The sequence below is a fragment of the Camelus dromedarius genome, chromosome 25, assembly GCF_036321535.1.
Source record: "Camelus dromedarius isolate mCamDro1 chromosome 25, mCamDro1.pat, whole genome shotgun sequence".
Lineage (NCBI taxonomy): Eukaryota > Metazoa > Chordata > Mammalia > Artiodactyla > Camelidae > Camelus > Camelus dromedarius.
This window is the reverse complement of record NC_087460.1, coordinates 17,455,938-17,744,295: the sequence shown is the minus strand read 5'-3', so window position 1 is coordinate 17,744,295 and position 288,358 is coordinate 17,455,938. Positions and strand designations below refer to the sequence as shown.

Sequence of the window (288,358 nt, the reverse complement as noted above, 5' to 3'; positions counted from 1 at the left end):
CGATTATGTTGCATCATACACAATTCTGTCTTGCTAAGGCTCGTTCCAGAGACTCTCTCTCCCTAGCTGGCTCTGAAGAAAGATGAGTTGGGAGGCCCACATGCCAAGGAGCTGAGGATGGCCTCTACAGAGCTGAGCTAGCAAGAAGCCAAGATTCTCAGTCCTACCACAGCAAGGAAACGAACTCTCCTGGCAACTTGAGTAACATAGGTTCTTCCCCAGTCAAGTCTCCAGATAAGAATGCAGCCGAGATAACACCTTAACTGCAGCTTTGTGAGACTCTAAACAAAAGATCCAGCTAAGTCATAACCAGACTCCTGATCTACCAAACTTGTAGGACAATAAATGTGTGTTGTTTTAAGTCACAGTGTTTATGGCAATTTGTTATACAGCAAGGGGTGACTATTATATCAAGGGAGAATCAGAAAATGTGTTCGGTGAGGTAGCCAGTAGTTTCTGCCGTATCAGTCAAGTTATGTTTGATTCCGTTGCTTTTGTATATAAAACATTTTTTAACACGCTTCCGTGTTTTATTATCATCCTTAGGTCTAATCTCTAGGCCTGCAACTTAAATCCACAGAGGTCATGAATTCCATCTTCTTCCACATCACTCCCCTCAGAAATCCCTTTCCTGACCATGTTGACATTGCACTGTCTTTGTTCCTTTCAACTTCTTTAACTGTGGGTGCCCCTGAGGCTCGCTCCCTGACCTGATGCTCTTCTCTGTAGCTACGTTTATCCAATTCCTCTTGATATTCCATGACTACTCTAAATTCAAAATGGCTAATTCCTTCTCTCTCTGTCCCACAAACTACTTTCCCTCCCAACACTCCTTCTCTGTTAGTAGCACTACAGTACTTTTAACCTTTCAGAATCAAAATCTTGAAATAATAATTAGTTCCCCTTACTTTCACCCCTCAACAAATCCTGGAGATCTTCTCTCTCATAATATCTCCAAAAAAGCATCCATTTTCACTGCTACCATCCTGTTTCAGGGCTTCAGAACCTCTTGTGTGTTTTACCACAATTATCTATGAATTGATCTTCCTGTCTCTGCTTCCCTACACCTTAATCCATTGCACACACCACCACCTTTGGAAAATCAAAAATAATTGTATCACCTCCAAATAACATCTCCCTTCCATAACCACTTGTGGCTGGTGTAGAGTCGTGGATATTTGTAGTTATTACCCACCTTCTAGTTCCTTCTCCTCTTCCCAACATCTCCTTCCTGCCCTGGTGTCCCAGCTACACACACATACAGACACACACAAACACACAGAGATACATATGTATATTCTTTCTCTCATGTGGGGATCCAGGAAAGCTGACTTCAGCTCTGGTCCCAGGGGAGCAGTGACCTTTGCTAAAACAATCAGCTCATTCTATACTCCTCCATTCCCCCAAACACAATGTCAGTTCAGTGTTACCTAGGCCAGTCCAATCAGAGCAAATCTCAGAACTAACACAGGAAATGCCATGACAAAGATGATCTTTTCCCCTCTGGATGCGTCATCTTGAAACTACAAAAGCAGATCTCCTCAAGATGACGTGAGGAGGCCTGATACTTGGTGATACAGTTAAGCTGCTGGGTCAAATCTTGGCTAAAGCCTGCGCTATACTCAGGCTTCTCGTTTATCTTCTATCTAAAGATTCCCTTTATTGTTTAGATGAGTTTGTTCTGAGTTTTCTCTTACTCACAGTCCAAAACATCCTGGTGAATGCAGCCAGCATCCCACATTCAGCATACAGTTCTAGGCTCGACTGCACTCATTTCTGGGTCCGCTATAATGTGAATATATGAACACTCCCTTTTCTCTAAGTGCATTCATGTTCGTGTCTATCCCTGAAATAGACTTCAAGCTCCTGTTAGGACAGAAAGTTTCTATGTATTTTATATTCCAATGGCAGCCATGCTAGTATAATAGTAAGTATCCATTGATGAAGAATTTAGCATATTCAAGTCAGCACAAAATATGCTAGAATTTAGGATACTGACAGCTTTAGAACAATTAAGAGTCTAAGAGAAAAAAGCCAATTTCCTCACCAGGCTGGCAGAATTTGGCTCCTTGTGGCTGTAGGACTGAGATGCTCATTTCCTTGCTGGGTGTCAGCAGGGGCTCACGTTCAGCTCCCAGAGGCTTCCCGCATTCCTTGCCTCAGGGCCATCTCCATCTTCAAACCAGCAATGGCACACTGAATCTTTCTCATGCTTCTAATCTCTATCTTTCTCCATCTCTGACCTCCAGACTTGGATTTAAAGGGCTTTTGTGATTAGGTCTGGCCCACCCAGGAAATCCCTGTGTCTTAAAGATGATTAATTTGGGATGTAGCATAATCACAGGAGTGATAGCTCATCATACTTGCAAGTTTCACCCTTACTCAGGGGGAAGAGATTACACAAGGGTGAAGAGCACTGGGATGTCTTAGACCTCTGTCTACCACGGACCCCTACCTTTTAGCTTGACAGGTGGATTCCCGAATACAGATTACGTCTCCCATCTTACAGTGAGGTACAGCCATGTACCTAAGTGCTGGCCAAAGAAATGTTGTATAGCAGCTTCCCAGAAACTTCCTTAAAATACTGCCAGTGCCCAATATTTGGCCATTTTTTTAAATTCATTCTTGCCACCTGGAATGCATAATTCAATGGCTGGAGCTTTTGTAGCAATTGTGGACATGAATGGCCATAAGAGTGTGAGCCACATACAAAGATGGTGGAGCAGTAGGATAGAAAAGGCCTGGGTCCCTAATTCTGTAGTGAGCTATATCCAGAGGTGTGCTGTTATGTGTTAAATAACAGGATCTTTGGAGGGAAAAACCTTGACTTGTAGCATTTGCCAATTTCTGTGATGTAAATACTCCACCATGGTCAGTTTCCAGTTACCAATGTGACGTCATTGAACACAGAGTTGGGAAGAGATGCTAACAACAGGTTCTCACAAGCTGGAACAAGCCAGCCTGGCACACCACTGGCTGTACCAGCTCCAGGCTTCTGTTCCATCAGAGAAAAATTAACTTTTATTGTATTTAGGGTACTGTTAATTTAGGGTTTCTGTCCCATGCAAATAAACCTACTCTGGTGGTAATTTTCTCCAGTTTTCTCTCAACATCAAACTTTTCTTCGCTTGGACTTTTCTATAAGTTGATGTGTCCAGCTCTAAGCGGGACAGTGAGTGTAGGGACCAGGGTTTACTTTATGCTGAATGCCCAGCCACAGCTGTTTCACTCCAGCCTCCTCTCAGTAAGTTTTACCCCACTGTCCATACAGTAGAGCCTGAATAACTACAAAGCTCAGAAGGAAACAGGAGGGTGATTGTGTCAGAGAAACAAACACCATACTTGACAGAGACCCCTGGGCTGGCACCACGATGGGAAATATTTTGAAGCTACGCAACAAATCCGGGAGTATGTGACACTGAAACCCCACTGTACAAAGCTGCCTTTGAAGACGGGTGAAGTTCAAGACCCACAACAGAGCAGAAAAGACTTCAGAACAAACAAACAGCACTCCTAGAAAACACCTCTTCGCCTCTCAGAAAACAGAGCTGGGAAAATGCACAGACCATGCCTTTTCCTTAGGTTTTGGTGGTACTGAATCACTCTGCATGAATCTGCCCCAGCACAGGGGCTGGTCCTTTACCACCAGCCCGGAGGCTGTAGCCAGAACCTCCTCTCCAGAACAGGCACTTGTCCCAGGGGCACCAGCCCTCTGTTACAGGACAGCTGGGTGGCCCTCCCTGAGCCCACATTCATCCATGGCCCCCACAGTCCCGGGAAACACAGGACATTCTCTTCTACTGCCTTCCATCCAGCACCTTCTCCAAATAAACATAGATGTTGAAGTCCTCCCTTACTTCTTTGGTATAAGCTGTTTTTGAATCATGGATTTTCTCATTCAGTGGTCACAATAATCCCATAGACTGGAGACTCTTGTTACCCCCACTTTACAGATGAAGAAACTGAGGTCCCAGAGATGCAGTAATCTGACCAAAGCTGGGCAGCTGGCAAGTGGCAGGACCGGAAGCAAACTCAGCCAGCTGTGCTCTCAATCCCACACTTTTAACCTTTCTACCTGCAGCCAGCCAACTGTAGGGGGTCAGATTTTATGTGCCTTGTAGAGCTGCGAGAGCTGGATAAGTCTGTTTCAATCAAAGGCATGTGAACAAAGAGTCAGGAAAATATAGTAGGACTGGGGTCTTAGAGGAGGCAGAGAAATACAGTGGGAATTTCATCCCCAACCACCCCACCCCACCCCCCGCCACACAGAGGCAATCATCTCTACCAAAGCAGCATTCCCTGGGAGGTTGTCCGGCAGGGGCAGACCCCTGCTGTTGCAGGTTGTCCCGAATCTAAGGAAGAGATGGGAGCCATGAAACTGAGGGGTAAGGGGAGAGGCAGGAACTCTGAGGCCAAGAGACAGAAATCACAAAGGCGGGCTCCGAGTTCATGCAGGTGGGCTCCACTCAATCTGGGCCACTGGCCCACAAAGCTGCCAGAGATCAGACCCACCAGCACCTAACTGGGTTTTTAAAGGGCTTTATTTCCAAGGAAATGTTTATGGCCTGGTATTCCACGGCCTCTACAGAAATTCTCAGGCTTCCTCCCCACACCTCCTACGACCCCAACAGGAAGAGGGCCGCCACGTGGGCACACCGTTCAGGCACACCACGGAACATCCAGCTGCAGGGCAGAACCAAGGGTTCCAGGACTGGTTGACCAGAAACCCACGCCACCACCAGGGCAGGGACTGCTTGCATGCTCCTATCTACTGGGCAAAGTAAACTGTTTGGACGAGTGACCACTGCATACAGTTTTCCCTACTCCGTTTTCCCAAATGGCAGTTGGTGACCTGCAGTGCCTCAGTTTCCTCAACTGTAAAGTGGGATCATATGCATATTTGCCACATGGGATTGCTGTCTAAGGGTTAAATAAAGTAAATAAAATATCCTTACCATATCTGGCAGAGTCGGTGCTTCATTAGTGTTGTGTATGAAATAGTTCAATTCTTCACCAAGTTAGAGATTTGTCAGAACACAGTAGTCACCCACGGACTTTGGAGGAATGAATAAGCCCTTACAGTCCTGGGCCTGGGACTCGGTGAGCTGTGATGCCACCTTCGGATACAGCAGCTGGATGTGACTTTGTATTGTTTTCGTTGGAGAAAAGCTGGGTGTGTCTTTGGCTTTTAATGGGGTAGTAGTAGTATTTTAGTTGGATCATTATTAAAATTGTGTGTATAAGGAGGGCACGTGTGTGCACACGTGTTCCTACACTTAGCCAAAGGCTAGAAGGGAATGGGCATGCGTGGGCCACCACCTAGTAACTGACGGACCCCCATGTTGTGGCACTGATTCAGCCTCACAGCCAATCAGTCATAACGAACACAATAGGAAGGCGAGAAGTTGTGTGTTTCAGTTTTCCTGAAACTATTTCCTATTAAAGGGGTGCCTTAAATAGTGGGGAATGTTAGAAAACATACGGAGGAACAGATTGTGGGGGGGCCAAAATTGCTAAACTGTGGAATTCAGACTTCATTCTTTCATCCAGAATTACAAGGATGCAGAGAGCCTCCTCCCAGAGCCATCGTCTCCAAACGCTAGAAGCTCTCATAACCAGCGCTGTCTTCCGGCTCTTCCTCCATCGGGGCGGCCACCTCTCCTCTAATTGGCTCCCGGGGTGTGAGTCTGGTCGTCCCAGCCAATCAGAAGCTCCCATCCGCAGGGAGACGGGGACCCGGCGCACTCCGCCTGCCTCCTCCTCCCAGCCTCGGTGCAGCCCCCAGTACAGAGCTGGTACTTACCGAACAACCACCGCTAATCCAGAACTACTTTATTCAAAGAGATTTTCTTCTGTAGTTCCTTCATAAACACAAAACGAATGCTGTCTGAGTGCTTCAGAGGCATCACTGTATTTGAATGAATCGTGTGAACTGTTTACATTTTAAGCTGCACTTGAAATTGAAGGCTCAATACAAGCTTTTTTAATAAAGAATCAGTCATAACAAAACATAGCTGTTCATCCTACAGATTATTTTTCCTTAAATGACCACTAGAAATAAAAACATTGTTAGAGACATCTAAAGAGCCCCTATTAAGTTTAAGGGAAAAAAATGACACAATGATGCAAATTACATTTTTTTTCTTTACTAGTAATAAACTGGGACATTGATTTGACAAAGCACCAGCCAACCCTACCAAAGTCATGTCAGCACCCTTTTGCAACTCAAAATTGACCATCATTGACACTTAATCTGTAGGAATGGATAAAAGTGGTTATGTCAAGTGCAGAAGTCAGCCTGTGCACAGCCTGTCAACTGGTGTGTATTTTATGTCGTGTTCCTAAGTTAATACCAGAAAATAAAAAATACTCTTATGTGAATGAAACATACCCCTTGATAGTTATCACAAAGGCAAAATCAACTGACTTTCTGTCAGGGATAGTGTCTTAATGTCCATTTCTCTGAAAGTACTTTTTATGGGAGTGTTTTAAAGGCATAGGTATAAATGCACATGTGAACAGCCTGCTTCTCTCCGGGTACTTCCTTCCAAGCTCTGCTCCTCCTTTTCACGGGATCAAGCGGCTAAGCCCACAGGTCCATAGGCTGTGGAGCCTAGTAAGTACTTCTAAATAAAGCAGATTTCATACCATCTTTTCCTGAATAATGAAGTACAGAGAAAACTATGGAAAGCAGTGAGAGGAAAAAAAAGCATACTGTGAAAAACAAAAACAAAAACCATAGCATGGGATGTTCAAATTTAGAGGAAAGCTGGTTTATGCTGAGTGTTAGTAAACCATAAGGTAGTGGACAGACTGGGCCAGGACTGAAGCGGCAGGAAGGCCAGGGAGCCCCAGTGAGCTGACAAAAGCGGGCATCTTTCAGGTGGACCGTCTAGTTATCATCGCAGCAAACCTCACAAGGCGGTGAGCTCTTCAAGGTCAGGGATGGTGGCTTACTTGTGTCTGTATCCCTGCTTCTTAGTGCTTTCTTGCACGTGATAGACATTTGATAAGTATTTCTGGGAACCTGAATCAGCTCACTGCTTTCAAAGTCATTTTGGGTGATGTCTACTCACCTAATTCACTCACTCCTCTGCCTAAGGCAGGGATGACAAAGAGACCTCATCTCACTGATGGCTGTAATGGATGCTTGGAGGCATTAATGACATGGACTCTGAGACAAATTCCCAGCCAGAGGGAAAGGAGTGCCACTCATTCACAATGCCCCCTTGAAAGAATGGTGGCACAGATGTTACGCATCCCCCATCCCTGGTCCAGGAGAAAGGCATCCAACAGCTCACCCGTATTCCCCTCCTGTTGCTACACTGTCTCTCGAGTGCTCTGCATTGCTGGTTGGCCATGAAGGCCAAAGCCTTTCCGCTTGATTTACCTGTGCAGCCAAACAGGTAGGGTCATGACTTTACCTGGAAACCTGAGAACACAGTATCCACCATGCTCTAGAAGTAATGGTTTATGGAACAAGAACAGGCATTCATTTGATTACTCTCTTGGAAAAGAGAGAGCTTTGTCCATCTCAGTACAACTTCAATTGATATCTAAGGCATTTGGAATTACTTAGGATTTTGGTTCAAAAAAAAAAGTCAGGGTTAAATTCTCTTTGGTATTCATGCTTAATCTTCATCTACTTGTTTCTTACTAGTATCCATAACCTTCTCAGTGCTTCATTATGAAGATTTAAGAAATACTGTTGAAATAATCAACTCCTACACAGTCATCAGAAAAACTTTTCAGAGGCCTCTGAAACTAAGGGTACAGAAAAGAAAGCCAGGAAGAATGACAGGAGGAACTAACAACTTCCCTCCACAGTTCACACCAGGACTCACCCTGCCATGTGAAATGGGCTGCCCCGTGCAGGGTGGTCACCACTGGGGTCCTCCCAGTAACTCCCCTCCCCGCAGTGGGAGGTCAGCACCCTCAGAAGCACCTCAGAAAAAGGAAGAAAGCATTTAGAGAAGGAGAAAACAAAGGGAGCCTTTCAGAGCAACGTTGCCTTCATCACAGGCAGAGTCTTCAGTATAACATCAGCACCAGGGAGGTGGGGGCCAAATTAAAATTACCCTCAAAATGTCAACACAGCTGATGTGCCCAGCAGGACGGATCAGGTCCCAAATCCGCAGATCTGCCTTATTGCACTTTCCACTTAGCCTAAGTACTGCTGGCAGCCCCAAGAAACTGTCTTGTTAGGAGTCTGTGTATCTTAGAGAGAGCTTAATATGCCAGATACAGACACACAGATAGGCACATGTACACACATCTAACCTGGTTTATAAAAAGAGCTTTGTGGATCGGAGTACGCCTTCACTTGGCCCAAGAAACTAATTGTCAGCATTAGGAAAACAGATCCAAGAATGCAATCAGGAAGAGAGCTAGTTGGCAGGAACAATACTGTATTTTATATAATGTGGGTATTTACCAGCTAATCTCCAATTGTTTGTCCAGAACGAATTTAACTGACTAGAATCTGCCGAATATATAAGGTTAAGCCTTAAAGGCGCTAAGATTTGTAGCAACAAAAGTTAACACTATCTAAAATAAATTAGATTTTTAAATATATGTCATGAAATTACAAGTCACTGGAAATTCAATTCTATAGTGAATATAAATTAATATAAATCTATTATTAAAGGACCATTCCCAGGAAGATTTCAGTTGAGTTTTTAAAAGAAAGAAGACTAAGTATTTGAGAATAAATGGATATGGCTTGGAAACCCTTAAATAGTGTTGTAAGTTAAATCAGTGATACTGGTGAGATTATTTGGTGACAGCTACAAAGATCTGTCTCCATGTCCACAATAAAGGCGTACCGCATCTTACCTAATAGAAAAGCTGTGCCACTAGCATTTTTACAACCAGACCTTTATTTTAAATCCATGAGGAGGTCACGATTGTAAAGAAACCGTGTAGTGACTTGTTGGATAAACTGAAGCACTGGTAAAGCCATCGATGTCCCTGTCCCACATGTGCGTGGAGAATGCATGCCGGCGGCACTCGGCCAGTGTCTGCTGCGTGCGTGGATTTGCGTAACAGTTTTTGTTTTTCTAGGACTTTCTTAAAGTGAGGCATGCTGGAACTGGAATGTCAGGACAGACAGATGGGACCCAGCTCACGGTTTAAACTGATTCCACTGCAAAAAGATCAGAAAATTTCAGAACGTGTTTTTCAATCAAAATGAAATTTCCTTCCGTGAGTGGACACAGGCACACCTCATTGTGTGGCGCTTCACCGCACTGCACTTCAAAGACACTGCTTCTTTTTTTTTTTTTTTTTTTTTTTCACAAATTGAAGCTTTGCGGCAATCTTGCCTTATCAGATATGATGGTTAGCTTTTTTTTTTTTTTTTGGCAATCAAGTATTTTTTTTAATTAAGGTACGTACATTGTTTTTTTTAAGACGTAATATTGTTGCACACTTAACAGACTACAGGATGGGGTATCCTTCATATGCACTGACTGGGAAACCAGAAAATTCACAACTTGCTTCATCAGTTTGATCACAGTGGTCTGGACCCAGACTGCAATGTCTCCGAGATATGCCTGCGTATCTTTCAGGAAATGCTGATCTATGATTGGCAGAAGACTTTATTCACTGACAACTGACTCGCTGTAAACAAACACCTGCTCGAGCTGGGTTCTACCTGATTTAACAACCAAGGCAAGTAGAGCACCTCACTGAACTTCAGAAATCTCACCAAATGCCACTTCAGCCTCAGGAAGGGACTCATCCCCTGTCACCAGCACAAACATGTCAAAGCTGTCCTGACCTTACCCCATAAAAGCATAAATTTAAAAAACCAAGATTAAATCAGAAAGGTGCCTGATCTAAATATAATACGTTTCATGCTTAAAATAAGAAATAAGTCAAATACATTCAATATAAGTCAACTCTTAAAGGCAATTTCTTTTTCCTTATTTGGTGCTTCCTTCCCTTCCCATTTAAATGTAAGACTCAATTTTAAAAATATAGAGATCCATCCTTTTGAACAATATATCCTCTCTTAAGCAATACAGAATGCCTAGCAGTGCAACTCATCTGATCACATAAATCTGCAATCTGTTACACACATGAAATACCTTCCTATTTACTCAGCATTCATACATAACTGGGAAAAAAGACTGGGGAAAAAAAGACTGAGAATGTCTTTCTGCAGGTTTGGAGGACTGGAATGCTGGGTTCCATTGGTGCACATTTCCTGGAAAGCTGTGTGTAAATAAAATACATGAACGTAGAACCCTGTTTTAAACACATTGGAAGTACATGTGCGTGTGACTGGGGGAGAAAAGAAGAGAAAGATAGTGTTAATATGTTTGTCAAGTAAATTAACAACCAAAAAAACAAAAACAAAAAAAACCTTCTCACTTAAGGTATCACTATTTCAAGTGATCTAAACAAAGCAGGCTTTAAAATCATCTTTACCATTCATGTGAATTATTGACTTTGGCCCTTTACTAAGCAGACACAATGAATCTTCTTTTTTGAGAATCAGTTTCAGTCACTGGCCCAAGGGGTATCCTGCCTGTGTGAAAACATTACCATGGATTTGCTCCCATAATTTAAAAATCAAGCATTAAAAAAATAAACAAGTTGGTCTCTTTTCTCCACAAGTTTTCAAGTAATTAGTTCAAGTAAGCTTATGTACAGCTTTTGTATATGTGGCCTAAAATGCACATTTTTTCCCTTTAAAAATTGGTCTCTTTTGAAATTGGACACGATTTGGGGGGCGGGGGGGGGGCGGGTTTTTAACCAGGTTTCTCTTAAATACTTAGCATGTAAGACACTAGGTCAGCGCAGTCATGTTTCTGCCTTCTTGGGCAGGTAGAGGGAGGAGACCAGCAGGTTGTGGCCGAAGGCGGGGAAGCGCCGGAAGGCCTCCCAGCTGTCGGAGAAGATGTTGTACTTGAGGAAGACGCGGTGCTCCAGGCTGGTGGACAGCGTCACGTCGCGGCTCATGATGTAGATCCCGTCGTTGTGCAGCGCGCACGTCAGGTTCAGGCCCGACTTGGACGTGTTCTCCTTGAGGCAGAGCCACCGGCGCGTGGCCGTGTTGTAGGACTGCACGGCCAGCGTGTCCTCGCTCTGGCCGCCCCTGCGGCCCGGGCCCAGCTCGTGCAGACAGCCGCCCACGATGTAGATGGTCTCCTCCACCGACACCATCTGCTGCTTGCGGATGTGCACGGCGCACGTCTCGAAGAGCGTCCAGAGGTCGGCGGAGGGGCAGTACTGCAGGATGCTCATGTTGCGGTCTGCAACGCAGAGAGAGGGGCCCGGTCACGCCCTGGCCGCCCGGGCTGTCACCCGGCCCTCTGTCCCGCCCGAAGGGTCTGGGCGCACAGGGGCAAGGCTGTCTCAGGGCAGCAGGGGCTGGGAGGAGATCCACCTAGAATCACCCTCCCACCCCCCACCCTGGGCCTCGCATTCAGGCCCGTCCCCTCCCTAGGAGGCTCTCGGAGTCCGTAAGGCCCCGAGATGAGCCCCTGCGATGCAGCTCGTCCCCTCCTCGCTGGGGCCCTTAACACCTTTTAGAACCAGCAGGCCAGTCAACAAAGAATCCGAGCCGCAGAACCCACATCTGTTATACAGAATTACTGACTGCTTAATGCAGATGACAGGCTGAGCCCCAGATGCTACCAAACAAGGCAAGAGAGCCCAGCCGGAGCTTCGGGGCTGTCTCACCGACAGGACGCAGAGCTGTGTGTGAGTCAGGAGAGACGCGAGAAAACCTCACCTCTGGCCTTCAAGCCAGAGTCGCTTGGCAATTCTGTTTCCCCATCGTTAACACCAGAGACACGCTGACAAGGGCCCTTCCCCTTTCCCCTGCCCATGTCACAAGAGAGGGTTAATTACTGCGTAGATAAAATCAGATAGTAGATAAGAGTGCCCTGAAATTATTTTGAATTAATAGTTGTTTTCAGGAAAAAAATTGCCTACTCTCTTTTGGGAAAAAAAAATGCTTGTGAAATTTAAAATACCTTGTTACATTTTTTTTTAAATTGTTCTTTCTTTTCTTTTCTTTTCTCCTTAGGGAAAGAATAAATGGAATAATTTAGCCTCAGCAAAAAGAAAAAGGAAAAATGCTCTGAGTTATCAGAAAGAATGAACTTTCTGTTTGTTGTTGTTTTTTAAACAACAAACTATCAGTGTGAGAGACAGCTCGGCTTGGGAACGGACGCACAGCTCAAGTGCACAGCACGCTGACTGCTACAGAAGCTGGTGGCCGTGCTTCCTCCTGAGACAGAAGCACCCACCCACGGTGGGCAGTATTTCAGGGGCTACATCACTCTGTCCGCCATCAAGTCAAGTGCCTCCTAAGAGGGCACAGAAGCCACTGATAGGAGACCAGATCCCGTGCCTGCACACGTCCCCAAGCCTGCAGACGTATCAGAACTGTCACAGCTTTAGGGAACTGTCCTTCTGTTTTCCACCCACACTGTTACCTTGGTCTGTTTCTTTTCTGTGTAGCAATTGTGATACAGCTCACCCCAGGAGACAGCTCTAGGGGGTCTGGTTACTAATTTATCAACAAGTGCTCCTGGGCCACCTGGCTCCCCATCCCATGAATAAAGAAAGGACTTATTCTAGTGAGGCTCCCATGGATTTCTCAGCCCCGGGTCTGAAGGTCCTTCCAGGTCTTCTGTAAATGTTTTCTCTGCTCACCCAACAAGGACTGAGACTATGATGAGGTGGTTTGAATTGGTGGACTTTTTGCTCTTACATTTAGAGTTGAGTCTGACATTTAACAAATCACCCTTCTTCCCTTTAGAGGTTACTACAACTTTAAATTGAATTTCCTTTCATTTCTTCAGTGCCTGCCAAAGAATTAAAATAATCAAACAGCTATCCTAAAAACCATGAACTCGTCCTGACTAAATTTTAAGAGTCTCACCTAATGTAAGAAGTCAGCAGGGTAAGACCCCAACTTTGAGTCCAGAATTTTTTTTTTCCATGACAATTATGATTTCTTGTTTTAAAGACAAGAGACTATTAGGAAGTGCTGGGAAGAGCCAAGCAGAGGAGGAGAGGAGCTTCAGAGTACCGGGAATGGTCCTGCCCTCTCACTAGAAAACTCGTTTTCAACCGTTACACAGTCATCCATCCGCATCACCCAACCATCCCATCGCGGGGCTTTGACTCGGGGAGGCCGGGACAGGAATCACAGTGGGTGGCCCAAGTAAAGAAGGCACCTTCGTAGTGGCTTGTGAAACGAGAAAACACACAAGCAAGGGTTTTCCAGGTCAAATCTAAAGAACATTTGCTCAGCCAGGGTCATGGAAAAACCATGAAATCTACCAGCAGAGCAGTCTTTGGGTCACAGAGCTGCCTGTCAGTGCTTGCCGGCTCCCGGTTAGAAGCGAAGCCAGGGGCTATGTGTGCATTAGGTCAGCCCACAGGGCACATTCTGTGTTACAAAATCTAGGGAGGAATCAGAATTCTTAGAAATGTTCAAGAGTAAATAACTGCATTTACTTTCCTGGGAGAAAAGACACACAGATACACACAGAGGTACATGTGCACACACAGGAATTCTCCGGGGTCTATGGTTTCATTGAGTATATAAAGTTGACCACTGTAACCTGAACACCAGTGTTGAAGGTAAAAGCAGTGACTTCTATGTCTCTCTTTTTTTTTCCTTCAATTAGTTGTAAAGGAAAAGCTGCCAATTATCTTATCATCAGGGGAGCATCACTAGGGACACTGGGAATAGCTCCACAATTGATGAGAACTTGGAGTGAAAAAAGAAAAAGCTCACTGCTTCCCATGGGACATCGGGGTGTCGGCAGGATCATGCTCCTTTTCATCACTGCCTCCCCTTAAATGTGCAAATAAACACCCCACCTGGAGCGAGTAGAATGGTGGCCCCTCAAAAGACATGTCCACCTTCTGACCCCCAGAACCTCTCAATGTGACCTTCCTTGGAAAAAGGGTCTTTGCAGGTGTAATTAGGTCAAGGATCTCAAGATGAGATCCTGGGATACCCAGGTTGGCTCCAAATCCAATGAGAAAGGTGTCCTTATAAGGGAACAGAAGAGGGAAAGCCATGGACACACGCAGAGGAGAGGGCATGAGAAGACGGAGCCGGGGGTCGGAGGGACAGCCACTAGCCAAGGGGTGCCTGGAGCCACCGGAGCTGGGAAGAGCCAGGAAGGATTCGCACCTGCCGACACCTTGATGTCAGGCTTCTGGTCTCCAGACCTGCGCAGGGTACATTTCTGTTGCTGTAAGCCACCAGGTGTGTGGTCACTGGTTAAGTCAGCCACAGGAAACTAAAACACTGCCTACCATCCTCACCCCCAAATCAACTGTTAGAGGAACTCCACGTTCATCAAAACCCCCTAACCCTCCCCCAAAAAAGTCAATCAGCTGCTTATAAAACACCTTACATTCAACTTCTTCCTCGAATGTATATCCCAAAGCAAGACACATTTGGTCATGGCGAAATGAATTTTTAGCACCTACACTATATTATGATGATGTGGATTTCTGTCCTTCACAAAGTTACAGATGGTCACATGTAGCTTAATGGGGCCACCAGCATCATTTGTCCATGCTTGTTACCTGCCAGGGCTGGAGAGCTCTGTCTTGCCCGTATCACACCAGAGAGGGTAACAGGTTATTTCACTATGTCAATCATAACAGTAGCTCTACATGTGGCTGAAAGCCTGAACAGGCCAGTTGTGCCTTTTCTGTAAGTTCTGGGCATGACACAGTCAGACAGACCTAGTGAGGGAGTAGACTGCCTTGGCTAGGAGATGACGGAAGAGCAAGCTGCGAGATGCTCCCTACCAAGGCCAGCCATATAAAACCTGCTGGAGGAACTTTTTATTTCCAAATTATTAACAATAAAATGCCCTCCCAAAGAAGTGAAGAACACATCTGTGTGCTTTACTAAACAGCACGACCACCTCCCGCCGCTGGGCAGGAAAGAATTCTCTTACATTCCCGTTCTTTGCTCCTCCTGTGACTCACGCACAACAGCCTGGAGCTGCATTTCTGGAATCTGTATCTGACACGATGGTGCTCAAACACAAGGGCAAAAGGGAAAACGGAGACCTGCAAGGATGCGCTGGCACGAAACTCCGAAGTGTTGGAGGGGGCAGATCCGGTGTGCGTTTGGGAGAAGGATGGGAGTTACCCTGCTGAGTCCCAGGACGGCTGACCACCAGGTGGAGTTTCCGGAGAAGGAAGAACATACACAAATCTGCTCACAGCTCCCCCTACCTTACTCAATCTTCATGCTCACACAAAGGCGTCAAGGCCCCTTCTGTCCAAACCACCCCGGTTATCCAGGGCTCTCCCTTCCAGAAAGGTAAATACGTAGCATGTGACAGAGAACTCACACTTGGTGCACTGGTGTTTCCTGCGGCCCCCCCGCCCTCCCCCCGCCCGCCAAAGCTCACACGTAGGACCACTTTCTAGGCCCCCTTCACTTACCTCTGGTAGTGTATCCTCCAATGACATAAATTTTCCCCTTACACTCACACGCAGAGAACTCAGCCAGGGGGTTTGGTAAGGGTGCCACGAAATTCCAGGCATCCTGTTCAGGGTTGTAACACTCAACGTTAGAAACGGCCTGCCCACCGATGGCATAGAGTTTTGAATTAACAGCCACAAGTTTGAAGTTAGACCTGAAAGAGACACAAAGGCCCCCAAAGTCAGTTCTTTTGATCATTTCAGAAGTGAGACAGCGAACAGCGTGATCTGCCAAGGCAGCGTGTGGATCCGCGGCACATCCGGAGAAAACGGGCGCTCGGAGCTGGGTGCGCTCCGCCTGGGGACAGGAATGACCCAGCGGCATCTCAAATTTCACTCATGCCCAAGAGCCCACAAGAATGGTGCAGTCTCTGACCTTAAGCTGTTGCAGATAAACAATTCCATACGACAAGAACTAACCTTGCTTTGTTCAAGCCAAGAACCGAAGACATCTTGTATACGCTAAACTCAGTACCTCTTGCGGAAGCGGGAGCAAGCACCGCCCCACCCCTTGTCTCCCCGCCCCCGGCGGGCGGGCTCCGTCCTCGGCGCACACCAGCGCTGCGCACGCAGACAAGCGCGTGCAAAGGGTGGCTGAGACAGGGTGGGCCAGGCACCTGTCTACCACGACTTCCCCCAAGCAGATCACTCGCCCGCCTTCCTCCCTGTGAGGACATCTTCTATCCTGGGTCACAACACAGAAAATAGGGGCAGGTAAGCACCGAACGAATTGAAAATATTTGGATCCAGCATTCTTAGGGTATTTATACATGTTAACTCAACAAACACTTCTATCAACTAATGCTCGCCTACCATAAGAGTAAAATAATTTTAAAAAGAGAAATACACTGGTTTTAAGCCCCATATCCAGTAAGAAAATTAAACTCTGCTTATTAGCTTCAGACACTGAATAAAAGTCTCATGACTTTTGAGCTGAAAAGAAAGAGTTAATTTGTTTCGATGTGGTACACAGGGATTCATGGACTCCTTGAAGGCCAGGAAGGGTAAGCATTCAGAAGCGCTGGGTCAGGCGACTGCGATGTCGCCACTTGTCTCAAGTTTACAACAGTGTGAGCAGCCACACAAAGCGAGAGACCTGGATCCAGTCCCTGCTCTGCTCACAACCAGCTCCCTGACCCTCATCTCTGCCCTGGGGATAATGACCCATCACAGGGTGGTCGAGACCATTAAGGCAAACAGTGCATCAGAGAGTACTACACAGAGATAAGGCACTGTCACCGTAATTTCTCAGTGTTCTAGTGTTTGAAATAATGACTAGACCAGGTGAATTTAGAGGCCATCTAAAGCCAACACAATGATTTCTTCAAAAGTGACAATGTGATGAGAAAGAATGGGGGTAGAAGCTACAAATGAAAAAACGATGTAAGAGGGTAGGTTAAAAAGCAGCAGTGAGAGGGAGGGAGTAGCTCAAGTGGTAGAGCACATGCTTATTAACATGCACAAGGTCCTGGGTTCAATCCCCACTACCTCCTCTAAAAAACAAAGTAAATAAATAAACCTAATTACCTCCCCCACCCCTGCCAAAAATAAAATAATTAAATAATACAAAGAAGAAAAAAAAAAAAGCAGCCGTGAACCAGGAGCCCTGCCTCGTCTCCTGACAGATGTTTTGGTGCATTGCAACAGAGATCATATGTTAGTAACCGCCACCCACTAAAAACTGACTTTTTTTTTTTTTAAAGGTGCCTGTAATGCTTACATTTAAATACGTTTTTATATTTACAAATGTTAGCCACTATGTATAAAAATAGATTTTTTTTTAAAGTTTCTTTTGTATAGTACAGGGAACTATGCTCAATATCTTGCAATAAACTTTAATGGAAAAAAATATGAAAACGAATATATGTATGTACATGTGTGACTGGGACACTGTGCTGTACACCAGAGACCGACACATTGTAACTGACTGTGCTTCAATAAAACTAAATAAATAAGTAAAATTTTAAAATAAATAAATAAATGAGTTTTAGCTTAGCTTTGCCTTTCAAATCAGAGAGTGAATAGAGTCTTCTTCATCAACAGCCTCACACTGTCCATTAAACGCAGCCAGCCATTCAGGTTTTCATGTCAACAGACTTCACCGGGGTGGCAGTGACTGGGGGGGTCCATGGTTCATGTTGCTTACCTTTCCTGCTGCCAATGGTCCTTAAAATCTGACCACGATGCCCTCTCTGTGTGTGCAAATTTGGGGAACCAAAGGAAATAAAGCTTGCAAATAAGCACTAAATTTTACCAGCCCACAATTTGTGTTTGCTCCCCAAGATACACAGATAGTAAATTTTGTAAGATCAAAACAGGTTTTGATTTCCATCCAGCATAATCATTTGTCCTGAGCAATACGTAAGGGGCTTCTTTTTGAGGCTGAATGAATAGGCAGTGACAAGTACACAGCTCCATCTCGCCAGACCCCAACATGCTCAGATTCACTTGAAGAGAGAAACACTTTTCAATATTGAATTTGTTTGATGATGAAATTGCCACCCGAAAGCAGGCCACTTGATGCAGAGGCAGACGCCGAGGGTTATGAGGTCCCCAGGCTTGTACCAGGGACTCTCAGCCCCACCACTCAACAGCTCTGCGACCTCGAACGAGTCACTGAATCTCAGGTGATCTGAGGCTCAGTTTCCCCATCTGTGAAGTGGGAGAGAGAAGGGCGCGCTGAGAAAGCTGAGAGGGCAACCTGCAGCAAGAGGTCACTTAGAGGCGATGCCTTTCTGCACGTCACTGCCTGCATTTCTTAACCTCAGGAGGATCAGTTTCTCATCTGTCAAGTGCAGCAGCCACAGGCCGTAATGTACAAAGTGCTCCCTCATCCATAAGTTCCTGCCAGTCAGCACATCGTTGCCCATCCTCTGACAGTGCCTCTTCCACTCTTCACCTCCTGAAGGGTAAAGGAATGAATCCAGGCTATCCATTATTTTTTAAAATTATCATCTCGTCAGTGTATCCTTAATATGGGTCCCCAACATACTCCACTCAGGAGGCAAAAAGAATTTTTAAACCAAATCATAAATTTGTTGTAGCTACATACTTGACTTACAGTAAACAGAAATGAAAGTGAGAAAAATTAGATGCAGATTTAATTTCTACTTCACTTAGAAGAGATGAAAAGCTCTCTAAATCCTTAAGAGCTAAGGAACACGAAACACGCTAACCAGCAGCGCACAGGAATCAGTGACCCATGAGAACTTACACGACCGCAGGGATGCGGGATGCAGGGGGGGTCTGCGCGGCTCAGGGTGCGGGTTCTGTGAACCTGTGCGAGTTAATGAAACTCGCTGAGCTTCTGTTTCCCCTCTGGAGAATCAGAGCCAATAACAACACCCATCTCACAGAGATGCTGTGAGCATGACACAGGAAAGACATCTAAAGTCGTGACCACAGTATACAGCCCTGAGTAAGAGCTCAAGAAATGTGAACCGCTGTGAGGACCTGCTGCACAGAAAAGTGTGTTCCCATCAGAGTGAAACTTTGAAAGGCAAGCCCCTTTCTCAAGCACTCTGAGGCAGGCTGGGCGGTCGGTGGGGCATCAGAGACCTCTGTCTCCTCTTTCCCCGTCTGCTGCTTCCCCACGTATCAGCCTCCCTGGGGACCAGGAAGCCGAGAGGGAAGGTCAGGAAACAAGTGTCCCCATTGCTACCTACTCCCTACTCTCTGAGAAACTCACGCACAAAAGCAATTTAAACTGTTGGCCAAAATCATATTGGTGGGGGAGGTGAACAGACACAACGCTTTATTTATTTCACACCATCTAGTTATTCATAGAGGGCAAAATCTCTCGAAGTTTCCATGACTCTAGAAATGCTCTAAAGTACTAAACTTGGGCTCAGAGGAAAGGGGACAGCCAGAGCCGACGTCGGGAACGCCATCTCTGTGGGACACTCGTGTGCGTGTCTCTCCCAGCCTCGCTGTGTTCACACGCAGAGCAGGAGGGCACAACCCGACTCCGATTTCAGAGCAAGGGTGCGGGGCAACGGGAGAGACCAGAGACAACTTTGGAAAGAGAGAAATTAACAACCTGATGCCTGCAAGTTATCGCTAATTAAAGTGGGGACAGGAAGCAAGCGATCTTGTGGGCACACAAGCTTTCACATGTGACGAGTTATGTCCTGACAACTCCTGAGATCAAATCCACGCTCAGACCGCTGGGCAGTGGTGCGTGCCTGGACTTCAAGGCACCCTCTCCGACAGTGCTGTGTGCTCACACTGCTATTTTCAAGTAGTGGCCACAGCACCAAACATTTTTCTTTTTCTTTTTTTTTGGTCCACTGCTGGTCATATGGCAGCATTTCTCCAGGGTGCAAAGGGCTTTATAGAATCTCCTAGTCCCAGGGTTCCCGCCTGTCCCTTGTTACTTAAGATCCTGGGATCACTGCACTGTTCAGTCCCTGGGGAACGCGGGCTGCTCTGCCTTTGACCCTTCTGTCAAAGTAAAACCATACAGACACATGGCCGAGGCGGTGAATCAAGGCAGATGTGAAATGCTGTGTAACCAGAGGCTGAAATCCACCCTTTCTACTCAAGATTCTAAGTTTCCTGCAGCATTTCTGGAACCTGTGCCAGATGCGTTATTCAGGGACAGTCCCCTTCTAGGTTTCATTTTCACTTGTCTCATTATCCAAACTCAACTATAAGCTCCTGTGGGGCAGGAACCATGTCCTCTTTGTTGTTTGTTTATTCAGTGGTGACTAGAACACTGCCTGCACAGAGGCTGGGTGACGCTGAGGCACACGTGAGGAAACTCTGACAAGCAGCAGAGTACCATGAAATACCTGTGCTCCACTTCTTGGAAGAAAATCATTTTTTAAAGGAAAAGTTAAAGATCTGCTTGAGATGGTCACTGTCAATCTATAAGCCAAAACTTGTCAACACTCTAAATGGTTATAACCTAGTCAATGGCGATGTACATTTTGGTTACCCTACTTTTTCCACACCTTGAGCAATTTACTTTCTGAGCCTCAGTTTCTGCCTCTGCAAAATGGGAACCTGCTTCATATAATCCTTGTGAAGGCAAAATGAGACGATGCACACGAAGTAGTAGGAATAGTACCTGGTAAAGAGTTAAGTGTTTAATTAAATGCTACCTATCATTTTTTTTCAGCTATTCTAAATAACTATCATGACTGTTGCAAGAGAAAAATCTCCACTGTGATGTTACACTTTAAAAGAATACAAATATATACATTTACTTTTACTACAATAAGGTAAACTATATTCCACAATCCAAAAAAGCCATGCATTTGAAGCATCTATTATTTATTGGAAACCATATCAGCCGGGTGAATATACATAAGCATTGAACAGGCCAGAATCAGAAGGCAGAGAAACAAACAGAAACAGAAAATTTCAATTCAAGGTGGGGAGTATGATAGAAAAGCAAGGAGTTTGAACATTTAGCCTAACTGAGGGTTCAGGAAGGGACTCTTGGTTGAGATTATGTCAGATTTGAGTCAAAGTCTGAAGGAGATAAAGAAAGACACAAATTCCAACATGGCACTCAACTTCAAAAATCTAATGGAAAAAAAGTAACTATGTAGAAAAAAATAATAACTAGAAAATACCAAACAAAAATCCTAACAAAAAATATACATACAAAGGTAATAAAAGAAATCCTTTCTGAGGGACCAAAAGACCCAAATAAATACATAGAGAAATAAACCATTTATCCAGCTACAAAGTATCATAAAGCTGTGAATCCTCCTCCAAATTAACCTATGAATACAATGCAATTCCAATCAAGATTCCAACAGGACTTGACAAGCTGATTCTAAAGTTTATCTGAAGGAGAAAAATGTGTGGAGAATAGCCAAGAGAATTAAAATAAAACAAGACAGAACAAATGCGTCTTTGTGAATAAAACAGATTCACAAGCTACAATAACTTAAAAATGTGTTACTGATACCGGAATGGCCAGTCTGTCCATCTGGAAACAGGAAAATAAGCATGTAACTGGTTTAGCAAATCACAGTGAAGAACTGAGGTTACTGGGACGTCAGAAAACATATTATAACCTTACATTATACCTTATGTGAAAATAAACCCCAAATTCAGATGTCGAGATAAAATGGCCAAAGTGTAAAAGGAATAGGTCACGAAATACACGAGTGATGTACAAGAACCTCTAGCTTTCCCACGCAAGATAAAAAGCTCGTAGGACACACATGACAAATTTGACTACAAAACATTTAAAATCTCCTCCTATAAGAATACACTATAAATCTGAAGTCCAAAACTGAAGGCTCACAAGGCCAGTTCTGGCCTACACTTTGTTTGGTCTACAGTGTTTTTGTTGATCTTGTCGATTTGTTTGTTTTTTAGATGGAGCGAGTCGCTCTAAAAATCTGGGTTATCTGGAGGTCTGACACACCATTCCCCGCGCCTATGCGGCATTACCCAGCTGTGGCCGGGAGGTGGCGCCCTCTTGCGGTGGGTCAGTAGCTCTCCGGTTCGTAACTCTCACCCACCCCCTCCACTCACTGATCCTACCTGCCTGGTCGCTTCCAGCATTTCACTTCTGAGCCTTATGATCAAATAAGGGCAAGGGAAGAACACAGGCAGCATTACCTAAGAAACAAGGGATCAGTATCTATATGCATGAAGAGAATTTTTACAATGAATACAAAAAAAACCCACATTTTTTAAAAACTAAAGGCCATATATAAAAGACATACAAATGGCCAACAGACATATGAAATGAACAATTCCTCTTCCAAGCAGAGATATCTACACCAGTGTTTCTGCCCATTAGACTGGTAAAAATAAAAAATGATTACATCTTCACAAGAGTACAGGGAACCGACAAGCTCAAACACTGTTGACAGAGAAAAATCAGAACAATTTTCTCATGGGCAACTTGGCAGGAGCTACCAAAATTTTAAATGCACGTACACTTTGCCCCACCTATCCAGGGATTCCCAGCATTTGCCATATAGAACTAACTCACATATGCCTACTATGATAGGCACACATATATCAAGATGTTCAACATGGCATTGTTTATAATGGCAAATGGAAGCCCTAAATGCTCAAGAATAAGGGAGGGGCTAATTACAGTACCTACAAGATGGAATACTATACAGCCATTAACAAGAGTGAAGTGGATCTACATTTGCTGATATAAAAAAAACTTTCAGAGGGGGAGGATATAGCTCAAGTGGTAGAGCACATGCTTGGCATGCATGGGGTCCTGGGTTCAATCCCTAGTACCTGCTCTAAAAATAAATTAATTAATTAACCTAATTACCTCCCCGTCACCAAAAAAAAAATTTTTTTTAAAGAAAAAACTTTTAGAGTAGAAATATCAAGGGCCATAATAATCAGCATAACTTAATCAATTTTAGAGTAAAAATATATATAAGATGCATGTACAGCCTTATATGTACATGCATACATATATACATCTTTCCCTATTAACCACTATCAACATACTAATACTATAAATATACATTTATTAATTTATAAATATAAATGTTTAGATATACCTATATAAATATAACATGTCAATAACTACACATTTTTTACCACATGGTTTTTCATGTCATTTGCAGTTTTTCTAAGCATGTATTCATGCATTACTTGAATACTTTTTTTCCCCCAAAAAGGACAGAAAGGACATTCAGGACTACCAACGATTTGTGGAGAAAAAAAGAGAATCCTGTGAGGTGTGGTGTTGGAGTTGTGGAGCTAGGGGTGGCCTGCTGAGCACTAAATGACACAGTGGGAGACACGTGTGTAAAGGTGACAGACAGCCCTCCTGGGCCTCTACCCGTAATCTGAGCACCGCCCATCACCACTGCATGTTCGTTGCTTCAACGAAAGTTCTTAGAATGTGTTTAAAAATAACTCTCTGATGTCAAGTTTTAAACACACTATCGTCCCAATTATTTATGATGCACCAAAGAGGGGCTGGAAGAAAATACGCCAACCTGCGGATGGTTATCTCCTCCAGGAAGTGGGGAGTAAGGGTGACAGTCTTCCTGCTGCTTCATTCTTTTCCAGTTTTCCAGAATAACTATACATTTTTTATCATTAGAAAAAAAGAACACTTTTCAAATTTAATTTTATATTATAATAGAAATAAACTCAATGTACGCCCCTAGCCTGGGGGGGAAACTTAAGTCAAGTAAATATGCATAATGACTTTCCTATTCCGGTTAAGACTCTTGGCCTGGCTGTGAGTCCCCGACTCCTCACTCCACATTTTAGGGCAGGAACCATGATGGAGCTTGAGATGGCTACAAGTGGACCAGAAGACAGGGTGTTCCTGTCCTTCCTTCTGAATGGCTCTGGGCCATCCTGGGCCCTCCCATCTTTTTGTCCTACCACTTCTTCCTATGATGCTCTTTGCTCTCGCTTTCCCAGTCCTTTCCTGGCTCTGTTCCCTCCCCCTGCCCCCAATCTCCTCCTTTTCTTTTCCTTTCTTCGAGTCACCCAAGTGCATGTTGGGAAGGATTTGCAGGATGGGAAGGGAGAAGGCTGGGGTGGATGGAAACATCCTGATTCTGCAGGTGACCAATTCCAGGTTTTGGGTCCATGATGAAGACTGGGATAAAGTGAGATGCAAAGAGAGGATTAAAAAAATAAGAAGAAGAAGAAAGGTGATAGCTAAGATTATTAGAATTCCAATGATTATTTTCTGATCACAGCTGGTGTTCCAGTGTGAAAGGCTTCAAAGTCATTAACAACAAAGATGCTCGAAATTCAGTGTTACAGCTGACTGCCTCGTGTGTCATTATAAACAGGATTAGTTCCTAAAAAATAAAATTGGTAAAAACAAAAGCAAAATGAAAGTTTTCTTTGAAAGTATCCTTCTAGGAAACCACAGACATCTTTCTTCCACTGAGATAGACAGGGGGAAAAAAAGGAAGAAGGAAAAGGCAGTTTGTCTGAAGGGCAGTACCTGCAAGGAAACTACTCAGTTAGCTGACCTCCCTGGGGCCTCCTCCTCCTTGCAAGTTCTTAGTTCATCGGGAACTTTGCCAGAGTCAAGGCCAGCGAAGCTCCCGCTCCCAGGGACGGCATTCCCATCTCAGCGCAGCCTCCTGGGGCTGCTCGGTAAACATCAGGGGGACGATTCATGAGCAGGTGAGTGCATGGGAAAGCAGCAGCGCGGCTGGCGCTTACCTCTTCTGGTTCATGGAGGCCACCTGGAGCCACTCGTTGGTGCTGGGGTTGTAGGAATGCGCCGCGGAGATCTCCTGGCTGGTGATGCGGTACCCGCCCACTATGAAGAGGTAGTTGTCCAGGATGGCGGACCCGTACCCCCTGACATTCACCAGGTCGGGGGGAAGGTTGTTGGCCAGCGGGAACCAGCGCTCAGTCATCTCCTCATACCTGAGCATGGACGGGGGCTCCCCTTGGTAGGGGTGAGGGGCCAGGGGTCCCCCCAAGAAATCCCCCAGCGCCACGAGGACAGGAGTGCCTGTCATCCGGGCCTCTCTCAGGCTCTGCTTGAGGTTGACATCCCCGGGGGCCTGAGGAGAAGAGCCCAGGAGGTGGAACTGGGGCTTGCACAGCACCTCGTGGAAGTGCACGGCCATGAAGCGCAGGCAGGCCTCCTGCAGGTCGGGCAGCCCGTACACCTGCGCCAGGCGGTACAGCTCCATGCAGTTGCTGAGCCGCACCTGGGACAGCAGCAGCTGCAGCAGGGACGTGACCTGCAGGAAGGAGGCCGCCTCCACCAGCTCGGACAGCAGGCTCACCTCGTCCATGTCGTCCTCCTCCTCCTCCAGCCCGCCGCCCTGCCCCCTGCGCGGGCCCAGGAGCCAGCCTTCGCGGGCCCCGCCGGCGTTGATGAAGTCCAGCACCAGGCGCAGGCCCGGGGCGCTGAGGCCGCGCAGCTGCTGCACCTCGGGGCCGCCGGCCTCGGGGCTCAGGGCCTCGCGCATGCCGGAGCGGTAGAGGGCGCGGAAGTAGTCGCTCTGCTCGATCAGCTTCCTCTTGCTCACCGGGTAGCAGCGGTCCTCCAGGCGGATCTGCACCATCTCCTCGGCCGACATGGCCGGGGGCCTGGGGGCGGCGGGGGCTCCCGCCGGCTCTGCGCGCTCACCTCCCGCCCCCGCGCGCTCGCCGGGTTCCGGGGCGGGCGCCGGACGAGGGCGCCGGGAGGAGGCGGCGGCGGCAGCGCAGGGCCGCCCGCGCCCGCCCAGCGCCTCCCGGCCTCGGCGGCGCCTCCCCAGGCAGCCCCTCCTCCCGGCCCCGGGGGGCGGCGGCTCAGCCTCGCCCCTCGTCCTCCGCCGGCGCGGCGGCCCGGCCTCTCCGGCCTCCGGCCTCGCCAAAAAAGGCCCGGGCGGCGCGCGCGCTCCCCGCTGGGGTCGCCCCGGCGGGCCGCGGGGAGGGGATCCCGGCCCGCGCGGGCCGCCGCCTCGCACGCCCGGCGTCGCACATCCGCCCGCCGGACCCCCGCCGCGCGCCAGCCCCGCGGGCAGGGCTGGGAGGCCGGGGGCCCGGGTGGCGGGACCCAGGAAGGCGCGTCCCCGCGGCCGCCCTCGCAGGCCGGGCGCTGCGACTCCGAGGGCCGCGGCGTCTGCGGTGATGCTCCCGGCGCGCAGGATGCGGGAGGAAGCCGGTTGCCTTCTCTTGCGCGCCGCCTTAGCAGCGCGAAGGGGAGAGCAGAAGAAACGGGCTTTTCTTTTGGAAGGGGATGAAATGAGCCGGGGTCCAGGGAGTCCAGAGGACATCACGTCCGGAATCGCCCAGCTGGACGAGTCCGGCATCGTGTCCCGGGGGGCTGAGGCGCGCGGGCCGTCTCTGGACGTGTAGGTGGCACCTAGGGCTGAGCGTCCTGAGTAGCCATCGGGTAGGAGCCATCTTGCAGGAAGGGGGGGTCCAGCCAGATGCCCAGGTTCTGCGGGACTCAATGCTCGGGGTGCACCCGATGGTTGGGAAGCAGAGGAGCTCATATTTGCTGCTGGGGCCCGTTATCCTTATGCTGCTAAAAGAAAGAAGTACAACTAAACTGAACACAGTTAGATAACGTACCTTCTTGTAAAATATTTTCTAATGGCCATTGCGTTCCCTATTTCAGTTTGGTTGGGTGAACAGGCACAGAATGGTATCTCTGAGCAGAAAGTCTGGTCTCTTTCGCTCATACTTGCCTACAGCGGTGGCTTTTCTTGCCACTCTCACCCCTACCCCTACCCCTGTCCCGCCGGCTGAGAACTGCCTAGAGGAAGGATGCTTCTCGCCCGTCTTCTCCCACCGAACACTGCAAATAGAAACCTCTCCCCCAATAATAAGGACCTTGTGTTGCTCATGAGATAGGAATTAATCCCAGAAAGGGGGAGTGGGCGGTAATCGTTAGGTTATCTTTGAGAAGAAGGAGAGAGAGGACTGGGAGCGAGCAGAGTGTATGTGTTCACTTTTTCTTACCAAAAACCCCTTGGAAACTTTCCCAGACCAAGATTGAGAACCATCTACAGTAGTCCTCAATTTGGAAAGAATATGTGTTTGGACTTTTCTTTTTTTTTTTTTTTTAATTGCAAGCTTCAGTTTTCCTTATGAATGACAACATTGTTAAACAGTAACTTCTTCATAAGTACATTTCCCGTCTTTCAAGCAAGTGATACCTCCTACAGCGCTAACTTTTTATGTTAGGAAGGGAAAGGGTTAAAAATCAGAGAAGAAAGTCATTTCGTAAAATGTGACATCCTTTCAACACACTGTTGGGTTACACTTGTGCTTCTTTTTGTGTAAATTAGCTGTTTCATAGTGAGGTGTTGTCATTCTTTATTTTCTTTATAATACACCATGAATTAGGAACTAAAACTTTAAAGACATAGGAAAAAAAGTTCTGGTAGACTCTAGTGTCTCTGGGAAAAGTAAAGGAAATAAAGATGGACCTATGACTTGCCTCCTTCAAGTTATTTTCTTGGATTCTGGGGAAAACTTCTAGCCTTTACCTTCCTTCACCTGCCCTTTAAATCATTACTGATAAGACTCCTTTCTCACGTGGACCTCTCACACTTCTGTTCTCAATGAGCGTGTAGCCGAGACATCTACGGTTCTTTGGGGTTGAGTGATCATGAATTTAGCAACCTCTTTGGGTAGGTAAAGTTCCACATCCAGCGTTAGGCATTGAGCTGGGAAACTTTTGCCCGGCGGCGCCCCCTGTGTCAAAGAGCCTTGGACCTGGGGTTGATTTGCACCTGCCTCCATCAGCAACAATGCCAGATTCAGTGGGTCAGCCAGGAAGAGCAGGCTCTTAGTCTCTGCTCCGTCCCTTTAGAATCTTCCACCAATGGATGCTTTTGTCTCCCAACTGTCATAGATATGCCTCAGATGGCATTTTCTGGCCTTTTAAAAATAGACCCAAAAAATCATGTGCATTAGAAAGGCAGTTCACACACAGTAATATTATCGGAGTAGATCTCTGGCAGGTAATCTGTGGTTTCAGTTTGACAGCACTGGGCATTTATCCTGTAAGGCCTCTTAAAGATCAAATCATTTTATCAAGGCCCAAATTCAAGTTTTCTGTTAAGCTAGAAATGCAGTCAAATTTATATAAACTCTTTCATTTAAAAAAGACTATTTTTTTCTTTTTTTTTTAATGGAGGTATAGTCAGTTTACAATGTTGTGTCAGTTTCTGCTGTGTAGCATAATGTTTCCGTCATACATATACATACATATATTCCTTTTTATATTCTTTTGCATTATAGGTTACTACAAGATATTGAATAAACTTGTTTATCTATTTTATATATAGTAGTTTAAGCTTCATAAAAATGTTGCTTGTCTATACCTGGAGATTTATAGATCTGTTATTAAGTGATCAGTGAGTAATAAAGACTGGCCTTTGTGGTACTATGATTCACTTCAAACACTTTACATCATGATCTGTTTTACAAAAGACTAAAATAATGGTCAAATAAATGATTTCTTTAAGAATTCTTGGAAAATCTACAAACTACTATATACAGAATAAATAAAGTCCTACTGTATAGCACAGGGAACTATATTCAATAGATTGTAATAACCTATAATGAAGAAGAATATATACATATGTTAACTGAATCACTTTGCTGTACCCCAGAAGGTAACACAACATCGTAAATCAACTATACTTCAATTTTTTTTAATTTAAAAAAAAATAATTTATGGAAAAATATACCTTTTGACCTAGAATGGAAAAATACCAAAGTACAAGATGTTTATTACAGTGTTGCTTTGAATAATAAAGAAGTTGAAAAGTGTTTAGTAATAGTAGTAGCTAATATTTATTGAATGTTTAATATATTTCAGGCATGTTGTAAGTGCTTTACGTGGGTTATAATACTATTTTAAGTATTGTAGGAAGTTGAGGAACAGAAAATTTTGGTACACATGTAGAATGAAATACCATAGAGCTATTACATCTTTGGATGTAGGTTTCTTTAGAGACACTGAGCATATAATTTTCCACTGGACTTTTTAAAAAGAGTTTCTGGAACTATGATTGCATTTTTGTAAAATTGCATATATGTGTCTATTTTTTAATAGAGATGTCTAGAAGGATGTTTACTGAAATGTTAAAATTGGAAGATCTTGAATGGTTATTATTTCTCTTTGTATTTTTCTGTATGGTTTGGATTTTTAAAGTGAATGTATATCAATTTAATAGAAGCAAAATATTTTAAGAAAAAGTAATGACATATTCCAATTTCTCAGGCCCCATTTTTGAAAACGATGTCCACCAATTTTATGACCCGATGAAATGAAAATGTAGATAAACAATTAGCATCTTTAAAATAAGGATGAGATATTGACTGTTATTCAAATGTCTTTTGGATTTAGTAACACCCATGCTATTACTTCACTATCACTTGAAAGTTATTTCTATTTTTTAGTCCCTCCAGTATTTCTAAAACAACTTTGTTTCTTTTTGTTTTTAATAAGCAAGTCCAAATATCTTGCTTTCACTAAAGCACGTGGGGCAGTTTAAATTAGTTTAAAGTAGCGCAGTTCTTGAACGGTTCTATTTCATCCTGGTTGAGCATCTTCTCGTGGGCAAAACATTCGTTTATTTCAACCACTTATTTCAGGGTTTTCCAAAAACCTTAGGAAATCACCTGAGGCACTTTTTATTAAAATAAGAATTCTGGTTCCCACACTAGAGCTACTGAATCAGGCTGGTGGGGTGGGGGGTGATGCTTCTGGTCCACACGTCTCAGTTCTTTTTGAATTCCTCTCTCTGCCCCTGCAGTCTGGTTTTTAATCTCTTCTTTGCAAAATGCTTGGTTCCAAGAAGGTACCTGTTTCCAGGCTCAGTGTTTATCAATCACCCCCAAATTTGTTTTTGTTGTTGTTGTTGTTTAATTTTAAAGCATGCCTTTACACTGAAACTGGTAGATTCTTTAAAATGCAACTTTGATCTCCCCTTGACCATCGTCTGACCGCAAAAGGATTAGACAACTGTGGATTGTTCCATTATGCCTGCAGGGAACATGAGAACTTCAAGGAATTATATGTCACACAAAAGAAACCACATTTAATGTGACTGAAAGATGGAGGTTAGAAGGTCAGAAAGTTGACTTTCCAGTTTATGTTCCCAGGGCATGAACTAATCAAAATGGCTATGGAATCTTGTGATAAAACTGAGAGTGATCTTTTGTTTCTCATCTGTCTTCTTGTTTTGCCTTTAGGAAGCCTCTTTTCTCATTTTCCTTGGAACAGATGAACAGATTATTTGCAGGTAAGCCACTGAAACTTGCTTTCTAAGAGAAGTTCACTAGAATAAAGTATTTATCACTTTTAGTGCATTTTCTGTGGATTATGCAAGGTTAGCAGTTAGTCTGTAATATAATTTTTGCTCAGAAGTGAAATGTTTGTTTTTAAAGCTGTTCAGCCTTTTGAATATCATCCTCTTCATTACCAATTATTAATATTATATGTTTCTAAAAATCAAAAGATTTGATAATTAAGCTATCATTAGGAGACAGGTGGACAGATGAAAGTTCAAAGAATGTTAACATTTTTGTATCAAGTGAGTGAGTGAGTGTGCAAAAAAGTGTGAGAGGAACATAGATCACAGATGAGAGAAAAAGTTTCATCTTTTTTTTTAAAAAGAGAGCAGTACATTACTTTATGTCCCAAACTAATTACCACTAATGCTTTGTGTGAAAATGGATACAAAAAAAGCAACAGTTCTATGCTTTGAACTAATTTCATCTTGGATATTATGGGATATGGAACACACGATCTTCACCAAAGTAGGCCATTTTCAGTGCCTTAAATATTTTTTCAAATGCTTTGGCATTATCATTAAAGCTACTTTATTAATATTTAGAAGTTTAAAACTTTTTTCCTAATGCGCATTTCTGGCTTCTGCATCTGCTTCTGAGGTGCATATACTTTTATGTCTGTGCTTCACAAAGTCTTCTTTGTAACTTGAAAACACAAATATCAGAAAACAGGCAACCCCCAGTTTGAACATCTTCCCAATCTTCACTGTAAATTATGCTCTTTTTTCCTTGATTGAACAAAATATACTTAAATGGGGGTTCCATCTACAATTTAAGGATATTCTTTTGGCTGGATCTTTCATCTTCTTTGAAAAAAGCTTGTGGCTGACCTTTGCAAAAAAAAACGCCTGGCCCCAAGAAATGACTAGTATTCATAGTCAGTGTTTTTAAAATCACCGCAAATTTTTAAATTTTTATTTTATTTTGAGTTTTCATCTACTTTTCAGATTTTTTTTTTTTTTAGTAAAAGCAAAAAATTTAAACCAGTGCTTAAATTAGTTTTCTAATGAATCTGAATACATTTCAAAGAAAAAAAAAAAGATGACTGAAACAAACAAAATAATCTGCCGGCACAAGTTTCTTTAAAAAACCATACAGAGGCGCCCTTACAAAATGATGTCTTGTTTCTGGTGAAATGGATCCTCCCTTTATCTGACGTCAAGTGACTAAACCATTGTTTTCTCCAGAAAGACTCTTGGCTAGGATTTCGACTTGTCTTTATATTTACTTAGTAAAAGGTGTCTGTGACTATTCGCTTTTAGAGAAGGAAGAAAGGCAGAGGGGAGAGTCTACGTCTTCAAGAAGCTAAGGGACAGAGTCTTGACATGGCCTGGAAAGCATTCAGAATTAACCCCAGCAGGTCAAATGTTCACCCAGGGCACAACTGGGAAGAAACAAAAGAAAACTCAATGTGCCGTCAAAGAGCCGCTTCATTTTTCTAGCAAGTGACCCGCCAGGAAAGGTCCAAGGAAGCTCTCCCTTGGCAACAGCCCTGAATTTCCAGAAACTCTTCTAAACCCTGATGGTCAGCTCCAGCTTCTGCCCGGTCATCAGACTTACTGGCGAGTCTTCATTCCAGGGAAATGCACATGGCGGTGGTGGCAGCGGGCGTGGTGCTGCTCCTCAGCATGGGGTCGACCTCAGAAGCTCTCTGCTCCCCCAACATTTTTTACAGAGGCTGCTGGATCCGTCGCTTCCCAGGTCTGCTAATTGACCTGGAGGAGTCTCAGAAGCTGGGCGCCCAGTTCTTGAAGTATTATTCCGAGAGCACTGGTCAGAAATGCAGCCGGAGCTGCTGTCTGAGGAAGGATGGTAAGTGTTCATGACCCGCCTGAGCAAAAATTGGGGGAAACTTCAAACATGAAGACCTAAGAAAGGAGCCCTAGGCAGAGGGTCCAGTCAACGGTGGAGAAGGTCTGGGGAATATGCCCTGGGATGAGGTGGGGCTGGGCGGTGGGGGAGCGCAGAGAGGGAGACACATTGAGACTGGTTTTGCAGTTGGGGCCAGTGCAGGCTCGGTTTACAAATCTAATCATGACCTAGGAGTCTATGCACCTACAGGTAACAGAGAATCTCTTTTCTTCACTGAAGTGTTAAGTGAAAATATTTCCTTGAGGGCCAACTACCAATATTTCTATGGCTCAGAATACAGCATATATAGTTTCCAAAATATTTATAATAATTTCCTTTTCAAAGCTCTTTTGGTGATATTGATATCATATCACACTTTTAAAATATGCTTTCTTGGGTTGACCAAATGTGGGGTGCACTGAACAGGAATTTAGATTGTGGTTCATGATTTGAAAGAAATAAGGAGATATATGTCAAATAGAAAAACGAAGGAAGGAAGGGAGAGAGGGAGGGAAAGAAAGAAAGGAAGAAATAAATTAAATTTCAAAGTATCCTAGCATGCAGGGTATAGCTCAGTGGTAGAGCGCATGCTTAGCATGTATGAGGTCCTGGGTTCAACCCCCTGGACCTCCTCTAAAAATAAACAAATAAACCCAATTACCTCCCCCCACCAAATAAACAAACAAACAAACATAAGATTTCAGAGTATCCTAACAGCTTTTTTGGTCTGAAATCCAGAATCAAGGTGAACTATCATTCATATAATACGATAATAAGGCCTGTAATTGGGAAAACCTTTCATCGCTGAGGAATTTCAAGTTACGTTTGTCTAAAGACTTTATTTTTTAATTTTCCAAGATTTTGAGAGATGCTTAGAAAGAAACAAGAAAAGCGACAACACTTTACAGTAATTCTCTTCTTGTTCCACACGTTGGTGGTCTGATATTGACGTTAACTGCCGAGGCCTCCTTTCCAATTATCCACGTAAGATTTCCGTGATGCAGACTGGAGCGCCTCAGAGTGTTGAAACTGACTGTCAGGAGACCACAGTGTGAGAAGCTGTCACAGACTAAGTAAGCCCTCAGAAGCTAATCAGGCACAGGTGACAGCAGCTAATTTATTAAAGGGAAATTTTTTGAAAAGATAGCAAATCTGGGTATTCAGCTTGCAGATGCTTCTCACCCCGTAAGCCTTCACTGAAAGGAGATGAGGGAGGAGTGGTACCTTTTCAACCTTTTCCTGGGACGTGGATTTACCTGACTCTCCACATGAGAGATGCTGTGGCCTCTGGACTTCCAGGGGTACTAGAAGCATCTAATAGAATTCCAAGACTTCAGAGCCCCCGTGGCTTCCACGTTGTGGCTTTCTTTCTCCAGATGAAGAAAAGGGATGAACGTAGAGCCCAGTTTTTAGCTGGAAGCCAGAACTTTAAAATGACACAATCCTGTAATAGCTAACCTGCTCAGAGCTGGGACTCTGAAATGGACATGCAAAATGTCAAACATCTTTAAAAATTGCTCCCTACAGCATCAAATACTTTTTTATCAGAAATTTAGATGTCAACATTTGAGTATTTTTTATCTCTTTTCCTTCAGTTTTACAGCACAGTCCTTGAAGAATGCATTTGTAATCTGTAATACATTAGCAATGTATCGTTAATTGACTTTCGTTCTATTCTTTCTCCTGGAAAAATAAAGAGTGCAGAAACATGGGGTGTCCCAGAAGTCATGGGGGGAGGCGTCACTCTCGCAGTTAACCTTACACAGAAGCCAGGCAGGTTCTGGCCACAATTCCACAGCAGTTGTAGGCATACTCTGAGATCTGGTAATCATACACTATCCCTCTGTAATCTCATTTTATTAAAGAAGCTGATACCTTTGGGCCAATGAATATTCCCTACCACATGGTTCCCACTGCACTGCAGCAGGAAGAAAATCTGTGTTGCACTTCAGGGAGGACAGACTGAGGATCTGCACTCAACCAATGGTTTTTCCAGAAATAACACCATGTGTTTTAAGGAGCCAGTTTACTTAGGACAGGGGAGGCAGCATGAGCAAGTGATGTACCCCTACCCACTGGAGTTCCTAATGCTAGCAGCCTTGTCTGTCTGCTCCCTTCCTCTTCGAATGACACTGATTAGCTTTTCACTGGACGTGGTTTTGCAGCCTGGGGCTGGTGCACACCTGCGGTCGGGGTCAAAGTCATGTTCACCCAGCCTGCTGCCTTCACACCACCTGGGCCTCGCCCAGCAATGAGGTCATCCCTGTTTCTGCCCTTCCTGTTACTCTCCCTTCTGTGACAGCATTTGTCCATTTATTTGCCAATTTCTTTCTCTGGTGGACTGCGGTGCCTTAGCATTCCGAGAGGGTATTACACCTAGAAATGTGATATGTATAAATCCCCACAGGTTTGTTTGTAGCCAACTGAACTTCTCATGAACAAAAAACACTGGGACTGGGAAGCATTCCAGGCAACCCGGTGGAGCATGGAATGTGTGGAAGACTACTCAGAGAAAACCAGTAGATATTTCCTGTTGAAACGGCATTTTCCCAGAGTCATAGTTCCTGTAGTTCATAATGTCAGAAGTATGAACATAGCCCTGCAACGTACCATTAATCCCAGGTTCTTGAAAGAAATGTCAGCTACGCAGAGATCAGCAGGCGGGAGGAATCAGGCCCGTCTGCAGATGTACGTTGCCTGCTTCCTTTTCAGTTTCCTGTAACTTGGCTGTCTTCTTCCACGACCCCATTCATGACAATGTCAACTGTCTGCATGTCCACTGCCCAACCCTGGACAGCTGCATATTGGAGCCTGGAACCAGTGCCATTTTATACAACATAACAGACGGTAATGATCCATGTACTTTGTATGTATTTTGAAGAATGTTGGTAATATTTTAGTAGAGGTGTGTAACCTAGAAATGGGCTGACGGTAGCCACGGATGAATCTCTAGATCATTATTTTCTGGTGAACTCTGTCTGGAAAAGTCTGGGGCTTCCAGGGCAGAAAACTAAGAAGAAATTCCCTTTAGTTTGGCATGATCATCAGCAATGAGTGCACCCTGGATAACAAATCATATGTGATTGAACAGGATTCAAAAATGAACACATTTATCCCAAGAGCCTTCAGCCAGAGCCAAAGTAGGTATTTCTACTACAGTAGTTAAAGATGCCACTAGGAAATAAAGAAAATGCTGAGTGTGAGTTGTGAGGGCATCTGACACTATGTACAAAGATGTTACAAATACTCACGTGAGGGGCGGGGAAATGCACTTCCTGCCACACAGCAGGGTATCACTGGTCCCACGATAACCAGGGCATTTTACTTTAGAAAAATACATACTTAAGTGTCCTTTGCCCGTGTATGTAATCTCAAGGTACAAATGAGTAAACATCAAAGAATACATTTTTGCCACCACAGTACAAAGGAGGTAAACGTCTTCGTCAACCTGAACTTACTGAACACGGAACGCGCCGGGCTGTGCGCAGCACTGCAGGAGACTGCGGCCATGTCTCTGCCCTCGAGTTCCTTAAAATCTAGTTGATGAGACACGTCTTACAATTAGTGTGAAACTAGTAAGTAAATACAAAAATGTGTGATGCTGCCTCAACCAGCTGCCAAGGCTCAAAAGCAGGAGAGGCTAAAGAAACCTCGATTATTCAGAGGAGGCTTCACGGAAGAGGCCAGGGAGAGGCAAGAGGAGGAGCCCGTGTCATACTTGGGAAAGTAAGGAAACTGATGTGGCTACAATACGCGGACATCTAGGGCTACAGGGGACATACGCGTGAGATAGGTAGGCCAGGTGACAAAAGGACAGAGGAGAGTTTTGGTTTAACTTTGTCAGAAATATGGAACCAACAAAAGTATTTAATGAGAAAAAGCTATCATTAAAGTGATGTGTCTGGTTATCTTAATCTAGGAGAATTAGATGCATGGTGCAGGTTAAAAAATGCAGTCAGGGCAATGTTACATCTGGACAAGGTGATTGTAGTTGCGACAAAGAGAAGGGGTGGTTACCAGCATATTGGGAAGGAGTTGAAAGGCACTTGGTTACTTTTTGGATAAAGAAAAAGGAGAGAACGGAGGAGCCAAAAATCCCTTTGCAGTGCCGAGTCCAGCATGAGTGACAGAAGAATGACGACGCTGCTGAACAAGGCGAGGGGGCAGGCAAAATGATGGCCTTGAGAATGTTCATGAGGATGTGGGATGTCTAAGTGGGAACCTCGCCAGAGCACAGGAGAAACGAGATCAGAGCTCAAGGAGGGAGAAACTGGGGATGTGGATTTCAGGGCCATCCGTGTAGTGGTGACAGTTGGTGAGGACAATCTCTTTGGAGGGGGTTGGTATGGGATGAAGAGAAATACAGCAGAAAACCAGGGACTAACGACTGTGGAAACCGCACAACCATTAGGACCTGGGAGAGAACCAGCAAAACAAAGAAAAAACAAGAGGCAGGCAGTCCGAGGTAACGTGCCAGAGGAATGTGGGGTCCAGGGAGTCATGGGAGAAGAATTCAGGCAGAGGATGGCCAGCAGTCTCGGGGACAAGAGAGAAGCCAAAGCAGTGAGACACAAGTGATCAGGAAATAAGGAAAGCAGAATTTTGGCAGTTTGGGAGAATGGAAACAAGATTCAGAAGGCACAAAACAGTCAGAAAGGAAATGCAGGAAGTGGACATTGCTGTGTTGGGAGGAAAAGAGAACAGGGAGAGACTGAAAGGGAAGCAGTGTGACCACCATCAGGGGAAGCGGAAAGCTGCTGAGAGCTTTCGAAGTCAGAGAGAAAGGAGTTAGTTTACAAGAAAAGAGAGCACACTGAAGACCCGCAGGCACCACCTGGAAAGGGATGAGACTTTCGGCTCTGCTAATTTTAAATAGTTCCACATCTCAGGCCCCATTTTAACGTTAACACGTTAAACATATCAGATGGTTACTGTTTCTGCAGCCCCTGCCCTAACCCTGCTGTTGTTGCCCCCAAAGCCCCAGCGGACACAACGTTTTCTCCACCTTGTAGCCAAGTTCCATCACAACAGAAACTGCCTTAGAAAGTTAAGATGAATTCTGATGTGGCCGCTGTGTCTCCGAGCCTAGCGGAAGTATACAGCAGTGGAACTTGAAATTAGCTTAGTTCAATAACCATAGTGGCAAAATCCAAGACTTCTCCAAATGGTGCTCAAAGGTCCTCTCTTTTAAATTAAAAATACAATTTAAACAATGCTTTGTCTATCTTTCAGGTATAGATCCAGACTTGCTGGTGTTTGAACAGTCACTGCCCACATATCTAAATACTCGTTCTTCCTCCAATACGTGGGAGAGACTAAGGATTCTAAAAACTATGAATTTAGATAAACAACAAGCCACCGAGATACACCAAATGCTACCGTCAATGGAGGCTCCATCGTCAACCACACGTCAAGATTTGGTCGCAAACACCACCACCACCAGGTATTCAAAGGAATTAACCACAGACTCCTGGGCAAGATTCATTTCCCTGAACGACGCCACTACCGCAAAAGTAAATGTGGTGTCACCCAGTACTGAGTTCATCGGCAATCCAGATAACAAGACTGTTTCTCCTTTCTTTGTGCCCATAGACACAAAACTGTCTCATATGCCTATTCCATCCCGACTCAACAGCAGCAAACAACTACTGAACAAAACCAAAGGGTACAGCAGCAGAAACCAGACAGCTGAGAGTGAGGACCCAGCAGCTGACGGGGCGCCTGGGACGTCCGCGACGTGGCTGGTTCCTGTGGCCCTCGGCACCTCTGTCGTCTTTCTCTGCTGTTGTGTGGTCATCCTGGTATCTGGGTTCTGTCGAAGGCGGCAGGGCCAGTACAAACCAGGACAGAGAAAGTCGGGATCCAGGCAGATTAAAAAATGTACCATTCTGAAGGAGAGATCCTGAGAGTAAAAGATGGGAGCAGTGTAGCTTTCAAGAGTATCATTTTTAGTTTTCCGTAAGACGAGGGCAGTTTGGTTTAAAAAAAAAAAAAAGCACAGATGCCCATTCATACCAATCTCTAAAAGGCCCATGTTTGATATTTTTATTTATTTTTTTGAATAGTGCACACTTTGCCAGAGTTCCAAAATTCTGACCCCTGCAGTGATTTAGCACCATGTGGGTACAGCTCTGAGTGCTGTACATGTATAAATTTGTTGAATCCTTACAACTCTGAGTTAGCTATACTATTACTAACCATGATACTGTTACCATCCCATTTTACAGACAAAGAAACTGAGGAGCAGAGAGGCTAAGTTTCTGCCTAAGCTCACACGGCTAGGATGTAGGGAAGCCAGGACTTAGGAGACAATCTGGTTCAAAAGTCCAGGCTTGAAATCACTGTTGGACTAAAAGCCTCCATTTCCCTAATAAGCATGGAAAAAAGATACAGGAAGACACTGTAACATCATACTTGTCTCCCATCAAGGTCAAATTATTGTCACATACGTTAATGAAATCTTTTAGTGGTTTAAGCAAAAAAACATTCTAACCAATTATAGTTACTAACCTATGAGCAAAAGTTTGCTGATTTTTACTTAATTTTCTGTGTTCAATTGATGAGTTTTTCTCAATCCTAATCCATCATCTTTTTTCTAAAATTGGCCTGGCTTTCAGTAATTATGGCACTGAGATCTTTGAGTTTTCTGTTGACTTCTGCTGAATAAACCTTGGCAGTTTAGTTCACATCCCTCGGTTGTATAAACTGTTTTCCCAGGTGGAAATGTTAGCCCTGGGTATTTCAGCTCCGTCCACTTCTCACAACAGACACACCCCTAAATCTTAGACTCTCCAGTATAGAAAATTGTAATTCAAGTCTCGGTGATTTAAAATTTTAGGCCCTTAATCTCATCCCTGAAAATCTTTTTAAATATGAGAACAGACATTAAAAGGCAGCCATTAAAGATAATGAACAGGTGAGAGGAAATTCTGTTACCAAGTTAATAAAACAGTTGTTTTATTCTGTCCCCTCAGAATAACCACAAATGAAAGCCCGAATTAAAAAATTTAATCAATTTACTTTAATTTGCTATTCATAATAAATGCCATAAATTTGTTTCTTAATGCCTTAGGAACAAAACCATGCAATTTGGGGGGCCGTGGTGGGGGTAGATATCAAGATTCAAATGATCCTAAAGTGATACATAAATTATTCAGGAAGCTGTCTTTAAAAATTACTTGTCCATATGTAAAAGACTACTTACTTTTCTTTCAAGTATATGCAAACTGTTTAAAGCTTTCCCAACAAACTAGAGCTGCCAGAAAAGGGGGGGGGGGTCTCATCCTTGAGGTTTCTCAGAATTTTATTCATTCCCCAAAATTGATATTGTTTTATAGTAATGACTGTAATTTGGGGAAAAGCATATTTACCTTTGTAAGAAAACAAACTCATACTCCTCTTCTTCAGCCCCTACCTTCCACCATCACATAAACTGAGTAAACTTCGACTGGAGAGGCAACCTGAACAGTCAGCCAAGGAGCAAGACCGACTGGGCCTAGAAACCATGTCCTTAACTGGAAGCAGAAGGGACCAAAGAGAACTTCTGAAAAGAATTTAAAACTTTTAAAGAAACAGAGATCTGAGGGCCCGGTCAACAGCTAAGGATAAGGTTGTTACACCCAATTAGGAAGTGACCATGACGTGGAAGTCTTTCCAGCACTGAAAGTAGCCAGAAATTTGGGGGGGAAAAATAGTCTATAATAGTCCAGTATTATATTTACCAATTTTGGAAACAAAACATGCCAAGAAAAAACTAAAGCACCATACAATTAAGAAAACAGGTTTGCTCTACTTCTTACGTACTATGTAATTCTAGAGGGGGGAGCGAAAGTGACTGTGTATCAACACAGCAAAGTGTCCCCTAGAATCCTCATTATCAGGATGAAAATGATGTTCATGGTATATACTGGGTCAATTAATAACTTAAAGGACAAGAATCTAATGACAAGTAGTGCTGATTAGTTATTGCTAATGTCACAATGACAGCAAATTGCTACCCTTTTCAGGCAGTTTTGTATCCATCTTACAGCTCTAAGATTTTGCCGTTAGGCGTCAAGGCCACAGCCCCAGCCTTTAGGTCAGTCGCTCAGAGTTAGCCAAACTGCAGAGGCTGGAAGAGCACGGCCTTCTACGAGGCCGCCCTTACTCCTGACACCAACTGTAAGTTCGGAGGAGTGGGAGGGGCCCCAAAACACTTGCAGGTTCGGTAACTCACTAGAGGAATTCACACTCAGTGAAAGCTGTTACGCTCAGTTATGGTTTACCACAGGGAGAGGATACGGATTAAAACCAGCCAAGGGAAGAAGCACCCAGGATGAGGTTCTGGCAGGTTCCAAACTCACAGCTCCTGGCGTCCTCTGCCCATGGGGGCAGGACACAGCACACTCCCAGTGCTAGTGTGTGACGGGAAGCCCAGCGCACTGTCAGCCAGGGAAGCTTACCTAAGCCTCAGTGTTTACTGAGGCCCCATTAACACAGGTGTGACTGACCAGTTACCTGGGCAGATGGTCTCAGCTGCCAGGTGGACTGATTTACCAGGTGACTCAAAGCTCCCCACCCTAGACATCTGGTTGGCTTTTCTGGCATGCCGAAGACGATCAGGTGTAGCCAGCCCACCCTAAAATCCACTGCGACCAAGTCCTGCCCTAAACAAAGACACCTGATGAGGTACGACAGAGTACCTCCCAGGAGCTGAGGGGAGAGGCCAGGCCTCTCTCTGCGCCAGGTTCTTTACTGCACATCATTACTCCATCCGCTTCCATCTGCATGGCGCTGGTCCTACAGGACCGGGACCCTAGTCTCCCACCTCGTCACATGTTCTCAGATGACCACCTCTCCTGAGCTTCTGCTGTTTCCAGATGTTTCTTTCTTCAATATTGTTTCCGCATCTGAATTTTACTTAACTGAGTCTCTAAGAAATGTAACATTTCAATACTTTTAGTATGCTTTAAACCTGATCAAAAATTCAGTTATTTCTACTTTGTATTTTATTTGCTATTTCCATCCAATAGAATACAACACACCTCCACTTCCTTTTTGTGCTCAAGGCCCTACTGTCCTTTTAACCTACAAACTCCAGGCCTTGCTGATACCAAATCATACCTTCAATTTATTAAAAACTCTTTCAGGCAATTGTTTTGAAATTCCTTTTGGCATTTTATGTTCTCTAATTTCGTCAAGCAGAGTAAGTTTTAGGCAATTACCAACCTGAATAATTCCTTTATTTTGATTTTAAGTTAGTCACTTGTCAACTACTTTTAAAGAAATTACTTAACAGACACTTAAAAATACTGAAGTGACAGCTAAACTGAATGAAATGTTTCTTAAGGCAGTTATCCTTTTGCCATTTACTCCAATTAAATACAAGGTCCTTATACCTCATCTCTGTCCCGAGCTGTGGAAGTTCTAGCTGGGGCATCCAGAGAGGCGAATACTATACCAGCTGATCTCCATTTCCACTTGTCTGCAAGCTTGGGCTTGGAAAAATGAGCTGCAGAAAATGTGAAGCGGAACGCCAAGCAGAACTGAATCAACATAAAGTGACCCCAAAACAGGCGGATGGAACAGACTTTCTGGGTTAGAAGATACTGCCAATGACCTGTTTCTCATCCGTCAGCATCTGCCAAAAAAACCGGTTAGGGAGACAGTAGTAATGTAAACACCGCACTGAATTTCAGTCAGCGGGCTGGGTTCTGGGCCTAGCTTCCCAAATAACCAAAATCTTTATGCAAAAGCAACCAATGAGTGATAATTTGTAGGGAAAGAAACATAGCAGGTGATAAAATAACAAAAAATGTATATGTATGAATACTAAATTTGTTATGGAAGGAACAAAATCCAAGCACTTTAGAACCGGAGGAAATCACATCTAATCAGTCTGACCACCCCAGACTTCTGAAAATCATTGAAAACTTTTGGACAATCATTGCCATTGTGCATTAGGATGAAAGGAATAATATTAACTCTGATGTAAAACAATGGTTTCTTTCAAACATTTTCAACTTTATATCAGCTTAGATGATTAGATATATGTCATAAAATTAATAAATCAAGGCAATTTTTCTACATAATTCATGTCAAATTTAATAGTTTCTTCACTGATTCTTTGTACTGAGAAAGGGTATTTTCATTGTCCCCCTCATTCTTAAGACTAACAACAGACTTTCTATAATCCTCAACTTCTTTAGTAGCCAGGAGTTCTTCTTTACTTAATTCCAGATTTTTCTCAGCAGCTTTAATCTGGAGAAGTGTTTCCAGGATGTTTTTCTCTGAGGAGCTATTTTCCCACACATACTCTTCCATGTCTGCTTCAGTCTTCTTTTTCTCCCATTCTTCCATTTTCTGAAAGGTAAAAAACAAGTCCCGAATTTGGAGAATTATCATCCACAGTCTGGTCAACACCGTACGTGCACTGTGACCCACCTCCCGTCCCCAGCATGGCTGTGCCCCTGCACCAGCAGCTGCGGGCCGCACACTCCAGTCTTCCTTACCACCCGCTAACTCCACCCACATGGGTTACACATCACCTGCCTTGCAAGCTGCACTTACAAAGCACTGCTGTTTCCCGAAATATACAGAAAACCCCCTCCCTCCTCACAGCCTTCTAGTCCCTAAACTCTAACACACCAACCCTTTAAATTTCTGAGGTTAAAAATAATGAGAGCTGAAAGGAGACGGTACTTCTCTCTGTAACAAGCCTGTGGGGCTGACAGGGAAGACCAATTATTATAATAATATTTAAAACATAAAGTACGTGTGATTTTTAGTCATAATGACTTCGTATCTTCTGGAATTTTGTTATAATCTTTATTTTCTGTTCCGATAATGGAAATAACTTTTGTTACTATTCTTTCTTACAAAAATTACTACCGGTTATTTAGGGAACACTGGTGGGGTAATGAAATTCAGATTTAGGATTTAAATGAAGATGTAACATTCTGTGAAAAAAATCAGGCAACACAGCTAATACGTAACATGCCCTGGTTCACAGAAGTGCTTCATACCAGCCACATTCTTTCCAAATTAACACATAACAATATTCTGAGCCGTAGGCTATTACAAAATGATCCACTAGTCTCAACAATTTTTGAAGGTTGTAAACCCCCAAATTATAGTTTTTTAAAGTATTAAAAGTTAGGTAGATTTGTAAGGCTATCAGAAATATTTAAATCTGAAAACTGCTCTTGAAACAGACCTCAGCTTGAGCAGACAGAGCTCCAAGGTCCTCAGAACCAAGTGAGCACCTGCCAGGAGATAAGCAGCGTCCACCCGTGCCACCCGCATCCCCACCCCGACTCCAGGCACCCACAGAGAGAGAAAAGCACCGAACACCATCCCTCCGAGGATAAGGAGGGGCCCCACCAACGGCAAGCAGGCCACTGGGGATGCCGCCGACTCAGCGAACCCACTCAGATCACTGAAGCCCAGGAAAGAAGCTCCCCCACCACAGACCCACGAGGAGAAACCCTCCTTCAGTCCGTCTCACCGTGTACCCTCTCCTACCAGGGAAACAGGAGGTAGGGTGTTTCCTCAGATCCCAAATTCCTTGGCCAAAGTAGGGTGTCTGTCTTCGCAGCTCCCCTTTGTCTGCTCCACCCGCTATACTGAATTTACGGCCGAGGACAGTGTTCCTACTTGTGTTCTAGAAACATCTTATGCAGGTGAGGATCAACTCTGTGCCTCCTTTCTACCTGGTAGGGAGGCTTTAAGCTTGGCAGAGGGGGCAGGCATAATGTAAAATAACTTCTTGTTGTGCCCCACCCCAACAAGCCTGTCGCAAATAACTTCTAACAGCCAAACTCTGAATTTATACGTTACAAAAAAATAACCGACAAAATTACCCTTCTCTACCTGATTTTTACTGTAATATGTAAGGAAAGAATAAATGTCACCCCTTGAAAAACGAAATGCCCTACATTAAGTACATCATTGGGCCTACCTACTCTTGCCAATGCTGTAACTGTTTCAAGATGATGTCATAGCTTCTTCATGATTCTAACTTACAAGTGAAGTACACTTAATTGAAGAGGTCAACAAATACATTTTATAAAGCGTTAAGCAAAATTATCACTCCATCGCACTCTGAACGGTTAGAAGACAAGCAACTAAGAGACTCAGCTGTTTAAAAAACTATGTATTTCACCTAGGTTTACCTGGACCTTTTGAACTAGTTTGAAATGGATGCTTAACCAGAGGCGATGACCAAAGTAAATCCACTCACAATGTCAACGTTTTTAACTCCTCCCCTTACGTTTGGTATATACAGTTCTGGACTGCACTGGCTTGCCGAGGCGTGTTTACAGGCGTGCCGTGATGCTGACTCCAGCGGGAGCCTGGAGCGGCAGGGGCCCCCGCAAGCGTCCTCCTCCGTTCATCTCAGTAAGGACTTTTCTGTGTGCGCACCGACAGCAAAGAGGTTGGGAAATCCTACCCTACAGGATAATGTCCATTTACATTTACTGCTGTTCTAAACAGTCACTGGTAAGGGACAGCCACCAAATTCTGTGAAGGGCACAGCCTGCTACTCCTCCCATACAGATGCAATGCAGTGTGGGCCTCGGCCACCAGCTAAACAGAACTCACGTTCTCCACATACTCCAGCTTTACGATCCAACTCTGCACAGCTGAAATAAATTCTGAGACGATAATAGTAACAATCCCCCCAAACTGAATACCTGCTATATACCAGGCACCTCAGACACGTCTATGTATGTATTACCTAATATAGTCCTTATCAAGACCTGCTGGATTAGACTGTAACATCTCTACAGACAGAACATATCACAGAAGTTAAACAGAGGGCCACAGTCACCTGGGGATGTTTCAGATTTCAAAATTTTTTGTATTTTAACTTGTAAAGTGCAGTTGCCATGTATTAACTTTAAAGCATAAACAACAGTATATTCAATCTATGGAGGGGGGAATTAAAAATACCAAAGGAAGCTCAGATCGATCATCATTCAGGCAGGGCCTGATTAGTTTACAGACTTCTATTTTAATGCCTTGACCTTGAGACACTTACAAGTTAACCATTTAACGTTATGTATGTGTGTGTATAATACACATACACATACACAGTCTCTCCTTCCCGGCCTACAACGAGAGTCTGCCGACCACAACCCTGGAGGAAGCAACCTTCCACCCCACACGATCCTGTTCCCTTGTCCACACAGCTGGCTCCATTATTCATTCTCCCATCCGTTCACTCGGGACATGTTTATTGCACAACTACTGTCCCAGGCGCTGTGCTGCCCTGGGGCTGCCGGCCTAGCAGGGGCCTTGGAGGTGAGCAGGAGTCAGTCAGGTGACGCCTGGGGTCCCCGTAGAGGAAAGAGCGTCCACAAAGGCTGGAGGCAGGAAGCTTAGTACGTTCGGGGCTGAATGAAGGCCAAGGTGAGGAAAGTGGCAGGGAACGAGTAAACAGCTCACATACATGAGTTCATCTAACTTTCACAACAACCCTAAGGTAGTACTATTACCATCTGTTTTGCAGACCTGGAAATTGAAGCCCAGAGCAGTTAAATAATCTGCCCCAAATCATGCTGCTGCTTAGTGATAATACATGTTCCAAGGAACACAGAGACGTGGTAAAAAGAACAGAAGAATAACGGAAGTTGAACCTATCAGCTCTTCTCTCTTTGTAAGCATAAATTCCATACGAAGGAAAACACAGTAGCTACTTCACGCAGCGGTCAGTGAATTCTGATGTAACAGAAGGCAAAGAACCATCTGTTCCACCAAACACACACACGTGTCACCTTCTGCCGTCTTATTTACAACTCCCTCTGCCGGGGGCATGAATCACAGTAATATTCCACTTCTCATGATGACAAGTGAGGCACTGTGCTAGATGAGGGAAAACAGTTTACCTATTCAAAAAAAACAAGTTATTCGAGAGTCATAAAAAACGCGAAGAGGTAAATATCCACAATGGATAAAAAATTCACTGCCAATTCATCTAGTTACCAAAGCTAAGTTTTTAACTATATCAAGGAATTCAATTCAAATCAGAGTCGGTTTTGTTTTTTTTTTTAAATTCACTGCTGATATGGCAGACATTGTACTAGGTCCCAGGGATAAAGATGAATGAAACACACAGTCCTTGTCCTGAGTGACCTTGCAGTCGGATGGAGTCAGGCAGACATGTACACAGCCAATTACCAGAAATGTTAACTGCTGGAGGGAGGAGGGGGAAAGGATGGGAGGAAACATCTAAGAGAGGTTACATCTGAGGTGTATTACAGTATGCACATGAATCTGCAAGGCTGATCAATCTGAAAATAGGTTATAAACAAAGAGAAGAGCACATGCAGAGGCATGAAAGAACACATGACGCTCATCGTGGTACCGGATGTGTCGCCCACATCTCCGGAGGAGCTGGTAATGAGGAGGCCAACTGCCGTGAACAGACACACTGAGGAGTCTGATTTTTTACCTAGGTAACTGGGAACCACTGAAGGATTTTATAAAGGAATGTGATACAACAGGCTTGTTTTTTAGAACAATTACTTTAACAGCAATATGGACGATGGATGAGACAGGGAAATCAATAAGACTATTACAGTTATTCAGGTGAAAATGATGAAGCCCCACACTAGGAGAGCAGCAGTAGCGATAAAGAGGAGAAAGCAGTTTGAACAGACATTTAACAGCTAAAATGGAAAAGACCTGGTGACGTGTTAGGTCTCAGGGGAGAGGGGATGCCCTCTCGGGTTCATGACTTCAGCCACTGGGTGGAACGATCATGAATTTTTCTTAATGGCCTGTAAGTATATGGTCGGCTCCTGCACGAGATATAAAACGAAGCCTTGTCTGAAGGCAAAGGAGTATGAGAAGTGTCACTTCCTTATATCATCAAACCACAGCTGCGAGCTGCCTACCAGCCACAGCAAGTCAAAAAGGGTCTATGTATGTCTGATGCACAAATCCTTCCTTTTTCTTGTCCCTTTCATTCTAATTCCCCTATCAGACCCTCAGTGCTGACACTAGACACATGTACAAAAACTGTCTTAAAAGAGATATACCAACCTTCTAATCAGTCTCTTTATTAGTAACACCCAAAGACTGGGGGAATCATTCACCATCAGGAGCTCAGCATCAGAGCCTTTAGAATAAAATACGCCTGGTGAAGTTCCACCTCGCGAGATTTGGATTCTGCAGGGCGTAAGTATTTGCAGGTTCAGAAAGCTTCACAGGTGAGTCTGACATAAGCCCCAGCTGAAAGCTGGTTATGGAGACAGATAAATTCTCAGTTACCCAATAATTGAGTTTGAGAAGAACTAGCAGCTCAAGTTCAGGTTTCATTTCATCTCTTTTACTTCCTAATATTTTATAACAGAAGTCAAAGTTGAACAAAACTAAATGATATGACATCATGAAAAGATATGAACCTTGGAGCCACAGTTCAGGGCTGAGTTCTTCAGTTCACACACTGGTGACCTTGGGCAAAGCACTCACTCTCTCCTCTTAAGTCTTAATTTCTCAGTGTATATAATGAAGAAGTTATAACAGATAAATTTTTGGTTCCTGATCTTTAAAGTTAGCCCGAATTAAAAATGGGTGTTTTGTGTCTTTTAAAAAAGACATACTGTTTTAAAGTACTTTAAAAAAATGGAACTCTTCTCCCATCCCCCACTCTCTTTTTGTATTCATCCAACGTGATCATTTGAAAACAGCATTGAGGTAAAGAAGAAAGTGAGAGACAGACACAGGTGACTCTCAGAGCAACACCACAGATACACTTTTAAAACAAAGACCAGATGTGCTATTTGTCTGGAATCAAGGGACAGGCAGCAGGTAAGCACCCTTTACTGTCACTGGGCTAGCAAGAATGCTTAGACTCTTCACGGGAGCTCAATTAATATGTTTAATTGATTGGTTTTCTTAAACGAAGACTGTAATATTAGTTTATGTATAATTAGTTAATATGTAAGTTTATGCATAAGTACATTTCACATTAAAGAGATGCATCTTGTTGGGAGCAGCCAATATTATCCTAGACTACAGACTCCATTAACACTGTCAAATACAGATCAGCATCATGAAATAAACTCACAGAAGCAAACCTTTGTAGAGAACTTCCACAATAATGCAGAAATTAGAACAATTTTCATTTAAATACTTGAAAAATCATATAATAAAATGAAAATCAAACCTGATCTACACATAACCCACAACATACACTCATGAAAATTAAGTATCTCAAACTGTTGCAAAGGTATTTCCTAAAAATTGGACATAATTTGATTGTTGATTAGTAACTTTATTAATAGATCATTAATAAGCTACGTCAGTAAGCTCATTGTTGCTAGCACCTAACAAGTATGCTGCATTTTATATTACTGAAAAGGCAGTTTATTTGTTACTCTGTCACTTTACTTCTGAGGTTGAAAACTTTTGAAGTTCAAAAATCTGTTTATGGATATCGAAAAGAGTAGACTGTTATTAAATAGCTATTATTAAACATTTGGTGTTCTTACCCAGTGCTGACCCAGACACTGTGAAGAACAAACAGAGTAAGGTCAGACGCATGTTAATGAGAGTCGTGCAAGATTAGTTAGAGGACAAAACACACGTGGAAAACAATCTGTGGAACACGGACAACGGCAACTTCTGCAGTCAAGAAAATACGACAGTATAACTTGCTGTCTGTGCAAAGCAGGAGTTAGACAAAGAGTAAGAGGTGCAAAGATAACCTGACAACGGACTGATACCCAAAATACATAAAGAACTCATACAACCCAACAGCAAAAAAATGGGCTGATCGAAAAATGGGCAGAGGCTCTGAATAGACATTTTTCCAAGGAAGACACATAGAAGTTCAATCCTAACCCTGGATACAAATCTACACTCTGTAAACAAGCTACTCAACCTGTTCACAGCCTGGCTCTGAATTATTTTTTCAGTCTTATCTCCTGTCATCTCTGCCCTGTTGGTCATATATCCTAGCCACCCCAAACTTCTGCCCACTCGCTAACCCCCCCGGCCCAGAATCCTTTGCCCCTCCCCTGGTGCACACTCCTACTCCTCTTCCAAAACCAGCCACCACTTCTGTGAAGCTTCTAGGTAGAATTAATCTTCATCTGCACCTCTCACAGCAGTATGTTCCAACCTCCATCACCTAGTGAAATAGACTATATTATAACCACCAATTGCACCCAGAAATAAAGGCACCTAAGAGCAGCGGCTCATTCATTTTGATAATCCCACCAATACCTCTCCCTGTACCTTATAAGAACAAAATCACTGATGAATGCAAAGAACGCAACATAAACATCATTCAAGCATTCTCTAATGCAACCTGGAAATGTATGTGTATGCGAGCACACACGAAAGATCACAATAAACCCATGAACCGCCAGATTAAGTGATTATGGCTCTACAAAAGGGTTCGTCATTTTTATCAGAAATATTTGAGATAAGGTCCCCTTTAAAAACAAACTCTATTAGTGAGTATAAAATTATCCATTTTATCTGCTTCATTCCATGAATTTTCAGAACCACTTTATTCCAAACCAAGATCTAGTTCTGACTGGCAATAAGACTATCGTGAAGTGAAGTCCAAAGAAGACAACCAAAAATTCAAATTTTAAAAAGCAACCATTTAAAAATTGTCCAACAACCCTTTGAATGTGACTGCAGATCTCTACATTTTCTACAGCCAGTGTTTCTTTTCTTTCCCTCACTGTCTGTGTCTTAGTCTATCTTTTGTGCAGGTCACTTTGTAAAATGCTTCATTCAGTCTTCTCTTAACCAAATCACTTACGAAAGGTTTAAAGGCTATCAGACAACAAAGTTAACACTTAGGAAGTTTTGTTATTATCACTTGTGTCTGAGTGTGAGTCAGACACATGTTCTAAAAATTCAAATACAGCAGGGCAGAGATCCGACTTCACCTGTATGAAGGCTTCGTCAAGTTAAATGTAAGCTGTATACAGAAACTGGGAATAACTGAAATTGAAATTCTAAATCTTTCTTCATTTCAGTATTAACAACAATATTAACAGCCACCACTTACTGAGCACCCACTCTCTGCCGGATATTTCATATAAATTCACTCTCATCCACCCAAAAGCACTTAGAAGAAATCTGAGCCCCAGAGGTTAAATAACAGGTAACGGGGGTTCAAATCCAGATCTGAATGGTTCCAAAGGTTAAAACTTAATTCACTCCTATGCTAACAATGTGTAATACTGAAATACTAAAGCAACTTTCTACAAGTCTCCGCTTCTTTGAACGGCTTAAGGATAAATGGTTTAATGTGTTATCTGTTTCTTACCACCTCCTTAGCACTACAATATTCATTGTCTGATGCATTACTAAGCCTCTAGGCCTGACGTCTGTTTTGTGAAGTCAATGCTTTTTGAATATGAAAATTAATAAAGAAAACCTCAACTAAAATTAGAGTCAGGAATGGCCTGTAGAGGGAGCTCTCGCGCATTTTCAACCTCCATCATTTGCATGCACCGACCTTCACGAACTCACCCCACTGGAAGGAAGGAGCACACCCAAACACAAAGTGCAACTATTTCACAATCCCCAAGGAAGAACTTCCCCTCGCTCAGCAACAGTCTCAGCGCGGTAAATGAAATGCAATCGCCACCCAAACTCTGACCTTCCTCCAATGAACCTTCATTTAGAACAGCCCCTCCCAACCCCCTTCTTTTCCTCTGTTCTTTGAACTTGCCTACAGTTCACCCTAGATTGCCTGTCCCAATTTGCAATCCTTTGCTATTTCTAAATAAACCCATTTTATTGTTTTACGTCAACACAGTCTACTTTGATACTTCTATAAACTGTTTCGAATAGCACACAACAGTTACTTTCTTACACTGAAGTCCAGAGGAATAGCTTTTCAGAGAAGCTTCAGCACTATGTTACATAAAACTACCAGCTACTTTAAACACTACTTAGGGGTAACCTCCATAGAGTTTAGCTTTTAGGGATTAAATGCTCTGAAACTAGTCTTTAAAAATAAAGAAATGGATTAAAAGGGGTACTCTAAATATTTGATTAAATACCAGGTGGGAACATCAATTTCAAGTATGAATCCCATGCTGGGGAAGGAAAAAAGAGTTTCAATTCAATAAAAATTCTGTTCCACCAGCTCTGCAAAATTTCACGGCTCATCTGCCTTCTCTTAAAGCTTCTTCACTGATGGTACTTGTTTAGAAAGGGTCAGGAGCCAAGTTTAATATAGGAATTATTTAATTATATCTGTTTAGGACAGTTGTATGTGGCTACTTCTTCTGGCATCAAAGTAATTAGCACTGAAGATTAAAGGCTTCTTGCATGAATCCAGAATACAAGCTTGTTTGGATTTTATGTCACAGAACCACAGAAAGAATCCAGTAAGTCAACTTTGCTGAATTTATTTATGCCTGTCATTTCCTTTGGGGCAAACTCATTTTACAGGCCTCTGGCAAAGTAAGAGACTCAAAACTGGTCAGCTTTTATTGTTTGGTATTAACTCTTTAAGTGGCAGCCACAGAGCTGTAGCCAACAGCCATGTTGCTGGTTCAAAAGGGAACTTAATAACCTGAAGCCAAAGGCATTTATATAACCAACTGACAGGAAAGAGAGATTAACTGCAATTACGATGCTGTTCCTGAAGCCAGGAACTAGAAATTCGGATGAATTATGATAATTAGACTAACTCACAAGAAAAGAAGAGCTACCAGCCACTTTTTGTTCTTTACTAAACTTGCAACAAAGTTTTATTTATTTTCCACACATCCTCCCGGGCTACCTCATTAGTAGCAATGACATCTGCAACGAGAATAGCTGTGTTCACAGAATGACTTGGACGTGGAAGGAGATTCCAAAGACCACCTGAGGCAACTGACCATCCACGGAGCTTGTTCCTTTCACCAAATCCCCATGAAGCAGCCAATGGATGGGACATTTTTTAACTAGCAAAGTAGCCCACTCTACCTTTAGGTCAATGTTGTAGAAAGTTTTACTCAGTGAATAAATCTGTCTCACTACTCACTGCTTTACTTTGTTGTATCCTTAAAAGTCATGGAAAACAATCCAACTCCTCTTTCATACAAAGTCCTTGGAACATCTAAAAAGGGTGACTTTCTCCAGCTACCTCCATTCCTTCAAATGTTCCTGACATGAAATGTTATTGAGTCCCATGTCAATGTTGGGCAAGCTTCAAAAAATTTATGTGCATATCTAAAATTATTTTAATTTTTCAAAATATTATTTAAAACTTTGAGTTATCTAAACATTTAGTTACCAACTTTAAATGAGATGAGGTGATGCTCGCACATAGCAAAATCTTCCTCATCGATGTGGACACTTACACTAAAATTCAATAAACTCAGTCAGACACAAGACTATTTATATACTATTTAAGTAATTAATTGCCCTTAATTGTCCCTAATGTATACCAGTGAAATGCTCACATGAAAGGCTATTTGTTAACTAAAATATTAATTTACAGTACCTTTCTATAACGTTTTAGAGCTTTGTTCTGTAGTTTGTTTAAGTAACAAGATGAATTAAATAGTGTCAAGTTACACAGATGATGATTTCCCTTCCATAAATGTGACAACTTTCACCCAAAGTCAAACAAGCAAAGTAAAAAATTCTGAATTTTTTCAGTCTAAGTCAGAAACTCTGAATTTTAAAGGCATTTTAGTCATCTGATTTCTGCAAGGTCCTGAGATGGGCTGCATAATCTGTTTTAAGATCCTCACTTTCAGTGTCAATAGAAGTTATCTATATTTCATATATCTTTATCTTAACTAGTAGTTCATTAAACACTCAATTGAGTACCTGCTTTACACAGACTGTTTTGAAAGGTTAACATCATCTAAATTTGACAAAACTATTAAACATTCACATACAATCACTTACCCAAGACTCATGGTATAAAACTGTTAGTAGATACATTGCATAATCATAATTCTGTCTCTTTAAAGGGCACCTTTAAAAGAGAGAGAGAGAGGAAGTCAAAATTCGAGAAATTCAGTACATGGAATAATTTGCAAAATACACAAATACTAAATATGAAGGGTAACTTACATTCAGGAATTCCCTCTGCCTTAGGAAAATTCTGTTCTTAGAATAACAATAACCTATGTAGCGTATTACTTGAGGATATTGAAAACTGACATAATTTTTATTTTTATTTAGAGGATTTCTTTGCTTTCATCACTAATGGAGTTATTTATATCTGATAACATCTTTATGCCATTTTTAACATAATTATGTCCAATTGAAGTTCTCTTCACAGTCTCAGGGTTAAGAGTCTGTTGGATGGCATGAACATACCTGATGAGCTCATTTAAAAATCTAGAGAGACTGATGCTAATCTGAATGCTCATCTTGATTTCTCCAGAGCTGATTCCTTTAAAAATGAGCTACACTGTACAAAGCTGTATTCTTTTGCTGCCGCATTTAAAATGGAACTAATGACTTAATATCAGAGAAAACTTCTACATAAATGAGATGGCACGTCATATGTTTATATGTGTAAAATATGTTTAACTTCTGGGTTATAAAATAATATAGAAAAGGAAATAATTACTTCTAATTTATTTAAATATAAAACTATCACATGACAAGTGATTTTAACTGTACTCTGTTTATTCTGTACTTAGGTTTAATAGTCCTCCATTCTACACAGCTGTTACCATAAAACATACATACACTGACATTTGTAAACTTAGAAAAAAAGCAACATTATCAGAAACTTACAGAATTTCTAACAATAATATTTAAAGGTATTTTTTAATTGCAAATTAAAAACAGCATTATTTTATACTCTCCAAAGCTAGTAAAAAGATATTAATATATTACAAATATATTTTTCTCCCATATGGTAATAATCTAAAATCATGGTCCCCAAGCTGTTCCCACCTCCACACTGTTCCCATCTCTGTATGTGTGTCATGTTGCTACTTTACTACCAAGAAGAAGACAAAACCTAACGGATACTGACACCTCCAAATGCCTGGAAACTAGGACAGCAAGGGAGAAAGGTATCTGCCCACCTGTTTTTCTCTAAAGGCAGGTCTTTCATATTTTGACATAATTTAGACACAGCCAAAGTATAATTCAAGAAATAAAATAAGTATTTAGCAAAAATATACCAATTCCTTACTTCAGATGACCTAACCTATAAATTCATATACAATAAACGTAATACTGCATTTATAAACTTCTACACTAGCACTGAAATTTTGCTTATTTACAAAAGCACCTTGGTAAACTAACATCTTCCCTGAGTTTTATATACACAAATATATCAAAGTCAAGATAAAAAATAACAATAATTTAATTTGCAGATACGAACTACTATATATAAAATAGATAAACAAGTTTACACTGTATAGCACAGGGAACTATATTCAATATCTTGCAATAACCTATAATGAAAAAGAATACAAAAACGAATAAATGTATGTATACGTACAACTGAACTATTATGTTGTACACCAGAAATTGATACAACATCGTAAACTGACTATATTTCAATAAAAAAATTCCAAAACAATAATTTAACTCAGCTAGGCAAGCCTCCCCTTGTGTTTACATAAAGATCATCGCAGCAACAGCAGCCAGTGTGAGGGATTAAAAATGTGACTCTCACAACTTCTCTGACCTAATAGGTTAATACAAGGACTGCGAAGGGCCTGGAGGACAATAAAACAGCATATGTGACCGACCAGCTGAACCTTCCTTTCTTTACCTATCTGTCTGGATGGTAAGCACATCTGTGGTCTTGCAGTATCGGTCTCCTACAAGTTTAATAAGTTTCTTCTTTGCGTGATCATCTAAATTCAAACTGGAAAGTTTAACCTTAAAAATATAAGGAAAAAAATTTTTGAAAAAATTACTTTATATACTTTATTTAATGAAAAAAAAACTGGCAATATTCTTTCTATTAATACTAAACCAACTGGAAAGAAACCTTTTCAAACTCCTTTCTATATAGAGTTAGCAATTTGCATGTATTAATGAAGGCTGACCTTACTCATGGGAAAAAGAGAGGAGCAAACTGGAGTCCTTTGAAAGTTCTGGGCATTAGTACCTTTTCCTGAAAGAACCAATTAAAGTCTCGCAAATGAAATTACAATCCATATGAGTAGTACTAACAGAATTCAACTCAATCAGTATTAGTAAAGCTGGAATATAAGAAAAATCAGATGGAGGGAGGGTGTAGCTCAGTGGTAGAGCACGTACTTAGCATGCAGGAGTCCTGGGTTCAATCCCAGTACCTTCATTAAGAAAGAAATAAACAAACAAACCCCCCAAAAGTTAGCATAAATAAATAAATAGGGAGAGAGAGAGAGGGGGAGAGGGGGAGAGGGGGAGAGAGGAAGAGAGGGATAGAGGAAGAGAGAAAGAAAGGGATAAGCATAAGGGTTTTAAGAATTCCTACCATGCAATTATGAGACCCATATCACTGCAATAGTTTAGGGACATTTATTTTAAAAGTTACAAATACCTCATGGAGGCTAGAATACAGCATCCATGAAAGATCACAATATTTGAAATAATTCAGCTCAGTATTTCTCAGAATGTTAATACTAGTCCCATAGGCTGCTAAAAAAAAAAGATTTCTTTAAAAAGCCTGTTTCTATTGAATACATTTAGGAAATGCTGAGTTAAATTGGGTTGTTTAGCAGCAGGATTTCTTAGAGGAGGTAACATGTTAAAGAGCATTCTGAAATTTCAAGATGCAGGGTTGTTATGCAATAATTCCCAAATTTATTTTACCTCAGATTCTACTTTGCAACAGTTCATCGAATGAGTCTTCCTTAAAACGTATTTCAGGAAATGTTATGCTAAATGAACATACTGTTTAATTTGCAGAGAATTATGGTCTAGGCTGAAAGGTATTATCTAGAGATGAATAAGCTTGACCCAGAAAAATAGGTGAGACACTAGAATACAGTTAAATAAGGTAAATTATAGACTATTTTCCCTGGTGAGGATTAAGAATAAGAGACAAAACTGTATGAAGAAGAAAAAGGCTAAATAAGACTTTGAAATCCCTGCATTTCCCTCAAGACAACCATAGCCTAAGAGCTTATTTATTTTTCTATTTGTCCCACTAGACAGCAAACCCTTGAGAGTAAGAACAATACCTGTCTTGTTTCTGCAACGGCCTAGCAGCTAAAAAGCATGCAACATAAATTGGCAGAATGAATGCATAAATTTTAAAAGAGGAAGAGGAGATAACATACATACATATCTATATCTGTATCTGTATCTATATAATTTTTAGCACAGTGATTTTTTTATTTGGACTAGAGAAAATAGAAAACAAACATAAATGCACCCCTAAAGAATGTATGTAGTAAGAATGCTATTAAATACCAATCTCACAGAATGGCCATATGTTACAGACAATGTGAAATTACCTCAGCCCCCTGAAAAGACTACACGTCAACAACCAGGTTATCAGCTTGATGGGTAAAATAAGCAATTTTATGACTCTGATTGTTAACAATAAGGAGAATTACCTATAAGAAAACCATAAAATGTACCTAATTATAATTATAAAAAACATATGCATACATACATGCACAGAGATACAGTATAAAGAGTTTTTACATTAGAATAATGGAATGTAGTGATTTTTTTCCTTTTAAAACTCCTTCAATGCAACCATATTAATGAAAAAATTTTAAATTTACCATTCAAAAAATTTCAATTTCTACCTTTTTATGTATTAAGTAGTAAAAAAAAAAAAAATGGCAGCAATGCTGATCATTACTGTAACAGCTGCTTTAAAACCCATGTTCACATTAACATTTTAATGTTCAAAAATTACATAGAGTTTTATGCCAGAAACTCCTAACAGCTGTGTGGTGCACGCACGCCACCTGGTAGCACTCCTAGGCACTGCAAAACTGCAGCCTTTAACTTGGGACTAATACTCTTAGTTTGAAGTTGGGTGACATTCATTTGTCATTCTTTTTCCAAAATTCAAAAGAATCCTTAGGCTTTTCTTTTTCCAAGTTACTATTACTGTAAAGAATCAATATTGTTCTATTAACATTATCCCCAAAACAATGCTGACATTTCAGATCATAAGAGGCTGTGTTTATATGTGTGTATCCTCAAAGATCTCATTTAAAAGAACAACATGAAAAAATTGTCTAAACATGTGAAGTGTCTATTTTCAAGTACAGTGCAGGCAGTGAAAGAACCATGGTGTTACCTGTAAGGCAAGAACTGGGCTTGACTTCCAGATTTGCTACTTACCAGCTAAGTGACCCTAAGCAAATCATGGGATTATTGTTTCCTCATTTATAAAATAGGAAGGATTCACAGAATTGTTGTCAGGAATAAATGAGATTAAGTAGAAGAAAGCACTTTTACAGTAAAATTTTATACAAATACAAGTTGGTTTTAATCCTAAACTACTTTTACGACTATCAGGAAAAATATGGCACTACCCTTCTTTCTTTGAATTTAAAAATTTAAAAACCCTCAAACATGGCTGGCGTAACTGTAAAATAGTGTAGCCACTTTGTAAAACAGCTTGGCAGTTCCTCAAATGTTACACATGGAGTTACTATATGACCCAACAATTCTACTCTTAGGTATAGAGCCTAAAGAACTGAACACATATGTCCACACAAAAATCTGTCCACGAATGTTCACAGCAGCATTATTCATAACAGCCCAAAGTGCAAACAACCCAAATGTCTAGCAACTGATGTGAGGATAAATAAAATACGGTATTATCCATAAAATTAAATATTATTTGGCAATAAAAAGGAGAGAACTGATCCATGCTACAAAAGATGAAACAGTGAAAGCATTATACTAAGTGAAAGTATACTTACTGTATGATTCATTTATATCAACTGTCAGGAACAGGCAAATCCACAAAGAAAGAAAGTAGATTAGTAGTTGACAGGAGCTTGTGGGTAATGAAGAGTAGGGGAGAACAGGGAGTGACTGGTTATGAGTATGGGGTTTCTTTCTATGGTGATGAAAATCTCTGGAGTTAGGTAGTGGTGATGGCTGCACAACTCTGTGACTATATTAAAAACCACTGATTCGTAAACTTTTGAAAGGGTGAATCCTATTGTATGTGAATTATATCTCAATAAAGCTGTTATTAAAAAGAAAAAAATAAGTATGTAAGAAATCACTACACCATCAAAATGGGCAAATGACAAAAAAAAAAAAGCATTTTACAAAGGAATAAATTCTCACCTTCATTTGAATTCAAAGGCATACATATTTTAAATATGATATATTTTTTACCTATCAAACTGACAGGTAGTAACAATAATGTCTAGGTTGGTGAGAGTACAGGAAAACAGGCTTTCTCACAATCTTGGTGTTGTATTTGTTACATTTCCTGCAGGAACTGTATAACACATAATCAGAAAATGTTTATCTTTAAAAGATCCACATGCTTTGAGCTGACTTCTCATTTTAGTCAGTTATCCTAGAAACATAATTAGGGATATATATAAATATTAATCTCTGAGGATATTCATTGTATTTTTCTAATAAAGGAAACTGTTAGAAAGCCTAAATGTCCCAAAATATGGGAAACTTTATGGTAGATCTATGCTATGGAATCATTCATTTGTATCTCTTGCTCCAGCATCTCCCACTTCAGTCTCAGAAAAAGGACTACATCTGAGCTGATCGGTAGAATTGTTGGGTCACAGAGTAACTCCGTGTGTAACATTCTGAGGAACTGCCAAGCTGTTTTACAAAGCGGCTGCACTATTTTACAGTTTCACCAGCAAACATTGTCTTGGCACCTTAACAGACCCTCATTTACACACGAGTCCACGCAGCCATTAAAAATAAAATTAAAGAATGTTTGGTAAGTGGGAGATTTTAAATTGCATTATTAAATGAAAAAGAGCAGATAACTAATCACATCAGCCCAATAACACGCACAGAGGCTGTCTGTATACATACTAAAATGCACTCCCACAGTCCATAGTGGTGTTTATGAATGGTGGAACTATAATAGGCAGTTTCATTTTATACTTTAAAAAACTTATAGTTTCTAAATTTCTAGGATAAATATGTATCAGTTTTATAACCACACATACAAAATACTATCTCAAAATACTGTGTTGTAATAATTCTTATTTAAAAAAATAACTAACTCTTACCCTCAAGGTTACTACTCGGGCTTTGGGGTTTCGAATGGACGGTCCTGCTGAAACGTAATCAGCCGTGTCAATTTCAATCGGAAAATGCTTCTCGCATTTCTCATCACTGTCTAACGCAGCTGGCCACTCAGTGCAAAAGTCTGAGAATTAAAAAAAAAAAAAAAGACCTCAGTTATAGTTTTGTAAGTAAATTCTCATTGTAACGTATGCTATCAGACAAAATCAGATTATTGAGACAGACCACTGTTAGGATACGTGAAACGAAAGGACAGATTCTCTTCTGCACTTTATGTACACATCGTCATCCTGCATCCCTTTTCTTCTTAGGTGAATCCTAATTAGGTGATTTAACTAAGGGAATGACCTGGATCGTTCAGGCTCGGTGGGGAGCAGTACACTGAGTTAAAAGGGAGCTATGACTTGATGGAAGCTTATGACAGCTGTGCACATACCGGTTATGAGAGTTTAATTCCTTCTCACCAACTAAAAGCAAACAGTTCACGGTACCCGGAGCGTTACTATTTTAAAAGGCAACAGATAATATTACTTAATTCACACCCAAATGAAGATTGCTAAACATCAGCTGAAGGGAAGTGAAAGAAGGTCTGAAAAAGCTCTGAGAGAGAACTGAGATGTGGGCAGCATTCTTTAAGAAACAGAGCTGAACAGGCCTCTCACTGAAACAGGTACAAAGGCTCGGTCCCCCTTAAATGGGTCCTTAACAGTAATTCACGTTTCTTCAGTGTGACTTCTGAGCCACTGGGGCTAAATGGAAAGAGGAACAGACTTGCCCTCAGATTCGGGCAGGAGAGCTGGCCGAGAGAGGAGGTGGGTCTAGGTCCGAGACCTGGGCTACAACAGGGAGTTCCAAGCACTGAGAACACTGCTTACAGCACCTGATCTTGGGCCTCAACTGGGGGAAAAAAGTCTTTAAAGAAAAAGAGATCCCAGCCTCCCACAGCTATCAGCACTGAGGGGCTCAGGAGGCAGGCAGCTGATTTCATTTTGCCCTATTCCCACCATGTCAGTGCGGCAGAGGGCTCCTAGCTTGGGATGAAAACTTCCGGAATTATCAGGTTCCCCTCAATGGGAATCTCATTTCCTAAACATCCTCATCTTAAGAAGAGCAGAAGTAATGGGCTTCTTAGGTCAGAGATATTAGACCTCATGGACCAATGCTTTCTCCAATAACTTGTCCCCCGAGCTAACAACTTTCTTACAGCAGGTATTATATTTAGCTCCCATTTTGGCTTTAATGTCAGTCAGCAAAATGTCACTCTGGATTACAGAGACTTTCCAAGATCTGGGAGTAAACATATGTTAGCGAATTAAGTATAGCTCACACCATTCCCTAAATACTGTGTTTAAGAGATCAATACTCAGACACTTTGAGGGGAAAGAAGTATCTTTGCCATTAAGAACATTTTGACATTTAAATGGAATGAACAGCAAAATTACTGAGGTTAAATTTCATTCCCATTATGGACTAATTCCAGCATCCTGTACTGTAAGAGGCAACACTGCCAGGCACTTTATAAGACAGACTAGTTTGGGGAATTTTATGAGTTACTGAGTTTGTACCAACTCTTTAAAAAAAAAAAACAAAAAAAATTTTGGATAAGTTATTTCAATCACCAGATGATAATTTCAGCTTTTAAACTAAATCACCCAATTACATATGTTTCAAAAAATTCAGCCAACTGGAAAGTACATAATAGACCCCCATTAGCCTTTTATTCCTCTGATAGGTAGAGCAATAAACTAGACTTTGGAAGGCCTTGGTTTTTACTTAACTTCTACCACTGATTATTAAAGTTTTGGTAAATTACCTAACTTTCCTGTGCTTCAGATTTTCCATTTGCAAGTTAGATACAAAAATCTGAACTGACCTACTTTGCAAGAAAACTGAGAAGAAATATCTGAAAAGCCTTCAAGTTATTTGGAAGATATAATCTAAATCTAGAAGCTGGCAGAAGTGTAAAGGCAAAATTAAGGAAAGAATAAAACATTCACTCAAATACTGTAAAATAAAACGCTACTCTTCTGAATGTGCTGTATGGAAGTCTTTCATTTAAAAATTATGAATTATTTTAGAACTATCTTATTACAATGACCAGTTTCTAAATTATAAATGCACATTTAAAAATAATGTGTAGAAAGGAAAACAATGGAATTTATCAGTGTAACGCACTTGTTTTTACAAAGGATCAAAACTGTTTTTACAAAGGATCAAAAAATGATATGTGGGTACAAATTTGCAACTGTGTCAGTCTAACATCAGGCACCAACAAATACAGAAACAAACAATCTAGGGCATAGAAATGCATCCTTACATTTCAAAACAGAAGACCACACATGAATGAAAATAGAAGAGATTTTTCTTCCTTCATTTTAAGAGTAAGGTTACTATTCCTCCTTTTTAGACCTCTTTTTATGAACTCTTTCTCTTCTTCCTTATATTTTTCCAATGGAAGACCCTCCCAAAAGCTCAAATTTCATCATAATCATGTTCACTAACTTATTTCTCCCTTCAGCATACACAGGCTACCTGTGAAGAGTTTCCAGGTTTCATTTTCTTTCCTGAAAAGCCTTAACATGTATACTGAGTGTGCACACATCACCTTTAAAATCAGCATAAATTTAAGACTTCATCCAAAAGTACTCCTGTATTAAATTACACAATCAGTAAGTAACAGCTACAAACCTAAAACAACTCAAATTTGCTTATCTGTATAGAGCCCAATACAGATTAGAACAGAAACTGAATTGGAATACTGCATATAATATGAAAGCACACAGAATCACGAACAAAAAAAGTTCTTCGCCTTTACCTCCATGTATGTGGGAAGAAGAAAGCTTCTGTACCATTTAATTTTACTACATGTATACATCACTTCTAATTTCTTTAAAATTTTGAACAATTTCTTCAAGATAACACTTCTCTGCAAAGTATCCCATTCCTCTCTCCACCCCTCTACTCAGCTATTCAGTATCATTCCACACTACCTCCAGTTTGGATCATACTGATTTGCATCTGTTGGCAACATTCTGCAATATTTTCTTCAGTCTTTTTTATGCATATGCTTTCTATAATTCAACAACAAGTCCTAGCCTACCTGAGCAAGGATTATGAGTTCTGATTCTTACTATTCATAGCACTTTGTAAAGTAGTCTGCAAAAAAAAAAAAAAAAAATCCTGCAGATTTGACATCTAATAATTCACTGAATATGACTTGAAAACCTTTCTTAAAGAAAGGAGAAAAAAGCAATGATTCAGCAATCATTCAGAATATAAGGCTATATAGCATTACAGAAACAGTGTTATTTTGCCCCCCAATCTTTATTGATGTAATAGACATAAAACAGTCTGTAAGTTTAAGACATACACCTCATTGATTCCATACACATAAATACTGCAAAATGATTACCAGCAGGGCAGAGCAGTTTGATTACTACTATGGCTTTGGAACATAGTTTGCAATCAGGATGTGTGATGCCTCCAGCTTTGTTCTTCCTTCTCAAGATTGTTTTGGCTATTTGGGGCCTTTTGCGGTTCTGTACAGATTTTAGGAGTTTGTTCCATTTCTCTGAAAAATGCCACTGGAATTCTGACAGAGACTGCACTGAATCTGCAGGCTGCTTTAGGTTTTATGGACATTTTAACAATACTAATTCTTCTAATCCATGGACATGAGTATTTTACATTTATTTGTGTCTTCTTCAGTTTCTTTCATCAATATCTTACAGTTTTCAGTGTACAGATTTTTCAACCCCCTTGGTTAAATGTATTCCTAAATACTTTATTCTTGCTTTATTTTATCACATGTTCATATATTTTATTTTTATTTATTTTCTTCCAGTTTATTGAGATATAACTGACATACTATACGGCATAAGTTTAAGGTGTACAGCATAATGATGACTTTCATAGACCATGAAATGATCACAATAAATTTAGTGAATATCTATCATTTCATACAGACAAAAAATAAATAGAAAACAAATACTCTTTCTTGTGATGAGAACTCTTAGGATTTACTTTTAGCAACTTTCATATATAGCATAGAGCAGTGTTCATTGTATTTATCATGTTGTACATTACATCCAGAGTATTTACTCTGAACCTGCAAGTTTGTGCCTTTTCACTGTGTTCTAAATTCCTCCTCCCCTCATCTAGTATTTCATTTTGTCATACTATTATAAATAAGATTTGTTTTCTCAATTTCTTTCTGAACTCCCATGTTCATTGCAGAAGATGCAACTGATTTTTGTATCCTGAGTTTGTATCTTGCAACTTTACTGAATCGTTTATTAATTTCAACAGCTGTTTTGGTGGTCTAGGATTTTCTATGTATAAGATAATGTCATCAGCAAGTACAGAGTTTCACTTCTTTGTTTACAATCTGAATGAATGTCTTATTTCTTTTTCTTGCCTAACTGCTCTGACTAGAACTTCCAGTACTATGTTGAATAAAATTGGTGACAGTGGGCATCTCTGTCTTATCCTGATCTTAGAGGGAAAGATTTTAGCTTTCCACTGCTGAGTAACCCTAGTTGTGGGCTTGTCACATGTGGCTTTTATTATGTTGATGTCTGTTCCCTCTAAACCCACTGTGATGAGTTTTCTTGTGAAAGGATGTTGAATTCTATCAAATGCTTTTTCTGCATCTGTTGAGATGATATGATTTTTACCCTCCGTTTTGTTGAAGTGGTGTATCACAACGATTTATTTGCGGATGTTGAACCATCTTCACATCCCTAGAACAAATCCTTCTTGATCACGGTGTATGACCCCTTTAATGTACTGCTGAATCTGGCTTGCTCATATTTGTTGAGGATTTTTACATCTATGTTCACCAGGAATATTGGCCTGTAATTCTACTTTGTCTGGTTTTGGCATTAGGGTAATGCTGTGTTTGTAAAATGAGTTCGGGTGGTCCCTCCTGTTCTGTTTTTTGAAAGAATTTGAGAAAGATTGGTATTAATTCTTTAAATGTTTAGTGGAATTCACCAATGAAGCCATCTGGTTCTAGACTTTTCCTGGTGGGAGGTTTCTGATCAATGATTCAGTCTCCTTACTAGTAACTGATCCATTCAGATTTTCTACTTCTTCATGATTTAGTCTTGGTATATTATGTTTCCAGGAACATATGCATTTCTTCACAGCTGTCCAATTCGCTGGCATAAAACTGTTCATAGTGGTCTCTTAGATCTTTTGTATTTCTGTGATATGAGTTATGTCTCCTATTTCACTCACAATTTTGAGGCCTCTATTTTTCTTGGTGAGTCTAGATAAAGGTTTGTCTATGTTTATCTTTTCAAAAAACAAGCTCTGTTTCATTGATCTTTTCTGTTGTCCTTTTAGTCTCAATTTACTTCCACTCAGACCATTATTTTTCCATCCTTCTACTAACTCTGGGCTAAGTTATTCTTCATTTTCCAGTTCCTTGGGGTCTAAATTTAGGTGGTTTATTTGACATTTTTCTTTATTCTTAATGTAGGCATTTATTGCTATAAACTTCCCTCTTGGAACTGCTTTGGGGACATCCCATATCTCAAGATAGTTTTTATTTTTTGATTTCCCTTTGGTGGCTTCTTTGAACCAGTATTTGTTTAGGGGCATGTTATCTAATCTCCACATATCTGCGAATTTTCTAGTTTCCTTCTTGTAATAGATTTCTAGCTTCATATCATTATGGTTGGAAAAAATGCTTGATATGATTTTAATCTTCTTAAATTGCTTAAGACTTATTTTGTGGCCTAACATGTGATCTATCCTGAAAAATGTTTCACATGGGCTTGAGAAGAACGTGTATGCTACTGCTATGGGATAGAATGTTCTATAAATGTTTGTTAAATCCACTTGGTCTAATGTGTAGCTTAAGTCCAATGTTCCCTTACTGACTTTCTGTCTGGATGCTCTACCATTGTTGAAAGCGGAGGACTGACGTCCCCTAATATTACTGTATTGCTTTCTAGCTCTTTCTTCAGTTCTGTAATATTTGCTTTATATATTTAAGTGCTCCTATTTTGGGTGCATAAATATTTATAAATATTATATCCTCTTGATGAACCGACCCCTTTATCATTAGAAATGAGACTCCTATGAAGTTAATAAAATATTAAGTTCATATTCTAAAACAACCACGTACCTTTAAGAGCTTCACAGTGCTTTTTAATTGCTACTGGAGTCAAATGCAGAAAATTGGGGATCTAAAATAGAGAGTTTCAAGGGATAAATTAGCTAACTGTCTTAAAACATGAAAAAGAAAATTTTCCAGTAAGACTAAATCGTAAGCCCCACAAGCCTTGTCATAAATAAAATCTGTTTTTCACAATGTTGATTCCGTGTCACAGGTGTTGTAAATTCAAGAAATGAATTCCTTGAAATAAAGATTCAGTACCGAATGACAATGACAATGATGGTGGAGAAGAAAAATTATTTTTATAGTGTTATTCCTGCCACAAATATATAAAACTGAAAGCACTTCAGGACACACATCATTGTTTAATAATCCTAATTGCCCCGGAATACATACAAATGTGATACATTTTCTACTTTGTACTTAACATTTTATGAATTGAATGGATGAATAAATGAAGCTAGCAAATCTTAACAGTTTAATGAAGAATGGAATATCTTTATGATATACTGAGAAGCTATCTACTCATTTATAGGGCCAATGCAAATTTAGGTAAGGTCACAGATTTGACTCTTTCAAATATATAATTAACATTTCCAGGCATACTTCTTGAATAATGTTAAATATCTAAATAGAAAATTTAGTTTAAAGAAACTCATTTGGAAAGAAAATCTGAACAAATGGGAAGTTACTCTAAGCATTATATCTGGGCTCTTAAGTGCTGATCAGAAAATGTTTATTTTAATCAAGAGAAAACAAGCACTGAATATTGGTATTATGGGGTGGGTGACTTCATTTTCTATACTTATATTTTTAAAACATGACTCAAAAATCATAAAAGGGAAAAAATTATAGCTTACGTTTACACAGCATTTATATTGGCACTATTCTATGAACTCTGTATATATTACCTCAGTTTATAAGCTTATTCAGTAGGACTTACTAGGAACAGATCATATCACTGGACTAAGCATGTAGGTGATTCTTAAAAGAGCTAGTATACATTAAATGTTTGGATTTTTATGTTTATTAAAATTCCATTCACAACCATCATTACAAATACATTGCTTATTCTTTCTCACCAAGTGATATTTTCCAAAGACCTTTTCTTCAACTAAGTTCAATTCTCCTCTTTCATTTGAAGAAAAGATTAGTTTTGTAGGTGTCTGATTTCTTGTCTCCTGAAATATTCCCATTTCCAAATTTCATCTGTCTCCAGCAGCAGACAACTCCCTCTTCAGTTACCATCTCATTTTTTACCATCAGCTTTTAGCAAATATTTGTTTTTCACAAGAACCCTCATTAGTCGAAAATACAACTTCTTGATCATTCCATTGTGTGTAAAAGAAAACCATCTAAGACATGCATTCCCAGGCCATGCACATTTGTATCTTCTTTACGAAGTCTATTGTTCGTAAATCATTACAGATACTATCAAGTGAAGCATTTAATATAACCTAGTTTGCTTCAAGAAAAAAGAAGTTAAGGACTCTAACAATGATATTGAATCCTTTTCCGGGAGGTTTTTAAATAAATCTCTTAGAAGTAGAAACCTCACCCCTCCAATTCTCAATCTCAAATTAGGCTATTTCATTTTTTTTAGTTCTAGTTGAAAGACACAACATGGAAAAGATACAACAGAAAAGAGGAAGCCATGGGACCAATTAATTACATTCTTAAATGCCTAGATTCTTTGAGTCTTCTTTACCATGGATAAGCAAAATATAATACCTATTATTACCTGGAAAAAATTTAAATTAAAACATAGTAAGCTGCTATGTACTGAACCTTGATGAACTGGGGGGAGGGGAGGTGTCAGAGGGAGATCAGCATGTATTTAGATGTAAGTTCTAGCCAGTGAATCAGCAACTTATCTCACCTTTAAAAGTTCCAGATTCCCCTCCTTGGCCATGGGCACCCCCCTTTTTACTGGATAACCCATTCGAACAGGAAGAGGTACTGCTGAGGGTTTAAACGGTGCCGCGACAGGGTAAACACTAGGCCAGTCCTGGTCCACAGCCATTTTCTCTGTCCTAGGAGGCAGTGCCTGAGGAACAGAAGAGAGTTTAATATTTTAAATATAAACATGTTCTTTCATTTTAGAGCAAAAAAACTGTAATTAAGAGAAACACAAGCAGAATTGCCACCTACAGAAAATCTGACCTCCCATAGCTGTTGCTGGTGAAATGAAAACCCATCAAACCTACCAAAACAGCTCTGCGGTTTCCTCAAACCCAGTGGCAAGGATCCCCTTTAGTAGCACATTTCCTTCGCAAAAAAAAAACTTCTCTATTTCCTTACTTAGACATTTAGCAAACTTTTTACATATTGTTCATAGAGGGGTGAGTAACAATATATTCTGAAGTAATTTTTAAAACTTCTTCAGTGAAAGTCAGTACATGAGGTGACAATGAGAACTTGGAAATAAAGAAAACGAGAAATAAGGAAAATAAAGAATAAGAACTTGGAAATAAACAAATTAGGATGAAACTAATTGAATGGATACATAATGAGAAATAATATGTCTCCCAGGCCCAGAGAATAGCTACATGATGGCTTAGTGAATCACATTAGCATAGTTATTTTTTAAACTGTACTTGATAGACAGGGATGGCTAGCATTCCCTTTAAACCCAAAAGGAGGCTTAGAAAAGGCAAAACTCGGTCACACCCAACTAAGCAATATACCAGTGCAGTGTATGTCCTGGAAGCAGTTAATACTCCTGTGAAAATGGCTACTTAGACGATTACAATTGGTGCCATTTAACTCCCACCCAGTGTGCCTTTGTTCTGACTCCACACTTACTAAATGACCTTATAATTTGGATTCCTCCATAGAGATGTCCACAGGGTGAGGCCAAACTGATCAGATTAACACACACACCCCAGGCTGCATGACTGTTCAAGGCATCATCAAAAATAATTCTATATTCTAGTTTATATACCTATTTCCTGGGAGTATGTGAGTGGGCCCACCTCTCAAAGATGATCCATTCTCAGGGCACTGATAAAAACCAGTGGAAGAACAGAGCCAGGGCTGAAGCAGTCACCAAGTCAATGTCCCCTCGCGAAGCCTCCTCGGGCAGCACCCTTCTGCCTCGTAAGGAGCATCTGCCTCACTTCAGAATTTCGGAAGTCAGGAAGACAGCACACACTAGAGCACCTTAACCACTTACCTTTCTCCTCAGCGGCCTTTCATTTCTGGATGTTCTTTCTGTTGTAGGTAAAAGACAACAGGACAGATACAGTTCAACACTGTTCATGCTCCCACAATTCTCACATAATGTAAAGTATTCGGTAATATAGAAATGAAACAATTACCCATTTTCTGTAAGCTAAGGGATTAAATCATTTTAATGAAAATGAAAAGTCAAGAATAGTTAAGAAAATTCGAGTTACTTGACTTTAAAATATATTGTGACTGATGATATAGTGAACTCCTCATCTAAAGAAATATTTTCAGTGACTTTTAAGGTTCACTGTCAAACAGACTCACTCTCCCACATTAAAATATCTAGCTAGAAATTAGCGTCTTGCATCGTTAAAGACAACTGGCCTGAAATGTTCTCATATAGATACTTACTCATACTCGGAATTACTCTGTTCTTTACACACACAAATGAACTCCAGTTTCCTTCTCTATTGTATATTAGAACTGCCGATGCTACAATAACATCAATGACATAAATCGTAGCTATCCCTAGTAAATTACGTAACTGTGCAAGAGGATAAGTTACGTACAGTAAATACCTTTTAAAATATTAACTTAAGCCTCTCTAAATTAATGTTTTACTACACTGAAACAGTAAGTGTATTTACTCAGCACTTTCACGTAACTTCTGTGCTAAATGCTTTTCATTAGTATCTCAATCTTATTCTTCACAATAACTTTAAGTACTATTATTATCCTTATTTACAGGTCACTCAGCCAAGAAAACGAAAGAGCAAGGAGTCAGGTGACGACAGCACAGCGTAACACACTTCACACTCTGAACCTCTCTAGCTTCGTTTCCCTTCACGAGGCCCCATAACTACACTGAACATCCAGTACTGGACCCTTGAGTCTTCCTCTGAACCTACTGTTCTCTCTGCCTGGAAGGTGCCTCCCTTTCACCTGCCTGGTTTCTGTCCCCTACTCCCTCCTCCCCTCATTATCTTCATCTGACAAAATTTTTATTGGATCATCCCTCAGTAGTAATTCACCGATTCAGTCAAAACTTATTTGAGTGATCTTGTGTACCAGCAACTAGGGAGACAGCAACGAACAACAAAACCACAGTCCTTGTTCTCACGGAATGTAGATCTGTCCAACAGGACAACTAACTAGCAAGTAATTTCAATAAACGGTGATAAGTATTAAAGGAAACATATAGCAGGGGATCCAACCTAGTCAATTTGTTGGGGAAAATATCTCTGAAGAAGCAGACTTTTTAAGCTAAAACCTTAAAGATGAGCAGGAGGTAGCCATGCGAGAAAAAGTGTTCTAGAGCGAGCGAGAAGAGGAAAAATCACAGTAAATAGGTTCAGTATGGCTGAAATTCAAGAGTATAGCACAGAGAGCACTAAGAAAAGAGGTCAGTGATATTTAACAGGCATCTCAACTGTAACACATCATAGGCAGAGCTCTTGATTTCCTTCTTCCAGTCTTCCCAGTCCCTGTGAATGGTATCACCATTCTTCCAATTGCTCAGGACAAATCTAACATGGTCCTCAAGACTTTTCCTCAAGCTGCATATCAAATCCATCAGGAAGTCCTGTTAGCACTACCTTCAAAATAAATCCCTGATCCAACCACACCAGCTTCTCCTCACACCATCACTTCAATCCAAGTCTCTATCATCTCACGTGGAGGACTACAGCAGCTTCCAAACTGCTCTCTGGCTTCCATGCCTACCCCCAGTTCTCCACGCAGCATCTTGTAAAAGTATAAATCACATCATATCAATTCCTGTTCAAAACCCCTCAATGTGATCTCAAACTTACAATAAAATCCAAGCCAAATGCCCATAAGCCTTTACAGGATCGGGCCATTCCTTACCTTTCTGACATCTCATATTCCCACTCTCCTCTTTACTCCCTTAGCTCCAGCCACGTTGGCCTGCTCTCTGTTCCTTGGTCACACCCCTAAGCTTGTTCTCACTTTTGGGCTTTTGCAGCTGCAGTTCCCTATGCCAACAATGCTCTTCCCGCAGATCCGCTCAAATGTCACTTCCCCAGGGAGTTCTTTCCTGACCACCTACCTTATCTTACCCTTCAGCCACTACCCCCCATCCTTCACTGTCAACACCTGCTTTAGTTTTCTTTATAGCACTAGTCACTACCTGACATTGTACTGATGTTGTTTACCTGTTTATAATCTGACTTCCCCTCAAAGAATGTTAAGTTCATGAGATGAAGAGTCCTGCTGTATCCCAGTATCTAGAACACTACCTAGCACACAGTAGGAGTTAAGTATTTGTAGAATGAATAAATGAATGAAAACTTGTAAGTGTTAAGACTATGAAGAGCCACTATGACGCATTAAGGAATTTACTCTTTAATCTTAAAGCAATGAAAAACCATGTGTAGATTTGCAACACAGGGGCAGCAAGTTCAGATTTGCTTTTTTGAACACTTCACTTCTGGCTGTTGTGAGAATTCTGCAAGAGCAGACAGAGAGACCAGTAAAGAAACCATCATAGGAGTGAGAGACGGTGGCCTAAACTGGGCAGTTAGGAGTACGAAGATTAGAAATAGTATAGAAAGTAGCACGGACAGGATCTGGTCAATGATTACAGGCGCTCCCTCGACTGAGCTTTTCCTGACCCTTGAGGACTCCTCCTCGGTGCCCTCACCTCGTCACTGTATTCCCGCTTCTGTTAGCACCGCACACTGCACAGTACTTCTAGTCCACGTACAACTAGTACTCAGCACAACCAGACTCTTCCACTAGGCTCCTCCTGGGCCAGGACGGTACCAGGCATCCCTAAAATCTCTCTTGAATGAAGGTGACCTCACCAATGCCTACTGAGCGAAGGTCACTCCATTTGGCGGCATTGTTAGGCCTGGAATTCAGAGCTGTAGTTTGTTCTAGGACATGTGTATACTTAAATTTCCGGGGGAAATTCGTAGCTCAACATTTCCCAACAAACACTACCGAGCACCAGCAACCAGAGAGAGAGACGTGTGCCGGTGACCCCGGGAGGGAGCGCCAAAGGCAGGGCGCGGAAGAGGGCGCAAGCTCGCGGCGCCCGGAGGACCCAGGAACAGACACCGGCTGCCAGGAACCAGGCGACACTCCGGGCACAGCGCAGACCCACATTCCCCGCTTTCCCAGAAGGCGGGCCAGCGACCGGCTGGCGGAGGGCGCGCCGGGCTCCGCGGGGACGCGCGGGCCCCGTCACCGCGGCGGCCATCACGGGCCCGCGCTGCGCCCCCTCACCACCCCACAGCCCGGAGGCGACGTGGCAAACACTCACGCAGTCTTGACCTCGGAGAGCGGGTGGCCGGGGACACAGCGGTGGAAAAGGCCCGAAGGGTCCCGGCCCGCGGCGGCAGGGCCAGCCACGCGGGGAGCACGGCGGCCGCCATGGCTGCGAAGACGGCAAGCGGGAAGGGCCAAGCGCCGGGCCGCGTCACGGCGCGGGCCCGAGGCCCTACTGCGCAGGCTCGCGCGTCGCGCCCCGCCCCTGGGAGGGAGGAACAGGAGACACGCGTGCCGGCGAGGTCGGCGCGCGCTTTAGCCGTGCAAGAGAACATCGCCCGCCCACAGAAAAACTAACGAAAAGAAAACAAAAAGTTTTTTTGTTTTTTTGTTTTTTTTTTTTTTTAAATCTAAGCAGTCAGTCTAAAAACAATTGCAAATAAGGACCATAAGGGATGGGGGAAATGTGACTTACAGACGGCCAGTGAGGGTGGATCCTCAGATGGCCCAGGAATCAGGCAGTCTACCCTAAGGCCCTGCTTCTTCGCAGTCTGCTTTTCTGCACTTCCTTGAATGAAAGCCTTCAGCTAATGCGAGGGATATACTCTGAGGGGAGAGGCAGCATCCGATAGTAGTCAAAAGGATGGCATCTTGAGTCAGACTGGCGCTTGAGTTTCACCATCTCTGGGCTGTGTGATCCTAAATCAGTCAAAGTTAATAGAGACAAACGTCTGGCTGCAATATTGGCAAAAGTGAGCACCTTGTGCGCATAAGCTATGCGCATCATCAATGATTTGGTTAGCTTGTTTGTAGATCAGGTTAGAATTACAAAAGTCAGAACTCATCAGGACCTAGAAAATAATGGTCATCTTTTAATGAATTCTTATTTTCTACCCTAGGATGGATTAACTTACAACCCTTAATAAAAGTATCCTCTGTTTTTTTCTATCGGTGTATAATACTCAAAAGTTAAACATTTTAGTGACAAGAACAACTGGGAACAAACACAAGTGATTCTTGGTGAGCATACCAAAGCAGAGCAGAGGTATGCAGGTGTCCCAGAGTGTCCTACGTGTGAACGTCCCGTGTGCCACGGGCACCAATCAGCAGGTACAACAAATTAGATCACATGATTTCTTTTCCAGATTCCAACATAATCTTCCACTAGATCAGTGTCTTTGTAAAGAGTATATATTCACTTTTTAAAAGAAGTATTTTATAGCATGATAAGGGCACGTGTTTGTAATAATCACCATCCTCATCTTTTCTGGCCTTTTACTGTCCCATTATTGCTCCAAAGCAGGAGTGTGGAGTATTAGGTGCGCTGGTTTCCTAGGACTGCTGTAACAAAGTAACACAAACCGGGTGCCTTAAAACAGCAGGAGTTTATTCTCTCACAGATCCGAAAGCTAGGAATCCAAAATCCAGGTGTTGGCAAGTGATGGTTCATTTCAGAGGTTCTGAGGGAGAAATCTGTTTATGCTTCTCTCCTAGTGTCTGATGGTTGCTGGCAATTTTTGGCATCCCTTGACTTGTAGATACACCACTCCAATCTCTACTTCTGTCTTCACATGGTGTTCTCCCCTCTCCTCTGTTTTTAAGATTAAAAGCATAGCCTTTAAGTCAGATGGATGTGGGATTTGAATCCAGGCTTTGTTTCTTTGTGATCTTGGGCAAGTCCACCTAACCTCTCTGAACTTCAGTTTCAAAGAAAAATGGAAACAATATCTTCATGAGGACCATTGTGATTATGTGAGTTGTGTTTCAGATGGCATAATATAAAAGGTGGCCATTGGAATTAAGCTCAGGATCAATGCAACAGCCACTTTTTTTCCTCTTGATTTTGTGTGTTTTAGTAGATAAAGTAGACGTCCTATCCCATAGAAATTTAGGGACAAATAAGTATGAACCCTAATAGAATTAGTTCATATCCAGAGACTTCTCCATTTCTGAGCAAGATGTTAAGAGACTTTGTTCCTCCTTCTAACTGCCTGTGCTTTCTATCTTTTGTTTTACCCTCTCCCTAAGACTAAAGTCCATTGCTAAGACTAGAATTAAAGGAGCCAGAAAAATGCTTGTTTTCCTAGGCATCAAGTACTATAAAGTTCATTCTATATTAAAAGTTAAAAATCATGTGTAATGCCATCACCAGGCAATAATGAAATGTTTCCTGCAGTGCAGAGAGTAAAGAATGTACAATGATGTACGTAGGAGTTGCTATGAATTATGTAATTTTTCAGTTGGAAAAGATCTTAGAGGTGCAATTACTCACTCATGATAAAAATCTTCTCTTCAGCCTTGATGAGCAAATAACCAAAAATTCTGTAGAAGCCACGCTAGTTTCACGGGCTTGTGACTTCTATTTAGAAGAGCCCCGCGCTTGGCTTAATGCTCCACTGTCCCTGTCTTGAAATTTTTAATAATTTTTTTAACAAAGGACTCCACATTTTCAGTTTGCACTGGGCCCCACAAATTATATAGTCAGTCCTGTGCAGAACAGTGTTAAATGTCAAGATTTTTAATGATGGGTTTTTACTATATTTGAAACCCGCATCAATCCAATGACTTTGTCAGAGAGCTATTTTTAATCAAAACTAACTTCTTTATAAGAAGAGTGAGCCAAACTTCGTTACAAGATTAAAAATATTAATGATGTAATGTACAACATAACTATAGTTCATTCTGCTGTGTGTATATTTGAAAGTTTCTAAGAGAGTAGATCCCAAGAGTTCTCATCCCTTAGAATTTTTTTCCTTTTTTTTTTTTGTATCTATAGGAGATGATGGATGTTAACTAAATTTATCGCTGTAATTATTTCATAATATGTGTAAGTAAAATCATTGTGTCGTACACCTTAAACTTATACAGTAATGCATGTCAATTCTGTTTCAATAACACTGGAAAAAATTAACTCAAAAACAAGTAAATATGCACTTACAAAAAAGTGAATGAATAAACCATGTCTATTCACAAACACGGCAAAATAGACAATATGCAAATATCTAGGTATATGGATGGACCCTGCAACTCAAATATCCACCAAAACAGTATAAATATATTATGCTATGTACATACAGTGTAGCGCTACCTATGCATATATCTTAATCCTGGTTGAACATTGGACTCACATTAGGAGGTTAAAAAAAATTTGTCTAGGTCCCCTCCTTCTGAGATGTTGATCAGTTGGTCTCCGTATATTTATAGCCTTGGTGATCTGTTTTGAGTTTCCCAAGTAAATCTAAGATGCAGGCAGGATTGAGAACCACTGATATCAGCCTTAAAGCAGATGAAGTGGAAATAAATGTATTATTAGCGTGGAAAATTGTCTACAATACATAGTTGTTTTTCTAAAATGTAGATTGTAAGGCATTTATAGATCATAGGATTCCATATGTGTAACTGTTTTTAATGTACACATTCTGGAAGGGTGAACAGTAAACTGGTGTGGGGGTAGGGGTGAGACTTCTGAAGATTTACCTTTCTACACTTTTATACTTAAATTTTTAGACCAAAATGCAGATTAAAAACAACAACAACACAAGAATACAATATTTTTTAAATCGAAAGCTTCACATTTTTATTTTCATTTAAAAAGAACATGGTGAGTGTTTGATTTATAGCTTCCAGCTGTTTGTAAATACTTACAGTTTGTACCAGACTCTTCAAAATTTTGGGAAGCTTATACTATCAGTATAGAAAAATGTAACATGCATTATCTCCTTTGAATTAGTTGAAGTCATTCCCATTTTACAAGTAAGAAAACAGAGTTAAACCACTAGACTCTGCTCCTAAGAGAATTGAGACTCAAACTCACATCTGACACCAAGTGGAAGACTCTTTTGACTCTGTTACCCCACCCCCTTGATAGCCCACTCTACACAGCACTGCTGCAGACAGGGGGCACTGTTCGCAAGGAAACATAATTTGACTGAGAACTGTAACCTCCAGGCACATTCCAAGTAGTAATAATTATTGCTTACCAACTTCGAGAGATGCCTCTTGGGCGTATTTTTGTCTGCTTACTGAACGGAGAGAGTTAACATGCTTTCCTTAACTCTAATTTGAAAAAAATCCATGCATCCCAATTTCACAGCAGCATTATTTACAGTAGCCAAGACATGGAAGCAACCTAAATGCCCAACAACAGATGAATGGATAAAGATGTGATATAGATAGATAGATAGATAGATAGATAGATAGATAGATAGATAGATAGATAGATAGATAGATATAATGGAATACTACTCAGCCATAAAAAAGAATAAAATAATGCCATTTGCAGCAACATGGATGGACCTGGAGATTGTCATACTAAGTGAAGTCAGACAGAGAAAGAAAAATACCATATGATATCACTTATATGTGGAATCTAAAAAAAAATGACACAAAAGAACTTACAAAACAGAAAGAGACTTGCAGGCATGAAAAAAAAATTATGGTTACCAGCTGGGAAAGGGAAGGGTGGAGAAAGAAATTGGGAGATTGGGATTTGGAGATACTACTATATATAAAACAGATAAACAGCAAGGTCCTACTATAGCATAAGGAGCTATATTCAGTATCTTATAATAGCCTGTAAGGAAAAAGAATATGGGAAGGAATGTATTTAACCGAATCACTGTGCTGTACACCAGAAATTAACACAATATTGTAAACTGACTATAGTTAAATTAAAAAAAATTCCTTTCCTTAACTTTTTAAATTCTATGTCAGATCAAGGCACTTCTCTCCCCTATCATTCAGACTGAAGTCCTCACCGGTAGGATCTGCTGCTCCTGCTTGCTGGCTACTTCTCTGAACTATCGCCTGTCCGTCTCCTCCTGGCTCACTCTGCTCCATCCACACAGCCCCCTTTGCATTCCCACTGCATCTGCAGTCCCCTTTGCCTAGAACACTCTTTCCCAGATACCTGCAAGGATGTTCTCTTTCTCTATTCAGATCTCTGAGGCCCTCCCTTCACCACCATATAAAATTGTATCTCCTTCACTCTCTACCCCCTCACCCATTGCTTAATCTTTCTTTACAGCACCCCTGACATTTATGTAAATATGCATTTAAAACATATTTGCATGTATTTGTTTATTGTCTATCTTCCACCTTTGAGAGAGAATCTCCCTGAGGGTGGGGACGTTGTTCTTTTCACTGCTGGACCGGCTGGGCATAGACAGAGCCGCACAAGTCATAGGCATTTAACAATCACGTGTGAATGAATCCATCTTCCATTTACACTTTAAAGCAACTTTTTGCTTCTACCTGCTAGAAGCCTAGAGGAAAAAGTATTTTTCTTCCCCTACAGTTCTGTTACAGCCACCCAGGCTTTTAAAGTAAAGATGGTTTTTATACATGAATGCTAAAGAAATGTTCATCATTATTACGAAGGACAGTTATATGGGTTTCTGTGTTTAAATCATAGGTAAGGCTAACACTCAAGTGAGTACCGAAGGGATCCCACCAAGGTCCCCTCTGCAGAGGAAGCAGCTTGGGATGAGGTGGGGGTCAGGGCAGGGATCGGAGGAAGAGAGCCGTACCAGGTTTTGCCTGGGAGTCCTGAGCTAAAGCAGTTTTGTCAATGTCATTAAACCCGTCTTACGCTCCACTTTCCCCTACCTGCCCCCAACCACACACAGCAGTAAAAACACACTTTACATTTTCAAATGCTAGACTTATTTCAGGTTCTTTTTCCAAATCAAACTTTAAAGGTGACTTTATTATCCTCTCCACTTTTATTGTTGAATCAAAAATTAAGCTAAATTATTAAATTTTCCCTGAGATACAGGCAGGTTTTTTTTTTTTTTCCTCCTGTCCATAATCATCTGTTTTGACCCAGGTGATGGTTTTCATTCAATGGAGTTAGGGAGCAGGGGAAGGAAAAAAAAACCCTAAAGAAATGATGCAAGGGGGTAAATATTTTTTTGTTTTCATCTTACAGGCCGGGTCAGTCTTATCACACATCTCCAGTTCAGAGGATGCTAATATAAACCCTGCCCACCTCTCTCAGCCCGTCTTTCTTACTCAGACAGTTTCCAAGCAGCTCCCTGATGGAGACACAATCTTCAGTTTCCAGGACGAATTGTGCCACAGCCGTCCCTCCTCGCAGACTCACTGTCTCACCTTTGACACTGTCCAGGACAACTCCCCTGATGTCTTTAGGCTTTCCTGGCACACCAAAGATGATAAACAGGCCCAGACAGTCCTCTCCTATCAAGTTACAGAATTCTTCCAGCTTCTCAAACCTACTCCTCTTGCTGGAAGACGCCTCTGCCCTGGATTCTGGGTTAGATTCCACCCGGGGAAGGGAAGACATCTGCACAGTCTGTACTGCCAGCTGAAGCCTTATTTGCTTATCGGGTCCCCAGAAGGTCCAAATCCAGTCTGCCCCAAACAGTGAGGCTTGGTGCTTGGTCATCTTGGTGGTGGTGAGCCACTCATCAACTCCTTTTTCTTGGCAGAAGGTGACAAAGTGGATTAAGAAGATCTCATTGAGAGTGTTTGGAGCTGGGCAGAGATTGCCCAGGGTGTCTTCAAATCCAAGATACTCCTTCAGTTTTTGAGCTGCATGGACTATAGCTCCACTGACCAGCTCACAGATGCTGAGAACCTCTTCACTGTCCTTTAGAGTCATCTGTTGCGATGGTTTTTGCCCCATTTTCTCTGCACCCACTCAACACTACTTCCAAAAATCAACCATGTGAACCTTGTGCAGAATGACTTCTGTTTTAGCGTAATTTTTTGCAGTGAAATCCCATCTGTCACCACGGTCCCGGTTTTCTGCCTCTACAGGTAAGCGCATATATATACACACAGCTAAACAAACATGTGAGGTCTTGCTGTTTGCCAACTGGGTGTGTTGTCCTTGTAGATTCCTGCTGGTTTATTAAGTTAAAGATACTAACTTTCACAAAAACCATCTGTTCCCTAGTTATAGTCACTCTACTGTTAATATTTGGTAACCTCTTCCAAGACCTGTTTCCTCTTTTCAAATTTTAGTTTAATTCAAAATAACATTTAGTTCTTTAAAGAGTCAGACATAAATAACTACTTCTTTCTACAACTCACTTCTTCCAATCGGCAGGCAAGTCATTTCCTTTGCTTTTCCGACACCCCAGTGCCAAGATTCCTTATCTCCCAACTCAGCTGCCTGTGGTTCCTTTCATACAAAAGTTTCTCAAGCAAAGGCTCTGTTGGGCAAGGGCACAGCTCAGTGGTAAGAGTGTGAGCTTTGCATGCACAAGGTCCTGGGTTCAATCCTCAATATCTCTGTTAAATAAACAAACCTAATTACCTTCCCCCCTAAAAAAAAACTAAAAATTAGAAAATTTCTATCTGTTGATACATGTATAAACCCCACTCAAACAAATTTATGAGAGTTTGTGAATTGTAAAGAGTTGGTGTTCTTGTTCTCTAGATCAGAAATAAAGCCTACTGGCTATTCCAAGCAAAGGAAAATAAGATAACAGACAAAAAAAAAAAAAAAAAAAAATGTGGCAGTTATCAATTGACTTTATTCCTTTTCATATGGTAATACCAGCAGTGTATAATATTTTGTAAATAAAATATATATCATCAAAAAAACTTAACCTTATCACACATCATCAGTGATGTTACAATGTCCTGAATAAAGGATGTTTGGCATCTATAACAGTCTCCTGGTACTTTTAACCAGGTTCGAATAACAAATCGTTTTTCAAATGGTGACATATATTCACATTAAAATAAAACACAAATACAGTATGAGTCCGATACAGTTACCAAATAATGAATGGTAGGGAGCAAAGGTTTATTATTGGCATCGAATCATTTTAGTTAGGAATAAATAGTAATTTAGTATCACAGGTTCCTTGATGCAAAGCTGTGTAACTTGCTGCTAACTTCAAAGAGCATACCACCAATCAAATACAGTTTATGAAGTAAGTCCCCTGCATATACGGAGCTGCCCACCTCTCTGCCACTTTGTGAAAACCTGTCTTTACCTCCATTGGCTATCATGAGTAATGACGTGGTACTGAATTAAAAAACAGAATATTTTTTCTAATACCTCTAGAAAACAATAAACAGTAACTTTTTTTTTTTGTTGGGGTTTTTCTATTTTCTTCATAAAGAATATTTGGGCCCCGTGCTACAGAAAGCCATAAACTTCATTTTAGTATCATGTTATAGCCATTATGAAACTAGCTTTGCAGCCTCAGAGTTACTGAACTCTGATGGAGACAAATATTCAGCTTAGAAAAAAAAAATCCCATTTGCTGAGAGCCTGAGAAATGGGCACATATTAATAACATCAGGCAGACTGTTAGTATTTCGATGTAATGAGATCATTAGCAAAGAGGAAACTAAGAAGCTTAATACTGTAAAGGCTTTTGTTTTGGTGTGGTTTCTCTGGAAATTATTTCTACAAATTCGTGGGGAGTTTCTGAATGCATTCAAGTTAGTGGTATTTAAATGTCCCTCAAGTTCTTCCTTAGGAGGTAACAAGATCCAAGATTAAGACTGAAATTCTTACAAAGGTATTCAACAATTTTGCGATGTGTCATCAAAGAAGGGGTATTTCATATACACTAACTGGGTCTGAATGATCAACATCATTAAAATTCCCTTGTGGACAAAGCAAGATCATCCTGACCTCCCCAGGAACTGGCTGGTATATGAAGACTTTGATCACTGGCTGTTTTTAATGTGATCTTTTCCCCATCTTCTTTATGTCACAAAATAAAAGTTCCATTTTCTATGTACGAAGTATATACACATATTTAGAAAAATATATAAAAACAGGACACTAAGAGGCCAGTGGAGGTGTGGCTGGCATTTAGCGGGCACACTGAAAGCTGACAGAAATTGCATATGTTGACTTTGTGAGCATATAATGTCCTGCTTCCACGGTGGCAGTGCTGGCACACTGACGTGACAAAACCATTCACATGCTGGTTGCTACCTCCCAAATCCTCTACACTGTTAACGCGAATGGAAACACTAGGATAAAGTATTCATCAAACGCATCACTTTAAATAGAATATATCACAGATTTTTACATTAAATAGAGGAAGAACAATTACACTCTCATTCACCAGTGTCTCAGTTTTCGCGGCAACTTTAGAATAGGCATCTAGCCCCTGCGTTCCGTTTCCACTTCTAAAGGAGACGTTGGAACCATAAACGAACGATATGCAATCTGTTGCTTGCTGTAGATCCGTGAGGGTTTGAGAAATAAAGCGGAAGAAGGATGTGGGGCTCCCGGCGCTGCTCCAGGCGCCGCGGTCAGACGTTGGAGTCTTCGTCGGTAATGCTGGCGCTGGGGGAGCGGGCGGCGAAATCTTTAAACATGTCGTCTTCCTTTAACATGTGCTGGAAGACAAGGAGACGGGGTCACACACACCGAGAAGCAGAGCTCAGCGCCTTGCACCCTCCACCACACACGCGGTCCTTTGGGGTCATTTTCAAACGCGTTTTCAGTTCGTTTTACAACTTACGGTTAGATTGTTGATGCCTTCGGAGAACGCACCTATCTGCCTCACTGTCCCTTCTGAATCTTCCATCTGCAATGAACGTACCATGACATGACATCCCCATTTGCATAATTTCAAGGAAGGGGCGGCGAAATGAACACGAGTCTCACAGAAGAAATCATGCAAGTGGGTACTGAACGGGGTGGGAGCAACAGAACACTTCTGGTGGCATCTCCTCTCCCTGCTGCAGCTGGACGTTAAAAATGAAAGGAGACACTTTGCCGGCACATCTGACCTCACGCTTGGACATTGCCAATGGCACCAAAGGATTGTTAATTGGAAGGCAATGCTCTGTGATCTCATATTGAAAAGGCTAAGCAGTATGAGCTGTCCACGCCTGCCTTGTTTTATACATACATTTCATACTGCGACACAGGTAAACAGCACATGCTGTGAAGCCAGCCTGGCAGGTTGGAATCCCAGCCATCTTACCAGCTCTTCTGTCTTGGGTAAGTTACCTAACCATTTGGTGCCTCAGCTTCCTTATCTCTGAAATGACGCTAACAATACTCCCTGTGTTTTAGGATTACCCTGAACGTTTACGTATGTTAAGTTCTTAGGGTAGTGCCTGGAATGGAGTGAGCCATCTGTCAGTGCTCATAGTTATTACCTTATTATTACCTCTATTCTTAGGTACTTGAAGAAAATTTCTTTGGTTAGTAGCCATAAGGCACAAAGTTTTCATTTAGTGCTTCAGTCTTGGAAGAACTTGAAAAGAGGCACACAGTGCTACGTTTACCTGCTCTAACCGGTCCAGATCATCCTCGTCATACAGGTGCATGTCCAGACCTGGCTTAAATCCTTTCTTGGTACCTCCTGATGCCTGTCCCAGTTCCATTGGGCAAACATACTCTTCCCCATCTTCCTGTTTCTTCTTTCTCAGATTCCCAAAATTGCTGAAGGTGAGTTTCTTTGGCTTTTAAAAGTAAAGCAAACACAGATGTGCAAGGACTTGATAAAATTCATATGACAAACAACCAATAACATGTATAATTTAATTATTGACACCATCTGTAGAGAAAAGCAATCTGATAATTAAACGGGTGTTAACAAAAACAAAGGCATCTAAGGCACGTGAACGATGTATCCAAATATGATAAATCATCCTTATTATGAATCTCAGAAGATCAATCTTGTTCTCCTTATTTAAACCAACTAGCTGGGGAGTCATTGTGAATAGCAAAATATGCCAAGAGCCTTAGTTTTGATAAACAGAACTTAATGCAATGAGATGTCTCAGGGCTGAGTCCAATTTTGCAAGGTTTTCCAAGCTAAGATGGGCAGAAAATGGCCTTTACTATACTTTCTTTTTGGGTGAGGCTATGATTGCCTTGCATGCCCGTTATGCTCCCACAGCAGGGCTGGTGACTGCTAAAAGAATTCCGCTCTTTTGAAGAGAGAACTTCCAGTGACGGAAGAGCAGCTCCATCTTAGTCACTGGATAGTCCCTGAGACCAAATGTCAGGGAGATGGCCATCGGGCTGATGCTGAGAATTTAAGAACAGAATCTCCCAGAGGTTTCAAACCTGGCACATCTTTTAAGGGAGAAAGGGAGCTAAAGAGAAAGTGTCAGGCAGGTAGAGAGGGTTAAAAAAAAAAAAAAAAAAGAACTCTGTACGTTTTAGTGGAGGAGCCAAGAAACTCTACCTCCCCATTAAGTTAGTTGAAATAACAGAGTCAGAGAGCTCACCAAGGAATGACTTAAAGAAGAAAATGTGATCTGAATTTGGTATGATCCAAATTCTAGGTAGAACTGGAAATATCCACTCTCTGCTGGTCTACCTTGAATCATTTCTTAAATATCTTTCCCTAATTTCCAAGGTGGTTAATTATGAGAAGAGATCCTCCTCTTATGCTTGATTTATCTGTAGGATAGTTGCAATCAAAGTGGGCCCAAGTCACGGGCCTTCTGCGTCGGCAGTACGTCAGCTGTAGAAGTCAACGTCATGCTCTTTCCTACTGTTAACGCTAATCAAATAAACGATTTGAGCGAAGATTCCCCCAGAAGGAAACCTTCAAAAATGCATTTTCCTAATTACCTTAAAGATGCGTTTACCTTCAACCCATCCACAACATTTAGTAAACCTCAGAAAATGGGACAGCCAGGTAACAATCCAAAACTGAGCCTCTGCTGTAGGCAGTTATTCAATGGGATGAGCTTGAACCAACCTTCACTTTGGCAGTAGCTGTTAAAAGCACATAATCTGGCAACTCCATGGCATCACGCTTCTGGTGTTGGGCCTCAGCTCCGACCAGAAGGTTGAAATGAGTGGCCAAGTGTCTTCGCAACAGGGTCTTACTTGGTGGGATGTTCAATAACTGAGCCATTGTTTCTACATTAAAACGAGGTTCTAGAACCTATAAGAAAAATTAAGACTGTTTGAGGCACCATGTAGCATCTTTCCGCACTGTGCTTTATAATCTGCAAAGCTGTTTCATTATCTCCAGTGACCTCTCAACAGCCCAGTGGGATAGACAGACTATGGACTTTGATCTTCAATTTAAAATCTTTTGTTTTGTTTTGTTTTGTTTTGCCCAAGCGAGTGAGAAGCAGAGCTGGCCCTGACATCCAGGCGTTACAAAGCTGGGGCTTCCACCTCTCTGAAGTGGTCCCTTTGGGGGCCAACTCCTTATGCAACATCAATGTGCAGAACTATAGTTTTTACCTTTGCGGAGGTTTTAAAACATGATCGTTGGAAAGCCAGTGGCCAGACGTTATCCAACGTACGAAAGGACAGTAGAGGAGAAATGGGTCTAAATCCAACTGAGAGTTACACAATATAAATTTTAAAAAATGGGAAAGAATACTCTGAAAGCAAAGACTAACTAGAAATAGTGCAGGAGGGTTCAGATGACTTTAGGATTATGATGAGCAAACTGATTACATCCTCCTCATTTGACTAATGGAAACAAAATGGTAAGAAGTCCGTTTTGAGAGTGATTTATTTATTTAGGGTTTTTTTGGGGGGGGGGGAAGTAATCGGGTTTACTCATATCTTTTTATTTTTAGAGGAGGTACTGGGGATTGAACCCACAACCTCGTGCATGCTAAGCATGCGCTCTACCACTTGAGCTCTACCCTCTCCCCGTAAGAAGTCCATTTTAAATTACAACAGAGCATTACCATGAGCCCGCCGTGGACACCACTGCCTCTGAGGTTGGGGGCGTATTCCGCCAGGTCCACGGAGCGCAGCCACTCCATCACCCGATGGTTGGTCCACTGCTGGACTTCTGATGGGGTGACGCTGTTCTACGGGAACAGACAACCACCCAGAGCTTCAGTCACTGACAACTGAGGCTCTAAATGCTCGTTCTAAAGAGTCTGCTCCATGCGGCCAGAGTTACTCAGACATTCCACTAAATGTTTAGAGAAAAGGTCAAAAGGTGTTTGCTAATTTGAATTCTCTTCACAGAGTTTCCGGCTTTTTTACACGCAAATAAAGCTTTAGGAAAGGAAGTCTTTGTAGTGATATTTAACTCTGTGGCTTAAGGAGGCAGGAAAATAAAATACACCCAAGAAAGGAGAGATGGCAGCTAAAGCACAATCCTGGCCTTCTGTCACACAGGTAGAACCACCACTGGGGGCGAAAGGAAGGGATTTAGGAACACAAAGCCTAAGAAGTAAACGAGGCTGGATGTGAGGCTGTGAGGGAGCCAGGAACCTGCCCTTCCTGCAGGCTCCAAGAGGAAACGGGGCTCAGTTTTCACACATGGACAGTCACACGCACGGAAAGTGCAGGCTGTGTGAACCTCCACCTCGGTGCTACCTCGTCAGATGGCCGCCTCCGTAGACAGTTTGGTTCAAAGTTATTGATCCTCAGGACCTGGATGGCCCTTTTGATGCTGAGATGGTGGAGCACACTCACAACCTTCAAAGACAGTAAGTCGTCCTGCAAAACAAGGTGAACAAAAAGAAGAGCACAGTGAGCTGACCTAGAGCCGGAGAACCTTCTCAGGGCAATAGCAGAAGACGGGGAACGTATACCTCAGTGGTAGAGCGCATGCTTAGCATGCACAAGGGTCCTGGGTTCAAGCCCCAGTACCTTCTCCAAAAATAAATAAATAAACCTAATTACTCCCCCCAAAAAATTAAAAAAAAAAAAAAAAAAAGGTAGAAGAGCCTCTCTCCCAATAGGACCCAAGGGCGTGTCAGTCCCAAAACCCTTCCTCCTGTTCTGAAAAGAGGAGGACCCCAGCATATAAGAAAACTAAAATTCATTTTCTCCCAGACCCCAGCATATAAGAAAACTAAAATTCATGTTGTCTCTACTGAAGCTGACTTCCACCTGTTTCTCTCTCTGCCAGACATTCTAAGACAGGACTGCTGGACCGAACGGCTCTGAAAAACACAGCTGGAAAAGCTCTCGCTGGGTCACAACGAAAGGTGACCCGCTTCGACTTGATCTGGTAAAGCAGGTAACCGAGGGCCGGCAACATTCACTGATGACTGAGAGGCGGCTTTCTGAGCAAAGGCACATCACGGTTTTGGGGAAAACTGGCAGAGTGATCGTGTTACAGAATCTCCCCAGCCTCAAGAAATCTCTGCTTTTAGATTATTGTGCTTTATCTAGTAGGCATTGTGAACAGTTTTGGAAAAAATTATGTCAATGAATACAAAGGTTTTGGTGAGGGTAAAGGAGAGAAGAGAGATGAAGTTACGAGCTGCAACGTATCACCGTGGGATCCCTTTAAGGAGTAACTTTCACCAGGTGTCTGTGGCTACTGGGAACTTTTCACACACACCAAACACACCCAAACAAATTACTTTAAAAGAAGGTGATTTAGGGGGCAGTGTCAAGATAAGCACCAGTCTACTTCCAAACACACCCAGAAAATAAACAAGGAAAACATCCATTTTAGGCACACCTTCCTGATAATACATTTCTTGTGGGGGAAAAATTAATCTATTATAGAAATATTTTAAAAATACAATTATACACTGGAATTTGACACAACATTGTAAAATGACTATAACTCAATAAAAAATGTTTTAAAAAATAAGATTATAAAACATTTTACATTCTTAAGGCTACTAACTGAGCAAAGATTATTTCCTGAATTTTTTCTAGGTTTATTTCTTAAAAGCAGTGCCTTATGATAAGTTAGAAAAGGCATTTAGCCTGTTTTAATCTAAGACTGAGATACCCATTCAAAACACTTCCACGTAGGCTATTTTCAACAAAGTCTGCCAGATTAAAAAAAAAAATTAAAATGCATAATATTTACAAAGTAAATGAAATGTTAATTACTTTAGTTTAAGGGATTTTAAAAGTAAGGGCCATATTCTTTTAAATCAAAATACACTCTTTTGGGGAGGATTTAAAAAAATCTCTTATTTTTAGTTTTAGATTTACAGAAGAGCTGTCAAAGATACTACAGCGTCCCACAGACCCTTCATGTGGCTTCCTCTAGTGCTGACATCTTACATTATTACCATGATATTCAGCAAAACTAAGAAATTAACAGAAACAAAAATACAATTCAACCGAAACCCCAGACTCTAATCAGACGTCACCAGGTTTCCCACCAGGTCCTTCTGACCCAGGAGCCAGGCCAGGAGACCATACTGAAGTGGACTTTTCGTGATTTAGGGTTTCTGGGGTCAAATCTTTCACGGTAATGTGTTCTCTGACCGTGACAAAGTTGTATGTTTATCTTTTGTGATTTTCAGCCTGAATCTGGTCACATTCCCACACGATGTACTCACTCCCAGACAGGCAGGCGAGAGGCACAGTTGCTCTATAACTTTCTACTACTTTCTAAGAACTGCTTTCTACAGTGGAAACTTGGCTAAGGTACCTCATTTCTCAATTCTTTCGTTTCCCCATCGAAAAGCTGAGGATAGGAAGAATGCCAGCTCAAGGATGGCTGAGATCTGAGTATGCATTATGCGAAAAGTGTTTGAAAGAGCGCCTGGAACACAGTAAGTGTGCAACACACCACAAGCTAGTGTTCTTTTAACCCGTGGTTTACATGACATGTCCCCCACGGTTCAGACTTTGGTTCAGTGAAGGAGAAGAAAACAAACCCCATGGGCTGAATCCCAAATTTCTTTCATACTGAACAATTCCTAGTAAGTTGGCTGCTTGACACCTTCAATTTATCTAGAAACGTATCTATGGTAGCCGGTTCTGCAGCCCAGCCCAGGGAAGGCCATTTACATAAAAGTAATCCACCTTCGGTAGAACGCTCCTGGTACCGTGGAATTCAGAACCAGTTCTCCTGGAACCCACCTCTCCCCACTGCTGCGAAGTAGGGAAGAGCCCTGCGACCCGCTGGGTGGAAGCCCCGGAATACGAAGTGGTAATGAAGGATTCGGAGTCCAGGTCTACCTTTCCCCAGAGACTCCAGCAGGACTGGGCTGAAGTGAGAAGGGTCAGGGGACTTCAGGGAACAGCTCTCCAAAGCGGCAGGGAAGGGAGAAGAAAGTCCAAAGGCATGACAGGTCAGAGGGCAGCCCCTCCTACGCATATGTCAATTAGAAACTGCCGGGGCTGCAAAACTCTGCATTCTGTTTTAAACATTTTTATGAGCTATAATTCACGTACCATAAAATTCACCCGAAGTGTACCCTTCAGTGTCAACACTGTGCATAAATATAAAATCAACTTTCTAGATAGTTTAGTTTACATGAGGTTTCATGGAGCTTAAACCAGGGTTTCAAAACTTCCCAAGGCTGCTGCCATGACCAAAGCCTACAACTTCAACTTATCGGAAAAACATGCCTGCCCCTGGTGGAATCACCATGGAAACATTAAGCTCACTCTGTTTCTGTGTTTCTCAGAGAAGAATAATTTCAACCCCTTCCAACCACAGGAGAGAGGCACTTACAACCGTCATGTAGTGGAGCATCCGACCGTCGACCCGTCCTTCATCAAACTGGGTCTTGTACTGGGGGAGGCCAATGTCATCCAACCATCCTAGGGATAGAAATCAGTGTCGTTACTGAGCCACAGAACACCTGTTCTAGTGATGAAAAAGGGAAAGCAGCTGTGAGTGTATAAATATATAAAAAATATATATATATATAAAATTCATGTATTCATTCACTCATAAATTTAAAACCTCTTCTTACTAGTGACCCAGTTGAAATCCAGCTTTCCATGATTGGTTTCTTCTTCAGATCCCAGGGCTTGCAGTGCCAGCTGGAGTTTCTTTCGATGAAGCGAATGCTTGATTCCAAGTTCCTGAAATAATAAACAGAAACACTGGCTTTACAGCTCTGTCAACAGGGGCTGGACGCCACTGGCAAAGGATACAAATTCCTCTAAAATGAAGCTACTAGCATTGAAGACCCAACAATTACATTAAGTCAGAATGCTACCCTGGGCTCTGAAATGTTGCTGAACCAAAGGCCCATAGAAAGCCAAGACCACTGTGGCTGGTTTAGTGCTATGTTAGATATTTCTCACTAACCTCCTGCCTTTGCAAGACAGGCAGAACAGGAATTCTACTCTCATCTTACACTAAATGTTAAACAATTGGGAAGAAATGTTACATAACGGGACATAAAGTTTGGGGCTCTTCCCCCCCCTTTTGTAAAGTGAAATTAAGTTGTGTATCTTTCATTAAGAAGATGGGTCAATGATAAAGCCACAGAACGATTCTGAAAAATATGAGCTGAAAGTGTACTGTGATGGCCATACAAATTATTTTTCATTAAAATGCCCAGTGGCCTAAGTGTTTTATAAGGAATCATTAAGACCAGGTCCTTCCTTTGAGGTCCATGGGCTAAAACAGGCATGAAGCAGGAAACCCAAACTTTCCCCAGAGTGCTCAGGGGCTCTACCCACCCCCCCCCCCCTTTCTGGAGGATAAAACAACTCTACGTTCATGTCCTCTCTCTCTCTCTGTCTCCATTGTGTAAACAAAATAGAGAAGTAGTCACCTTCTCTAGATCTTGCTGAGAAGCCTGCAGAAGTGTTTGGCCAGATGAAATCCAGTGCTTGCCAGAATTCAGGTAGGACCCCAAGCCCTGTTCCACAAGCCAACTGCAAACCTGCTCCTTGGTCCACTTGGCAAATGGCATATCCAGGTCACTGCAGGAAAATGAATGACTGCATGAAACACAATTCAAAGCCAGTCCTGCAACTTACCACCAGGGTTTAACAACTGCATATTCAACAGATAACGCAAATTCCCTGGTGATACATATTTGACTATGAAAAGCCTAATTTTTAGTATGTGTTTGGGGGAGGAAGTGGTCCTGGAGATGAAAGCTACCTTGTAAAGCCACAGTCTTCAGTTCAAACAAAACCACTAAAGATTTAACATGATTTAACAAGAACACGTTCTATAGAAGGAGACTGAGTTAAACCAACAAGTCAAGTTATTACACTAGTTTCAACCAATGTTGAATGTTGAAGGTTGAATTTCCAAACCGAAAATACTAGGTCAGAGTCAAAGAAACTCGAGTCGAACTTGAATTAACTTTAGTAGAATTATGGTTTCCATCCAGATGGTATTCAATAAGAGGGCCACATGCCATCATTGAGTATGAGACAGTGCAATCAAAGCAAATTTCTGTTTTCTTTTATTTGGGCGCACAAATAGTGTCCACATTTGGGGGAAAAAACGTGGAGATGAACAAAAATTTTTTTTTTTTAAACAGCACAAGAAGGTCCTCTACTGTGGACAAAGAGAACATATGGCAGACGAGACTGCGGGGTAATTGAAGAAAGCCGAGGAGAGGAGAGTTTCCTCCTTGGCAAAATTTGTGCCCAGCCTTCCGCCTGGCTGGGAGGGACCATGTGTGAAAGGTGTCTAGCCCAGGTCATTTTAAAAGATGTAGTATCCATGATCTGTGCTATGTGTTTGCCATCTCCACCCGTTCATGTTTACCAGTCAGTGCAGCAGTGCCCAACTGGCCCTAAACTGTGATAAGGGTGTCGGAAAAGTTCTTAATAGAGAAATCATTACACAGTTCTGATAAATTTAACAATTCTGATAGACTGTATGTCTTTAAGTGCTTTCACAGACTCCACCAATTGCTAATGCTCACTGAACAGTTATTATTTGCCAGATGCTTAATACGTATTAACTCGTTTAGTTACTACAATCTCCTTTTGGGTAAGTACTCGTTAATACTATGGGAAACGGAGGCACAGAGCACGAAAGTCGTTGCTCAAGGTTACTTGGCTTGTTGGAAGCAGTAAGATCCAAGCAGTCTACCTCTAGAAGCTTTCTTTTTTGGAGGGGCGGAGGAAGGGTAATTAGGTTTATTTATTCATTTTTAATGGAGGTGCTGGGGATGGAACCCAGGACCTCGTGCACACGAGGCACATGCTCCACCACTGAGCTGTACCCTTCCCCCCCCAGAACCCCTTCTTAACCACTTTTCTGTCTCGTCTTCCCAGAGCTACGCTTTAGAGTATTTACAGTTATTTTTATGTAAAATCAAGTCCAAGAGCTTCTAGTACAGATGTTGCTGACACTTTGGCTCTGGTTCCTTGCTGAGCTCACACAGTCCTCATCTTCTGTATAGTTTCTCACCAACCACTGCCAAATTGCACTGCTCTAAAGATGACGGCCCGTCCCTCCCACTAGGCACAGAAGTAAGCAATGGATTTGATTGGTTAACCCAGGGTCCATCCTAACCCCGCAGGTGCTCACGAGATCCTGGTGCCTGGACAGAGATGCAAAAGTCCACCCGTTTGGGCTGTTCTCACCTGTTAGATTGTCCCAAGTCTCGAGACCAACCCAGTCGGGGGCCTGCAGTCGCCCTTGTCCCTCCTCTTTTGAATTCAGGCTCAGACATGTCATCTGGGTTGAATGTAGTTGATTGACTTCTCCTCAGTCTGAAGAGAAGACACAACACACGTCGCCTTGCGTGAGACCCGAGGAGGCCTTCGACTTCAAGGTTAATCAGAACATTTTGAACTGACGCGTATTATGTACGGTAAGAAGAGACATTTGGATTTAAGCTTTAACTGAGACTCAATGAATTAATGAATCTCAAGTCATAATCTTCCTTCCATAAAAGGAACACAAAAGCCTTACAACTTTATAACCATTTTCAGCCAGTTTTCCATTTTTTTCATCCATTTGAGCAACATATAAGACAAAGGCCACTCCATTTGTCTGCCCTGTTACTTACTTGCCAAAGAGCTTCATGATCCCTCTGGATTTCTTTTTGGAATCCGGCGACGGTGGAGACACCTGGAAGGGACTGCTCGCCTGTGAGTCTTTTGGCCGAGAAGACACACCAGCCAGATCTAAGTGCTCAGGTGTCTCCTTTTCTGTTTCAGCTGTTCCAAGAACAGAAGACAAACTTGATGAAGTTTAAAATATGGAATGAACACGACTAGATGTTAACCTCCTTGGTTTAAGCAACTGTCAAGAATTCCTCTTCTGTTGGCCTATCAATCAGTGACTTACAAAAAGCATCCTACAAATATTAAAAATGGAACACGAATCTGTGTTCTACTCTACCGTCTATTCTATTGTGCATCAAGCTCATTAACTCACAAATTACCACCTCTTGGAGATTCAAAGGTGTGACAGGGTTACCATATTCTTTCCTTGACTGGGTCTGAATTCATAATGAACTGATTCTCAGTCTTGCTGCAGCATGTGGTACTGTTGACTACCTTCTACAAAACCATTATCTCCCTTAGCTTCTTGTCACGACACGCTCCTGCACCTGTCATCTGCTAGTTCCTTTGCTGTGGCACCCATTTTCGCTTCCTCGCCCACTCCAAGATTCCGTCCTGGGTTTCCTCTGCAGGATCTTTTGACCAGCTCACCCACTCTACGCTCAGCACTGGTGATGGCTTCACTCATTTATAGCCTGGTCTCTCTCCCCAGCCTCAGTATCTGAATGTCTGTGGATATCCCCAATTCGATGTGCCAGGGAATGGAACTTAACTAACCCACCCAACTTCCCTGAGAGTCTTCTTACATTTTCTTATTTCACAGCTCATCACAACTAGTTAATAGTCTCCCTGTTACTCCAGTCCGGACTCTCATTTTCTTTGCATTCCTTCCTCTCCTTTGGCATTTACATCAAATTGGTTACCAAGTTCTGGCAATTCTTTAAGAAATTTATTCCTGTTTATGACCTGCGATGTTCTAGGCACCGAGAGAAGAATGAACTGGATATGCACACATTTTTCTTTTGATATAAAATTAGTGCCTGTCGATTTTTGCCTTGCCTTAAAAGAGTAACAGCCACATCTGCTACTCCCAGACCTCCCAGCATCAAATATCCTAGTTCTCTCAGCTGTCCCTTCACGGGTGACCCCACGCTAGCAAACACACGGGATGCTGCCTCCTCAATGTGAGACTGTGCACTTTCAGAGCAAAGTAACAGCTGTACAGTAATCACAGGGGCAGTGTTTCAGCAAGATCTGAAAGCTGCAGAAGCTGACTTTTCTATGAAGCAGAGCTGTGATTACGGGTTATAGTAAGCAGCATTTGCCTAAGATTGTCAATTATATTGACAATATGTTTCTTCTAAGAAAGATGCAAAAACATTCGAAAACAGTTGTCTGAATTATCATTTTTATCCACCCTGTGTTCATTCTGGACATTCAAGGCTACAGAGAAAGTCACCTTTGCAGATGCATGTGAACAGATATGTGAATACCTACACGAGGTAACAGAACCTACTGGGAAGACCCAAGGGAACCTTTCCGTTTGAAACCTACAGCCACGATGGGTACAGGTGTCCCTGAAAATGCTGCCCAGCCCACCCTCATTTAAAAAGCATCCTGTTTTTATTTTTTATTTTGAGGATTTTTTTCACCTACTGTACTCTGCCCTTTCAAGAGGAAAACTGAGCTTTCCCCCATCCTAAAATTGCTTTGGGGGTGACTCCTCAGATACCGCATGAAGTCACCTCTGTCGACACCAAACGTTACCTCCATCTTCAAAAGGCAAGAGTGTGTCAGAAGAATGTTCCTCTAAGGGAAGTAAGTCTAAAACGATCATTTCCAATGTCTTCCACAGACCTCTCTTCTCTATTTGGCTAAATTAAACCTTTCTTTCTGGAGGCTGGGGGAAATGTAACCATGGAGAAGGAACCTGGGAGTTAGTGTGAGATGCTCTGCGCTTCGGGGTGATGGAGCAGGACTCGTGACGCCAGGACGGTCCCGCCCTGCCCGCAGAGCTACTCGCGACGTGTCGTTAGCATTGGTTACAACAGCGTTTAGGCTTGGAAGCAAAGGCTCTACAGAGAGGGTGGGAGGAACAGCCTGGAGTCAAGGACTCCGTTTCTTTCGGAGGCTTGGCAGCTCGCTTTGTAGAGATCAGAGACGCCGAGAGCGGGGATTAGCTCGGATGGGAGCGCAGCGCTGGCGAAGGCGGGCATGCAGGGTACGGTACCTAGGGTGGGTGCACTGGCACTTCGTTTACGATCTTCAGATATCCCACCAACGCACACAATCACACGCAGCCCAGTGGAGAGAACACAAGGGAATGACAAAATGAAACACGGATCAAACGCCTGCTCACAAAGTACACACGGTGCGAGGGAAGGCAGCCTCCCACGCCGCACACAGACTCCACCAGCAGCGTCAGTGTGGGTTAATCTACCCGCTTTCAAGACGGATGGGAAGCTGTTGATGATGAAGTCAGAGAGGATCACGGTGTTTGGGCTTGCCTCCACGGTTACACCCCGGAACAGGGCAGGATGAGCGGCCGCATCGAGCTAACTCTACCCCTGAATTAAGCCCATGGAATTTTTTTTTTTTTTTTGGCTGACCTTCCCCCCCAAGTCATTCACCTTCATTTCTGAGAAAGAGAAATGTACAAACAAGATGAATAAGGGAAGGGAAGAGATTGCTCTTTTCCTCATTCACAAAGAATTAAGGCAAAGGCACTTTGGCCGCACGTACCCAAGTTCGGTGCGCTCGCTGTCCTCTTGTTACTTTTAATTTTAAAAAAGCCACGACCAAAGGAAGACCTGGCTTTTCGAGTGCCGAAGGGATTGTCATCCACCGAGGCATCATGTCCTGGGGCTTTGGGAGGGAGGCTCCCAAATGGGCTGCTTTCTACCGGGGCTTTATCCTGAGAGAGACGTCACAATAAATGCAACACAGCACAAATGTGCATAATTATTAGTACATGACTGACGCAGTACTAAATATGCTACATGCGTGATTTTATTGAAAATAACTGAACAAACCGATTATGAATGTCAAATGCCACATTAGAAGTTAAGAAAGTCAATTCTGAAAACTACTGAAGGAACAACGAAACATGTTCATCACTAATCTTAACCCATGTGTTTGGGACTTCAAATATTTAGGATAGATACAGAAATTCTCAAGTTTTATCTTAATTTTATTTGCCTCATTCCCACCAAGACATGGAGATTAAATATTACATAACTAGATAAGCAGTAGATTTCTTACTTTTCTAACAATTATGACACAGCTTTGGCTATGAGACAGTTCACAGTCTTTATAACTACATCGGTAGTAGCCCAATTTAATGTAATTATTCTACAAAGTAGGCGTTAGTCCCAAGCTTCTATACCAGCAGTATGAGTTTCTACTCCAGTCATTTTAAATATTCCTTGCAGGGGAGGGTGTAGCTCAGTGGTTGAGCATGTGCCTAGCATACAGAGGTCCTGGGTTCAGTCCCCAGTACCACCATTAAATAAATTAATCAAATATTCCTCCTTAAAGAATTAGCAATAAAATGAAGGCACAATCAGTAACTTAAAAACTTTTTTTTAAAAAAATGGGATTCTGGGTTAAACTCACATCTTGCCCGAGAGTTATGAAACATGGACTCACCAATTTTCAAAGACTGTGATACGTTCAGATACTCTTATTAAGACTAAACGCTCCAAAATTAAAATTTTCTTGGTTGACTTATAAGCCATTTTAGATCTTGACAATATTTCAGAATCTGTATCAAGAACTTCAATTGTGATTTTAAAATATAGGCATACTTCATTTTATTGGGCTCTGCTTTATTATGCCACATAGATACTGTTGTTTTTTTTCACAAATTGAAAGTCTGTGGCAACCCTGCACTGGCGCCGTTTTTCCAACAGCATTTGCTCACTTTGTGTCTCTGTGTCACATTTCGGTAATTCTCACCATATTTCAAACGTTTCCATTATTATTCTATTCATTATGGTGATCTGTGACCAGTGATCTTAGATGTTACTCTTGCAAAAAGATTACAACTTGCTGAAGGCTCAGATGATGCTTAGCATTTCTCAGCAATAAAGAACTCTTTAATGAAGGTATGTACTTTTTTTTTTAGACATAATGCTGTTTGTTGCATGTGCAATAGGCTACAGCATACTGCAAACACAGTTTTATATGCACTAGGAAACCAAAAGGTTTGTGTGACTCACTTCATTGCAATATTTACTTTATTGTAGTATTTGCTTCATTGTGGTGGCCTGGACCGAACCTGCAATACAGGTATGCCTGTAGCTGATTTTTGAGCTTTCTGGTTATTTGAATGGGCAATTACAGTAACACAGTCTCTCGTACAGTTTTAGTATTACCCACGGATTCTTTAGTTTGCACGTTCTTGTTTCTTGGACATCTCTTGCCCTCTCTTCCTTTTTTGCAGAAGTGGAGAGAAGGGAGAGGAAACAGACTTTGAAGGAGATTATTTTACTTTACGTACCTACCGTTCATAGTAACCAAAAATTTACAGATGCCACAATTTAGTGGTACTATTGTCTGTGTCTCAATGCTGACGTCAAACTCATTTCACCATTTACTGAATTAGCAAGACCAAAAGAACAGACAACGCCTTTGCGTACAGCCGTGTCCACTCTCTGTGCTTCATCAGTTACACCTATATCATGACTCAAGGCACTAAGAACCAACAGTCAAGCGACTGCATCTGGAGGTAGTCTGTCTACCAGACTGTTACCTCCGCAAGGTTAATGATCGAAAATCAGAAGAAAGAAGAACCAAGGAGGGAGGGTATAGCTCAGGCAGTAGAGTGCATGCTTAGCATGCATGAGGTCCTGGGTTCAATCCCCAGCACCTCCTCTACAAATAAATAAATAAATAAACCTAATTACCTACCTCTGCCAAGAGAAAAAAATTCTTTTACGAAAATTAAAAAAAAAAGAAGAAGAAGAAGAAGGACCAGAGCCCATGTTGATAATGCCTTTAAAAATACCAAAATGTCTGCTATAGTTGGACAGTGGTTATAGAAAATAAACTGCTGGTACCCCATCTGAGAAGGGCTTTCTGTGAAGCCTAAGGAAGCCCAGTTATGGTCATCATGGTCATCAAATTGCACGACTGAGAGTTTGGGGTTTTGTTTTTGTTTTTTCAATTACTTACTGAGGGGAGAGTCGTGTAACATAGAAGTAACTACTTTAAAGTGAGCGACTCGGTAGCATTTAGTACGTTCACCCTGTTGTGTAACTAAGGCCTCCATCCAGTTCTAAAGCATTTCCATCATTCTCCAGCCAACCTCCTTCTTCACTGAGCAGCCTCTCCCCATCCCTCTCTCCTCCACCCCTGGCCACCATCCAATCTGTGCTCTGTCCCTATGGATTTATCTGTTCTGGGTATTTCACATAAATAAAACCATATGGGATCTTTGGTGTTTGGCTTCGTTCATTTGGCATGTTTTGTAGGTTCTGAGAGTTTTGGTTTACTGGAGACATTTAAGCAGTCTTAAGTATTAGAAGTCTACTACACGTATTAGAAGTCTCAAACATTTTTATATTATAATCTAGACATAAAAATTACCTCTGAAGGCCTCGGAATAGACTCCTTTTCCTGTTCAAAACAACAATATTTAAGATTGTTATAGGAATCCTTTATCTATTCAGAATTTGTCACATATAATTCAGCACATTAAAATAAATTTACATCTATTTCTGAGCTACAAAAACCTCAATTTCATTTATTTCCTATAACGTTTTATTAAAGTCTCCATTTCCGGTTTTACGTACTAATTTCAATCCTTTATATTTATATCTTACTGTTTATCATTAACCGTGCTATTCGTCATTTTCCATTATCAAAGCCAAAAGCTCTTAAGAGTTTTATTTGCAAAATGGGAAAAGATGAAGATCCCTAAATATTTTCTTCTCAGGGTAACAGACAGAAAAAACACAGAACCAACCCCGTCTGATGACTCTTTCTTCAGATTGCCCAGGCTGCTAGACTTTTGCAGACTTGAAGTTCTAAAAATAAGAAGAAGAATAATTACGATTAATAATAAGTGGCCCTGGTGCCACTGGTTCTAAGTAGAATACCTTGGAAAGAAATGAAAATTGTATGTGAGTGGAATCCTGGTAATTAAAGAAAACCTGGATTCAGACAGTCACTTATGTGCTTAACTAAATTATAACGTTTAGTTCTTTTAAAAGCAGGGCTGGTTAACTGTTCTGCCAATAACTCTGAATGCCTCGCACACATTAGAATAGCTGGAAAAACACTTAGGACTACCCTGTGATGTCGATATTTGAAAATAAAACAGTGTTTTCCACAGACTAGTGGTGCACCCTTCACATATATACATTTACACCAGGAACTTAAAAAATACTCAGGTACTATTTATATATAATTCTCCTAATTAAAATGAAGGATAAAAGTTTTGCTTTCCAATTCACAAAGGAATCAATCTTCTGAGTCTAGCAAAGCACTTCACTTTATATTTCTAATCAAGGAAAATAGAGGAACCCCTACTGCTGTCTAGAATAATTCCTTTGCTGTCCTGCTGAAGGTACAATGACAATGTAAATAAACATCTGGAAAGCATTTCTCTTTCACGTAAGTAGCATTCAATTATACAGAGCTGGTGTTACTCAAATACGGAAAGTGACCAGTTTAAAAATGAGAAAAAAAAGAAGTAACATCTTTGCTCTAAGAAACAGAATAATATAATACGTTAACAAACGTTTAAAAGGCATTTCTCATCTATTTGTCTGTAAATAAGCTGCTCGAAAGGTCCATTACCAAATAAAGTCAAAGATAACGAAGAGAAGAGAGAAGATCTCATCTTTGAGTACTGCTCTGAAAACAGATTTTCCTAATTTAATCCAGACTTTAACTTGGATAAACTTAGATATTAAGTCAGCTTATTAAACTGAAAATGGAAAACACCGCTGGCAGGCTTACCAGCCATCACATCATTCTCTGTGATGCTTTTCTGTTAGACTTATATTCAAAACATAAGTTCAAAAATGAAATTAAAGGCACTGAGATAGACTGGGATTTCAAAATTGTAGAACAGATAAACAAGATTATACTGTATAGCACAGGGAAATATATACAAGATCTTATGGTAGCTCACAGAGAAAGTAATGTGACAATGAATATATATATGTATGTTCACGTATAATTGAAAAATTGTGCTCTATGCTGGAATTTGACACAACATTGTAAAATGATTATAAATCAATAAAAATGTTAAAAAAAAATAAATAAAGGCACTGAACTTCAAACGAAAACTGACAAAGGAAGGCCAAAGATGGGCAGAAAGTTGGCATGAGATAATGGTAAAAGAGCAAGTATTTATTTGTTAATTTTCAACCCCTACCCCCACCCCCACCCAGTCGTTTCAGCTGCATCAATTCATTCAGGCCTCAGGCCATTTGCTTGTAACACTGGTTATTGTTAGTGTACCAGAAGCTTCCTCTCCCCAAGTGTCAATCACATTTTTCACATTCACATTTCAAATATAACTTACAAAAGACCATCACACGATTGGGTCTCAGCAGCAGAACCAAGGATTATTTTTCCATCACTAAAATACAAAAAAAAAAAAAAAGTATTTATGAGCTTTATTTAAAAAAAAAAGGCCATATACATTCCAAGTGAACAGAACTGTCAAAACTAAAAAATTGTGCGAAGAAAGCTATTTTTCTTTCTTTCGATATTCTATTGTACTTAATTTTATGTGCTCTAATTATAAGACAAGGCCATTAATTTGAGAATATGTTGCCTACAGAAAAACTACCGTATCCCTGTCCTGTCTTCTTCACAGTCATCTTCCAAACAGCCTGGACATCTGACTGTCACTATCTTGCTTGCAACACTTTGATGGCCACCCATAACCTAGGACATAAAATCCAAGTTCCCCAATCCCTGCTAAGTTGACCAGCACACTTCCCCAGCCTCATCTCCAGGTACTCCCTGCTTCACACCTTTTATCTTAATACTACAGAACCGCTAGCCGGTTCCCTGGCACGCGTCTTGCTGTTTCTTGCTTCTCTGGGTAAAACATTCTGTCTGTAAATAAACGCAGTGCACTCTTGCTTTTGGTGGATTTATTTTTTGGAGCATTTATACTACAGTGTGTTAGACCATAAATGACATACTTCTCTTCCAATGAAGTCTCGGGCTTAGGAGGCAATTTTGCTTTTTCCAAAGTTTCCAAGCCTTTAGATGCTGGCAGTGATGAAGGGATTGAAACTTGCAAGATGCTGGTGTGAAACTGGAATATAATGATAGAAGGCCCAAAATCAATCCATCAAACAAACAAAACACACGCCACAGAGTAACATAAAATAAATAAGACAATTAAATGGCCTATTGATAAAATTTCATATACCTGTGCTTAGAACTCTGTTCTTATATTTATAAAATACTTTCAGGATACAAACATCTAGAAGTGTTAAACAGAGAAAATATTCTGGCAGACGGTAATTCCTGAACTTGGTTCTGAAGATGACATCACATATTGAAAATAAGACATAATAAATTAAGTTAATAGTAGATCCTACCAACCTTAAGCCTTGGTTGCAATCTTGGCTCTGATGCACTTGCTTAAGTGACCCTCTTGACCTTAGGCAAGTCACTTAACTGGGCATCAGTTTTCTCCTCCGTCAATTAACAATGACAATGCCTACCTTATAGGACTGCAATGGTTTTAGATGAGATTTTGGTTAAGACCAATCGGCACTTTCTGCTAAGCACTAGTTACCAAACCCGGCACTGTTTTCACTTTAACTTCTGCCCCTAGTCTGACACAGAACATCGGTCAGGCCAGTTAACTGTTATTCTATTTGTGAACAAGTTGACCAACTTCATTTACAGAATTGATGCAAAGTGAAATTAAATGATAAGTCACATTATTCTAAAATAGGAGATTATTTCACTATCATTTTTTCCAGTCTGCATCTTTATGATCCATCCTGGGCAGTTTACGGAGCCACCATCCCCACTTCCTGAGGCTCATGCATCTCCGTGGGTTCCCCACCACAGGGAGAAGTTGCAACACCAGCAGGCTGACCCACCCTCCTGATTTCCTTTCACACTTTAGGGCTTTAACTCCAACCTCAAATCGCCCTCCTGGCTTTTCTTTCCAAACGTGGGTGAACACCCTGAATCCTCCTCAAATCAATCTTGTTCCTAACTAAAAATGTATCATTAAACTACAATTCACAGAGCAAAGACTTTTTTTCGGTAAGGATGTGAGATTATCTGGCTGTATCCTATATGGCACAACGGCCTCCCTCTGTAAATGCAGCACATGCACCTGGCTGTCAGATGTTACTTTTCCCCTTCAGTATAAATATTCAACACTTCGGGGGGTTTTCCCTCTAAAATAGTTCTTATTCTTTAACTAACTCGGTTTTTTTTTCTTTCAGCTTCACTGAGAGAAAATTGACATAGAGCTACTGTGTAAGTTTTAGGCGTACAGCATCATGACTTGACTTACATACATTGTGATACGATTACCGTAGTTAAGTTTAGTCAACATCTATCACCTCATACAGATACCAAAAAAAAAAGGAAGTCTTTTTTTCCTTCTAATAAGAACTTTTAGGATCTACTCTCTTAGGAACTTTCAAATACACAACATAGCAGTGCTAGCTACAGTCATCACACTGGGCATTATACCCCCAGTACTTACAGCTAGAAGTCTGGACCTTTTGACTAACTGCCTTCATCTAATTGCCCCTCCCACTCATTGCTTGTTAATGACACACATTAGCCCTCTCTTATGTTTAAAAGAGAAACGTTGTTTTCTCCTTGAGTTCATTTTCATTCAATTCAAATTTCATATTCTCATTATGTCATTATGAACAACACATATAAAAAGGAAAGATGTCATTTGATTTCTTCTCACTTCTTATAATAAAATGTTAGAAAAGAGACAACCAGGGAAGGAATTGATAAATATAAAGGAGCCAACATTGTTCTGTTCAAGAAGGGGTCCTTGCAGAAAGGATGAATGTATTTTCCACGGGGGAGGAACGTATACTGTTGTAACCAAGGAGGGGAGGAGCAGACTGCATTTTTCAAATGTAGTTTGCACCAATATATCCCGTCCCACGTGTTCTTCTTATAATGTGATTTTGTCACTTGTCCATCAAGAAGTAGGGTCTACAGTCCCTCTCCTTGAATCTGGGTGGGCCTGTGACTACAGAAGAGATTCTATATGACCTCTGGGATATGTCTAAAAGGTGATCCCGTCTGTCTGGTCCCCTTCTCAGGACGCTTATCCTTAAGAGCCAGCCACCATACTGTGAGGAAGCCAAGCAGGGACATGTAGTTGCTCCGGCCAGAGCCTCAGCTGAGGTCCCAGCCGACAGACAGCCTCTACCACCAGATGCATGAATGAGTAGCCTTCAGGTGACTTAAGACCCCAGCCTTCCCGCCATCCCAGCTGAAGCCGAGTGGAGCAGAGACGAGACATCCCCGCACAGCCTTGATCAAAGTGCAGACTCATCAAGCAAAATGAATGTTGTCATTCAAGCCGCAAAGTTTGGGCGCGGTGTGCAACAGGTAACAAAAACAGATTTTAGTGCCAGTTTGAAGTGAAAGCCTCAAATCTTACAAGTTTAAGACTGTTCATTCCCCTCCAGTTCCTTTTTACAACTTAAGCAAAATCAGGGGGAAATTTTCTTCCATCATCTTTTTACAAAGAATTTGAAAGCAGTCATTGTTTATTAACCAACCAGATTACAAAAATAATCATGGTAGACATCTTAGTTCATCCTTCTAATCGACCTGTTGATCTGGTCTACCCTGTTGCCAGCATCTCCATCTTCTACAAAATCAGTGGTCTTTTCTTCATCCCACCTGGTGAAGATAATTTGAAGGGGCACAGGCAGGTGTTTGCTTCTTTGAAGCATTTCCCAACACTACAGATCTCGTGAATCAGATTCTCCATGCAGATGACGCCATATTCACCAGGAGACCAAGCATCAGTGTGTTAGCTGTCAGGGCAATTTGCTTCGTGTTGTTTTACCATAACTACACTTGTAGATCAGTTCCTTTGCTGACCTCAGGTTTGGGTACCCCCATGTAACACATGGCTCTACAATCCCCAGCATGTTAACTGAAGTCCATCACCTTTCAGAGTTATCATCACAAGTGACTAAAATCAATTTATCCTCACTGTACCCTCACTTTACATATTCCCTACATATTCTTTAATAAGGAGATTATAATCTCATATTGAAGATGACATCCAGCTTAAAAGGGAGATGGATGTTTTCATATTTTTTTCCTGAATTATATAAGCAATTGACATTACCTGAGTTTATTTATTAAAGGGGGGGGGGGGTGGAAATCACACATTTCAAATAAAGACCTGGAGATCACAAAAACTGCCAGGGCAAAGCAGGTCAGTAATCCAACTGAGAAGAGAACCCGTGTCTTTGATGTTATCAATAGCCTGTTAACTTTCAATGACGGTCTAACATGAAAAAATTGTTAAATACCTCTTCTGGAACACTTGTGTTAAGCGGGTCACGGCTGGGAGATCCCGTTCCTGGCATAGGCGACAGATTTTTCTCCAGATCACTAAAACTCTGCGCGTCTAGCAAAGTGGAGATGGAACCGGAAGGGAGCAGATCTTCAAAGTAGCCGTCTTGGCCTAGGGAGCGACAAAGCAGAAAGTGGACAACGGCAGCTTTTCATTTTTCTCTTTGACTCCCAATTAGATGGAACATAAAAAATTTTTCTGATCCTCAAAAATCAAAGAGTCAACTACTGGCATCACTTGAAGAACAACAACATGGGACCTAGGACGCAACATCTTAAACTGTGAGTGCCTCAGGCCCAGGGGCTCTTGGGCCACGTGGGTATCCAGCGGTGGTATTAACAGAAGTATTAATAGTGGTTTAACAGACGCAGTCACGGACTCACAGCACTGATGTTAAAAGTTAATTCAGTTCAACAACCCTCCTGTAATTTTGTGTCCACATTCGGGGCTTTACAAATTTCAGTTCAGAAATAACCCAGCTGAGAAATACCAGTGGTACAACAAAAGGGATTCTGAACAGAAATCAGAAAAACATAAATGACTTCGTAGTCACTGTTTAAACAACTTCTTTTCCATCACTACTGAGCTCCTGAAAGGAAACACAGAAAGGAAAAAAGGAAAAGAAAAAAAAAAAATAGATGACCTTTTGATCCCTTAAGAGGATCTTTTTATGCCATTCATTTCATTTTAAAGCATAAAGAATGGCCTGATGGAGAAAAGTGACAACATAACCAGCAAAGCAGAATTTTTTACATCTCGAGAAATGAAAAGGATCAAGTGCTTTTAGAATTAAGGATTAGGTACCAGATACTCTTTTTTAAAAACAGAAAGAATAGTCCTTCCAACTATTCTCTGAATAATACAAAATGTCAGATACTTGTTTAAAGATATGAACCAGACACAGCTTCTTAAGTTTTATTAGATTTTCACTCTAATTTTATTAGAATTCAGGTATTCGTAGAATTGCCCAAGGATTATCTGAATAAATACAAACCCTGGTGAGTAGTCACTATTTATATAACTCTTCATTAGAACAGGATAAAATTTTCAATGGTTTATGAAAATATCTGCTGATGTACATAGTTTAAAACTCCTTTTAACTACACGTTTATATGCACAGAAAAAAAGGCTAGAATTACGTGAAAGTACTGGTAATGATCATGTCAGTAGAATTATGCGTTATTTTTACCCCTTTCTCTATTTTTTAAATGTTTTACATTGTAGTCTCATGACAGCAATTAAAATGCTCTTTTTTGATTTTTAAACATAAGATTTACTGGGTTGAGATTCCATAAAATCAAACAATATTTTAAATGCTGTAACTATGAAAAAATCAATTACTTGAGAATTTATAATACTGTTTACAAAGAGAGGCTCTTTTGAAGGCATAAAAAATGCTGAGTGATGGGAATTGCAGAAGTCAACACTGAGAATCAGATGTTTGTTTGCTCATTTGGATATTTATAAAGTCTTACTATACGCCAGGCCCTATGGACAAAAACGTGAAGATTAGTTGTTTTTTTCCCCAAAGATCCCAGCCCAAAGTAAGATTTTCTTTCTCCGTAAACCCATCAAGATTAAAATTTCAAAATTCCTCAAAGATCCTAGCCCAAAGTAAGATTTTCTTTCTCTCTAAACCCATCAAAATCTGAGTGTCCCACAAGGACCTTCCAAAAGACTTATTTCCAGTGCTTACTTTCAGAGCACATGACCCTACCTATGCAGCGCTAATGAACAAGAGGACTTTAAAAGTTCTTAACATTTCTGTTTGTTCTGAATGACCCCCAAAGCTTTGCCACACTTGAGAATGGCCAACTGGCCCATGGGCAGATAGAACAATAATAAATACAACAAAATGTGTACTATCTTTACTTAGATGTTTTACAGGTTTTTTTTTTTTAAACACTTTCAAAGCTAGAAACAATCCCCCTCAACTATTCCATGTTCATTCTCTAGGCTTCTCCCCATTGGTAAATGGAACCATCATCTGCTAGTTGCTTTAGTCAGAAACGCTGGCCTTTCTTGATTCTTTCCTCTTCTTCACTCTCCTAATTCATCAGACTATTGGGTTGATTCTAACACCAAAATATATTTCCAACCAGTACCATCATATCTTCCCACTTGGAACACTGCAAGAGTCTCCTGACTGGCTTCCCCTCCTCCCAACACTGCTGCGACAGGTCCAGCAGTTCATAGCCCCGCTGGGGTCCATTGGTCACAAAGACCATGTCGCTCACTTGTTAGGACTCAAACTTTTCACCTTGTGTGACCAGGTCGCTGCTCACCTCCATTAACTCATCTCATCTCATGCACCCTCTGCTCACTACCTTCCAGTCACCCTCGTCTCCTTTTGAGTCTTAAACACACCAAAGTCTTTTTCCTCCCGAGGCTCTTGCGCATGCGGTTGGTCCCTCTCTCTAGAATGCCATCCAATCAACTCCTTGGAGAACCTTCTCCCTGAGCAACCAATCAACAGTATACTCATCAGCCTACACACTTCCTGGCAGAGAACAGATGCCTACTAATATGGTTGAACGAATGAATAGGTTATCTGAATTTGAAGTAATGGATATACTTCATGGAAGAAATTGAGGCCAAATATAAAAGTTCTTAGGCCACTTAAAATCCAGGAAAGCAGGAAAGCCATTAGGACCATGCTACATTTTTTACCTTGGGCCAGTACTGCTGTATCTTGCATTTTCTTGTACCTGTTCAGGCACTGTCGAAGGTCTTCTATTTTCCGATCCTATTAATGAAATAAAATTATCATCTTCAATATTATGATTTTAAAACAATAAAAGTAACTGTGACACAAAGAATAAGCAGACGTGAATTATTTACATTATTCAAGGAATATTTCTAAACTTTAGTAAAACTGGTAATGTCTAGAGTATTTTTCCTACGTACATCAGAGAGATAGAAAAAGTACCTCTAAATTTAGAGATTCTATCCTTCAGCTGCCATCTTTAAAAAACAAAAACAAAACAAGGTAATAAGATACAAAACAAAGAAAAACAACCCAAGAAATAATTCAACATTAATTACTCTCCTCCCTAATATAAATCAGAGCTTGAAAGAAAGATCTACTGTTATCTTTATCGGCCGGCAATAATCATCACCTGGCTTTTTCCTTCTCAAAACGCTCCACCAGAGTTGCTTCAATAAGTCATCAATGACCTTCTCTTTACTAAAAACAAAAGACACTTTTCATCTTCTTTTTTTCCAATTTGACCTCCAGGTGGCATTTCACTGACTCCATTCTTTCCTTCTCTCTCTTTTCTCTGTTTTGATTTTTTTAATCCCTTGACCAGATAAATATTCTATTTACATAACCCCTACCACCTCCCAACCCAGAATATAAAATGTTAGAAAATTCAAGGTTTTGTCCTTTACCTTCTTCTCTTTTCCCATGCCCTCAGTGTGGTAGATTAGCTCCCTAGCTCCCCCAACATGGATTTTGGGCTTGGCCATGTGACTGGCTTTGGCCATTGATATATCAGCCAACGTGGTTCACAGCAAAGGCTTGAAAAGTATTTGCACATTGGGACTTGCCCTCTCTCGCTGCTCTCGGGAACCCTGGGGCCACTATGCGAAGAGGCATAGGCTAGTCTACCAGAGGGGGAGACCATTTAGAGGAGAGACAGCCCATCTGGGGCCAACCTAGACCAGTCTGTCAACCACCTGACATGTGAGTTACACCACGCTAAACCATCCATCCCCATCCCAGCCACTGGCTAACAGCAGAGATCAGCAAAGCCAGCCCAGACTAGAACAGTCGAGCCAACCTACAGAAGTATGAAAAATAATAAATGTGATTATCATGGAGCAAAAGCTAACTGATATGTCACCTACAGTTTTGTCTCCAGATCTATAATTCTACATTATTCCTAAAATTTAGATTCATTTCTATAAGAATCCAACTTTCATGAGAAATCTCCTTTTCATGTCCGGTGAACACACCAAATTCAGTATCTAAAATGAAGCTCCCAGGACGTGAGCCTCTGTTTGGATTCCCTTAACTCTTTTATAGGTGCCATCATTCACCATGCTGCCCAAACCGGCAAAGATTCTCCCAAATCCCAAAGATTCTAAAACCTTGTCAATCTATGAATTGTTCTATATTCCCTTCCCTTCTTACCACTTCACTGCCATCGCCGTATTTCAACCCCTCATTTCTCACCTGGACTATTTTAACAGCATCTTAACTGTTCTGTCTTCATTCTCTCTTGCCCGCTCTTGCTTCCATTCTGCCACCAGAGCTAGCGTTCTAAAATGGCAACTTAATTATGTCACCGTCCAAGGTCTCTGAGCTGAGACCCTGAGTCATTAAACCATTAGCCTCACCTCACACACCCATGCCCTCCACCTGCATCTCATGCTCCAGAACTTTCCCAGCAGGCACTGGCTGTTTCAAGCGTTGGTTTTGAGACATGTTTTTGCTCAGGGATCCTTTGCCCAGATTCCTTCATTTTCCTGATGAATGACTCTTGCTCTCCCTTGGAATTTGCCCAAATACATCCTCTTTGAAGGCTTCTTGGAACCACCAAGAAGTCACGCCACTCTTGGTGCTCCTACAGAAAAGTCTGAGCACCTAGTAAGCCCTCACTCAACATTGGGAGTTTTGCTTTTATTTTTCCTTAATGAGGGAGAGAAATGGAAACAAAATGAATTTCAGTGATTTTTTTTTTTTCAAATTAAATGTATATGGGCAGCTTGGTAATGACTTTCCTTTTTATTTGACATGGGAAAGGCTAGCAAAAAGAAACCTATATATGGGTGGGTGGGTAGGAGAATGTATTTCTATGGGATAAAGAACAAAGAGAATGAAAGGCAAACATAAATAAATAGATAAATGAACAGAGTGAAACAGAGTAGGCAAGAATTAAGAGAAAGAAACTTATGATGAGCGGAAAAGATCAAGACAGAGATCTTGGGTATTTTCTTGGGTTTTACTTCCTTGAAGTTACTCTTTCCTCGTGGAAGCGTCTCCTCGTTCTATTTACTCAGAGACACGAGAGGAGAGTGGTTCTGATGATCGGAGTTGAACCTGACCGTTGTTGCCTGCTGGATACGTGGCTGGTCAGGGAAGTCATGAAGAAATGCATTTCCTTAGTCAGGTCACTGCATCCCTGCTCTGAGCAGGTTGAAGTAAGGAGAAGCAACAGCTAGAGGAAAAGCACTCCCAAAGACCTTGGCATTGGACCAGTGTAGCGAAAACAAAACCCAGCGCCATCTTTGATTTCACGGTGCCTGTGCCCGGTTTCTGCTATCTCACCACTCAGGAGAGCAGAGTCAGCCCCACATGCAAAAGAGGCCAGGAGCGTGAACGAAATAACATGCTCACAGAGAAGAAAATCAACATGATCATGAAGCTAAAGTTGCCACGGCTCCCTCCTCCAGCATTCCTGCAGTAGCCCAGAATTTCCAGGGACCACAGGAAGGATGTATCATGGACTGTAGTCTTTCTCTCATTTGTCAGTTGAACATAGAGAGCTGATCTGACAGCCTGAACATTTTCTAAATTCAAGGTGGTGGTGGGGGGTGGGATTCTCAGGGGAGTCAGTGCCACTGGTCTCCATCCTTGTGCACGACAGGAATACATCCGCGACCCCCGGGAGCAGGCGCTCTTGGGCAGGAAGGGAGAATGCTTGCCCCTTAATGTCAGAAGTGTTTAGGGGTTCTTTCAAACAGGGATTATCTGGAGAAAATGCATGAAATGACCCAAATGATGTTATGACACATCCACATCAATGCTTAAATTTCATCTAGATACCTTTTCTTCATTTGCTGCCATCAAAGACTCCACAGCTTTTTTCATTTTTTGTACTTCAATATCTGAAAACATCACAACATCAAATCAGAAGTCAGTTTAGTTCACACACACGATAAGGACAAGAATGGAAACGTCTGAAGGTAAAGATGTTCATCATTTATTCTCTTTGTTTCTAAAGGCACATGTACCATTCATTTTTCTAATTTAGGGGATACCTGAGGAATGAACACCTCCTCTCTCACCTCAACAGTCATCATTCCAGAAAGAGAAAAACTACCCTCCCTCAGAGGAGGAACAAAACCCCCATGAGACCACCGCACGTGAAATTTCAGCACCTCAACTGTAAAAGCATGGCGTTTTCAAAAAAGAAACCCATGAAGCAGGTGAAAGCAGTGAACGGTGTATCTCTAACAAAAGCAGAGGAAATGATGTTCAGTTATAACCAAGATGAAGACACGGATGGTCAGAGCCTGATGGAACGTGAGGTTTACGTGAGTGTCATGCTAAGCTGCTGGCTGTCGGCTCCATACGGAGGGAGAATGAGTAACACTTTGCTTCATCTATAAACTTCATTTCCAGGACCACTGTACAACATAAAGGCCCAAGCAAGCTGACTGGGATTCTCCTTAAAATTTGATCATTTAAATACAAAACCATGTTAAGCATGTTACTGTAATAATAATAATAATAATAATAATAATAATAATAATAATAATAATAATAATAATAATAATAATAATAATAATAATAATAATACCACCAAATATTTTAAACATGGAAAGTGAATCTAAAATGAAAATCACAAATTTAAAAAATTGAAAGAGAGAAAAAAATTCAGCTCAAGTTGTCTGCTTTTAAGAAAAAAAACAACTACTGCAGGTAAACTTTAAAATGGTACATCAGGAGGAGGGTGTAGCTCAAGCAGCAGAGCGCGAGCTTAGCATGCATGAGTTCCTGGGTTCAATCCCCAGTATCTCCTCTAAAAATACATCAACCTCATTACCTCCCCCTCCTGCCAAAATAAAATAATTAAATAATACGATAATAAATTTTAAAAATATAAAAAATAAAACGTTAGAATTAAAAAAATAAAATAAAATGGTACATCATTCAGCAGTGATGTAACACTTTCAATTAAGCTATACTCTACAGGAACTGCTTTTCTTTCTTTCTTTTTTTTTTCTTTTTAAGACAAATTCCCTTAAGAACTCAATGGTCTGGAGGAAAGAGCCCGCTAAGGCTTTATTTTCACACTGCACTAAATAATCCAGGCTCTGTTAGTCGGCCTGGGCACAATTTCTTTTGTTAGCACAAGAGGGCATGTTTGCAGAAGCCCCTAATATAGATGTCAGCGAAAAAGTGGGTTACAAAACATTGGAAAGCAAAAGGAAGCTCAAAACGGTCTTCAGCTATGGTAAACCTCAAACACAGCAGGTTTCCATAGGCGTATAAACGTTATTTTCTCCTCTGACCCCCCGTATCTCCCGGAGAAAGCTTCCTCCCCTCCATCACTCTGGGTGCCCCTGCTGAATCCTACAGAGCAAAAGGCCTGAATCAGATAACAACCTGCAAAACAGCCTTTTACTCCTTGTTTCTGCTGTTTGTTTGTTTACCGTCTAGTTTTGTCCTCTCAGAAGAAATGGGCAGCTTATTGATGAAGCAACTTTCCATCTTTGGTGAGAGGGATGTTTTAAAAACACATGCAAAGAACAGCCCAAGTAGTACTTTTGGTGAATGTAGAGGCTGATGGAAATACACCAGAAACCTTACTTTTGTCTTTGAGCTTCTTTTTAAAATTTTCATCTGTACAGGAAAACCCATCAGATTGGAAGTTAGCACACATTACAACAATAAGTAATAATAAGTAAATAAGTAAATAGCGCTACTATTTAGTCTCTTTTTACCTAAAATAAAGAGACCCAACCTCATACCGACTGAATATTAAGTGCTGTTTTATGACTTTGGGATTGGTTCTACAATACAATACAATAACCTCTGTGAGGTTAGAAAGAGATGCAATTAATCAGAAGACCTAAATTGGAGTTACGTCTCTGTTATTTCATTTTTCTGAACCTTGGTTTTCTCGTGTTCACACTGGGCTTTTGGAGCACAAGTGCTTCTTACACTAACAGTGATGAAAAACCAGCTGGTGATGCACTGGTTGTTTTTTTTTTTTTACATTTCCATTACAGGCCAATATATGGCTTCGTGAATGGGATGACGACACTGTTTAGGTCACATTTATCTCACTGCTCAAGTGCAACAACACTGAAATGCTCTATCTCCTGTTCAATGAGGTGAGTCCGCTGATCACACAGTTAGATGTTATGTCAACATCAGATTCCATGAAGTTTCTGAACACTTGCCCTCAGTACCTGTATTCATCTGGCTGTGTCCTGCCAACAAGCACTTCACAGACCAGAGCTAGTCCTCAGATCTGACTCTGGGTGGCATTACACAAACATGTCCTTTAGCCTACAAGTCCTAAAATTCCATTTTTTTCCCCTTAAAAATCCTGAAAGCATGAGCTGCTTGTTAATGTCCTTTAAGAACATGCATTCTACAAATGCCAGAACAGAAGGGTTTAAAAGCCCCTTCCCTCAATGTTTGATGAATTGAGTTTTTGGACAGAGAGGCAATTGTGACCCTGCAGCCAGGGTATTCTATGGCCAAGAAGACTTCAGAAGTAACCCAACCCAAGTCCCTCACTGTACAGACAATAATGTTACCAGTGTTCACCTAATAGATAAAAAATGTACCAAAGCTATACCAACTAGAATTTGCTCTGTTTTGCAAAAGTCAGAAGTTGCTTCTGCCACATCACTTGTAATAACAAAGGAAGGTTAAATCTGACTTAGTGTTGTCAGATGTTCCAGGCATTTATACTTCCAAATCTAATTCAAAAAACACATTACATTCAAGTTATTTTCTATCAGGTATAACCAACACTATTAGAAATTATCGTCCATATAATATCCAGGATAAACCTCCATTTATGATTTTTAAAAAAATAAATTCATACAGTTTTCCCCAAACCAGAATTAACTTATTTTGCTTTCTAGAAGGTTGAGGGCTCACTGCGTGGGAAGAAATGTTTATTAATTCTCCAGGGATACAGAGCCTTCCCTCTCTCTTCTCAAAAAGGCAGGCAAGGTTCTGACATGTCTTACTTTATGTTGTCTCAGGTTCAGTTCAGAGGGAAATAATCTTGGGACATAGTTCTGGTACCTTTTAATTCTTTTTAACACTCTCTTGGGTTGCAGTTTGGACAGGAACTCTCTCCTGATGGGACTTTACCATACAGTAACCTAAAATAAACACCCAGGAGGCACAGAGGTGCCCTTCTCCAGCTGCTGAAGAGGGAGTTCATAGATGTCCAGGGACAGCACAGAGCCTCAGAGGAGTCCCTGGGGCCCAGGGCCCAGTGGCTTCTGCTCCTCTTCTCTCTCTTTGATGCTAATATTACATATTATCCAATGTCAGTTTCTTTTATAGACCTTGGACGATTTTAATAAAATAACAGACGTCAAATTTATAGTCTTACCTCGATCAAGAATTTCAATCCCTTCCCCTTTCATCTTGCAAACCAGTTTTTCTTGTAGCCTTTTTACTTCAGATTCCTTCTCTTCCAGCTGTTCTTTCAGCAACGCCAGTTCCTCCTATAGATGATAAATTCATTTAAAAGGAGTAGATTAGGGACTAAAAGAGAATACTCAAAGAGTCTGTTAACTCTTCAGTCAATAATTAGTTTTTGTGAATGAAACAAAAAGCTACAAGAACTGAGACGCAAATGTCAGAAATCAGACAGTGGCGATGATAAGCAGGAAGCGAGACGACTAATGAAAGTCCACGTTACAATAACTGAGGTATAATTATTTCATGTTCCTTCGTGACCAAGTTAAAAATAAATCTTTTAAAGTGTAATTAGGACTAGGGGAGCCCTAAGGTTTAAATCTTATGTTAAATAAAAAATCTGACCAAGTTAATCAAGGAAGATAATCCACTTAGAAGCTTAGTGTCATAAAAGCAAAACAAAATGCAGATTGGAAACTATATTTTAAGACTTGCTTGATATTTATTCAGCATTTCAAGGTGGCACTCATGTTCCCTGGACAGGACGGAGCTTAATTAGTGGGGAAGACAGCAGGTGGTGAACAACTTTTGCCAAATCATGGGACTAAATAATTCATCCTCATCACTAAGGTAAAAGAACAGAGTCTCCTACAACAATGGAAAAAAAATTTGGAAAACAGATTTTAGGTCTTTTTTTTTTTTTTAACTACACAGCTATTTAAGACCCCAAGTCCAACATTCTATTTACTAATGTCTGTTTCAGTTTCATCTTGGTAAAGAATTAGCTTTGGCAAATTTCAGTTTTGCTGGCAGTATTTAACACAGAAAAGAAAGCTGTACAGTGCTAATTCAGTGCACTTTTATTTTTACTAACACATTTTATGTTCAGTCTCTAAAGATATGTATTATGCGAAAACGTAGCTCTCCAATGGAGCTAAGACATTAGTTGAACAGCTTTTACCTATACTAGGAATGGGTAACAAATATGAGAGATTTTCAGCAGCTCTGGCAAGAAATGCTGCCCTGTTCTCACTGTGCTTCTTCTAAGCAGTGATTCCTATTCACTGCCACCACCGTTAACTGCTCTACACATTTACCTTCAAGAACGTCCCGAAGGAAGAAAACAGTGTCTCTCTCTTATTGATACCAAACAGAGTTCTTGCACAGGTGAACTTTGGTTATTTTATCATGCTTGGATCTCAGTCTAAAAGAGTGAGATTTAAATGATAAACTAACACTTTCATGTTACCTGTTTGTTGTTTTTCACCCTTTCACATGTTTCTGAAAACACTATTAGGGGTCACATGGTCCCTTTAATCAGCTTTGAACATATTTTCAAAAAACAGGTGATACACACACACACACACAAAATGAATGCACACGCCACTAAAAACACCATCACAGCAAAACGACACAAGCCAGAAAGCCACAGGCCATGGACCCCATTACCCAAGGTCTACTACACCTTCAGGGACTCCCACTTTTGTTCCATCCGCTGCTTTTCATACTGCATCTGACCCACCTTGATTTTCATGCTAGAAAGTTTGGCCATTAAAGACTGGCAGAGAGACAGAGGAGTGAAAGAAAACTACAGATAGAAAAAGACAAGCTAAGTAACCAAGAAAACAGTTATCAGTTTGTAAAGGAGGTTAGGCAATCAAGAGAAATGACATAGGTTACGTTCTATCAGATTAGTGACACCCTGATTTTTATTCAGAATAGCAGTGCTTAAATTCAAGACGGTCTCCAGCTTGGGGAAAAACTTCACTCACTTGTACAATATATTCTTCTGTATCATGTACTAAGCAGAAAATGTATTTTATTTATATTATTAATCATAGAGAAGCAGTGGAGCCATTTGTTTGAAAATTTCTGCCATTGAGAAAACTTACTTTGGTAGATTTCAGCTTTTTTTCATACTGAAGTCTTTCACTGTCCATTTCACTGACTCTTAACCTCAGATCATTGATTTCCTGCATTAGGCCCTGTCCAGAAGAAACAAAGAGATACATTGGGAGAGCCAAACACACTCATGTACACCAAAACAGCAGCTTGCAAATCTTGAGTCAATAGCTCCTGGATTAAAGTTGCACAAATTAGATCAGACAAATGGAAATGGATGTGTCTCCTTGGAAACCAAAGCTTCTTTCCATTTAAAACACTGCTTTAAATTCCCGATGCCTCTGCCTTAAAGTGATGGGATTATAAAAACTAAAGGTCACTGTCGTTTTAATTAAGAAAGGTAGATAATCACCTACTATTGATCAAATATTTTTAGACTAAACAAAATCACTATATAAACAAACCGGGGAAATTTTCTTTAGTAAATCCATTTATTTTTAGAGCCTTTTTAGTGCTATATGGATAATTGTAAAAATATTTTCGTAATCTCATTTGTCTATAAAAATATAGATTGTTCATCACCCCAGTGTGGGAGCATGGAATGAAATTTAAATGCTTTAAGCCAAGGGTTCTCAACTTGAGTGTGGATGAAGGCCCTGCTATTTGCAAATATATTCAGTATCATAAAATAATTTTCTATTTGGAAAATAAAAAAGAAAGCAACCCTAATGTTTTCATAATACATAATGTTACTACTTCCCACTTTAAAAAAAACTAGTATTTTGTAAAATTTGTTCTGCGCAATAGTGACCTATTTTTGTCCAGCGTCCAGAGAGTAGGAAAAGGTAATCAGAATGCTAAGCAATACCAACTCTTTCAAAAGAAGGGCTCAAATACTCTGTGAAACCTTTTCCCCCACAAGCCCCGAAGGTCCCAGCAATGGTTAATGTGTTTTTATTCCTCACTTTTCAAGACATCTATTCCTGAGTCACAAATTCTTAGACAAAAGAATAGAATTATACAAAAAAACCATTAAAAACAAATGGATTAATGCTATCAGAAATAAAACTTTGCTAATGAGGTTTTATTCTAAACTCCTAAGTGTCAGGATTCAACCTCACAAAGGCCAGGAGAAAGGGATGCTGTAGTGAAACACACTTCCCAGAAAACCCACAGGCTTTTAAATTGTGGTTTCTTGTAAAACAAGGAAAAGTGCTACCTAGCATTATTATATAATAATTACTTATAAATATTAATTATAATAACTATTATTAATACAATGTTTCAATAAGACGTCTATTTTCTCCTTTTATGAATGAGGTAAGTAACTGACATCATTTAATAACTTTAGTTGTGATTCCTTACCAACAAGTTCAAGGTTGCCAAGAGGGCAGGGGGTGGGAAGGGACAGACTGGGGTTTCAAAATGTAGAATAGATAAGGTTATACTGTGTAGCACAGGGAAATATATACAAGATCTTGTGGTAGCTCACAGCGAAAAAAAAAATGTGACAATGAATATATGTATGTTCATGTATAACTGAAAAATTGTGCTCTATACTGGAATTTGACACAACATTGTAAAATGACTATTACTCAATAAAAAAAAAAAGTTCAAAATTCAAGTTCAAGGGAAAAGTTTCTCCCATTTATTTATCTCCCGTTTATTATCCATCCTTGTGTGTGTTCTTAGTAATCTTTCTTCATCAATTTGGTCTTTCTTATATATATTTCCTACTTTCTTATTGTTAAGAAACAGCTTTGAATTCCTATTTGGATTACTCTATTTTACCACTTCCTTTAGAAATAGTGGCAATTTGCAAAGAAGAAGAAACAATAGAAGAAAATAGAATTATAAATTGGTGTCATTTTCCTATTTAAAAAAAATATCCAGTTATTCTTTGTGGCAACACTACAAATACGAACGTAAATTTATAATCTGAAAAAAGCCCTATCTTCTTATGACAACTCAAGTTGGAAAGTCTAGAAGTGGCTCCTTAATATGAAATTTCTAAAAATGGAATACAAATTATTTCCATCTACTTTCTCATCACAAGTTCAGCACTTTTTAAAAAGAAAATCCCCGTTACCTTTCCCTTTTCCGTTTCAGAGTATGCTTCAGGGCTCCACAGAAACTCAGTTTCTGACACCTGTGCTCTCACCAGAAGGGGGCACTGTTGATCAATGCTAACCACCCATCAGCAACTCCTGGGACAGGCAAGCTCTCAGCCTTTCAAGGTTTCAAGACTTTCACCCCCATCTGTTAGAAGTGACTTTACTTCTTCCCCACTAATTTTCTTAGAAATTAATCTCCAAATAATCTACAGTTCTGAGACAAAGTTAAAGAATTCTGGATTATGAAACAGCCAGAGAAACATTTCAATTAAGGGGGAAAAATAGGAAAATGAGCATATTCAATTTTAATTTTTTTTAGTTTTAATTTTGAAGAATACTTTAATTCTTTTCACTTATAACAGAGTTTATCAAATATCCTACAATCTCTGAGTATGTGCATATTTTATTTTACCAATGGTATTGAGTATTTATTAGAAAATTATCAGGGATTGAGTTTACTACAAGTTGGATGACAAGATCACCTTGCATATGACTGAGTGGATGCACAAGTGAAGCAAGGAAGCACCAAAAAAAGGTTTTACAAAAATGCAGATAAACTTGAGAGATGTATATACTGCTCTGGGGTCTTATAAAAAAAAAAAATCATAAAACATCGACTTCAATTTAGTCCCAGCGTTTGGTTAACATCTCGTATCCAAATTAACCACAATTGTGCAGGTTACGGCTGTTCCTAAACTTTGTGTATTTAATGTAGAAGGCCACCTCTTGATCCCCTAAAACTGTAAACTTCTTTTCCGACACCAGCGTTAGCTCCACAGCCATGTTATCCATCTGATGGCCGAGTTCTACCGCTGTGTTATACAGCAACTGTGGAGTCAGGGAAAGACAGAAAGGGAAAAGAGGAAATATCCAATCCGACTTTTTAAAGAAAGTACAAGAGCAAGAATTTTAAAAAATACTAGGTAACTTTCTAAGTTTTATTTTAAGAGCCCCAGTCTCAATCAAATGAGAAACATGCTTATACAGGTCACTGACAGAGACCTTCAAGATTAAAACACGAACCAGGTTGGGGATTTCCTTTTTGCTACTGAGGAAGCAACACATATACCAAGACTTTCCATTAATAGTTACATCTTTGACAGAATATTTAATTTGAAAAACAGTGATGCAGGAAACATTATTAAATTCAGCTCTATGAAGGACTTCAACATAATGGACAAGAAATGTATCTCACATCACGATGGCATGTAGTCGGCATAAAATAAATATTTGGAATAAATCTAGTATGACGCCTCTCCACATCCCAGTCAAGGAAAGAAAAAAAGAAAAAAGAAGAGATGGCCCTAGGGGAAAAAAAAATCCTGCAGCTCTTTGTATTTCTTTTCAAATGAATCGATTTCCTATGGATATGCTCTGTATCCCCACCAACACCACAAAAAGCAATGAACAAACTAGAAAACCTGGATTAACAATAAAATCAGTCGAACAAACAAGAAAGCATGTTTAGCCAGGAAAATGGGTACTTCAGGTTGAATTTCACAAAAGGATAGTGGGCTGTATTTAACTGGTGTGATTTACATGTGGAATAGACCAAAAGTAGAAGGCCAAATTAAATGACCTCTAAAAACCTGTGATTTTAATATTATACAACAAAAGCATGTTCTCTACACATGGTTTAAAATCCACCTATTATATAGTAAATAAGCAGTATGCCAAAATAAGAACTACTAGTAAAGTCATGCACTTAAACCCATTTATTTCCACAACGAAGAAATCAGTATGGATGAACAGATGGACAGATGGACAGATGGATGCATGGATGGCTAGACAGATGGACAGAAGCTCCAAAATGTCCTAAAGTCAAAAGTACTTCTAAAGGCTAATGAAAGGATTAACATTTCATATCTGACGTCTCAAAATAAAAATTGCCATTAACATTTAGTGATTAAAAAGTCAACGTAATTAAAGTTTATCCTTAAAAAGCAGCATGGATAATGAGGGCATATAGTAATTAACTGCCATCCTTCCACACGTCCAGGGAATTTCAGCTTGCTCTAGGAACGTGTGTGAGATAAATACGTACGTATATATGAACATGTGGATAAAGAGAGAAAGGGTATCACTTACCTCTGTGTCTCTGAACCTATCTTCATAATCCAATCTGTCCTTCTCTACAGCCGTCAGTTTTAACTTCAAGTTAGATATTTCAGCCATCAGATCCAACTTCTGAGTTTCTAAGGATGTCCTACTCAGAAGCTCCTATTAGAATTTAAGAGAGACATTCAAAAGTTGTTTTTATTATAAACAGCTACACATGGATGTGTCTCGCTTACTTTCTGTTTGCGGTGGGGGGCGGGGTAATTAGGTTTTATTTATTTATTTTTAGAGGAGGTGCCGGGGATTGAACCCAGCACCTTGTGTGTGCTGAGCACGCACTCTACCACTTGAGCTATACCCTCCCCCCCACTGGATGTGTCTCACTTACGACTTACAAAGCAGTAACTATTAAGCACAGGATGTGCAGACAAACTACCAAATAGATACACGGGGGAAAAAAATGATTTGCTTTAGATAACCTTCAACCCAGCTGAACTAATGCTCAAGAAACAGCTCACGTCTGCTTACTGGGGAGACACAGATGGATCCTCACATATATAAACCTTATATATTCTTAAGCCTGATGAGAACGCGGAGGATGACATTATGTTTGCCATGTGCCAGGCACTGTTCCTACACGTACTAAGTGGTTCAGTCCTCAGAACAACTTTATGAGACAAACTCACAAGGATAATGCGGGAATTATTACCCTTATTCAACAGACGAGGAAACTAAGGAACCCAAAGGCTAAGAACTTGCACAAAGTCACAGAGCAAGGAAATGGCAAAGCAGGGACTCAAGCTAAACAGTCTCGCTCCAGTGTGTAGTCTATGCTGTATTCTAGGTCCTCTTGTGGATGAGAATCCTATGTGCTGCCTACGTATATAACACATTTTTTTCCAATAAAGGTCATATAAGGCACTTAACTTTTTTCTCAATCATAAAATATACACTTATGGCTGGAAATCAGGAAACCATATCAGAGCATAAAGAAGAAAATTTAAATTATCTACAAGCCTACTCATATTTTACTCTAGACTCTAAATGCAATGAGCACTTTCTGTTGTGTTTTGAGACCCGCTACTCTAGATTCCGGCTTAACATATGCCAGTTTAAGTGAATCACAAAATTTACCACAGCATCGGAGCAAACACAACATACAAACGCAGCATCTCTCACAGCCCAGCAGGAGGAGCCCGCCTCGGTGCTGGCTCCCGCACGTACCTGCTGCAGCATCTCTTCCGTGGCGTTCAGCTTCTCTCTGTGCTCTTCGAGGCAAAACTCCAAATCTCGAATCTTCTCCCCCTGAGCCTCTACCTGGTCTGTTAACACACTTACCTGTATTTAGAGCAAAACACTGTAAATGGATGAGGAAGAATGTGGGTGCCAATGCAAATGTGGTTTCTCTGCATGGAACAAAAACTGGGATGATGGTACCACTCACTGGGTTGTAAAGGAAGAAATCTGAGAATTAATAAGACACCAGTCCTTTGCACTCTTATGTGATGCTTATTGGTCTGAAGACTCCTATTTAATTTTTAAGAAAGTTAGGGCGGTTTGGGGACGTGTAACACTTTACAGGGTAAAACCATTTCAACTGTTTATGAGAAGGAGCACGTACACGAATTACCTTTTTGGGGGGTGGGGAGTAGGAGGTAGTATTAAAGACTGAGAGGAAATGGAGTTACTATTTGAAAGAGAAGTTATCAAGGACTTTTCAAGTTTGCCACTTCACAAAGAATAAAGGAAAGAACCCAGGGAACCCAAATTCCATGAGATCTTTCATGGAAAGTTCCCCAAATGTGGTCAAAAGCCCAAGAGGAGCCAATGGTTGGTCCTTCATCCTCAGTCAATAAGCTTTGGTCCTTTTCGCTCAAAACACCCAAGCAGAAATATGTGTCAAGGAGTTAAAACATCATGAAGAAGAAAGCTCAAATTTAGCCTACAAATAGGACTTCACTACACACTCTGTGGTTTGTTTTTTTTTTAGCCCATGGTATCATTTTTAAAACTGAAAAATTAAATATATATTCAGATTCAGAAATACATATTCCTTTTTATGGAATCGATACATGAACACATATATATGTAGAGTATAAAGTCAGAATTCATGCTATGTATTTTTTAAAAACCTGATTGTCAGAAGATCAGGTGACACTGTGCCTGTCATAGGACTGGCCCTTGAAGAGCTGAGGCTGCCTAAGGGTGGCTCACTCTAGACTGGGTGTGGACACCCTTGTTCTGCCACAGTCCCCACCACTCCCTGGTGTGCACAGACCGCCTACAGCGCTTATTTCCATTAGCAGTCCAGCTCCCGTAAGAATCTGAATTTGCCATCCCAATTTAAAACGGTCTCTGTAAGTATGTCATAAGGAAAAAACAACCAGCATTTAAAAAAAAAATCACTTGCCTGAAGAATGAGAGATTCTTTGTCATTTTCTAAACGTGCTAGCCTTTCTTGATATACATCTCCGTTCCCGGGTAGGTGTCCATTCGTCTGAAAAAGAAATAACATGGGTATAGGCCGACCCTCTTTAAAACGGAACTCTGGTGGGTAAATAAAACGTGCATGTGTTTTCACTCCCAGGAACCCGCACTGAATTCAGCCCAGCCGTGTCTGCCACTGACAGGCAATATGACTGTGCAACGTGGTTCAGTTACCTGAGAACGGGTAAGGCAGGCACATTTGGCATTTAGGCATGTTTTCACCAAAATAAACAACTTCTCATGAAGCAGAAAATAACAACCCAGAAGCAACAGTGGCCACTGATTGTCACTGACAGCGGATACACACCTGGCGCCTGCCAAGCTTTGCGAGTGTGTAGTTGGACACAAACCTGCTATGAACCCCTGAGTGTCACTGATTCTGGGTGGGGACAGGCGGAATGACCTGGGAGGCCCTTCCATTCCTCCTCTCTCCTCCAAAGTCCCAAATCCAGGGCTGCAAATGCCTGCCTTTAAATGGGAGGCAACAGGGGCATCTTACCCGCCCCGCCCCTTCCTGCTACTCAATCTCCAAATCACAGGACGGATCTTCCCTTCCTCTCTGAAGCCTTTCTCTTTTCCCAGCAATGCTTTAAGCCCTCAGTCTGCAACGACTCCCCCTCACAGCAGTGATGAGCCATGCTCCTCAGCGATGTATCACTTTTGGTCCTGAATTCATTAACGTCTTGCGAGTTTGTCTGCTCATCTACCAGGACGCTGAGCTTCCAGGCAGAGCCTGAGAATGGGTGTCACCCTGCACCCTCCCCCACTGCCGGCCCAGCACCCTGCTTAGACTGCTGCTCACTCTTCCTTCTCCTCCCTTCTGCCCCTCTTTTATCAGATTTGGGTTTCTTTACAGATGGTACAAATGCCAAAGGAAGCACAGATTAGGAAAGGAAGTGCAGATTTTTCTTCCTCAGCCGTCTTATATACACAAGTGACTAAGGGAGACAGTGAAAAGGCTCACAGAGCAAACAACATAAAAACGTCACTTTGAAATTGAGTGGTATACGTGATGTGTCTCGTTGTCTCCATTTAAATAGTTCATAATCACATAATATGTAACCCCAGCAGAATTTCCCGATTCCTCATTCAAATACAACAGAAATGAGAGCCAGTGGAGCCCAAAATGGTCAGACGGGGCCACCCAGAGTTCAACCCAGGGAGCAAATCACCGCCTCGGATTTGACACCAGAGAAAACACACGCTGCACAGCCTCGCCGCCCAGGAGGCATGTGACGTGACAGCGATTATTGTTCCAGGATGAACTGCTTTTACTATTCCACCTTTCCAATTAAGGCAGTTTCTAGGATAAATTCTGGGAATAACAAAAGTCATGGGCGGGGAAGGAAACAAAAACAAACAAAAACGGAACTTTAACAAAAAAGAAAATTGCAGGATGTTTCTCGTAAAAACGCAGGCATGCTGGATACATTTCCCACGAGGCCACAAAAGACTGTGAAACTTATTTAGTAAGCACGTGACTGTGTATTCAGGGTGGATAAAATTTGGAACACCAGCTCTTGGACCACATACCTGTACAATTAGCACAGCAGAATCCCATCCCTGTTGTAAACTGAAGTGCCCAGAATTAAATTACAAGCATCGGGGGAGTCTGATGGAGTGGCCGGGACGACTTCCATCCCCGAGGACTGCCACGAAATCGAAATTTACGTAACTGTTCTTGAGGACGGTTTTTTGGGAAAGAGCCTGGATTGTGTAACGCGCGTTCTCAATCTAAGAAAGTGCTGGGACTGGCCCTGCAGGGTTTAAATTCCTCACTTGATTATGAACATTAAAGGGCATCTGCTTTTAAAACTACGCAAGCGATGCTTGATAAACAGGCACATTTCATTGGGTAGGAAAAAAAAAAGCTTTCTGCTCAGGGAGGACAAAAAGTAAAAGCCCTCTTTCTTCTGCCTGCAGGAAATTACAGCAAGATTAGACGTGTTTCATGAAGCCACTGTTTATGAGATGAAAATAAACTGTTCTAAAACCAGTTCTGCAAAATTATATCCTTAAAAAAATACTACAAATTGATCACAATGAGCATGCTCTCATTTCTCAACACTGTATTGAGATTTACAAGCATTCATAACACTCAGGAGTGGTTTATTTTTAAACACTGAACGTCACTACGGGAACATAAAGCAGAAGACCCACCACTGGAATAGTTACACACTTTTGAAAGCATCGTGCTGACTTAAGTAGGTAAAGGTCTATTCATTTCACATGTTTATTTCTGTTTCTGCTAATTGGGCTACCTCAAAAATGTTAGAAAGAGGTAAATTCCATTAGGCAAATAGCCTACAGCTTCTATTCTTCTCCATCACCTGGTCTGTATACCAGACCGCCTCAAACCTCCCCAAACCCAGCACGCTCCCCCACACTAATTCTACTCCTGCAGATTCTGCTGCCTGCCCTTCCCTTCTTGTTCCTCATTCCTTAAGGTCCACCTCGCCTGGGGCTTGGTCCGTACAGTCTTCCTTGAATCACCTGTTCACTCATAAGTCAGTTACAGCATCCAGAGGAAACTTCATTACAGCAGGCGTCACACTGAACGGACTAGGCTGGACTTGGCCATGTACATGTCTCTTCCAGTAGACTCTGCATCCTGTGTGATACATTCCCCCTTTCCCTCTGACACACAGTGGGTGCTGAGTGAAGGAACAATGACAGGTGTTCAGTAACCATCAGATGAATAAAAGAGGAAGGAATGTTTGGTTTGAACCTGGCCTCCTTGCTTCTCAGTAAGACTTTTTCTCACGATGTTTCCTCTACCACCTGGTGCGCACTCCCTGGTCAACCTCTAGACTAGCCCCTTTCCCCTCAAGCTTGCACTCCCTCTTCCTGCCACGTTTAAGAGGTGACCTCAGAGCCTTTTTAAAGGACAATAATTGAGGCCTTCTTGCATGAACTCCCTCATACACTTTCTTCTTCAATGCACAATATCACATATTGCCTCCCACGTCTTCCCTGTCTTTCTTCCTGCCAGTCTTGGGGGGGAACTCAGTCTTAACTACTTCCTAAAAGCGTACCATCCCTTGTCTACTTATTTCACTTGGGTCCAACACCACAATAAGGCATCTCACGCTCTGCTGTCCAAAGAGTCAAAGAACACGATGCTAATAACATCGGAAATCAAGCCACTGGGCAGAGGCAGCACCCCGCTCCCCAGTCCCCTCGCTTGACGTGGTGTAATTAGGGCAGTGAGGCCGTCATCCTCGTGCTGTAAATAATCATTGCAGGGCAACACTGCTACTATTCCGGGCCATTGAGCATCCTTCCAACTGGCCAGTGTCCCTATGTCCTACAGCACCTCTGAGTCTGGGTCAGTCTTGCAAACAGCCCACTTATTTTCCCTCCTAAATGTCCACTGCTGTTCAAAAGAGGAAATTTGACGCCAAGGCAACAAGAACAACCTCTTCAAGAAGCCTTCTGTTTATCCCAAGATCTCATCATCTCTGCTCACTAAGAATCCAAAAGGGAAATAAATCTCAGGTACGTTTCCTTACACCCAAAAAGCCCAATCCTGACCTTCTCCTAGAAAGACATCAGTTTATTCGGTGTTGTCAGAAAGTGCATCATTAACAACTATTTATACAAATAGATAAAAAACAAATTTCTTCTGTACAGCACAGGAAACTATATTCAATATCTTGTAAAAAACCTTTAATGAAAAAAGAATATGAAAATGAATATATGTATATATATGTATGACTGGGACATTGTGCTGTGCACCAGAAATTGACACATTGTAAATGACTGTACTTCAATTAAACCAAAAAAAAAAAAAAAAAAAAGTAAGTGCATCGAAGACTGAAACTCAGAAAAGTATATACTGTCCTTTCCAAGTCAAGATGCCAGATGTGGTCAAGATCAGACTCTGGCTTTTGGGCTTTGTTTTTCTGGGTTTTCATTTTCTCAGGGCTTGTTTTCCAGAGACAGAAAGCATCTTCGTCACTGAACAGCCAATTGGAGCAAAAACAAGTGATCCAGAGCAAAAGAAACCACAGCAGTAGGATGGCCTCTAAGATTCACTTCTCCAAAAATGGAATGTCACCCGAAATGCTAGTGAGAGCAGCAGACGCCATGTGCTTCCATCCACCAGTCTTACTAGAAATACTGGGAGGGAGCTTCCCTTGGAGTACTGGTGCCAAATTAAAACATTTATTGCCAAGATACAGTGGCTCTCCTGTTAGACGGCTAACGCATGGCCAGCACCTCCTCACTTGTGCATCCACGCCAGCACAGGGCGAGGCAGCAGACTGCTCTAGTGTCTCCTGGAAGGTTCCTTCGACACCTGTCTTGAGCAGGGAAGATGGGCTCCAGCCCCTCTTCGTCTCATCTCCATGCACATCACCATACTCCCCAAAGCTTCTGTGGAGGGGAGAGGGGTGCCTGTTGAGACTGCTGCATTATCCTGGTCACAGGTATCCTCCAACGTCCCCTGAGTTACTGAAGGTCCCTGGAAGCTAAGGCCCAGCTCCTATTCTGAGAGCACCAAAATCATTCATTCATTCGTTATTTATTCATTAAGTCCAGCTCTGTGACAGGATGAGCAAAAGAATCTCTTCCACTTTAGGAAGGGTCACTTGAGATCAAGAGAAAAACAAATGTCCCTATTTTTCCTACTATTTATTCCTTCTTAACTCACTTCCATAAAAGAACAGAGAAATCTTTATTTCATCCCAACGACTCCCAGTAGCCTGGGTTTCCACCGGAAGTGCTCCTCTCAATTGAGAATTCTGCTGACTTGGTCTATCTGCTTCCCTGTTTCTGTGGACCCTTTACATGGGAGTTTCCCAGAGGCCTGAGGGCAAAACAGGTTGAACTTCAGCCAGGACGTCTCAGTGAGACACAGCCTCACCCAGATACTTGTGACCACATGCAGGGTACAATCTTAAGATGGACCTTGTTTGCCAAGGCTTGAAGAAACATTCCCTGGAGGCACACATGAAAAGAGAAGCTGTCAGAGAGCAGCGGGGATCAGGGAGGGGCTGTGTGGCTGAGAGTCAGGGACACGGGGAAAACAGCCAGCAGCCCTGGAAAGAACGTGCCCCGTGTCTGAACTCTACATAAATTATGAGCACTGTTATTTTTACAGCAACGTTTCAAAGAGGTCCATGTACCTCATGGGTTATGATGCCTGATTCGCAGTTATCACTTCCAGGATTTTCATTCACTTTGATGAAAACAGTATTTTTGTAATTTCTGCCGATTTTGAGATTGCTTCCTAACTAAAACTGCCAAATAATCAGACATTTTAGGATTTCCTGCCCTGGTCAAGGTCACCATCCGCAGCTTTGACTACTGCAAAAAGCATTGTAAAAATGTTTTAGGGCAGCTCATCAAGTTAGATCTAAAGTAAACAAAAGCTACTTGCTTGGCTCAAACAGACATATTTTCCAATTTGCCCTCTTAAACTTTGAGCTTGATTAAAGAATGTAATTCTCCATTATCAATATTTGTGTTGACACATGACATTTCTCAATAAAAACTGAGAATTATACCTCAGTAATTGAACAAATGTACCATATGCAATAGATTCATCTTTTTTTTTTTTTTAACCACAGGAGATAAACTTTTGAGTCTTAAAAGAAACCTGTTAATTTCTAGAAGGCTACAGGTGTAACTCACCCGATTAAACAGGCTGCTAGTGTTACGATTTTCTTTTTTTTAATCCAACTTCCGGTCACATGAAATAATGAAACAGGCAGCAGAAATTAGTAGTGAAGGGATAACCTACACCCTGTGGGAAACCGGGGGAATCTTCCTGGCCTGGGCAAAATAATAATGAGAACCGCAAGTGCCCAGTTGCACTAACGAGAAGATTAGTATCAGTCAGTCTTAAGGACGTGCACCCTCAAGTCCACCATTAAACACGAATGAGACCTTAATTATGTAACTAGTATCACTGAAAGGTTTTTCTAAAATATTGTGGAAGCTTCTCCATCGTCTGAGAAATGTCTGTACTCTTTCGTCAAAGTGAAGCGAGTATGAATAATTTGCAACGTAGCCCCCCTTGTAACTGGAAGCAAGCCCTTGTTTCCCTCATTGCAAAGGGTTCTGTTCATTTCTTTCCCTCTGCTCTCCACAATCCATTGTTCAACGTTACCTTTTTGACAAACCATCCGCCAGGCTCACTGCTTAGCCCTCAACATACATTAGCTCCTGGGATCCTCACGACCCTGTGTGGCAGAAACCCTCATCCCCATTTTACGGATGAGGAAACTTGAGACCAACAACTTAAGAGAATCTCCCCAATCCCACAACCTTCTGAGTCAGAGCCAACATTAAATTTCGCGTCTCCAGAGCCGGCATTCGTAACTGCCAGGACACAATCCCGCCTCCGTTAGCATCCACTGCTTTTAATAGCAGGATGTCCTTCATTCATTAGTTTGATGATTTCCCTGTGTACGGCACAACTTGTTGGAGTCTGCATTTCTTCCATTCTAAGATGCCATCAAATTTTATCAAATTATTAATTCTAAAATTTTTGTTGGAGTAAAACACACGTAAAGTTTTTTTTTTACCACCTTGACCACTTGGAAGTGTACAGTTCCGTGGTGTTAGGTACACACACTACTGAGCAATTGTCACGGTCAGCCATCTGCCCGACTGAAGCTCTGCACCCATTAAACATTAACCCCCCGTCCCTCCCTCCCCCCAGCCCATGGCAACCACCATTCCACCTTCTGCCTCTGTGAATTTGACTACTCTAGGTACTTTACTATTAAAAAAAAATCCCATCTAAAAACGTGTACATTATAATGAGAGGAAGCAGTATTACCAGCAAATCATTAAGTTGTTTAAGTGTAAGGCTCTCTCCCTTTTGGATTCTTGATGCTGCCTGGGTTCCCTCTGGTTCTAAAATTTAAGTCGGCCACAGGCTTGGCTCTGACTCCTCATGTCACGCCTACACCTTTATTATTCCCAACACTCATTCCCACTCTCCCCTTCTCGCTTTGCCCTTTGCCATTTTCCCTCTTTTATTCTCTCACTTTTTAAGTCCTTGAGAAAAGATACAGAATTTGAAAGGACTGGGATCAAGATGAGGGGACAGAAATAATACAGTTCGGTAGATATACATAAGTTCAACCCAAAAAACTTACCTCTCTGGACCCACATCTAGTTAACGTTTTTACTATGGTTTTTTTTTTTTTTTTTTTTTTGGATGAAAACTGAATCTTCGTATGGTGTAAAACATTGGTCATTGTGTGGATACTTAACTTTAAAATGTCATATATTAAGATTGAGGGGGGGAGGGTGTAGCTCAGTGGTAGAGTGTGTGTCTAGCATGCATGAGGTCCTGGGTTCAATCCTCAGTACCTCCTTCAAAGATAAATAAATTTTAAAAATCACTTTCCCCCTAAAATTAAAGAAAAATTATTTTTAAATAAATTATTACAAAGTTGATTGGATGATAAACAGAACTTTAAATATACAGTTTTAAAAGGCTTAACAGTCACCAAGAGAGGAAATTTAAAAAACAAAGATTGAGAGCAACCAAAAGCACAAATTAACAAGCCATTACCCATCCAAGGAATAAACTGAACACAATAAATGACTTCAGTTCACTCAAATGTATATATCACTTTCCCATTCCTAGAACATCTTTCATCACAAATAGTTACTGACCACCTACTACATGCCAAGTGTTGTTCTAGGCACCATGGATACAGTGGTTTGGTTTGGTTTGGTTAAATACAGGCATAGAATCTCTGATTCATGATGCTTCCATTCCAGTTGGAGAGACAGAAAATACATATAAAAATGGCAGATACGAAGTATGTAAGAAAGTGGGGAGTTCTAAGAAAAAACAAAGCAGGGAGATGTACTATGAAGAATAAATATGTGAAATGCTAGATAGGGTGGCCAGGGAAGGCCTCACTGAGAGCACAACTTTTAATACAAGGAGAATGCAAGAAAGCTAGCCATGCAGCTATCTGTCCAGGCAGCGTGAACAGCCAGTGCAAAAGCCCTGAGGCCAGTTTCCCAAGCATGTTTGAGAATCAGTGGGGAAGCCCATGCACCTGACGTGGGAGGAAAGAGGAGAAGTACAAGGAAACACGAGGTCAGAAAGCAATGAGGAGCACGTCCTAAAGACCAGGCAATCCAGGGAGCACTGTGGCTTCCATCGCTCAGAGAGCTGTGACTATCCCTGGAAGGCTCAGACAGGACTGAACAACACGAGTTATGTGCGGGTACCATCATCACCACTTTTAATCTGCTCCAGATATACTTTAACAGAAGAGGCTGAGCATATATTTAATGGAAATGTTTTGGACACGAGTAAAAAAAATCCCACCACAGTACCCTCAAGCCATGGCTGCCACTGGCTGCCTCTGCACGCGGGCTCGGAATGGGTTCTTCTACCAGGGGTAAGTCCCCTTCTTACTACGTGCTGAATGGTCAGAAAAAATACAGAGTAAAGAAGGGGTGAGAGAGGAAATAGCCTAAGGAACACGGTAGGAAATGTCTGATCTCAGAGCATGAAGCAGCTCCCCAAAGAAATCAGCAAACCTGGATACCTACACCTCTGTAGAGGAGAAGCTTGCAGAGCAACTATAAAGCACAATAATGAGGCATCGTGTATTATAAAAAGTAAAATATCTCTAACTGTCAAGGTCGCATAACTACATCACCACTAGACGATGGAACGTACTGTCCACACCTAGAAAAGGGAGGGATGCTGGCTGGGAACGTAAGAACAGTTAGCCCAGGACTGGTTGGACCACCAGTACTTCTGTCACATCACACGAAAATGTTTTAGCTGTACGATGTACTATTAAGGTTCCCAAAGCAAACAGCTTACGTTTCCACCGCAGACCAAAAAAATAGATCTTGGTTCTTTCATGCAATTTTCACTAGCTTTTATATAAACATAATTAATTAATAAGCTTATTAATGCATTTCCTGAAAACTTGAGCATCCTTTAAAATACTTACAAAATAAACATGTTTTTAACATAATTAATAAGCTTATTAATGCATTTCCTGAAAACTTGAGCATCCTTTAAAATACTTACAAAATAAACATGTTTTTCTGTCTTTTTCTTTTGAATGTTTTTATAACATTCTTTAGATTTTATGTGTACACATACTAAAAGCATAGTATTTACCATCGTGTTCAGGGAAAGGGCAGATCTGCCAAGCCGTCAATTTTCAAGAAGGATGCCTAGAAAGAGGCTCATTGTTCAGTGAATAAGAGCACCATTTAAAGCCCAATCCAGTGCTTAGCTCATGCACTGGAATTGAAATGACTGCCACAACCACTAGATGGCGCTTGATATCAAATACTGCTACCAACCTCCTTTGCTATTAGAAGCATCCATTATTCACTGTACTTCCTATTTCGAATTGCTACTGGGTCCTTTTACGGTAACCTTCCCAGTGTTACCAGGAAAGCATCTATTAAGTACAAAGCTCTTTCCCTTACAGGACTATATGTTTTAAGACACAGCACGTCATTCAAGCACAACTGAAAAGTTAGTCTACTTTTATGGGTAAAATCAGGTGACCAGTTGACACTCATGAAAGGCATAATATGAAATGCACAATGAAAGTGTCGTTAACAATGCCTTTCAAAAAAACTATCCTTAGAGTCAAAGGGGAATCAGGATCTCTTAAGGGATAAAATCAGGGCATACTAGTTGCCCTATAACTGATTTTTCCTGTTCTGATCAACTACGCTATGTTCTAAATTTTGGAACAAGATTCACCATAGCATGTACAACATCAAGAGTGAACCCTCATGTAAACTATGGGCTTTGGTTGATAATAATGTGCCCATGTTGGTTCATCGATTGTACCAAATATGCCATATGGATGAGGGATGTTGAGGGTAGGGGAGTGTATATGTGTGGGTGGGGAGGGCTATGTGTGAACTCTATTTTCTCCTCAATTCTGCTGTGAACCTGAAACTGCTCTAAAAAAATTAAGTCTGTTAAAAAAAAAAAGAACAGAATATTCATGGCATGGGACTGGTAACGTGCAGACATCTACCATATGACTCTGGAGCCATTCGATGAGCGTTTCTGCCGTCGAGTCGGGGATCTGGCACCTCAAGCCTTCCTTCTCATCTGTTTCCATCACCTCCAACACTCCGCGCAGGTCTTCCACGAGGTGCAGAGCTCGCAAGCTTCCCATGAATGGGGACGTGGGAGACTGGCAGTCGAAAATCCCATTGGAATATTCCAGGGCCTTAGAACCTAGGTTTACAAAAATTCAGAGAGAGAGCAATGGAATTTATGTCAGATGATACGCCAAAGCTGAAGGTGGCAAGCAAGTCTAGTCACAGCGAGGAATGACCAAACAAGGAACAGGGAAAAGAGAGTTCAGTCACGCACACCTCTCCAAGGCATAGTTATTTGGTGCAAAAATAAAAACTATATACCTGATGATAAATATCAGAGGTCAAATACCTAACAGGGAGGCCAGCTGTGTGGTGTAGTAAGAGGACGGTGGGCTTTGGTGCAGAACGTGCTGACCTCAAAGGAACAGACGCTAAGAAGGCAGCACATCCGTTTGGGTGGAGCCGTGTATTCCTCAAAGCACAAATTTTAGAAATCATAAAGTTTTTAAATTTCCCCTAAAGAAGTTGCACATTGATGTACAAACTGCATGGCATAATTTCAAAGGGAAGAGGGCCAGCTCCCAGGTAACTTACCAGAATTTAATCTCTTAAGAAGCTCAATGAATTGCACATGTACATTTGTGTATGTATGTGTGAGCGTGTGTGTATAAACAGTTTCCACCACGGTTCTGTTTGCAGCCTATCATCAAATGCCCTTGCTAATGTTCGCTTCAAAAAATAGCTTTACAACCATTTTTGTTTTCTATTACTCATGGATAGTAAGCATCAAATATGCATACTAACTCTTTGTACTTAAATTTCAGTACCTATGACATTTAGGCCGTCACCTCCTAAATCAGAAGGTCTCATAGCTGGATGAGACCTGCGAACCAACATGTAAGTTCTCTCTCCAGTTGGCCATGTGACAGGATCAATGCTAACAATGGGGAAAGGAATTCTCGTTCAGCTAGTTCACTCCACTGACATTCCTCATGCTGGACCCAACGATCTGAACCAAACATCTACCAAACTGTGATGGTGCGAACCACTGACACGCTACACTCAGTGCTAAGTGCCAACTGAGTCATGTAAACCGTCTGAATCAACCCTCGCAGGAAACTCCGTAAAGCTGAGATGGGAACTCAGAAAAACATAAAGTGAAAAGAGTTATGTCAGGAGGCGGGAGGAACAGAAAAGCAGTAAAACCCAGACAGACTCTGCTGTCTTCTTCTAGCAGTTTTAACTATTAGGCTTATCCGATGATGTCGCTGACAGTGCACAAGCCCATGGTAACCCTCTACCCCATTCAGTCTCCATCAAAACAAAGTGGCGAGAGGGGAGAGATGTGCATTTAGAAAACTTCCCCAACGTCTGTAGTCAGTTCTCCTTTGCCTCTTAACTCAGCTGGAGAATTACTGATGGCAATTTGGAAATGTAACTCTGCCCACAAAGCTACTGGTCAAATTTATGACCGGGAAAGCTAAGCAGCTGGGCCAGGACAGCCACACCCCGGCCCGATAGCTGGTAGAGGCCAACTGCATGCTGACCCCGACCATCAGGTTCCTGCGTGACAACCCCACCCGACAGCCCATTCAGCCATCTCCTCACTGTAATGGGCTCCGAAACACACTCTGGAGACAAAACACACACTGGGACCTGAGACCTTAGGTAGCCACCACTCCTGGGAGATGGTGAGGGAGCGAACGGGCTCACCTACATGAGTCAGTCACCTCGGCCATGGAGACAAAACCAGGAAGGGACGGTCTATTGGGCTGCTGAAGATTCTTAACAAGGAAGTAAGATGATCAGACTGGGGCTTTGGAAAAAAGATTCTGGTGGTGCGGAAAAAGATGGAGCAGAGTGGGAAAGCAGGCGTGTCGGGGACAGCGCGTGAGAGGGTTATTTAGATAAAGCAAGACAGTGGTGGCAAAGACAGGACAGACTTGAGAGAGAAAAAAAGGGAATGGCAGCATTTGGTAGGAGGTAGAATTGACTGAATTTGCTTAACTAAATGGGGAACGTGCGGGACAGAAGTGTCTAGAATGGCTTAAACTTCTGTTTTAGGAAACTGTATGGATGGAGGACTATGAAATTAGCCAAGATAAAGACCAATAGCTGGGCTTCTGAGGAAGGATAATGACACTGATGCGTCTGTAGGACATTTCAGGGCCGATACCTGGATGGCTGTTAAGAGACAGGGACCTGAAGCTTAGCAAAGAATTGGAAAAATAAACAGATATGAGAGTCATTGGTGGGAAAGTGAATGTTGAGGCCAGTGGAACAGACTAGAACGTTCCTGGATACTGGGAGAGCAGTGTCTCTCAAAGTGCCACCCACAGACAAGCTGCACCAGAATTCACCTGACATGCAGATTCTGTATCCTTGATCAGAAGCCTACTATGGTACTAGAATTGTTGACATTTTGAAATAAAACTTAAGAATAATTCTGGTACAGGGGGTGGGTATAGCTCAGTGGTAGAGCACATGCTTAGCATGCATGAGGTCCTGGGTTCAATCCCCAGTACGGCCATTTAAAAGAAAAGAAAAGAAAGAAATAATAATTCTGATAGAAATTGAAGAGAGATAAAGATGAAACCATGGGGAACCTAAAGGCGTTGGAGAGAGCCAATAAATGAAAATATTAAAGTGGACACATAGTAAAAGAGTTGTAATGAAAAAGCCAAGAGAGCAAAGTAAATGTCACAACTGCGTCTTTTAGAGGATGCAGATTACTACCTGCTATAATACCATCCATCTGCTCCAACGCCGCAGCCAACATGTCACTTGCATCACTCATCATTTTGCTATTTGTCAAGGGCAAATTCCAACCTCGATCTGAAAAAAATAACAATGTTATCGTCACATCCTTTAGACGACACATGCTTCCTGGCAGGTAATGATAACTCTGCGTCAAGTTATGACTCCACCTAGCAGTCAAACAAATATGGAGAATTTCTGAAGTCTTAGAGCTGAATTAACTGAGTCATTAAGAAGCTGTGGCCAACCGTTGCCTGGCTACTATGCTGCAGGACCCCATGCCATGCCGGGTTAGTTAATAGAATAACTGTGATTCAGTCCCTGCACCCGGGGTTTCGGCCCCAGGAGGATGGTTTCCATGCTGCACTCTGTACAGCTCTAGGTCTCTGTGAGGGCATCGGGGTGGTGTGGAGCCTTGCTGAGGGCCACGAGAGATCCGGGGTATACAAGACTTCCTGCTTCTCTGCACCAGCCCCACCCGATCTCTGCTCTCTTGATTTTGCCTTTATTTGTTTTTTTCTCAATAAGGACTTACTGGAAGATTTGTCTAGGAAAATGGTGCAGAAACATTTATACTAAGCACACACACATTTGCTCACATTTTCCAGTGTAACAATAGCCACCATGCACTGAGTGCCTATAGTGGTTCCTGCACATTTACATCAGTTATCCATAACCCTTTATCATGACGGCAACTCTATAAAATGTGTAAATTCATCTCCATTTTGTAAAGGAGAGCAAAAATGTCTGTTGATTTTTTTGCCTGTAAAGACAGCAAGTAAATATAACAAAAAACAGTTTACAAAGACCAGTTTTAAACCTAGGTCTGTCTGATTTCTGCTATTCTATTGAATTTGTTTATCTGATCCTATCTGAAAGATGGATTTATGCTGAAATTGTGTCACAATCTACTCACTCTTTTACCAGTTAAAAAATAAATTGAAATGATCCTTGACAAAAAAAAAAAAAATTGGTCATTAACAGGAAAAAGTCAAATCATGTGATTTTCAATATTAATGAATACATTTTAGGTACCAGCTAAGCCCCCCTATAAATTCTCCCAACAGGCCCAAATAAAGCTACTTTGCAGATACTACAGTAGCAAATATCTGGGAACTAAAGGGTATGCTGTTTAACAGAAACCTTTGCCCTCTGTTTCTAAGCAACCAGATCTCACCACTTTATTTTTACAAACATATTTACAGTTCTGATAAACGACTTCTTGGATCAGTTCTTCACTGTGCGTCCACTTTAACAGAATGCCATTTAATCATTGCAAAATCTTACTTTGTTTTTATAGTTTTCACAGATTTCATCTGAGAATTTCCCAGAACTTTTCTCCCTTCAGAAGGTATAAAATAGCATTACCATTTTATGTAGAAATACTACAGTACAAAAATAACCAGGGCTTGTATTTACAGTCACCTAGAAATAAGGGGGTTAACAAGCTAGGTTATGAACCTAGGAGTTCTCAAAAATTTACTTGCACAATTGGCAAGTATACAGTCCAGAGAGCTGGGGCACACATTTAATAAGCACACTTCAGGCTGAAAAACTCAAAACATGAAAACTGAGGACATAAAGGATTAAGCCAAAGAGTATTCAGTCCCTGAATTTTATATAATTAAGTGGTTTGCATTCCCCTTCATTTTAAAAGTTGCACTTCAAAGAGCTCTAGATAGATGTTAATATATATATATAAGACAGATGTGTATATTATATGTAAGATAGAGGCATACATATATTATAAGATAGAGGTATATATTATAAGATAAAGGCATATGTAAGATAGAAGCATATATATTATAAGATAGATGCATATATATATGGGGGAAGGCAGAGATACATGCCAGGCTTAGCTATAAACATGGGGAATGCTAATAAAATAATGCTCACATTAGAAAAACTCATCACCTCACTAAATGAAAAAAACAAATAATCCTCTTCGTTAGCAACTGTATTTTGTATAGAGCATGAACACGTTTTCAAGAAAGAAAGGTAGTTATCTATTTCTTCTCTGTTCTGTTCAATGAACCTTTCAAATGCTATGACATGGAGGTATGAAAACCTAGGCTCTGCTTTTCAAAGTGTTGGTGAAGAATCAGTTTTTTAAAAAATTTAGTTTGTTAGACACCAAGTCTTTGTTTAACATAATAAAAATATGATGACATTAAATTGTTACAAAAGTTTATAAATACTTACTGTGGACCTCTATACGTATCACACAGTAGCCTACGTGTAACAGTAAGGAGAGACAGACAGCAAACACAATGAACAAGTGTAAATATAATATGGCGCACGTGGTAGGTGCTAAGGGAGAAAAACTGAGCAGGATGAAGGGGTCAGGAATTCGACGGGGTTTGCAAATTCAACAGGGAGGTCAGGGAGGATGACGGATTCAAAGGCCAAAGATCTCTTTAATAAATTAAAAGTAGTTAAATACAGGTGGTAGTTCAGTGGTATTCCAAGTATAGAATTCTCACAAATCGATTAGAAAAAAGGGAGGGGTGAAGATATGGACAGACATGTAACAGAAGAGGAACCATTTTGAAGAGATGCTTAATGTTATTAATAGCCAAGGAATTTAAGACAACCATGTGATGTCATTTTAAACCTACTCAGTTGGCCAAAAAAATTGATACTACCAAGTATTGTAAAAGGATGTGAATTCACAGAATCTCTTACAGAGTGGTAATGGGAATGTAAAATGGGCTAAAATTAAACATCCACATTCATTTTCAATCTAGCAATATTTACACCAAGGTATATTACCATGAGAAATATACAAATGTTCATAGCAGGACTTGCCACAAGGACAAAAATGTGGAAACAACCCAAATGTCCATCAACGTTAGAGGAGATAAATAAACAGGAATGTTTATGCAATGCAATTACAATTTTCAAAACAAATTAAAGCAATATATGTGTAGTATGGACAAATCTATGCAATATAATAGCACATAAAACAGAAAGTCTCTGGTAAATTCAGCAAGACTTTTTGTTAAGTTAAAACAATTAAATAGAAATATATAAATACACATAATATATATTAGAAATACATATAGATTCAATGTAACTATACAAAAAGAAAAAGGGAATGAGAATACGAAATTCAGGATGATGGCTGCCCAGAGCCAGGGATGCAGGGGGATAGACTAGGAAAGAAAGGAAGCACATTGTAAACCTGGGAAAGAAGGAGCGGCTTAATTAATACAAGAAAAATAATTTCCAATCAAGAAGTGTTACCAGAAAGAAAGAGGGATTATTTTATAATGATAAGAGTCAATTCACCAGGAAGTCCTGACAATCACAAATGTTTCTGCAACTAGTAACAGAGTTTCAAATTACATGAAGCAAAAACTGACACAATTAAGGGAGAATTACACAAATTTAGTCCGTTTATATTTAATGTAATTGTTGATATTGACAGATTAAAGTCTACTGTCCTGCCATTTTTTTTGTTTGTTTGTTTGTCTTATATACCATTTGTCCTCCTTTTCAACCTTCTTTTGGAATGCCAAAGTACGGAAAAATCCAGTAATAATACAGATTTGAGCAACACTATCAACCATCTTGACCTAATTCAATTTATAGAACAAAACGTCTAAATGCAGAATAAACATTCTTTTCAATTCACGTGTTACATTTACCAGGATACACCATGCAGATAGGCAAGGCCACAAAATAATTCATAGTAAATTGCAAATGGGCGTTAAAAGAGTACACAGAAGAAAAGGCAGCCCAAAGTGGTAAAGTACTAATTTTAAGAATAGAATTTCCATACGTGTTAAAAGTCTGGCTTGAGCTGTTTAAGAGGCAGCCTTACTTTGTGAACATCTGTGTTGAAGAGGCTATATGTCAATTTTCATGGCTGGATGAAAGTATTTTTTAAAATAGAAAGGCTAAATGAGAAGGTTTCAGAAAATCCCATGCTCTGTGAAGATTTTCCTGTATCCTCAAAAACATTTCCGAGAGGAAGATTCCCCTGGGCCACTTCATGTACTTAATACAATGGAATATTATTCCAAGACAATGGAATTATTACTCGCACAATGAAAAAAAAGATTGATACAGACGATAATATTATGCTGAGCCAAAGAAGACAGACATAAATGACTACGTACTGTGTGATTCCTTTTATTTGAAATTCAATAAAAAGTATGTATGTACAGAAAGTGGAACAATAATTACTTGCAGAAAGTGATGAATAATTGAAGGAGATACTGGGAACTTTCTGCTCAATATTTTGATGGAGGTGTTGGTTATACCAGTTTATACATTTGTCAAAACTCATTAAATTGTGCATTTAAGATGTGTGTATTTCACTGTATATAAATTTCACCTCAAATTTTAAAAATAAGGATTGAAAATAGTTGTTAGAAATTAGAAATGAAACAGTATTTTTAAATGAGCCAAATAAATAAATGGATGGATATAAGTAGGATATACATGGCCTTAAAATAATATGTTGTGAATAAAGGATAATAAGTAATCCAATTATACGTGCCTGAAGTCCAAAATGATACTCAGAATATGCAGCTTCCTTTGTTCTAATTCTTTGCTTACCCAGAAGCCTGCCAATTACAATTTCGTCTTCTGGGTGGATAAAACCATTTAGAAAATTAAAACTTTAACGTCCAATAATTCTCACAAGAAATCAAATGTATTTCTGCCTTCTAAGTACTTAATGCATACTTCTTTGAATGACTTGCCAAAGGAAAAGGCACCAGAAAATATACAACAGAGGATTTGAGTTCAAGGTCGTAGTTCAAACTGGACAAACCCTTATTTGTTGAGTGATATAAACAACAGATCAGTTCTGCCTGCAAGAGTCCTCAGTCTTGTGGTTTCCTATTCCAATGGTTTATAAAAATAAGTTCAGAAAAGTTCTAGGAAAACAATCTCCTGGGGATAACATTCATATATTAAAGTAAGGTCAAACAAACAAACAAACAAAAAAATCAAGTAAAGCATGTTTGGGGTGTATTTCAAACTTGGTAAGGACTCGTTTAGAACAGATTTGAATATGGTAAAACATCAGGGAAAGTTCCAGCAACGGGTGTGGTGGCCATAGGGCTGGCAGAAAACCACACTTTTTACAGGATTGCTGACTAACTGATGTTTTAGGTCAGGCCAGCTGCCCAACCTCTCCCTGAAGAAAGGAAGAAAGAAAAGAGGAAGGAAGGAAGAGAAAGAGAAAGAGAGAGGAAAGAAAGGAAAGAGAAAGAAAAGAAATAAAGAAAAGGAAGAAAGAAAGAAAAGGAGAGAAAAGAGAAGAAGGAAAAGAAAGAAAAAAAAAAGACTAAGAAAATTAGAAAGTCTGTTTCTAAACAGTGGTGAGAATGACTTTTGTTCTAGCTTTCTCAGCTTTCCTTGGGTAAAATGTTTAGGTTTGAAAGGGACCTTCTAATTTCGTGAGGTGTGCTAAGACATTTTAAAGAAGAAATCCCTCCTGTGGAAGACAGGGTGTTTACAAACATTCAACCAATCAACCAAGGTGGCGGTGGAGGGGGTGCCATGTGGTCATTTTGAAAACAATACAGTTTCATATAAATTACCCACAGATCTCTCACCAATTTCTTCCCCCCAAGAAGCTCGCTAGGGATGTCAGTGCAAAATGATTTCCCATGGAGGCAGCAATACAATCGTAACAAAGAAATGTCTTAAAAAACTGGAGAAGGAAGTATTGAGTGGTTCTCCAGGTGAGGGGCCTGGCCAGCAGCAGCATCAGCATCTCACCTGTGAGCTCAGCTAGATGTAAATCCTTGGGCCAACACCTTCTGAATCAGAAACCTGGGGCCCCTGGGTTTTAATGAGCTGCCGGCGACTCTGAGGTGCACACCGTCCGGTGCTGGCGCACAGGAGGCCCTCCTTCCCCTGGGACAAGCCCCGCCCAGGTGAGGTGGGACCAGCTACCAAAGCAAACAAGGGCAGAGCTCCTCTCCCCAGCTCCGACTTCTTACTTCGGATCCAAAAGTAACAGCTCTGAAGAGGCAACTCAGATTTTAATCCAAAATATCTCTCCCTTTAAACTTCAACTAAGTCGGGATGTCTGCAACATTTTAAGATTCTTATGCAACCCTCCTTCCTGGTTCTCTGCTATGTATCTGTCATCACGTATTTCCTCCTCTCCACTGTATTAGTCCAAATCCTTTTGCCTCCAGTCTCCTCTGACATCCCTAGAAAATTAATCCAGGATCACTTGACCAGTACAACGTGGTAAGAAGTGGGGGTCGGGGGTGGGGCAGGGGAGGTGCTGAAAACAGTAGGGGTGGGGACGCTGGCAGCAGGGGTGATATCCACGGTTACAACACACGTGTAGGAAGTTTGTCAAACTGTAAAAGTAAGTATAACATTGGTGACACAACTGGAAATTTGAACATTGTGCATGTGATGATATTAAGGAATTATTTTACATTTTATGTTATAATAGTTGTCTTTTTCTTAAAGGGTTCTTATTTTCTAGAGATGAGCAAAATATTCATGGATGAAATGATATGACATCTGGAATTAGCTTTAAAATGATAAAGGAGAAGAGTTAATAAGGGTAAAGATAGAGATGAAACAAGCTAAGCCACAATTTGATCATTGTTGAAGAGGGCGGATAAGCACATGGGCCAACATGATACTATTCTATCTACATTTTTATCTATTTGAGCATTTCCATTATAAAACATTTAAAAATCTTCATCCATATCTTCAGCTTTGTCTTTTTTTTTTTTTGAGGGAGGGTTATTAGGTTTTATTTTTATTTATTTATTTTAATGGAGGTACTGGGGATTGAACCCATGACCTCGTACATGCTAAGCACGTGCTCTGTCACTGAGCTATATGATTCCCTCCTAAATTAGGTTTATTCATTTTTGGAGGAGGTACTGGGTATCGAACCCAGGACCTTGTGCATGCTAAGCACGCGCTCTACCACTTGAGCTGTACCCTCCCCCCCGTATCTTCAGACAATAGGACTTTCAAACAGCCTTGAGCATGATATAATTGTCTTGAATATTTTTCTATCATAACCTTAAGCATATGAAGGGCTCCCCAAATATTTACAAACCAAATAAGAAAATACTTGTTATTTTAACCACCTGCAAAAACATAAACACACGCTCAGAAAATGGAATAGCCTCTCACAGAGAGCTGTTAAGACAGAGCATAAACGAGGGCAGACTCATGACTGCGTATTAGTAGAAGTTCCTTCCCTCGCTTACTAAAACGGAAAGCCACAAAAGGTGGCAAGCATTCAAATAAATGAAGCAGCAAGGAAAACTGGAAAAAAAAATAAAGAGAAATGAACCTTTCGGCTCTATGCTATTAATACTTAGGAATGGTAACAAAAAGGGAGTTGATTTTAAGAAGTTCATTACCATAAGCCAGGATCATCTACTTCTTGAATAAAATGCTGCTGCTGCTATTTGAAAAACTGATGTGCATGAAATGTCAGTAAACTTGAAGATGCTGGGATAAACTGAAAGAACGTCACATTTCTCTCTACCATTATTAGCTATTGATACCACTGCACAAAATTATGGATTTGCCTAAGGTCACTCAAGAAGGGAGTCCCAAACCCAAGTATACCTCTCAACAGGTTTTTATCAAACCGCTGGTGTGCCCTAGCTAGGGTCACCACCCGTGACCTATCTCACACGATTCTAGTCCAAATTACATACTACCTCCAGGTCACCCACCCCTGCCTGCCTCTTATGCTGGACAACACACCCTTCTCTGAGCACACTCTGCTCCCTCACCTCTGGCTGTCGCTTCCCTCCTGGTACCATCCCTCCGAAGCCCTGGGACACACACTTTCAAGACCCAGCTCAGGCATCCTTTCCTCTGAGGCCCTGGTTACCCCTCCCAGGGCATCCTGGGCATGCTTCCCAAGAGCCTTAATTTTACACTATCTGTCTCCTTGACTAGGCTGTGAGCTCCTTGAAAACGGAGACTGTATTTCTGATCTCTGCATCCCCATCATCTCACGTGATAGACAGCAAATGCTTACGGTACAAATGCGTAAGCCCCAGGGGTTCCTCAAACATGCACGCTTTCATGCCGTAACCACTCTACCTCCTGCACACTCTGTTCTGGCTAATAGTGTGAGCTTCCTCTTGGCTGCACAGGCCAGAAACCCATCTTCTCACCTTAACTTTAAGATAAATTTGGATCAGTCTGATCACTGCCATCACCCTCGCTGGCTACAATCCCATACAGTGAGTTTTCACGCTCTTTAGAAGGTAGGTGAACCAGATCATGATGTTACTTTGGAATGATGTTATTCCGACGAGTTTGCAAACTTAATTCCTAATATGATGGAGGAGCATCAGGGGGCCTGAGCAGGTTTCAACTCCTAATATTTCCATCCACTCTCACCCTCAGCCCTACCCTTCTCTTCTTTTTTAGGTCTTGAAAACCTGGAGACTCCTCTCTCTCCTGTTTTCCTCCCCAGGTCGGCCAACCTAGCCTTCACTAGCCAAGACGTGAGCAGTGTTCCAGTGAAAGGAAGAGTCGCAAGCCTCTCACTTGAAACCAAAAGCTAGAGGTGATTAAGCTTAGTGAGGAGGGCATGTTGAAAGCCAAGACAGGCTGAAGGCGAGGCCTCATATGCCAAATAATTAGCCAAGTTGTGAGCGCAAAGGAAAACTTCCTGAAGGAAATTAAAATTGCCACTCCAGTGAGCACACGGATGATGAGAACGTGAAACAGCCTTACTGCTGCTAAGGAGAAAAGTTGTAGAGGTCTGGAAAGAAGATCAAGCCAGCCACAGCATTCATTCCAGTCAAAGCCTAATCCACAGCAAGGCCCTAACTCGCTTCAATTCTATGAGGGCTGAGAGGTGAGGAAGCTGCATGAAAAAAGGCTGAAGCTAGCAGAGGTTTGTTTATAACATTTAAGGGAAGAAGCCGTCTCTATAACATCAAAGTGCAAGGTGAAGGAACAAGAGCTCATGTAGAAGCTGCAGCAAGTTACGGAGATGGTCCAGCTCAGGTAACTCCTGAAGGTGGCTGCACTAGACAACAGATTTTTCAATGCAGATGAGACAGTCTTCTCTGAAAGCCACCTAGGACTTTCATAACTAGGGAGGAGAAGTCAATGTCTGGCTTCAAAGCTTCAAAGACAGGCAGATTCTCTTTTTAGGGGCGAATGCAGCTGGTGACTTTAAGTTGAAGCCAATGCTCCTTTGCCATCCTGACAATCCTAGACCCGTCACAATTGCGCTAAATCTACTCTGCCTGTGCCCTCTCGATGGAACAACAAAGCCTGGATGACAGCACATCTGTTGACAGCATTGTTTACTGAATATTCTAAGCCCACTGTTGAGATCTACTGCCTAGAAAAAAAAAAAAAAAAAGGTTCCTTTCATTTCATTGACAATGCACCTGGTCACCCAAGAACTCTGACTGGAGACGTACAATGAGATGACTGCTGTTTTCATGTCTGCTAACACAACATCCATTCTGCAGCCCATGGATCAAGGAGTCATTTCAACTTTCAAGTCTTATTAAGAAATACTTTTTGTAAGGCTGTAGCTACCAAAGATAGTAATTCCTCTGATGGATCTGGGCAAATTAAACTGAAAACCTTATGGAAAGGACTCACCATTCCAGATGCCACTAAGAACATTTGTGATTCGTGGGAAGAGGTCAAAATATAAACATTCAGAGGAGTTTGGAAGAAGTTGATTCCAACCCTCCTGGATGACTTTGAAGGGTTCAAGACTCCAGCGGAGGAAGTTAACTGCAGATGTGGTGAAACAGCAAGAGAAGGAGAATTAGAGGTGGAGCCTGAAGATGGGACTGAACTGCTGCAATCTCATGATAAAACTTGAAGGGATGAGGAGTTGCTTCTTGTGCATGAGCAAAAAAACATGGTTTCTGGAGATGGAATCTCCCCCTCGTGAAGACGCTGTGAAGGCTGTTGAAATGACAACAAAGGAGTGAGAATATCGCATAAACTGAGTTGATAAAGCAGTGACAGGGTTTGAGAGAATTCCAATTCCAAAAAAAGTTCTGCTGTGAGCAAAACGTGCTATTGAACAGCACTGCATGTGACAGAGAAATCATTTATGAAAGGAAGAGTCCATTGATGAGGCAAACTTCATTGTCTTATTTTAAGAAACTGCCACAGCCACCCCAACCTTCAGCAACCACCACCCTGATCAGTCAGCAGCTGACAACATCTCACTGAAGCAAGACCCTCCACCAGACCAGTACACACGTCTCGACTCGCAGGAGGCTCAAATGATGGTTAGCATTTTTTTTTAGCAATAAAGTGTTTGTGTTTTTTTAATGACGGTATGTACATTGTTGTTTTTTAAGACACAATGCTATTGCGCATTTAACAGACCATAGTATAGGGTAAACATAACTTTTATGTGCACTGGGAAACCAAAAAATTCCTGTGACTCCCTTTATTGCAATATTTGCTTTATTGCAGTGGTCTGGAAACAAACCCACAATATCTCCAAGCTATATGTCTGTAACTTGAACTACTTATATGTTTAATTAAATGCATTTCAGCAGCAAAACACATACAATTTCTGATCTACTGCTTTAATACAGCAATAAACGCTGTAACATTTTGCCCTAAAGTTTCATAGTTTGTCATTCATACAACATGGCCCAAAACATACTGTATTTAAAAATGGAAGAATCGTGCCAGCATACCAAATTGACTGGGAAGAGTGGTAAAAATTGTGGGCTTGGGAACAGTTTTGTACCAAAATAAGACTGTAATAACTTTTAAAACTAAACTGGTAGACAATTTCTATTTGTTTCTATCTCAATTGAGTGTCAGTTACAGTCTTGGCTGTGTAGTAAGTGGAGTGTCAACATTTTTTTTTCTTTTATAGCACACATGCCTCTGGCCATAATCAGCAGGACAAATATATTTTCTGCTGTTATAGGAAGAAAAAAAAAGAAAACGAAAACCAGAGCCCTGAAATCATACAGCTGAAAATACAAAATATATTCTTAACATTGTTGTGCAGTATTAAGACATCAAAAGACACATGCAAATTTTGTACAATTAATGAGTACTGAACCAAGTGATAATAGGTCATAATGGTTTTTTAATAATATAATTATTAAGTTATTAATATTTCAGGTCTGTGTGACTAGCACTAATTACTTCAGTGGAAGATGTGGTTAAAGGGGGGGGAGGGTAACAAGAATCAGGAAAGCGAGGCCAAAATTTATTTCCCAAACCCAGGGGTTGGCTGACTACAGCCCGTACGCCAAATCTGACGGGCTGCCTGTTTTTGTAAACAAGGTCTCATTGCGCGCACAGTCCCACTCATTCGGTTCTGTAGCTGCTTTCACGCTACAACAGCAGATTTGAACGGCTATAATCACAAAGCCTACAAACATCTACCATCTGGCCTTTTGCAGAAAAGGTTTCCCGACCTCTGCCCCAACACATCCCTCAGCCTCCAGAAAGTAGTACACAGACCCCTTTCCTATTTGCTCATTTGCCCACTGACTGCACAATGTTTATTGAGAACATTATATATCAGGCCCTATTCTAAGTGGTGAATATATTGATGATACAGCAATAAAAAAAAAAAAAAAAAGAAAGAAAGAAAATGGAAAAGAAAAAAAAAGTAAATGAAAAGTAGTTGCTCTGATGAAGTATCTGCTCTAATGGCAAGAAACCATAAACAAATAGATATATGGTAGATCAGATGGTGATAAACAGTATGGGGAAAACAAAGCAGGGAAGGGTGATAAATACAACATTAGCTTACGACCTATTAAGCACTGTTTTCAGTGCTTTTCATGTATTAATTCATTAAATCTTCACAATAACCCTACTGACATGATACTTACTCCTCTTTTATAGGTGATAAAACTGAGGTACAGGAAGGGGACCCAAGTCATACAACCAGAATGGATTTGAAGCCAGAGCCCACGATCTTAACTGCACATTCTGCTGGCTCTTTGTGCAGAAAGGGAATGGCAGGGAGTTACAATTTTAATATGGTGATCAGGGAAGGTCCTACTGATAAAATGACAATGAACAAAGCCCTGAAAGAAGTGAGAGAGAAAATCAGATGAATACACAGGAAGAGCTTCCACGTAGAAACAACAGCCAGTGCAAAGGCCCTGAGGAAGGAGAGCTTCAGGTATCTGAGGTCAGCATGGGGAGAGGAGAACGGAGGAGGGGAATTTACATAGAGTGAAATGCACAGATCTTAACTACACATTGTGATGAGTTCTGACAAGCGCACACACCCTCTAACAAGATACCAAAATTCCTATCACCTCGTGCATGTTTTGATGAAAAGATAACAGAACCTGATACAGCGTTTAGGAAAAAGAAAGGATTCAAGGCCATGGCCCAATCCACAGAAAGATGGAGTAGCCATTTACTGAGGTGACTACCCGCCCACTTCCAACCCAAGCGTGACAAGTACTCCTTCCACCCACCAAAGGAAGCAAGAAGAACTATGAAACTATCCCCCACGGAGAGTCAGCCCCACCAGGCTTTACACGAATGAAACCAGCCTTTACACGAATGAAACCAGCCTTTACACGAATGAAATGACATACACGAATGTTTCATTCGTGTATGTCATGGCAGAATAGCCAAGGGAAATCCACGACCACAGCATCAAGCACTCTTTTTTTTTAAAAAAAAAAACCTCTACCACCAGGTACCGTATGGAACCACTGGCTATCTCTACTAGATGCTGTACTTGGCTAAAGAAAAGGAACGTCTCTGGCAGGTGGGCTCACTTGACTAGGTCCACAGAATGTCGTCTCTTCCAGACTGAGCTTTTTAAGAATGAAGGTCCCACACTTAATAATTTCTATACCAAGCTTAGCTCAGGACATGGTGCTCAACAACGGTTTGATGAAGAGATGAATGGCCGTCTGTTTACATCCATCAATCAGAGTCACTCATTAATCACCACCAAACATGCTATGGAGTACTGCATATGAAAGGAGAGCCCATTAATGGGCTTGTTCGACCCTTTTGTGTCTTAGATCATCAACCTAGATTTTGTTTTCGTATAAATAAAAGTTCTGGCAACCCACAGCTTTCAGGAGACAGAGAAGAAAAGTGGAGCTAGTAAAAGATTCTGAATTGTCTTAGGAATTTGAGAGCTTGCTTTCAGTATCGCTATATATTGACTTGCCTAGGGTCAGGCGACCAAAAATAATCAGGATTTTCAGTACTTTATCTGGTAGAACTAGTGTTTCAAAATGACACGGCCAACTTATACCTTCACTCATACACACACGTCTATATATTTACTCCAAGAACATTTATCATTCACCCACCACGTGCCTGGAGCTGTTCTAGGTACTGAGGAGCTTTCATTCAAGTGACCATCCCCAATTTCGGCATTTGCTTTCCAATAAAGTCCATCTCAGGGACCTGGTAAACTGAGCCCACCTGCCATAGATGCAGCTTTTCCCTGGCTAAGTATAGCATCTCTCTTATTTTCTAAAACCTAAGCAGAACCATTAACGTACGCCAGGACTCTTAATGTATACATGAGTGCCACCAGTCAGTAGCTTACTGAGTTCTTCTGAACTTGCTGGAAGCCCCAATATGTAAACCAAAAGTTAAAGGGGCTAGAAAGTCTTGCTACAGTGACAAGAGGGGAACAGCTACCAGAGACAAACCTCTGCTAAAACCATCTTACCAGGGGATAGGAAGAGAGATTAAACCTTGTGCAGCCACCTGGAATGTCTGAGGCCTGTGGAGTGAGGTCTGAATAACAGAGTGCATCTGAGTGGACAGGGAAGATCGGGTAGTTATTTATGCAAAGGAAGAAACAGGGGCTAGTTTGATTGTCCTGTGCCCCAAGGAGAGGAAGTCTGAGGGAGGCAGGACTACTCTCAAAAAACAGTCCACAAGCCAGATGGAAAACTAGCTCAGAAGGTGGTCACATGGTAGCCCCTGGGCTTCTATTCTTCAGAGAGATCAAGTGTCAGGACCATCTGGTTACCAGGTGGATGTTAGAAAACGTGGGCTCCTCTCTGGAGCTTCTTGAAAGTTTCTGTTGTCCCCTGGGGTCCCCTCCAGTCGGAACTCAGCCATGGCTATCAGGAGGAGGAACCATAGCTTAAGGAGGGGTTTTTGGTCCTTGGCCCTGGAACGATCCAAATCTAGGAGAGCCTCTCGAGCTACCTGGCTGCCTCTGAAGGGAGAGGGTCCCAGGCCTTCCTCTGCTCAGGTACAGTCAATAAAAAGAAACCAGCCGGAGACACAGAACTTCTGGGGTAGAAATCTGTGCTTTAAAGGACAGCTGATATCCTTACTGTTTATTAGTTTTGTTTAAAATGTGGCCCACTGCTTTGTTTTAACCAAGCAATCCATCCCTTCAGAGGGTGACAGAGAAAATGAGTCTCATTCATTAAATCTTTTTTTTTTTTTTTAAACACCAAGAGGTCGAGTAGGCCGCAGGCCTGTTCCGATTCCACGTGAGGCTTCCCCAAGAGGTGCCTTTCTTCCAGAGACTCAGCAAAAGCAGAGCAGGGGGTGGGGGGATCCCCCAAGCTAACCAAGGACCTTCACCTGCAAAGAACTCCTTGTTTAGAGGGTATTCGGTCTGCGGGGAGGGCAGGAAGGAGGAAGGGAGAGTTGGCTGTATAATGAAGAAACAGAGAGCAGATTTTTGTCTCAGGGAAGTAGATATATTCCTTATTTAGTAGAAATTTTATAATATTCCACTTCATCTTAATAGTAAAGATTACCAGGGCCTTTCACCAGAGGCAGGAAGGAGCCTGGCCCTTGGTCCCCGTGCACACGGCTACAGGCTCACAGACGCACGGGTGAGGAGGACGTCACGCGGTCTCTGAGCATCCCAAGGCTGCTTCCTTCAGGGATGTACGGTTTTACTAACAGGTTGCTGATGTTACAGAATATGCCAGAGACCAGACAAACCTGACTCGTTTAGTAGCAAGGGGAGAAAACTGCCACCTGTCCTGGCCTCTTAGGCTGGAAGACATGAAATACGGGTTTTATCTCAACGCCCAGAAGCCTAAGAAGGTACATAACAGTCACACTAGCACATGATACGGTGGGAAAACAGGGGGCGGGGCAAGTTTAAAAACATAGACAGGGGCACACAAGCGTGACAGGAGCCAAGGGTCTGCAGAGAAAGAGGCTTGGCAGATGCCTCCACCTTCCAGAAGCTGGGAAAAGCCCAGAGGGGAAACGAAGGCATCCTTCAGCTCAAGAACCTACGTCTCGGAAGGTATCACAACAACCTGCCAGGAAGTTCAGCTGGGACCTCTTGGAATAAACAGTCAGTCCGAAGCACTGGAGAGCTGTGAGTGTCAAAACCACTCAGCTAAGCAAGGCTCATGTGGAAAATAAAGGACACGCGTGAACGATGTAACCAAAACAAGTGTCACGTCAAAACACACCGCAGATCAACACGTTACAGGGTTTTAAATCCTCAGGACTTGGAATGGGTTAGACATTTTACAGGTCCTGGGCTTGGGGGGGAAGGGTGCAGCTGAAGCCCCCTTACTAATGGTGTCACTCTCATATTTGTTTTCACTTATCTGACACTTTTTGGCCTAATAACTCATGAGGTGCTTGGAAGAGAGAGCACTGTTAACTGCAGAGGTCACACTGCTGACACGAAGGTGCCCGAATGGGTAGCAAAAAGGGTGACAAGTCAGCTAATTTACATATTTCTTTTGGTAAATGATCTAAAGACGATTCCAAAATGAGTACAGCTAGATTTCTGAGCCTACTTTGTATCAAGGCTCAACTCTAAGTGGTGTGATGGGTTGAACTGTGTCTCCCTCACAAATTCACATGTTGAAGTCCTAACCCCCAGTGCCTCAGAATGTGACCCCTCGTTTGGAGGGAGGGTCTTGACAGAGATACTGAAGTGAAAATGGGGTCATTCAGGGGGGCCCTATACCAGTATGACTGGCATCCTCATAAATGGGGAAATTTGGACAGAGAGAGATGCAGAGATGGGAGACGATGTGAAAACACAAGGAGAAGATGGTCATCTACAGGCCAAGGAGAGAAGCCTGGAACAGGTGACTCCCTCACCGCCCTCAGAAGGCTCCAAGCCGGCCAGCATTTTGACTTTGGACCTCCAGCCCCCAGAACTGGGATATTACACTTCTGTTGTTCAAGGCACCCAGTCTGGTACTTGGTTATGGCAGCCTAGCAGACCATCCCAAGGCGGGAGGTCTGGCATGAGAAGCTGGGCTGTGGCAGCAGCAGATCGCCCAGCCACCGGGGGTAAGAGGTCCCATGATTACATAGGCACAGGGCATCCTACGAGGCAGGGTTTCAAGTGGAGCTGGCCTGAAAAACCCAGCTACAGCTCTGCATAGAAGAACAAGTTTCCTAAGGCAACAGTGTGCTAGCCACGAGACACTCTCTCCAGTGACAACATTCAACACTTGCCTTTATGACCCAGGAACGGACAGGATACACTAATTCAGTTAGATACAGCATATTCAGCACCTGCGATATCGTAACAAACACTTACAGAGCAACTGTCTGCTCCCAGACGCAAATCCTGTTCCTACTGAGTGACCGGACCACGGCCTGCAGGGAGTGTCCATTCGTGTTTGAAATTACAAAGGCATCGAGTATGTATGGTTGTTTTTCATTCTCTCTTAAGACTCCTCCCCAAATAAGACTTAGGCACTTCCATCAATCTGAAAAATGACCGCAAAAAAAATCCCTGAATATTCAACACAGAGTTTAAAAACAAGAAACAAAACTGCCCCCAAAAATCAAGGGCAAAATTATCATATTAATACTTACTCAGTGTTTGTTCTGGGAAAGATCCATGCTAGGATCCTGGCAGAGGACACGTGGATATATCACACATACATCAAAGCAATCTAGGGCTGATGAATCGTTCGGTACCAACAATGAAACTGCTTAATAAAATGTGCAATTTAAATTTTTAATAAGATGACTCATGACCAGCAAGAATTAGGTCTCCTCCCATTTCTTCTGCTGCCAGGTCTCGAATACTTCGAGTCATTTTCACAAGAGCAAACATATCATGTGAAAGAATGTCATGCCTCTTGGGCGAGTCAGAGGCCCTCCTCCACGAAGGGAAACCACAGTAGTCTGGGGGTTTTATGTGCTCAGTTCCACACTTGGATGCTAGGAAACGGCGACATCCTAGATTGTAACTCATTCCTGATCTTCAACCATGAGACAAGTCTATCACCGAGTAAGCAGTGCAGATGTAAGCACACTGGCGTGGAAACACATATACATGTTATCTTGGTCTTGCAAAGAATAATTTCCTACAGCTTCATGGTAAAAGCCTTTTCATACCTACAATTATTACTAAATCATAGGGCCAGCAGGCCTTTCCAGAAGTTGTCCAATTTTCTGCCTCCAAATAGGACAGAGATATTTTTAATTTGGAGGTAAACCAGATGACGTCCTGGAGCCAGGGTCACCATTCTGGCTGCACAGGCTGTGTCCTGTCCTGGTGAGTGAAGGCTGAAACCCAGCCAGTTCCAGCCCAGGCACTGCATCTGCCTGGAGGGTCACCATTTCTTAGTTGCACAAAAGCTCTCTAAGGACCAGTGCCAAATTCACCTTCTCCTCTGGATACCCTTGGGACATAGGTCTAGTATCACCTCAGCGAAAAGCAGTGGTTTTAAACATGTTTAGCTCAGGAAGTAACATAGTCAGTGGGGCTGGAGTTTAAAGAATAAAAAGGGGAGTATCTCAAAATGAGGCTGGAGATGTTGGCCAGGGCCTTGTCGTGTAGAGCCCATGTGCACCATTTTGAGACTTTAAAGATTACCCTACACTGAGGGATGGCACTGAATGGTCTTAAGCATGGGGGTGACCTGGCGTGATTTGTGTTCCTAAAAAATCTCTCTGACTCCTATGCAGATAATGAATCAGAGGGAGGCAGAGAAGATGTGGGAAGGTCCAGGTGAGAACTAGCGGATGGATAAAGTGATGACAGTGAGGTGGACAGGACATACCAGTGATGTACTCGATGCGACTCTGTGAATGATCAGATACAGGCAGGAAGTGAGAGAGAGAAGGAACGATGTTCAGCCTACGACACAAAAAACTGGGCAGGTGTCCTACCACTTACAAAGAACACTGCAGGAGGGGCAAGTTTGAGGGGTTAAGGTTATGAGTTCAGTTTTAGAGTTGAGATTTCTATAAAGTAGTGGGTGAAGATGCCTTCTGGTAAATGCTGGTCCTAAAATATGATATACCATACTTACATGTTTTTAAAATAAAACCTGAGAAATACAATTTTAATCCAAGTTTTAGAAGTACTCTAGCCATATGCTGAATGTAAGATTATAGTTTTCAAGTTATTCTCTATGACTACATTCCTGACGCCACCCCCAAGGGACTTTTGGTTTCACCAGTCACTCTGAGAGTAAAGAAATCTAAGAAAAGAGGGGAACAGACAGCCCCGATGGCAGGCATTCCAGGTCACGTAACACCCTGATGGCCATCCCCTTCTCCATCTTGCCCCTACAATTTGTTCCGATCCTCATCCATGGATTTTTGATCAATCAAGACACCAATTTCATTAAGAGCAGTGAGTCTCAGGGAGTGGTCCCCAGATCAAGCAGCAACGGTAGAACTTAGCAATTTAAATGATAATTAGGCCTTATCCCAGACTCATGAAATCAGAAACTCTGAGGGTGGGCCTTGGCAACCTAATCTTTCACAAGTCCTCCTGGTGATTCTAGTGCACATTCAAGTTCAAGAACTACTGACAAGAATCAATCAGATTTCCTTCACGGGTTTGCTTCCCAATTTTCGTAATTCTCTTTTCCTATTAAAATTTCCTTGGTGCCTCAAAATCAGAGTCAACACCTAAGTAAGGCTCCTTCCCCAGGTAATGCCATCTCCCTTTTGGGATGTAAAAGGGACCCTCCTTCAAGTGCCTGGGCACCCAGCTTTGTCTCCACTAATGTGAATCCTAACCACATCCTTGAGTCAACTGTTGGTGGCATCGCCCTTCTGCTCTGAGCTCTCTCACTTCTCTCCACTCGGAATGATGCCTGTATAAGCTATGTCGGCACGTTCCCAATGGGAGCCTCCCTTTTATTTGAATTCATCACAGTGTCTAATAGAGAAAACCTAACAGAAGTCTAAATGGTTGTTCGAGATGAGTGTTTCTCAAGGTCTGTGGGCAAGTGCATGCTGAGAGGTCAGATTCTAGGCCCCATTTCTAGTCTACTAAACTAGAAAATTCCGTGGACGGGGACCTGCATTCTTACTGTGCATTGAAACTGATCACCCCTGCCGTAGACGAGCTTCGGCTTGTTAACCACAGGCCTAGATGAACTGCTTTTTGAGCACAGAACACTGAACTGAGCCCTGAACTAAGGTGGAACAAAATGAGTAGAGCTTGCCTTGTTCCTAACCTGTGGTCCACTGGTTAACTGTATTCTGCAGTCTTAAAACAATGACATCATAGTTTGTCCTCTACAAATACTGCAGGATAATTTCTTATCGGTGTGTCTTCCCCAGCCTACACTTATGGATTGACTTTTCAGCCCTAATGAATTTTACCTTTTTATTGTCAGTCCAGATACCTGGACTTTAAGACTATTTATCTTAAGATATCCTTTTGGTCTATTTCTCTTAGAAGATTAGCTTCAACAGAATGTAAACACGGAATTTTAGGTGTAAAAAGAAAATACCAAAATAGCTGCCCAATGACAAAGGACATTATTTATAACTAGTGACACATAGTTCCACAGCCATAAATGTTTCCTGGCTTTGGTTATGAAAGTTAAACTTAGTCCCCCACAACCAACTACCCTATGACCTCCTCCAATCAAGTAGGAGCATGAGCCTCACCCTTGTACACCACTACACACCCCCAAAATGCCTGCAGACAGATACAGTGTCAAAACAAAGATTCCCTACAAAGTGTATTATGTAACAGGAGCAGAAGGAAGAGCCAAGTGGTCTTTAATACCACTGCAAGAGAAACAGTTGCGAAACAGAAGAGAAAACGACAAACTCTTTCCTAGAATTAGCATTGAGTCTTTCTCGAAACAATCTATGTTCATCTTTTTTTGTCAAACATATGGAAATCCTTCTTTAAAAACTGCACCATCCTAATTTTCACCAGCCCTTTCGAAACTGAGCCGAGTAATGGAGAAACAGACAGACACAGACACACACACACATATCTGAAGTTTGTCAAAATTACTAACCTTGCATGGTTCTAATGTATGCTCTTAAGTTTTACTTTTTAAAAAATAGCCAGGTTCCATTTCTGAGATTCATTTTAAGAGGATGATTTTAATAGGTGCTCATGGAAGGAATCTATACTGGCTCACTTGGGCTAGCAGGAAAATTTTTTTTAATTAATGTATAATTTAAATAAAGTAAAAGCCATCCTTTTTAGGTGTACGATTCAATGATTGTTGATAAACATACATAGTTGTGTAAACACCAGCAAAACAGTGTTGAACTGTGTTGCCCAACAGAGCTGCCACACGTGGATACTGAGCCCTTGAAAGGTGGCTGGTCCAAAGTCAGACACGTCGACGTGTTAAATACACACCAGACTCCAGAGACTTGGTTTAAAAAAAAAAGCAGAAGATCTTATTAACGTATGGTGAAATTATAGCATTTTCCACATTGTGTTTAATATAATACAGTATAATTAATTTTACCTGTTTCTTTTTCCTTTTTTTATTTACCTATTGGGAAATTAAAAGTTAAAAGGCACTTGCTTGCATCTGTGGTTCAAATTATCTTTTTATTGGACAGAGCTGACACAGATTATTTCCACCCCTCAAAGAGCTCCCTCCGGTCCCTTTACAACAGACATCATGTCCCTCCCCCCAGCTCCTGGCAACCACTGATCTGATTTCTATCCCTAAAGGTTTGCTTTTAAAAATATATCCTCTTTTTGCCTTGTATCTTCGAATTTTCCATAATCATCTTGTACTGTTTCTATAGTTTCTTTTAAAAAGATATTTTTAACTTTAAAGGATATGAAAAAGCCTTGCCTGATCACTTTCTGTAATTTTCATCAGCCAGTATCATTTTTATTAACCAGTTCCAAAGCCACCACAAAGGCATTCTGAGTAGTAAACTGTCTTCCAAAAGGAGACACGCACAAGTGGTTCATAACTGAATGGAGACCATTGTGCAGACACACAACAGCGGCCATTCACAGATGCTGCTGGAGATCTGAGCCAGAGGTGGGGAACCTCCCGTAGCTTAATTTTATTCAGCCTCAGGGAAGTGGAGAAAAAGCTTTATCTGTGCTAAGAAAAGGTTGGACGGAAATAGAAACGTAAGGCACCGAATCGGTAAATCATTTAAAGGTGGGAGGGGGCACAGGGACAGGAGGCTTTGGCCACAGGCAGGATCCACTGGTGGGAACTCTGTGCTGGTTTATGACAATGGCCAAGAGATGGATTCCACATGCTGCCCCAGCCCCCAACCCAGGCTCACCTGTTCCCATTCTGCTTTTCTTCCAATTCCCTTCTCATTAAATTGAGGTTAATTATTATTTATAATGGGTATTCACACATCCTGCTCCTATTCCAGTCACCCTTCATTCATTCTTCAGGAACTATATACCATCTTTCTGATTCTCCAGAATATAAGGAAAACACTGTGGCCACCTCCTATCCACATTCTGTCCCACTGGGTTAGCTGGGGTGCCGCACGTCAGGCTACCTGCCTCTGAACTCCTGAGATCCTTCCGGATAATCAGCACATCTCCTTCAGCACATCTCCTTAGGTGTCCACCCCTGGCTCCCACCTCCACCCCTTTCCTTTGCAGTCCCCTAGAGAATGTGAACAAAGGTCTTCGCATTTTGAGCATCTAATTGCTAGTCCTTTAAGGAAAGGTAGTTAAAAGGTGGTAAAATGCTAACTGGGCTCTTTGGTGGTCTGTGGTCTCATTTCCCCTGAGATAACTAAAAGTACCTGTGGAGTCTACAGCTTCCGCATCCTCCCCTTAAAAATGTCTTGTGGAAAACTTCTTCCACCAAGGGGACCATCTAACCAACTTAGAATAGTAACAAAGGGAGAATGACTGTTGGCCTCAAACAATTTGCATCTATGCCGTCTGAACAACCAGATGGGATGACGCTCACGTCACCGATGCTCAGCCCCAGCAAGATCCCTTCTGAGTATTTCCACCCCAACTGGAAAATGCGCTAGAAATGGAAAAGCCCCTAGTGTGGCTCCCACGTAAGTGACACATTGGAAAAAGGATGGTTCCCTCTGACCACCAGAATCACCGAGCGGTTCACAGATCAGGTGACCTGCTGGCGGACACAGATGCTAACAACAATGACACGGACCTGCCTTGTCTCGTGGAGGCTCCAGTCCAGTGAGGGGACACATTCAGATAACCATACAAATACAAGTATGTTTATCAAATGCACACATCATTTTAATGATCAGAGTTACCAACAGGTCTATGTTTGAAATTTTAAAAGGAAGTAAAAACACTTTCCTTAGAGGGACAATGCCAAGTCCAAGTCCAACGGCCTGAGAACCAGAAGAGCTGATGGTGTAAGTTCCAGTCTGGGTCCAAAGGCAGGACAAAACCAACGTCCCAGCGCAGACATCCAGGCAGAGAGCAAACTCTCCCTTACTCTCCTCAGGTTTCAGAGGATGGGAGGATGCCCAACCACACTGGGGAGGGTAGTCTGCTTTCCTCAGTCGACTGATTCAAATGTTAATCTCATCCAGAAGCACCTCACAGACACACCCAGAATAATGTTGAACCAAGTATCTGGGTAGCCTGCAGCCTAGTCAAGTTAACACACAAAATTAACTGTAACAGTAGCTCGATTTCTAAGTTAGAAACTTGCCACACTATATGTTTAGGTCCCAAATTCCATCAAATCAGATGGATTTTAGGAAGTGCTCCAATTTTTAAAGTTACCACTATTACTGGCTTCAGTCCTAAAACACTGTAAATTCACAACATACTATCGTTTTCAAACCCTCATGAGGCTTTATCACAGGTGATTTTTGCTTCAAGAGAAAAGGCAGTGATGATCCAGCTATACTACTTAGCAAATACACCCATGATCCAAGGAAAGCGACACCACCAAGTCAAAGGGCCTGACAAAGAAATTAACACAAGTTAATGAGGACCCTGAATTTCCTGCTGTCAGAGGTAAAAGCTAACTTATCTCTTAGAAGTGACTACACTCCTCAGCACAGCATCCTAAAGGTGGCATGTGTCACTGCTACCTCAGTGACGCTTTAGAAAAACACATCTGAACAAATTATGTAAAATATATCAAACAATTAACAATGATTACCCTTTTTTCTGGGGCAGGAGAGAAGGTGAGTTTCAGGGAGTTTCACTATCGGAGCTGTACATTTAAAATGAAATCTCTATTGGGGGAGGATATAGCTCAACTGGTAGAGTGTACACTTGGTATGCATGAGGTCCTGGGTTCAATCCCCAGTACTTCCTCTAAAAATTTTTTTTAAGAAATAAAATTTTAAAATGAAATATATATGTATACATATGTATGTATACACACACGCACACTCAGAAGAGGGGGAGAGAGAGAGAATATAGGCAAATGGTGATATGGTAAAAACAAATAAAATGTCTAGTTCTCTCTGAGGCTTATCCCGTTTGAAGCTCCGTCTCCAGGATTGCTCTAAACTTTAGAAGTTTAGGCTGAGAAATCTTTTTTTCCTACTTAAATGTTTCTGTTGGGTTCCAAGTGTTCCACTTCCATGGGTAACGGTACAACATACAACTTCTCCCTCACCTTCACCCCAGCTACATGGAAAGAAAGCTACTCTTGAGTCCTCTTTCAGGCTCCCAGTGTCCTGGGAGGCAGTCCCAGAGTTTCTATGAGAAGCCAGAGCAGAGGGATCCAGATCTCATCGTGCCCAAGAGGAAGCTGAGTATTTACTTTAAAACCCATCTGAGCCTGCCCCACATGTGGACACCATTGTTTGGGGCCAGTCATATGTACCACATTCTCAGGACACACTGTTCCACTCAAAGGAGTTCCTTTTAAGGAGCCAGAACACAGGTTTGGTTTTGAACTGAGTCAGCTCTCCCAGGTACCTTCCAGGGAGGAGGTGCGCAGTCAGCCCCCTGAGAGACAGGAGCGCGAGGAGGGAGAAAGGACGGGCTCTGGAGTCAGACTGCCCACGTTTCAATCCAGGTTCTAGGGTTCATCGTTTGGGAATGTGGACAATTACATAACTGCTCATGCCCCGGTTCCTCCATCTATAAAACAGAACTATGACACTTAACTGATTGAGCTGCTGTGAAGTTAAACAATAAATGCACGTAAAGTGCTTAGAACTGGACCTGGTATGCAGTAAGTGCTCAATAAATGCTAAGGAGTATGTTGCTCCTGACTTGCACCCCCTGGATTAATCTAGGTCCCCAGTCACCCCGGGGAATTATGGGCAGTCTGTGGCCACTTGCCAGGTGGCCTCAGCTGGGAGATGGTTTCTCCTCAGCTCCAGCTCTGCCGACTTCTTCCATCGTGCTGTGGCCATCATAACTCCTGCGACAGACTCATCTGAAACAATCCTACTTAACAGAACCTCAAAATTCAATCGGTCCAACAGCAAAAAGCCTGAGAGTCACAGCAAACTTTAAATGTAATCCTGTTAAATGGAAATAAAGACAAAAAAATATTTGAAAAAGATCTTTAAGATTTCAGTGAGTTGAGGTTAAATCAACCAGTGTTTCTTGGCTTTTTCCCTTTTCGTGTGTGTATGTGTGTTTAAATTCATGCCTCTTTTTGGATAAATATAAAAACCGTATGATTTCTTCTAATGCTATTTAAAACTTGAAATTTAAAAAAGTGACCGAAAGAAATCTAAGCAATGTTAATTTAAGACCATGCTTTTTCAAAGCACACATACACTCTATTCCTTGGAAACTCTGAGCGAAAGTCCTACTCCCTTCCTGAGAATCACTGAACTGACAAAGAAACAGTATCCCATTGGCCCGCAGGTTAGACCAGCTGGCGGTTGCCGTAACTACATTTGCCAAGATGATTTTGCTCTTAGAAAAGGTTATTTTTTGTTTAGTCTATGCAACCGAGAACCTTCAATCCTACGCAACGACTCACATTTGTCCTCAGAACTGCACATTTGGAAACAGACAATGAAAGATTTATTACCTCCACCTACAAAGCACCCACAGAGACCTGACCAATCTCCACCTAATTTCATGATGCCGATGGGAAGGGAGGGGAGGGGCGGCCTGGGAGGTGGCAGGGCTTGGTGAGCAGGAGGGACGCCTAGAGGAAGAAGACAAGGAAAAGCCAAGCTCCAATTCTAGACAAACCAAGGAGCCTCATGTTACAGACGAGGCTGTCAAGGGAGGTAACACTGGGAACAAGGAAACACGACCAGAGACAGAGTTCCAGGGAACAGAACTGCCGGACAAGGCGGACAGTCTCAGGAATGAAGCAGGAGCCTCACTGGGAAACTCAAAGAAGAAAATGCAGGTCCTCAACCACGCACTCCTCCAAACCCATCCACATCCATCTTTACTTTTTTTCCTTCTAATACCAGGAAATAATACACTCCTTTTACTACAACCAAGCCCCCTGCCCATGCCACAGATCCCACCCTTACTCTCTCCAAAAGAAGCCAACCTTTTAGATTTTGAAATTCTCTGACCATGTACCTCTTTTTTATTTGGGGTGGGGGATGCAGTAACTGACCTTGACTCCGTCTCCTCCTCGCACTTGCTCATTCAGACATTTCTAGAGTCTATGACCACCATCCTCACCTCCTCTCCTGCCACTCATTCCTCCACCCAGTGCAGACCTACAGATTCCGTCCTCATGAACACCAGCCCACAGCACTCAGGCTGCCAAGTCCGCTGGAAGCTTTGTCCCATTTGTCTCAATCATGTCAAGTATTTCAATACACTTTGAGTCTGATACGTGAAGCCACGATCCAAGTACAGGCTTACAGGAACAATCCAAGTTCCCTAACGGGGGTGGGAGCTCTTCCATGACCTCACTGACCCCGCATCCCTCATGCTTGATCTCCACACACACCTGGCTGTTTCTCACCTGGGGGTCCTGGCTTGGGTGTCCCCTCTGCTTGGAAGGACCCCTCCCTCAAAATTTCCCCCATTTCACCTCACTAACTTCCTCACCCCCTTAAACCCTCAGATCAGAGGTGGTCTCCTCTGGGAGGCTTTTCTTGACACCCCCTCCTCCCCAACCTCTGCCCTGGCTGCACGCAGTGCCTCCGGTTCTCCCACAACGTCGCTTTTAAGTTCTGTCGCCGCACTTACCATTCTGTCCTGTAACAGGCTGCTAAGGTCTGTCTCAGCAAACAGGCTCTAAATTCCCTCAAGCCAGGAACCATCCTAGACACCCACGCGACAAGAGGGAAACAAATGCCCCGCTGAATGTCCTTCTGCCCTCGAGAGGGACCCTCGTCTGCTGGGATGGCATGAGCACAGGTCATCTGGGGAGCAAGAGGCTGGCTCCCGAAGCTTTCTGTCTCTTGTTTCTCTCAGAAACCAGGGTCCTTGTGTTGCCGTGGTTACCAACGGTCCCCGAACACAGACTTCTGGCAGTTGGACATTTAGCCACTGAGACGCAGGATCTGAAGGATTTTTTTTTTATGGCTCAGGAGTTGGCAACACCTCTTTCACGTGGGCAGCCACCAGAGCAGAGCGTTACACAGACCACAGCATGTGCGTGCGTATGTTCTTACCCTCAGCCTCCCCGCCAACTACTCCCCGGGGCATCATAGAAAACCCTGCGCTAAAAAGTGCTATCAGAGGATGGGAGGATGGGCATTTAAACGGCTATAATCTTTCTGGGAAGCAATCTGGTGTCAACTATTAGGAGCCTTTAATACATTTGCGATCTTTGATCCACTGAACCCACGTATAGAAATATAAAGAGAGACACAAAGATCTATTAACAAGGGGGTTTACTGCAGATTTATCTATTAAAAACAATAACCACCTAACGGTCATTAGCAGAATGGCCATATATATGTTTATTGTAGATTGTGCCCTAAAATATAATAATCTCAGTTTTAACTGGTGTGACTTCCATATCTACATATATGTGTGAATGAATACATGTGTATACACGTAATTACTTATGAAGAAAAAAAGGTTATAAGCAAATCCACCAAAATGTCTTCATGATGTTATCGTTATCTCTGGGCAGTGGGATCACAGGCATATTTATTTTCATTTTTACACTTTTATGTTTTTCAAATGTTATGCAGTGATCATTTTTTCTTTTATAATACAAGTTCTTTCAATTGTAGTAACAGGTGATGCAAAGCATCTGGCGAAGATGCTTAGTCGAGGGGGTTATAAATAGAATCAGGGTTTTGTTTTGTTTTTTTTTACTTTTTTTTTAATTGAGTTATAGTCATTTAACAATGTTGTGTCAAGTTGAAACAGGTTTTTAAATGGAGAGGGCTGCCTCTTCTGTCCTTTGGAGACTGAAAGAGAGGATGAACTTCTATCAGAGTGAGGCAGTTCTATTCACAAGTACCAAGATTATCTCTTCTTTTTCCCAATCCTACCTATTTTTCCTTTCTTTTGTAGATCCCTGGGATGAGGGAGACCTGCAATTTGCGCCTTGGAATGCCATGGTGCCCTCATTCTCCAGCAGCTCCGAATCAAGCCTGAGTGTCTCTGTGGGCTATTTCCCCTGTGAGGACACCTTCTCCTATGAAAACACCATCTCCAATGAAGACACACCTCCTGAGGGCCCTTCAGGTCACTTTGTCCCTCCTCTCCAAGGAACATGGCGGACTGAAAACATAGGGAGACTCCTGGGGAGGCGAGACCAGACACAGGATGACCCAGAGCAGTTCTGCAAACTAAGCATCACCCTGGCCTGGGATGTGGACGTGGCCTCTGACAATTCAGACTCGACGGCTAACTGGGACCCAAGAGGAGACAATCAGTGGACAGACAAGTGTCCCAAAGAGAAGACACCACTGACCCGCAGCAAACTGGATGGTCTTGTGCAAAAGCTCGAGGAATTTCTGGAGAACCAGAAAGAGGACGAAGATGATGACTCTCTGTTTCCTGAATCTGCGCGGGAGGAAGAGGCCCAGCTGCCCAGCAGCTCCCCTCCAGGTATGGCTCAGGTCAGTCATCGAGAAGATGACACTTGTCAAGACTTGGCCACGTTCAACCCAGCAGAGAAGGAAGATGTCATCCAGTTTCCACAGACTCCTCCAAGGCCTTGGAGACATGAGCTTGCTGAGGTGAGCACAGAGATGCTGAGGTGAGCACAGAGACACCTCGCTGGCAAGCAGGGGCCAGGCCTGGTGGCGGGGCCAGGCGGGAACACACGGAGCATCACTCCCTGCCATGAAGCAGGGCTGGGCCCCCTGGGTGTCTGACGTGGCTGGGAGTGGGAGAAGGGCTGGCGGCAAGGGAAGGGTCAGGGTGGAGTTGAAGGCACAATGCCAAGGAGCTCTAAGGAGAGAAGAGTGCAGGAAAGTAAAGAAAGGCCAACAATTATGACCAAAATACACTCTGCGTGTGTTTCAGCATTAGTGAGTATTGAGACTCTGTATATACAGTTGGGTTATTTTTGGTTAAAGGATTTGAGTTCCATGAATGGATAAATACTGACGCCACTGTTGTCAGGTTCCACATATCTAACGTTCATTTTCTTGGCAGATAATAAGCCAGGCAACCGGCAGCCAGAGGACCAGAACTGCAGGGACGTCCTCCCCAGTCCCAGTCTCAGCAGGTCCACCAGAGGAGGAGGACACTGCCTCCTGCACACGAGCCCTCTCCTGTCTGCACTTGGGGTGGATCTTCCGCTGGCTAAGGCAGCAAGTCCTCTCCTCACGTTTGAGGAGAGGGCACCCCAAGAAGGCCACGGAGAGCTCCCGTCAGCTGCCACAAAAGGCAAGATTCTCTCACAGAAGCAAGAGAATCCAACCTCAAGAACCCCTCAAATTAGGACACCCTGTATCGCCAGACTTTTAAACTTTTTGACAGCCCCTATTCTCCAGTTCCCGTGAGCTATTTTTTACCCCCAATAAACAAAACACAGATTCTTGTTTTCCATGTCTTCCTCTCCCAACTCATCACCCTGACTCGGGCTGAAAGTATATATGTTGTCTAGAAGATGGAAATACATTTCTCTGGGAACTTCCAGGATTCTTCCCTTCCTAACCAGAAGGCATTCTTTTTCTCTCCTCTCCCCAATTCTGACTGTATTTCACCCTATTTCATTTTATATATTTTAACCTATGTTATCATTAACCCAAATCCCCATTTTCAGAAGGCAGCAGGACAGCCCATCAAATTCCCAACACGGCAGCATGGTTTGGGTTGAAGGTGAACTAGCAGGGCTCGAGCAAGCAGCAGAGGGTGCTGAGTCCCTCGGGAAGCTGAGTTCAGGAGTTCAGGAGGCAGGATCGGATGTTCCTTTAAGACCTGGCTGGTTCTAGCATGCCTTGCCTTGGCTAGAACAAGCAGCCCCCACTTAGGACGAATGCGAGGACTGCGAACGCTACTTAGCGTCTCTAAGCCTAACTTCCCTGACTCCTGCAATGGGGAAGATAATAACGCATACCTCATCAAGTTGTTGTGAGGAGTGATGAACAACACAAGCACCTGATAAACATTATTATTGTTGTAGTTCCTCTTATTCATTCTCCTGAGGATATTCCCCAGGAGCCGTGATCCAAGAAACATCCATGAATGAGAGTTTAAGAGTCAATTCTCATTGAAATATTTCCCACACAGAAACAGTACTCACAGAAAGTTATGGGTTTCAGCAGATCTTGACTCAGTCAAGTCCTTTCCCACCCATTCCCCACTGCGCCTTCTGAAATTACCTGGCAATTGTCACTAACCTTTCCTATAAATGTCAACTTCTGTGAGGAAGGCTGTGCTCACCCTTCTCACCTTGACCTTTCCCTCTTATTGTTATCAACCCACCTCCCCAGTACGACCACCCTCCTCCTCATGCACCGCCAGGTTTACCCAAGAGCCCTCTTTCTTCAGCTTTGGCTACCCTCCTACATGACCTTCAGAGTTTACATGATTCTTTAGTCTCAAATTCTTGCCTTTCCTCAATTTTAATTCCTTTATCTCTTCCCCCCTCTCTCTATTTTCCTTCCTTCCACAAATATTTAGCACATAGGAATACAAAGCTAATTTCTGAGCTTACAGAAAAAAAACCCAAAAACAAACTCAATCTTTGCACTCAGGTGGCTTACTATTTAAGACAGAATGCCAGGTAAACATAGGACTATAAAGGGTTCCAGGGGCGGTAATAGTTTGTACACTGTACATAGTGAGGAGTAAAGGATAATCAATTCAACATGGGGAGGCTGATTTTAAAAGATTTCACATATGAGGTTGCTTGAGTTACACATGTGGTTAGTTTAAGCTGCTGGATAAATTGGTGTGGGGTTCAAGTGTGCAGTCTTGGCTGGTTATACGTGAGAGACACCAAGGATGATACTGCCTGAGGAAAGACAGTACAACGGGAAGGGAGAAATCAAAGACTGGGACCTTCTTATGCCTGAGGAAAGACAGTACAACGGGAAGGGAGAAATCAAAGACTGGGACCTTCTTATGCTTATGGCCACACCCTGCGTCTTTGCACAGCCAGACTCCTCACTTTATCCACCTCTCTGAGAACTTCTTCCCATTTGACTAGCTCACTCCAACGCCTTCCTCCACCTTCAGGAGCTCTTTGACTTCACCGAGACTTTGGTCCCATTACTCTACCTATTCCACGACTTTCACTCACTGCCTTCCAGATGCAACCTTTGCACCTCCTTCCCAACCCAGCGCAGATCCACCACATCTCCTGGCATGCACGATGCCTTGCCGTTTCCTTCTCCAGGTCTTCTCTGAATCTGTACTCATCAAATTCCCCAAAAGAACAGTCTTGCTTCTGAGAGGAGCCAACACACCAACTTAGGAATTACTTTCTCCATTCCCTAGAGAATTCTCCACAGTGCCTTCTCAAGTCCCCCACAGCCTGGGGAACTCATCCTAGGGTTACAATGAGGCCAACACTGATCCTTCCAGGTGAAGTTGCAACTTCACTTAAGCTATCCCTCAGCCTCCACCCAGCCACCCTCACACCATGACTTGCACTTTTCAGCTCTCCTTATATGATAATTTTAACCCATTGAGGGCAAGAATACGGTCTTAGTTCCTTTTCACTCCAAGACCCTAATACACTATCTGGTACAGAGTGGGCTCTCTGTCTCTATATAATTTTTTAAATGATTTGAATATATCCTGTATCTTTGACTTTATTCCTATATAATTTTTTAAGAAATGAAATACACCAGCTTAGAGTTGCTACTCTTATGTCAAAAGTTCCTGGCCAGCAGGACTAAGAGCAGAAGAGGAGGGGGTGGGAGCAGACAGGAAGAAGAGAAAACGGCAAGCTGCAAAAGGTCAAGCGAGGTGCCGACCTACAGACTGAGAAACCCAAAACCAGAGGAACTTAGCAAACGGTTTGAAATTTTAGTTCAATAAGTATAGAGGGAACCTTACTCTTGCTTTAGACTAGACATTATGGTGCGCCTAAGAGATGACATCTCCTGCTGTCACGGCACTTGTAACCAGTCTTAGTTCAATTCTTCCTCTAGTGATTAAGTCAACCTCTACGAACTCACCCAAAACGAACTACTTTGAGATTGCCCACACTGAATAAGAAGCCCTGTTCATTAGGAAGATTTCTGACATACCTGCGTTTATTTTTCAGTGTTGTATAAACCTGTTTGACAAGTAGGAATCCACCTCTACAATTCAAGCAATGCACTTTACAAGCCTTTATAATAAATATTCTTTGTAAAGATTTGGAATTCTAAATATTCTTTAGAGTTGTTACGCTACATCTTAGAAAGTAAGTCAAAGTGTTTAAAAGTAGGAAATATTTCAGTACCTCCTCATTTATTAGAGTGTAAAATATGCTATGAAGCTCTTAACTACACGCCAAGCTAGGACGAGGTTCTCTGCTGCATCATATACGCAAGGCTGGGGCTGGAGGAAGCCACTCCATGTCCGAAGGACTGAGAGCAAACTGGGAGTGCCCATGGAGAGGCACTGGCTTTGCTGATTGCACTTGCAGGGCACATGCTAATCTAATTAACCAATAAGTTTGGGCATCCACTGCTTCGAGACTCAAAACGAAAATCATTCCTTTAAGTCAACTGCTCAACCTTGAATCCCTTAAGGGTCAGGTGCTTGAATTAGTGAGGTTTTGCCTTACAGATTTATATTCTGGAATCTATAACAACACCATAGTGTAGGCCAGCATGTAGCGTGAGACATTATCAACAAAGGTAAGGAGTATTCAGCTGTCTCCAAACACAGAGTTGGGAGAAGCTAATGTACATTTCATAGACTGCCCCATGCCTCGTCAGTTTCTTACTCTGCAAGATCCCAGTGAGAGAAAAACGTGTGTGATCATCCCATACCAGCAAAACAGGGGCAAATTATGTTTCCAGACTTGAAGAACATAATGTGAAAATTCATGGCAGGAAAGGATGCACGGGTCCAGGTCTACCTGGTCACAAAAATAGCATCCAAAATCCTCTTACAAAACAATGAAAAGAAACATAAAGCAAATTATAAATGCATTCACAAAGAGTACCTGATAAGTACTCCGATACTTAAGAACACATTTGTGCTTCAAAAACAAGTCTTTTCATTAAGAACCGCAAGTGGGAGAGCTGATGTTGCCTGCAGGGTACTCCCTTATCTCAGGAGGGATGGGGGGTTTTATATTGCATGGCTCAGCTCAGTCTTCCTGCCACCCACCCCCTCACTACCCCAACAAAGAGAACAACACTCTGCTTTCAGAAGTGAAATAAGATCCCCATCAGATAACACAGAGTCCCTGTGTGAGCCAGGCATGAGTTGGGGTAGGTATAAAAGCCTTAAGATAAATCCCCCGAAGAATCATAAGCTTAGATCAAGAAATCCCCCTTCTCAACATCTTCTGTTTACTATCCCACTTTTCCTAGGAATTTCATGGTTTTGATGCCCATTTGATTTTAATCTAACATGCTTTATAAAGAACTACTGAGGATTTTCAAACGGGGGTGGGGGTGGGGCAAATGTCAAATATCTTTTCAGACTGTGGCTGTCGAATGAAACTTCATCTCCTTATTATTGAATCCTCCCAGTCTAGAAGGAAATCAGAATGGCCATTTACTTTTGTTTTTCCTCATCTGTACCAATAAAGATTTATTATTTTAAGAACAAACACCCGAAGCTAAAAGATTTCCCCGACTTCTTTCTCCTAGAACTTTCCCGCACTCAAGAAAGGAAACACTTCAGACATCTTTAATATATGTTTGGATGTTTGTTTACAAGTTTCTCTTTCATCAACTCTTCTGTCACCTGTCTTTGGGGCCTAGATTTTCCCCAGGGATGAGGATGAAAAGGAAAATTTTTCTCCAGGAAAGTGACTTCAAAAATTCAGCTAGTACTGTCCTGCAACCACCAGTGTAATAACTGATTCACATAAGGATCAAAGGTGAAAGCTAAAACCATTAGGTGAGTGCCTGACTGTTGGGGAACAAGGGATGCACACGGTCCCCAAGAATTATTCCACGGATTACTTATTAGTTATTAAGGGGCTTGGTATCCTCACAAGGGAGAGGTCCAATGAACACCAACTTAATCAGGTGATTAAATTTAGCCTGAACGCCACCCTGGACCTTCTGAAGAGAAGCAGTGAATTCTTGCTAGCAGCATTTAATCTGAAACTAATCACTAGGAAACCAACAGTTGGATGAACCCATATTGAAAAATTCACTTCTAGACAACTGTCTTGACTTTTCAAACATGTTAATGTCATGAAATACAAAATACAAAAAAAAAAAAAAAAAGGGCAGGGAAACAAGATAGTTCAAAAAAGAGACTAAATCAAAGTAAACAAACCTATGTTTACCAGGGGGAAAGGGGGTGTGAAGGGATAAATTGGGAGTTCGAGATTTGCAAATATTAACTATTATATACAAAATAGATTAAAAAAACCAAATTTCTTCTGTATATCACAGGGAACTATATTCAATATCTTGTAGTAACCTATAATGAAAAAGAATATGAAAATCAATATATGCATGTATATGTATGACTGAAACATGTTGTATACCAGACCGACTATACTTCAATTAAAAAGAGTAAATTGAAATTAAAAAAGAGACTAAAGAGATGTGACAACCAAGCTCTATTTATTATCCTTGACTGAATCCTTTAAATCTACAAAACTACGATAAAAGATTATTTTTTTTTTAACAGTTGGAGAAATCTGGATGGGGGCTATATATTAAATACTTTCAAACAGTCCAGGAAAATAGAAATATAAGATAGATACAGAAAGAAAATGAGACAACAAAGATGGGGAAAATGTTAAGAAAAATTCCAGTAAACACGGAATCCAGATCTGGTTTTAAATAAAGTATTAGATTTGCTATACCTGTGTGATAGTAAATCTTAAAGACATACATATTTAAAGCATTAAAATGTTTACTCTAAACAAATCTTAGGTATGAATCTGATTCTCAAGTGATATAAACTAGGAGATTCTTTACTGTGGATTCAATCGTCCTGGGACCTGTCTTTGGATTCACCACTGCCTGCAAGGACTTTTCAGTCTCACGGAGTAATAAATACCCTCCCCTATAAGTCCCTCTAACCATATAAAGAAACACTGGTCCAGCTGAAAGATGATGAGCATCTCAACACTTTTCAAAAACATTTCAAATTTCAGGAATTTATTTATTTGCAAGAATAATTTTTCCCCAGTGGAGAGCCAGGCTCTCTGTCCTCATCTGACCACAAGTTTCAAGGCCTGGATAGCTCACGTTGACTTTCAAAAGAACTTCCTGGGCATTTTCTGTTTCTCACAAATCAACAGCAGCTTGCCACGCATAATACTAACAATTCCTACAAGCTAGTTTGATGTTTCCTCTTATTTCGCGTGATGCTGAATCGTTCTGCTTCTCCCAACCCAGGAAGCAGCATCAGGACAAAGTCTCCAGATGATGCACTGAGCACACGAAGGGACTTTTGAGAGCAAAAGAGAGAACTACTGGAGTCTTCGTTAACCTTTTATGAGGTGTACCTTTTATATGATTAAAGCTACAGATTTTCTCTTAAACAAATGCACACATTCATACAGACTAAACACTTTGCAAACAATGCAAAAAGTTCAGAGACTCCCTGAAGCCTACTCTTCAATCCCAGGTTCAAAACACAAGTTTAAATAAAACTTCCTGGCTTCAAACCCCAGGTCCACCCCTTATTTGCAGTGGATCCTGGGGAAGTTACTTAAGCTCTCTGGCCTCTCCATTTTATCTCTAAAATGGGATACCAATAGTACTAACCTCAAAGTGTCGTGGTTAGGATTTAGCAGAAGTGCCCGACACGTAGCAAATGCTTGCAAATTCTAGCTGCTGCTCTGACTGTCCTATGCTTCTTTTGTTTTACAAAGCTGCCTGGCTCCTCATGACCACAGAAGTAAGTCCAAGCGAACTGCTATTAAATGACTGGGACATTGTGCTATACACCAGAGACTGACACATTGTAATTGACTGTGTACTTCATTCAATTAAAAAAAAATTTCTATCAGACCATGATGTACTTCCCAATTCTTATTTGACGATGCTCCACCTTCTCCCCCAAGCTCCTTGCAGCACTTGTCCATGATGCTGCTCCCTGACCTTTCCTGCCTCAGTGCCTTTGCTCATACCATTCCTGCTCTTTGGAGCTGCCCTAACCAAGCCTATCCTTCAGTCCGCCCTGATACCTACCTACTCCCAGATGCACCCTTCAAAGCTCAGGTTAAATCCAAGCTCTCCTATGGAACTGAGCAGGCTGCAAATAATCTCTCCCTCATTGACATGACCATAGCACTACCTGGAGTAAGTGTACATTTCATCTTGTTTTACAGAAATGTGCTCCCATGTCTTCCTCTCCCACTAGACAAAAGCCCGTGTGTTCTGCTTATCTCTTCACGCTCCAAAGCCCTGTCCCAGTTACTTGTACATAGTAGCCTCACGATAAATATTTGGCAAAATGAATGGTTAATCTGCAGGAAATAATTGAAACAGATAACATCTGAAACAGAATGTCATTTCCTCTCATATAAAATTTAACTGGCTTCTACTTTAATTAAGCCCAGTCCCTGGATGTTTATATTGGGGGCCAGAGAGTGTGGCCCAGGGTAGGTGTTTCCAGAGCAGAAAAGCTCAGCTTTGAACAACAGACAAAGCTAGTTAACAGGAGGACAGCCACAGCTCTCTACTTACCTGAGTAGAAACCGATATTCTAGCTTCTCTTTTTTCATTTAAAAGGATTTTGTTTAAGCCTTCATTTTTCCTCTGGATAATGTTTAGATTCATTCACTCTTTCAAATACATTGACTGAACATTAACATGCTAGAAGCTGTGTACAAAGATACATATGATTGGATGGCCCTAGAGATGATTATACTAAGTGAAGGAAGTCAGAGAAAGACAAATGCTACATGATATCACTTATATGTGGCAGCTAAAAAAGTGCCACAAAGAAACTGATTTGTAAAACAGAAACAGACTCACAGACACAGAAAATAAACTTATGGTTACCAAGGGGGAAAGGGAGGAAAAGGGACAATTAAGGGATTTGAAATTAACAGATATATACTATGTATAAAATAGATAAACAAGGTCCTATTGTATAGCACAGAGAACTACATTCAGTATCTTACAATAACCTATAAAGGAAGAGAATACATTCATGCACAACTGAATCGCTGTGCACCAGAAACTAACACAATATTGTAAACCAATGATACTTCAATTAAGAAAAAAAGATGGGTATGACAGACCCTTCTTTTTCGGAGTTCGTACTTGGGGGGAGATGGGCATCTTGCCAGACAGAGCACAGAGGCTGTCATTTGAGCTCAAGCTGAGAGGAAGAGGTGGGAGAAGCAGCAGACGACGCTGGCAGAGGGGACAGCCGATCCAACAGCCAGGAGCCCTAAAAGGCACGCTTGGGATACAGTGAAGAATCCAGGTCAGCTCAGGCTCATGGTGGATTTCAGAGCAACGGTAAGACACACAAGTCTGAGCGGCAGGGATGGAGCCAGGTCAGCACGGAGTTTTGAACTGTTTCTAATGGGGAGAATGGAGTTTTTGAAGCAATCCATGATGACCCAACCCACATTCCAACCCACATTAAGAGCAGGGTGGGAATGGGACTGAAGTGGAGAGAAGCTGGTAGCAGGAATATTAGGGGAAAAAAAAAAAAAACCCTGCCAGCTGGGCTCCATGGCAAGATAGGAGGAGCCCTACGCAGGTCCAGTCCTTTGGCGGTTTTCTCAGTCTGGCTGCTGGTCTTCCTGCTCCCTTTGCAGGTCCAGCTGCCATCCCTTCCAAGCTACACTAGCTCCAAGACACTACTATCTCTGACAATTAGTAAGCATTTACTTGAGTTAATTTAGTAAACACAGTGGGCAGGAAATTATCTAAGTTGAAAAGATGCATCAGATTCCTAACGTGCCCTGAAATAAACTGTCAGGCTCCACCAAGTAGATTTCTCCTTGCTCTTTTTTCCTTCATCTACTGAGTGTTCATTCACTTGCTGAGGTCCCACTAAGTGTTGGCCATTATTACCCTTGAAGCCAAGGACATGAGGATACACAAGACGTTGTTCCTACTCTACAGACATTCAACGCGTGGCAGAGGTGTTAGCTGTCATCTGTCCCCCAACGGGAATGATTCGTCGGGCAAGTCCTCCTTGACGCTCTTCATCTTACATGAAGCTGTTTAAAAATGTGTTCTGGACATCGGTCACAGTACCCACTTGTAGCTCATTTTTACCTTAAATGACTGGTTATCTATGCATGAACTGTATAGATGGGCTGAGGTTCCTGCTACACTATCTGGGGTTCCTTTGCTTATACTGTATAGTAGATACGTGTGAATTTGCTCGCTCACTAAGATTTATTTGTAATCCCCAAATCAGTACTGGTGGTGCTTTGTGGTCATTCACGGCCATGCACAGATCAGCAAAAAATGTGCGTATCTGTGTGCATGGTCCCAGCTGTGACTGTTTCAGTTCACTCTCTTAACACAAATAAGTGTTCTTTTCTGGTCTTATCCTCTGCCATGCTTTTCACTTTTCTGTGTTCTTTGTTGGTAATTTCAGTGTTTAAAATGGTCCCCGAGCATGGGGCCGAAGAGCTGTTCAGTGTTTCCAAGTGCAAGAAGGCTGTGATGCGCCTTGCAGAGAAAATGCACGTGTTAGATAAGCTTAGCTCAGGCATGAATCACAGTGCTGTGGATTGTGAATTCAGTGCTAACGAAATCAACATCAACCAAGGTCCCTTTAAACAGAAACAAGGTTATGTATTGGTCAGTTAAGAAAACGCTGAGAGAGGCTCACGGGAACCTCGTTCTGTGCGTCTCCTCGGGGCAATGCTTCAGCAGGTGCCAACTCAGTGTTCCCGTAACTTTAGGGAATTTAACTACTGCAAATAACAAGACTCAGCTGTGTTCTACCAGGTAAAGGGTGCAAAGAACCAGCCATAACACAATGACTTTCTTTCAGCTGTACCTTCTCAGGAGTCAGGAAGGTCACAAAGCAAGGAAAGAGTGTTGCTGTTTTCCCTTGGGAGAAGTTTTATGCTTAAAGCCTGATGCTCCTTGAAGGCTGCTTATTTCCTGCTTGGTTTTTTAACAACCCCAGCAACACAGGAGGCCCAATTTAGGTGAAAGGCCCCTGAAGAGAATATTCTGCGCCAGGCCTCACGCAAGATCAGGTTAGACCCTGAAGATGCAAAAAGCCCACTTTTCTAAGAAAATAATCTGTTCTTTAATTTCTAAAAATTTATAAACAGTAAGATCATTTAAGTCCCACCAAATTATCCAAAACTTCTGAGAATGCCCCAGGGTCCCTGTTTCCCTTTGCAAAAGCTGTTCCTTCCTCCAACAGGGAATAACTTCCGGACATCATTGCACCAGAAGCCAGCTTCCCTGCTCCAGGAATTCCACGCTTTAGAACCAGAAGCATTAATGGAGAGTTCTATCCTGTCCTCTTGACTCTCTCCCAAGGTTGACATAGTGTTTACTTATTAAACAAAACAGTCATCCAAACAGAGATCTGTTGAAAAGCTTCCAAGCAAGAGGAGAGGCCACGGCAAGGATGAGGAACAGCTAATCAGAAACCAAGGGCAAGAAACGCTGGGTCCAAAATAAATATAGTACAAAATGCCCAGAACAGCCCAGAAAGACAGCTGATGATTTTTTTTTCTGAAATCTCTTAATATCACAGTATCAAATGGCACAAGTATCTAACACCAAGCACATAATTACTACCATGAAGGTAAAGGAATAAAGTAAAAACCAACACGCAAACAAGAGATGATGGTGTAACAATAACTCGTGTTTGAAATACAAACTAAAATGCAACTACCATATCATACTTGGGAGTTAATCATTGGCAGGGATCACATCTCAGGTCAACGCAATGGTCACGGGAAGCTGTCTAAGGCTATTTCAAGCTCTGAAAGCAACCGTTAATTTCTAAGGAGATAGCATGTATTGTTTTTTGCCTGAAGACTTAACTGAATCCCGCTGCACTGGCTATAAAATGCCACACCCCAAATTTAAGCCTTCTTTTGGTTGGAGCAGCTCTGGGCTGTGATCTGACAAGGAGAGGCCAGCATTATGGTGCACAAGGAACACGGAACACACCCTGGGGACTCAACCTCATTTCTGCGATTATGATGCACGAAGCTTTGGGCTGCTGCTGAATAACAGATTTAAGAACGATAGAAATCTCTTCTCCCACTTCCTCACTCCCAAAGCGATGGAGAGGCTTCGCTGATTGAAATTCTGGTGCCAGAACCCAGGTTTCTCTAAAATATCGCAATATTAAACCGTAGATCCAATAAGCGAGAGTCAAAATTCCCTTGACCCTCTTCTTCCTTCTTACAACACTGCTGAGACTACACAACTGAGTGCCATCAGAGGTGCCAAGGCCTCCTCATTAAAGGCAGAAACGCACGGTGACTTGAAAGAAACGCATGCCGCCTGTGCAGCTACAGAGCCAGCATGTGCACCACCCCACCACATATTTTGATTATTTGTTAAATCTGTAAAATGTCCTTTCTGTCTGTCTACAGTTTCGCTCTTGCATATCTGTAGTAAGGAGAGAAAAAGTCAAAGGCGCTGACTGCCAGTTTCCCACGAGGCAAGGAGAAAACAAGCAAGGAAAAGGGAGAAAAAAAGAAAAAAGGGGAAAAAAGGGAAAGAGGGAAAAAAGGGGGGAAAAGGGAAAAAGGGGAATAAAAAGGAAGAAAAAAAAAAGGGCTGGCTGTGGGCTTTGGTAAGTGGGGCACAGAGCTCTGAGCGGCCCTCCAAACCCCATCCCTGCGCTCACACACACGGAAGCATCTGTTTGAAGGAACAGCTCCAGAAGCCGAACTAAATCCCCATTTGATTGTAAGGGTGAGGGTCGCTATTTGGTAAAGGAGGGAGAGGTTACTAGAAGGAAGAAAAACAAAAAGGAAGAAGTTTCCTAAGTTTCATAAAGAAAAGAGATTCATTTACATATTATCTCAAGTGATGATGAGCCAGGGAAGCCTGAGACAAAACCGCCCATGTGGCCCATGACTCCAAATAAGGCAGCCATTCCCCAGGCAGTGTGTCCGGAAGGTTTAGCACGGATTGCCTGGAATAAAGAATGTTACGTCCCACCAAAAGGAAAAAAAAAAAAAAAGGGAGCGGGTATAGCTCAGTGGTAGAGCGCATGCTCCGCCTGCACAAGGTCCTGGGTTCGACCCCCAGTACCTCCTCTAAGAATAAATAAATAAATGAACCTAATTACCTCCCCCACCCCACCCCCCAAAAAATAGAATGTCAGGTCCACGATATGTAGTCAGGAGACCTCAGAGCCCATGTAATAATTAAAGTGACAGAGATGGCAAGAAGGGTATGGAAGAAAAGGCACAAAGGGACAGAGCTGTGGTGGATGCTTTTCTTCAGGGATGACATTATCTCAGCTGCTCAGAAACCACCGCACGCCCAGGTGGAGTGACCACGTGGGCAGGCCTGAGTGATGACTGGCCATCCCCACGGCCTTCATCGGCCTCGAGAAGAGAAGGCAGGGACCAGGCCAGGCGAGAAGCCCCACCTCATTCCTCTGCCTGGGTCCACTCGGCCTCAAAAGCAGAACTGGACAGCTTTCACCATCATCACCGGTGACCTCAAGGACAATTGCCACACCAGAGAGACTCGGGTGTGGCCTGGGCTCTGGGGCAAACAGTATTTCCATTTGCCAATTGCTAGAACATCCAAATGGCTCGAAGTACAAATATTCCAAAGTTTCCAGTTTACTTTAATTCCTTCCTATATGTCCTCTTGTATCAGCTTCTTACAGATACCCTTGGGTATAAGAGGACAGAGGTCAGAACTTAAAAGTCATTAAGCGAGAACACTATCGAGGATTCTTATTTTATTCATTCAACTGAACCCAGTATTTCATTTCAATGCTAATTTTTCAATATCGTTTTTCAAATAAATATTTTCTTCAACGTCTGGAACAACAAAACAAACCCAAATTTAATGTGTGACACTCCCAACTGTGTGACTGTACCGTGAGAACCGAGAATTTAAATAGAGACATGAGATAAAGCCAGACACACCTTTCGTAATCCAGCTATGCCATGTATTTAATGCAATGTCTTGAATATTTCTTTTTGTAGTTTAACAAAAATACAAACATCCTTTAATGAATAAAGCAAGTGTATGTGAGCTAGTTAAAGTAGGGGTTGGTGAGAAAATGAATTTATATATACTCACACAGCCTTAAATCAGTCACAACCATCTGGTCACCTGTTTTGAGGGGGGGGTTGTGTGTATATATATACATATATATATATATTTTATTGACATATAGTCAGTTTACAATGTGTCAATTTCCAGTGTACAGCATAATGCTTCAGTCATACGTGAATATACATATATTCATTTTCACATTCTCTTTCACCATTAAGTTACTACAAGATATTGAATCTAGTTCCCTGTGCTGTACGGTATGAACTTGTTGTTTATCTGTTTTATATATATCAGTTAGTATGTGCAAATCTCTAACTCCCAATTTATCCCTTCCCGTCACCCTCCCCACCGGTAACTACAAGTTTGTTCTCTATGTCTGGGAGTCTGTTTCTGTTTTGCAAATAAAGTTTGTCTTTTTTTTTTTTTAAGATTCCACATATAAATTGTATCATGTGGTATTTCTCTTTCTGGCTTATTTCACTTAGAATGACCATCTCCAGGTCCATCCATGTTGCTGCAAATGGCATTATTTTATTCTTTTTTATGGCTGAGTAGCATTCCATTGTATAAATATACCACAGCTTCTTTACCCAGCCATCTGTCAATGGACATTTAGGTTGTTTCCATGTCTTGGCTATTGTATACAGTGCTGTTATGAACACTGGGGTGCATGTATCTTTTTGAATCAAGGTTCCCTCTGGATATATGACCAGAAGTGGGATTGCTGGATCATATGATAAGTCTGTTTTTAGTTTTTTGAGGAATCTCCATACTGTTTTCCGTAATGGATACACCAAACTACGTTCCCACCAGCAGTGTAGGAGGGTTCCCTTCTCTCCACAGCCTCTCCAGCATTTATTGTTTGTGGACTTTTGAATGATGGTCATTCTGACTGGTGGGAGGTGATACCTCACTGTAGTTTTGATTTGCATTTCTCTGATAATTAGTGATATTGAGCATTTTTTCATGTGCCTATTGGCCATTTGTATGTTTTCACTGGAGAATTGTTTGTTTAGGACTTCTGCTCATTTTTGGATTGGGTTGTTTGGTTTTTTTCTTATTAAGTTGTATGAGCTGTTTATATATTCTGGAGATTAAGCACTTGTCAGTCTCATCTTTTGCAACTTTTCTCCTATTCTGTAGGTCTTTTGTTTTGCTTATGGTTTCCTTTGCTGCGCAAAAGTTTATAAGTTTAATTAGGTCCTATTTGTTTATTTTTGCTCTTATTTCTATTGCCTGGGTAACTGCCCTAGGAGAACACTGCTGAGATTTATGTCAGAGAATGTTTTGCCTATGTTTTCTTCTAAGAGGTTTATAGTGTCTTATCTTATGTTTAAGTTTTTAAGCCATTTTGTGTTTATTTTTTTATGTATGGTGTAAGGGAGTGCTCTAGCTTCACTGCTTTACATGCTACTGTCCAGTTTTCCTAACACCATTTGCTGAAGAGACTGTCTTTACTCCATTGTATGTTCTTGCCTCCTTTGTCAAAGATTAATTGATCAAAAGTTTGTGGGTTTATTTCTGGGTTCTATATCCTGCTAAATTGGTCCATATGTCTGTTTTTGTATCAATACCACGCTGTTTTGATTTCTGTAGCTCTGTAATATTGTCTGAAGGCTGTTATTCCTGCAGCTTCCTTCTTTTTCTTCAGTATTGCTTTGGCAATTCTGGGTCTTTTGTGATTTCATATAAATTTTATGATTATTTGTTCCAGTTCTGTGAAAAACTGTCCTGGGGAATTTGATAGGGATGGCATTAAATCTGTGGTCATCTGTTTTTTATCTGCTGCGGACATTAACAATTTTGTGAACTGAGGTCACATCTTAAAACTATTCCTTCCCCTACTATCATAAGTGCCAAAATCTGTTGTCACAAAAACTTTCGCCTTGTGATCAACCCATGAAAGAATACAACATTTAGAAAAACGCAACTACACCCAAAACCAGGTATTATTACTTTTAGAGACTTCACAGAATTCCCTTGTGCCTCAAAGTCCCCATCTAACCTTCTGATTTTACAGATGAGAAAGCTGAGACCCAGGATTAATCATATACCTTAAGCTCCACAGTTAATTAGTAGAGAAGTCAGCACTAGAATTTCAGAGTCTTGGGTCAAATGTTCTCTTTGACTCAATTCATTCTAAAAGTTTCTCTTTTTTTCTCTTTTTAAAATTAGTTTACAGTGCTGTGTCAATTTCTGACGTACAACATGTTTCAGTCATACATACACATACATATATTCCTTTTCATATTCTTTTTCATTATAGGTTACTACAAGATACTGAATACAGTTCCCTGCACTATACAGTAGAAACCTGTTGTTTATTTAATTTTATATATAGTAATCAGTATCTGCAAATCTCGAACTCCCAATTTATCCCTTCCCACTCCCTTTCCCCTCTGGTAACCATAAGTTTGTTTTTTATGTCTGTGTGTCTGTTTCTGTTTTGTAAATAAGTTCATTTGTATCTAAAAGTTTCTTTTTTAGAACACTGGATTATTCACTTGTTAGATCATAATCTCACCGAGGGCAAAATGAAGCTTCATCTACACCATATGCCCCAATGGCTGGGCCAGAATTCACCAACAGGTGGAAAGATGTCCCCAACCATGGCCAGCTGGAACAGACACCCTGTACCAGCTGTGTCTGTAGTCAATCACCCACAAGCCTCTCTCCAAAGCTCCCTGGTAAATAAGGACACTTGTTTGCAAAATGCTTGGCAAGGATTGAGAGCACACTACAGAAATTATTTTCCTCTGTGCAAAACGACCCAGCTTTCCTGTGAATCTCAGCTCCTCTGGCTGCTTCTTGAACACACTGAGTAAAGCAGTTCCAACAGCCAAGAGTGTCTTCACTGACTCAGCCTGGGGAGGGACCTGCCAAGGACACAGGGACAAATGTTTCCCTTCATCTTTCCTCTGAGTTTCAGCTTAAGGCGGGGCAAGTAGGAAAATATTTTTGTTAGTGTAGGAAAATATTTTTGTTAGTGTTCACCGTATTTAAAAAAGAAACTAAGTGAATCTCTTATGTTTAAAAAATGATCTGAAAACTTCTACAAAGTATCAGAGACAGAGCCAAACAGGTAATATCAGTAATAACAAAAATCAGAAAAAGAGTAAAAATAATGGTTCTTATTTTTAGTGTCAGCACCATTCGGCCAGCAGCATACTCGTGCAGCAGATTGTCACAGCAAAGCTGCAAGGCAGGCATAACAATAGCCCCATTTCACAGATCAGGAAGCTGACACGCAGAAATCGTGGGGAAAGAAGGTGGTGGAGCTGTGATCCTGTATTTGTTCAGAATATATTCCTAGTTTGGTGATTTTGCTAAGTTCATTCTTGTCTCAAATACTTTACAGACTGCTTTTTCAAAGCTTCCTCAAAACAAACGTTAGACTTAATAAATTCGCTCAAAAATAGCCTTGAGGTCTCCAGCTTCCTTGCTCAGATCAATTTTTATTTCTTTGTTCGGTCTCCTAGACTCTTCAGTCCCCTGAGCTGATTCTTCCTCTAGGTTGTCGCTTTTCCGGGCTCCTGATCTGGCTGGTGACAACCTCCTGTTTCTAGGGGAGCCCAGACGCACCTGTCTTCCAGATCAATTTTCTCTTCCTCTTCATAATCCCTTCCTGAACCCAGTCTGGTCACATCATACACTTACCAGAGAGAGCTTCCAGCGGCCACAGCCCCAGAGAGTAACCTACGAAGACGTCTTCATCTGTTCCTGACAGCGAGCTCAGAACTTCACACTGAAGCAGACACACCACCCGCCCACATAAAATCAACTTGTCTGCTTTCAAAGATGTTTACTTCAACATCATTCCACAGGGCTGCTGAGTCCAAATTACTGAGCAGTCCCTGAACAAAATACAGTCATCGCCAAAAGATATGCACAGAATCATTCACTGGAGCGCCATCTGTAATACATCCAAACTGGAAACCACCCAAATGGCCAGCGACTATAAAACAAATATACAACTGAATACCATGATAGTAAGGAGCATGAAAAAAATCAACCATCTGCATTGTCAGAGATGAATCACGAATGTAATAAGCAAAATAAGCCAGACACAGAAGAATATATACCATATGATTCTATTTATATAAACTTTAACAATAGGCAAAACTATCAACAGCATTAGAAATCAGGAAATTGGTTACTCCTGGGAGCATTAGGGGAGGAGAGCTCTGGGATGCTGGTAATTTTCTGTTAATCTTGGGCTGGTTACACAGATGTGTCCACTTTGTGACAATCAGTCCATAAAGTCATCCACTTTTTTTTTAGGTTTTTTTGGGGGGTGGGTAATTTGGTTTATTTATTTATTTTTAGAGGAGGTACTGGGGATTGAACCCGGGACCTCGTGCATGCCAAGCCTGTGCTCTACCACTTGGGCTATAGCCTCCCCACTAAGCCATCCACTTACGATGCATGCACTTTGCTTTGTGTATAAGATACTTCAACAAAAAGCTGACCGAAAGAGACCCTGGAGGACATCTGGTCTGCTCCCCTTGTCAGCATACAAGTAACTGCTTCCTGTAGATGTGAAATATCTCAAAGGCACACAGGAAATCCATGAAAAGGCTGGGTCTAGACACTGGATCTCAACTTCCCATCCAGGTACCAAAGCTACCTCTCAAACTTGGGAGGATGTTTCTCTGAACTTCCTTCCTTGCTGTGACTATAGCCAAGGTTTAGAAGGATTAGGATCACATTCCCCTTAGGAACATAACCCGGAAGGTTCCGGGCTCCTACCAACAACGGTGCCAGGATGAGCATTTAAACGCTATTGGAATACGGCAAATCAGAGAAGTCACACGGCATTGTGTTCACACCCTAGATTCTTCCCTTTCCTGGCTGCATGATCGTCTGCACGCTCCCTCCCTCTCTCTGAACTTCAGCATCCTCATCTGAGTCCCCGAAATATCAACTCCCACTTTGCAAGGTTGCCACAAGGGTTATGAGGTAACAGTGTCAGAGCAGTGCCTGGCACGTGGCAAGCACTCAGAAAAAGTATTCATTGAGTGAATATTGCTTGAACTGAATTAGTCAAGTGCCTGTCACTTAATTGAAGTTGAATAAATAGTTAAGTATTATTCTCATTACTCAGCAAGAGAAACAGCGAGAAAAGGAGTAAATAAGCTTACACAAAAACACCTCATTTTTCTAAGCCTACGGGATCATTAACGGGTCGACCTACAATTCTCACTGACTTACAGGAGGCACTAAAACGATCTGCGGGGCAAAGAGCAATAAAGGATTTAAGAAAAGGGCGGTGCTTTTTAAGTGCTACCAGGTCTGTGTTTTCCTTCTCGGAGCCAAGCAGAGATTTGCTCACTGACTGTCACAACATGTCTAAGTTCCACAGGCACCTATGTTAGTCATGTGACTTTTAGAATTAAAACATTTTTAAAGACGGGGGTGGGTGATAAATTCTCATAGTCTTAATGAGTACACTATACAGTCTAGTAACTTTACGACTGGGAAAAAATGCAAACACTGAGCGGACAGAGAGGTAATTACAGGCTTTAAAAGATGCCACAAATGAACAGTGGTGAGGAGGGAGTTCACTTACGTTCTAAAAAGCCAAGTTTAATGCTGATTTTTTTTCTTCAGCTCTTCAAATCTTCCATGTACTTCTTAGCAATCTGATCCATTAAGTTGTTTTAGGCTGAAAAGAAATATAAAAAAGATAAATTAAAACTAACTTCAAATTAGAAGTCAATTAGATGGTAAATTAGTTTCTCAGCAAAGAACATCAAACTAGATAACACATGTGCAATTAAAAACCATAAAATATGTTAAGGACCAGTAGATTTAACTAACTTCCTTCCATCTCTCATTCCGTTGTTCCTTCCGCCTCCCTATCACCCCTCCCCACCTAGCTCTTTCCTTACTTCCTCAGTTACCGGACAACCTCAAATATTCCTTGAAGCCTGAACTTCAGCAGAAAACCATCATCATTAATTTTTACAGCACAAAGTACCTGGCTCACTATAAAATACACTGTAGAGTTAGGTACTCTCTGTCTGCTGAGTACATGAATGAACCATAGTTTACCAATATTTAGTTAAGGTTAAAAAAGTGAGGAAATTTATTCTCTTCGTGCCCAAGAAAAATACATAGACATTATATAGAAACATATACAGTGTTTTTTAGACTTGCTTGTTTTTAATTGCTGGGGGTTTTTTATTTGAAGTATAGTTAGTTACAATGTATCAATTTCTGATGTACAGCATAATGTTTCAGTCATACATACACATACATATATTCATTTTCATATTCTTTTTCATTATAGGTTACAAGATATTGATTATCATTCCCTGTGCTACACAGAAGAAAAATTTTTTAATCTATTTTATCTGTAGCAGTTAATATTTGAATGTCTGTTTTTTAGACCTGTGATTCTGATTCCCCTATCTCTTTTAAATAACATATACTTGGGAAAAAAATTCCCAGTAATATGTATATGGGCATGTATATCCTCACCATCATAGCAGTAAAGGAGATTTTGGTGGTGAGGAAATATTTAGGAATAGTAGAAGTTCCTTTTGAGGTGCTCATTCTTCAAAGACTTCATAACTACCTCCACCTCCCAAGAAAGCTGAGTATCTCCAAGTTGAATACTAGAGACGTCACCTCACATGTGTTTTTCAAACGTATATAAGACCGGGGCCAGTCCTAGACAAAACTGTGAAATAGGAAGCATAGCTGCTTCCTTCTCTCTGCCCTTTTGAGAAGTCAGTGACCCCAGATGTTTAATTAAGTAGAGAAGCAACAAGATCAGCTCCAAGATTCCAACAACTTAATGGATGTGCTTCTTGAGAACATTTTCATTTAAAAAAAAAAAAAAGCTTGAGAAGAGGCAGGTGCTTAACACTGAAAATAAAACACGTTACTGACAATGGAATTTAGGCATGAATGGGGGATAGAGGTTGTCTTGAAGGAATTTCTCAAGTTAAGTTTCTGTTCATTTCAGCCTCTCCTAAAACCAGCTTCATGTATGACCAATTTATACACACCAGTCCAGGCAAATTTTAAGCAAATGACGCACAAAGAGGCAAGCCCGATTTTTAAAAAGAGTGCTCCAGAAGTAAACACATGTTAATCAGCAGTTTTCAACGTGAGTGTCTAGGAACCCTACCCCATGGGTGATTTTAAGAATGGAAGCAGGCAGAGCTGGGGGGAGGGTGGTAGTGGATGGAGCAATCTCCCCTTTATCTGTTTTATATTTTGATCCAAGATTTGGCTGGAGGATTGGTTCCTTGAGCTGCTTATAAAAGGGTTCAAACTAAACGGGTGATTCCATTAAAAGCTAGGGCAGAAATCACAATGAGCTCTAAACATAGCTGATCTAGAACCATAATCACCCTCCAAATCCAACCACCATTTCTAACAGAGACTTGATGGGAAAATGTGAGTTCCAGCCTGGGTCCCAGAGCACAGGTCGGCCCAGGCCTGAGCAGGCAGGAGCCAGGCCTTGCCTTCCTTCCCACCCAGTGCCCTGGAACAAAGAGCGGAATGTGGGACCTCTGCGCCGCTGTGAGGGCCGAGCTGCCAGCGAGGGGTCGAGACTAGGGTGAGGAGGGCCGGTGGATATTCCAGAGGCTGGGAAACAGGAGGCCCCAGCAGGGAGCAAGATGCAGAGGCTCCTGGGAGCCAGGCACACCCCCACTCCAGGCCCTGCCCCACCCCATCAGCCTCCTTGCTAGAAATTACATGTGCAAAGTTTAGGTACTTCACACATCAGGGCCACTTACATCTGTAAGAGCCAGTTCCAAGCAACACATACAATTAGAAAATGACTTTTTTTTTTTTTAAAGTCTTATAAGAAAGTGTTGCCTGAACTTGCTCCAGAGGAATTTCATGTTAACTAAGAGGCACTAAGGATATTCAATCCCTCCCTGAGCACAGAACTCTGATTATCTGGCCCAACCGGGACAGAATACATAAAAAACATTTATAAACATGAACCATTAGATTTTTTTTTTGACTTCCCATCGTGAGCCTGGTTTAAGTAAGTCAAAGCTATCCTTTGTTGTACAGTTTTGATCGAATTCAAGAGGCTTTAGTCGCTTCCTCAGAAACAGACATAAGCTATAAATACGCACTAACCAACACAGCCAACCACTCACAGAAAGGCTCGCTGACAAGCTTAATTTAAAAAGAACACGTTATTAAACTGAAAAGTAAGCCATAAAAAAAAATCTAACCCCATGCAAACCACATTCCTAGTACAAAAACCCTAGTGTAATGACAAGGATAACTACAAAACTTTTTCTATGACTCACAAACCTTTCCTATATAGAGATCACAAAAAACCAAAAAACAAAAAGACAAAAAACAGCCTGTATGTGCATCCGTATAATAAAACAAATCCTTAACACCCTGCCCAAATCTCCGATTTCAACTACCAAGAAAATTCTCCAAGCCACTAAGTAAGTGACTTCTGTACATCGCTTCGAGCTGGAAAACACATTTATTACTACTGCCTGTTTTCCAAATCCCTTTGATCTTGTACAGCATGGCCATCAGAGCTGAGTAACATGCGAGACCAATAATCATTAGAAGTGAAGCTACTGTTTATTATAATAACGCCATACTTCGTACTTGAAACAGAATCCAAAGTCTCTACTCACGTTAGACTTAAGTGTCTACAGCAGGAGGCAGGGCAAGTGCTGTCTGCCATCTGTTTTCATAAAGTTTTATTGGCACACAGCCATCCTCATTTGTTTACATATTGTCTGTGGCTGCTTTTGCAAGACACGATGACAGAGCTGAGTAGTTGCAACAGAGACAGTAAGTAAGGTCTGCAGAACATAAAATATGAATTATCTGATCTGGCCCTTTAAGAAAAAGTTTGCTGACCTCTGGTCTAGGAAACAAATCCTAAAATGAGAAATAATAACCCTGGTGTAGTCATCTCACTGGGTGACTCCCTAAGTCATTTCACCTTTAGCTGCTTTAATTGTCTTACTTACAACACAACAACAGGTCGTCTTTATTGGGAACCTATGTACCAGGCACTATTCTAGCGGCTTTACTTTTAGTAAATGGACAAAATATTCATTCATTTAATTCTGGCGAAAATCCTGTGAGGTAAGTAAGTGATTATCCCCATCTTATGGATAAGGAAAACTAAGGCAGAGGGGTTAAATAACTTGCTTAAGGTCACACCGCTGTTAAGTGGAAAAGTTAGGATCAGAACTCAGGCAACCTAGGTCCCAAGCTGGTATTATTCATCTCTGTGCTGTACTGATTATTATTTTAATTTCATAAAAGTTGTAGATAATAAAAGGAAATCTCAAAAGGTTTGTGAGAAATGTTGGGCAAGCCAGTAAAGTGCACCCCTGTGCACTTTAGGTTTAGGATAAGATACCTAAAATGATAAGATAAATGAACTTCCATAGACTTTTAAGAGCCTTCCGATTCCAAGATCAGAGCTAACCTTGGGGTATGGGGGATACAAAAGCCCACGATACTCTTTATTTTCTTTACCACAAGCAATCAAACGATCAAAAGAACTGACCAATGTCTATCTTTCCCTCGGTAAATGAGGCCTCTCCAGGCAGTTCCAGCCCTTCAGAAAGCCTTCACGATACTTACCAGAGAGACGCTAATTCTTCCAAATGTGTTCCCATTGCATCTTATTCTCCACCTGGTTTCCATCTGGGAAAAGGCTCAGGGAGCACCAACAGAAACTATGGAATGACTGCTCTTCATCGCCTGGAAAGGGAGCTCTGTCCAGACCTCAACTGTCACGTGGTCCAGGGAAGTGTCCCCTTAACTGAGTCATCCCCACCACTTCCTGAAGTTCTCCAGGATGTCTGGAGGAAACGTGTCACCTAAACATGACTCAGTGCTCTTCCGTACTGAGACAGGTTTCCACGACCCAAATAAAGTGAGGGGAAAACACATTGCTCAATTACTCAGCATCAGTTTCACATTTAGATAGAGATGGTCTTGGCCAAATTTCTAATTAGGCTAATCATTAGTTAGTTTCCCATGTCTGCAGAGTCAAGTCCAAATCCTTGAGTATGACATTTAAGACCTTCCTCATTTTCATTCCTTACCTACTTTTCCAATCTTCCTCCTTCTGTTTTTGGTCTTTCGCGTAACCAGGATGGCCTGTTTCCTCAGCACGTGATGTCTACTCCTGCTTCTAAGGATGTACTCACTCCTTACTCTATTTCCTCTTCTACTGCCTTCATCACATCCAGGGTACAGGCCAGATCACTGTGTTAAACACTGTAGGATATAATTTGTATCTCCTGTGAGCGTTGAACCCTCATGATCTAGCAGGGTAAACAAGTACACAGAAGACTAAACTAAGGCTGTGTTTTAAAGGTTCCACGAGGAGGTGGGTATAGCTCAGTGGTAGAGCACATGCTTAGCATGCACAAGGTCCTGGGTTCAATCCCCGGTATCCCCATCAAAAAAAAAAAAAAAAAAAGAATAAAATAAAATTGATTTGAAAAAAAAAAGGTTCAAAGCACTACAGGACTCTGATGAGGGGATCTAAAAAGACTTTAGAGAGAGGCCATCACTGTGGTGGACCTTGAAGGATGGGAGAACCTTACAGTAGTCAAGTTTATAAAGTTGTAGGACAAAGGTTTACACCATAAACTTCAAAGCCAGACAGACATGGGTCCAAAATGCTGGCTCCCTTTGACTGGAAAGCTCCCTTTGAGTGGAAACGGAGTATGCAAGAATTACAACCAAGTAACTCAGGTTGATGCCTAACCACGCTCAAAACTATATCTGCAGCCAGTTCTTACGTCCTGCTCCAATAATAAAGCCTTTTATATTATGTCCCTTTGTAGACCTCCCCTTCCTTGCCAACAGCATTTCGTATTTCGACACATTCGTTCATCCTGGCGTCTGATCACACATTGGTTTTCACTGTTTAAATATTCCCAAAGTATGTTTTGCCTCCTCAATCAGACTTTGTTACCAAAGAATAGATTCTTTCAAAGAGACCCTTGGCATTTTCAAATTTTAGGTTCAAGGTGCCCAACAAGTAAGGCTAGTTGAGCTGAGAAGCAAATGTAAATTACAAGTTTGGGCTGTTTGGCTGGTTAGTTACAGGGGGCCCAGTCAACCATGAACATCTGTATTCCAACACGGCTTTGTTTTCTGCCTATCCAGCAACTCATATGAACAGATTTAAAACTTCTTTCTTTGTGGAATGATCAGACAAAAGCCAAGGGCGAGGACGAGTGATAGAAGCAAAAATCAAATTAAGCAGTACAAGAAAGTGATGGCTCTTAGCCAAAACATAAGAAATAAAATAAAGAAGTTAAAGAGTTGAAGAAATTATATGTTACAGTATATTTGCAAATCTGAGGCTGGACAAAGGGCTTTGGACTAATCCCTTATGTGTTAAAGGGGTTAAGTGTACAGTTTTTTTGTGTGTTCTCACAGTACTAAACACTGTAAATACCAGCTGAATGAATAATCTCATCATCTCCATTGTCCCAAAGTCCTCAGTGAACCCATTTTCCATGCCAAAATCAAATTCAATACAGTCAAATTTCCCTCAAAGTTCCAAAATTTGATTATTCACAATGTCTGTTGACATATTACATCAAATAAGGGTCACATATTTTTAAACTGACATGTTGCTTCATAATCATATTTGTAGTGGTTAGTAATGGCTTGCCTTTTTTTCTTTTAATTCTAAAGTTTTGTGCCCAGCTTTGCCAATACTGGCAAATTATTTTATCCCCCACGGAAAGAACTTAACTAAAAGATTCTAAGCAGTTTCGGAATTCAAAAGTGGTTACTCTTTGCAAGTTTTTACTGAATTGATTGGAATGATTAGTCAGGCACAAAGGTTTTTTTTTTGGTGGGGGTGGGGGGGTAATTATGTTTATTTACTTATTTTTAATAGAGGTACTAGGGCTTGAACCCAGGACCTCGTGCATGCTAGGCGTGCACTCTGCCACTGGGCTACACCTTCCCCCACAAGTCAGCCATAAAGTTCTATACAAAAATAAACAGGTACATGCCATGGGGCAGTATGCTGGGGGTTGGGGTGAGAGAATGAACACAGTTGAACTTCCAAGCCCGCTGATTTTCTTTTGTGACAAATACTTTAAACTTTTTTTAATGACAAATACCATGGACCATAGCAAAAATTTTACATAACATGTTAAAACTTCATATGAAAATATTATGAACTATAATGCAAAATCTACATTTTCTACATACATTTAAAGAATGGATTTTAATTGGGGGCCAGAATTTTAGAGTAGATGTTCCCATTATTTGCACACTACTTGAAGCTTGGGGGTAGTTTGGTAGAAATCAGAGATTGCTAACTACAGTCAGCTGTGTCCTCAGAGGGAACAATATTCTATAAATGCTCTAAAATATGCCCTAATGAAAATGTAGGAAAAACACTTGCACCGCCCCTAAAACTCTGGCCTCCATACCCAAGAAATCTTGTAGAATCAAGTCCTCACCTACATCATTAATGTGTTATTGCAAATATCATTCAGAAAGTATGAAGTCAAACCACTTCAATCCCACGAGCAGTCTTCTGAGAGAGCATTCTGAACTCGTGTTAAATTTGTGTACTGATTGTTTGAATAAAAACAATGACTTCAGCTGACTGGTATACGACACTTATCATGCCAGGAGAACTCTGAGAACCAGTGTAGCCCAGTGAGGTCACCACAGCTCTGGAAAGGGGGTTGGCCCGCTATGAACTCTATCATTGCTGACCAAGCAGTGAGGACGCTTCCCGTTAAACGGCCCCACGTGGAACACATGCACTTTCATTATCATACAAGATTCATCATCTCGGCATCACATGTACTTAGAAAGAAGTGGGTTGGTGGGTTCACTGACTTACTTCCTAAGAATTACACTCCTGAAATACAAGGAACTGAAAAAAATATATATATAGGCTTACAGTGGGACATTCAAAATATAAGACCACCTTATAATAAAGAAGTGCCCAAGAGTTACATCCAAAACTGAGGGTTTCCTGCCTAAGATAAGTCCTACTCTGCTACCTTTAAAAAAAAAAAATCCTGTCAACCAACATTAAGACAATGGAGCTTTAAAGATTTACTTAAACTAGAATAGGGAAAAGGATATATTCTTTTAGGAGAACACCAGTTAAAATACCTAGTTAATTTTCAGCTTCCACATGCAGAAAGACACAACAACCTACATATTTTCTAATATTTTCTAAGTCTCAAAAGAGAAACCACTGCAACTCTAAAAAAGGATACAGGATGAAAAGTTTAATGCTCCACTCCTCATGTACCCCTAACCACAGATAAGAAAGTAAAGAAACTAATAATACAAGGGACAAAATGCAGCTCACCTATCACCAAAGGTTCTATCTCACGAAAAGGCAACCCTATTTCCTTCCAATCCTACCATCAAAGGCTGACATCCTAGCTTTTCCTAATCTTTTCACCCCATCAAGAAATTGTTCGCTCTCTTTCTTTCCCTCTCCTTGCCCCCTTTCTCATTCTATCAGGGGCCAAACTGGTAGATGTTTTTTTCAAGGGTATATTGGCAACTGGCAGTGGTTATCAAAAGCCTTAAAAATGTAACAGCCTTTGACCCAGCATTCCATATTAATTAAGCTAAATACCTGGACAAGTAGGCAGATTTTGCACCTAATTTTCACAGCGTTATTTATAGTAAGAAAAGATGGGAACAATCTAATCGTGTCCAGCAGTAGCTATATTGGGGTACATTCATTGGACAGAATATCAAGCAGGCCAAGGTCACGGAGGCAGGGGGATGTTACCAACAATCAATGACACGGAAGGACATTCATGATATATTAATTGATTTCTGTAAATACACATGTACATAAGGTAAAAAATCAGCAAGGATAACCATCTATGGTTTTCAATGCCTCCTTCTTCCTCTTCATCACTGACCCTGCAGAGAAGTCCCAGCTTTTATTAGAAAGGGATGGAGCGGAAATGGGGGGTGGAGGTGGCAAATGAAGGGAGAAGTCTGTGCATGTTTTTCCAAAACCACCCCCACTCCTAGTGATAGGTCTTCTGCCCCCCTCTGAGATAGGGTGTCATACTGCAGCAGGCTGGCAGCGATGTAATTTCAAATGAGTGTGATTTTCTTTTCTTCTTTGCTTATCTTTATTTTTATAATTTTACAATAAAGATTATGTACTACTTCTGTCAAAGGGAGCAAAGCATGATGACTCAAAATGTAGAATTTGGAGCAGATCTGCCTGGGTTTTAATATTCTAGGTCCATAACTTTTCGTAACTTTTGGTCAACTTACTTAACCTAAGCCTCAAGTTTCCTCATCCAACAAACGGGCAGAATAATATTAGAGGTATCTTTTCTTTAGAGATGCTAATAGAAATGCCATACTGGATAAAAGAAATGATTATTATAGATATATAAAATACAAGTTTAAGTGTTTATACTTTTAAGGAAAAAAATTCTAAACCACAGTCTCACAAGAGAAAAAAATATACATAAATACATAGGGAAAATTTCATTAGAAGATAACCAAAAATGTATATTAAGTAGCCCTGAATTACTGTTTTACATATACTAAAACAAACCAAAAAATCCTAATATTCACAGTTCCAACGTTGTAGTGAAATTGCTGGTCATTTATTGTAACTGGCAACGTATTTAATTCTTCCGTACTTTAGGGAAGCATTAAAGCTCTGCTGCAGTAGGAGTCAGTAATTCCACTCCAGTGCATTTATCTTAGGAAATAATTTGCTTAAAACAAAATTTAATATGCACAAAGGTGTTCATCACCAAATTCTAAATAACAGTAACTATTTTTAGAGGGCTAGTGAGTAATTTAACCAACATCAGAGATGTCAAAACAATAAAGCTAAGAAACCACCCAGGTTGTCATAATGAAGAGCATAATGAAACAAAAGTTTGACATACTTTTAACTAAAGACAATAGGATCCAAAATATCTACCCTCTGTTGCTGTATGAATGTACAGACCTGTGCACAGGAGTGAGGAGGAGCACGTGGGGCATGGGGAGGAGCAGAGAGCAAAAGGCAGAGGCGTGGACCAGCACGGTGCCCTCGGCAGCTGGACCAGAAGACACGATTGGCCAGGCTAACGATCTGTTACGAGGAAGACAATACCAGACTTCCAGGAAGGCAGGGAGGGAGACCAAATTTCACTAACATTTTATGAATGCATTGCCACTGGCACTCTCTCTCAGCCCAGATGCCAGATGGTCACACAAGATGCCAAAGGACTCTGAAGGGAGACCGGGAGTTCCACAGCCACGAGGTATTACAGTTTACACGCACCCATAAGTGGATGGATGGATCGACGATGGTATCATTCTAATTTAACCAAGCTGACTCCCACAAAAATGGACAAATGGCTTAAAGTCACCATAGATGGATGATAACACCAGTAATGGAAGAACACCATGGATGGATGATGACACAAGTAATGTATACACAACTGACACCAGAAATGGGAGAGTCTGCTACCTCTGCTTGTTCGAATCACACAATCCATACCGGGTCCCTGGTCCGTCTACCGTAAAGATGACACTGTCACAGCAAGAAATGTTTCCGAAAGAAACGTGTGCGTTTTGAAAATAAGAAATTTGAAAATATTTCCACTGTGGGTTTTTTTTTCCCCCAAATAATGTCACATCCATAAAAATCTCTCCTATCTGCATTCTCTAAAAATGTGAACACAGAATTTTCTAATCTGTTCTTAAAATGTACAAAGTTAAGAGTTTGCACTTGTAAAGCCCTATTAAATATAGGAAATTGCCACATGTTCCCATTCTTTTTTTTTTTTTTTAATTAATTAACATTAAAGAAGAACACAATAGATACCATTTATTGATGACTATTCTCAGGGCCTGATGTGTGTTAACATTCAATCTTCAACACTATCCCTGATGGAGAGACTATTGGTACTTCATTTCACAGATATAAAAACTGAGATACACAGAGATTAAGCAAATTCGCTAATCTAGTAACCAGCCAAGATAGGATTCCAGCCTAGGCACTTTAACCCCAGAAGGTCTGCTCTTCTTAACCCCTCAGAAAACTACACTAGATTGCAATTTACTGGCTGATCTCAACCAAATTGCATGTCTCCCATGTGGATCTATATGTGCCTTATAAATTAACTTTTTCAATGATGACAGCTTAAAAAATAATTATTTAAATAAAATGAACTTAGAAGCAGACCTTAAAATGACCGTATCACAAAGTGGAAACAGATTTCTTAAAATAAGGAAGCATTTGCAATCACATTACTCTCACTAGAATTATCATTGAATGAAAGGGAAAAAGAGTCAAAAATTTTAAAAATTGAGAGTATTTATTACAGTTTTTAACACCATTAATAAATATCACATTATTTTAAAACATTTTTATATCCTTTTAATTCCTACATTTGAGTTTAAAATATTTAATATATTTGTGCAATGTGTATATTATTTATAATAAATATACATAGACAGGAGGAGACGCTCACAAATTAGTGGCAGCAGTACCCTAACAGAAAGTCTGAGACCACTGCAGACGACTTTAAAGCAGGAGAAAAACACAATCAAATTTCATCTCAAGAAGTTCATCCTGGAGACAGCATCAGAAGATGAATCTGGAGGCAGGGGATGCAATTATGGTTTCTGAAAATGTGAGCCAGCAGAGAGAACGGAGGGAAGAGGAAGGCTGGGTAAAGCTCTAGGAGATTTATGGAGGCACGGAGGAGCGCAAGTCAGTGATGGCGCTGCGGTTTCCGACTCATGGCGACAGAGAATCAGAGGAGAATATAAAACAAAGTGTGTGTGTTTTGAGTGGGGGGTAGGGGATGGAATTTGGATTGCATTGAGACTGCAATGCTCACGGAATCACAGGGTGAATGCACACAGTGCTGTGGGGAAAACAGGTCTGGAGAGTTCAGGATGGAGCCCTGGGATCATTCATGGTTGCGCTTCATCAGGTTCTAAGTGGTGACTGACAGGATGGGTTTTGGTAAGTGCACTGGGGGAGGATACCTAGACAGAAGGGGGCCAGCAAGGAAGGAACCACAAGAACCAGTGGTAAGGAAGGAAGGGAGGAAGGAGGGAGGAAAGGAGGGAGGGAGGATGAAAAGAAGTGATGGGACTGGGACATGGGAGAGGCCCCAGAGAGGGGGGAATGAGAGTGAGAGACCATGCAGAAGGCTAGGGGCGGGGGGGTTGGGTAGCTATTGTGACCACCGGTGGGGGAGGAACATCCGGCGTCACATGTGCTTCCCGAGCACAGTGAAGCCCCTGGGCTACCACTCCTCCCCCTTACACGTTTAGGAAGTTGAAAGACAGGAGCTTGGTAAAGAAAGGCATGATCCTGGCAGCTTTATATTCTGCACAAACGCGTGAGGAAGCACAGTCAACAGTCAGGATCGAGCTATCGTAAACCACTTATTACTAGGGATAAAAAAAACAGTGTCCTCATAAACTTTGATTTTTAATAGTCAATTAATAAAAACAAATACTTTCCGAGATAAGAACAAAACCTCCCCAGAAAACATGAGAAAAATAACTTGTGATACTGCTCTTGCTAAATGTGCTCAGCTGCCCATCCAGTCGTGAGGGACCACCCCTCTTTCCCATCAGACCCTGAAGGCCCTCCTGCACGATATGAGTCTGGGCTGGGCTTTGGCTTTTTGATGTAACCATGGATCTGTTCAGTGTCCTCTCTTAAGAAGAAATAAAAGCTAGATTAAAGGCAAATTTTACTATTTTTCCAATGTCCTTAAATTTTTTTTTTTTTAGTCTGGAGTCTCTCCATAATGATAAAGACACAAACTTTATCTTGGGTTTGAATCAGTGTCTGATTCTACTTGGTCTGAATACTGACTTCATGAAGAAGGCTAAACAACCCTCTTGGACTTAGTACCGTAAGTTGAATTATCAGCTTACTTTTTTGCCAAAATTTTTATTACAGAAAATTTCAAAGACACACGGGCATAGTAGATTAATACAATGGGTGCCCTGCACCCACCACCAGCTAACAATCACTACCCTCAGAGGATCTGTTCCATCTACACCCTCTCCACCCACACCCCTATACTATCTTGAAGCAAGTCCCAGAAATCCTAACATTTCTTCTATGAGTATGACAGTAAATCTCTCTAAAAGATACTATAACTATAAAACTATTACCATACCCTCCCAAAATTTGCAATAATCATTGTTAGCAAGAGGAATTTCTATTTCAATACCACATTTCCAGTTAATCATATTTCCAATTGTCTCATAAAAATCATATTGTAAAACACCATTTCTTTGTTTGCATCAGGATCTCCTCAAGGTCCACCATGGTGGTTGGTTGATAGGTCTGTATTTGGGGGGCTCATTTTTCCAAAGACTATTTTTTAAGAGCTCTTTTAGGTTTACAACAAAATTGAGAGGAAGGTACCGAGATTTCCCATGAAAATTTCCTAAGAATTTTTTAATCTATAGCTATCCCCTCTTTCCCTCTCTTCTTCCTCCTTGCAAGTCATTTCTTGAAGAAACTGGGTTGTCTGCCATGGAGAGCAGCCCACAGCCTGACTGTATTCCCAGGTACAATTAACACGTTCTAGCTCACATATAATATTCAGGTTGGTTAATTTTTTTCCTGCCCCTTGTTGGTAAGAGAGGGAGACAGATCATGGTACGCTGAACAAAACTAGCATGCCTTTCTATTCTGCTGACATTAAGTAATATGGAAAACAAACTGAGGGCTAGTTTTCAAGAACTCCAGAGTAAGCAGTTTGGGTTGAAACCCAGCTCCACCACTCTCCAGCTGTGTGGTCTTTAACCGGCTTACTTAACGTCTCTGTGCTTCAGGGTCTTTATCCACAAAATGGAGATTAATACTTCACACCTACTGTGTGAGAATGCATTGAGATCATTCAGAAAAAGAGCTTGGCACACAGTTAGCTCCCCCCTACCCAAAAGCTGTCATTATTATCCTTTTAAAATCATGACGATCCCTAATCAAAAGGGAAAGCCTCTTCCTCAAAACTAAAGCTCCACCTTGGGGTGCCACCTCTTTTCTTCCCCCAAGTGACTACTCTGAATTGTTGCACTTTCGCCAATTTCTGTCTATAATGGTACTTCTGAACAAAAACTACCCCCGCTGTGTGATAATGCATCTTCCATACTTTGCAAACAGCAGGCGGGATCAGCTGTCCTTTTACAGTCACAGAATTAATCTCCTGGCCTGTTTAGGAAGCATTCAAGTGAGGGACAGCAATTTTTGTTCCCTTTGACTAAGAGCCTACCATGTGCCAAGCGTGACATTTAGCAGAGACACTTGATGAATTCCTATCTGCTGGGTGTCGGGGTCGGGGGAATCCAGTGGTCTATGTTTTAATTGTTAATAACCCGAAAGTTCTCATTTTAAATATGTATTCAGTACCTACCGCTGGGCGACAGGCTGCAGGGAGTGAATATTTAACAATAAGGCACAGTCTCTAAAAAAGAAGTTTATCGTCCATTAGGAGAGAGAGAGGTACACTGATGATTCGTTATGCAGCATAACATAAGATGCCATGAGAGGGGCAGGTGAAGTGGTGGGAAAAATAACTCAGAGCTAAGAGTAGTTATGGGGAGCTATTTAAAGTGTGGGTAAACCTTTAATGGAAAAAAATATGAAAACAAATATATGTATGTATATGCATGACTGGGACACTGTGCGTACCTCACTGTACTGATTGTACTTCAATTTAAAAAATTCAAAAAAATATAAAGTATGGGTAGGATGAAAGTTTGAACAATATACAGAATTTAAGAACACCACAGGAAGGTAAAAGAAACAAGAAGAAAGAGAATTTCAGACTGAGGGAGCAGGAGCCTGGGGCTGAAGTGTGTGTTTGGGGGGGGGGGTTGTCCAGAGAATGGCAGTAGGTCTGGTGGGATGGAGCGTGGGACATGAGAAAGGACAGTGAGAGAGGTGGCCAGATTCTAAAAGCCTTTGATGAGTGGTGGTAAAGAAGTTGGACTAGATTTGGTAAGTCATTGAGAGGGTTTGAGGTTTTCTGAGCCCGTGAGTGGCATGCTCGGAGCTGTGTTTTATACAAGCTAATACGGACGCATGGAGGTGGGGGAGACCACCTGTACCCTAAGCAAGGCCCTCTGAATCAGGGCAGAGAAGGGAAGACACAAGTATCAGCTATATTTTGGAGGGAAGAAACATGACTTGGTAACTGAATGAGAAGAGGTGAAGGAGAATCCAAAGACAGCTCCAAAATTTTGAACCTAAATGTCCAGAAAAAACAATGGTGCCATTAACACAAATATAAGCTGGTTCAAAGAGCTGGAGTGGGGAGAGAGGTGATGTGATAAACCCCACAGGAACGCGCTGAATTTTCACGTACGGCAGAACACACACAGCAGGCCGCCAGGACCAACAGGGCACATGCAGAGAGGGCCAGTGAGGAACCTGGGAGCAATGAGTTTAGAACGAAGCAGGCTGGGTTAGTGACAACGGAGGGAGAAGTGGTGCGCAGAGAACCGTCAGCCTAGCACAGATCACAGGATCCAAAGGAGGGAAGCGCTTCAGAAGAGTCACGAAGACAGAGGACAGATGGTAGAGGTTAAAGCTGGGACACAAAGGCAATGAATGCAGCCCCTGGCTCAACAAACGCGAAAGAATAAAGGAGGGGACACAGGCCAGAGCACCAAAGGAAGAGGTATTCATTTTTTGGGAAGGGGGACCGTCTGACTGTTTTTTGCAGATCAAGGGTGATGGGGAGGGAAAAACACCTGAGATGGGAAAGGAAACGCGTGACCGTGGGGACCAAGGAACAGAGGCAAATGCAAAGACAGAAATCCGTGAAGGTGAAGAAGGAAAGTGAAGCTTGAAAGTCAAGATGACCAGCTGTCAGATCTGTCTCGTTGGCCTTTGTCAAGTTTCAAAAAAAAATGATTCTAACTTATAGAGAGAAAATGAGACATTTGATTTTTCTAAAGAAAACAGAAGATGGGCAACACCGGGCCAAGCTCCCACGGGACAGCCGCTGCTGCCCGAGCTGAGACACGGCTGGTATCACCGTCCCCTTTCATTTCGGTCATTTCCACACGGTCTCTGTTGGCAGATGAGTTTGTGACCCCTGACTTAGATCTTTTTCATTGAAAAAAGAGGGATGATGTCATCCTGAGAGTGAGGACTGTAGACTGAGACTTGAAAACTTGGAAAAGCTGTAGTAATAGTCACTGGAGGAAATGGGTTAGAAGTCAAAAGGAGATGACTAATCAAAGGATCGCTGTCTGTCGGTCCTCTGAAGAGAGAGGGGACTCAGCATTCTGCCTGACAAGTGCCCTGCAGCCTGGACGCTGAGGTCACAGGGCAGCCGTGGCATTAGACAGGAAGACAAAGGATTCTAGGTGATGCAGGACCTGAGTGCAGAGACTGGCCCGCACCTGCCCTTGATGGAGGGTCCGAAGGGGCTGGTGTCCTGGGAAAATTTAGAAGAGACATCGTAGGAACAAACTGCCAACCAGGAGGATGGAGGGAGGGAGAGAAGAAGGTGGGAGAGGCCTGGAAGGCAAGATAAAAAGGGGTTTTCCTGGAATTTTTCTGGCAGGAACTTGGATGTACCATCTTATTGTATTAAAATATTAGTGGATAGACACACATCAAAGGCCAAATGGAAGCACTGGGAGACTCTGGGAGGAAAGTAAAATTAGTACAAAAGAGAAAAGTTAGTCCTGCAAAACTTTACCTTTAGTGTCTCTTCGTGTTCTTGGTATTCGACTCCTGGAAATCCACTAGATTAGCTTTTCTTTTAAAGAAAAAAAGTGAAAATAAAACCGGATATGGTAAATCATGATAAATTTAATTCAGAGAATTGTGTTTTTGTGAAATGAGCCACGTGAATGTTAAAGATAACTATTTTTCAACTACACGCTTGACTTCCTTTCAAATATCCTTAACTACAATTTTCGAGATAAAAAGTACACTCATTCTTTGTTCTTATACGCAGAGGGTTGTATACATTATCTCGAGTGAAGAAGAAAGGAGATCAAATGTTCCAAGTTCAGAAGGTTCTCAATGCCCCACACAGCACATGCGCGCACAAAGGGAAGGGACCCGGGGTTCACACCCACTGCCCAGTGCCTGAATCTTTGGGGGCTACATATTCCCTAAGTCTCTTTATGTTGAAAAGAAACACGTACACACAAAACAAAATGACATATTAAATGCAGAGAGTGATTCTACAAGGTTACACCGCGACTGGCAGCCTGGCCAAGGGAGTCAGGATGGGGGAGATTAAGGTTTCCATTTTTCAATACTATGATATTATTTGAGAGTCACAATGAGTACATATTGCTTTTGTAACTTAAGAATGATTATGAGTTATTTGTTTTTACCATGGGAATGTACTCATAATTTCAAAAAAGGTTTTAATTAAACATTAATAAAATGATGCTAAAGTAACCTTTCTAATTATCAAAGAAATATACTTTAAAATGAGACCATTTATTTCATATCAAACCAAAAAAGACTGGTGAGGCAAAATACCTGTAAAGGGCGTGGGGAGGACAACAGGAAATTTAACAGTGTGGTTGTGGCTGTTTTTCTCTGAATAGATGATGCATGCCCCTGGCACAAAATTTAAAAGGTACAAAAGATCTTAGTTCTAAAAACCAAGTCTTCTTCCCTCTCCTATGCCCCAAACACCAGTTCCTCTCCTTGGAATAAACTACCGTGGGCGTCCTTCAAAGAGTCTCCTGCGTCATGTGTGGACTATATAAATCAATACACTTCATCCAATGAAAGTTTAGCAGCCATCTACTGAAATACACATGCCTTGTTACCTCGCAACTCTACGCGCAGGCTTAGAAAAAATGATCCATGAACCTCGATGCTCACTGCAACATTTTAGAGATATATTGGAAACTGCGTAAGTATAAGTAAGTACCTATCCAACAGAACATTGCATGGTCCTTATAAAACCTGAGAGAGCTATACACCGTTGACCCTTGGGGGTGGGGTGCGGTAGGGGGTTAGCGGAACCGATTCTCTGCACATTAGACAATCTGAGTATAACTCAAGTTGGCCCTTAGTATCTGCAGTTCTGCATCCAAAGATTCAACCAACAATGGATCGTGTAGTACTCCTGTACGTATATAAAAATCTGAGTATAAGTGGACTCATACAGTTCAAACCCACGTTATTCAAGGGTTAACTGTTAGGCTGATACGGAAGGATGTTTCATAACACACTGGGGAGGAAAAAGAAGGAAGCTGCCAAACACCGTAACAGTGTGATAGCGTTTTTGTAAGCCAACAGAAAAATTCTAGATATGCATACCAGTGTGTAGGAATGCTGCACATATAAACATTCAAGCAATTTGTAATTTGTGCTAATTAGAAATTAATTAGGGGATTAGAAATGGAAAAGAAATAGAGGAAAGAACAGGGGAAGGATTCCATTTTTCAATACTATGATATTATTTGAGAGTCACACTGAGTACATATTGCTTTTGTAACTTAAGAATTTTAAGAATTAAGTTTTTAAAAAATGAAGCTAATAGAAATCAGTATTACATGAGTGAAAGCCAACATATGTAAAAATATTATGCACGCATGTTATTAAAAAGACTAAGATATGACAGGTACAGATTTAACATTCAAGAGCTGCCCCAAAGGCCCAGGTGTGAACTAAGGCGTGGTTACACTGAAGGACAAACGGGAGTCACGCAGGCTGAGGGATGCTAGACCCAGAGTCCCACAGCTGGGGAGCGAAGCCAGAAGGGCCCAGTCATCCAAAAAATGCAAGTTTCTGTCTCTTCTTACTGACCCAAACTCAAAAACTTTCATAAAGTGATTGAAAATACTGAGATTGGACGAAGAAAGGTGATAACAGTCAAGGAAAGAAAGAGAGCTAAGAAATAAAAAGTATTCTAAATCTGGGAATTCTAGAAGATGTCTAGAAAGATTCCTCAGGTCCACTTTCTAAATTTCAGCCAGAAGCCAAAACCTCCTTCCGGAAAAGCTGGGCATAAACTACAGAAGATAAAACTTTAATCCAAGAACAGATAGTACGTTCTGAGGAAGTGCCGTGGTGAGCACGTGGAGGGAAAGGGCAGGGATGCATTCGCGTCCCTCCATCTCCAGTGCTGATCGAGGGAAAAGATGCATTCACTGATTCCCTGCAAGTTTCCCAGCCCTCCCAGCAGATAAACCTCTCTTGGAAAGGCGAAAACTCCCCAAGGCCACGTTCATTCAGAAACACTACAGCTGACATCAGGAAATGGCTTTTTACAGCAACTAGGCCCAAAAACACGTCCAATATCCATCAACCTTATTTCTCAAACTCAGGGGACTCATTTATTAGTGTTTGATGGCTGCTACGACAAATGACTACATCCCGAAACAACACCCATGTATCATCACACAGCTTCCCGTGGGTCAGAAGTCTGGGCAGAGCGTGGCTCTCCGTGGCTGTCTGCACCCAGTTTCACAGGCAGAAATCAATGTGGTGGCAGGGCTGTGGTCCTTTCTGGAAGCTCGGTGGATGAGCTCATTCAGATCGTGGGCAGAATTCATTCCGTGCGGCTGCAGGATTGGGGCCCCCATTTCCTCCCTGGCTGTGGGCCAGAGATCACTCTCCACTTCTAAAGACCACTTGGCTGGTAGCCTCCTTCAGAGTCAGCAGTGGCGGGTCAAGTCCCTCTCAGCTGCCCTTCTGGGTCCCCTCCCCTTCCACCCCATCTCTGAGTCTTTAAAAAAGGCTTATGCGTTAATTACTTAGAGTTTGCCCACCTGGATAATCGAGGCCACCGTCCCTATCTTAAGGTCAGCTGATTACTAACATTACTCGAAGTTCCTTCACAGCAGTACCTACATGAGTGTTCGATTTAACAACCAGACGACAGGAATCCTGGGGGAACATCTTCAGAATGATGCCTACCACGTTCATTTATATTCTGAGGTTAAAAAAAAATGATGACGCAAGTATTCCAACCTACCTGGATTTTTCAGAGTATAGTAACAAACCGGCACTGCCTTTACATGAGTTATTTCGATTAAACGCACAAACAGCTCTGCTAAATATCACAGCTATCTTTATAACCAACAAAACTACAACTCAGAAGTTAAATAACTTGCCTGAGGACACGAGAGTCAGAATTAAGCCCGATTTTAGGAGTCTAAAAAGCCCACTGCCTCTACTATTTCTGAAAACAGGGCACAATTATGACTTTAAAAAAAGAATGGCTTAGTAATGTAACAGTAACAGTAACGGGAGTAAGTAATATTGATGTTGAAAGTGGAGGGGGAGAAAACCCAACAGCAATTAGCAACTAATTGGTTCTGTATATTAAAGGTGAAGGAAAAAATCAAATCAAAGCCAACCACCATGTGAAGGACAAACTGAGGTTAACACATCATGTAGATCCAAAGAAACCTGTAATTTCTACCAAGAGGGTGTGGAAGACAATTTACATAACCAAAAGTCCTAGTAATTTTGAAAATTATAAAATAGTCATACAATGGAATACTAGTCCTAATGCTAAGCAGGCTACAAAATCCCATGTATAATACTGTGCGTGTATGTGTGCACACACACACTCTCATTTATTTCCTGTATTCAGATAATATTTATAGAGAATCTCCTATGTGCCAGACACTTGTCTAGTTGCTAGGGATATAGCAATAAACAAAACAAAGTCCTTGCCTAGAAACAGCAAATAAATAAGTAAACCAATGAAAATATAAGAGATAGTGACAATACCACGGAGAATAAAGTGGAGTAAGGAAACAGAGAACTCAGAGAGGAGGGTTGCTATTTTATATGAGCTGGTCAGGGAAGGTGACTCTGATAAGGTGACAGCAGAACTCAGCCCCCTGAAGGATGCAAGCCATGAAGTTCTCTGTAGGGAAGCATTACAAGTAGAGGGAACAGCAGGTGCAAATGCCCTGGGGCAGGAGTGTGCTCAGAGAACTAAAGGAAGAGATTGGAGAAAGTTGTAGCTGCAACAAAGTAAACAAGGTGGGAAGAAGCAGGGGGAGAGGTCAGAGGAGTTACAGAAGTCGTGGGCGGGAGATGACAATGGACTTTTGTACCATTTGAAAGACTTTGGGTGGGATTTCCTTCTGAGGGAAATGGGAAACCAACAGAGGGTTCTGCGTTCAAAAAAAATGATACAGTTTATCCATAAATGAAGAACTGAAGTTCAAAACACCAAATCCAGTGATAATTACCTCTTTATGATGAGATGATTATTTATGAACGTTTGTTTTCCAGTTTTACTTATTGTTTAAAAGAAAAGTTCTGGTGCACAGAATCTCAAGGGCACAGAAGTGAACTAAGAGTAGTGCTGGGGGGATGGGGTTAGACTCATGGGCTCTGGATCAGGACGGCTGGATCTGGTTTGCTCACTTTGTGTCCATTTGGTTTCCCCAACGTCTGTCAACCTCAGTACACTTTGCTTGAAATGAAGGTAATAATACCCACCTCATCTGGCTGTTTTGTTGGAAGGAAAGCGCTTGAACAGTACTGAGCTCATAAGAAAAGCCCCCAAGGTGGCATCTGTTAGTGTCACCTCCAAGCACAGACTCAGCCAGGTCTGCTTTAAGGAACAGCTAAAACATACCAGCAATGTGGAGCCCGCACTGGATGCAGATCATGTGTTAACCCATCCTGGGCTTTCTCCCTTTGTCTCCCTCTGAGTAACTGTCCAATCTAAAAGATAATCCCGGCCCAATCTAATGTAATTTCCAAAACCTAAACTGATAGAATCCACGAGGTTCTGCAGCCAAGGACACCAAACCCAAACCACCAAGACAAATGAACTTATTTTGCATTGAATTCATTCCTGAGGTTCTGAGAACTCATCTCTCTTCAGGCAAATCTGTGTTCCTTTATTGCTCTCAAATTTTTCAGTCAAGACCCAAGCCAGTCAATAACTTATATTTAAAATGCAGGATTACTGACTGCTGTATGGGAATGAGAGGCAAAAACAAAAAACAAAAAACAACAAAAAAAAAACTTGGATTTTCAAAGATTAAAAAAGCAGTAATGTATTTTACACACGGACAAATTTCTGGGTGTAAATTTTGAAGACATTCAAATGTGTAAAGTTTTCCATGTGTAATTTTTTACCTGACAACACAAATTCTCTCCACAGATGAAGAACACTGTTATACAGACTTTATTTCATCATTAAGGGAGGCCTCAGCCACTTGCATTCAACATTCTAATTTAAATGACAATGATAATGTTTTGTCTTCGGAGGGGGAGGAATAAACAACTCTACCATCTCCTAGTCTATGTGTCCTCTCTAGAATGTCAACTTGGCCCAATTACATTTATTTTTCATGTAGGGAAATAACAGGGTTTGTTCCACATGGGTGCTTTGTATGTGCATAGAAATTTCACCATTTAATTTTCATGTCTGGAAGGAAAGGAGCTTATAATTACGCCAGGAGGTATAACTATAATTAGGTTTTCAAATACCATAGGTATCCCTATGATCCAATTGTAAAATAACTGAGACTTCTAGCACTGTGTTATTGGCCTGGCTTTCTTCCCTCCTTGAGCCATCACATTCCTCTATCCTCTGGAAGCATGAGAAAATCTTATAGTTAAAAAGGTTTTCTCTCTCTTTTTTCTCTTCAAGATAAAGAAACCAAGCTAATACAAACTGCTACTAGTATTTAACACTGATGAGACTTTCATATGTACTAGTTGACGCTTAAAAAAATCATCATGGCAGCTATGAGTTATACCCAGCAAAACAGGTTAATAGCAAGCTTATATAAGTATATTGAATCTTATTATCTCTGGTAATGATGCTAATAGGACTCTGCAATAACAAATTCCTCATTGAGGTCATACAGTGAGTGCACTCTACACATGCTCCTTTATGCTTATATTACGCAGAAGAGGAAACACATGTACAATGTATAGGTCTTACTCAAGTCCAAGCAGCACGTTTGTGTGTGTGATTTTTGTGTGTAGAGGTGGGAGGCTGTTGGGGGGAGCATACAGTGAAACTATTTTTCCTGAGCTGCCCTCAAAAAAAGAGTAGGGTATTTCTTGATCTATATAGGCCAGTGTGTGATAAATAATATTATATATAACTACACATATTCCCACTTTTCTGTACTGCTTCCATTCTGGAAAAGAGAAAGATAAAATGAAAATAAGCAATCTCAATTCTTGATTGTATGATCTAATTACTGGAAAGACCAGGAGGGTCTTTAGGGAAAAGACAAACGTATGAGAAACAAGAGTATGTGAGCATGCTACTAAAGCATTTATAAACATACCTAATAATTTTATTCCAAATATTTTTTAAGAGCCAACTTCCATTCAAACATACCCCACTTGTTACTAAAATCTTATGAGTATATAAAATCCTGTGAGTATATAAAGTATGCGCAGAAACCCAAAGTCATGTTGAAGCAACCAATTGACTCCAGGAAATAAAGGAAAACAGCTTCAAATAAGATAAGATCCTTTAAAGAACTAAGTGATTCTCAGCATCCAGGATTAGCAGAAAACAAAATTAGAGGATCTATTTAGTAACTTGTGAGGAAGACAGAACGTTCCTGAACAATTGGAAATACAAGGAGGCAGTTCACACTCAGTTCCAGGTTTGTCCCCAATAAATTTGCATCACTCATTTCTCATATAAAACCTATCATGGGAGGGGGCACTGAGCACTTGGACAAAATGTCCACAGTGTTGGAAACTTTTTATGAACTGACCTGGGGGTAAAAATAACTTAATGAGTATAGAAGCTGACATTCAAAAGACTGAGGTCTTGTCCATAGTAAATGTAACCATGTAAACATCCCCATGGACTATCATTCTACAGACTTTTTAGGTACTTGATAAACATCTTCACTTTTTTACTTTTTTTTTCGGATTATTCCCTTTCCTTGTGAAAAAATATTGTTACCATGACGCTACTCCTAAAAATTTAGTTTCATATGAAAGAGCTGAAGAGGAGGAAAATTTTTTTTCCTTCACTGATTTAAAAATAACTCAAGCTATAAGAGATTTCTAAAGCAGACTCCCTCTTCTTTTTTCTAAAATGCATATGAAACCAGGAACGGAGGACTATCAAATAAGAGGACTCCATGTAATTTCAGATTTTGAAATTAAACAAAATCGCAGCCCCTTGGACAAGTCAGTAAGCCCTGACTGATTGGGGGGGGGGGGGCTGGGGAAGGTGCGGGGACATAAAAGGAGGTCTTTTAATCCTTCTCGCTCCCTCGTCCTCCAAATACACGTGCCTGAGCAAACGTAAAATAATCACTCGTCTTAGAACTCCAGGCCTATAAAGATTAATTTATTAGCCTTCAATAATTCCAAGAAGTAACCAGTTTGAAAATCAGAGGCAGAGAGGTTAGATGATTCACTAGGAATTCTACGAGTCACCCTTCCAACTTGCTCTCTTCGGGTCAGTGCTGGATGTCAGCACTGAGATCTGATATGAGGTTGGCCTAAAAGTAGCCTGCGAGAAAAGACCTCTTCTAAAACAAGACAAATCCAGACTGCCAACAGCAAAGCACGACAGACGTTTCCTGTTCCCTCGGTAAATGGCAACAACCCTAATGTGGACAACATTCTTAATCCTTGGCAGGAAGAAACAATAAACACGAGACCCCATTTTGAATTCCTAACTCCTGTAAACTCACCTCATATCAAATCTTTCACAAAAATCTGTGTAACTAGTAATGTAAGCTAAGCACACAACAGCTACCCTTTTATCAATTTGGGGGTATTACCATGATTGCTTCTGCTGATGACATCCCAAAAACTGGTTTTTCACTCTATGATAATAAATGTTATCATTGGCAAAGAATAGAAACATTGATAAAAACTCAGATCTCATGCAACATTTCTTTCGATCTGTGTTTCATTAAAATACAGAAATGAATGTTAATATGCTATATTCCTCCCAGGTGGCCCCGGGAATGGCCACATTAGCCATTTATACATTAGAAACCCTACACTTAGGCATGTAGAAAATCAAAAACCTACCCTGGAACTTTGATTTCTCCAGCAGATCTTGGAACTAGCATATCAACCACAAGATGACTCAAAACCAGCATTCTGTTATGCCAAAAAAATTCTTTACTCCAAAAGGAATAGATGTATTCAGAAAGTAGTTAAATTTAGTGGGCTAATGGCTAATTTCAAAATATTCTATATTCATTACTCATAATTCAACTTAATCTTTCATCCAGTGTTTAAAACTTAAATTGTGAAGCTTAACATTGACAAATAATTGGGGTGTCTTTCCAGAGCACAGCCTCTTTCAACCATAAGACATCTGATATGAGCTATTCATAATTTTATGTAAAATGGTGTCCAGTATGTTTAAAAGAATAAATATACTTGACAATAGGATAAGGATGATTAACATAAAACAGGGTTTTTTTTCCCCCCAAAATAGTATTTCTTAAAAGGATGTGAGCCAATGAAAATACAAGCTTGCTAATAGGTACAAGGCTTTAGAGCTTTAGTTCTGTCTTTGCAGTGCTGTATCATAGCCAAGTGACTGTTACTTCTTAGAGAAAGGGGAAAAGTTGGGTTAAAATATTTTTTGCTTTCAATCCTGATTTATGATTTCCTCTAAAGAAAAGCACAACTTCTGCCAAGAAGACAAAAACAAGGCTTAGCTTTCACATCAGAAAGGAAAAAAACAAATAAACCAGCAGCAACCTTTTTTGCATATAATAATCACCATTATTTAGCCCATTCAAGACACACAAAAACCAAAGAAAGGAATAAGGAGTCTATAGTCTTAACCGGATCTGCAGAAAATAAGAAACCAGAAAAGCCATATTTAGAGAACTTTCCAGAGCTTTTTCAGCTCTCACCAGAAACAAGCGGTTATTGTACTTTCTATGACCTTAGCCACAGGAAAGAGATGCCCTTCTTCCACCATGCTATCTCTCTGAATCAAATAATTTTTGTAAAGAACCAGAAGGAGCTGGCTATTCTACCAAATCACAGACCCTTATTGTTGAAGGGGGACCGAGCCAACATCTACATTCAACTGTCCAGTCAAAGCCTGAATGTTTTCCGATGCATCTGCAAGAATCCTGCAGCCTCCTCTAAATGGCTAGACTCACTGGGTTACTGGAAGGGCCTCCCTGAGTCAGACCGCCTGCCCCACCCCAGCGCCACCACCAGCTGAGGACTGTCCTCAGGGATCACAACAATACAAGCCTTATTTCCCTCTTCTGCCTGGCAAGCAGACAAGTTTTTTAATAGCTGTCCTGTCCCCTTAACTTCCTAGAACATCAAGCCCCAAGTCTTCAAACCACTCCTAACAGGACAAAAATTCCCAGCCCCTGGTCACACTGTCTCTACACCTCCATCACTGGAAACCTTCCAATTTGGCAACATCCCTCTTAAAACAGAGTGTATGGAGTCCAGCACTAGAATCTCTGACTCAGAACAAAAAAGGACCATTATCTCCAAGAAACTGGACACTAACTTGTGTTAAATCTGCTAAACGTGGTCAGGTTACCTTAACTTTCCGTTCGCAGGGCATTCCAATGTTTGCCCTCGACAAAGACCCCCAGGAAGCTTTCGTCAAATCAAGTTATCACCACTTTGAATTAAGATGAAAATCCACAACATGACATAGTGCCCTGTTAATTAGAATCTTATCAGCTTCACTTGACCATGTCATTGTCTACAGATTATTTTTCTGAATTTTGACTGTCACCGGCTGTCTCTCCCAGCTAGGTTTCAACCACAACTCCCCCAGTCACTGAATAAAATGCTGAATAAGAACCCTGCGGTGAGCTAAATTCCAAACCATTTCCTCCCAGCGCACATCTTTTTTTTTAAGCAAGAAAAATACAAATTTTCATAAAGCAATCATTTTAAACAGAACAGCTTCACTAGGCTGAGAAGACTGGTGAACGCCAACATGGAAGGAATAAGTGGTTAAAAAAAAAAAAAAGAGCTTCGTTGGACCGAGTATGGTGGCGACCCCAACAGCTGTGATGTCCCCACCACCGTTATTTTGATGATGCTCAGCTCTGCATTATCTCCAGAATTTAGCAGTCTTACCAGGATTGCCAGTTAATGACTATCTGTTGCCAGTTCGAAGTCATTTACTATAATACGCATCTAAGCATTCAGTGTTAGCCAGATGGGTACTGTTTTGTTTTGCTTTTTTATGTTCTGTTTTTGGGCCAGGGAGAGGTAATTTGGTTTATTCATTTATTTACTTTTAAATGGAGGTCCTGGGGAATTGAACCCAGGACCTTGTGCACGCTAAGCACGCACTCTACCACTGAATTATATCCTCCCATCTAACCAGCTGGGTATTTTTAAGCAGCCCTGATATCAAATTAAATTTTGCTGAAACACTGGCATTCCCCAAAGACGCCTTTTTGTGCCCTGCTTAATTCTGTGAGACAGCTGGTTTATCCAACGCACTAAGCAAGAGTTGCTTATAAACTGCCTCTTTAGTGATTTAAATAATACATACAATTCAGAAAGCATTCTAGTTACCCAGTTGGAAGACCTGAAGAAGGGGAGAAAAGTAGGACTCATTTGATCTTTGACCACAGACATCTCCCTGTTCTAACAGAGGACACCCTAAAGTGTTCTCAAAGGTCCAGGGGATTACTAAGACAATCAGATGAGGGCCAGCGATATAAATGATGTGAACAGAATCCCTGGAGCTGTGCGGGCTAGGTCCCTGAACATAAGGTTCAAAGAGACAAGGACTGTTGTTAGAAACCTTTTCCTTATCATCTTACCTCTCATGAACTTCGTCAACAAGAACTGTTTTCTACTCAATTAACAGATCACCAATTTGTAGGAAACCAGTGGCCCCTGGAGAGTTAGCCACAGAACGGGAAGGGTGCTTACTGAGAACTCATCAGGCACCGGAGAGTCTTCCATCACACCTCACCTAACACATCAACTCCAATAATACGCTGATACTTGTTGCCGAAAAACCGGCCTCTGTACCCTGACAGCCGGATTGAGAGTCGGAGGCAGAGTTTTGGGAGAACTGGAAAAGAACAGCTTTATCGCTTTGCCAGGCAGGCAAAAGGAGTCACAGCGGACTACTGCCTTAAAGACCGTGAACCCATCTTGGGGTAAGGGTCCTGGGGTTCTATAGAAAAATGGGGACAGGAGGGTGATACCAATCAGGGTGTGAACAGGGACTACATTTCCTTCTTCTTGACAAGAACTTGCTGTTTTTATGGAGGAATTTAGGAGGCTCTGCCCATTTTCTTGAAGTTCAGTCCATGACCTTTTCCAAGAACTCGAGGGTAAAAAGATAAGCTATTCTAAGAAAAGAAAATCCACAAGGAGGGGAGTGTGTTAGTCACAAGACCAGCCGAGCTAGAAGCACAGGCCCGAACAACTCACTAGCCATCTTGTCAGTTCTCTCCTCTTTCACACTCTTGGCTTCTGCAGGGCGATTCATGAAGTCGGTTCATACATGGCAAACAGGCTGTTTATCCAGCAGGGCTGTCAAAGGCCTTCAGCCTCCAGACAGTTAAGAGAGCAGTTGGGGGCAACCTATCTGTAAGCCACAAAGGGCTGCAGAAAAACGCAACACAACAGGGCACAAAACAGCATTCACAAGGCGCCCTGGGGCGCACAGTCCCAACCCAGCTGGACTGAGGGGTGACAGAGGCAGCACTGTTGAGGGCTCACGGGAGAGATCAGACTTGTCAGTCATCGGTTTAAAGAAGTTTCGCCTGAGTTCATCTTTATTTTCAATAAAGATGCCCCAACCCAAGGCAGTGACCAGGGTCATGCTGTGGTATATTAAGTTCAGTGTCACCAAACAGCCTTGAACCAGAGGAAAGAGGAAGAAACCTTCCCCCCATGAAACATGCTATGGAGTCACACTCTGGCCCGTGGGCTGAAGATGGACAAATTTTCCTCTCCTGTCCTCAGCCCTGTCTGTCGCTTCATCCTGACCGAACTGCAGGTCCCATTGCACAGCACGCCTCCCTCAAAGCTACCCAAACAGCTGTCCTCCGCTCCCGCCATCCCTCCTTTAAACCGACCCAGAGCATCAGGGCTCCTGACAGCAGTTCAGAACCACTCTGCGGGGAGACTGGCTCTGGGGCTGACCATCAGTGATTACTGCCGCAAAAGGCCACCTTGACCCCCCAAACCTACCACAGCTCAATTCTCTTCATTAACAATGAGTGTCTCTATTCAAAAGACGGAAAAGAAAAAGGCCCACAATACTTTCCCTTTGAAATGCAGTCTGCAGGTGATCAGAATTTAAAACGTAGCATCCTACCGAACAAATTCAACATTTGGCCTTAGGCAGGCACCCTGGTGAATCCAAACAAAAGCCCTGTTGGAACTGATTAGAAATGTTTGGATCAAAAGAATTTCAGAGCCCGAAATGTTCAGGAACATCTAACTCATCCCCCTCCAACTCGTTTTAAAGACAAGGAAAACTAGGGGTCAGGGGTTCCTGAGGGGCAAAAACAAAGCTGAAACGAAGTTTGCTCATCAGAAGTCAGCACTCCATGTTCCACAGGCTCCTTCAATGTCTTCAAATATCTCTGTCTCCTTATGGACCGGGAGTCTGTCACAGTTTATTTTTAAATGACAGAAAACCTATCCATTTAAAAATACACTGTTTTATTTCTAGATGACAGCTTGACATACAATCTTCACATCCTTCAGCAACACATCAACTTGAGATCAAAAATCACTGGTTCCATCAAAGGAACAGGAGGAAAATGAAAAGCCAAGCACTAGCGGGGCTGCCACAGAGACTTCAGCCAGAGAACGTGTGAGCACAGATGGGGTTCTCCCAGGGCCTGGGAAGGCAGGACAGAACATAAAAGCCGTCAAAAGATGACTCGGCTGGTCACCTGCAGGTAACTTAAATTACACAATGTCATCAAGTGTTTGGGGCTTTGTTTTGTTTTGTTTTTCTTCCTATTTTGAGGATTTCCAAGACCTTCCATGCAGCCATCTTTCTAGTGCTCAAACAACTCCCCAATTTACAATGTTTCTTTAAAACTTCATCAGTTGCTTTTTGGAGGTGGAAAGGACGTAAATTATAAATAAAGCCAGTTCCTCCTAGCTAATGCCAGGCTTAGAAAGCTGGGACTAGCAGAGGTCTGTAGCCCAGGGTAACCACGATTATTTTTAGCATCGCAGTGGGCAGGGATGCAGAGAGGGACACTTGGATCTCAGCAGAGGTGCCACCTTCTTTGGGAATTCTGCCTGACCCAGGCCTGGGCGAGGTGCTCCCCGAGGACAACGAGCAGCCCTGTATCAGGTCACGTTCTTCTGGAGCCTTAACCAGGTCTGCCGTGATCATAAACAAACTGGAACTGTCACGTGCCACCTTACAGAATTCACTTTCAGTATGAGCTATGTGAGCTTGGGAAGTTTTCTGTATCAGTTTTCTCACTTGAAAATGGGAGTAAGAGTACCATCTCAGGTTCCTTGATTGTAAAAAAAAAAAAAAAAAAGAACATAACCATATCCACCTCCGAGCGAATGTAAAGATTTAAGCACCTATGAGTCAGAGCACATAAAAGCATTGCAACATCACAAGGAGTCAATAAACACCAACTATTATTACTGCCCTTACAGATCCTAACACATTAGATGTTCTTATCCATGCTTTCTTTTAACCTTCACCGGCCAGATAAGCCTTTGTACGTGATGCAGAGAAAAACAACAAGCTTTGAAATCAGACAGGATGGGGTAGCACCCAGACTCTGCTATGTACTACATCTCATTAATTTAAAAGATACACTTTTTTCCATTATAGTTTAATCCAAGTTATTAAGTCACTTTGCTGTACAACTGAAACTAACACAACATTGTAAATCAACTATACTTCGATTTAGAATACACACCTTTCCACATTTTAACATCGCTGAAACTGAAATGTGTCGTCATGTTCAGTCAAAGTGGGTACGATCTCTGATCTTGAGTGTTATTTAATCTCTGCAAAACTGGTGATATTACCTCCCTCTCCTAGGTAGCAAAGCGCACATAACAATCATTTAACCCCCGAACGCACAACAGGCAGCCCTGACAGACCATTTCGTTTTGCACCTTGAAGGGTCCAGGGTCTTGTATATAGGAGATTCTTAGGAGGTGAATAAATATTTGTATCTATGTAATGGAGCAACCTATTATCCATGGAAGTTTAAAAACAGGACCTATATCCATTCCAAGCTAACGTATGCGGATGTCCCTGCCGGAGTGGCCTGCAGAAAAGGTCAGAGGCTTTAAGAATAGGAACTCTCAGGAGGGGCAATGGATGGACATCCAGAGACCTGTGCAAGGACACATAGCTGCTCTCAGCACCCCACCCAGAGCCTCAGACGACTGTCCAGCCCCGACATGGAGCCACTGACAGCATCTAAATCCCAGCTGAGACCACTGGTAGCGTCAATATCAGGGTCAAGGTTCGCACGGTAAGGCCAGACAGGACAGGAAGGTACTTTTTACAAATCCAGTTACAATTCTTGACATGTGGTAAGTTACCCAGTTTTGAGCACTTACTTCATTAAGCTCCGCTAAACCCTTCACAACCACCCTATGAAATACAGCTGAGCTTCTCAGCATTCCTGTTTTCTGAGGCCCAGCGTTTAAGTCACACCTTAATAAGGCACAGAAATCTGCCTGGCTCCAAAGCCTGTGTCCTTAACCACCATGTCTTCTCCTGGCTATGAACATCAGCAGGGGAAGGGGGCCAGGTTCTCCTAAACTCCAAGGTCTCACCAAGCAGCATCCTTGCCAGGAGTGTGTCAGGTCCTGCTCCAGGCAGATAGAGACAAAAGGGGCAGCAGATGGGGTGGTTCTGTAGGTGTCTTTTCAGCGGGTTTCCAAGCCCAGGGAGTGCTGCCTCTGCCCTTGGCCTCCGGCCAGCCCCAACAGGCTGTGTTTTTTATTTGACCTTTTTCCATTTTGCTCCATCTTGATGTAGTTCCCAGAGCTCCAGGCAACACCCTGCAGATCACCTCTGGTCCTTCCTTTTCCCGATAGGCTTCCTCCACCTTTTTCTTTTCTCTTTTTAAAAGATTCTGGTTCTTCAACAGTTTCTCTCCTAACCACAGTTATTTCTCTCTACCCAGGACTGCACTTCCTGGCCAAGAAACTCTCTCTTATTCATCCTTTGCAGATGTGAGTCACAATGAAAAGTCATAGTTGGAGATTCCTCATCTGAATTTTCCAGAACGCCAATGATAAATGCACATGAGCAGGCATGTTAGAGGGATGGAGAAGCCAGCGGAAGACCTGAACAACGTTACAACGTTCCTTGCCTCCAAGTAGGAGGTCTGTCCCTCGCACCACCAGATCACCTGAGCCCCCAGGGATCACCCAGAGAAGGATCATCCAAGTGGAAGGTTCAAGAAAACACGCCGAGTGTTCGAGTCTCCCTCAGCCTTCCCTCTACAGCAGTCACTCTGCTGCATTAACTTCCTTCTCATCTGAAGAAACCTGGAGAGCCTTTTATTTTACTCTGTCTCCCACTTCTAGGCAATATGGTAAACCAGCTGGTACATCACCCACTTCGCACGCCATCACCAAACCGTCACGTCCCTCCAAGAGGTTGAGGGATGTATGTTTTGAATGCAGAACCTCAAGCCAAAGCAGCTGGAGTTGTTCTGTTTCTGAATTCGGGGCAGTGACCTGTTTCTCTCTCCACTTCACCCGTAATTAAAGCAGGCTAGCAACATCTCCCGTGACTTGGCATCACGGAGCACCCGGGGGATAACGCAGATCGAGGCAAAGGCACAAGGGGCACAAAGGAGCTGAAGGGGGTGCTCACTGGAAGTGAGGGTCATGGGTCAGAACACACAAACTCCATCACCCGTGCCGGTACCAGGTCCAAATCATCCACGACTCAAACTACTGAGACAATGGGTCGGCTGAACCCACCACGTCCTTCCCTTACTAGAAGACAGGACACGCAGAAGAACAGGGCTCACTTTTGCAGATGCGACTGACTTACTCTGCAGTTGGAAAGAGATTATGTACGACTTTGGCCTTGTTTCTTCGCCCCACTCACACCACAAACCATACCAGACGGTTCCAGACGCTTGCTGAGTACAACTGGCTTTTGGAAATGCCAGAAAACTGACTCATTTTTTTTCAAGTGCATTAACTTGTCCTTTGGCAACAGAACTCCTAAATCATCCTCCTCACCCATGACTAAAATGCTGTATCAGGTCACTTCAACAAAAGCTAGACTCTCTCGGGTTCGCCCCCCATCCCTACGGTCCTCTGGGATGTTCTGGGTTTCATGGTGTGTGTGCCTTACCTGCCTTTTACGATGGCAGGTAACCCATTACATCTACAAATTCAACATGAATTAAATATCTCAGGCACACTTGCATTTATATACACATATTAATATTCCAAACATGAAATAATTCATGCTTGGGAAAAATTATTCAATTACAGGCCAGTCATTTCACAAATATAGAAGCCGGTCCCTGCTACACTATAACCAGGTGTAAATATTATCCAAGTGGCTCATAAACTTCTGAGAGGCTAGAGGTCTGTTTGATTTATCATTGACAAAAGGGTAGGACCTCTTCCTTCAGTTTTGCTAAAGGCTGCAAACTCTAACTTTGCAGATAAAGGGACTTACCAACCTGGTGGGATTTCGGTGCTACATATTTTGTCTGTTTCTGTTTTTTTCTTTCTTTTAGATTCTTTGGGACAGGGTCGTGGTCCCTGCTGTGCTCCGACCAGACCTCATGTGTAGGGCCAGTGTGCCCATCCCAGGCTGCTGTTGGTTCCCAGGGAAAGCCCTCAGCCAGCTGCAAGACACTACTTCACTCAAAGTTACGCTCCCAAGAGGGGCGGCCAGCTGCCAACAACTGAGCTGATTCAGGAAAACAGAGGTCCAGCCCTTTGCCTCACTCAGAGACAACTGGGAAGGGCCACCCAGCTCCAGAGCTCCCCATTACAGGCAGCAGGGCCTCAGGTACACCCACATCGCCAGGCAGCTTGTCCTCGCCCTTAAACTCCCTGAGCATCCAACACCTGGCGTGCTTCCAGCGAATCCAACCAAAGATGAGCAGTTTTTCTAAGCGTAAGAAGTCATTGTTTACATTGCACTGAGGACATTAAGGGCCCTAGAGAAACACGTGCTGTCAGAGGTCCAGTGAAGGCCCAAGACAGTATTTGAAAAGTACCTGTGAGTCCGTTTAAAAATCACAAATTTGGGGTAATCAGCTCAGCTCACTTTCTGAACACCCACCCAATGCGGTCAACAGGACAGGAGCATCACAAGTAAGGGAGGTGAGACTCGCCGGTCATCTGTGCTGATATCAGAGCATCACGTGGTACTGAAACCAACACCAGGGCACGGCAGGGGCGGGGTAGGCGGCGGCGGATCTGTGCTTTTCACCCCTAACCATTATAGTGGACCTCCTCTCCCTCCATAAAACACACTTGCTTATAACCTCAGATCCCAGGAAATCTTTACTCTAAAGCTACTTGAAAAGAACAGTTGCACATGTAAGTATGAAAATGAGTCCTGATGACTTGAACCCCAACATTCCAAACTTTCAATCACCGGGAACAATTCCTGGAGCTGATGGATTACCGATGACTCCGTACTAATCTTTACTGCGGCCCTCGGAGAGCAGGAGTCAAGAGCTACTGCACCCGGGCTGCCCAGGAGGCAGTGCCCGCTCCCAGAAAACCTCCAGGAACTACCCAGGGGTCACCAGTCCAGTGGGGTCAGGAGTGTCACAGGAGTAGAAGTCAGGGGAAAACAAGGACCTGCTCGGCGTCTGCATCTTACTATAGAGATTTGGGTTCAGAGCATTAAAAAGAAAAAGTAGCCGATGTACCCTCTATGAATAACTCAACGTAAAAGTCACACTACTTCTTAGTGTTTTATAGCTTTTTATACATTGTCTCATCTGATGCTCACAGCTGGTATTACCATCTCAAGTTTTTGCCTGGGTAAGTGACTAGCTCATCAATGTTGGGCTCAGATTGCCAGATTCCTGTTTCAGGGTTTTTTTCCCATGGCAATTTGTCTATATATTTCTCCAGGTTTGTGTATGAAGCCCCAAAATCTTGCCTCCCTCCTTCTGCCTCCCTGGTTCCCACCTTCCTACTACAGACCTTTATCTCATGGGAACAAGGAATACCAATGGCCTTGGGTCCTGAACAGGGTCACAAATCACCATCAGAGCTGTCCCTCTCTCTCAGCGACTTGACACTCCAGACTCTTTGTTGACAGAGACCACAGCTTTTGAAGCACGGCTGACAGGAGGCTAATGGGATCAAGTTATAGGACTACCAGTGTTCAGTGTCTGTGACTAACCTGGTTCGTGTGAGTTGCATCCACAAGATGGGGGAAAAGAAGAAAAAGCTTTCAACTTCAAGCTCACCAATTTCTCAGACTCGGTCATCATTCTCAGAAAAGCCTTCCAACCCTGGTCAGGAGGTTTTGCCACTGTCATTTGAGGCACTTGGTGGATTTTACTCCTGCCAAGTTGGCATTCTGCTTCTGCAATACAAAAACGCTGGGGACTAAAGAGATCAGGTGGGGATGTTCAAGTTTTCAGAACAGACGCAAGCCTCTCTCTCTGCCTCAGGTGGATGCATTACAGTTTGTAGGAGGCCTAATGAGAGCTAATTACTCTATCTGCCCATAAGTCAGCCAGCTGCAACAAGAAATGCTTGGTAAAACTTGCTGGGTTCTCAGGCTTTGTTCAAAGGGCCGGTGCCAAAATAGTTTGGCTGAAGTGATTGGCACAGAGCTGCCCAACTGGATTGTCGTCTCAGGATCACAAAGCCTGGTCTTTTAAGTCCTTTGTATCCTGTGAATCAGTAGACACGGCAACACCAATTTCATTCTTCCAGACTGAATCTACCCTCTTCACCATTATCACCACTACTGCCTCTGCACCCAAATATCCACTTTGGCTGCAAATTAAGAAATCAAAACAGTCGGCCCGGAATTTTAGGAAAACAATTGCCTGCTGACCATTAGAATTGGGTGTGGTATTTTACAATGTACTTACACTCTGTTTGCAACAGTCACAAGATTTGGCCAACAGGTCCCTCACTTTGATCCTTGAACTCGGGGCATAAAAGGGAACTTAGGAATCATGTAAATTTCACTTAATCACTGATCCTTAACTGTATCCATGCTTTACGTAGAGCATATACATATGGCACTAATTATATAAAAATGCAACTCTTAAGTTACGCATTTATTATAAATTATATTTTAAAAGGCTTTCCCATCTTTGTCTCCCAGTTACTACTAAAGAGGGGACAGGGAATGGAAAAACCATAGAGCAACGGGTCTCAATTTCCCAGAAGAGTAACAAGAGCATTCGTTATTAACCCAATAAAGCCCTATCTTCATTAACCTTTCCCCTGTTTCACTACTAAGTTGATGTATTGTTGAAAATGCAACCATGGCTTCAGGGACAAAAAAATAAGAAGGTCCAAGGCATATTTCAAAGATTCCCAAAGGGTATCTTTTACTCCACAGAAACAAGACTGCACTGGATTATAGTATAATTCTAAGATGACATTTATAATTACTTGACTCTATTAAAATGGAAAAGTCTGAATAAAAATATAGTAGAGGTCAAATGGCAAGACAACCCTCATGCTGAAATTCTTCAGGCAGAAATAACATTAGCGAAGTTTTTTTTAGAGTGGTTAACAAGGTCTAGCACAAGGGTCAGTCAGATCTAACCCAACTTTTAGATGGTATGAAAAATGAAGATTTATTTAACAATTCTTCTCCTGAGTTATTTAGTCTTTTCTCATGATCTTCTACAACTTTTTTTTAAAGGCTGTTCTATTACCTGTATGTTTCTGATACAAGGGCAAGTCACAACTCCATGAATAACGCCAAAATTCTCAACTATGTGTAAAGGAATGACTGCTACTGCCCTTCCAAAGAGCTGTCTGGGCTTTTTACATAAACACACAGACAAAACATGTTTCATTTTGGCTCTGAGTATAGTCCTAAACTGGAGGGTCATCATGAAATTTTCCAAGCAGAAGGATTTCAGACAAGTCGGTGATTTATCCACACCAGGAAAGAAAATCTATCGAACGAGAAAGTAAGCAGGGCAGACAAAGAAACGTTTCTTGCACTTAACCATGAATTACAATTACTAAAATTTCGCAAGTCTGAGCAGGTTTACCAACCATTCTGAATTTCTTAAACAAAAAAGAGTAGCAGTATATTCCACTTTGAGACCAGGAAACATTTGTTACTGAGCTCCCGCAGTGAATGGGTGAGATACTGTGCTAGGCATCTTGCACGTACTACCTCAGTTTAACCTAATATTTCTACAAGATAGACACTATTGTTCCCATTTTAGAGGTGAGAAAACCAAGTCACAATGCTAAGACATGACTCCCTAGGGATTCCATCCAAGCTATGCCTGACACCAAAACCTAAAACAGCTACTACTACCCTTTGCCCAGTAGCATCGCCAAGAAATTATAACCAGAAATTACAATGATGGAATTGTTTCATAAGCAGAGAGGATTAGTTCTGGAGTCAGAAGATTCAGATTTTAATTATGCTTCTATTGAGTGGTGATTTCCTCCAAATTAATGGAGATGAAAATAGTACTTAACCTCATAAAGTTGAGGTGAGAAGCATATAAAAAAAGCCCGAGTGAAAGGGCTTTGCAAAACAGGTGAGCCCTGGTTGTAATTGTTACCTCCCTCTTAGGGCTTCGGCTAATGCAGCTGGTGACCCGCCGGTGAACAGGGCTGCGGGCTCCTGTCGGAGTCCAGCCACAGGGCAGGGAGCCACCACCACCCAGTCTGGAGCCCAAGAGAATGGAACTTGATGGGGCCCTGCTCTCGGCTCAGTCTACCTACTCCTGCACTAAACAAATAAATTGTCGTGGGCCAACTCAGTGCCGAGCACAGCCACAGTCTGCTCAACCAGCTTGGGGATCTCTAGGGGATGCCCCTGCCTGCAGTAAGCTCACTTCCACCCTGAGAGAAAGGAAATCAAAAACAAAACCAAATAGATGAGCCCAACAAGAACCTCAGTTTTCCCTATTCTCTCTTTTTCTCTCTCTCACACACACATACACACACACATACATGTGTCCATGCATAACGGGTGCCCATATGAGACTAAACACTTTTATCCTCATTAGGAAACTCTGTAACAGTCTATTTGAAAATAATTTTAAACACTGATGACTCAACATAGTGACTTCAGAGCAGAAAGGGTTCATATGAGTATAGACCAAGGAAGGCTGAAGACCCCAGGTGGGAAAGAAAATCAACAGGTTTGACTACATAAAATTTTAAACTTCTGCATCACTGAAAACAAATTTTTAAACATTACAAAGGAAAAAAACGACTAGGTGAAAATATCTGCCAAAACTATGAGAAAGGGTTACTAGGGTTTATGACAAATAAGAAACACAGATGGGGAAAGTACATGAACAGTTTGTTAAACAGGAAATATAGCCAAAGGTCATAGACACATTTGAGTTCATGACTAACAAATAAAAAAGAAAAACAAATACCTTTTCTCCTAGAAAGTTATCAAATGTTATTAAAATGGGAATTATCACTCTGCTAATGGCAGCAAAAATTAGTTGAAAATTTTTGGCAACTACTACAATATCAATCAAGATACTCAGGCACTGTGACCCACACCCTTTGGTTCTCCTTCTGGTCATTTCCTGTAAAGACGGGAATGATCTGAAATGATCTGAAATTGCATAAAGATGCTCATCAAAAGTTGAAAACAGGCTGTAAGTTCTGTAATGGGATTAAATAAATCATCAAAATACCCATTGATAGAATATCTTACAGTCCTTAGAAATAATACTTAGAGATATTGTGGTAGTGTGAGGAAATGCAAATAAAACAATGTTAAACAAAAATAAAGAAGGACCTGGAGATCGTCATTCCAAGTGAAGTAAGCCAGAAAGAGAAAGAAAAATACCATATGATATCACTTACATGTGGAATCTAATAGAAGAAGAAAAAAAAAAAAAGACACAAATGAACTTATCTACAAAACAGAAACAGATTCAGACATAGTAAACAAACTTATGGTTACCAGAGAGGGGAAAAGGGGTGGAAGGGGATAAATTGGGAGTTTGAGATTTGAAAATATTAAAACATACATCTAATAAATAAAAATAAAATAAACTATATATAAAATAAACAAGTTTCTTCTGTATAGCACAGGGAACTATATTCAATATCTTATAGTAACCTATAATGAAAAAGCATATGAAAATGAATTTATTCATGCATATGTATGACTGAGGCACTGTGCTATACACCAGAAATTGACACACATTGTCAACTGCCCAGACTTCAATTAAAAAAAAAATTAAATAAAGGACACAAAATTAGAGTATTTCAAATATGGAATAAAATATGAATGGAAAAAATGGAAGGAAACACCAACAGTAGTTGTACCTTTGTGTGGCAGTATTATTGAGGATTTTAACTGTGTCTTTGTTTTTTTCTATACTACTCAAATCTTCTAGAAGGTGCATATATCACTTTTTTTTAAATTATTTTTTACAGTATTTTTTAAGAATAATTGTATTTTTTTCCTTTTTCAGTTTTATTAGGTAGAATTATTACAGTTTGACTGCACATATACATTATATTACATGTAAATACGTATCATATATTACTTTAATAATTATGAAAAATTTAAACAACAGTCTCAACTTCAAATCCACACACACACACACAAAAACAAACAGTAAGTGGAAGTCCAACAGCTAAGTCACTCTTACAAATACCAAAACACTGGGCAGTAGGCAGGTAAGGCAGCTAAATAGTGGGAAAGCAGCTTTGTTTTAAATCTAGGGCTCCAGAAACAATAGGCTTCTTGATGTGAAAACAAAAACTTTTCATGTCCCACTTATCAAAACATATTTTGGAAATTCACTAACCAAAACATTTTCCATCAGAGGATTTAAAGCCACACACCAAAATTATCTCCACAGAACAAACCAGTTCAGCAAGCAGGAAGTTTACCAGGAACACCCTAAAAATTAGTAATTGTTTTCGCAGCTTTGATACATCCATGCCAGCCCTTGTTAGTACACAGTGTAACACACACGCTCTTCTCCAGTGAGTCTGTCACTTCTGAGCAGGAGAGCATGAAATCTTTAACATAAGGCTTTTCCTTAGCAAGAATCACAGATGTTGCTGAAATTAAGCTTTTGAGGGTTTGCCCTTTCAAAAGCGGATTTTGCAGTCTTTGAATTGGCTTTCTTAGAGCAATAGTTAACTATGACAAACTCTCTGCGTTCATTATCTTGTTTCATCTTCAAGACCCCATAAGGCAGGATTTCTCAACCTCAGCGGCATTGACTTTTGGGGCCAGGTATTTCTTCGTCATCGGGTTGGGGAGGGCGCTGTCCCGGGCATCGTTATTCAGCATTGTCCCCGGACTCTTCTTACTAAAAGTCAGTCTTCCCTCCAGCCCCAGCTGTGACACCAGAAGTGTTTTCTGACATGGCCAAATGACTCCTACAGGGCAAAGTCAACCCGGCTTAAAACCACCGCTACAAATTACATACTGTTACTGTCCCCAATTTACAAATGAGGAAACTGAGACACAGGTATATGTCCATCTAAATCCACAGCCCAAGATCAAAAACTCTAGGAGGTAAGGTATAGCTCAGTGGTAGAGTGAGTGCTTAGGGTGTACGAGGTCCAGGGTTCAATCCCCAGTACCTCCATTAAAATCAGTCAAATTACTGCGCTGCCCCCTATCCCCCACAAAATAGATCAAAAACTCTATCCTGTCTTTGTGCACAGGTCAGAGGCCTATCTCCTCTGCACCCTCATGGAGCCTCGTCTAGGATTCAGTGCATATTGGCCAAATGAATGAATCTTGTCACATAAACACTTACTGAGTCCCTGCTGGGCAGCAGGGCCCAGCAGCACAGGTAGTCATGGCTCCAACAATTTACAATCTATTTGAAGAAATCAGATAACCAGACATAAGCCATTTGGAGCATCAGTTTTAGAGAAAACCCTCAGGTTCCTCATCTGTAAAATGGAGATAACACCACTGCCACCCTCGTAATTGAGACAGTGTTGGCAAAGCTCCTATCACAAAGTACAACTTCAGAAACCAACTAGATACCAATGGCAAGGAAATAAACAGGCACGGGCATTGGAAGGATCACGGCATTTCAAAATCACTGGGCTGGAAGGAACCTTCAAAATCAACCTGAACTCACCACCCACTTGGTACTCGAGCATTTAAAACTCAAAAAATGTAATTACCTGCTTCCAGCAGAGTTTTCAGGCTGAGCTCAGACAGATGCTCTCAGCAAGGGTCCCCTGGTAAACTGCTTTAAGGGCGGGGCTGGAGGAAAGAGGAGGGTTTAAGCCAAGAGACAATCAATAGGAAAAGGAGAAAAGTGAGCAGCCTTAAAGCAGTCCAGGGGGGGCAGAGCCTGGGCCTGAGCACAGGCGGGCAGGGAAGACGAGCTTGGAGAAAGAGGTCAAGATCAGATGAGGTCACAAGCGACACAGTGACATCACAGTGACACAGTGGTGACACAGGCCAGGCGAGACCTAGGAAACATTTCTCCCAAAAAAGCAATCAAGGGCTTTAAAAAAAAAAAAAAAGGCTGTTACAAAGCATACACCCAATTTACATCATCAAGTTGGAGAAATTAACTTCTCAGACTAAAAGCTCAGCATTCCGTTCCAATTGCTCCACAGCATCCCTGAGAACCACAGGCAAACACATGCTTCAGATCTACAAATGTGAAGATTTTGTCAGAAAAAAAGGAGACCGTCATCCTGCCCATGTCCGCAGGTCCTCCTGGTCTCTAGGGCACCAGCACAGCACAAGGAAACTAGCACCCAGAGTCTTATCCTTTTTAATTCTGAATTTCAATTGGTGAATTCTCCCAAAATTCAACTATTGCCGTAAGTTTCTTAAAATACTTTGTGATTCAAACCAAAGCTGTCTCCATGTAGTCTCCCTCCAGGCCCATCCGTATGAGGACTCTGCTCTAAGCTGTCCCCCCAGGCCAAAGAAAGGACCAGAAGGACCAGGCAGGGTGGCCTTGTACCAAAGGCTTTATGGGGAAGATTTGCCTGACGATGAGGTGCAGAATACAGGGAACAGACTAACTGCAGGGTTTATATCAGAGATGATGGAGGGTGTAAACCAAGGCACTGGTGGAGGGGATGGAGAGTGAGTCCAAAAAATACTTGAAAGGCAAAAATGACAGTGCTAATAGCCAGGAAGGGGGTCTCTAGGATACCAGACACAAACCTGACCCACTATAAACTTTGATCCTTGAGACTTTAAGATCAAAATAATATATGTATGTACATGTATGACTGAAACACTATGTTGTACACCAGAAACTGACACAACATTGTAAACTGACTATACTACAATTAAAAAAAAAAAAATAAAGATCAGAGGATAGCTCAGGCTTAAAAGTGAGCTTTTGACTTCTAAGAACCAGAGCCATCTTTGTGGACTTGTAAACTGCTGTCACACATAGAACCCTCTGCTCAGAAAGGCCCCGCACCTGGTTTAATGCTCTGCTGCCCTCATCGTCGAGAGTCCTAATAATTTGCATTTTGAACTTGTGTTTTGCCAATGAGATCTAATGGCACAATGGAGCGTGCACGTGAGCAGAGGAGATCTGTTCTGCATGCGTGGCCAACATTCCTTGCCACCCCATTCACACGTGGTGTTTGCAATGCCCGGCAAGCACAGAATTTCAGAATTCCAGCAGACTTGTGATGCATGGAGTTCTGCAAGACTCCAAATGAGTTCAAGGTAAGTATGTTACAAATACAACTGAGTAAGCGGGTGGGAGGGTGATGACAGCTCCAAGTTTTCCATTCGAACCAGAACTTGCTGTACATGCAGAAACAAGGCAGTGTCTTTCTAAGAAACACAAACAACCAAGGAATCCTTACATATCCTCTTGCTCCTCTGTATTAACCAACACTTACCCTGAAAATGATGGCACAGATGGAAAGGGGAAATAGAACAACTCACAGCTCTTGGTCCTTTCAGTCCTTCCCTCACTTAAGCGAAGGATGACAGACTGGGCACCGTTCGAGAAGTGACATAAGGCTAGTGAGTTAGCTGTGTGCAGTGTTTCCTCTGTTCCAGGAAGAAAATTACACAACTGCATTTACAAACTACTACGAAGTGTGTGATTTTAGTAATCCTGCAAGTGTCAAATCCTCTTATACTTGCACTTAACACGGACATTGCACAATATAAAGATGCACAACAAAATCCATGCTGAGTTTTAATTTTCCTTCACTTGGAATGACATTAAACAGTGAATAAACACCATGATGAGTGAAGAGAGAACTACAGAAGAAAAGGAAAAGCTCTGCACGTTAGTACCTTTAACAGTGCTTTTTCCTGCTTTTGAACAAGGGGTCACACGTTTTCATCTTAGGCTGGGCTCCACAAATCGTGCAGCTGGCTGCACCGAGGACCAGTGAACTCAAGAATATTATGCCCATCTAAATACGCTGCCCACACTTGGGTACGATTTTACTGATGTGGCTCAAGGTAACCCTCAAAACTCCTACCTATGGATGGATGGAAGTGGTGCTGATTTTTTGTACCACTTTCTTAATTATCAGACTGCTTCAGCCCTTTTCCATCTCATTCATGTCATTACATCAACAAATCTGCTGAAACACCACGACCCAATGTCTCCTCAGATAAAGATCCTTCTAGAAATAATTAGTTTAACTGAAGGTTAAAAAAAGACCTCACCAGGAGCAGCATGTAACGTGGAGGGCTCTCTGCTGGACACATCCCCCCTACAGAGTATTTCCTGGTGCACTGGTGGTTTGGTTTTAACCAAACCCAGGCTGTGGTTCCAGAACCAGGCTGTTTCTCGTCACTCAGAGCACTCAGGTTTCCCCTGGGAGGTTGCTCTGCGAACCAGTCTGGTGTCTAAAACTTCCTCCTTCAAATACAGTCAGGTTTTCCTTTGTCTCATTTCACCCTCCTCTTCTTCTTTTGCACCACTACTTTCCACTTCAGTAAATGGATTTCCTGCCCGGAGACACATCCTGGCAAAAGTGTCAGTTTGCATTGTTTAGATGAGAGACTTCTGTCATTCTTTCAAATTTTTCCTCTGTCCCCATCAGCCCGAGAGCCAGCCTCTCAGGAGCCTGAGTTACTTGTCTACGAATTTCCTTTCACTGCCTCCTATTAAACTGAAAAGAAAATAGACTGCCTGCAGTGAACTCACTCAACTCTTATCTCTTCCAATCACATTTAGTTTTTCAATTCGCCCCCATCCTTGCTTTCATTCCCTCTGAAGAAGCACTCTGATGATCTGTCCCGGTCCTCCTCGCCAGACCCTGCACTCCTTCCTCACTCTCTTTAGCTGCTCTCATACCAGCCTCTCTGCCTGCACCGTCCCTAAACCCGCTGTCAGAGCGTGTCTCCCCCTGTTCAACTCCTTGATAGGCAGGGCTAACGGGACCACCTGCGGTTCATCACCTGCCCTGCAGTCCTCAGTTTCTGCACTCTGCATTCTGCCTCTACTGTGCTGCTGAAACTGCTCTCCCAGTTCACGGATGTCCTGGTGGCTGCCATTTCTCAAACCATCCCTATAACGGGTCTGCTGCATTGGATGGCGTGGCCAGTCCACTGTGTTGGGTGCACAACATCCCTGTGCACCACCATCCTCCACCTCTCTGGTCGCTCCTGCTCTAACCCCTGTAATGACTTTTTTTGGCCTGACCGTGTCCACGTGTCAAGGGTTCCCTGAAGGCTGTGGACTTGCTTCTGTTTTGATTCTACGTCCTCTTCTTTGGCAAGTTCAGCTACTCTTAGTCCTGAAGCAGCAGCCGTATGGAGATGGTCCAGCCCTCCAGGGTTTTGACTGAAACTCCAAACCTGAATTTCTAAATTCCTGCTTCACACCTTCATATGAATAAAATCAACAAACAGTTCCTGATAGCTTCTAACAGGCCAAGTACAGAACTAAGCCAGTGGCAGGAATATGAAGAGGCTGAGGATATTGACCCAGGAGACTGAATGTAAGTGCATTTAAATCCCAAGTCCAATACACACAATCTGTGTGACCTCAGGAAATTCCCTTAGCCTCTCTGTGCCTCAGATTTCTCATCTATAAGAATAAGAACAGGACCTTTCCTCAGGGCTGATGTAGGGATTAAATCTAAGTTAAAACAGGTAAGACACTTAGATGAGTGCTTGGTACATACCAAGTGCTAGGTAAACATTATTATCGTTGTTGCTGTTATTCTCCTAAAAACCTAATGAGACAGGTTCTATCATTTTATGCATTTACACAATGAGAAAATGAAGGTAGGTTATTGTGGGTCATGATGGAATCTCAAACTTCAAATCTTAATTCATCATATTTCTCATTAAAATTCAAGCTGTGTACCTTTCTTAAGGTGGTCCTATCCCTCCCCACTGCCCTCACCACACATACCCTCCTAACAACCAACATACTACTTCAAGAGTCATTTCTATAAAGTGATAGTTCTCACATCCCTCCCCACTTTACACACAAAAATTCTCATTTTAAAGCATAGTCTTGTCACTCTCTTTAAAACCCTTTAAGATCTAACTAGAGAATATCTTACTCCTTTTAACAATATCGCTCTATCTTACCTTTCTCTTAAAACTAATTTCACCATATTCTACCTTTTGCTCCAAACCCAAGTGTGCTCCTCTCCCCGCCCTGCCTCCTCAAAATCTCCTATTCATCCTTCACGGCCCATTCAAACCCCACCTCCTCCAGTGGGATCCCACTAAACACAACCCTTTGCTCAAGTTCACTGCATGATTTACTAATTCATCATACAATCTTCTAACACCACCAAAAGCCCAACAAATTGATTTTTTAAACTTTCATACTTTTTACATTTCAAGAGTAATGCATGAATGTTGTAAAATGGACATTAATATGCTATAAAAATAAATCAAAGGCCCCTCATCTTCCCTGCCATCCTCATCTCATCCCCCACAAATCACCCCAATTAGCAATTTTTCATGCATTGACCAGTATAAACTACACACATGTGTGGCTGGTTACTTTTTTTCTTAAAATATATATCACAGACATCTGTTTAAGTCAGTATATTTCCCCCAACTTTTTAACAGCTAAGTAGTATTCTAAATCTGTTCTTCATTATGGTTATGTATAAGGGGGGGAGTCATATATAAGGGTGGGGGGGAGTCATCCCTTTTCTGCCCCCACCTCCTGTATATGAATATTCTTAAGGGTAAAAACCATGTTTTATTTGTCCTTAGATCTCCAAGAGGACTTTGTACCAAGGGCAAGAATTGCTTCACAAATGTTCAATGAAATAGTAACAATATCTGTCCTCAATCCAGAGTTAATGGTGTGCTGGGGAAACAGCTGTTAATGCTTCACCTATATTATCACACGTAATCCTTATAACTTGCCCAAGTATCCCCATTTCACAGAAGACAAAATCACACAGCTCGTAAGGTTAAGAGACTCTAATCTACATTTGTCTGACTCCAGAGCCTGCTCCATACATCAACTCTATGTTTATAGGTAATTAAACTGTCAAAAGAACACACTCTGCTTTTTCAGCCAAAGTTGGAGAACAGACGAGCTCCAAGTAATCCAGTAGGCAGGTGGGAGGATAAGAGATGGGTGCTGCAACCAGCAGGGGGTAGATGGAGGCAAGTGGTTGCAGCCATGAGGCTAATCCACCATTCAGTCATTCAGTCTGTGTCTGCGGAGAACCTTCCAGACGATGAACTGCCAGCCTACCCTTCTTCAGTCTCATCACCACACTCCCCTTCAGTAAAAGCTGCCACCACGTGTTGAAAATCTATGTACCAAATGTTTCATTACTATTCCTGTTAATAATTTCTAATGCTTGCCAACACTGACAAAAACACTATGAGAAAATTATCAGGACCACCGCTTTACATAGGGGAAAACTGAGACGCAAAGAAGTTAAATTACTGGCCAAGATTAGACTATAATGAACAAAGCCAAGATTCAAGCTGAGGGTCTTAGGCCTCCAAAGTCTGACCCCTCTTTTTTTTTTCTGTCATACAGACGTTGCCTTTTAATCCTGTAAGTAAAGACGAACTCTGACTTTTTTTAAAATTTAAACTCAGGATCACATTTGCCTGCAGGTAATAGATCCAACTTCAATGGTTTAACCAAATGGAGATTTATTTTTCTTACAAAAAAAAAAAAAAAAAAAAAAAAAAAAGGTGGGCAGACCAGGTCTTATACGGCAGTTTCAGAATGCCATCAGTTTCCCAACCTACTTACCCCTCAAGCTTCTCTGACCACAAGTTGGATTCTCCACTTGGAATACAGCATCCATGTTCCAGAGAGAAAGCAACAGCAAAAAGAGCAACAGGCATAACTAGCGAGCGCATCGAGGCCGTCCCCTTATAAGAGTCTGCGGAGAGCTCCTCCCACCTACCTGCATCTCATTGGCCAGGAATGCGTCACTCAGACACGCCCCAGATGCAAGGGGTTCTGGGAAATCAAGCTTTTTTTTTTTTTTTTTTTTTTTTTTAAACTGGCCCCAGTGGCGAATTAAAATGATTGAGCTGCGGGGGAAAGTGGTCAGTTTGTCCCTGCCCACAGGGTGATGTAGAGTGCAAGTCATCCTAGAGAATCAAGGTACCTTGAGAAGAAAGTGATAAAAGACCCTTAAATCTGTGTTGAAAAGCCTTCTCGTGCAAACTCACCCACTAATGGGGATGGAAGCCGGAAGAATGTAAAAGTTTTGCAAAAGCATCCAAGCAGCTGATCCAGAGGAAAAACACTGAGACCCAGGTGACTTCACACACATCGTCCTGGCGAACTCACAGTTTCAGTCGGTGTTTCCTCGGAGTCCTCACTGCTTCCCTTCCTCCCGCTTCCTCACTTCCCAGAGTTAATTTAGATGGGAACCTACAGGCTCATCTGACGCTAACATCACTCATAAGAAAAAGTAGGGCGTGTTCAAATTCCAATTCAAACAAAATAAAATCCTCCACCGTGTGGGGTTACCAGAAGCAGCATCTTACAGAAAAAGATAATGGCTGCAGGGGTGTTCACAACCGCGGCCACACGATCAAGTTACTATGTTAAGAAAGTAGGCCATAGTGTTTTAGCCTTGTTTTCACTTTCAAATAAAGTAAATTTAATACACTTTCCTCATAATAACCTCACACAACTCTGTGATGGCGAGATTACATTTGTGCAATGTATTGTATATGGAGAGGGTGACGAAAAGCCAGCAAAAGGACTTCTGTGAGCTACATCCTAGGCAGAGAAATACGAGATGATGTCTGCATATTCAATGACAGCTTCAGACTTACATTCATAGCATGGAAGAGTTCATAGAGTTTCCAATGGGCCTACTTCTTCCCAAGAACTACCTTGCTTGCCTGAAGAATTTGGCGACTTATTTATGAATGGACTCGCCACTGAGCACAGCATCTTCAGTCTGTCTCTCATCAGGTAAAATTAAACGTTCCTTTGTTAACCCCTACACAACACTAGGAATCAGCACATCTGCTCTCTTGAACTTGCATCTGTTTTTCTGTCACATGCTTAATTTCTCTAAGTTAAAGGAGAGGTAAAAATACTTAGCCTTACTCCGGAGTTCAAAGCGTGCCCATAAAATCTACAGCCAGCCCCAAACATTACAGAACTTGATCTTCTTCCTCCACGATCCAAATCTGAGAGATGAGCGTAATGATTGATACTCAACGCAATCCGAGTTTGTACAAGTCCTTCAGTCGCGGGCCTTTTAGGTGCACCGCTGGACAGAAACCACTACATGGTCCTTCTATTCTGAACTCATTACATTTAACAACAAAAACAAGGGTGTGAACGTGGGCCAGTCAAAACGTGAGTCACACCAAGTTCCAGGGAGACACACAGCCCAATGTTCAGGCACAGACTGACAACACACCCACCTGGATCACTCAGAGTCCCAACCCACATTTCAGAAACAGAAGCTCCTCCGCAGGAACAGACTGGTTACAGGTTTCACTCAAACCCTCCCCACCTCCAAAAACTGCCTGACGAGTGTGCAAACTTAAAACTCCTGGAAGGGTCCATTTTTAAACCTAAAATCCATTCGTTGGGTGTTTTAGATCCTTCAAAGTGGAAAACAGTATTGAAGTAAAAGAAACTCTCACCACTTGGCTTTTCGAAACATTATCAACTAATGCCAAACTGGCATCAATAATTACTACATTTAAAATAGAGTGTAAAAGAGTTCAGTTTCTTTTTTTAATCCACTAGCTCCACTTAATGAAACATTAGTGTTTGTGGTAGTGATATATGTGACAAAAGCTGTAGGCTTTTGGCTAGGAAAATGGTTCTGACATGCGCTGCGATGAATCTGAGAAACAAATGACATAATACACTACAGATGCAAGGAACTGCGCAAGCCCGGAGCAGCTTTTGGATAGTGTCAATTTTTGGACAGTTTGATGACTGATTTAATTGTGAAATTATCAACCTCTAGTTGAAGGGAAATGCTGGCCAGAGGACAGTTCCCTTTGTCCCCAAACAAGACCCGGTGTCACTAACCTTAAGCTTTGAATCTCATCCTTAAACCCATCTGTTCCACCATGGTTAAAAAAAAATAATCAGAAAATCATGGCTCCCTGAAAGATTTCACAATTGCCTGCTCAACTGGGATTCTTTTTCCCTTAATTTCAATACTAATATGACTTTCTAGGGAAATCTCTGGGAATTAAAAAAGCTATCATTATGCAATATCTCTAGCCTATGTTTTCACCTTGAAGGAACGTTTCTTTAATAAAGAATCAAGACACAGACCCAAATGGGAATGGGTAGCCATACATTCACTCACGCAGTCATTCACTGTTTTAAAAAGGTAATTCAAATCAGGTTACAAACATGTAATAATACCTCTGAAAAGACAGAATGATGAATGAGGTCTTCTTTTAGTTGACAGTTCAAAACATGTGCTATTTGGGACATGGGTATTTTTAAAGATGGGAGATGATAACTTCAAAGTTACTTTGAATGTAACAGATTACCAATGTCATCTAAATTAACTACAAAAATACAAGTATTTCACGAACATGAAAGACAGGTTTTAAAGAGAAGTCAGCTAGTCAGTAACAGAGGGGAAAAAAATGACCTTGTGCTGAATGATCTCATGCTGGTACAGTGAGTAACAAAAAGACTACACGAACAGTTAATGAGCCCTCCCTCACTGTACTTGTTTCCAAAAAATGTCTACGATGCCCTTGAAATTAGGCACTATTGATCTGTAGCTACACTGTGCCCTGGATTTCAAGTCAACATCTGGCCACAAAGGCTAGATTATCCTATTTTTTCAAAGTAGCTATCCTAACTATGAGAGTTGTTGATCAAAGAATTTAACCAGAACCTGATCCTACCTTTCTCAACAACCCAAACATCTTTCAAGTATTGTCCTTTAAAAGTACTGTTTTCCTACACCACATCTGCCTCCCACACACAGATGGAGAAAGACAAATATTGGTTAAAACTAAGTATGTAAAATTACTGTTACTACTCAAACTGTGAATGAAATTTAAAGCTTTGATATATTCAAGTCCTTAAGCCAGGACTCATTTCTTGGAAAGAGGTGTCAGTCTGAACTGGGCACATCAGGATAACATCCTCAAGATACCACTTGACTACAAACGGCAGTTTGTACACTCCATCAGTCAAGGCTCTGGTGAGCTCACACCAGCCCACAGAAATTCCACCTCACCTCCTGCTCTTTCTTGCTGAAAAAGTGCACTGGAAATTACAGTATGTTGTATGTACTTCCTACAGAACGTAAATAGAAAAGACTTGGTCACCTTTCTTTCAGAGATATTAAGCCATTTCTGTTTCTTAGTCCAAAACGCAGACTAAAATGAAAATGTTCCAGCCTGTCCAGTAAAGCATGTGCAAGAAGCCTGCTCCTTATCCTCTGTGTGCTAATTAAAATTTTCAAGAACAGCAATACAGACCCAGGTGTTTTATTAACAACAGCAAAACAAAATACTTCTTTCTAGCCCTGAAACTTATCTGACATCTGGCTAGAAGATGGAGAATCCCATCTCCGAAGTCCTGTATGTCCATACTTCCCGACTTGGGTTTATCGGATGCAACATTGTGACTTCTTTTCTTTCCTCCTCTCCCAGAAATGCCCTTTCGTTTAGGCACCTGGGATGCAGCTTTTGACTCACACTGAAGTCCACACCCGTTTCCTCCAGACCTGGCCACAGAAGGATCCTCACTGCTGAGGAACTCTGGTGAAAGAAAAGGGAAACTGGACCCAGGAGTCTGAGCCAAGACACTTCTTTTCCTTCTCCAAAAGAAAAAGCCTTCAGCATTGATCAGTGAGGGTCCTGAACCAGTTTATGTAGTTAGTTTTTTTTTTCCCCAGAAAGTCAATCATACCCAAAATCTCCAAGCAAGAAACAGAAAGAGTTTGAAACAGGAAATAAACAAAAATAGGAATTCTGTGCTTCCACTTATCAAAATATACTTTACTTCCTGGCAGGCAACTGCTTTCCCTAAATACCAAACTGGGACACTAAATCAAGTGCTTCTTCTATTGCTCCCTGCACTTCTTACTGAAAGCAAGGATTTGTTTTGGTCCCACATGTAGAAAAATCCATGTTCCTATAATTAAGAGTTTGGATGCCACGCCTTTTGCCACATTTCCCTGTTAAAACTCCCTTCTCTGAAAAGGATCCAGAAAAACAACTACCAGCAGCCCTCGTCCTCTCCAGCAGCCACAGAAAACAGACCTGAAGGTTCTCAGCAGCCTTCCCAACCCCTCCAGATCACAAAGTTGGCAACCAAAGGGATCCTCTGTTAAAATGTGAGAGAAAAAAGAAGCTGGCATTGAAGTGTGCCTCCAAGAGACCGGTTTTCCCACAAGCTCATAATTAATACACCCCAAGTGAATTTCTCCCATCCTGAGTGCACTATATAAAAGATATATTTTATGTTACTATATAAGCATATATAAGAATAGCAATGATATTCTTTCATTTAAGTCAACATGTAATAGGACACAGGGGAACCAAAAAAAAATTACAAAACTTTTGTTCTCTCTCAAAGAACATAATATTTGAGTCAATATTTCATAAACTTTTTGTGACATTTTAAAACAACATCCCCTCTATACACACACACAGAGCACAGCACACACTTCTCTGGGGTTTTCAAGTATTATTAGGAGACTTGGGGCGGGGAGTTGGGGTGTCTAAGGACACAGACAGGATCTTACATGTCTAATCCTGGAGGTATTTTTCCCATATAAGCCAGTTGGGAGCCCCAGGAGTTAAGCCCTACCCCACCCCCCCGAAAAAAGGTGTCCGTTCCCACTGGGAAACAGGAGCGAGCTGGAAAAGGAAATCGAGCGGGGAAAAGGAGGAGCAGCTGCAACCACACAACGGTGCCACTGCCCTCCGGTCCCTGAGAGGAGTCAAACGCCCTTACCTGGGGGAGGAGAGCCGCGGGCACTAGTTGCAAAGTTCTGCTTCACCTTCGCCGGGAGTTCAAAGCGCGGGCACTCTGGCCCCGCCGCAGGCTCGCTACCCCGAGTCCTCTCCCGCCCCGCTCCCGCCTTCCCCACCCTCCGGGCCCTACACCATGTCAGGAATCCGGGCAGGCACCGAGCTGGGAGCTGACATCACTCCCAGCCCCAGGTACCACCCCCTCCCTCGCGCCCTCCCTCCGCCCGCCCCCTCCCCGCAGGAATCAGCCAACGAGAGTGCGCGAGGGGGCGGTGGCGGGGCCCGAGCTCCCGCTGATTGGGCCCGCGGACTGTCGCTCAGAGGAGCCCACTAATTTTACACATTCCTCGCTGAGCCGGGCGAGGGCTGGAAGTGGGTGTTGATGGAAAAAAATGCTGTCTTTCCTGCTATCTCTGAGGGAAGGAGAATAATGGTACGGGGAAGATCCTTGCGGGTCGTGTTTTAAACTTTCCTTGGCGTATTTACCATCTCCCAGGACAGAAGCGAAACTGAGCCACCCAAGCCCCCTTTTGAAGGAAAAACAATCGCCTCTGTGTCACGGGCAAGTCCGAGTCCGGCGGCGCGTGGAGCAGAAAATGGCCAGCTTGAAGTCAGGCAAAGAAAAGAAACGCCAGCTCCCTCGGCTCCCCTTTTATCTCGGGACTGCTGGGCGTTCCCTTAGACGGGGAACTGAGAACTTCAAAAGCACTTGGGGAAGATTTGGAGGAGAATCCTAGAAACGGCGACCCAGCCCTGGATTGTTAACCCGGGGGCGTTATCGACCATGTGGTTGCTTTTGCTTTTAGCGACGAAAATCACAGCGCGCGAGCTTCCAGGCAAATAAAATTGAACCTCCGAAGTAAGAAAAATTACTATTTACCTTTTTAAAGACCTTAAGGCTGCTGTTTTCACGCACAACTGAAAAGGGGGCAAAATCTCACAACTGAGTTCAACAAGCCACATGAGAATAATTACTGTTGAATGGAACCAATTGCACGGGCTGAGCTATCAATTAAGAATTAACTAACATTATCCTGACGGATATCAGGCAGAATAATACCCCTGGGTAAGAGAAGAGAAAGATTCCCAGGAAATGGGTCTTTCAATTTGCCTGATAACTACTCCAAGGCAGAACTCAGTGGTGGAAAATGGTCCCCTTTATGTGATATAGATGCATTACCCATCGTCTTCTAGAAGTACAGTGAATTAATTATTGACTTTCTGTTGGTTTTTATTGTCTGTGTTTTGATGGATGACAACATGTCACACATTTTCCCATTCTGCCAAAAATTGTGGTGGGGCGCACAGACTCCACCGCTGTGTCTCGTTTAATCCTCACAGCCGTCCTGTGAAGTATCGGTAGCCCCATTTTAACATAAAGGAATCCAAGGCTCAGCAAGGTTATGTAAGTAAATTGCTCCAAAACACCCAGGACTGGGGTTGAAACCGAGGTTCATTTGACTCCTAAGCTATTTCTTCTCTTTAAAGTAGTGATTGCCCACAATCTACACTCACTCAAATACAGTAATGCTAAAAAAAGAAAGAAAGAAAGAAAGAAAAAATCCACAGACCCAGGCCAGTGATCTCACCGACCTACTCTATACTATTACCATCATGCTGTTTGTCACACCTACTCTATTCCAAACATCTAATTTATATTTCTGAGTCCATTTTCCCCCAACTCTAAACCTTTCCGTGTACCACTTCCAAATGAATTTTCTGAAACACTGTTTGGTTTTGCTATGAAGATCTTGCCCTCTAAACCGGGCCCCCTTTTCCCTGCAATTCTTAACTGGCCATTTAACCTCCCCCTGATCTGGCTTCTATATACCTTTCCCACCTTATCTCCCACCTCACTCCTGGGAAGCACTTCGCTACAGGCAAACCGAGCTACTCACAGATCTCTGCTTGCTTCTCACCTTCTGGCCTGAGTTTTGTGGGGGTTGTTTTGTTTTGCTTTGTTTTATTTTGTTTTCTGAGAACTTTTAAGATCTACTCTCGTAGCAACTTTCAAAGATGCAATACAGTATTGTTAACTACAGTCACCATGTTGTACGTTACATTCCCCGATTTACTCGTTTTATAACTGGAAGTTTGTACCTTTTGACCCCCTTCTTCTGGGTGTTAAGCCCCACCTTCTCTCAAAGCCTGATTAGTCCTTGTCCTTGCTGTGCTCTCCAGTGGACAGAAAAGAGGTTCCGTTGCCCAGGTCTGCCACCTACTCGCTGTGTAACTTTGCCCAAGTCATTGAAACAGCCATCAGAAACCTAATTAGCTTTTTTATAAAATGAGGCTGATAATACATCAAAGGTTATCGTAAGCCTCACTGAGATTGTACAGATGGGTAAACATGTGGTTTTATATGTCTGGTTATATACATTTCCTATCTTTCCAGAATCTGAAGGATGTTCCACGCCTAATACCTCTTTGTATTCCCACCTAATTCAAGGAAAATGTTCCATAAAAATATAGGATGGAAAATGGATCATCAGATCACCTCTAACTCCCCGCTCCATCCCTGAAATGCACTCAAACCCCAAGCAGTCTTATAATCAGAGACCATAACTGCATAACTATTTCCTCTCTCAGTGCTTGGGCCGCAGCCCTTCCCTCTTTTCACTCTCCTACGGTTCATGCAACAACCCTTAACCCCATCAGGTATTTTCTGCACCAGTCAGGTAACCTGCCTCTTAGTCCCTCACCCCTCCCTCTCCCTCAGTCAGGGACACACTTGTCTGTCTCGCCTGCTGCCTGCCTTGCTCTCCCGAATGCATTCCAACAGCGGCCGGATGGCCACCCATCTTTCTTCCAGCCCCACTCATAGGAAGCCTGCCCGGGCTCACGTTCTGCAACCAGCAGCAGGAGATGGGGGAGGGAGTGTCCCACCCCCACAGGGATGGCAGGATAGAATAACAGGAAGTTGCCTCCCATCCCCTCTGCAGCTGGAGTGATAACAGCTGCCACTGGAGTCCAGAAAACAAAAGACTTCAGAGGAAAACTGAAAACAGGCCGGGGCTGGAGGAGTAGTGTTCAAGCCAGGGGTTCCAGAGTTGGTGAGGAAAGAATGGGCGGGAGGCAAGTCAATTCACAACTTCTGTGATTTCAGCACTAATTAACTAGAAGGTCCATACCTGTTTTCTGCCTAGTTATTCCTATGAACTGCCTGACCTAAGAGTTTTGCCAGATAATATGACTGTGGGGTAGGAGTAGGGAAGGGGACACTACAAAAGCAGGAAAAAGCCTGCAGAGAATAACAATAGTGTAACTTGAAATGGACCCTAAAGGTCATCTGATGCAACCGCCTATTGGATGCCAAAACCCATCCCACAGCGGTCCTGACAAGTAGCCTTCTAGCCCCTGCCTGAATGTATCTGGCAGCAAGGGGCACAGGAACTCAAAGGACAGCTCACCACTGGAACTCTTTCCCCTGGGGATCCAGGTCCTGCTTTTCTGACCAGTCCCCCGAAGACCTCTGTCTTGTGTCCTACCTAATCCTCACAACATCCTGTAAGGTGAGTGTCATCAGCTCTATTTTAAAATAAGGAATCAAAGGCTCAGCATAGTCATATAAGTAAATTGCTCCAGAACACCCAGAGCTGGGATGGAAACCAAGGTCTTTGTCACTGCAAGCCCTTTTTTCTTTATCCAAAGCATTGATTGTCCACAATCTGCTCTCTCTCAGTTCTGTGCTCTGGAGTAACAGAGAACAGGCTGGCTTTATTTCGTTCCTCCCACCCCCAAGCCTGAGCATGTACAAGGACACATCCCTTTTTAGTTTGTTTAGATGCAGACACCAGGAGAGGCTGGCCCCACTCCTAAAGGTCATGTCCTTTGCTGTCTGGTCTGTACAGGGTTCCAGCTGTGGCTCTCCAAAGCACAGTCCTGATCACTCTTGGCTACTTTCAAAACACTTAAACAGATGACTTTGCATCCATATTCTCTAAGAATGTTTCCTTGGTTAAGGAAGATGTTTGTCCGTTTCTATTAAAATTCACCTTCTAGGGTTATTGCCATGATCTGATGTCATATGCAAGATAACAGAGCATATTGCCTGACACATAGTGAGTCATCAATACACAGATTTTCCTTTTTCTTATGACACAAAACACTTGTACTGTTATTTTTATATATGGCTTATAGCCTTCACTGACTCTAAGTTCCTTACAATCCTTGGGGGGAAGATGCCAATTTGTTTCATCTGTACATCCCAATGGAATTCAGAACCGTGCCTTGTCCTGTGGACATTCAATAAAAAGTCACCAAATGAATGAATGAATGAATGAATGCTGCCTTTTGTTTAAAGCGTCTAACCTGCTGTGGGCTACATCTTTGTAAGTTCAGGAAGAACTCACCCATGTGATCTTAAAGGACCTGGGTGCCTCAGATTGAGCTCATCCCAGTCACATCGCCAGACACAGGGTGGGTTGAACACATGGTATAAATCATGAACCCAAATTCAAATGAAACAAGCTTAGCTTTAGAATTCCTTCTAGAGGAAATTGCTACTTATTCTGTCTGATTCTAGACATGGCACTGGCGATGACCCAGACACCATTTTTAATATCCTTTAGCTGAATACGAAGCCACCACTCAGCTATCACCACTGATACCATTTATGAACCCAGCCGTCCTCGCCATTCCCTGCCTGCCCCTGGAGATAGGTGAGAAATTGGCCCGATATCACATTCTGAGCGGCATCTTATTTTAATCACTAGTGCCTTGCAACCCAGGCTGTGCTGGGTATTCTCCAGTTATCTGCCAAGGAAATCCAAAAACCTGGTTACATTCAACTTCCCCATTTCATCATTCTAGCCAGAAATATTTTAACTGAAAATAGAAACTATCTCTTTTCATTGGTGTTTGATTAATGGTCGATTAATGACTCAGTTAAACAAATTAAATGCCCTTGAACAATTAATCCCATTTACAAAGGTAGTTAATTCAATTTCTTAAAAGTGTGTCCGAGTCCCATACTCTGAGAGAGGTCAACAGGATGGAGAGTCAGCCCTTTCAACACACAACAGCAATTCTTATTTTCCATTCCACACACGTGGTCTGCGCAGCATTCCTCCCCAGCAGGCAAGCCTTTCTGCCGGCTGGCAGGCCTTTCCTGGGGTGACAGGTCACTGCCATTTCTTCCTACCAACACGCACTGTACACAGACCTCTTGAGAGGTCCTGGGAACGTGCTCAGTCAACAACTGAGCGTTGCTCATAACCAGTAACTCCCACCTGGATTTTCACCTGCCACAGTATTAAGTAAGGCTCACTTTTTTTAAATTTTTTTTTTTTTTGCAAGAGGGGAGGTAATTAGGTTTATTTATTTTTCAAGTGGAGGTACTAGGGATTGAACCCAGGACCTCATGCGTGTTAAGCACACACTCTACCACTGAGCTACACTCTCCCCAACCCAAGTAAGGCTCACTTTTAAAATAACATATCACAGCTTACTACCAATCAAAATTTATCCAGTTTGGCATTGTAGTGCACCCCACTCTCCGGACCAGTGACTCCCAGGCCTCCAACTGATCCATTAATTCCTACTCACCCACCTTTTCACCTGGACAATCATTAATTTACTGCTTCTTTATTCAGTCTCCTAATTCTTGAATAGAATTCTTCTACTTAACTAGAATTTACATTTTAAGATGGCATGCCAGACTCCAGTCCAGAAACTTCTGTCTACAAGGACTAAGAGGAATGAGTTTTAGCTAAAACAGATGTAAGATGAGGATGGGACAACTGGTTTAAATAAATGTTTTCATTAAAGGAACTTTCTTGCAAGTTGAAACACGTTGCTGATAAACTTATCTTCAGGGTAGAGCATCTTGGCTCCCAAAGCCTTTTAAAAAAATGTGTTTCACTGCTGCTTCCTCTTGCTCTTCCAGATCCTGTCTTCAGATGGGCCTTTTCACTGATGGATGCTGATTGTGTAACATCTGAACTGCCAGATAATTAGTACTGTGGTTTGTTAAACTAGCCAAGGTATTAAGAAAGGAAAGAGAGTGTCACAACCATCACTTTAGGATGTCTGTCTTTTAAATGCTTTAAACCTCTTTCCTCTTATTTCACCTTAGACAATTTCCATTTGACCCGACATTGCTTGAATTCTGAATTAGATACGGTGTCATAGCCATAGAACTGCCTTTTACATCGCAAGATGCCATTTCTGAAAAAGATCATCACCCATTGCTGAATAAAAAGAAGTGTAAGAAATAGCACCTCTTCTTTGGTAAAATTAAATAAAGCACTGCAGGTACTCTGAGTTATAAGATCTAGGATCACTTGACACTTTTGAGTTTCAGTTTCTTATCTATAAATGGGGTGGCAATAATGCTAAAGAAAGAATGCATTGGGGTGGAGCCAAGACACCCTGGCTGCTGCTGCCCTCCTTGGGACAGTCTAACGTGGTTCCCTACACACAGGATTCTCAGTTAACGTCCTGAGACCCTTGCTGCCTTGAACAGTGTGGACTGGACCATGGATTCCCACCTGAATCACAACGGTCAAGTATAAACTTGGCAGGAGCCTGGGGCAAAGAAGCATAGGAACTCCTCAGCAGAGCTCCACCCTGAATAGTCACTGAGTGGCCTGACCCAATCCTTGCTCAAGACCTTGAATGTCAGACACATGGAAAACCAGACAATAGAGTAGAACAGGGAGAAAAAAAAAAAAAAAAAGCAAAGAAGTATATAGAATGAAGGCAATAAAATGAAGCGTAAGTAAGTAGAAGCATGAATAATAGAAAATGGGATCAGAAGAACATCTGTACCTCAAGTAAAATATGAAGCAGAAAGGGATGGATGCTAAGATCTCTTGTTTCACTATGAGAATCACATGTAGAAAAGGTAGTAATCAGAGGTAAGAAGCAGCAGAAGCCATGAGGATAGTGGACAGTGGCTGCAGAAGTAATGAAAAATATAACATCAATAATGAAAATGATAGTGAAACACCAATTTCTGTGTGCCTAATATAGTGCTGTCTTAAGTGCTTTGAATATATTAACTGCAACCCTGTGAGGTCTATTTCCATTTGACAGACGTGGAAACCAAGCCACAGAGCATTTAAGTAACTTGCCCAAGGTTACATGCTGGATGTACAAACCGGTTTGGCATTAGAGTCTGTGCTGAGAGAAAAGCTGAGTTACAAGAATGATAGACATGTAGATGCCCTGTTGAGTCCTTAACCACATGCAGGCTTGGCGGTCCAGTGGTTTCCTGCATTTCCGTCGTTCCTGGGGTGCTCACACTAAATCTCCATCACCTGAGGTAACCTGAACACTCTTTAACGCCTTGCCACTTACGAAAGAACCTAACTAAGATCGGGACTTCAAATGAGATAATAAACAAGAGAGCATTTTAACTTCCCTAAAGTAAAAAGGCAAAAATATGAAGCGTTTTGATTCTGAAATGAGGTAAAAGTTCTGAAGACATGGTCTGGTGGTCAAGATTGAGTTTGTCTCAAAATCCTCTTCCTTTGTGACATCACTCTGGGCCAGCCTCCGTCTGTCTTGGCGGTATATTTTGTCACACACTGTGGGAATTTTAGTATGTATTCATTTTCAACATGTAATTATCATTACATATTAATTAAATATAATTGTATTAGTTACATGACCCTGTTCTACCTCATTCCTTCTCTAAGCAGCTTGAATGAAGAGCCTGTGATTACAGGGGCAATGAACAAAGACCAAAAGAAAAAAAGCTTGAATATTGTTTTATCTTTCTGCCATCTCTCACAACAGCAGCCAGCAGATCACTTAGGGTCTTGCAGGAGTTTAGATTTATTTTAATTATAATGAGAATAAACTACCATCTTCTTGTTTCACTAAAAATAAAACCTCTCGATCAGCCCCAGTTTGCTTTTATTGAGCACATTTGTGAGAGTGACTTCTGGTCCAAGGCCAGGTGCAGCTTTCTTGTATGATTCATTCACAAGGTTCTAAGCTTCGCTATCAAAAGGATGCTATCAATGGATATTGTGAATCAGTGTCTCCAGCATCATGTTATGAAGGAAAAGAATTCAACCCTATCTTAGGAAAGGTTGTATCACAAAAAAATTGAAATCTGCTGAAATACTTCAGAAGATTAAGAACTTCATGTCTTGTACCAAAACATATTTCCAAATGATATTTTTGTTTGAAAAATTATTAGTGTTGGGCATTTTATTCTAATTCATTCAAACCATTGGCTTTCAGGAGATAATAAATATGTCAAAGAAAATATTTGCCTCCTTCCAAAATGCCACTCAAAATCCCCTGACCTTCTTTACCTCCTAATGAGGGTGAAATTTATGAGGATCAGCTTTGTTTTGTCCTATTTTAGACATCAGGGTTGTGTTCAGTTGCCTTCTAAAGCTTTATTTATTTATAGAATAAAAGAATCATATGTGTGGAAATAATAACACTTTTGTCAGAAAGTCAGGCAGCAGTGAGGAAGCTCTGGGGGTCCAAATGCCACTCTCAGTGGAGCATACTCCCCCCACCCCCACCCGAGAGCAGGAGAGAGGGAGGGAGGAGGAGGAAGAAATTTCATGCCCTGTGGCAGGGACCCTATGACCATAAATAAGCAAATTATCAAACAATCTGCACTTTTCACCCCAGCGGAGTCTCTCAGCTCAGAGATGGCCCTCCCCCTCCCCCTCCCCCTCTCTCCCCCAACACACATACACACTCTCTCCTCTCACTGACTAATGGTTCATTGTCCATAAATAGAGAAAGAAAACAAACTATTCTTGTGATCCTGGAACTCAACCCAGACAAGACATATAAGGTTAAGCTTGGAGCACCTTTCTTGGTCACCCTTTCACGTTCTCTGAGAGCTTAGTCCTAGAATCTGATTTAATCTTCTCAGCAAACCTAAAAGCAAGTGCAGTTACGATCAGCACTTTCCAGAGAGGGAAACTGAAGTCTAGAACCAGAACTGGCTTCATGGTTGGGAGACATGTCCCATGGCAAAGGGCCAGCCCTTAGAGGGGCCCCACACTTGGTTTAATGCTCTGTGGTCGCCATCTTGAAATTCTTAATAGTTTTTTATCGACGGCCCTACATTATCATTTTGAACTGGGCCCCACAAATGATGTCGTTTATCCTTCCAAGAAAGGCTAAATAACGTTCCCAAAGTCCCTGTATCAGTTTGCTGGGGCTGCATAACAAAGTTTCTGGGTGCCTTAGGCAAGAGAAATTTATTTTCTCTCAATTCTGGAGACTAGAAGTCTAAGAGCAAGGTATTGGCAGGACTGGATTCTTCTGAAGCCTTTCTCCTTGGCTTGTAGACGGTTGCCTTCTGCATCATCAGGTGATCTCTGGGATTAAGGCCCACCCGAACGACTTCATGTTAACTTAATTACCTCTTTAAATACCCTAGCTCCCAACTCCGTCACATTCTGAGGTATGGCTAGGACTTTGACGGATGAATTGGGAAGGGGGCACACGATTCAGGCCATAACAACCAGTAAGTAGAAGGGCCACTAAGATGTGTTCCATTCACCCTGCTCTAAAAGGGGAGGGTATAGCTCAAGTCATAGAGCACATGCTCAGCATGCATGAGGTCCGGGGTTCGATCCTCAGTACCTCCACCAAAGATAAATGAACCTAATTACTTCCCACTGTCTCCCTGCAAAAAAAAGAAAATCCGTTAAAAAAAAAAAAAAGAGATGATAACCATTCACTCTGGTCTACTTGTCTTCACAAATGCCTGTATAAATATTTATACCTGTATGAACAGGTAAGAGTGGCACGTCTTCCCACCAGGAGGATAACACAGAAAGGTCAGTACTTGCTATTGTGAAACGAAATGGAAACACATCAGCATAATGATAGCGCTGGTCCAAGCCTCAGCTCTCCCGGCACTGCATCTCCTCCTGGGCCGTTATTGCCTTTTACAACCTGCACACGCAGACGCCGCTGCCAGAAAAGACAGTCCCTCCCCAATGATAGGTTCTTGAACTGTCTGCCTTCTCATAGATTTCAAAATAGCACAGTGGACTCTGATGCTAGCCAGGGAAAAAGAAGTCATTACTCTTCTACTCACACGTTAGACAAAGACATCTCTGTGGAGCGCATCCAACGTGCCAGGGGGTAGCCTCCATATCACATTCTTTTGCTGGCTCCAAGCTGTGAGCCGTGAGCAGTGAGAGGTGAGTTTGCCGAGATAACTGGAGAGTAAGGTAACTCATTTAAATGATAAAACAGGAAACCCATTTCCAGTTTGGACGTGGATAGTGGTTTAATGTGAACAGATCTGGAGTCTGGACTGAAGACCTGGGACTATTATCACACAGAGTGACAAGGAGAGGGGCACCCGCTGTCTTCTTTTGAAGAAAAGAATTATTTTGTGACAGCTGGGCAGGGAAAGCGTTTTGTTGAGCTCTGGCTCGCGGGTGGGGGACAGGAAGGGTGGCAGGTTAGGGACGTCCTGGCTCTGATACTAATGTTGGGCAAGTCGCTTTACGTCTCCCGACCTTAGGTTCTTCTAAGCAGCTTGATGCTTTAAAGTCCCATTCTATGTCTCAAATTCAATAATTGTTGATGGGATTCAGTAGTGTTCTTTGTACAAATGAGAGCATGACATACAATTTTTTTATTAAATTCAGTTTCTAGCTATTGAAATATGATCTTTTAAAATTTGTTATTTTTAAAAGACATTTTCCTTTATGATAAAAAAAATCATACATCAATGGGGAAACCCAACAACACCTTGACCAGGTGTTTAAAATTAACATCACTCATGAGGGTCAGATAAACTCTGAATGCCTTAAGATGGAATACTCTGAGGACGCAACATCACGTAGGTAATATTCTGGTCTAAAATGCATAATCTGAACCGAATCACGAGGAAACATTAAATAAACCCAAATTGAGGACATTCTGTAAAAATAATTGTCCTCCTCTTTAAAAATGACAGTGGCATGAAAAACAAAGTTGACGAAGCTGTTCAGAAAAAAAGGAGATTAAAAAGACAAAGATAAGTAATACATGATTCTGGACAGAATCCCATATAGAAAAAAATTTCTATTAAGGGCAATTTTAGGACAATTGACAAGATTAGAATATGGGTAGTATTAATGTATCAATGTTAAATTTCCTAAATTTTATAACCACACTGTTGATCTGTAAGAGAATATTTTCATTCTCAGGAGATTATATATATATATATGTATATTATAAATATATATTTAAATATTATAAAGAAAAAAGAATGATATATGAAGACTTTGAAATGGTTCAGAAAACATATAAAGAAAGATAAATTAATAAAGCAATTAATAAAGCAAATGGTGGCAAAATGTTAAATATTGGTGAATCTGGGTAAAGGACATATAGTTCTTCATTCTGTTCTTGCAAATTCTTTGTAAGTTTGAAATTATTTTAAAATGAAACTTTTTTTTAAAGTAATACATGTTCTTTGTATAGAATTTTTTGAAGAAGAAAAATCACTTGCAATTCCTCTACCCAGGAAGCTTTTCTATATACTGGATTTCTTTTGATGAAGTTCATTGGTGACAGCTGGGCACAGTAAGTGTTTATTGTGCTTCCAAGTACAAGGGAGGGGAGAGGGTTGCAGATCAGGATCAGTTAGTTAGTTTGTTGGGGCCGGTTATGTAGTCTGGCCAATGATTCCCAAGAGGAGGTCCACTGGGAGCGTCTAGGAAAGATTTTTCTCTCCGTTGTTTTCTTCTGTTGCGCATTGTATCACGGGACCATGTTTGGAGTAGCCATCTTGGGATCGTTAGGGGAAAGCCAAAAAAATGTAAAATAAGGTGATTCAAAACGCTGACATCATCGAGCTGCTTAATTAACCACCCCAGCTGCAGACATTTCATCACATGAGGTAATAAATGTCCTTATTCTTTAAGCCAATATCATTTAGGTATACTATTACAGAAAAAGCACCTCACTGTCAAACCTCACTGTCAGATAAGATAATGCAACCATGTGTTCTGCTCGTGTATCAACCACATGTGGCAAAAGCCCTTCCAAAGAAAAACATGTCATGGGACCAAATCTGAATTCTGAGCATGTGGCAAGTTCACCAGCCAGAAGCTAAAGGGAACACAGTTTTCCAGATTGAGACAGGCAGTATGGGCTTCATGCCCAGAAAGTGAGAAAGGTCCAGCCTTACTCTCTGGTGCAGAGAGGTCCCGAGTACTGGAAAACATAGCTGGACTTTAGACTTGCTTAGGCTTCCTGAAGGGAATTCAGTGTGGGGAGTGGGGAGTGGAGGAAGCAGCAAAGTTTGTAGTCCTTGGACTAGCTCACCGTCTGCGGCTCGCAGACAGACTGGGTGAAGAGTGGCCATTGGCCATTCCAAGACTATGTCAGTGACCTCTGCATCAGTATGGCTCCCAAGAGTAGTGGTCAATGGCAGGGAGAGTGCTGGGGAGGACCAACGTGGCAGTGGTATGTGAAAGCTTCGGCACTGATGGAAGCTGTACTTGACTCAGCAAATATTAATTCATTGATTCATTAACAAATATCTATTGGGCACTTGTGATATTCTAAGTAATATACTTGATGCTAAAGATCCAGGGCTTAACATGGCATTGTTCCTGCTCTCATGGAGCTGACAATCCACTTTCGGGGGGCTGTGTGTCACGTGAAAAGGACACAGCTACTGCAGCCAGACAGATCCAGATTGAAATCCTGACTCTACCATTTTCAGTTTGACCGTGAACAAGTTACTTCTGTGCCTCAGTTACCCTGTGTATAAAAATGAGGATAACCATACCTGGCTTATAAAGTAATTGTGAAGATTAAATAATAAAATGTATCTGAAGTGCTGAACATAGTACATGGAACATAGGAACCACTCGCTAAACATGACTGTCGTTCTAACTTATTGTTATTTTTATATTATCATATGTATTGTTATGGGTATATTATTAGTTAACAATTGCTACATTGTTACTAATATTATTATTATTTACATTTGTGTTTTCATACTAAAGATTCTGGAATTTTGCTGAAGTTAATCTGTTCTAAAACTGAATGTAGCCTTTTCTGCAAAACCACCAGGGGAGGGTGGGTTGGGTTCATGTGGAGTCAAAAATAATGTTGGAGTCAAAAAGCATTCATTACTCTCTTTACCTCAACATCTTTCACATAAATACATGAAAACTTGAATGTCAGAGACTGAAGTTCTCAGGAGGCACAAGACAGTACTCTCCTCACATCAGCCATAATCTCTCCTGGAGAGATCACCTCAATCCGAGAGGTGAGAATGCACCTTTCCAAATGCAGAGAAAATCACTTTTGGAAGCGATATGTATCATTCAAAGTCCCCCAAAGCCAGAGGACTTTGGGAAAGAATTTTTCTCTTTCCCTCTAGTGCCTCACAGACCATATCTCAAGGAAGAAAATGTGAAAACAAGAAACAAATTATCTCTGAATCCACACATGGGAACATTCACTGCAGTGTAGTCAGAAGATCACATTTGGTATTGTTTTGGAAAGGCCTGGATCCCATCAGGTGCAGTCAGTAGGATATCTGGCCATGTTCTTAGTCAAATGCTCTTCATTCAGCAAACTCAGATGTCACCACAGATACTACTGCTTGTTCTTATTCTGGAAAGCCAAACAACCACACAAAAAAACACAGGCGTTTGGTCAAGCAGTAGCTCAATCACTAAAGGAACTCCCTTAATTCAAGCACACACGGCTTCATCCTCTCCCTAAGCCCAAATTTCACTCAACTACGTTTAATTATGTCTTTGATGATGGACGCATTAAAACTTTTATTCACGGCTGTTTAATTTCAAGATGGCAGCTACCCATAAATAAAACTTAAGATTTCTCTGGATCCACTTACTAAAGAAAATAAAAATCATTCAACTTAGTTTTAAATTATATATACATGTATAAAATACATGGTTTAAAACAAATCAAACTGAACTTTGAAAAGTAACAATCTCACCCACCCCTGCTCCCACCTCTGCATTTCCCCTCCTCAGATCTGAATCTGAGTCTTGAACAATAAGAAGGCATACACAATAGGACTGTAGTTTGGCTTACTTCAGATGCCACTGAGCACCCAGGCAGTTTCTGTCTCTCTCTGTGGTACCTCTCAGCCTTGGCTGATGGTTGCAAGTCCAAACTAGATTGTACATTTTCCTCATGGTTGTAAGATGACCTAGAGAATTTCAAGTATCAAACCCACACACAGTGACATCCAAAAGTGAAAAAGAGGTCTTTTCTCTTTAAGATAAAGGAAACTTTTGCTCAGAAACATTCCTTCCTCCTGTAGATATATCTTCAAGTTTCATTGGTCAGAACTGAGTCACGTGGTTACATCTAAACCAATCACTGGCAAGGGGATCAGGCTCGCTGTGATTGCTTTAAGCCAGCTAGGATCTGATCCAGAGTCATACAGGGCAAGGGTGGATACCTGAACTGTAGGGCGAGGAACTGGGGAATGGTGCCTGGATAGGCTTTGCTAGATTATTCTATACTTTGCCTTATTTGTTAGGCAAAATCACTTGGAGATTAGTCTGTATCAATAAAATCAGTCAGAGTCAAATTAAGAGAAATAGAAAAAAAAGAGGCTTCATCTCAAACAGTCAAATTGAAACCAAAACCACGTGTCACTTGGTTAGTAACTATTCTGTGACATTGAGTATTAATGAATCTCATAAAATCCATGTAGAAAAAGAAATTCAAAAACTGAAATTAAAAAAAAAACCTAAAAACTAAATTGGTTTCACACTTCATGAGGTTATGCCAAAATTGAAGCTAATCTCCTAGGTAACTAACAGGCCCTTCCTCACACACACCGCCCTCCACTGCAAACTGAGTGTCCTGTGGGCAATTTCTACCTGTCCCCAGTTCTGCCTGGCCACAGGCCTGGGGATGCTTAATTTGAGGATACTGTGTCATTCAGTCTCAAACCAGGGAGACCAGTACAACCTTTGGCTAAATTCCATCAGCCAATGAACTTCCTTTTGCGTCCTTGGGACCCAGTAAGTACTGCACACTTTGTTTCATTTGTTCCCACCAATCTGTCCTCTCCTCTCCAGCCTGAGGTGGTGACATGGTCTGTACGAATGACTTTAGTCCGGATAACGGGGAAGCCCACCTGCCATACACGGAACATGTTTTCCTTTTCTCGCTTCCTCCCTTATGATTCCCTACTCCTTTTAAACTTTGACTCTCTCGCCTTGAGTATACGTAATTCCTCTTCAGCCTTTAAACATACAGAGCAAAGTAGTCCTTCTCAAGAAATTTATTTTTGTAGTGATTATAATTCTAGTATCCTTGTGCTCAAATGAACATATTCTCTGACATTATAGATAACTTGGTATCTGTATGGTCCTAGTTTAGCTTCTGCTCTTGTAGAACTTACATTTCAAGGAGAAGAGACAGATGAACAATGGATCTAATAAGTTGGATACAACAAAATCTAATAAGTTATATACTATGTTAGAAGTCATGGCAAAAAGTAGAACAGAGACGAGTAACTGGGAGGGATGGGGTTGGGAATGCAAGGATTGCAATTTTAAACATGATGGTAGTGTAGGTCTCATTAAGAAGATGAAATGTTTAAAAACTGACGTATAATTCACATACCATAAAATTCACCATTTTCAAGTGTACAATTCTGTGATTTTCTTTAGTACATTCACCAAGTTGTGCAACCATCACCACTATCAAATTCCAAAATATTTCTCCACTCCAGAAGGAAATCCTGTACTCATGGGTGGTCACTCCCTAGTCCGACTCCCCTCAAGCCATTCATCTACCTTGTCTCTATGGACTTACCTATTCTGGACATTTCATATAAATGGAATCATACAATATGTGACCTTTTCTGTCTGGCTTTTTCCACTGAGCATAATTTTTTAAGGCTCATCCATGTTGCAACATGTATCAGTACTTCATTCTTCTTTGTGGTTGCGTAATGCTCCCTTGTGTGTACTTACCACATTTTGTTCATCCATTCATCAGTTGATGGATATTTGAATTGTTTCTACTTTTTAGCTATTCTCAAATGCTGCTGTGAACATTCACATACAGGTTTTTGCGTGGACATTTGTTTTCAGTTCTTTTGGGGATAACCTAGGAGAGTGGAATTACTAGGTTATGCTAGTATGCTAGTAATGCTAACTCTACATTAACTTTTTAGAGAACTGTTTTCCTAAGTGGCTGTATCAGTTTACACGGCCATCAGCAATATGTCAGCATTCCAATGGCTCCACAGCCACACCAACACTGGCTATTATCTGCCTCTTTGATGGTAGCCAAGAAGAGGACATTTGAGCTAAGAGGTAAAGGCCCTGAGGGAGTGAGCCATGTAGATATTTGGGGGCAGAGGCTGCCAGGTCGGGGGGCCAGCCAGGGCAAAGCCCTTGAGGTAAGTGTGTCTGATGGGCTCCAGGAACAGCAAGATAGTGAAACTGGAGAGGTGTGATTAAGAGGGCAAGCAGAACAGGATGAGGTGAGAGAGCTGGTGGAGGGCCAAAGACAGGTTGTTGAAGCCCATTGCAGGGACTTGGGCTTCTGTTCTGAAAGAAATAGGAAGCCACTGAAGGAGTTTGGAACAGAGAGATGATGTGATTTGACCTATGTTTATAACCGTATCATTCTGACTGCTGAATTATATGTGCGCAAGGGTAGAATCAGGGAGAATCAGAGAGAGAATTGGTAGATGTTTGCAATAATCATGGCTTGCAGGGTAGCTGGTATCAGGGAGGTGGTGAGAAGTGGTTGTGCTCTGCATGTGTTTTAAGGTAGAATCAACAAGATTTCCTGCCGGACCGTGAGTGGGATCGTGAAAAAGAAAGGAGTCAAAATTTGTGGTTCATTCATTTTTACTGCAAGATGTAGCCTATCAGGAAGTATGTTCAGATTCATTTCTTCCCTATTAGGTCAGACCCAAAATTCTTAATTAGATAATCTCACATGTTTAAAAATATTGCCCAAGATAATAATAGTCATAATAACAACAACAGTAATAATAACAATAACAGTAATAATAATAATGCCCTTCTACCTATTAAATATCAGGTCCTTTAATCCAACCCTCTCATGAGGCAGTTATTATTTTCCTCAATATACACGTGTTGTAAACAAAAATGTGATTATTAACTGAGAGCTCCTATCATTTTTGTCCCTCCTTTCAACTTAGAACCAACCATAAAGAGTCAAGTCTGCACCCCTAGCCATCACCTAGGATGCTGTGAACTCTCAGCAGCCAACACTCTGGGCAGCTGGGGAACACTGCTTTGATCCCATTTTGATCCCGTTTGAGGTGGGGGAAAGGTGGAGACTGGCATCCTGTTGACAGCCAATTGTGAGTTTAACTCAACTTTCATCCAAGTTGAAAGCTCTTTTCATTACAGCATAGCTGTCTTCACTACAAACAAACAACACGTGGAGATTCTGTGACCACTCATTTTCCTTCCTCCTACTTCGAAACCAAGACCATACTTGTAAAGTGATACCAGTATTTTTAGTACATGATTTTGAGCATAGTAGTTGACTCAATTGAATATGGCATTTTAAAGATCTGAAATGAAAAACCCAATCAACCAAAGCACTGAGCTGAATTACCACATGCAGACATTTACATCATCCTAATATTACAGTCCTTTACAAAACATTTCCCTCTCTCAGTAGAGTGGAACGTTGTGACATCCAGCTTTCCAGCTTGAGATGCTGACAAATTGAAAATAAATTGATGGGAAATAGCACTGTTTCCACTTTAAGGATATTCATCCCCCAGGGAAAATTATTCCTAGTCAAAATCCTAATAAAAATGTATCTTGGAAGTTAGTAAAATATTTACTTTTTAAAAGAGTCTAGTTCCCTACCTTACTTCATCACTAGTGCTATATGGTTCTTGCAAGACTTTTAGTTTTATTTGAGATGCTTAAACTCAATACTTATTTTTTGTTTTACAAATAAATCAGCTGAAACTGTATCCAGCAATGGGAATTTTACCTTAAGATTATTAAAACAACATACATCAAGTTCTGTCCACAAATCAGTCTGAATAGTCTTTTTATCTGTAAACAAGTTTAACTGTGACTTTTTTTTAATGTCAGCATACTCTCTATCACAAGACCTTTTGAATATAAAACTCATGGTTCCCAGAGCTTTTGGCTTTTTCTCTTCCCATGTATCCTGGAATTTCCCTCACCCATCCCCCTTTCCCCCTCCCTGCCCCTAAAAGTTACTCATCTCTATCTAACCTTGTATGGGATCTCAGCCAAATTGCAATCCCAGGCAACTTTTGCCCATAGCATAGCATGGTAGTTCTTAAACTTTGATCTGCAAAAATTGTTAGGGGAAATGATTAAAATAGAAGATACTAGAGGTTCATCCTAGCTCTAAAGATTCAGAACTTCTGGGTGTGATGCTCAGACAAATATATAATTAAATATCTCTTTGTGGAAGTCTGTTAGGCATTGTGGCTTGAGAACCACTCGTAAGCAAATTTCACATTTCTAGCGACTGGTGTCGTTTTCTGGCTACACTATCAGGACAAAAGTGGTGTTTGGGGTCTATTCTTTTCTAAGGTTGTGTGAATAAAAGCAGCTTTATGGAAGTGAAAACAAGCTGGCCTTTCTCGGCAGCAATCCATTTGTATGATAAGGCCTATCAGAATGGAAACATTATAAATGCAAAGAACGGGGGCTGATCTGAGAAAATTTTCTGTAGAAGAATTGCAAGGACCTGGTGACTCCTGGAATGTTAAAAGAAAAAGATAGTAAAGGAGCTGATTACTTCAAGGGTGTGAGAAGAAGGGGACATTGGGAAAAAGGCTATAATGAAATTATTGAACAAATATTGAATGGAGCACTGGGTGAGGTGATAGGGAGGCCACAAGGTAATAATACCTAATTTAATTAACTTCAATAGGTGTACATCGAGTAGTTACTATGTGCACAGCATTGCCCTAAAGCAAGGCATGGTTCCCAAATTCGGATTTGTATTGAATTTAGCTGGGGAGATTTTTAAAAATAAAGTTCTGAGGTCCCATATTATTTCTGCTGAATCTAAGTATCTGGGGATGGAGCTGGAAATCTCTAATGTATGAAGCTTTCCAGGCGATTCTGATGCATCCAGTTGAGGACCAGTATCTGGGCATCACTATTCCAGAATGACCATAGAATGAACGAGGCAGAGTGTTTGCTTTAAAGGAATGTGAAAACTACACTGTTGGTGGGAATGTAAATTAGTGAAGCCACTGGGAAAAACAGTATGGAGATTTTTCAAAAAACAAAAAATACAACTACCCAGGAATTCCACTCCTAGGTATAAACCCCCAAAAATTAAAAACACCATTTTGAAATGATCCAGGCACCCCAGTGTTCATAGCAGCATTATTTACAATTGTCAAGATATGGAAGCAACTTCAATGTCCATCAACAGATGAATGGATAAAGAAAATGTGGTATGTACATACAATGAAATACTACTTAGCCATAAAAAGAATGAAATTTTGCCATTTCCCAGCAACATGGATGGACTTGGAGGGCATTACACTAAGCGAAATAAGTGAGACAGAGAAAGACAAATACTGTGTGTTGTCACTTATATGCGGAATCTTGAAAAATGCAACAAACTCATGAATATAACAAAAAAGAAGTAGACTCACGGATATAGAGGACAAACCAGTTGTTACCAGCACAGGTGGAGAGAGGGGCAAAATAGGGGTGGGGGAGAGGAAGGCACAAACTACTGGGTGTAAGATAAGCTCAAGGATGTACTGTATAACATGGGGAACAGAGCCAATATTTTGTAATAACTGTAAATTGAAATAACCTTTAAAAACTGTATATAATTTTAAAACTTTTTTTTTAAAAATAGAGGAACATACTAACTCTTATTTTGAGCAATATGTTCTACTAAGTTTCCTGTCTCTTCCTTATATCCATGGCTTCTAAGTTTTACTCATGATATTTTTCTCTGAAATGCCTTTTCCTTCTCTCTGCCATATCCAGCCTTCAAGACCCATTCAAATGTGAGTAGTAACCTACAATGAAAAATATGAAAACATATGTACGTATAAGTATGACTGAACTATTACGTGTACACCAGAAATTGACACATTGTAAACTGACTATACTTCAATTGAAAAAACCAAAAAACAAAAAGAAAACAAAACTACTGCATCAATTAGACTTCATTTTTAAAAAAATAAATAACAGAACCAACACTGGCTACCTTTAGCAGAAAAAGATATAAGCTAGTTAACAAAATTAAGTTCCCATCATTTCCCTTCTTTGTATGATTCTTCTGAAAATTCTTATTCTTAGAGAATGTCTGATTCAGCATATTTGCAACTTTCGTTACTTGGAAGACAGCAGACATTGACTGAAAGATCACCTACAATTACACTTACTGAGGAAAGAAAGTCCCTTCAAAGCAAAATTAGGATGCTGTTACAAAAAGGAGAAATGAAGGTTAAGGAGCAAAACCAAGAAATGTCCACTCCAACCAAAATATAGCCCCGATTCAATTGAAGTCAAAGTGGAGAGGAATTCTGAGCTTTCTTTTCTCTGACATCAGAAGTCAAAATGGGGGAAATAACCACCCATGAAAGCTAATGCTTGATAGTCTCAGTGTCCTCAGGGTTGCGGGAGAAGAGAGGCTAGTGGTTTGAAGTATACGTTTTAAACAATGTGTGGAATGATTCAGGATGTCATTGTGAGTCATGAGGATAAAGATAAATTGTTTTCATTTTTTCTGTCTGTTATCAACCAACTCCTACATAACTACAAAGTTCTTTGCAAACACCCTATTGTGTTTTTTTTAAAAAAGAAATTAACCATCATAATACAGGAACAGCCAGAATTTTATGGGGAAGAAAGTCAGTAGGGTAACAGTAACTTCTGTATCTTTAGGAGGGTAACAAGTCTTCCACTTCCAAATTCAAGAAAGGTGCAATGATCTCCCGTAGTTCCCACATCCTGCGGCGCCCGAGCATAACAGGGAGCACCCTTTCAAAGATAAATGTAGCATCAAAAAATAGTATGTAACATGAAAGTCCAGTGAAGGTGAGGATATAAAACATGATGACAAGCCTCAGTACACGTTTCCTGCAAGGAAAGAAAACACCTGTGTTAAGAGCATTCTGAAGGATGTAGAGAACGAACTAGTGGTTACAGGGGGGAGAGGGAGGAGGGGGGCAAGATAGGGATGGGGATTAAGAGACACAAACTACTATGTATAAAATGAGTAAGCAACAAGATTACATTGTACAAGCACAGGACAATATAGCCATTATTGTGTAGTAACTTTAAATAGAGAATAATTTACAAAATATTGAATATTGAAGCACAACCGACGACACAATTCACAGACATAGAAAACAAACTTATGGTTACCAAAGGGGAAAGGAGGTGGGAGGGATAAATTAGGAGTTTGGGACTAACAGATACACACTACTATATATAAAATAGGTAAACAACAAGGATTTTCTGTATAGCACAGGGAACTATATTCAATATCTTATAATAACCTATAGTGAAATGAATCTGAAAAAATATATATATATATAAATACATATAACTGAATCACTTTGCTATACACCTGAAACTAACATGATATTGTAAGTCAACTATTCTTAAAAAAAAGAAGATAAATGCTCTTCTCGCCCTCTAGCAATTCTTACCATCTTAACCTCACTTATGAGGTATATGATCCCTATTTTGGGAGAAATAAAGGCACAGGCAGTTAGATTTTCCTTAAGATACAAAATACAAGTGGAATGCAGGTCTCTGTATCACCAGTTTTATCGTAGCACCAGACCTGCCCTTTTAAAGTAACAGAAGCTTTTTCAAGTCTTTGAGGCCTCCTCCCTCTGGGCTGCGTCTATGATGTACTTTATTTATTTGCTTTTAAGTCTTTGCATTATTATCTTCAAATTATAAGTGCAATACATCATTAAGGTAGAAGATCTGGAAAACCCAGAAGATCACAAAGAAGAAAAGAGATTGTCACAGATAATCCAGTTACCTGGCGATAATGACCATCTGGGACACGTTTCAGAAGAGCAAATCTAGAGCAGAGTTAAAGCTGGCTAACGCTCTGCTTTGTGTGGCCCAACTTGGTGGATTCCATGAACCTGAGCCAAGTTTCGTGGCGTTATTGCCACTGGCTATCTCTTGGCAGTTACACAAAAAAATTGCTTCTACTTCACACACTTATGAGAGAGCCAATGTTCTTGAAATAGTCTATTAGGAAGAGGCTTCGAAGGCTGCAAAGGTGAAGCAGAGATGGTCTGTCCTCAAGGAGCCCTGAGTCTAGATTTGTTCTTTCTTGTGAAAAGAAAAATGGCTCACTACCAAAACATATCCACTAAATGAACACCATTCTTCCCAAATTCCAAAATTGATCATCTTTGGAAATACTAAACTGGGACATTTTAACATTAATTTTTTTAAAGAGAAAAATCTTTTTTTCCCCTAAATTACAGATAGCTTGGAAAACAGAGAAATGACAAAACTACAGTCCCATCACTTAGCTATAACTAGCTTAACACAATCAGCGAGGTTTTCTTTTTCCTTTCTTATGTCTCTTCCAGTTATTTATTCTTTCTTTCTTCTTATTTTATTTTTGTTTTATTTTATTTGTTTGGTGGTTTTTGCTTGTTTGTGTGATTTTTGTTTTGTTTTGTTTTGTTTCGTTTTAGATAAGTCCTTCTAGTTTTTTCTTTCCTTCAGTGAACATTAAAGGTATGGATGGATTCAGATTTTTTTTCTCACTAAGAGAGTCAGATCTTTATTATTTTTCAGTCTACATCCTTTCATCTTTCCAGCAGACTCTCCCACACTAAATATTTTTAAATGGATTTTGTATTTTTGAGAACTTAAAGCAAAACTGATTGGACAGATTTATTTATTGACACTACTGAATCATTTGACTTTTATTTACAAGTCAATGTGATATAACAAAATTTTAAAAAGTTTTTACTATTAAGCAAATAAAAGAACATGTATAATATTTTAAAAGGTTCAGACATTTTTCTTTGGAAAACATCATAGCAGCTAAATCAAGATAAGTTTTTTTCATGATATCACCTGTGTAGAACCAAAAATTAGTGTCATTTACAATTTCATTCATTTTGAGTTTATCTTCTGTAAGGATTAACAACATTCTTTTGATTTTTGAATACTGTTTCCTTGTTTTTCAAAACTTGCCATGGATAAAACCTTTAATCTTTTCCAAAGTGTTCACATTATTTGTGATCAATACATGGGGGAAGACTACAAGAGAACTGAGGAATTGGGGATAATAACAGGGAGAGGTCACTCTCTGAAGCTAAAAACAGCAAGATAATTGACTTAGTCTGCAAGATAAACGTTCCCCAAAGAGTTAATGTATAAATATGCTTAAACGGAACCAGTGTGTTTCCAGTTCGCTGACAAGTCTTAAGCAATCTTAACTAGAATGTAATGATGTGATGAAAGATGATCAACTCAGCTGGATTATCTGCCTGTAGAACACAATTAAGTGATCATTGAAAGGCATTCCCTTATTTGTTTATTTGTCTGTTTTTGAGATATAATTCACATGCCATGAAATCTACCCTTTAAAGTGTACAATTCAGTGGCTTTTAGTTTATTCACAAGGTTGTACCATCACCACTTTCTAATTACAGGAAATTTTTGTCAAAATTCCCCAGAACAGTCACTCCCTATTTCCCACTATCTCCAGGCCTGGCAACCACTAATCTGCTTTCTATCTACATGGATTTTCCTATTTTGAACATTTCATGTGAATAGAATCATGTAACATGTAGCCTCTCGGGTCTGACTTCTTTCACTTAGCATAATGTTTTCAAAGGTCATTCATGTTGCAGCATGTGTCAGTACTGTTGTGTGTGTGGCTGAATTATACTCCGCTGTGTGGGTAGCCTACATTTTGTTCACCTCTTTATCAGTTGATGGACATTTGTATAGTTTCCACTTTTTAGCTACTATGAATATTTCTGTGCAGGTTTTTGTGTAGACATGTATTTTCAGTTCTTTGGGTGCATACTTGGGAGCGGGTCATATGGTAGCTTAACATTTTCAGGAACTGCCAAACTGTTTTCCAAAGAGGCTGCACCATTTTACAATCCCAGTAGCACTGTCTGAAGGTTCTAATTTCTCCACATCATCTCCAGTGCTTGTCATTGTCCATCTTTTTAATTATAGTTTTCTAAGTGGTATAGAATGGTATCTTGTGATTTTGATTTGCGTTTCCCCCAATGACCAATGATGTTCTCATTATGCTTTTTCATTGAGCATCTTTTCATGTGTTTATTGGCCATTTGTGTGGCCATTTTTCTTTGGAAAAAAATGTCTATTCTGGTTTTTCGTTCATTTAAAAAATTAGGTTGTTTTTCTTTGTTGAGTTTTAAGAGTTCTTTATCTATTCTGGATACTAAATTCTTGATTTCCAGAGTTCTGAAAAAGTTGATTCTGACAATTTTTTCCTGCTCTCATTGATCTTTCTGGGAGGAGGAAGCTTTCTGGAAGCTTCCATAGTCATTGACAGCACTCCTCACTTATTAACCTAGTATTTGTGGAGCATGATGAACACATTTTACATTTCATGTCCCCAAGTGATCAAGATTCCTGCCTTCAAGTAGCCCAGGGAGTATTAGGAGAAGACAGATTTGAAACAATTTAATTGCAGTAATACGCTGTGGGCACTATGTCCGGATTACATGCCAGGTCCAGTGCACACACACAAGAGAGAGAGCTGAGGGTTCTACCTGGGTTGGTGGTTGGAGATAAAGAGTCAAAAAAGTTCCCTTAGAGTGGGGTACTATTCAAAGTATATATGATGGTGTGGCATCTCCAGAAAAAGACCCAAAGAGTCAGAATTTGCCAGTCTTCAATCCCTTCCAAGGGAGAGACATCCTGTCCAGCAAACAAAGGTTTTCAAATCTGTTTAGCAGGTATGTTCTCTCGGCTGGGGGTGGCTGCATCATAGGTTGCAGACGCCATCCTTTAACATTTATGTATATAGAGTTATCCAAAGCAATAAGAAAGAAATCTCTGTATCTATGTATCTCATGCAACAGATACACGTCTAAAATAATAAGAAAAAATACGACTTAATAAATAAATAGACTTTCAAAGAACAAGAATAATTTATAAAAGGAGGTAAAACAAGTTTTTTAGTCAATTCTTGAAGAAACTCAGTCTTACTGTAGTCTTTACATGTTTTTGGCTTTTGTCCAGCCCCGGAGCCCCTGTCTCTCGCTTACCACATTGCGATGCGGGGAGGAGCGTTCTGCACTAAGGGCGGGGGTGGAGCCTGAGGAAGCAGGGGCTCCCTTCCTTCCACGGCCATTTCTTCAGGGCTCTGAGAGTCTGTTTTCCCTTCTTGCACTTGGTACATCCCCAACTTTGTATTCAGCAGAGTCATGTCCTTGCAAAAGTTCTGGGAAAAAAGAGCAATCAACTATCATCTTTAAAAAATGATTCTAGGTGTTCTGCCCGTCTCGTTGTAGATCATGCAGAGTGTTTTTCCTCAAACATTTTAGGGGCCCACATTGCAAGTCACATGTGAGTCATGTGACGAGGTCCTTACTGTACTCCACTAATGAAAGAGACTGACATTCATGGTAGAAAATTAAATGAAACCCACACGCTAATCTTTAACTACTGGGTTATTCAAGTAGGAAGATAATTATCTTTGTATTGAATTCATCTATTCAGTTAGTTCATTGATGCAAAACATATTTATTGAGTGATTCCTACCAGGCGCTATTCTAAGATAAACCGGTTCCCAAAATAGATAAGGAAAGGGCATTCTATTGCATGTGCGTTTTTTAACAAAACAGATAAGGGATCACATGTGTGTTTATAGGGGTTAGACGACAGGCAATAAACAACCAAACACATATTCATTAGATGTTACAGATTAAACTATGCTGACAAGAGAGTAGATAAGGTGATGAGACAGAGTAGCTGAGGTCTGGGTGTCGGACATCTAGTCTAGATGGGTGGGATGGTTAGGCACCTCTGAACGAGTGACAGGGGATTCATTCCTTCATTGCTTCATTCACCTATTTTCATTTACCTTGATGTATAAAATCTTGTGGGAGGAATTCAGAGATGGAGTCATTTTTTTCTGGCAGGGGAGATTAGCAGGGCCTGGGAGATGAGCTGACATCTGAGCTGAGACCTGAATGGGTAATGTGTGGAAGTGGAGGGTAAGCACCAGAGGGAGGAGCTGTAGAAGCAGGGGTGTGAGAGCCTGGGAGCACACCACACCTGGGAGACGTTCTGTTGGCCCAAAGCAGAAGGTCAGGAGAGGGGGAAGAAGGTGAAAAGTCTAGAAAGAGTATGTGGAATGCTGTCAACTTCAAGGGAAAGAATTACCCCTGTAGTTAGATTTAAATCATCTAATTTTATCAACATTTGAACTCGTGTAACTGTGAAATCTTACCTCTATTCTCACAACGAGTTTTTCCTTTAATTCATGGGCTTCATTACAAGCACCTGCCTGAAAAGACAGCCACAATTTGGGGTGGAACATAAATCGTATTTTTTGGTTTATATGATAAAACCTTACTCATTCTTGATAGCACGTAGTTGTATTGCGGCCTCACAGAAACCTGCTTTTATTCAGTAAAACCCTTCCTCTTAGAACAATCACGGTAACTTGCAGGAGGTATAACCAAAATGTTAAAAAAATTATTTTCAATACTTTAGAAGTATACATTTACACAACAGCAGCTTATTATAAACCATCTTTTTCTCTATTCATTATTTTCTCCCTGCTCCTTAAAAAATTTCCACCAGGACATTAGTTGGAGAAACATGATCTGTCTCCAAGGGAAAAAAGAAAGTCGTATTTTCTTTTAAAGATTTTAAATTTTGTAACATATACATGTAAGTCCTCATTATGTTATCCGGGCCTTATGGTTTAGCAAAAGAGCTGTCCACAAAAAGTTTCTGGTTCCTCTTTTCTTCCCATGTCTCCTCTATATTGTCAGGTAGAGGTGGCAGATGGTTTGGGTCGGTTTCTATCAGTAAGATCAAGACACAGACTGAAAGCAAGCCATCCCCTTCTAGGACGTGAATGCCAATTGCACCTATGTCTGGGGTAAATAATGCTTTTAAAGGTTTTAAGTTAATCATTCCACAATAGACTTGCAGGATACCTTGAAAAGCAGAGCTAGAGCAGGGAAAAGAGGGTTCTGGGATTCAAGATAGTTCTGGGGTTCTAGGGGTGCCCTTTACAGAAACTGATTCTTAAAGAGGTACTTGCAAAACCAGGCAAAGTATGGACTTTTGAGGTGTAGTTTGTAATGGCAAACGTTGGTTATAAAGCCACAAATATCCAACAAAATAAATGTAATAAATCCAAAAATCAAACCCTGCCTTATATAAACAGGAAAAAGCTAAAATGACATTTAGTGGCCTAGAAAGTTGTTGAAGAAAAAATGCTAAGTGAAAAAAGGCAAGATGCAAACTAATATATATATAATCCCATTAAAATAATAATAATAGGTTAAATATGTACATAGACATTTAGAAGAATGTAAGTATACTAAAATGTTCACTCTGTTTTTGAGCGAGCGGGATTATTTTTATATGAAATTGCTCTATAATGTTTTAATTATTTAAATAAGCATGCATTACTTTTGTTAGAAGGAAAAAATATATATGTTTTTAATGGGAGAGGAAGAACAAGACTGGTTCTTTTCCTGTGGAAGTATGGGCACGTCACTTCATGTTTCTGAGTTCTGCTTTTCTCTTCTGAAAATGTGGGCGTAACTAACTAAGTTCCTTTCTAAAATTCTGGGTCTCTTTCATTGAATTTTGAATTCCATTCACTAAAATTCTCTGAATCTGAGCTTTCTTTCAAGAACTGTTTTTCTTCCTTAATTACAAAGCCGTCTTATCATTACCTGGACAAATTTGTTATCCATTTCTCCCATGTGCTTTTTGATCTCCGCGATCTTCTTCTTTAAAACAAAAGGATACAGAACAAACGTTGTAATGAATGATGATGTGTGGAATTGAAGCGAAACAAATGGCGATTTTTAGAAGAAAGCTCAGTTGTGATCAAATGGGTAGAGATTTAACAGAAGCTGGGTTTTTTTGTTGTTTTGTTTTTGGCTTTTTTCCCCCATACTGTTCTGGGTGCTGATCTCCAAAATCAACACTAAATCAACAAGATACTACTGACCACATCCTATGTAAGTGGCCATTCTCCTGGTTGGATACTAGTAATAAGTGTTTACCCTCAGACTGCTTAGAGAAAATATACAGTCTACACCCTTCTTTTACCGAGTTCATTCATCACCGACCCCTGAATTGTGTGATTTAATGATTTGGAAAGAGGCTGTGATATGATCATCACATTTTACATTGTTGTAGTTAATTTACACAGTAAGTATCTTTACACAGTATTTACCAAAGATAATTGTACCAAAGATAACTGAGATAGGAATCAGTCTCAGAATGGAAGTTGGGATGTTTGTATGGAGATTTCAGAAAGCTTCATGGACATTGAACTTCACTCAGTATCAGGCAACACCCAAAGGCCATCTCGAAGTCCTCTCCTCAGCTTAAAGTTCTTTTAAATTTGTTCCTGGTGCATGTGCGCGTGCGTGTGCGTGTGTGTGTGTGTTTAAATACGTTTACCAATTTCCCCCTCCTCCCTTTTTCATGCCTTTCTGAGTCATCCCATTTCCTTATTAGAAATAAGTGAGCCAATACATGTGATATTACTTTAGCTTGATTAACTTACTCCTCCTTTCATTTTCCCATCCTTTGTTTACTGTTCCTATATTTCTTTCTAACAATCTTCACTTTTCCCTCTGCAGAGTAAACCTACAGCCATCCCTTCCGACTTGGCTTCTGAAATAATTATACTTAAAGTTTCTTATTTATTATGTCACTGCATTTGTTTTTACACAGCCTTTCCCATCAGCCTTTAGTCTTACTGAGGACCGAACTTGCATCAATTTTTACTAGTCGCGTTTATTGGGGCATAATTTACATAGAGTAAAACTCACCTTTTATAGGTGTGCAGTGCTATGAATTTTGACAGATGCTTACTTGTCACTGTCATGTAATCAGTCACCACCATAAGATATGGAATATTTCCATCACACCCAATATTTCCTTGTGTCCCTTTGTCGATCCCCTCCTCCCTTTCCCCACTGGACTGTAGAAAACACTAATCTATCTTCTGTTTCTATAGTTTTGCCTTTTTCAGAATGTTACATCAGTCTGTAATCTGAGCCCAGCTTCTTTCTTAGCGTAATGCATTTGAGATTCTTTATGCTGCTGGATGATTAAGAAGTCCGTTGCTTTTTTTTATCACTGAGTAGTATTCCATCATATAGCATTGCCACAGTTTATCCACACACCAGTTGGTGGATATTTGGGTTGTTGCTGGCTTTCAAGTCCGTGCCTGTTTTCTCAGAGCGTGTACAAAGCTGTGCATTTCCAGGACAGAGCATCTCCATATGTATTTGCGATGCTTTCCCTTTTCATATCATCCCAAGTCCTTGTTGGTTTGTTTTTTTTATTTCACTTAAATTTGTCTTTGTGGCCCTCTGTCTTTCTCTCTTCATTCTTAATGATATCCATCCTTCCCTATCTCCCCTCCTGCTGAAATCCACGTTCTTATAGTACAGCTGACTTTTGGAGGAAATTTTTAAGGCAGAATATTTCTTGGTCCTTGTCCTCTTCCCTTTCTTCATACTTTGCAATTTCCAAAGCCCAAAATATTGAAAAAAACTCTTCAACTAGCCGAAATGAGGTTGCTACTTTAAAATACTGGACTGACTCTTAGTTAAAGGTATTTTTTTCCCTTGGTGATAAGTCTGTGCTGATCTGTAGATGGCTTTTTAATATGTGAGGGGTCTAAATAAATATTACCTTTCTACAATAAAAGAGGCATTTTTCTCTTTTACTTCTTTTGAAACCCACTTAATTTAAATTTGGCTTGAACTAAAGCAGAGGCTGGCAATTTCAATAAAAAAGAGGTTAGACATAGACTTTTTCCATTTTTAGAGACTTTTCTTCAAATGCCTGAAGTTTAGTACAGAAGAAAAATTATCAGCCAGGGCTCTGAAGTCTAATTCTTATCCACAGTTGGTCACTACCTTTCTAACATTCGACGACTCTGTTAAAAAGGGAAAATTAAACCATTCTCAGAAAAGAGTCTCTAAGAAATGCAAGGAGGCGAAACAACAGGAAAACTCTGCAGACTGTGAAAACCAACCCAAGCACTCTTCACGAAGGCATTCAAGAAACACAAATATCTCTCTTAGATTCCAACGATGCAGTTCCTCACTGATGTGTATTTCCTGCACGTCTTTGTACTGTTAGGTGCTGGGGTACGAATATTAAGGAGAGAAGTTTTCCCTTAAGATTCTCATCATTATCTTAAGATAGTACCGAGATACACACCTCCCAAATTTGTCTGAGTGTCTAGGTAGAAAAGAAATGTCTAGCCTTTTTGTGCTATTAGAGACTAGAGGTGGTGATACCCAGGTGAAATATGCTCAGAACTGACCACCAGGGAGCTCTCCTTGTGACAGAAGACGGGTTTGAATTCTCGTTCTGACCTGTCAGACAATCAAAGGGGTGGGAAGAGGTGGCAGAGTCCCGACAGCCTCCCAGATCATCTTGTCCAAGCCGCCAGCTTACCTCAATGTTTGACCCCTGATCAGGGTCAAGATCCTGGTGTGACTCCAGCTTTTCAATTTGGCCCTCCAGGGACATCACCTCACTTAATAAGCTGCAAACAGACCAAGAGATGGACTAAATTCTGTGGATTAAGTAAACTTGCCAATGGACAATCTTTTTTGATCCTATTTCTGAACAACAGGACTTTTAGGTAGTGATTGCATAGAACTCGGAAGTCATAAACACAATTCAAGAAAGTAAAAAACACTGTAAATAATCTAGATGATAGTAAAGAAATGCAATCTAACTGGATACAGGAGACATTTAAAATGATTAAAATGCAAGTTTAGTTAAATTTCTAGAAAAAAAAAATCACAGAAAATCTTTGGGATCTAGGAGTAGGCAAGGAGTTCTCAGACAACGTCAAGAACACGACCCATAAGAGGGAACACTGATAAACCAGACCTCATCAAAACGTAAAACTTTCGCTTGGCCAAAGACTCTCTTAAGTAGATTTGCATGTCATATATCCAGCAAAGGTCTTATATCTAGAATATATGAAAAGCTCTCAAAACTCAACATTAAAAAACAAACTATGCAATTAGCAAATGGACAAAAGACATCTCAGACACTTAACCAAGAGGATACACAGAAGGCAAGTAAACACATGAAAGAATGTTCAGCAGCATTCGCTATTAGAGAAATGCAAATTTAAACTACAATATATCAAGATAAACTTACCAGAATGGCTAAGACCAAAAATAGTGATAACACCAAATGGTAGTATGGATGTAGAGAAATTATATCACTCATATATTGATGGTGGGGATGTAAAACGGTATAGCCACTCTGGAAAACAGTTCGGCAATTCCTGTCAAAGCTAAAAGCAGGCTTATCATATAACCCAACAATTTCACTCTTGGGCAATTATTCCAGAGAAAGGAAGACCTGTTTTCACACTGGAAGCTGTCCATGAATGTTCAGAGTAGCTTTATTCATGCTAGGCCAAAACTAGAATGAATATAGATATGTGTGTATATATATACACATATGAATTATGTCATAGAATGCTACTCAGTAATTGAAGGGAAGGAACTATTGATTCATGCAACAGTCTGGATAAACCTCAGGGAACTTATGTCCAGTGATACACAACTTCATGGTTTGATTTATGTAACATTTATGAAATAATATATTTATAAATATGTGGAACAGATTTGTCTTGCCAGGGTTTAGGGATGGATGGGAGACAATGAGTGTGACTATAACGGGGTAACACAAAGGAGCCCTGTGCAGTGGTTACAGGGGAGAATCTTGATTGTGGTGGTGGTTATGCAAGGCCACACATATGATAAAATTGTATAAACCCTGCACACACACACACACACACACACACACACACACACACACACACAGACACACACACACAAAAATACAAATGAGTGCACTTATAACTGGTGAAGTCTGAATACGCTCTGTCGATAATACCAAGGTCAATTTCTTGGTTTCTATGGTTTACTAGAGTTGGACAACATGTTACCATTTGGAAAGGCGGAGGAGAGGGTGCATGGGGCTATTCTGTACACTTCTTTGAAATCCCCTGTGAATCTATAAATAAATAAATAATAAACAAGAGAAAATATAAAATAAAAATAAACAAAAGAATATTATTAACAACTTTAAACCAATAAATTTGACAATTTAGGTGGAATGGGCAAATTCCTTGAAAGACGCAATCTACCATTAAAACATACTCAAGAGCTGGGTAGCCGGAGTGGCCCTGTAACTCTATATATCATTAAAGAAATTAAATTTGTACTTAAAAATCTTACCACAACGAAATCTCCAGGCTTCACTGGTGAATTCAACCAAATATTTAAGAAAGAAATTAAGCCTGTTTACACAAAGTCTTCCAGAAAACAGAAAAGGTGGGAAAACATCCCAATTTTTTCTATTATTCTATGAGGCAAGCATTAGTCTGATACTAACAGTAGACATTACAAGAAAGAAAATCACACATCAATATTTCTCATTAACATACATGTAAAATTTCCATTTTTAGTAAGCTGAATCCAACAACATATAAAAAGGATAATATATTAGGACCAAGTGGGGTTTATTCTGGGAATTCAAGGCTAGTTCAGCATTCAAAACTCAGTCATTATAATTCGCCATGTCAAGAGAATTATAAACAAACAAAAAATGTGATCATTCATAAATGCAACAAAAGCTATTGAAAAATTCGGTTATCGCTTCTGATTTTAAAAACAACCCAGGAAACAAGAATAGAAGAGACTTTCTCAATCTGAGAAAGGGTGTCTTTTAAAACAAACAAAAAATCCAGCTAATATCACACACTGTTTTTCCTGTAATATTGAGAACAAAGTAAGGATGTCTGCTATCTGCTGTCACCCCTCCTAGTCCACATCGTACTAGAAATTCTAGTCAATATAAGGCAAGAAAAAGAAGTAAAAGGAACACAGATTGGAAAAGAAGATAGAAAGCTGTCTCTATTTGCAGACAACATAATTATCTACGTGGAAAACCCCAAATAACCTAAAAACTACTGGAACTAATAAATGAGTTTAGCAAGGGGACAACACAAGATCAATATAGAAAAATCGACGGCATTTCTATATACTAGCAATTAAAAAGGAATTGAAAAATTTAAAGTACCGTTTATAATAAGACCAAAACCGTGAAATACTTAGACATAAATCTAACCAAATGTGAAGTATCTGTACACTGAACACTATACAACCCTGATGGAAGGAATCAAAGAAGATGTAGAGAGAAATACTGTATTCATGAACTGGAAATGTTGATATTGCTAAAAACTGTTAATTCTTCCCAAATCTATCTATATGTTAATAGTAGTTCCAGTCAAAATCATAGGAGGATTGACAGGCTGATTCTAAACTTTACATGAAAAAGAAAAAAAAAAGTTAGAATACGCAAAGCAATTTTGAAAAAGTAGAACGAAACTGAATAATGCTCACTACCTAATGTCAAGACTTAATGTAAAGCTACAGTAATCAAGGCAGTGTGGCATTACCAAAAGTATAAACATGTATTATTGGAACAGAATAAAGAACCCAGAAAGAGACTCACACATACATGACCCATTGATTTTCAACAATGGTGCAAGGTCATTCCATGGAGAAAGTAAAACTCTTTTCAATAAATGTTGCTGTAACAACTGGCTATACATAGGCTAAAAAAAGCAAAAAGAAAGGAATCTTAGGATACATGTATTAAAAAAAAAAAAGGAACTTTGATCTCTGTCTATTAAGGACTTCATGTTTGTGTCTCCACAAAATTCATACACTGAAACCCTAACCCCCAGTGGGATGGTACTGGGAGGTGGGATCTTAGGGAGGTAGTTAGGTTTAGATGAAAGTCATGAGGTGGAGACTCTGTAATGGGATTAGTATCCTTACAAGAGGAGAGAGACTAGAACACTGCCCACCACAGGAGGAAACAGCGAGAGGGTAGCCATCATGCAAACGGCATAGCCATTTTCAAACAGTTCGGCAGTTTTTTTCCACAGATATAAACATACACTTATGATATGACCCAGCATTCTGACTCCTGATTGTTTACCCAAAGAAAATTTAAAAATGTGTGTTCACACAAAAACCTTTATGTGAGTGTTTATAGTGTCTTTGTTTTTTTAAAAAAATTGTTTATTTATTTTGTTTGTTTTTGTTTTAGGAGGGTAAATAGGTTTACTTATTTACTTACTTATTTTAATGGAGGTACTTGGAGTTTGAACCCAGAACTTCGTGCATGCTAAGCATGCGCTCTACCACTGAGCTGTACCCTCCCCCCATACTGTCTTTACTTATGATTGCTGAAAAAAACCTAAATGTGCATCAACTAGTGAATAGATCAACTGTGGTATATTTATATAATGGGATACTATCCAGCAACAAAAAGGAATAAAGTACCACTGTATGCAACATGAATGAATCTCAAATGCATTACACTAAGGGAAAGAAGGTACACTCAAAAGGCTATGCAGAGGGGAGGGTATAGCTCAAGCGATGGAGTGCATGCTTAGCGTGCACAAAGTTCTGGGTTCAATCCCTGGTACCTCCTCTAAAAATAAATAAATAAATAAATAAACCTAATTACCTCCCCCCAGCCAACAAATAAACTAATTAATTTTTTTAAAAAACAAAACAAAACAAGTCTATGTACAACGTGATTCCATTTATGTGGCATTCTAGAAACAGCAAAACTGTAGGGACAAAGAACAGGTCAGTGGTCCCCAGCAGCCTGCCCTGGGGAGAGGCGTTAACTACAAAAGTCCATGAGAGATTTGGGGAGCAATGAGAGTGTTCTGTATCTTCACCGTGATGGCTACATAACAGTATGCATTTTCCAAAACTAGCAGCGCTGTACAATAAAAACCGTAATTTTACTGTATGTGAATTATGCCTTAATTTTTAAAACAGGAAGAAATTTTAATGTATAGGATTTGACTTAATAAAAACAAGGAATCTTTTCAAATCCAAATAGTATTCATGCTCTGGAAGGAAAACAAAAAGAAGAAAGGTCATCTTGAATTGAATCGTCAGGAGAAGGCCAAGATAAAGAGCTATTGAGCTGAAAGGTATGGTGACGTGTAACTGAATGTGAAGACGTTTAATTGAAAGGTAAAGAAACATCTAGAAGAGAGGCCCTGCAGTAGGGAAGAGTTTGGAATGTGGTAGGAAGGTTTAGAAGGCCAGAGAAATTTATTTCTAAAGATAGCTTCCATTTATTCATTGTTTATTATGTACCAGGCCCTGTATTAAATGCTTTACATGCGGTATTTTATTTCATACCCACAATAAACTAATGAGGTGGCTGTCATTAGTCCCTTTTTATAGAAGAGGAAAGTCAAGGCTTAAAAAAGGTTTATTAACCTACCCAAGAAATGTCAATGTCAGGATTCAAACCGGGGTCCCTCTGACCCCAAAGCCCATCTTTATGCTAGTGACTGGATAAATAACAGCTCTCTCATTTCTGTTTCATCTTGGAATTTTCCACTTTAATTCAGATATGCATTAAATATACTTTAATGGTTCTTTCATGTCACACTGGTTGGATCCCTTTGGAAAACACTGAATAAAACTCGAGGATCAATGGGAACCTCAATACATCGTTTTGATAACTATTAACGTGGCTTCAAGGAGAGAGTCTCTGAGGGAACTCCATCCCTCGAGAGAAGAGAGAGCCAAGATGCAGATAACTTTGATGTAGGCTTTGAGGTTTTGTGTCGTTGACTTGTTTTTAAATTGAAGTATAGTCTGTTTACAATGTTGTGTCAATTTTTGGTGTACAGCATTGTGTTTCAGTCATACATGTACATACATATATTCATTTTCACCATAAGTTACTACAAGATATTAAATATAGTTCCCTGTGCTGTACAGAAGAAACTTGTTGTTGATCTATTTTATGTATAGCAGTTAAAATTTGCAAATCTCGAACTCCCAGTTTATCCCTTCCCACCCCATCCTCCCCACCCCCATAACCATGAGTTTGTTTTCTAGTGACGTTGACTTTTAATCATAAGGCCTTATACGTCTTATCCTAAACACTTTACCACCTGAAACCCAAAATTTCTTAAGTTTCTGAAGCTATGAAACTTTTCACTTATTTTCTGACCAATCCCAGCACCCTACAATTACCTTTTCACTGTGTTTTCTGTTAGGTTTATTTTTTGTATAATATTTTTAATTTTCTCCATCCAGTCTGTACTGTCAGCTCCAAGTTCTTTCCCTTGTAGACCCATCTGCGTATTCCAGTGGTTTAGCTGGAAGAACATGCTCTTCTGACTCCTACAGAAATATCATTATGATCAGTATGAAGGTAGAAAATGGGAAACAGCTCACATAGCCTGAAAGTCTCTTCCTTTGGGTGACAAATCGGTCTGCTTATTCATTTTCTGTCACCAGGACCAGGCAGGCACTTAGGCCACAAGAAAGAAGTTTGGACATTTATTTAATATCCATGTTAACAAACCCTTACAAGGCTAGAGAGAACAAGGTGTATTTTATAGTCCGTTAAAAATATAGATATATTTTTATCTTTCCCCGTAAAGAATGAATGTTAAGTATTGTTTTCAGGATAGTGGTTGCATCTTGGTGGGGGAGAAGAGGTATATAACAGGGAAAGAGTCCATAAGGATTTAATAATACATTTTTAATATAATTATAATAATTTTCAGCTCTAGAAAATTATCTGAGAGTGATGAGATGTGTATTAATTCCAGGCTCCAAAGAAAAGTTTGCAAAGAGAAACCCGTGGCTCTGCCTACATGCCTAGAAATGTCCTTGTTCTGCATTCTGGCTGGAACATGTAGGTAGTTACGTGTGCACATGAGCGCTTTATGGTTCAAGACATGTTTGGATTTTAAATCTGCTCGGCTTTCCCTAAGTTCTGTGCTAAGTTTCATTTTTCCCTCCCCAAAACATTATTAAATGTTCTGTCTTGAGTGAGCCAAGGCTTACAGTTCAGGGATGCTCTCATCTGAAAACGGCACAGATGTGGGCACTTGGGGATCTTCATGTTGAATGCAATCTCTTTCTTGCTCATCTTGTTCATTCTGCAGGTCCTGGTCATGCCCAGCCTCCAGCTCCAACGTATCCTGATAAAGATTATGAAGGAAGCAAAGTAGAACCAAAAGGTTTATCACAAGAGGCGCTGGGCCCTCTAGGGTACCCATACCCCCTTCTCTGGGGGCAAGCGCATAGCCCTCTCTGAGGCTGGAGCCTCCAAAGGCATTTGTGAGATGGGAAGACATGCCCTCCTGCTCTGTTGACAGAGGAAGGCTGGGATGGGAACGTGTAGAGCAGGGAGACCAGATCAGTCTATTATTGAAATAATCTGCATAAGTCAATGGGAGTAACATTCACATACCTCTACAAGTTGCCTTCATGTACACCATTTCTTCTTATCCTCATGATAGCCCTCAGGTGGATAAGGGTAGGTACTGAAATCCCCTAGGCCACTCACTTTTAGTGATTTGGCCAAGGTCACATGGTACAGTGAGTTAAACAGTGACCCCCAAAAAGGTTTGTCCGTGTCCTAATGGTAGGCTCCTGAGAATGTGCCCTTATTTGGGAAAAAGGATCTTTTCAGATGTAATTAAGTTAATGATCTTGAGATGAGATTATCTTGGATTACCTGGGTGGGTCCTAAATTCAATGACAAGTGCCCAAATGATAAACAGAAGAGAAGACACAGATAGAGAAATGGAGTGAAGATGGAGGTGGAGGTAGGATGGTTGGGTGGGTAGAGCTCAGTGGTAGAGCTTCATGCCTGCATGCAGGAGGTCCTGGATTCAATCCCCAGTACCACCATCAAAACAAAGAAACAAAAAAGATGGAGGCAGTCTGGAGTTTATATGGCCACAAAGCAAGGAATGCCGGGAGCCACCAAAACCTGGAAAAGGCAAGGAAGGTTTCTCCCCAAGAGACTTCAGAGGGAGCGTGCCCTGGCTGACCCCTTGATTTTGGAATTCTGGCCTCCAGAACCATGAGAAAATACGTTTTTATGGCGTTAAACCACCAAGTCTAATTTGTTATAGCTGCCACAGGAAACCATTCCATATGGCTAGTAAGTGTGTAGACTAGAACTTGAGCTAGGTTTTCTGATTCCAAGACCACGGCTCTTTTCGTCATATCCTAGGACCTGGGTTCAGATGAAGGAATACCTAGTCCCTGCCACCGGCACCTTCACAACTCAGGGACACCTCACGAGTGAGGCAGGATTATTACCACATTTACAGGTGAAGAAACCAAGGCTAGGTTTCCCAAGGATTATGCAACTCCACTATCTCTTAGCTACCTCTTCAAAAATAAAACACATCCACAATTTCAGTTTCTTTCCACGAAATCTTTGGCCAGGATATTCAAAAGCAGCGGAAACACTGTGATGGAATACACCCCAGTGGGAATCAGAGGACCGGAATTCTAAGTCTTGTCCTCCTGCTGTGGATGTGGAACAAGTCACTGGACCACTGCAAAGCTCAGCTTCCTGGTCTGTGATAAGAAAACTGGGCCAGATCATCTCTAGAGTTCTGTCCACATCCAGTAATCAACAGTGACACTTCTTATCTTCATCAGTCATTTCACTGTAATGGTTAATATACCCCAAAAGAGTCCAAAGGCAGGAAGTAGAAGTTGAAAAAAAAAAAGAGTTTTTAAAATCTGCAGGACTGAATACATAAAGAAATGTGTGTTGTTTTAAGTCACAGACTTGTACTTGCATAAAACACACAGTCCAAGGATATGACTTTCCATTCACATGCAGCTCTTTGAAGAGCTCATGGGTCGCCTCAAACTCAGAAAGTAAAAAATGGAACCCATCATATTTCCCCTCTGCCTTGTCCGGGTTCCCCATCCTTGCATATGGTCTCCCTATCCATCCAGATGCTCTGCCAGAAACCCGAGCAGCCCTTGAAATGTCATGGGAGGCAGTCTTTCCCCTCTTCATTATGCATGTCATATCCGCTTGGTGTCATAGCCTCTAACACCTAACTTATTTATTTTTATTGAAGTATAGTTGATTTACAATGTGTTAATTTCTGGTGTACAGCATAGTGATTCATATATATATATATATATATATATATATATATTTTATTTATATATATATATATTCCTTTTCATGTTCTTTATCACTATAGTCCATTACAAAGTATTGAATATAGGTCCCTGTGTTATACAGCAGGACCTTGTTATTTATATATTTTATTTTTTAATAATTAAAAAATTATTTTCCTTATTTTTTCCTTTTTTGGGGGGAGGAGGAGGTAATTAGGTTTGTTTGTTTGTTTACACCCTTATTGTGGTATATTCCCTATACAGTAAGCTATGCATATTTCAAATGTATAACTTGATGAATTTTACTAGATATATGCACCAATGAAACCACTACCACAATCAAGACAGCTAACATATCCATCAGTCCAAGAAGTGCAACTTTCAAATTCCCAATTTATCTCTTCCCACCTCTTTTACCCACTGGTAACCATAAGTTTGTTCTCTATGCCTGTGAATCTGTTTCTGTGTTATAGATAAGTTCATTTGTGTCCTTTTTTTTAGATTTCATATATAAGCAATATCATATGGCACTTCTCTTTCTCTTTCTGGCTTACTTCACTTAGAATGACGATCTCCAGTTCCATCCATGTTGCTGCAAAAGGCATTTTTTATGGCTGAATAGTACTCCAATATGTATACACCACATCTTCTTTATCCAGTCATCTGTTGATGGACATTTGGGTTGTTTCCATGTCTTGGCTATTGTAAGTAGTGCTGCTATGAACACTGGGGTGCATGTGTCTTTTTGAATTATATTTTTCTCCAGGTATATGCCCAGGAGTGGGATTGAAGGTTTATTTATTTTATTTTTAGAGGAGGTACTAGGGATTGAACCTGGGACCTTGTGCATGCTAGGCATGCGCTCTATACCACTTGAGCTATGCTCTCCCCACTGTTTATCTACTTTATATAGTACAGGAACACCTGTCTTTTAAACTGGTGTCCTCTTTCCCCATCCTCCTGGCATCCCTGCTCAGGGCATCCCAGTCAGCGCCCTACCTCCAGTCCTCATCAGTCCTCGACTCCTCCTGGTGTCCTGACTTCCAGTCTGCATCCTGCTCTATCTCCATCTCCTTCGCGTCCTGCCTGCCTGCTTGCTTGTCATGCCTTTTCCTTCCCCGTCCCTCTCTCAGAACAGTTTCTCTTTGGCCCCTTTGTCTTTGCATGTGCTGCTCCTTCTTTCTGAAATCTTTTTCTTCCCTCCAGTTCATCCTTCAAACCTCAGCTGTCATATCCCCCTAGTCTTCTCCCTGTTCAGCCCTCCTGTGTACTTCACAGCACATCTGCTGCATCTAGGATGGACTTTATCATCCATAGCCACATTCCTGTCTGAGTCCTTCCTGGCTTGTGAGCTCACTGAGGTGAAAGGATTTTATATATATGTGTGTCCTAGCACATAGCGGATGCTCAGTAAGTGGTTGGAGAACAAATAGACTTCAGAAATAGGCAAATACACTCTGCTTATAAGGGATGAAAACAAAAGCAGGAAATAGGAAAGTCTGTTCACTGACCTGGCATCTGAAATTGACACTGTATATAACAGTGCCAGGGATCAGAAATGTGAAACCAGAGCAAAATATTCATTTCTAAATATTTTGGAGGAGTTTTGATGGTTAGATACAGCAACTATGGCAGTCTGGCTAAAAAAGTCTATTTTGTTCATTAAAATTGATTTCTTTTTTGCTCCTATTAACTCTTTGTCCATTTTCTGAACCTATCCTTTATGATCATAATCTTTTTTATGATCATAAGTCTTATGATTTCTCTTATAAGAGACAAATGTAAGATTATGCAAAGTACAGACCCCTTGGTTTGCTTTCAGAGAATAAGCGAAAAAGGTTTTCTTTCCCAAGAAGTCACATATTTGCCCTTTTGTCAGCAGAGAGCCACATTTATTAATAATTCTTTGTTAACTATGCAATTGCCTGTGATTTAGTTTGCATAATTATAGAATTTTCTGTATAAACAAATTCACATAAAGAAATACAATAATTACTTTAAAAAATATTCTGTTAAACCTTAATGCCTTGACCTGAAGTTTTTAAGAAATAGTCTATAAAAACGCCTTATACTCTGAGAGTGTAGACTATCTAATAAACTCTTACAGAGTAAATAATTTTATTATCTAATTAGATTTATTCTGTCCTGGGCTGACAAACAATGATACCACCGCTCAATGAGTAACATTTGCAGCAACGTGGATGGACCTAGAGAAGATTATGCTTAGTGAAAAAAGTCAAAGAAAAGCAAATACTTATATGTAGAATCTAATATCACTTGTATGTAGAATCTAAAAAACAATACAAATGAAAGTATATAGCAAAACAGAAATGGACTCAAAAGATAAAGAAAACGAAACAAGTGGTTAACCAAAGGGGAGAGGGAAGGAGAGAGCACAAATTAGGGATACGGGATTAAGACATACAAACTACTATGTATAAAATGATAAGGAACAAGGACATCTTGTACAGCACAGGGAATTATAGCCATTATCTTGTAATAACTTTGAATGGAGTATAGTCTGCAAAAATACTGAATCACTATGCTGTACACCTGAAACTAATACAATATTGTAAACCAACCGTACTTCAGTGAAGAAGGAGTAACTGAATCTTTCTGATCCATCCTATTAGAAGACAATCTGCAATCCAGGGGGCAATGCTACAGATATTAACTTGCTCTAAGGTGGAAAACGTCACAGTTATTTCACAAATGCCAAAGACAAAAATAACATAACGCACAACATAACAACATAACTTTGCATGGGGATGTCAGTAAGTCCCTTGTGTGGTAACTGCAGCCCGCAGGGGAGAGGATGGCTCTCTCCTGATTTAAAGCTCTGAACCTTTTGCACCTGTTATGAAGAAAATGACCTGCTTTGATATGAGATGTGAAGTTCCTCTCTCCACCTGCTGTGGCATTGAAGTCTGTCCCTTACCCATCGTTTAGTCTCCAAATCATGAAGGAAGCCAGTTTGAGGGTTTTCAGAGACAACGTCCTCCTCATCCAACCTGTCCAAGGTGGGGTTCGTTCTGGTAAATTCCCTCAGCAAACTGTAAGTCACACAATCAGAAGAGATGCCGTTATTCTGCCTTCAGTCTGCAGGTCAGGCCTGCCCTAAACATTTCTAGAGCGAGAACACTGGGATCTTTCTGGCCCCAGAGAGCACCTGCTACTCTTGTACTGATTTTATTCTGTGTGAATGATGTCTAGCACACTGTGTATTGTACAAGACAGAAATAGGGAGGCTGGATAAATACTTGTTGACTGAATCCATAAATGATGCATCAGCGAGTGTCTGCATTCTAAAGTCATTGCAGCTCCGTGTGTGTGTATGTGCAAATGTGTGTATAAAATAAACAAATAATAAATAAATACATTTCTTTTCAAAGTAGTTTAAAAGCATCATATGTTTCAAAAGAAAGGAGAAAATGAGTGATATATCTTGATGGCTAGCCCCCAGGTGTCCTCTTCTCAACAGTTACTAGTTTCTTCTTTATTCTTCCACAGAGATTCTATGCATAAATAAGCAGCTACATTTATTAAATATATACACGCCTTTTTACATATAAATGAGAGGCTATTATACACGTTTTATGTACCTTGTTTTTCTCTTTGACAACTTATCTTGAAGTCCAATTCATATCAGTACGTATAGAGCTGCCTCATTTTAAAAATGGTTGTATGGGATTCCATTGTAAGGTGATTAGCATAATTTGCTAATCAGTTCTTTATTAATGTTTATGTACATTGTTTCTAATCAATTGCTACTGCAAACAACGCTGTGATGAATATCCCTACACGTCTATGTGTATGTGTACAAGAATCCACTGGGTAAGCCTAAAAGGAGAATTCCCGGGTCAATAGATCAAAATATACTTAAAATTTTGATAGATTTTACCAAAGTATGCTTTCAAGAGGTTAAAGTCATTTTTTGTTGCAAAAGTGATGCGAGTGCCTGTTTCCCTGCTCCTCCTCTAAAACCACGTATTAGCAGAGGTTTTGACCTTTGCCAATCTAGTACATTTCAACCAGTATCTCATTGTAGTTTTCATCTCTTTTTATGAGTGAGGTTGAACGGCTTTGCCTGTGCAGACAAAACTCATGTCTTTCTTTTTCTAAGGCAATTGTGTTGATAGAATCCCTTTCCCACTCCCTGTTGGGCTATTGTTGTTTTCCTGGGTGTGTATAGATGTGCACGCACACGCTCACATGTACTTTTGAATGAATCACAGTAGGTTTGCAACGGGCACCCACAGCAGTGGTTTCCTACCCGTGCCTTGAACCCTGAGGTTGGGGCGGGCTCTACACCTACTCTGCACAGAAAGCGGTCCTGCCACCTATGTACACTTCTATTGATGAAATAAATACTGCTGAAAGTTTCCAAATATATATGCTACTGTTATTAATAAATTATAAGTGCACTTAAAAACATCTTTGATATCATAGCTTTTTTGACATATGAGGGGTTCTGGAAAAATCTTTTACTTTGATTTCTTCCTTTTTAAAAATGTTGTCAACCATTGGTTTTTATTCATATACATTCCTATCATGTAGTAACCTATGTATTTGTGTATTTATATGAATATCAGTGCTTCCTCTTTTCTAGAAACTATGTTAAATGGTTTATATCTTTAGCAAGTGAAGATAATGAAGGCACAAAAGAATCAACAATTTTCACAAATTGAGATGAAAATCTTGATCATTCCTATTCAGCTGATGTCTGCCTGGTTTATGACCATAGGTCCCCTTGGTGTCTCACAGGACGTACCACACTAGATAATCATAAAGTCAAAATTAGAAGAATTTTGGTGAAGAATGTCAGCCCCAACCCTGAACTTGGCAATCTCATCATTTGTGTCCTACCAGCCTGAGGAAGTCTCCAGATAGGGCCCCAGAAACTGCCCCTGGGAGCTCAGCTCTGACTCACTTCTGCCTCACACCTTCAGCTGCGTTGATATTTTGGAGAAAGCCTTTGTTTTTCTCTGTCAACTCCTGTTCCTTCACAACTGCCTTCATCTGCGGAGGCTTCTTGTCGCTTAGCTTGGTGAGAGCCATTTCTCCAGCACTGCAGGGGCGATGGTAGATCTCTATTTGTAAATTCATGTTTGTTTTATTCTTTTCCTACTGTTGATGATGATTTCTAATTTTTCACTATTATAAACACTCTACTAATGAATATCCCTGTTTAGTAATTTTCAGCGCATCTCTATTACTTAGAATCCTTCCCTAGAAATGGAACTACTGGGAATATGATATACAGATTTTTTAAGGATTGGGGGAATTCTTCCTAAATTACTTTCTTAAAGGTTCAACCAACATATACCAGCAGCAGTTGTGCATGAGAATGGGAACCTTGATTCCAGCCTGATAGGCAAGTGTTAGATGGAGAGCAGAGAATTGAATTAAGAGTATTTAAGCAGTGAGAAAAAGAATAGTGAAGGAAAATAGGGAAGAAGGTAGAAAAGGATGCGACAGGTTCTAGGAAGCTCGTATGAAAAGCCAGTATGAAAGGATTCACGCAAAATGTTAACTCCTAGTTACTAGCAGAGGTCAGAAGGGTTGCACCCAGCCCCAACCAGGGGGAAGCTGTCTCCTCTGTGTACTCAAGTCAGTGACTGTAGTCAGTTGTCACTGGGGGGTGGTCTGGCCCCTAGGACCCTAAGGGACAGAGGGGACCGCAGACTGACAGGAGGGGAAGTGACAGCAGGGATTTTCCTAGTGGAGCGATTTAATGGCTGTGATTAGGAACAGACGGAAGCAGGAGAGAGCTGCTGGGAACCACAGAGATACTGGAATCAGCTGAGCAACCACGGGTCTGCTCTCTCACTCCATGGCAAAATTGAGCTTCATCCTTAACCTGTGTGGAGATCCACAGTGGACGTGGTGCAAAGGCAACTCCCGTGAAGGAGGAGCAACAGGAAAAGCCTAGAACCTTGAGCGCGACAAAGAAGAATAAACCTCTGATCTCTTTCAGGAAGGACAGACCTGCCCCATCTCGTCACAGCTCCCATCCGGACAGTTCTGTTTCCTGAACGTGGTAAGCATTACCAAGGCACTTCCAAGCTCTGAAAGATGAATGGCCACTGAGATCTGCTTAGTCATGGCCCTTTCCTGTCCAAAAAGATAGAAATCTGAACAAATGATAAGATTTCCTTATTTTGGTAACTCTTTGACATCCCGATGGCTTCCATGGGGTGATTTAAAGGAAAATCTGTTTCCTCTCAGTTCAGGCACCTACATAAATTCTGCCTCCGTACATTTTCTCACATTTCAAATAATAGAGTCCTAATGATGGTTTATGTGCGTGCAGCTCCTAAGGGATGACGAAGTACCTTTTATATATTTTCTTATTCCGTTCCCACAACAACAAGGTGAGGAAGGGGTTAGCCTCATTTTCTGTGTGCAGTGACCGAGGTTCTGGGAAATGGTGTGATTTACTTAGAATTGTATAGAGAAGCCAGGACCCAGAACTCCCATGTCCTCATAGCTACTCGTAAGGGATTCCTCCCTAGTCCCATAGATGATCCAGGCCAAGGCTCTCCAATAAACTCTGTGTGATGCTGGAAATGTTCTCAACCCTATTCAGTTCAGTAGCACCAGCCACATGTGTCTCTTGAGCACTTGAGATGTGGCTAACACAACCAAGGAATTTAATTGAAATACACTGAAATTTAAACAGCCACATGGGGCTGGTGGCTACCGTATTGGACAGCTCAGAATTTTCTAGACCAGGGATTAGCAAACTAGAGTCTGCAGGCCAAACTCATCCTGCCACCTGTTTCTGTAAATAACGTTTTGTTGGAACACAGCCACACCCACTCCGTCACGTACTGTGACTGCCTTTGCGCTGCACAGACAGAGGGGAATGGTTGCAAGAGAGACCTTGATTTAGCATGCAGAGCCTAAAATATTTACTAAAAACAAATTACCAATCTCTGTTTTAGACCATCACCTTTTTCTATGATGTTTGCTACGGAGAACAAACTGAATACAGCAGGTAAGAGCTCAGATTTTGTAAAGTCGAGTTGAATTCATACCACGGCATTAACACTTGGCAGCTGGGCATTATCTTCAGGTTCTAGGTCTTACCTTCCTCATCTATAAAATGAGGCTTAACACAGGGTCAGATAGACGCAAACACTTGGCAATGCTATGTATCTATTAATAATAAAAATAGTAGAAACGGGAACTATTGTAAGGTCTCTTTAGCTCCAAATATTACAATAATAATAATAATAATAATAATAATAATAATAATAATAATAATAATAATAATAATATGCTTACACATGTGCAGCAGCTTCAGTTTATAATGCACTTTCACTGAGTTGTTTCTTTAATTCTCACATCCCCCCCCGTGTGGTCAGTCAACCAAGGGAAGTCTTATTACCTCTATTTTTTTAGATGCAGAAACTGACACTCAGAGATGATCCATGATTTGCTCAAAGTTTTATTGCTAAAAAAGGGTAGAAACAGGATCTAGACCTGCAAATTCTGGCTGCAGGTTTGGCAGCCATCCTCCTATTATGCATACATTTGATGCCCCGTATGTTTTCATGGATCCATTAGTAACCTTCTGACCTCAAAAGAAGCCATCTTTCGAAGCTAACCTTTGGCTAGTTATGTCGTGTGGGTTCTTGCTACTCAAAGTGTGGTCAGGAAATCAGCAGCATCCATAACAGCTGGGCGCTTGCTAAACATACAGAACCTCAGGTCCCACCCAGACCCACTGACTCAGCACCTGCATTTTAACCAGATCCCAGGTGATTCCTATTCAGCTTCTTTTGGAAGTACTCGTACTCTAGACCTTGTGAACTAGAATCCCTCTTCTTCCTACCCCCTATCTCATCCCTGCGTGTTGTCCACTCCTGGCCTCTAGGACTGTGTGGCACAGCTGGAATGAATCCCTCCTCCTGCCCGCCACCTCATCCGAACCTTTAAAATGACAAGTTTGGAGAAGCATTGGTCAAAAGGAACAGATCAACTGTTTTTTAAAAAAAAAAAAGGCCACGAATTCTCTAACTTCCATTCGGTGGGCATTTTCTCCAGGCCAAACCACCCAGATGACCTGCTAGCTGGACAATTTGGGATCTCAGAAATCTTAGAACAGGGTTCCAATAATCAAGGACTCGGCGTCACCCTGGCAAGGTGGTAACGAGCTGGTACAGCTGTGAAATCATATGTACCTGGTGGTATCCTTTCTCCTCCCAGTTTGGCGATCACAGATACTTCCAAGTTCAGTGGGGTAGACCAGCAACAGTCAAACTTCCCTGGAAAGTTCTGGTGATGGCAGGTCCTGCTCTCCCCCCGCCAGTGGCAGAGAGGCGGCCATTTACGAGGGTGCGCACGTAGGCAGTGAGTTTGCAGTTGGGCTGGCCCTCTCTGACATTCTACTTGGAATGCGACACCTGTGACCCTTTAACCCCCTCTCACGAGATTCCAGGCGTGCTCCTGCTTTTCTTTACATGCATCTCCAGCCTGTCTCCCAGCTTCCTTGCTTTTCTTAATGACTCTTTGGAAACTAAATCCTCCTCCTGCCCCAGCTCTCTGTCCATTCATCTACTAGCCTCTGGGACGCTCTTCTGACCTCAGCTTCTCCCTTGACTGCCCTTTCATCTTCTTGCCTGAACAAAGAATTGGGGACTCTGTGACGGAGGACATGACATCACCTGCTCCTCCCCCCTCAGCAGGAATGAGGAACGGTTGATCTTGCCAACCAGGGTTGCTCGGTCACTTATTTGCCTTCAAAGTCCACACTTCCTCTTACCACCCTCCACAACCCACTTCCACTTCCTCCAGGGCTCCAGTGCGAAGTTCACGTTTCCCTCTGTAGCTCATCTTCTCCCGTCATTCTTGGGCAGCTCGGCACCTATGGGAGGGGCCCAACATTTTGACTTTACAGGTTCTCAGCCCCTCAACGCTTAAGGCTTTCCTCGTCACCTGCCAAAATTAGTGAGCAGCACAGAGATGAAATACAGGACAGTTTTTACAAGCCTGAACATGAGAATTAGATCAGAGTTGGAAACAGGGTTTTGCAATTTATCAGCTGTTTGATTGGCAGCACAATTATATTTTTTGTGTCTGAAAAATGAATTTGCTAATACCTGCCTAATTGGTTTGTCAAGAAGATTAAGGCAATAATGTGAGAAAGGAGTTTAGGGAAGAGCTGGACGGTTGCTAGCCTTCCCACTAGAAGGTGGGTTCCATGAAGACAGCGATGTTCGTGTGTTGTGTTGACTGTGTACACACGTCACTAGAAGAGTGTCTGGCACATAATAGGTGCTCAGCCAGATTTTGTCAAAGGAGTGGGATGGATGCTCAGACGGTGGCCGTGATTCTTCGGGCAACACTTTTGGTCTTATCACCCTGAGCGTTTTCTCAGCTAGGAGCTCAAGCTGAGTTGTCTCACCTGTCTCCTTCTGGGCTTTATTATACTCTCTGCCTAGTGATGAACCCAGATTCCCTCATCTTGTGACCTCCCATGGTGCCTGCCGGGCCAACCTTCAGTCTTCAGAGGGTTCCTGCCTTATATGACCGTGACCAGGCTCCAGCTTTGGTTGTCCCAGGTCACCTCATGTTTCTTTAGGAAAAACCACAAGATTCTTTGAGCAGTTCCACCACAACTGATAGCAATAACAATAATAGTGATATCTAATACTTACTGAATGTTTACTAATGTGCCAGGCACTCTTCTAAGTGTTTTATGTAAATGACCTAATTTATTCTTACCACTTTTCAAACAGAGGGTACTGAGATTCAAACTGAAACCTGGGTAGTCTGGGTCCAGGGACCATGTCCTTAAGCATCACTGGATGCAACTATCCTCTACGTGGGGTTCTAGCTGTTAGTCAGCAAAACTTTATGCATCTCTTGATGCTTCCCAAACACGTGGGCGCCAGCAGCTGAGTCCTGTCTTGCCGGCCTCCTTTCCTACTCTACTGCCCCCACGTCCCACATTACTGTGCTGATGGAGGCCACCTGATGTGAGTCCGCCCCACCACCAAACAGCTCCTCTGTGTCAGAATACTCACGTATTCCCCGCATCTTCTCCCACTGCCCTTCTAGCTCAGAGAAAGTTCCTTTTCCACTCTCCTTCCTCAGGCTCCCTTGAATCAGACCCTTGTTGTTCCCTGGGGATTGGATTTCATTAGTTATAAAATCTCTCGCAATTTCAAAGCCTCTTTCTGAGAGCCACTTCAGGCGTTCCACTAAGGAGCCCACAATTTCTTTGAGGAAACAGACATAGAAATATATTTCTTCCATCTCCAAGCTCTGCCTTTGCCTCTGTGTGCAAACCTGGTCCTGGTTCCCATCTTGTCGGAAAGCATCCTTCACCCTGTGTATCTGAGCTCCCATCTGGTCTCCTTCCTTTTACCAAAAAGTTCTCAAAATTTCAGAGATTATATGTTGCTCGTTACATATTCCTATCCTAACTGCTTTCAGTACGGCTTCTTGATCACAAGGGTTTTGTTTGTCTGTTTTCTGTTTATTTTTCTATTTTGTGAGCCTTTAATAATATGATTTCTTTGGTGGGATGGAAATTGTACCTTTTGTTTCTCACAATTATTTGACTCCAGAGCTGCTTCTGTGCTCAAAACGCTGTGTTTCATGGACTACACTTTGGGAAACCCTTTAAAAAAATGGGGAAGGGGTTAATTAGGTTTATTTATTTATTCATTTTTGGAGCAGGTACCAGGGATTGAACCCAGGACCTTGTATGTGCTAAGCATGCGCTCTGCCACTTGAACTATACCCTCCCCCCCAGCCAGGAAACCCTTTTTTTTTTTTTTTTTTTTAAGATGATAGAGACTGTAAGTGGAGTTCTAGGCACACAGGAAGCTCTCGTGAACAGCAGCGACCACAAACCGTAGAGCATCCTCACTGTTGAATCTCACAATTCACGATCTTGGCAATTTTTTGGAACGACTCCTTGTCCAGTGTGATCATCTCTGGGTGCTCAGAAATAGACTCCCTCCCAGGCCTCAGCTAGGTCTAAGCTACCTGTCACCAGGTCAGCCCAGCGAATCCTGAGATGCGGCCTTAGCATCAAGAAGGGTCCCTGTGAAAACCGTAAGCCCCGAAAAAGTTGGCAAAAGTCTTCACCGAGGGCTCGGAGATTTCAGGAATTAAACTTAGAAAGGTGTGGATACGTCTTTATGTATATTCTCAAAGGAATGGGAACTGCTCACCAGCACCTTTCCTCGGCGGGTTATGTAATACTTTCGTTCCTAACATTGCTGTGAAGCCAGCAGCTAGTTCAGCTCATCTGCTTTGAATGTCCCCCTTGTTCAACTTCGCCAGGACAGAGGGGGATCTGCAAGTTACCTTGTGTCTCTGAACTTCCCCTTTTTCATCAGCAAAATGGAGGAACATCAGCCTTGCAGGCTCATTGTGAGTAGGAAGTGAAGCACTGTGTCTGGAGCACCTGACGAGAGTCCCTGGAACACAGCAGGCACCGAAACAGAGAAGTCCCGGCCTGGAGGAGCAGAATACGTAAAAGCTCCCGGAAGGTCTTGACCCCCGGCATAAGGAGGACATTATTCATTCTGCCTCTGGGAAGCCCCTGGCTCACGGCCCTTTAAAACATATTCTGGCCATTTAATAAAATGATAAAAATCACTGTTTTTAAGGATGTTGAGCTGAAAGAAAGGACATAAGAGATAGAGGGAGGAAAACTGTATTATGTCCTATGACGTTAAGGCAAAAATCTTAGAAGCCAAAACTCTCATTAGACCCTAAACAAAAGGGATGTCAGATTTGGAGTTCTAGAAATTGTCATGGAGCCCGGAGGATGAGAGAGATGAGGGCAAGTGGTGCCCCACCTCCACAGATATCTGGGAATCAGTATCTGTCTGAAGACCCCTTACGTAGTGGTGACAGCATCCTCAGCCCTCTTAATCGAATATTCATCGGCTGCTTTTTGAATCTAGGGCACTGAGCTAAATAAGGCAGGAGATAAAACGATGTACAAGACAGTCTTTACCTTCGGTTCAGAAAAAGAGAAACAAGAGCAGTCAGCCTATGTTGAATGGCAAATGCTGAGTGACACATAGGATTGCTCCAGGACTGCGGAGGGAAGGGGTTATTGAATGGATGTCTGCATGATTTCTGACACTTTTAAAGACTTTCACATAGTAAGTATGACTTCAAATATTGTTCACATACATGAAGAATAGGGAAATAAGTCTTCCAGGGAACAGAAACTGTATTAAACGCTAACATAAAGAGTTCAGACTTAAATAGAATAATTTTTCTGACAAATTTCATTGTATTTTATTCAGTTATAATTTAATTGATGTTGTAACCAATTAAACAGACGAGAAGGCAATGGTGAAAGACATTTATGTCAATACATATTTACAGCCATACGTATATTTTTTACTTCACATAGATAATTTGCAGGATGTTCACCCAGTGGGTAAAAGGGGCTGTTTTGGAGTGGTGGTCATTTTGTGATTTTCTGTACACACAGGTTTCAGGAAAGAGAAAAGAAAGGAAGAAAGGCAGGAAGACAGACAAGGTTGCTGGTTAAAAGGGAGTTAGTGAGGATTCCCATGAAAGGGCGTGACATAAAACAGTCAAGCTATAGGAACACAACCATGTCAGGCAAGGTTTTAGAAAGGAACCCCTGGTTTCTAAGCAAGCTGTTAGAAAAGGAAGCAGTGGTTTCTGGGCACTGGGATGGGTTTTCCAAGACAAGCCCTAGAAGACTCATTTCATTTCCTTTCGCGTAACAGAGAAGCAATCTTCTCTTCTGCACACAAAAATCTCTCAAACACTTAACAATACAATGGACGTTAAATGAGAAAAGCAGGTAGGGGAGGGTATAGCTCAAGTGGTAGAGTGTATGCTTAGCATGTACAAGGTCGTAGGTTCAATCCCCAGTACCTCTATTAAAAAAAAAAAAAAAACCTTAAGTAAACCTAATTGCCTTCCCCCTAAAAAAAAATGAGAAAAGTGGAATCATTATGGAAGCCCATATAACTAAGCCATGAGAAAAAAATTTAAATTTTCTGCTAATGCAAAAAAAAAAAAAGGTAGAACACAGGTTTTTCTCATTTTCTTTCTCCACCTGAAATACCAACACAATAGCCACCCCTACCTCCTCGAAAGTGAGATAACAAGAAGATATTATGTTTCATTTTTAACCAAAAGTTCTGGTTAAACAGTTTTCATTTCTGATGTCATATGCAGATTTGGGCTTACCCTGTCCTCTCAGGGCGTGTCTGCAGAAGTCAGGAAGGCATTTGGAAAGAAATGCTGTGCAACAAAAGTGCTACAGACACACTTGGCATTGACATGCTTTTGACTGCAAAGACTTGAGCCCAAATGTTGCTTGAAATCCTCAGTCATTTGAAGCTATGAGTTTTAGGACCTGGAGGGCTGCTCAGAACTCTGGCTCGGTGGTCTGACTTCCAAGGCTCTGCCCACCCCCACTCATACCTACCCCCACTCATACCACCCCACCCCCATTGGCTAGTGAGTGTGGTCCTGATACTCACAAGACTCTTGGGACTCAGAGAGCATCCAATTAACTGTCATGACTAACTACGTAATTTATGGGGCCCAGTGAAAGCGAAAATGTGGGGCTCCTTATTAAAAAGTTATTAAGAATCTCAGGACAGCAGCAGCAGGACACTAAATCAAGTAGGGGCTCATGTGACCGCACCCACCTCAGGCCCTTGAAGCTAGTTTGTGGTTAAGCCAGCACTGATTTTAGATTTCAACATATGCTGGAATTTCACTTAAAAGTTAGGAGGGGAAAGGCTTCTTCTGCTAGAAAAAAGCAACAGCTACAGCCAAAAAACCAGAAGGGCAACAACTGACTTCAATCCTTTTATAAAGAATACTGTTAAAAATCACACAGTAAGAACAGTTTAACATTATAAGCATGAAAACACTATAAAAACACGCAGGCTGGAAATGAGAAAACTCTTTACTTGTCCTGTAATCCTATTTCTCTCCTCAGAGGTGTGTATCAACATTTCACTATTTATTTTTCCCACATACTTATTTATTCATATATACATTACTTTATGTATTCAAATGCTTTTTAAAAATATAACATGACTGTGCTGAAATGAATATTCTGTCCTATAACTTGCTTTTTTTCCTCTCAATATCTTGTAACTTTCCATGTCAGTCTTATACATCTTCCTCATTTAAAAAAAATTTTTGTTGCCTAATATTTCATATTCTGGATTACCATGAAGTATTTAAACCATCCATTTCCTCATTCCTGAGTATTTAATTTATTTTCAACTTGGGGGATTGTTGTTTTTATAATAATACTACAGTGTATGTCTGTGTGTCTCTTTTTGTACATACAAGAGTATTTTTCTTGGATCCATAAACTATATACGTGGACTTGCTGGATTAAGAGGAATGGAGATGCCGAAAACCTACCCCATGGTACACAGGTTTTAATGGGAAAGTTGGTAAAAAGAATAATAAGCTTGGTAAAAGTATAAATTGCATTATCTTTGGAAAAACGGGGTGGGACGATGTACTAAAAGCTGTATGACTATATCATATTTTTTTTTTTTTGGTATTTGAAATTCCTTATTCATTTGGGAAGTTTACCCTAGTACCTCAACCAGAAATACATATTGAGTACAGCACACATTCAGTAGTAAACTATATTTAGATATACGATAATAATAAGAAAGTTTGGACAAGAGTGTTGTTCCCTCTCCAGAGCAGTACGTTTCAAAGCATTCCTGTTAGAGAACCAGGTTTTGATTTTTTTTCCCCCAATACCTCATAGATACATGACTATATCATATCTTTTGACTCAGCAAATGTGCATCTAGGAATAAACAGAGATCTGTGCAAAGGTATCTCTGTAGAGATGTTCATAGCTGTTCTATTTGTAATACTGATAAACATTCTGATGCTCAGAAAATTTGCACCAATGTGGCCATATGGGTTATTAAAATATTGAAAATCTTTTGCTGTGAATGCTAAATGGATGCTGCTCATAGCCCTCCCGTCAAGTCCCCCCGCACCGCCTGCCCCCCAGGTCCTCCCTGTCACTCAAACACTGAACTAAGGTTCATGCCTGACTGTCTGGGGCCTCCAGAGCCCAGCTCGGCTCTGACTGACTGATCATTCTAATTGGCTGGTCCATGCCTGCTGGCTGTTACGTGCTTTCTATGTATTTTGAACGTAATCCCTGGAAATAATGTGAAAGTTCAGGAACAGGAACTGGTTAAGAGAATTACTATCCTTGGAAGACCATGTAGCTATTAAAAATGGTGGTTTGGGGGACGTTGAAAATGGGGGAATCCACACATATGTGGGGGCAAGGGGTTTATGGTAAATCTCTGCACCTTCCACTCAATTTTTCCCTGAACTTAAAAACTGCTCTAAAAAATAAAGTGTATTTTAAAAAAATGATAGTCTGAAATTACGTAACATCATTGCAAGATATTTAAACTATACCAAGTAGGGAAAAATGCTATGCAGAACAGTATACCCAATATGATCCCATTGGAAACATGTTTATTTGTACTGATTCTTAAAGAAAGGCTAAAACAACAAAAATGTCTGCAATGATTATGCCCGGATGATGGGCCTATACTTGAGTTTTGTCATTTGCTATGTTGCTTATCTGCATTTTTCAACATTGTTTGCCACGAGCCTGACAATGTTCATAATTAGAAAAAAAAAAGAGTCATTTGAAAAGTAAGCTAAAAGTTACTCAGCTAGGAAAAAGCCATCTTTCTTCTTGATGCATATGTTCGCTGGACTTGCTTGAATACAGCTCCCTGGGGAGTGAGCCAAAGAGTAAGCTAAGGAGGCTGATGGGAGTTCAGCAAAAACATCTGCAGGGAGGGAGGCGTGCGGGGGAGGGATGGAGAGGCCGAGAAGCCAGCCAACGACACCCAGTCTCCTTGCACTCTTTCTACCTCCTTTTGTTCAGACAGTTCGTTTTGGTGGGGCCGCAGGCATTTCTGAAATTCTGCAGTGTGGGGAGCTGCCAGGGCTGTTCTTTCATGTCTGAGCATATGTGACTGCTCTTCAGGGAATACATACAAGCGAATGTTCCATTCTCCAGCTGGGCTTGAAGCCAAGGTATAGATTTACAGAGCTGGGTACACGGCCACTGAAATAACACTCATCCTCCCCAGCACGGGATGCGGCAGCCGCTTTTATCCCAGCAGGCTCTGGCTAGAATCATCTTTCCATAATGATAAACCCTTAAACAATGGATGGCAGACCCCAACCACCTGAAGGAATCCTGACCACATGTGAGGGGCTGTCATGGAACACGCTTTCCCGGCCAGCCAAGCCCCCTGGAGGAGGTCCTACAAGGCCAGGGATCTCCTATGGTGTGATGGATGCTCAACCCCAGAATCCCATCTGGTTCAAAACTTGGGGCAAATTGACAGGTATGTCTGTC

At 41.3% G+C, this 288,358-nt stretch overlaps 7 protein-coding genes across 21 annotated transcripts; 2 read left to right on the top strand and 5 right to left on the bottom strand.

Moving 5' to 3' along the window:
- Positions 1 to 6,130: 6,130 nt before the first annotated feature.
- Positions 6,131 to 25,626, bottom strand: KLHL42 (kelch like family member 42). The gene is made up of 3 exons (XM_031443879.2): positions 24,631 to 25,626; positions 15,448 to 15,641; positions 6,131 to 11,261 (listed from the first exon to the last, which is right to left on the bottom strand). Exons 1-3 carry the CDS (start codon positions 25,503 to 25,505, stop codon positions 10,810 to 10,812), a joined length of 1,521 nt encoding a protein of 506 aa, XP_031299739.2. The 5' UTR covers positions 25,506 to 25,626; the 3' UTR covers positions 6,131 to 10,809.
- Positions 25,627 to 25,975: 349 nt separating this feature from the next.
- MANSC4 (MANSC domain containing 4) lies at positions 25,976 to 38,764 on the top strand. 2 transcript variants are annotated; one of them, XM_031443883.2, is made up of 5 exons: positions 25,976 to 26,264; positions 30,127 to 30,176; positions 31,488 to 32,037; positions 34,789 to 34,923; positions 37,309 to 38,764. In XM_031443883.2, the coding sequence occupies exons 3-5, from the start codon at positions 31,809 to 31,811 to the stop codon at positions 37,980 to 37,982; spliced, it is 1,038 nt and encodes a 345-aa protein (XP_031299743.2). In that variant the 5' UTR covers positions 25,976 to 26,264; positions 30,127 to 30,176; positions 31,488 to 31,808; the 3' UTR covers positions 37,983 to 38,764. The 2 variants fall into 2 exon arrangements, with proteins under 2 accessions (XP_031299743.2, XP_064335226.1); XM_064479156.1 differs by lacking the exon at positions 25,976 to 26,264 and having other exon boundaries at positions 29,035 to 30,176.
- A 2,511-nt stretch (positions 38,765 to 41,275) lies between these two features.
- MRPS35 (mitochondrial ribosomal protein S35) lies at positions 41,276 to 71,944 on the bottom strand. Of its 3 annotated transcripts, none has more exons than XM_031443884.2 (8): positions 71,793 to 71,942; positions 68,511 to 68,548; positions 67,215 to 67,382; positions 65,345 to 65,405; positions 59,193 to 59,332; positions 54,779 to 54,888; positions 52,942 to 53,011; positions 41,276 to 42,417 (listed from the first exon to the last, which is right to left on the bottom strand). In XM_031443884.2, the coding sequence occupies exons 1-8, from the start codon at positions 71,902 to 71,904 to the stop codon at positions 42,148 to 42,150; spliced, it is 969 nt and encodes a 322-aa protein (XP_031299744.1). In that variant the 5' UTR covers positions 71,905 to 71,942; the 3' UTR covers positions 41,276 to 42,147. The 3 variants fall into 3 exon arrangements, with proteins under 3 accessions (XP_031299744.1, XP_064335228.1, XP_064335227.1); XM_064479158.1 differs by having other exon boundaries at positions 71,804 to 71,922; XM_064479157.1 differs by lacking the exon at positions 54,779 to 54,888 and having other exon boundaries at positions 42,278 to 42,417; positions 71,793 to 71,944.
- Positions 71,945 to 75,329: 3,385 nt separating this feature from the next.
- REP15 (RAB15 effector protein) lies at positions 75,330 to 79,178 on the bottom strand. Its single transcript, XM_031443898.2, has one exon. It carries the CDS (start codon positions 78,381 to 78,383, stop codon positions 77,697 to 77,699), a length of 687 nt encoding a protein of 228 aa, XP_031299758.1. The 5' UTR covers positions 78,384 to 79,178; the 3' UTR covers positions 75,330 to 77,696.
- A 41-nt stretch (positions 79,179 to 79,219) lies between these two features.
- On the bottom strand, positions 79,220 to 232,930 carry PPFIBP1 (PPFIA binding protein 1). 12 transcript variants are annotated; one of them, XM_064479144.1, is made up of 32 exons: positions 232,741 to 232,930; positions 180,890 to 180,985; positions 150,047 to 150,218; positions 133,555 to 133,653; positions 130,749 to 130,954; positions 120,668 to 120,754; positions 119,482 to 119,595; positions 118,288 to 118,419; positions 114,136 to 114,228; positions 113,709 to 113,801; positions 112,215 to 112,329; positions 110,441 to 110,473; positions 108,671 to 108,732; positions 105,568 to 105,643; positions 102,854 to 103,008; positions 99,500 to 99,615; positions 98,869 to 98,925; positions 97,300 to 97,360; positions 96,921 to 96,950; positions 94,074 to 94,245; positions 93,562 to 93,594; positions 91,334 to 91,484; positions 90,906 to 91,034; positions 89,126 to 89,276; positions 88,313 to 88,424; positions 88,069 to 88,157; positions 85,005 to 85,127; positions 84,362 to 84,487; positions 83,407 to 83,595; positions 81,977 to 82,153; positions 81,202 to 81,267; positions 79,220 to 81,076 (listed from the first exon to the last, which is right to left on the bottom strand). In XM_064479144.1, exons 3-32 carry the CDS (start codon positions 150,120 to 150,122, stop codon positions 80,990 to 80,992), a joined length of 3,210 nt encoding a protein of 1,069 aa, XP_064335214.1. In that variant the 5' UTR covers positions 150,123 to 150,218; positions 180,890 to 180,985; positions 232,741 to 232,930; the 3' UTR covers positions 79,220 to 80,989. The 12 variants fall into 12 exon arrangements, with proteins under 12 accessions (XP_064335214.1, XP_064335215.1, XP_064335218.1 ...); XM_064479145.1 differs by lacking the exon at positions 232,741 to 232,930 and adding an exon at positions 221,543 to 221,561; XM_064479148.1 differs by lacking the exon at positions 93,562 to 93,594.
- Positions 159,967 to 162,526, top strand: C25H12orf71 (chromosome 25 C12orf71 homolog). Its single transcript, XM_010997128.3, has 3 exons — positions 159,967 to 160,213; positions 161,090 to 161,760; positions 162,182 to 162,526. Exons 1-3 carry the CDS (start codon positions 159,967 to 159,969, stop codon positions 162,494 to 162,496), a joined length of 1,233 nt encoding a protein of 410 aa, XP_010995430.3. The 3' UTR covers positions 162,497 to 162,526.
- A 20,603-nt stretch (positions 232,931 to 253,533) lies between the features above and the next one.
- SMCO2 (single-pass membrane protein with coiled-coil domains 2) lies at positions 253,534 to 277,056 on the bottom strand. Its single transcript, XM_064478793.1, has 9 exons — positions 276,881 to 277,056; positions 274,889 to 275,003; positions 269,854 to 269,990; positions 269,032 to 269,181; positions 263,372 to 263,462; positions 260,614 to 260,670; positions 259,146 to 259,202; positions 257,959 to 258,134; positions 253,534 to 253,795 (listed from the first exon to the last, which is right to left on the bottom strand). The coding sequence occupies exons 1-9, from the start codon at positions 277,054 to 277,056 to the stop codon at positions 253,597 to 253,599; spliced, it is 1,158 nt and encodes a 385-aa protein (XP_064334863.1). The 3' UTR covers positions 253,534 to 253,596.
- Between the last annotated feature and the right edge of the window lie 11,302 nt (positions 277,057 to 288,358).

Excerpts from the sequence above, each read along its gene's own strand:
- KLHL42 (XM_031443879.2), bottom strand. The coding sequence starts at position 25,505 with ATGTCGGCCGAGGAGATGGTGCAGATCCGCCTGGAGGACCGCTGCTAC. Across the intron at positions 15,642-24,630 it reads GCCTCCATGAACCAGAAGAG|GTCTAACTTCAAACTTGTGG; the intron begins GTAAGCGCCAGC and ends TGTCTCTTTCAG. Across the intron at positions 11,262-15,447 it reads TGGAGGATACACTACCAGAG|ACCGCAACATGAGCATCCTG; the intron begins GTAAGTGAAGGG and ends TCTGCGTTGCAG.
- SMCO2 (XM_064478793.1), bottom strand. The coding sequence starts at position 277,056 with ATGAATTTACAAATAGAGATCTACCATCGCCCCTGCAGTGCTGGAGAA. Across the intron at positions 263,463-269,031 it reads ACAGAAAACACAGTGAAAAG|CTTATTAAGTGAGGTGATGT; the intron begins GTAATTGTAGGG and ends GTCTGTTTGCAG. Across the intron at positions 260,671-263,371 it reads ATCAGGGGTCAAACATTGAG|AAGAAGATCGCGGAGATCAA; the intron begins GTAAGCTGGCGG and ends TTTGTTTTAAAG.
- PPFIBP1 (XM_064479144.1), bottom strand. The coding sequence starts at position 150,122 with ATGGACACTCCCTGCAGGCCGTGGTCCGGTCACTCAGTAGGAACAGGA. Across the intron at positions 113,802-114,135 it reads AAAAGCTGAAATCTACCAAA|TCTTTAATGGCCAAACTTTC; the intron begins GTAAGTTTTCTC and ends TCTCTCTGCCAG. Across the intron at positions 91,485-93,561 it reads TGCCAGTGCACCCACCCTAG|CTGAAACAGAAAAGGAGACA; the intron begins GTACCGTACCCT and ends TTCTTGGAACAG.
- MRPS35 (XM_031443884.2), bottom strand. The coding sequence starts at position 71,904 with ATGGCGGCCGCCGTGCTCCCCGCGTGGCTGGCCCTGCCGCCGCGGGCC. Across the intron at positions 67,383-68,510 it reads AAAGGCCGCTGAGGAGAAAG|GCACTGCCTCCTAGGACAGA; the intron begins GTAAGTGGTTAA and ends TCTGTTCCTCAG. Across the intron at positions 42,418-52,941 it reads TTTTATACCATGAGTCTTGG|AAAATGGAAGAATGGGAGAA; the intron begins GTAAGTGATTGT and ends TTTACCTTTCAG.
- MANSC4 (XM_031443883.2), top strand. The coding sequence starts at position 31,809 with ATGCACATGGCGGTGGTGGCAGCGGGCGTGGTGCTGCTCCTCAGCATG. Across the intron at positions 32,038-34,788 it reads CTGCTGTCTGAGGAAGGATG|TTTCCTGTAACTTGGCTGTC; the intron begins GTAAGTGTTCAT and ends CTTCCTTTTCAG. Across the intron at positions 34,924-37,308 it reads TTTATACAACATAACAGACG|GTATAGATCCAGACTTGCTG; the intron begins GTAATGATCCAT and ends TCTATCTTTCAG.
- REP15 (XM_031443898.2), bottom strand. The coding sequence starts at position 78,383 with ATGGGGCAAAAACCATCGCAACAGATGACTCTAAAGGACAGTGAAGAG.
- C25H12orf71 (XM_010997128.3), top strand. The coding sequence starts at position 159,967 with ATGAGCACAGGTCATCTGGGGAGCAAGAGGCTGGCTCCCGAAGCTTTC. Across the intron at positions 160,214-161,089 it reads CGTTACACAGACCACAGCAT|ATCCCTGGGATGAGGGAGAC; the intron begins GTGCGTGCGTAT and ends TTTCTTTTGTAG. Across the intron at positions 161,761-162,181 it reads GGAGACATGAGCTTGCTGAG|ATAATAAGCCAGGCAACCGG; the intron begins GTGAGCACAGAG and ends TTTTCTTGGCAG.